The 221,966-nt window shown below is 50.3% G+C and overlaps 2 protein-coding genes and 2 non-coding genes across 5 annotated transcripts; 3 read left to right on the plus strand and 1 right to left on the minus strand.

Moving 5' to 3' along the window:
• Positions 1–8,112: 8,112 nt before the first annotated feature.
• GNAO1 (G protein subunit alpha o1) lies at positions 8,113–173,405 on the plus strand. 2 transcript variants are annotated; one of them, XM_026494787.4, is made up of 9 exons: positions 8,113–8,998; positions 9,222–9,264; positions 93,083–93,224; positions 147,040–147,200; positions 152,267–152,395; positions 154,224–154,353; positions 167,564–167,717; positions 170,834–171,049; positions 172,112–173,405. In XM_026494787.4, exons 1-8 carry the CDS (start codon positions 8,881–8,883, stop codon positions 171,019–171,021), a joined length of 1,065 nt encoding a protein of 354 aa, XP_026350572.1. In that variant the 5' UTR covers positions 8,113–8,880; the 3' UTR covers positions 171,022–171,049; positions 172,112–173,405. The 2 variants fall into 2 exon arrangements, with proteins under 2 accessions (XP_026350572.1, XP_026350573.1); XM_026494788.4 differs by lacking the exons at positions 167,564–167,717; positions 170,834–171,049; positions 172,112–173,405 and adding exons at positions 158,161–158,314; positions 160,369–164,770 and having other exon boundaries at positions 8,119–8,998.
• Positions 88,290–88,362, plus strand: TRNAE-CUC (transfer RNA glutamic acid (anticodon CUC)). The gene has a single exon. It is a non-coding gene; the product is annotated as a tRNA-Glu (tRNA).
• LOC113252574 (U6 spliceosomal RNA) lies at positions 132,256–132,363 on the plus strand. Its single transcript, XR_003314927.1, has one exon. It is a non-coding gene; the product is annotated as a U6 spliceosomal RNA (small nuclear RNA).
• A 2,398-nt stretch (positions 173,406–175,803) lies between the features above and the next one.
• Positions 175,804–219,604, minus strand: AMFR (autocrine motility factor receptor). Its single transcript, XM_026494785.4, has 14 exons — positions 219,258–219,604; positions 209,846–209,938; positions 206,269–206,433; positions 204,811–204,963; positions 202,564–202,604; positions 202,261–202,393; positions 200,497–200,630; positions 199,511–199,621; positions 189,905–190,095; positions 187,581–187,684; positions 182,720–182,854; positions 180,760–180,843; positions 177,925–178,109; positions 175,804–177,345 (listed from the first exon to the last, which is right to left on the minus strand). Exons 1-14 carry the CDS (start codon positions 219,510–219,512, stop codon positions 177,198–177,200), a joined length of 1,932 nt encoding a protein of 643 aa, XP_026350570.1. The 5' UTR covers positions 219,513–219,604; the 3' UTR covers positions 175,804–177,197.
• Positions 219,605–221,966: the final 2,362 nt, after the last annotated feature.

The raw sequence follows: 221,966 nt of genomic DNA on the forward strand, positions 1-221,966 counted from the left end.
CACTTTTCCTTAAAATAACAGATTACTTTTGTAGTAAAAGGGATACTTTATTTTTTTTTCCTCACTATTAGATGAACCCATAAATCCTTGGTTCTTGTAAGCTTAGAGCTTTGTATCTCTAAAGTTGTGAAAGCATATGCTGAATTCTTCTATTCCCTCGTTGAAACTCTGCAAATAGGCAGGGAGCAACTAGTAGTCTCTAACAGAGTGCTTACTAATCTGGCAGATGTACTCTGGGGGTGTGGGAAGTAAGTGAAGCATTGGAAGAACTGTTAGAGCCAATGCCAGAGAAAATCACAATGGCAGGACTCAACAGATCTAGTGGAGGGTGTTGAGAGAAGGCCGAACCCTTGTCAAGCTTTTCTGCGCCTTTGGTTGTCTCACTCCTGGATCTATGGGACTCCCTTGGCTATCCCTCTCCAGCCCTGTGGGATGTTCCCCACTCATCCCATTCACCCACAAAGAAATACTCTCAAAATCAATTGGGTGGTGATTACGAGCCATTATCTGCCTGCTGTGCTGAAAGGAATACGAGGCAATCTGGAGGAAACCTTTCACGATAGGCATTAAAAAAATTCCAGTATATATATCTAGGAGTGGTGTCGTGTCACTTCTAAGTTGAAAAATCAAAGTCAAGCTAAGGTCCCTTCATAATACTGGCTTGTTTTGTTCACAGAGGTGTTCTATTTCTAAAGGAAATGCCATAAGAAGTATGAAAGATTCATTCTTGATCTGAAGGGAGGAAAAGAGAAAAGGGAACCATTTCAAAAGTGGAACAGGCAGATTCAGATTCAAGGACTGAATGGATTTGTAACATTTTCTTGTTTTGCTCCATTGGAGGGACCTATTGATCTGCCTCCTACAGCCTCCCCAATGTCACTCTCCAGGATCTCTGTCCACTTAACTTAGATTTAGAATTATGTATGTAGAATACAATAGGTGCCTGAAAGTCAATTCCTTGATTGAGGAAATGAAGTCCTGGAAAAAGAACTGAATGTCCCAAAGCTGGCTGAACCAAGACTAAAAGTTCTGTCTCTTGATTCCCAGTCCAGTATTCTTTCTACTCTGCTGCCTTTCTTGATGTCTCTTCCTTTTAGTTTTCAAAATTACGTTCATTTATTATTTGTCCAAATCTATTGGGACTAAAGCTTTCTACTATCTTCCTTTGACAGCTCTACATCATCTATGCCTGGTTTCTAGTTGTTATCTTTATGAGAGAGGGGGTATCACAAAACATGGAGAATATTCTGATAATTGTGCACTACAAAAATAATTAATTCAGTATTAAGAGCCAGGAATCATTTATTGGAATAAATATCATGGGATCATGAATTGCTTGGATAAAGTCCATTTATGATGATCAATAATATCTGACAGTGCAGGGGAGGATTATTGAGTAAATGAAAAACTAACTAAAATGTGAATAATACAATTGGTCTAGGTCTATTTCAAAGAGCAACTTAGATATAATCTTTGAACCCTGGATCTTAGGGAAGTAGCATGATATAGCAGGAAGACCACTGTCTTGGAATGTAGAAAATTAGGGTGACCATTCTGATTACAAAATTTACCAAGTTGGTCTTGAGTAAATCATTTGAACTTCTCTAAGCTTAACTTCATTAAGCATTAAATGTAAATAGAAATTTTGACTATTTCAAAGTTGTTAAAAGGATCAAATCAAATATTGTACAAGAGTTTGGTATAATTCAAAGATCAGAGGCTATGTGTATCATGCTGCCAGGGGACCATGTGTGTTGTATTCCAAGTTTACTCCCAGCTCCTAGTACAGAGTCCAGCACATGGTACACACGCACTGAACACATAGTAAATAAATAAAGGCAATGACAGGGTAAATGTCTTTCTTATCACTAATTTCTTGCAGGAGAAATGTTTAGGGGTGGGGGGATAAAGCCAAGTACAGGAGTGAAGCAGAGGTGGGAGAGACAAAATAGAAAGAGAAATGATTCTTTCCTAGAACAGAAGCAGAGGTGGTAGAATCAAAAGAAAGGATGATCAAACTGACCAATTCCTTCCATGCCCCATTCACCCCATCTCTTAATCTGAGATGGCACCATTGATTTTTTTTTTTTTTTAAGATTGCTTTTGGGCATCCACCTCATTAATTTTGGTCATTTTAAACTGCATCCAGTGTTTTTACTGAGATCTGTGCATGTCCTCTCTTTGGTCATTAGGAACAGCACTGTTTTTAATTTATAATGGATATAACTAATTCAGAGTCCTCCTCCTCCTTTTTCTTTCCTCTACTCCTAGCCCTCTCCGAAAGCTACAGTGGCCATGGGGAGAGGCAGCAGACTATACGGACAGTTTGGGAGGAAAATCAGTTCAGTTCTTTTCTTCCAACTTGAAGCTCTGAATGATTCTAGCTAAAAGTCCTTATGGGATAGGTGTCTGGTTAAAAATGTGTCTCTTTCTGAATTGCCCTTCTTCAATTTTATAGATGTGCCCCCATCACACACATAGGAATTTTTTTCTCTGTCACAGAGGTCAGAGTTTTTCAGGCCTTTGGGGAACAGACAGCATGTCCAAATGTCGGCTCAACTGAAGACGATGTTACCTGACTGGAACAACGTGTTCTCGGTATTTGGCAGGCTTTGGGAACACCCCAAATCACATGTAGAGGATGGAGACAGGTCCCAAAATGTAATCAGTCTAGTCAACCTACTTCTACCCTCAACCCACTTCTAATAAGTTTGAATTAATTAACGTTCCCTATCCTGTCCCCCAGTCATACTTGTTACGGCAAGTTCAAACTGGGATTAACTGGATTCAGATAAAAATTCACCTACTTTTTGCTTTCACAAATACAACTGACAGGAACAAAGAAAAACATTTCTATTTGTAGAGACCAATGTGATGATAATTCGTTGGACCTTGAAGCTTACAGAAGACTAATGAGATAATGTCTAAAACGTGTTGGAGCTGCATGCATGAAAGGCTCTATGGAGATAGAAAATTTGATAAATAATGCAAGAAATCTTCATGTCAGGAAATCTCCTGTCTTCTGGAGGACTTAGTAAGTATTAAATAAATACTTTACAAACACGTACCTGCTAATCTTATCTGTCAACTTCAGCCCAGGGAGGTTGAAAAGTACTATTATTCCCATCATAACAAATAAGAATCTTGATTTCTAAAGAAATATTTTCCAAGAAAATTCTAACACAGACCCTGGCTGGTAGGTGATGCTTCCACATTAAGCCAAGCTTCCAACTTCATTTTCAGCTCTTGGTCAATCTTATCAATGTGAAAGCACTAGTCCTAACCCCTCAAACTTTCTGCTCAGTATAAGCCAAATGCATCCCTGGGGGATTCTCTTGCTATCCTAACTTCAGAAAAATCACAAAGCACACCCTCTTTGGGGTTCTTGAACCATCAAAGTACACTCAACAAATAATGTTCTCGAGAGTGACCACATAATGGATTTCAATAACTTAAGAGCTCAATTCAATTACCTACAAGTCTTAATCTGCTCCTTCATGCAAGTCCCTTCATTTAAAAATACATGAAACCTTTATTTCTTCCCATGGCATCTTTTATTTCTAACAATTATAAATAAAGAAACTACTTTTTTTTCCACGAACTCAACAAAATAACAAACAAGACAAAAAACTTAGCAAAGAATTTTCTGATGGGGACTTCAAAAACATTTGGCATATGCTCTCTTCCCACCAGCTCCCAAATGCCAATAAATCTCCCATTTGTTTATTTAAAGTCAGTATCATTTCAGTTTTCAGAACCTGATTTGAAAACAAACCACTACCTTTTTGAACTTACTCAATCTTAAAAATCTTCCCAAATCATCAAGTCACACAATTTCTATTAGAAAAATCAAAAAGTCTCAGAGCTGGGGAGAACTTTGATAAATGATCTGATTTAACCCTTGCCTATAGATAGGTGAATGTGGTTCACAAGTATTGACTGATGACATGTGGACAGTGGGCCATGCTTGACCTTTTGGGACATACACAAAGTGATAGGACAACTCCCTCGCCTCAAAGGAGTTGATGTGTTTCCAGTGATGTGTTTCCCAAAGTGCACCAGTATCACTTAGGGGAGAAGGTATGATTATAAAAATGAACATTTCCAGGCCCCATCTCAGACTTACTAATTCAGAAAGTTTAGGGATGGGACCCAGGAATCCACATTTTTTAAAGCACCCCAGGTAATTCTTAGCACCATTTACCATTTGAGAACCCCTGCTCTGATAGGTCTGAGAGATGCGCTCAAAATAATATCAGAGAAGTGAATATGGACTAAATAGGGGGGCCTGTCTTCTAGGGACATAAACAGAAATTTGATAAAAAAAAAAAAAAAAAAGCATCTTCCTTCATTAATGCCAGATACCTATCAGAAAACACTAGGTCATCTCTTAGCCCAACCCAGACATTTTTCTAAATTATATTGGCCACTAAGTTAGATTGTGAGCTATCAAGTTCATAATAGAAACCCTTAGCAGGGAAACTTTAAAATCTCTAGTGATCTATGATTCGCCCTAAAATGCCTAATTCACTTGACGTTTGGTATGGATTCATTTCGTTCATGAACCACACGTTCTGGCCTATTTTCTTCCCAGGACAGTGGTGTTCATAAGGAATAGCAACTTCTATATTTTCCTTTGACCAAAAAATATACAAAACTAGTAAACATAAAGTTGAATTCAGAAACATGTGAGATGTTTGAACTTTAAAAAAGTAAACTCCTAGCAGAATTAATTGGCACATACAGATTCTGCATAATGTATAAGATCTAGCATTTTGTATACAAAAAAATCATCTGGGGAGTGGCTATCAATGCAGATTGCAGAGGAGTCTGACTCGATAGAAGTAAGATGGGCAACTGAATTTTTAAGTAGCACCCCAGCTAATTCTGGTTTTGAAAAAACAGTCCTGGGTTTCAAGAATCCAAGATTATACCTACCTAAACTTTTCTTTGAATCTAAATCAATATATTAAACACAGTACATTATCATTATATGCATATTTAATTAAAGTAATCATGAATGGGAAGAAATAGGGAAATTCAGCTCATCTAATCAGAGCCCATGTTCTATAAGTCAGAACTGGGGAATCTTGCATGTATCATATATTACAGTCCTTCACTATTAGGAGCCACGTGTAGTAAAAAAGTAACTTAATGTAGGCTCTTGCGGTTGCCCCTTTTAGAGAGTATATAGAACATTCTAATTACCTACTTTTTAAACTTAAAATATGCTGAACAGTGTGTGCGTATATGGCAAGGGGGATAGTTGACTGAGGGTTTGGTAAATGCGCATGATTCTCTGGCCAAAAGCAATAATCAAAGAAACGTAATTCTGGGGATCATACAAAATAAAAACAAATGGAAACTGTCCTTGATCACTCCTGATGTTAGGATTGTAATTTCCCCATTCCCACAGGAATTAATTGTGGGCAAATTAAACACTTGTGGTATTATCTAATTACTCACAACTCGCAGAGAACTGGGATGTTGTCATCTTCACTTCCTTTGAGGGGGGGCAGATATGTGTGGGTTCTGGGGCTATGAGCTTTCTCAGAGTCTAGAAAGTATGCTTTATATATTTATATAACATTTTATTGCCCAAATAGTCCACAAACTTATAAAAGGACCTCTGGTTTATTACTTAATGATGACCTAACCTTGAACAAGTTATTCGCCCCTTCAAAGGCTCAGTTTTCTCAACTGTAAAATGGATACGCAGACTAATCTGGCTCTTTCCACTTTGCCTTTACATTCCCCACAGAGATAAGTTTTACAAAAGTGCTCCGTGAGCTATAAAGCACTATACAGATAAAGTGGATTATTATTACTTGTTTTATGAAGCCCAGTTATAAAGATGCAAAGTGACCCAGAAAAAGAAAACAAAACCTGAAATACAACATCTATAGTGCCTAGAACTTTACCTGGTACATGGTAGATAGATGCTTAATAAGTACTGAGTAAATACACACACACACACACATACAAACAAAAAAACAGGTCTATGCCTTCACCACACTAGGTGTGATACCAAGAAGGAATAAATATAACTAAAAGCAAGGATAGTTTGATTTAACCATATAAGCCACAATTCCCCAGCAGCCTAACATCATAAAAACTACTAGACGTGAAAGAGTATGAAGATGTAAGACTGACTCACCATCTTCAAAGAAATGGTTATATTCTTACCTCTTTGGTCTTTCAGACGCAGCCTTGTAGGGATAGCAGAATCTGGGTGAAGTTGCTGAATTTTTTCCCTATATCAGATAGATCTGCATAATCATCCTAGCAACCTGTAGAAGAAATAATAGATTCTATAGAATGTTGGGTACCTAAGATCTATTTTGGATCTGGAAGGCTGATTTTTAGTGACATACTCATTTTAAGCAAACCAGATTTATCCCTTAAGCTCCCCTCCCCAGAGACACACCAAAGGAGGCTGGGGTCAGGGGAAGTAGCGAAGAAGTTATTTATTTTATAAAACAAATTCTTTAGGAGCCCTTTGTCAGTTTCCTAGAATACATAAAATGTGATTCAAATTTAAATATTCAAATTGCATTACACACAACTTTGACATAGCTATTTATAGAAAGAGACAAATAACACATTAAAAAATTCAAGGGAAAAATGTTTTCTTCTGGGTGGGCCTTAACTGCGTCCCCCACCCACCCCCAGTGCAAATATATTTTTATGCTGGGTAACATTTCCAAAACAGGGATGCTTTTTTCTATTGTTGAAACAAACAAGTTTGCTTTCAGAGCCACTGAAGTGCCCAACTGTTAGAAAAAACGTTTTCCACTGGCCTCTTGCCTGTCCTATCCCCATGCAACCTTTCCTATTGGCCCCTTTCTCTAGAAAGGCCCCTGGGGCTGTCTGCTGGAACTGACTGTAAAACCATTTTGTGCAGTGAGAACTAGTTCCTTCAAAATCTCAGAGACCGACCACCCAGAACATGTCTGATTTTTGGCAAATGTGTACGTGTTTCCTCGGTATTTGATTAGCTGTATGCTAAATAACTGGCCGGGGTTTCTGGGTCTTCATTTGAAAAAGAGGTGGGGGTAAAGTGTTTTAAAAATTGACGAAAGGAAGAAAATCTCTTCTCTCACCAAAAACCTATTTAAAATTCATTTTACTTATTTGCGTTTTGGGGAAGGGGCAGGACAAGGGAATTCAACGCAAAGATTTCCACCAAACTAAACGGTTCAAAATGAGCAAAAGCGTTTAAACTCTGCGTTGAGCGTAAGCATGTGCTAGGAGCTCATGAAAACCTGTCCCTCCCAACCAGAAAGCTTCCCAGGGTGGGACTTGTCTCCGGCGCTGATACCTATGACCGGGAATCTCGGAGCAGAGTCCGCGACGGCACAGGGAGGCAGAGGCTCCTTGAGAACAGGCCCTGGCTTTGTCTCATCTTGCTGTGTTCCTCTCCTCACAGCTTCCTCTCTCACATACTAGGTGCTCAATTAATGTTTGTGGGTCGCAGGAAGCGGACAGTCCGCATCTCTCCCCACGCCCCAAGCGAATTCTCGGGAACGCGGGTTTAGTCAGACCCACTGTCTCCTAGCGTTCGCTGAGGTCACTTGGTCCCGGCTGCCACGGCCCCGGCAGTTGGAGAGTAACCAAAAAGCCGAGCTGCTGGAGCCAAGATGGAGCGGAAGCGGGAGAGCGAACGAGGCCGCGCGGAGCGCGAGCTGGGGGGCCCACCTGACCGCGGCGAGGGCGGCCCAGTCCCGCGCTCCCATTGACCAGAAGGTCTCCGCGCCCGGCGCGCCAGGCGGGGGCGGGGGCGGGGGCGGGGCGGGACGCCCGGGCGCGTGCCCGGCCCCAGGCTCCGCCCCCGCCAGGACCCGCACGCGCCCACCTCGGGGAGCCGCGGGCGGGGGGCGCTGGGGGAAGGGAGGCCGCGCCGCGAGCGCGCGCGCCGCCGCCAGCTGACGCGGGCCCCGGCGCGCGCGCCTCCCCCGTACCTCGCCCCTCCCCGTCCCGGGGGCCCGGCGCGCGGCCCTGCTGACGTCAGCGGGCGGCTTGCGGTGCGGGGTGCGCAGAGCCGCTGGCGCACTCGCGCGCTGTGCTCGCCCCCTCCCCCGCCCGGGCTGTGGCGCGCGCGCTCGCTGGCTCTCCCTTCATTTTTTTCTCCCCTCCCTCCCAGCCTCTCTCTCTCCCTCTCTCTCTCTCTCTCTCCCCCTCGAGCTCCCGGCTGCCCGCGGCTCCCTCGCGCTGTCCCTCTCTCTCCGGTAGGCTCCACCGAACGATGCGAGCGTTGGGAGACAGCGACGTCGCCTCCCGCTAGAGACCTGCCCCCCGGCCCGGCCCCCTGCCCAGCCCTGCCCTGAGCGCGGGGGTCGGCGAAGGCGCCGCGGACGCACCGACGGCTGAGGACTCGCGATGCACATGCACTAGCAGCACCCCCTCACTCACTCCCTCCACACCCCGCGCCGCCGCCGCCTCCTCCTCCTCCGGCAGCAGCGGCAGAAGGACCCACCCTGCCCCCCACCCCACCCTCCGCCGGCTCCGGCTGCGGCTCCTGCCTCAACTATTATTTTATTTATTTTGGGTCGTGCACAAGCCTCAGTGCCTGCAGCCCGCGCCTCCTCGGACCGCGGGCGCCTCCTCCCTCGGCCCCGGAGCCCCAGACCCCGGCCACCTTCGCCTCGACACCCCTAGAGCCCGCCAGCTGCCGCGAGTCTCCGCTGCTGGAATCTTGTTAGCGGCTGTCTTTTTTGGGGGGTTCTGGTTTCCCGACATTTTTGTTTTCAGCCAAGGGAAGGATATCGTGGTTTTTTCCCCTTTGAGCCCAGGCTCTGTTCTCAGGGGGGGTGGGGGGCGCGCCGAGCCGGGGAGCCGTGCCAGCCGAGTCGTGCGGGCTGTGGCAGGGAAGGGGCCACCATGGGATGTACTCTGAGCGCAGAGGAGAGAGCCGCCCTCGAGCGGAGCAAGGCGATTGAGAAAAACCTCAAAGAGGATGGCATCAGCGCCGCCAAAGACGTGAAATTACTCCTGCTGGGTAAGGACCGGGGCTGCCACCCCCATCTCCCGACCCCGGCCACTCCGCACCCACCTCCTTTCGCTCTCCCACCCTACTAGTGCCTGGGGAGACCTGGTCCCCGATATGGCACCACTGTGTGCCTAGAATCGTCCACCCTCTCGCCTGCCTTACCCCCATGCCCCCTCCCCTCCGTTCCCCTAAGCTGACACTCACCAGTTTTTCCCCCTGTCTGTCCCAACAGGGGCTGGAGAATCAGGAAAAAGCACCATTGTGAAGCAGATGAAGTAAGTCCCTGTGGTGTTGGGATTTGTACTTTTATTAATAATTTTTTGTCATTTGTATTATTTTGCTCATTCCACATTGCTCTCCAGGCCTGGTTTCTGATTCGCATACACACACGCACACACACACCTGGATTTGACTCCCCTCCCCCACGCCCTACGTTGGTTCTGGGTCCTCCACCCCAACTCCCGGGTGGGTTGTTTTTTTTTTTTTTTTTTTTGCGGTGGGGGGGAGGGAAGTGGAGCGCCTGTAGTTGTATGAATGACAGTGGCCGCCATATTGATCAGAACATCACACTATTGGCATGATTATGATCATTACTCTTGCTCCTCGGGTGTATCACTACCTCCATTTCTATCTCTGTGTCTCTGTTTCATTGTGTTTCTCTCTCCTCCTCCGTCCACCCCCCCCCCACCTTCCACATCCTTAATCCCACTTGCCCCTGCTCTTCTCCTGGGGCAGTGATTTTGAACTTGGCTAAAACATGGAGGGGACCCAGCCCTAGACTGGGGTGGAGAATCAAGTGTCTGCTGTTCAGGGATTTGGTGCTGAATTGGAGGTTGTGGTTTCTTCCCCCCCTCCCCCGTCTCCCAAAAAAGGACTAGGGTTAGGGGAAGGGGTCATGTGGCAGGGAAGAGGGTGGGTTTCCAAGCAGGTGTGACTGGCACAGCTGTATCCAAGGCAGAGGTGGAAGGGAGACACTGGTTGAGGCTGAATGCCCGTCCCTTGCTTCCCCCTTCATCTCCCCCACCCTCCCAGCGTTTGCTCTCCTGACAGGGGCAATTTTCCTTCACTCCATGGCCTTTATCAGTGTATTTATTTACACTCTGCATAGGCCATCTTCCTTGTAATCTACCCACAATGCGGAATTCAGGCCCCACTTGCCGCCGCCCCCTTCTGCCTTAGATATCAGTTTCCCCTCCTAATTAACTGGGGGTGGATTTGAGTGATGGTTGAAAATTAAAACAAAATGGGATATTCCTTCCCTTCCACACTTTCTCAGTAAGGAGCCTCGCCCCTCCTTCCCACTCTCAGGCTTGCTTCTTGCCCCATCCACTAGGCAATTCCTGGTGAGCCCACAGGCAGCTTTGCTTGGGAGGGGGTGGCTTGCGGGGAAGGGGTGTGCGCCCTCAGGGCCTCCTGGCCCTGCTGCTTCCGTTGGCCTGTCAGTTCGGGACAGGGGAGTTCGTTAAGACCGTTTAGCGAGGATTCCACGTCGCTTTGCTGTGACACCTTCGTGCACACACAGCTCCTAATTAGGGGTTGCTGTGCAGTAAACAAAAATGATTATTTTTCAACTTGACAGAATAGCTGAAGTAATTGCATCCCGTAGGAAAACAATGGAAAATAAAAACCCCTTTCGCAGAAAGGTGGGTGGGAGACGAAGCATGCTTGTGGTTTCAGAACCAAGATGCAAAAAATCTTGCATGTGTAACAGGCATGACAAGCGGGTTCTAGGCGGCGCCATGATGGTAGGGAGTAGCGACTCGGAGACAATTTCCCCACGTCTGTTTGACATATTCTTATTTTCGTTAGCTCCCTGGGGCTTTCTTTGCAGAGGCTCCCTCGGCTCGCCGCACCCCTCTGAGCCACGGGTAATTTGGCCTGGGGCTTCTCTGGAGCTTGTGCAGCCCAAATGGATGGGGAGGCGGGGCCTGGGGAATTGCTCTTTGCAACAAGGTGCATGTTGCATCTGCCTGGAGCCCTTGCAGGTCGGTAAATGCAAGCAGCGCCACCCCTCTCTCCCAGAGGGGGATGTTTCAAAACTTCAGAAGTCTGTAATCTGCGGTGGCGGCCTCAAAGCCGGGTAGAAGCCCTGGCCACCAGGGCTGGGTGAGGTTTCAGGCATTGCGAGTGGTGGACAGCGCCCAGCTGAGGCCGGAAAAGTCGATGGGGCTCAGCTCGGTGACGCTCGGCTCAGCTCGGTGCGGACTGGGCGCGGGGCTCGGAGGGACTCGGCAGTGTTCGGAACGGAGTCGGGGCCCCGGCGGAGAGAACCGAGCCGCTTCGGAGGGGGCCGAAGGCAGTCGGAAAGGCTCGGGGAAGGGGAAGGGTGGGGGGAGAGTCTGCAAATTAACTTTGCGTTCACCAAGGCAATTCCTTACCTGCTTTTCCCCCGAACATGCCCCATAAATTAGGTTGATTTAATAAGAAGTTTAAAAATATATACTCAGTCCCCCAAAGGGTACATCGCCTTTTTTATTCAAAGAGAGCAGAGTTCTCTGAGGAAATAGGTGTGCCATTTTAGAACGAAAATTCCTAATTATATATTGCGGCAGGAAATCTTAAATGAAGGTTGTATGTAGGCTTTTTCCAGGAAAGTCTTATGCGTCTCATATTTAGTTACACTGAGGAGGGGGAAAAAGTCAAGCCCTGATGTCTGAGATGTCTGAGATGGTTAAATCAGGTATGGGAGCATTTCTTCTCTTTTACCTGTACCCTCTCCACCCCCACTTTTCTTACTCCCACCGGACACATTTTTGGAGAAAAATGTCAGGCAAAACTGAGATTTTGTAGGTAAAAGTATTAATATTTTTTTTTAAATAACACCCAACTCTTTAGGAAATAGCCTAGGTTTGTTCAAAAGGTCAGTGAAAAAGATTTCCATGTAAATTTTGCCACAAGGGACCCTGGCATCCCGTCCTCCTGAAGCATTCATGAATGGCAGCTTTTCCTGTGAGCCCTCCAGCTTGGCTTGAAATAAATCAGATCAGGGCCTTATGCCAAGCTGGATGCAGGACTTGTTTTATTAACCACAAAATGTGGGATTGGTGTCACTGTATCCTAGTGACAAATGCTTTTGAGTCCTCCCTTGCAGAGATGATTTTCCCAATCGCCACTTGACTGAGAGTCACTTGAGTCAGGAGACCTGTACTGTGGGTGGGGCGGGGCCCAAAAATCTGGGTGGCATTTACAGAAAGCAGTTTCGGACTTGCCTGTGTAGTGTGATTGGTGAGCAACCTATCAGGCCATATGTATGAATTAATTTGGATGCTGCTTTATTTCACCTGGATAGATGAAATTAGAGAGTTCTCCATGGGTGATTGCCCTGTGAGAATCTGATGATTTCCTCATGGGGTCTGGGGTTTAATAGCTCCCGTTGGATTGAGAGAAAGAATATTGATATTCAGACATCTCCAGGCCCTTTTAAATCAGCATTTCCAGAAGAGCAAAGAGCCATTCCTTTGAGCCCATATTCTCATCCGTGCGCTGTGGCATGCAGATTGGAAGGACTAGGTTTCCGTATATGCCATAGTAAGTGAAGTTATACGACAAAGGACTGACTGGTAGATGCTGCTCAGAACGAACTATTAACACCGACATCAGACTAAGAATGTTGCAGGGAGACTGACCTTTGAAATTCTTTTGCTTAATACGTGTTATAGGGGGAAACCTCCGTCCATTTAAGAAATGCCACAGATTAGACCGTCATTTTAAAAGCCTGATTCTTAATACTTTATTAAAAGTTTCATTTGAGCATAGCTTGCTGGGGTGTTTGGGGTTTTTTTCCTTTGTATATGTGATCATGAGTTAGCCTTTGGGAGCTCTGTGTCAGACAATGCAAAACATTTCAGTAGTGAGAAATAAACAATGATCATTGAAACAGCAGAAATAAAATTTTACACACACCGTGAGTAATCAGTGACCTTTTTTAACATGTGGTATTTAAATAATTCTGCTCATTAGGAGGCCGTGACCTCACCTGTGATATGGCCTTATCATTTTTGCAATCCGTGGGACTCTTTATTCAGACTAATCAAAATTTTAAAAGGAGGTGTTAATTTTATTTAATTACCAAAACCCTTACAAAGAGCTCTCTTGAAGAATTATATTTTATGAAGTATGGAAGCAACAGAATATCATTTTAAGGGACTTCCTGTTTTGAGCAGTGGCAACTGTTAGGACTACATACCTGTTGAAAACGTAAAACAAACTTGTGGAGTTGCTGTAGGCACCACAGTTCACCCTCATTTGAGGTGTTGAGTTTTCCGGGATGTCACGGTCTGGCTGTCTGTCTCTGGAGCAGTAAGTGGATTTTTAGGAAGATAGAGAGTTGGAAGGTGGCAGTGAGGCATGGCCCGCAAGCTGCTGGCTTTGTACATAAATGGACACAGTAAAATGGAGCACTTTATGTGTGCACTCACGCCCAAGGTGCCTTCTCGGTGCCACTGTAAAACAAATTCCAGGATTTGCCTGGTGCAGACGTCCTTTCCCATACAAATACCCCAGCCTTTACAGCAGGTTATGATTCCGAGGACAGACCCCATCCTGTTGGGGCAGGGAGTCTTAAGACATCACCTGCTGCCAAAAGCTGGGGGTGTCCCTCCCACCAGCTGACCCTACCTTTGTAACTAGGGCTCTCCTGTTTGGCTTAGGTTCACGGCAAGCCTGTGTTCATTCAGCACGCTGCTGTGCAGCACCTACTAGGTGGCAGTCATGTGGGGAGGGGAGTGGCCACGGGTAGCCATTGCTCTGTAGAAGTGCAGCCGTCTAAAAGGGCGTTTCCTGCACGTCCCCAAAGGGTCCCATGTGGAGGCAGCACTCTGGAGAGCTACTCTTCTAGATTTGTAGGCTTGTTATTTCTGCAATCCTCTCCTTGCCTGCTTTGCCCTTCCCCCTTCCTCTTGTCTCCACGTTTATTCAAATGGATGCACCTTGTATGCACCTTGCTCTCTGGAGACCGCATGAGCGCAAACAGAATGTCAGATCAAGTAGCAGATGAGTTCTCCTTTGCTGATGGATGGTGCTCTCTCGCTGCTTACTGTTCACTGAGCTGTAAATACCAGCAGACCTTCCTGCCAGAAGAGTGGCAAACAGTCCACCTGATCTCCTCAGGAATCAGCCGTGGAACTCTTGAACCTCAGTTACCTGTTGGATTCTGAAGCAGAACCTGTCTGCTTATTGAAAGGGTTGTTCCTGACTAGATTAAATGGATGAGGCTTCATTCGGGATCGACATGGCCGTAATGGAATCCGGAGTTTCTGTTCTCTGCGTTTGGGACTAGATTAGACTTGCAGTGCTCAGAGTCAGAGTACTGTCTTGTTTCTCCAGCACTTGGAACTCCCCAGATTATAGTGCTCCTCAGCGTGCCACATCCGCTAAAGACAGGGCAGGTCGCTCATGTTTTTCAGTGGCTCACAGTACCCTCTCTGTTAACACTGGAGATTTAATATGCGCAGAATACGGTCCTATTTTTCTGACATGTGGTCAGTCCATCTGGATGCAGGGACTTGGTTCCCTGTCTCCCAGGGTGCCTTCAGGCTCTCATTTCTTACGAAGCTAGACAGACCATTATCACAAGAGCCGCATCGTGATCTGAAAGACAATAGACAAGCTGGGAAAGGGATGATTTCAAAATGAGAAAACATTGTGGAAAGGGTTACCCCCAGGCTTGACACTGCAAAGAACAACTTTTGATGTTGACGAAAGAAAACTCATGAGTGTGTGTGTGTGTGTGTATACACACATACTACATGAATTTAAGAACAGCAGGTACTACGACCAGGGCCCTTTACCTTATGGATTGCATCACCGTAAACAGCTTAACGGTGCTCAGATGATCTCCATTCTCAGAATTCTTTTAAATTTGCATCACATTCTTAGTTTATCCTGTGCTTCTTGCTCATACACAATACTGGTTAGAAAAGAAACTTTCCAACAAATCCGGCATTAGCATAGAGGGGAAGGAGAGGAAGGAGCAGTGGCCTGTTACTGGTTCAAGCAAATACCTAGTTTCTTTTTTAGAGAAGCCGTTTAGCATGCTTCTCTAAAATTGAGAGGTGATTAAGAGCATGGACTCTGTAACCAGACTACCTGGCTTCAAATCCTAGCTCTGCCACTAACTAGGTGTGTGACCTTAAACAAGTTGCTCAATTTTTTGTACCTCAGTTTCTTTGCCTGTAAAATGGGGCTGATAATAAAAATACCTGATGGGGTTGTTGTGAGCAGTAAATAATGTAGTATATGAAATGCCCTTATAACAGTGTTCTAGAAATCATTATACAAATGTCAGCTGTAGTTTTTATTCCTTTGACTGATTAGTGGGTGTTCCCTTCCCATACGGAGTGCTTTTCTGAAGTATGTGGGCCTTACCTTCTTTGAGAGCCAGAAGGGGAGCGCTGTGGTTCATGCTCATGGCTTCTTCCCCTTGCCTGCTCTGCAGCGCCAGTTATGTAACACACTGTGTTGTCATAACTGATGTGACATTTTTGATGGTGCAGCTGCTTCAGCCCATGAGGCTGGAGTGATATTACAAAGAGTGGGAAAGAGCACTGGACCGGGAGTCAAGAGAAGTGGCTCTCCCCCTGCCTCTCGGGGGATTCCGTTTCCCCCAGCTCCTTCCCTGTTCTAAGTGGTCCACGAAATTGGGAACTGCCTTCATTTTCAGGGTCTTGATGGCTTTGATTCGAGGTTCTAAACATAAAAGCATCAATTACAGTTCCGTCCTGCAGGGGTAGGGGGTACCTATGAAAGCTCTTTGAAGGCCAAGAGAATTGCAGAATAGCAACCTCAACCACAAAGCTTTGTCAGCCAAGAAAATCATAGTCCTGAGAGGCATTTTGAGGAAACCACCTCTAACCAAACTTTTCGTGCAGATGTGGTTCTCAAACCAAAGAGGAGGATCTGAAAGTATCCTGTTAGTAAAAAACAGGATGTTTCTGGGAGGAGAGCCCCAGTGACATGTTCGAGGGAGAAGTGGTTTGTTTGTGGCTTCCAGGATTCTTAGAAATGGAGACAGCCTGGCTCCACTGAGGATGGCTGCAGGTGAAGGAACTAGCCTGGGATCAGATTTACAGGGGCTGTAAATCCCAGGGGTTGGGAGATTTGCAGACCAGTAAAAGGGGAAGGTCAGGAGAACTGTGTTTTAATTTTGACTCATTCTCTAACTTGACTTTGGGCAGGTCGTTTAGTCCCTCTGAGCCTCGGTTTGTTCATCTCTTAATTAGAACGTGGGCTTTCACCACAGAATTTCTCAGGTCTCTTTCAGGTTCCTAGCTCTAAGATCCAGTAAATGCAAAGAGAAACCTAGAAGCCTGAAATGCAGGGGGGAATAGTGGGAGTATTTACCGCCCACAGCTTTTATCTGCTGAGCCATCTTTAGTTCTAATTTTCTTTACAGAGAAGAGGAAAAACATTGTGCTTTTCATAGCACAATTTAAAAAAAAATTAAAGTAAAGTAAAATCCTTCAAGGCTAATAGTCAATGCCCTAAATTTGTCCCCCTACTCACTTAATTTCTCAACCAAGAAGGAGGAAAGGGGAATAACATGTAAGGATAGTACTCCGCAGCCAAGAATTTACCCTGGATTCTCTATGTCATAGCCAACTGGTAGGTTTTCCATGGAAAATTGTTACTTTATAGGGACAGCTTCCTCATGCCATAAAATCAACTCCGGGTCACCTGCATCCAGGGTCTCAGAGCACTAACGCTTATTACATATTGTCAAGTAATTATGTGCATAGTGTGTCTGTCTCCTTTGCTAGTCTTGGTGCCCCTTCCTTACGAGGGCTCCTTAAAGTAGGAATGGGGACTTACATAATACAGCACTGAGCCCAATGTCTGACACACAGGAGGTGCTTCATAAATGCTTGATAAATGAAGAAAAGAGAAAGAAATGAGGTTCATGAGGAACTCAAACTCAGTTGTACATAAGCCAGAATAATAATATTGGAAAACTTTGATGACCATAGCATTCATCATATTCAACGCAATCCATTATCCTTATTTGTTTTTTCACATCAACCTATGAGGAAAATAGCCGTCAACTCCATCTTACAGATGAGGAAGTGAGGCTCAGAGAAGTTGGGTGGCTTGCTCAAAGCCACACAGCTTCGTAAGTGACAGTGATGTATTCAGACCATGATTTGTTTAATTCCAAAGCCTGTGTCCTTTCTGTCCTAGCCCTAGGGGGTTCTTATTAGACCACCACCGTGTGGGCAGAGGAGAGCTTCGCAGCCTGGGACCCAGTACCCATCAGCAGATGGGGTGGCACTAGCTTTGGTTGAGCAGCGGGGTTCCTTTTGGAGGTGGTGGCCATCCTCACATTTGATATTGATGCTGATACCAGAGTGTTCCCTAACCATCATCTGGACAGCTCCTGAAATCATTTTCCATTGCTGCCTCAGAAGTGTGGGCCGTTTGTGGGCGGCTGCAGAGAGAAGCTGCCACTGAAGACTGGCTTTGGTAGAAGCAGGTGGTTCAGAGGAGACTTGGGAAAGACAGAATAGTAGTATATACATCCATTCAACCATCCATCCATCTATCCATCAATCAACCATCTTTTCATCCATAAGCATTTACTGAGCATCTACTGTATGCTGGACGTATACATGGTATCATGGAAGTAGAGAGGAAGGTCTAGGTCCCTACCCTTCAGGAACTTAGTCTAAAGGGAGTGACATGTAAAAGACACTCGTACTTCAGAGCAGGAAGCCCATGAGGCTGTGGGACGATGGAGGGCACCATCTCTAGGTAGGAAGTTCAGGGAGAAAGTGGCCCACGGGCTGAGTCTTAAAAATGAGTGTTAGCTAGCCAGGTGGAAAATAGGAATGCCAGGCAGAGGGACCAACATGTAAAAAAGCTCTAAGATATGTCAGCGCATGGAGTAGGCTGGAAGTATAAAATAACTTGGTTTGATGAGAGCACAGTCTCTAAGAGGACTGTCCAGAGATGAAGGAGTAAGAGAAAACGGAGATAGATCATGAAGGCTCTTGTCTACTATGCTAAGGACTTTAGATTTTATTCTGAATACAGTAAGATGCCACCAGGAGGGCTTTTTTTTACTGAGGTGTGATTGACAACATTATATTACTTTCAGACATTCAGTGTAATGATTTGATATTGGTGTAAATTGCAAGATGGTCACCACAATAAGCCCAGTTAACATCCATCACCACTCATAGTTATAGATTTTTTTTCTTGTGATGAGAACTTTCAAGAATCATAGGGTTCTAAGGAAATGGGTGGCTGGATCATTTTTGCACTTGAGAAAGATCACCTACGTGGACGAGAGGGAACCATGTCCAGAGGTTAAGAGACCAGGTGGAAAATTATTTTTGTGATCCAGGTAGGAAAAGATTAAGAAGTACCTTAAAGCAGTGAGTGGGAAAAAGAAACAGACTAAGAGATATTTGGGCAACGGAATAATTGAAATTATTTGATAATCAATTGGAAGGGCTTTGGAGAGGAACTTCATTTTATTTATTTATTTTTAAAGATTTTATTTATTTATTTGACAGAGAGCAAGCAAGCGAGCACAAGCCAGGGGGAGGGGCAGGCAAAGAAGGAGAAGCAGACTCCCCCACTGAGCAGGGAGCCCAATACAGGCCTCCAACCCAGGACCCATGAGATCATGACCTGAGCCGAAGGCAGATGCTTAACTGACTGAGCCACCCAGGCGCCCCGAGGAACTTCATTTTAAAGGATATAGACAGGGGTGTGCCTGGCTGACTCAGTTGGAAGAGCATGTGACTCTTGATCTTGGGGTCATGAGTTCAAGCCCACATTGGATGTAGAGATTACTTAAAAAAATAAAATCTTTAAAAATAAATAAATGAAGGATCTAGACAAGAATGAGTCTAGGATTCCCAGTTTGGGCTACTGGTAGGGTAGTAGTGCCATCCACTGAGATGGAGCAATGCAGGAGGGAGGGGGAGGGCTTGCGGAGAAAAGTGATGACTTACTTTGTTCACATTGGTGATTCTTGTGGGTCATCCACGTGGAGATCCCTGGCAGGCAGGCAGATATGTGGGGTAGGACGTAGGACACACCTGGGGAGAAGGGTCAGTTTGGGATCCTGTGCTTGCTGTGGGCAGTGGAAGCTGTGAAAGTTGGTCACCTCACCAGGCTGAATGAAAAGACAGAGGATGCATCCCCCATCATGTGCATGCGCCCCAGCTCCAGGATGTGACAGTCATTTAGGAAGAGGAGCCTGTGAGCGAAACTGAGAGCGCTGAGCTGAGCGATGGAAAGGAAACTGAGGTGAAGCAGCAGCATGTAAGCCAAGGAAGGAAGGAATTTCCAGAAGGAAGAGGTTGAGTGAGATACTGCAGTAGTCAAATAAGCTGAAGACTGACAGGTGCCCAGTGGATCTGGGAAGTTGTTGGTGAACTTGGCAAGAGCTGTCCCAGTGGAGTGGCAGGAGGAAAGCCAAATTGCAGTGGGCTTTAAGTAAGTGGGACTGAGCAAGTGGAGGCCATGAATGGAGATCCCTGGAAAAGAACCATGGGTTCTCAAAGGAACGGGACGGAGGGAGGAAGGGAGGGGGGAGTGAATAGAGTTGAGTAAGGGCTTTATTTTTATTGTTTGTTTGGCTAGCATGGTGGGACCTGGATCCACTGAGAAGCAGAAAGGAAAGGGCCCAGGTAGAAGGAGATGTCGAAGGTATAGGAAAGAAGGAAAGAAGAAAGAAGGTATAGGTAGAAGGAGCAAAGCCCCAAAAGGATGGGCAGAGATGGGGCGCAGAATATGGTTAGGTGACCTGGTATTGACACGAATGTGTGTCACCTTCCCTGAGACTGCCAGAGAGCACTGAGGATAGGGAGTGCATAGAGAAATTTGGCGAGGGGGATGATGGGGAGAAGATGTTGAGGGGGTTCCTGCCTTACCTTTTATTTTGCTGAAGTGAGAAGAATTAAAAAGCAACTGTACTCCTTTACCGGAACACCAAAGACTGGTAACCTTTCTTCTATTCAAACCATTCATTTATTCATTCATTTACCTAGTATTTATCTAGCACCTGTTATATGTTAGGCACTGTGCTGGGTGCTTGGAGATTCAGTGGTGAGCAAGTCAAGGCCCAGGGGACTCGGGCAATAACTTCATAAACAAATAATCAGGCATAGTAATTGCAGACTGTGAAAATTTTTCTGGAGTCACACCTTTGAGTAAGACCTTACACTGATCACCGAGGGATCCAGTTCCTGCCCTCAGAGATTTGAGTCAATTGAAGGAGACAGACTGGTGCCACGAAGGCCCAGAAGAGGCAACGATGGAGTTTAATTTGGACAAGGGCTCAGGGATCACACATGCCTCAAGACAGCTAGTGGAGAAGTGAGGGTTCAGTGGACACCATTATTTTACTCGTTCCAGGCTGTTCCAGTGAGGCTGCTCATCACTGGGCCCCTGCCACTTGGAGATAAGAAGTGGGTGTGTGACCCAGCCCTTGCCATTCACAAAATCCCATTTTCCTGGCCACGGTGACTGGCAGATGGGATAAGACTCAGTCCAGGCCAGTTAGAGTCCTTCTTTGAAATTTGATAGTCAGTACGAGAAAGAAGCTCTTCATCTGGGATCCCAGCAAGATCTTCACTGGGTTGGAACGATGAAAGCCTGGTGCTGTCTGGGGCCATGTTTCCACATCTCCATTACTCTGCAGGGAGGAAGCTTGCTTATCATGAGAGACTGGGACGTGAGGGAGGGAATGAGGAGAAGACAGAAAGAGACAGAGGAAGCCAGAAAGACATCTGACAGTAATTATTATAATCCCTGAAGCTGGCTCTGTGGACCTGAAAGTTATGTGAACCAATAAATCCCTTCTTTTACATAAACTAATTTCAGCTGGAATGGTCTCCTTGTCATCCAGGAAGAAGAAGCAGTGTGAGCTAAGCACAGAAGCTGGACTCAGACGTGCAGGGCACCATCAGGGAGCAGTGGGCAGTCTTATGGGACCATAGCGCTTGTGGGAGTATGAGGAGAAGTGATTAGAAGGGAGGAGCGGAGCTAGATTGTGGGCTTCCCAGACTGCTTCGCTAAGGTGCATGTACTTTGAATACAGAATAGGATGTGCCACCCTCCACGGTAGGGTAGTAGGATGCCAAGTCAGCAGAGCTTGAAGAGGAAGGCCAGAGAAGACGCCTAAAAGCAGGGAGATTTCTGTAGTCTGAACTGGGAAATTGGAAGGAAAGGCAGTGAGGAACTGGGTGGGGAAGAGATTTGGGGAGTGGACTGGGTGAGACCTGGTGTCTACTTGAGCATGGGGAGAAGAAAGTAGATCAGACAAGTCCTCCCAGTTTTGAGCCTGGATGTTGGAGTTTAGTGATGCCATCAAGTTAGGAGGCATAGGAATGGGAAGAGGGGTGTGGACAGAAGAGGGCAAGTCAAAGCACAAGCACAAATTTTGGGTCCTTGAAGGATAACTTTTGTATTATGCTCACATCGTTTAGTGTCTTAGGAAGTCGTTCTAGCATTTAGAAGAGCGGTCAGGGCTGGCAACACTGCGTGGTGAGGCCATGAGAGTGGATGCAGTTCCCCTGGGGTGAGTATGCAGATGGAGAGGAGAAACCCCCCCCACCCCAGCCCACCCCGTTGTGGAGGTGAGCAGGGACACCTACCTTAGGTAGGCTCATAAGTAGCTCCCCCTGGGAAAAGGGGCTGGGAGTCAGAGGAGAGGGAGGAGCACCCTGCTGAGAACCCCAGGGGAGGGAATGTGCTTCCGGAAGTTCTGTGTAGCAGCAGGGTTCTGTTCCAAGGCACTGCCAAGCTAGATAAGGACTGAGAAAGGACCATTGTATTTGGTGATTGAGGCTATTACTGGCCTTTGAAAGAGCAGTTTCAGATAGAAGCCAAACTCAAGAAATTAGGATGGGTAAATCTGGACTAGGAGTAAAGAAGCCTGAGTGCTACCTCAGCTCTGTCCCTATTTAGCTTGGTGGCCCCAGGCAAGTTCCATAACTTCTCTAGGCCTTAGTATTCCCATGTATAAAATTAGGAAACCCGATCGAATGATCTGTAAGCTCCTGCTCAAGTCTTGAGGTCATAAGTTAAATTTTGCTGTCCAGCAAAACAGATGTTCTTGTGGCAGAGGAATTCCCTGCCTTCTCCCTTGGCCACCCCCAACTGAGATAATAAATTATAACAAAATTAAGCTTTCAGAAGTCTAGTGCTAATTGAGAAAGGAAACTGGGACATCAGCTCAGGGAGTTGTGGCCACCAGTGTGCGTGCGTCCACGTGTGCGCTCCGCTGAGAGTGTGGAGCCCTGAGAGGTAGGAATTTGTCTCGGAATGCTACCACGGTTTACAAGAGCAAGATCCTGTGCTCCTCTTCCCTGGGGAGGAGCGCTGAAGATGGTTCCAGAGTGCAAATGCAAAACAACCTCGGGGGTCCCCTCTCTCTGAATTCACATGGCTAGGAGGAATAAGGCTCTTGAGCCTGAGCTGGCTGTGTGAAGAAGAACCGGAGGGACCCGGAGAGAAACAGGCCTGAGGTCACCAGAAGGCAAGGGCAGGGGAGGCACCGGCTCTGTCTCGTAGGCACTCTGTGGCCCTGTCAGTGGGGGACTTTGGGGAAGGGATGATAGAATGGCATCTGGTTCTGAGTTATTGCTGGTTTTCCTACCCTCTTTTTCCCCTATGTGCACAAAGGTCTGTCGTTTTTTAATCCTTTCCCAAAAGTTTCAATTACATGAACCTCACTGTTCTCTGACTTCTCTGGCTGCTGTTTGTTCATTCTGTGAATACCAGTGGAAGACCAATCATGTGTTGGCTCTAAGTTTCTAGGAACAGAGCTCTTAAGACTGACAGGCTCCCTGCCCTCAAGGACCTTACAGTTTCAGAGAAGGGAGCTAGACAGTAAACAAGTAAATGAATGAGTAAGGTCATTTGATACAGTGATATGTTGTAAAGGAGGAAGTAAGGCCTAAACAGAAAAGAGTGGTTGGCAGAAATGAGGGAGAAGGAAGCGGGTCAAGAAAGATCTGAGGAAGGGGTGCCTGGGTGGCTCAGTCAGTCAAATGTCCGACTCTTGGTTTTGGCTCGGGTCATGATCTCAGGGTTGTGAGATTGAGCCCTGCGTTGAGCATGGAGCCTGCTTAAGATTCTCTCTCTCCCTCTGCCTCTCCCTCTTTTCCTCCCGCCCTCCCCTGCGCATCTGTGCACTCTCTCTCTCTCTCTCTCTCTCTAGCGCATGCCTTAAAAAAAAAAAAATCTGAGGAAGACGGACTAGCAGATGCAAACACCCTGAGCAGGAATAAGCAGGAAGAAGCCTAGGGAGCTGGGCCTCAGGAAAGGAAAAGTGACACAAAACGGGATTAAAGAGGCCCGGTGGCCATGCAGAAGCCATTTGGGCTTCATGCTGAATGCCATGGGTGGTTGAAATATGGGACAACTTGACCTCACTTGTGTATCAAAAAGATCCCTCTGCATTCTGAAAACAGCAAAACTGTAGGGGCAGAAATCACATCACTGGTCTCTGAGGATGTGGGAAAGAGAAATTGATTACAAAGGAGCACGAGGGAGCTTTCAGAGGTGATAGAAATATTCTTTCTCTTAATCGTACACTGGTCATGCAATCATATATGTTCATCAAACCTCATCAAACTGTACACCTAAAAAGGGAGAATGTACTGTAATTAAATTATAATTCAGTAGATCTGACTTGTAAAATGTACATTATTTAATTGAAAAAGAAAAAAAAATTGCAGTAAGCCTTAACAAAATCCCCGTGGCTGCCATGTGGAAGATGGAGGGAACGCTCAAGGCTTGCGTGCCCTAAGCAGTGCCCTCACCACTGCTCTTACAGTTGAGCTGTATTATGTGCTTTTCCTGGTGGCTTTCTTCAGTCAGCTTATTGATGTGTGTTCCCAGTTTTCCTGTTTATTTAGCTTTCCTCTACAACTGGCTTGAGAGCTCAATGTAGGTAGAAGCCATCTGCTTCCTTCGTGTGAGCCCATGGTAGACCCTTGTTACATATTATTGTCCTTACATTTGAATGGTGCTTGAGAGCTTACAAGCTGCTTCCTCGTTCCTCATCACCTTTGGGCCTTACAACAGTCCCGTCAGGACACGTAGACAACGCCTGTATCCCCATTTTATAGACCAAGAAACTGAGGTGAAAAGAAGTCTGTGTAGCAATATCAAAGCAGCATGAATCTTAGAGATCTTAGCTTTGCCATTTGTGGACTATCAGTGTGTTTTGGGGAACATTATTTAGTCTCTCGGAGCCTCAATTTCTTAATCATGAGAAAGATGAAAAGGAAACACATTGCAGACACACTGTGATGATTAAATGAAGTAACAGAGCTAAAAGCACTTAGCACGTAGTTGAAATTCACTAAATGTTAACTCTTTGTATCATTTTTACTGTCAGAGGAAAAAGAGGTTTATTCAGGGCAATATGGTCAGTATGTGATGGAGCTGGATCCTAGGTATGTCTCTCCTTCCATCCAATCACCCAGTACATCCTTACTGGTTGGCAGTTGATTGGTCCTGGGCTAATTAATTACTTTTTACCAAGTCAGATCCTTCAATGCAGTCATTGATTAATTCAACAAATACTTACTAAGCACTCACCATGTGCTCAACACTGTGTAGGATATGATGGTGAACCAACACAGGCTCCCTCTCTGCCCTTGAAAATGGAGAGTCCCTTACAATTAATAAACACTAGAGCCCGGTAAGAGGTGGAAGATGCTGAGGGAGCATCTCCATTAGTTTGGGGTTTGGGAAGACTTCCTGGAGGAGGTCACATTGCAAATGTCTTTTTTTTTTTAAACGGAAGCCTTTTTAATTATGACATAAATTAATATACGCCCAAAATGTTCATTTGTTTTAAAAAGCAAGCATTCATGTAACCATCACTAGGTAAAAAAAAAAAAAAAATAGGATGTTGCTAATGGCCAGGAAAGTTCCTTAAATATCCCTTCTTGATCACAGCTCCCTCCTTTACTCCCTACCTCCTGACTTTCATGGTATTTCCTTATCTTTCTGTAGAGTTTACCACCCACGTATGTATCCTGTACTCATATAGTTCAGTTTTTCCTGGTTGGAATGTAATTGTAATCATTGTTATATATTATTAAGTCTTATGTCTTTCCTTCAATATTGCATTTGTATTATCTACCCACATTGTACATAGCTGTATTTCATTTATTTTCATTGCTATAAGTGTTCTGTAGCATTCTCTTCTGAATATTTATCATTTTTCTGTGAATTATTTACAAATATTTGTGAATATTGATGAATATGCTATATATTATTGAATATGAATATGAACATGCTATATAGTTCACACCATTATTTACCAGCTATGGTTATACTATAGTTTATTTATCCATTCTACTGTCAATATGCCTTGGGTTATTTTGAGTTTGGGGCAATTACAAAGGATGCTGCTATGATCACCCATGTGGATATATATCGTAAGGCACACGCCTCTGTGAAGCATTCTTTGAGGTGGAATTGCGGGGAATCTTCACCTGTAGTAGATAATGCCACGTTGTTTTCCAGAGTGGTTATTCCGTTTTATACTTGTGCTAGCAGACAGAATTCCGGTTATTCCAAATTCTTGCCAATATTTGGTATTGTCAGACTTTTACATTTTTGCCAACTGTATCGGTGAGCGGCAGTATCTCACTGTGCTTTTACTTTACATATTCTTGTAAATCAGTACACATTACTGGTGAGATTGAGCAGCTTTTCATATACGTATTGGACATTTGATTTCCACTTTTGTGAAACACCTCTTCTTTTGTGACCTTGTAAATTAGGTTGTAATTTTATATTAATCTGTAGGAGTTCTTTATATGTTCAGGATACTAGTCCTTTTCCAATTTTATTTGTTACAAATATTACCTCCATTCTCTAGCTTGTTTTTTCGCTTTGTTAATGGTGAACCATGATAAAAAAGATGGTCTTATTTTTAATGTAGCCAGATTTTTCAGTCTTCCCAGTTTTGGTTATTGTTTCTTGTGTCTTATTTAAGTAATCTTTCTTTATCTTGAAGTGGTAAAAGCGACCCTCTTTTGCCCTGTTCAAAAAGCTTTGTAGCTTTTTTTCTTCCACGTTTAGGTGTTTAATTCATCTGCAATTCTTGTATGTGGGGTAAGATAGGGGTCTAGTTTTAACTTTTTCCCTAAATGATACCTATTTGTGCCAGCATTGCTTATCCAAAAGGCCATTTTTTCAGGCACTGTTCTGTAAAACTACCTCTATTTTAAGTCATGTGTTTATATACACAGAGACCTGTTTCTTGTCTCTTTAGACCATTCCACTGGACTCTGTTCTTATGTCAGTACCACACTGTCTCGATCACTGCAGCTTTATAACATGTCTTGATGTTTAGTTTCCCAAATCCCTCCTCTTGGTCATCTTCATGAGTGTTCTGGCTGTTCTTGGCCGGTTGTGTTTGCATGTAAATGTTAGACTCAGTTTATGACACTAATCTGTTTGGATACAATTGACATCTTTAGATTGGACCTCTTTAAATCTTAAGTTTTCCTGATCCACGAACATGTTCCATTTTACCATTAATGTAGGTTATCATCATTTCTCTTAAAAATATTTATAATGTTTCCCATAGAGGTCTTATTTACTTTCTGTTAGATTTGTAGCTAGATACTTGATATTTACAGTGGCCTTGTAACTGCTTCTTTTTTTGAATTACATTTTGTATCTGTTGGTGGTATATGCAAGTACGATAGATTTTTTAATATTGATTTTGTATTCATGAACCTTACTTTTTATATAAATTCTAATGGTTAATCTGTAGACTGTGAGGCCCAGAGAAGGGAGTGACCTCTCTAGGTTCCCATGACTAGCTAGTATCAGAGCAAGAATGAGTGTGGTCCCGTTTCTCCCATTTCTACTTCCCAACAACTGTACAGGAAGGGTTGGGGTAAGCCAGTGGGGGAGAAGGAAATAACATTTACTGAACACCTATTATTTGTAATGCTTTCTACACATGATCAGCTTAGCTCTCAGTGGAGCCTGATTTTTGGTTATTCCCATTTTATAGTTGAAGGAAGTAAGATTCAGAGAGGTTATTCAAAAAATGTGTTGAGGGTCACACCTTGGTTCATCACTGAGAGGACTTTCCAAAGTTGGAGGAGTCCTATTTCTCTTTCATGCATATATCAGTCTATACACCTTCTCATTCAAGTTTAGATACCCACAGAAGCCTTTGGACCTCCTACCTTCCACCAGGCTATCTCCCAGGGCCCCCACCCTGTGCAGATCTGGGGCTGCCTCTAATAAAGCTGTACTATCATCTTCAGACTCACACGGGCCTGCTTATTGTCAACTCCTGGGTTGAGTTCCTACCCCCCTCCACTGTTCCCTCCCAACCGAGAAAATTAGTTCACAACTTGTTGGGTTCTAGGAACCAAATTAGGTGTTGCCCTGGGCATCTTGTTTTAGTCCTCACTTGAAAATATGGTTGGGGTTTTATGACCCTGCTTTGTTATACAGCGGACTAGAGAGAATTTATGGTTGCAGTCCTTCCTGGCACCCCTTCCCCCAGGCCGGCTGGTTGGCGGGAGCTGCCTGCACGCAAAGAGGAGGTTTGCTGTTGCTGGCTGTGCAAAGAAATTGTGAAATGCTCTGTTTGTGAACACAGCCCAGCAGTGCTCTATTCAGTATGACAACTTCCTACTCTGGAACACACGGCCCTTCACAGGCTGACTGTAAATTATGCAACCCCGGAGTTAAACAATGGGGACCAATGGGGGAAAGGAAGGGGCAAGCTGTGGATTTCGGCCTGGGTCTACAGCAGTAGAACACGGCGCGCTTCGGCTACTTGGGCGCGCTTCGGCTACTTGGCGATCGGATGGGAGGAAGGTCTTTAGCAATTGAAAAAAGCCAGGAAGTCCTGTCACAGAGCTACTTGTGAGAGTGGGTTTTAACTTTTTTCAAAATGTAAATGTTCTTTTCAAACTCTGTTTATCAATTCAGGGAGAGTTTTAGAAACTAGGAGGGACATTTACAAAAGAAAGTAGTCATATGGTGTTACCGAAAGTAATTGAATGCTGTACACAGTATTTAACCTTTGTCCTGATGGCCCCAAGTCATCATTTTTTTCTTTTTGCTTTGTGCTAAAAGTCAGCAGTGCCCCTAAGGGCAATTGATGCACAGACCATTTCCCACCCCTTGTGCCCCCTGGCCTGCCCCCATGGTCTTAGAATGCAATTAACTCCACTTTGATATGCCTTCTATAATTGTCCTGTCTCTTCACTTGCTGTCATCTGTCATGTCTTCATGCTTTCTGTGTTCCTACCTCAAGCCTTCTTTCCCTTTTCTGGTTCTACTCTGAATCTGGAATGGCCTGGAAAACTACGTGACTGGGTTTGTCACAATAGCGTGTAGGGCAAGAATAGATAAGCTTCTTCCAGAAGGGCGCTTGCCCTTTAGTGCCTGGACCTTTCTGCACTTCTGCCTATTAATGGCCCGGCATTAAGTGTGTAAAAACGAATTAGCAACTGTGAACTGCCCTACAAATGTGCGTGATGGTGACACGGTTGCTGTTGTTGTGCACTCTGCTGCTCAGAGTTCTCCGTTGTCCTTCATGGCTCCTGGCAGGGTTTTGATTCACAGAAATTGCTGGACAAGTAGCTTCCGGATAAGGGTGATGCACTGTCATTTGTTACAAAAGATGCTGGGCTGGCTTTAGCAGCAGGGAGGCTGGTCTGTAGAATCTCTGTAGCGGAAGGGTTCTGCAGGGCCCTTTCTGTACAATGACATGGGCACACGTGGGTGCCACATGGGGTCAGGCTGTGTGATAGGCAGGGACATCCCCAGGAACCCTCGGCAGCGGTGGGCACCACAGACGTCCACTCACCTGCATGAGAACTGCAAGGTCACAGCGAAGCCAGGCCAGATCCAGTTGCTACTTTTTGGTCAAGACCTGCACGAGCAGTTTTTCCAGGGAAGAAAGAATGTGGATTTGGCCATTTCCAGATGTTTGTAGCCCTCATACTAAAGTGTTTGAAACCCCTTGGTCAAAATGCTCTCCACCAGTATCATTTGTTCATCTTCACACTCTGCATATATGTATTGAGTGCCTACTGCAGAGGAAAGGGGAGTAGGAACGTGTTACCATTTGTAACAGTGGTCTGGGAAGGCCACCCTGAGCAGCTGAAATTAGACCTGATGGAGACAAGGGGGCCTGCCACGTACAGCTGGGGAGGAGGGAATGAAGAGCTGAAGGCTCGGAGTCTGTGAGGAACCACAAGGAGGTCTGCGTAGCTGGAGTCCCAAATGAACTGAGAAAAGGGGTCAGTGATTGTTTGGAGTGTGGGGTCAGAAAGAAAGGTCCATCCCGAACTGCATAGACTTTTGTCTTGTGGACATGTACACCAGTATTCTCTGCAAGGCCAGCTGCTTGGGGGTGAGGGGTGGGGTGTCCTTCATGTGTATGTGTCCTGACAAAGGACATTGGAGGGAAGGAGCCCTCCCAGGAACAAAGTGGGTTGACTGTGCATGGCCTAGGGAGGACCAGTCATTTCTGGCTAGCCTCCAGGAGACGAGCACTGAGAGTGTGGGCCACTCCGTCCTGCTCATCTCCTCGTCGAGGAGGCTCCTCCCTGGCTGCAGCTTGGCCGCCCGCACTGCCACAGCGCAGTTCCCAGACTGGGAGCACTGAGGCTCGAACGAGGACAGCAAGGCTGTCCTACAGATCCCATTCAGTGTTGCTGACCCAGGTGGCCTTGGGCCTAGACACACCCAGCAAGCCAACAAGCTGTTGAGGGGCAGGTCCCCAGGAACCAGAGCCACAGGGCATATGTGAAGGAGAGCCAGAAGGGCCAATGGGATGCGATTGAACACGTATGTTAATGTGTTTATTTTCATGTGCTTTAGGACAAAAGGTCTTAACCCATCAGCACCATACTGTTACAGGTAATCGTGGCTTAGGATGAAGTTAAAGGAGCAGGACATTTTTTTAAAGGCCTAAAAGCCATGAAGGTGGCAAAAAAATGTTTGGGTAGTGCTAGCCTCAAACCTACCGTCAGCGTGGCAGTGCTGATTCCGAGCAGGGGTTCCCATCCCTCTAAGGGACAAGAGAGTGCCTTGGAAGAGCTCTCCTCTGTCATCTTGGGGAGGAGGTAGCAGTATCTCTATCCCAACCCCAGGTCCATGCACTGCCCCACTCAGTCATCTTCTTGCCTATACTTGTCTGCCCAGCGTGTCAGTGCCATTGCCTGGGCCTGGCCCCCTCTCTACCATCTCAGCCTTTCTCTGCATGTGGTGCATTGAGTCTCCTCGGCTGTCTTCCAGAAATGCTGCTCTTTCCCTTGGCCATCCTGCTCAACCACTTTAATGGTTTCCTTTCACCCTCTGCATTGGGTCTGAAACTGTCCAGAGCTTGGGGAACATACCATAGTCCAGCCAACCGCACCGATCTGGAGCTGTCTCTCACTCTGTAGAATGCCTCTTGTTGGTGTCCCCCCACACCCCACCTCCATATCTGCCTCTGTGCTGGATGCCTGGGCAGGCTTCCTGCCCTCTTTACATTCAGGGCCGGCCTCCAAGGGCCGGCTCAGGTCTCATCGGCTCCGGGGGCATTCCTCTGGATAATAACTCACACTGGTATCTACATTCTCTAAATCACGTTGTTTATGGTGCCTGCACCACAGCATTGGAGTTTTTTAATATGCTGTCCTGGTCCCTGAGAGATTACCCCTTTGTTTATCTGGGTGTCACAGACACACGAGTGCACACGCACGTGCAGGTACCAGAACAGTCTTGCTCACCATGCGCCCAGCGGAGAGCTCTGCCTGCGAGCTGTTTGGAGAGAAGCAGTTTGACCATAGTGGTATAGTGAGCCAGCTTTGGTGTTAGCCCTGCCTCGTCTGAATCCTGGCTGTGCCACCTTTTAGCTTTGTGACTTGGGGCAGGTAGGTTTGAGGACCATATGAAAGAGAGTAGAAGGTATTTAGCCCCATACTAGGAACAGAATAATTAATAACCATGGTTGTTATTGTTCGCTAATTGGCAAATATTTGGTACGTGTAAGACTCACTTCTTCATCTAGGCTGTAAACCCTCTGTGGAGGGAATCCCAATTCATAATCATTTCTACCCCATATGCCAGATAGGTCTGAGGTGCACGGAGAATAGTCAGGGTGAATTTACATAGTAAGTCGAGGAACCTGTTGACACTGTTGTGGGTTTTCTGGTAAATTGACTGTTGGGTATAGAAGTTTTTCAATGCTTATGTGAAACTTCAGTATACACACATGGTATGTACTCTTTGTGTATTTGGGTCCCCAGTGGATGAAGAATTGCCGAGCCTGTCACACCACAACTCTTTATTGAGCACTTAACTATCTTCAGGGAGAGGGAAGGGCTCTGCCGCCCGCCAGCCTGTGGAGGGAGCATCCATCTCCACCTCCCTGTCTCCCTTCTCCACAGCCTGGACTGTGCCTCTGCTCCCTTGTCTTACAGATCTTCTGTTTTCAACCCATCCCAGCAGGTGCTAGGGCCAGATTTGAGCAGCAAAGGAGTTTGTGGCGGGGCCTTTCCTTCTTATGCATCTACCGCTAAGGGCAAAAACCTGAAAGAAGTAATATCTTAATCGAGGCAGTGCTTCCACAGGCTATACGTCTACACAAATCTGTTGAGCTGTACACCTAAAATGTGCATGTCTTACTATATGCATTGTTCCCTATGTATTACTATATGGGCCATTTCTCAATCCTTTAAGGGGTGGTCATGGTATTTTTGGTTAAACCAAGGGCCTGGGAAATAAAGCAATGCCGCTCTGAATCTACCAGCCTTGGGAGAGTCTGATTCTGAGGCAAGCAGGGAGGGGTGCTCAAAAGAGGAGGGCATGCCCCAGACACCCCAGTTTTCCCTGCTCAATTGCTAGTATCAGCCATCTGTGAACTTCCTCCATACCCCACGTTTGCACCGGAGAGTGAAGGACTGGGAGAAGATGCCCCAGCACCGATTTTAGATGCCCTGAACTGCCCAGCACCCAAGTTCATGGCCACAGCCCTCTCTGGCACAAACCTGCCTGCCACTGTGAAGCCCAGGGATTCATGTCCTGCCTCTGCCATTTGTGGGCTAGGAATTAGCGAGTCCTTACCCTCTCTGAGCCTCATGGGGGGTTTTACCCCCTGTAAGATGGTAATAAGACCTGCATTATTAGTCTCCTATGGTTGTCAGGAGTAGCAAATGAGATCACGGATGTGAAAGTCTTATAGGGATGCAAAATATAAACCATCAACTAAGTGCGCCTCCAGGCTCAGCGCAATTCCACCAGTGTCGAGAGCCCAGGTTTCGAGAGGCAGTAATGCCCAGTGGTTCAGCGTGCAGGCTCTAGAAGCCGACTGCCTGGGTTCGTTGGTCCTGGCCCTGCACTTACTAGCTGTATGACCTTGGCAAGCTGTTCACACGCATGGTGCCTCAGTTTCCTCAGTTGTAAACTAGGGACAATGACAGCCCTTGCCCCATGGGGTTGTACTAAGGATTAGATGAGTTAATCCAGGTAAAGAACTTTGCTCAGGGCTCAGTTATGCAGCTTATACTACCATGAGCAAGAATGTCTGCTAAGCGTTGAGAGGAGATCTTTATTGAGCAGAAACGGGGGTAAAAAAAAAAAATTTAAAGGTCTAATTTGAATATAACTCCTTTGTGCTCTAGCTATATTTTCCATAACTTGGGGCTTGAGATTGATTATTTGCTGTATTTGGTAAGTTTTTCCATCTGAAACCTTTAATCTTTCAAGTTTGCCTAATAAACAAAGGCCCCCTGTGACATGTCCTTGCCTTCAGAGTTTTGCTGCGGCATCCATTGTGAGCTCTCTCATTTACAATTCAGCGAAAAAGTGACAGACTGGGTCCTCTTGTTCAATTCAAGGTGATTGCTGCATAGTCATTTTTAACAGGACACCAGATTTAGCTAAATGCTTGCAGCGAGGTAGTGTGCACATTAAATTCAGGACGGTGGTTGTACAGGCCGAGCCTCTGCAGCTTGCTATTATGAGCCTGGATTCCGACAAGTCCTACACAGCTGACCTAGTGGCTTCAGCACTGCCCATGGGGGGTAGGAGACCCCTATCATTAGAGTCAAATGTTGACTCTTTCCTCATCCAGCTTTTGGAAGGAGTTTTTATGAAGCCCTTGGCTGGCTAAGGTAGGGAATGCAGAAAGTAGGAGGGCCACATTTGTCGAAGGTCGGCCAGGTGCCAGGTGTTTTACATGCATTAAGATGATTTAGTCATCAGACATTACACTATGAGTTAGGTATTATGACTCTCTTCTTACAGATGAGAAAACCAAAGCAAGGGTAAGTCTGTTGTCCAAGTTCACCATCGTGGGGTGGCCAGGATGTGATCTCAAGAGCTTTCCTAGGACCTGTGCTGCACTGTTCCAGGGTTACCGTTCCTGTTGTGTTTTTATTTATTTATTTATTTATTTATTTATTTATTTGACAGAGGGAGAGAGAGCCAGTGAGAGAGGGAACACAAGCAGGGGGAGTGGGAGAGGAAGAAGCAGGCTCCCAGTGGAGCAGGGAGCCCGATGCAGGGCTCTATCCCAGGACCCTGGGATCACGTCCTGGGCCAAAGGCAGACGCTTAAGGACTGAGCCACCCAGGCGTGCCCCCCCCCCACCCCCACTGTTGTGTTCTGTATTATGAATGAATGGTCTTATTTCTGAGCAGCTTAGAATCAAGTAGGAGGGAGAAAACACATCAGTAAATAAACTGTAACACACGGTAAAGTCCGGTGAGGGGCAGAGAATGTGCTGTGTATGTTCCAAGCAGGGAAGGGTGCTCACTCAGGTGGAGGCAGGGGAGGTGCCAAATGGCTCATAATCTGAAATCAGTTCTTTTGTGCTTCTCATTGTGATCCAGATGTCCAGTGCATGTTTCTGATGTTCTAGGGAATGCCACAAAACAGTGCTGAAGCTGTAGGCCTAGACAGTCCTCTCAAATGGCCTACTGTGGCTTCCCTCTTCTTTTTCTTACTTCCCTTTGTGGGAGATGGAAAATGCCCCCTTGCATTGGGTAAAGCTGTTCTCTCCCCAGGCTGGGTGCTCGCCTGGCTCATACTGTCCTGAGTCAGGAGACAATTTCTATCTGGGCCTCAGATGTCTTTCCTGGTAGGTGGGGATGGACCATCATCCAGCCTTTCGGTTTTTGCTGGGGTGTGAGTTGTAGGGAGGAAGTGGGACGGGAGGTACCAGTGTCAGTGGAGAAAACAGAGGCAGAGCGTTCATGTTCTGCTGTGGTATGTTTGGCGAGAAAGATTTCCAGCATAAAATACTTATGTAAAATGTGAGATGGTGAGACCTGACGGTGAACTTGGGGCTCAACCACACCATCCACCATGCTAACTGGCTCCATGGGCCACTTGAGAAGGGCATTTTTTCTGCTCCCATGAGAGCTTGGCAGCGACTTGCTGACGCCCTGCTGCCTGATTCCCTAGGACAGGCTCCAGGTTCCATGCACCCTGGCCCTGCGTGCCTCTCCTGCCTCTTCCCTCGCCAGGCGCCTGGCCTCCTTGTATGCTTAAACCACACTGATCTTCCTTCAGTTCCTGACACAGACTCTGTGTGCTCTCGCCTGCATTTCTAGGCCTGTGTCCACATTGTGCCCTATTCCTGGCACCCTTTCTACCCCACTCTGCCTGGCCAAATCCTACTCCCCGTCCAGGCCTCGGCATAGACAGCACTTCACAGAAGCCTTCTCTGAACCCATAGGCCACTGGGGTTCCCATCGCACAGTGCTCAGACCTACCCACTGCTCCTTCTATGATCTTTTCATTCTGGATATACATCCACACCTTTTTGAAAATATGAAAGACACCACTTTGAGGGAATGTGCTCAGTTGGAACCATTCCTTGCCTCCCTGCCCTGAGCTACACTTCTGAGTTGACCCATTCCAGAAAGAGGCCATTGCACCCTAGAGACACATTTTTTTTTGAAATGTATTTATGTTTTTAATTTCGGAAGTTTTGAAGTACCATTTCCGTCTATATCACATTGTGTAAGCACTTTGGTCCTGCTCCCTCCCTTATCCAAATCCACAGATAAGAAATGTGGGAAATGTGCAGTGTGCATCTTAGAAATAGCAGCATCCCCACAGGGGACCTCGTGAGACCTGAAGACTCAGCCCAAAATGGGCAGCCCACTCCTCTGCCTCAGCATAGCCATGGTCCAAGGCAAGTTACATCTTTCTGTGAAAATGTCAGACATTAAATGTCCTAATGTCAAGGACTCAGTTGCTGGTGGAGATATCGGTGTGCTCAGGAAGCAGAGTGGTACCTGATTACCATGCCTTTTGCATCCCAGTGGGTCTTGGGTTGAAACCACCACACCAGGTTAAGGTCTGCTATGATTAACCCTCCCCTCTCTTGCAAGCCCGAGCTTAAGGAGGAAGTTCCTGTGTGGTTGAGAGTCAGCCAGGCTTGGAAAGCTAAGGTACCCCATAGGGTCTTTGCTCTTGCTTATGCCCTCTCAAAACAAAAGGCTTCTCAGGAGTCCCCTCAGTGGGTCAATCATCACGATCGTAATTGGCTTCCAGAAAGCCAGAGGTCTTTAAAGTCTTCTCTTTTGTAGCAGATAATAGGGGATCTTTCCTTCTCCCACCCTATGTGCCATCCCTCAGGTAAAGAGACTAACACACAAAGAGGAATTTTTAACTTTTTCTAGGTCGCACAGCAAACCAGAAATCAAGACTTGAACCCACATCTCTTTGACCCTTGATGCAGGCCATTGTCCATTGCCACATTCTGCTTTTTATGTGGCTCCGTCATGACTTCCTCTGTTCTCTGGAAGAATCCTAAAACCCCCAACCTACAAAATAGCCTCTGAGAGAGAAGCATCTGGAGGTGTGTGCTAAAGGTCCCAGAGCAGAGGGGAAACCTGCCTCGCGGCTCCCGTCAGTATGATAAGACCCTGATGCCTTGGGCTCTCCAAGGTCTGAGGATCTAAATTTCTAGAACTAGAGAAGGCCCTCCTCAGTCCAAAAATCCAGCAAAGCAGAGGAAGATGGTCTGTCTGGCTGATGCTGAGAAACTGTACAATTGGAACGGTAGCCGCAGAAACATTCCAAGAAGGGCAGGAGATGGAGGCACTCGCTGGCAGAAAAACACCTACAGTTTTTGTGAAAACTCCCCACAGCTCCTTGGACAGCTGTGTGGGACAGATGTCTCTGGCCTCTTTTAGCAGATACAGAAACAAGTTGGAGACTAGGGACCTGGGTTGAAGACTCAGACCTCTTTGCCTGGGGGTCTGCCTTTGTACCCACCTGCCTGCAAAAATTCACCCCCACCTCCTCCATGCACGCTTTCTGCCCCGCATGAACATAGCACCTTGGAGGATGCTTTCAGAAATCACTCTTTCGAAAATCATTTACTAAGAGCCTACTACAACCAGGTTCCATGATAAGCCGCAGGCTTCAGGAGTAGAGGGGTGCTTGAAGTTTCTCCTACAAGTGTTCCGAGGTTCCTGGAGGAGGTCAGGGCCTAAAATTGAGGTTCTTGATGTCCCTTGGGTCACAGACCTCTTTGAGAAACTGATGAAGCTATTACAAATCTCCTCAGAAAAATGCTTCTGGGTTTCTGAATTTGAAGAAACAATGTATATGGGGTTAACAGTCTCCCAAAGGCAGCCCCCTGACCTGCCCCACCCTCCCTGGGGTTCTCCTAGATCACAGATAAAGAAACTGGACCAGATAATGAGATCATAGCTTTATGCCTTGAGAATAGCTGTTAATTCTCCAAAGGCCGCTCATCACAGCAAACAGAGCCTGGGAGCACGGGTGTGTCTTTGTGGCCGTTGTGATCATTTGAGCAAAGCTGTACCCGCGCCAGCGTCCCGTCCCGTAGTCTCTGATTTGTCATCCCAGGGCTGGGGAGGAAGCCAAGGCAGAGAGAAGGCTGACCACCACCAGAACCAGCAATGGCACTCGACGAGATGGAGCTGTGGGACCCAAGCTCTCTACTTCTGTGGGGGGATGGTAGGAGGCCAAATGGGATGTGGGGGAGACTTAGGAAAAGAGCCGGGAGTCAAGCACCAAAGTTTTGCAATGGGATTTCACAGGATTTTTAAGAGCTCAACTTTGAGATGAACAGGAGATTTAGAAAGCCTTTATAAGGTCTTCCTAAGTGCTGCTGACAGCTAAGAGTGGCATGCCCCTGAGAGTCTATGATTATCTCACAGGAGAGATCTTTATGGGAGCCTTATTAAGAACAGAGCATGTCAGTGGGAGGGAGGAAGGGAGCAGCAACGTGTTCACAGCTCTGGAGGGCAAGTGAGGCAGCCTCCTTGGTTTGCAACGTGCCTTGCAGTCCGTTTCATTATCTCTGCAACAGACCCACGAGAGTGACAGAGAACCCCCTGCACCCCAGAAATTACAGGACATGAGGGTTGCGTAGCAGGAGGTAGCGGACTGTCCGAGTAAGGTATCCTTAAGATAAACCCTTGAATGGGCTGGGGCTTTGCCCCTCTACAGCCAGCGGGATGTGACAGTCTCGATTAGAATGCACCCCCAAGACCCGGGAGCCCTGATTCCCTGGATTGGTGGCCTCCAAAAAAAGAGCATCAGAGCTGTTCCCCCAGTGAGCTCTTATCCCCCTCACGTGTGCTCCCAGGTGCAGGGAATGGCAGGCAGTCAGCCCCTCTGAAGACTTGAGGCTCACCCTGGAGCCTGGGTGCCTGAGCTTCCCCCTCCAGTGGAGATGCAGGAAGGGAGTGAGCCAAGGATAAACCCAGGACCCAGATCCTGGGAGAGCATGCAGGCCAGCCCCTTCCTTTGACACATGGGAAAACAGTGTGACATCGCTTTGCTGCTAGATTTAGGAGAACTGCTGATGAGGGCGATAATAGGAACTGACATATTTTGAGTATTTGCTGGGTGCCAAGCACGGTGAATTGGCGTCCTCTTACACATTCTCTGTGAGGTGAGCGTGATAACGTGGTCGAGTGTCTGTGTCATGCACGAAGGCCCTGCACAGAACATGGACCCTGGAGCCCCAGCCCCCAGCTCCAGTAGCTTCTGAGTGGGTAGTAGCTGCATTAGTTTCCTGTTGCTGCTGTCCCACATTACCACACATTGCATGGCTTAAAACAATACACATTTATTATCTTGGAGTTCTGTAGGTCAGAAGTCTGGTACAGGTCTCGCCAGACTAAAATCAAGGTGTTGATAGGCTTCATTCCTTTCTGGAATCTCTGGGGAGAATCCGTTTCTTGCTCTTTCGGATTGCTGTCAGAATTCAATTCCTGGTGGTTATAGGAGTCCCCCTGGTCTTCCTGGTTGTAAACTGAGGGCTGTTCCCAGTCTCTGCAGGCAGCTGCCTTCCTTGGCTTGTAGCCTCTTCCCTCCATTGCCAGAGCCTGCAGTGGCTAGCGGAATCTTCCTCCACAGCACATCTCTCTTCCCTCTTCTGTCACCGTGTCTCTCTCTGACCCAGTTGGGAAAGGATTCATGTGATTAGACCCAGCCTACCTGGGTAATCCAGGATAATCTCCTCATCTCAGTGTCCATAACCTTAATGACATCTGCAAAGCCCCTTTTGCTGAGTAAGGTTGCCGAGGGATTAGGGCGGGGAAATCTTTGGGAGGCCATTCATTTTTCTCTTACCACAGTGACTGAGGGAGGTAGTGCTTAACTTCTTGGTTTTGTCAAGTGAGGAAGATGATGGTTCCTGCCTCTGGGCTACAAGCAGTGAATGTGAAGGCCCGCCGCATCGATCCTGGCACGGTGGTAAATGCCTACTCTACTCAGTCTTAGCTGTGGGAATTATCATCAAACCTGTTCCGTAGTTGAGGAAACTGAGACCAAGAGACATTACGTAACTTGCCCAAGGAATAACATTCAAAATTCCGTGAGAGAAAGAGTACATTTCATTCCTCTCCTTCATCCCCGTGGTGCCTAACAAGGTGCCTGCCCAGGAAAGATGCTCAGAAATGGACGTGGAATGAGTGACAGAACCAGAAAGAGTAAATGACCTGTCTGAGCACCGTTAGACTCAGAGTGTCAGAGAAGGTGTCAGTGAAGAGGACCCTGCCTCAGGGGTCTGGAAATGGCAGAGCCCCAGAACGTAGCCTGTGCCTCCCTGGCCAGTGTGTCCTTCTCTGCACCAGGCTGTATTCACTTCTGGAGGGGTTTCTAGACCCTGTTGTCCTGGCTGAGCCAGAGGCAGTCCAGCGGGATAGAGGAGTTGACTCTGGTCTCCGCCCCTGGCACAGCCTTGGAGAGAGGAACCAGCATAGAAGAGAAAGCCCCCACCCTCTCTTCTCAGAGGTGGCCTTTGGGAAGGCCTATCTGTAGCTTGTTCCTCAGGCTTCTTTCTAGAGGCAGCTCCCTAGTAGAACAGCAACCAGATGCCTGATGCCCACTCGTGCCTGCGGTCATGTTCCCCTGCTTGGACACAAGACTGCGTCGCTGGCATAGTCAGGGCACCTGAGAGGCTACCCGATTCACTTACAGCAGTATGGGACTGGGGGCTGTTTGGTTCCTTGGGACTCAGTTGCCCCATTTTTAACCCATCTGGACATCTCCACGGTCCCAAGTGACAACCCTGGATTTCAGGTCCTTTTCAGAGGCGTGGCTTGGGAACATTCCCATCAGCCTCAGGGACAGAGATGTACTGTTGTCCCGAGGGCTCCCTGGCTCTGCTTAGACTGAACACAACTTAGCAGCCAATGAGATCTTTCTGGACAGCTGGTAGTGTCTCCTATCTCCATGAGAGCCAACTAAGGCGGGACGGAGTGGAGCCCAGTGTCTGTGGTCCCTGAGGCTGTGCCAGGCTGCCCCTGACACGAGGCCACCACAGGGAAAGCCATAATATCTCTGTAGAGCCGAATGGGGCGTTTACCCTGTCTTGTGGGAATTAGGGCCTCATCGTTTTGACTGGTTGTGTGAGGAGAGCTGAGCAAAGTCTGAATGGCCCCTTTCTAGGCAAGAAACGTCCAGTGTCACAATGACAGGGGTACCAGATGACTTATGGGAGGAACGGAAGATGTGGCCGTCGGGGGTGGGGCAGTACTGTGCAAGTGGAACTAATGTGTGTTCCTGCTGTATGCCAACCCAGGGCCTGGCCCTTCTGCATATTGCCTACTTTGACTGACACCAATCCCTTGAGGGTACTAGCAGGAATTATTTGGGCTCTCACTAGTTGAATCTGAGCTTCACTCGGCTGTCAGTCAACATCCAGGTGTGTGCATTCTGTCTAGATCTCATGGGGCTGGAGCCTTCTTGCCTCCCTTCTGCTCGGAGGATGATGTTCGTTCTAGCAGAGAGGGAATGGGTAAAACAAGGGTGGAGTAATGGCAGCCCCATCCATCAGTAAGACCGCCAGTACTTACTGAGTGGCTGCTGCGTGCGCTGTTCTAGGCACTGGCCATACAGCTGTATAGGAAAGAGAGTCCTTGCTCTCAGGGTGCAGCCATTCCAGTCTCAGGAAGACACACAAATAATAGATGACATGTCCTGAATGCCATGAAGAAAACAAGAGAGGGAAATGAGATAGAGGAAAGCTGGGGAGCTGTTTTAGCTAAGTGGTTGGGGGAGGGAGGGGGAGGCTTCCTTAAGGAAGGACATCTGAGCCTAGACCCCAGTCATGAGAAGGGGTAGTCATGCAAAGACCTGGGAAAGAACTTTCCAAACTGGAGGAACAGGAGGAACACAAAGACAGAGACAGCAGTGAGCACGTGATGACCCCGCACCAGGAAGGCTGAAGCCAGTGGGGGGCCAAAGAGGGGCGGAGATGTGGGGGGGGACTACGGGCCCTTTGGGCCCTGAAGAAAGTGTGTTGAGAAGCCCGTAAAGGGAGTGAATTAGAAGAGAGATGTGATCTGATTTATACTTTGACGGCTCACTCTGGCTGCTAGGTGGAGGGTGGGCCGTGGAGGAGCGAGAGGGAGCAGGGAGACCAGGAGAAGGCCTCCAAGTCCTCCAGATGGGTAAGAGGTAGGGGCAACTGGGACCCGGGTTGTGGTCCTGGATGTGAGAAGTTACTGGAATGGCAGTATTTGGAGCCCATTTGGAGTAGGCCAGTGGTGTGGGTGTGCCGGTAGGCCAGCCGAGGTAGAAGGGAAGCCCTTATTTGTGCCCTGCCAGTTTCTGTGGTGTCCTGAGCTGGCCAGGGCTGCTCTCAGGCTACCAGTCCGACCATGCTCACCGTGACAGTGAGCACAGCTAGCTCTTGTGAGCCAGGGTGAGCCAGCTCCAGCACACTGCTGCTCGTGCTGTGGGGGGCGAGGAGGACCACCGTCCGCAAGAGGGACCGCGGATCATTTCAGGGGCTTCGGCCTGAGCAGCTCAGTGGTGGTGCTGACACCTGGTGAGGTGGTGAGAGAGGCTGGGGTGATGGGGGGGCAAACATGTTCTGTTCTGTCCACGTCCGTGTCCAGATGCATATGGGACATCTGCTTTCTAAGTTCTGGGCGTGTGCATACTTCATCTCGTTTAAATGCTAATCCTCCCGATACCAGTGCCTTCGGTGGGTTCTTCTCCATTTGCGGAAGAATGACGTGCAGGTGAAAGGGGCTAATAAACCGAACCGAGGCTGGACACCAGTAAACGGCAGAGCTGAGCTTGAGCTCAGTTGGATTTGCTGTCACCCCCAGAGCCTAACCATTGCACACACTGCTCCCCGCCCCACCCAGAAACCGTGCCGTCTTCAGCTCTACCCTACGTGTCTTAGGATTTTCAGAGTGGGTTTCGAGAAGGTTTGGGAACAACCTTCTGACCAGAGACTGCAGTATGGTTTCCTCGACATCCCTCAGATGTGTTGTAGCAGGTATGGGGTTTCGGGGGGGTTTTTTGATGAAAGGGAGCTTCTCTTGTTTGTTTCGTTTTGTTTTATTGGCCTCTATGGCATTTTTAAAAAGAACAAAGAAAAAAATGCCATTGTTTTAGATGACTATGTGTTTTCTGGCCACCGTCTCCAACTCCTCTGTCCCCCCGCGTCACCACCTGCCTGCTTGACACACATGCGGCCCAGCAGGATTGGCGGGAAGGTCTCACCCTGGAGCTGGCTTGGCCAGGTAACCCTGAGCACCGCTGCGGAGCTGGTGGCACTTTCCAGAGCCAGGGGACGAGTCCAGGCTGCCTCCGTCTGGATGGGTTCATGTATTCCAAGTGGCCCCAGAGAGGGAAGTTCCCCAGGCCTAGTCCAGGCCCAGCCAGGCTGGACTAGGATAGGTGGCACCCACCTGGGGGGACAGCAGAGCCCCCCCAGACATTTTGGATTGTGCACCTCTTTAGTACAAAACCTTTAGGTCTGTATCCTTAATATATGTAATTATATTATGTATATTAAAATGCCTAAGGACAAATAGAAAAATAGAAAAATTAAAAATTATCATAGCTAGAAACGTTCGTGCTTCCTCCACACCCATGTGGATCATGGCGGTGTGCTCCAGCCGGCTCCCCCCACCCTCAAGCCGGGCCTCCTGGCCTAGAGCTAGTGCCGGGGGAAGAGCCCTGGGGGCTCTGAGTCCCACGGCTGCTCATTAGTTTGCCGCGTGCTGAGCTGTGAGCATGTCTCCTCGCCTCACTGCCTCAGGTCAACACACACGTCCCCTTCGTAGGGCTCTTCCAGCCAGCTGCCCTGTGTCAACTAGCATCCCACCCCACTGTTGCCACCCCTTCCCTTTCCCTGCCTTTTAGTTCCTAAAAGTACCTCCTGCTCTCTGACGTGGTTATATACATTTTTTGTTCATCATCTGTCTTTGCCCACGTGCGCTTCGTGAAAGCAAGGATCAGCTGTTGCTCTCTGCTGTGTGCCTGGCTCACAGAAGGAACTCAATAAATATTTGTTGATGGAATGAATTACCTCCTCTCTATATAACCTAATGCTGCTTAGTGAACCTTTGTGATGGAGGAGAAATGAAAACTGGCTTTCATGCTCGAAAGGAGGAGGGTAGAGCTAGAATCCTTTTAAGGAGCGTCTGGTTTATTGGAAGACACCACAGTTGTCTTACCTATTGTCGGGGGACAGCAGGGCCTCTGCTGATTACCAGGCACTGTTCTAGGAGGTGATAGACAAAAAGAAAGACTTTAATTAATCTTCACCATAATAAGATAAGTTTGTTATCTCAGTTTTACAAAATAAAAGCAAACAAACAAACAAACAAAAGAAACACTCGAGGCCCCGAAACTCCAGCGTACCCTAACTCCTAAGCACCTACAACCATGCCGGGCACACGGCAGGCAGCCAGGGAGCATCTGGAATGGCAGAAAGCCCAACTGCTTACACGCCTGAAGCTTCCCGGGCTCTTCTACCCAGTAGCCTCCACGGGAAGGGCAGCAGCGGGCGCAGCCCACCTCAGGCCCAGAGTTTCTGTGACATCTGGCCTTCTATTCCAAAACCCCACGTGAAATTCATGTCATAAAAGCAAGTCCTCTTGTTTGTCTTACTGTGAAAATGATACTTCTGATTATTTGGCTACTTCCATGATGTAATTTTTTAGAACTTCAGTTGGAGCCGCTGTGCTGCGTTCAGCCCGTGGGTGGTACGCTCCTGGTCTGAGTTCTGTACACCGGGAGTCGCCCGGCCCAGCGTGCCAAGACCACAGTGGAGCCTGGCGTGGGGCCTGGTCTCTTCCATCCCCTCTGCAGGCTCTCGTGCCGCTCGTCCCTGTGCAAACACGGCGTGTCCCGAGGAGACGGGATGTTCACTTCCAAGCCCGGGCCATCTGTTGTTTCAGACCTGGATGGTGGCTGCACCTGGGCGGATGGGGCCTTCAGCAAACAGTGCCTTGCCCGGCCCCCTGATAAGGGCTTGCCTCTCAAGCAGATTTTATAGCTCTGCCCTTCATCCCCCGTCTCAGAGAGTGGGTGGGGAGACGATGAAATAGCCCCAAAGCTGTTGGAATAACCTTTATGGTTTGTTTTTGTAAGCCAGAGGTCCAGTGTGGTATGTGAAATGGACCACAGAGACTCAGCCCACAAGACTTTGATGTCGGGAGAGCCAAGGGCCTTTGGGAAGGGACCTCTTTTCAGGTTAATGCCAGTGACGGAGTTTCCCATCACCTCTCTAGGGGGGGAGTGACGGCATTCCACTGGCTCTCGGATGGGGTTTCTTTCCTCTGTGTGTCTTCGTTTGCCTCTTCCTGGAAACCTAGTCTGTGTGTGTTCAGAATCATACAGTGGTTGACAACTGGAAGAGCTCTTAGATTCCATCCAGCCCACACATTTCACAGACGGGAAACTGAGGCCCCACCCCACTGTGATCTCTGGGTCTGCCGCTTCCCAGTCCAGGGCTGGGTAGTTGGTGTCCGGGTTGTCTATCTCTGCTGGGAAAGAGCTGAGGCTTTGTTCACTCTTCCCACCTGGTTAACCTCCACCCCACGGATATATCATAAAGCCAGGACCCAAAGACACAGCAAGAGGCAAAGAGAATGAGGATGTCCAAGTCCAAAAGAGAATGCCACCATTACTTGGGCAGTTTGGCTTACTCAGTCTCTGACAGACTTGGTTGGTCCTTATTCAGACCCAGCCCAGCCAGGTCCCAACCCTCTGAAGCCTGGGGTGGCTGGCTTGGAGAGAACAGACTCACTCCACCCACCTCCATTCGGGTTCCTAACCAAATGTCACCTCTTCCAGGAGGCCTTCTTTCAAAATGACACCCTGCCTTTTAAAATAGATCCCTCGGGTCACCTGGTGGCTCAGTCAGTTAAGCATCTGACTCTTGGTTTCAGCTCAGGTCATGATCTTACGGTTGTGAGGTCGAGCCCCAAGTTGGGCTCTGGGGTCAGCATGGAGTCTGCTGTAGACTTTCTCTCCCTCTTCCTCTCTCTCAAATAAACAGACAAATTTTAAAAAATAGCACTCCTCATTGCTCACTCTGCCCTTAACTCTGCTTAATTCTTCACTTACCATGACCTCTCATGTATTTATTTGCTCACTCTCTGTTTTCCCTTTCCAGAACAGACATTCCCTGAAGACCAGGGCCAGGTCTGCTCTGTTCACAGCCATATTCCCAGAACCTAGAAGAGTACCTGGCATGTTCTGTGTGCTTACTATGTGTTTGTTGAATGAATAAAAGGAGGAATGGGGGGTTGTGGGGGACTGGGAGAACTGGGTACAGTGTGAAGGTACTGGGAGGAATTGGGCAGTTCTGGGAAAGACAGTGGGCAAGAAGAAAAGTGTGTGGACTGGAGCCCCTATAGGATATGGAGTACCTGGTGATGCTTACAGACCGGTAGGTAGCAGTGGGAAGGAGAAGCAGTGATGGGATAGGATTGGAAAGATAGTGGTATTGGGGGGAACAGCTGGGAGGATCAAGGAAAAGAGTGAATACCCCCTTGATTTCTAAACCATTTACATAAATCTGAACACAGACTGTGATTCTTTCAAAACTCACCAAGCTTGACACCAGGCACTGGCATCTGAAGTCAAGGGGTTTTGATTCCCCGGTGGCCCAACCTATATTTCCCTAGAGGCCTCTGGGGACACACCTCACCCCTGGAAGCAGGTGTGTCTCAGTTACACCGTCACCCCATGCTGCTTGCCACTGGGTGGCAGATCATAGTGAGCAGGGAGATTGTGGGAGCTAGCAGAGTCCCCCGGCCATCTAGTCCATCTATTGCAGAAGGGTGATTGGGGACTGATGCCCAGAGTGGGTAAGGGACCTCTCCAAGGGCACGCAGCAAGACAATGGTAGAGCCCACATTAGAACCTGTTTTTTTTTTTTTTATTTTACTTTATTATCGTTTCTCTTTTGACGTTTCCTTCCTCATACAGCCTCCCCTACCCAAAAAAAAAAAAAAAAAAAAAAAAAAATCCCCCAAACCTTCACAAGGGCTTCCCAATGCCTGCTGTAATATAATTGACCCCTCCCCCTTAAACCTTATAACTCTGAGGTAGTTGCTGGAGAAATGCATACATCTTCAGAAATGTGCCCAGTGAGACAAAGGATGTTTCAGGCAAAGCAAGGAGTTCCAGTGAGTCGAGTGTTTCCCAAGTTCATAGTCCTTGGAATTCTGAGTGTATGAGCTTTTTTTTTTTTTTTTTTTTAAGATTTATTTATTTATTTTAGGGAGAGAGAATATGCACAGTGGAGAGGGGCCAGAGGGAGAAGGAGAGAGAAACTTTAGCAGACTGTGTGCTGAGCAAGGAGCCTGATGCAAGGCTCAATCTCACGATCCCGAGATCAAGACCTGAGCTGAAATCAAGAGTCCGATTCTTAAGTGACTGAGCCACACAGGCGCCCCTGAATGCGTGAACTTTTAACATGTGTTCTGTACCTCCCCAGAAAATAGTTGTAAGGCATGCAAGTCTAGAAAATGCTGTCAATTAAATCCCTGTCTTGGAGAAACACAGTGGTCTTTAGCATATTAAAGGCTCTGAGAAGTTCTGTAGTTTAAAAAAAACTCCCAGCCGCTCTTTTTGTATAATTCAGCATTCCCCACACTTGTTTGACCTCAGAACTCTTTTTGCATGAAAAGCTGTCGGCCTCTCAGACCTGGTCTCCTACCAGCCACAGACCAACTACATCACTCACTCAAGTGAGTGCCCAGCTTTTCTATTTTATACACTCTTGGGTTTTTTTTTTTTTCTTTTTCCCTTTAATAGTAAAATATGTTGGGGAAAAAAATATGTCCTCCTCAAAGGGGGGGGAGGTAGAATCCCCCCAACTAGCCTTTTGCTTCTTCTTACTAGAAGGACAGCAGAAAGACAGCTTCATGAGGACATCTCTTCTTTTTATTTTTGTGATTCTGTTTTTATTGTCTTAAGACAGCGTGAAGGCTCTTTCCATTTTGTGAATATAGCGAAATATCACTAGAATGAGAGCTCTATGCAGGCAGCAACTTTGTTTTGTTCACTCCTGTACCCCCAGTGTTTAGAACAGGGGCTGGCACATAGTACATGCTTAGTAAAGATTTGTTGAATGAGTGAGAAAAAGAATGGATGATCTTCTCAGTATGGACAGCAAAGCACATTTCTGAGAATCGGATTCCAGCAGAGCAGGTACCAGGTTAAAAATGAGCTGTTTTCTGCAGGGTGAGGCTTTGGCTTCCTCTGCCCTATCTTCTCTGTGCATAAATGGGGAGCCAGCACCCAAGAGGATGCAAGTCACGGTGTAGAACTCAGAAGCAGAGTGCGAGGCAATTTCCTGGAAGGTGACAGTGTCATCCGAATGTTTCGGACCTCGAGGTTCTGAGCCTTGTGGATTTCTATTCCTGGTTTTTGCACGCGGGTCTGTGTTTGCCCCAGCCAGAGGGCTGCCAGCATGAGAACCCTCTACCTTCAGAGTGTCACAAGAAAGAGGCTGCCTCTGCAGCTGCTTTCTAGAAGTAGCCCTTGCTGTCAAAGTGTGACCAAGAGCCCTTTGGCCACCTCGGCATTCTTGCCCCCCAAAGGCTCCACATTCCTTCCTCTGGGGTTTGCACCGCAAAATGGCATGTGAACTCTTGGCCTGCCGATGTGATTTTATTTTCTCCTGAGGAAACAAAACCGAGGCACTAGACCAAGACAAGCAGCGCAGACGCTGGGCTGACCCGGCTCTGCTGGGAAGCGTGATACTGATTTGCCCCTGGCCTCTTTTCGCCTTCAGTAACCTCAGCTCTGCCTGCGGTACCTAAGCCGAGAGGTTGATTCCACTCATGGCAGTGTGTTCCTGTGTTGTTTTATTCCTAAAGGAGCCAGGGTTTACCCAGACTTAGGTATTTTTAAGGACTCTGAGTGGCCCAAACCCTCCTGGTCTCAGGTGACACCCCAAGGGGAGTCTCTGTGTCCTAGTTTCTCTGGCTGGAGTACCCAGTGGCAACCAGTCTAGGGAGTGGCAAAGGTCTAAGCAAAACTTGTGTGACCTGCCAGGCTCATGGCCTTGGCCCTCTGGCTGAGAATGTCCTTAGGCTAGGGACACTTATGGTTGGGGAGGGGTGCATCGCAGCCTGATCTCCAGAGAGGGGGTAGACAGAAATGCTTGAGCCCTGCAGCTGAACGCTGTCTTTCAGGAAGTGCAGCTGGAAAAAGAGGTTAGCTGTGATTTAGCCAGGCCTGAGATTCCTCAGCTCTCCCATGGGGTTCTAACAGCCAGTTTGGAGAGATCTCACCAAAGGCAAAAGCCTGGGTGAGCCTGTGAACTATTTCAGAGCTGACTCAGCTTCTCTGCAGCTTCCATTTCCCCCAGTCCCTGGGTCATTTGCTTCTCATTTCTGGAGTCTTCCCTGAGAGCATGGGAGTTCTTGAGGGCCCATGGTTCAGAATAGGACCAGCACCACCACCACCCCCCATCCCCACAGCACTTGTTCCAGTGACCACAGTGGGTGTGTAGATGGCCATTTCCAACTCAAAGATTGTCCCAAGAGAGCACATTCTAGCCCTATGAATTGAAGAAACCAGTCTGCCTCTCTCCCCATGGTCAACGGTCTGGGTCAGAGACCTGTTTCACTCAGGGTGACAGGTGCATGGCCATCTACAGCTGCACTGCACCTGGCTTGTGAAGGTTCGGCCACCAGCTTCCCCTGCAAATGTTATCCATATCTCTCTTACCCCCAGCTCCCCAGGGAGTTTAAATGTGGGGCCAGGTGCTTGAGATCCATAGATGAGAGATGCTTAGCCACAGCACAGAACTCTGAGGGTGCAGTTAGAGACAGGGGAAAGGGTATCATGTTTGTGCCCTCTTGAGGGCTGACAATTGAGATGAGTTATTTTTTCCAGCATGTGAAATTCCAGGATTTCCCTGTGATTGAATATGCCATCAGGATGTTAACAAAAGGCTCAATTTGTGTAACTCATCCAGAAACATGAAATGGGTTTAGAATCACACAGAAGTCAGGAGCTTAAGGAGAGCACGTATCCCACCCGGCTCTTTTACAAAGGAGGAAGCTGATGCCTACAGAGGCTATCAGGACACACGGCAGGTGAATGGCCTCCACTCTGGCAGCCTCTGCTATCTGTCGTTTCCCCTCAGCTCTGGGCGTCCCCTTAGAGCACATACCAATCTAAAACTTGTCTCCAAAGGTAGTGCTCATGGTGGAATGCTCGTTAAGAAAGAACCTTCCACTTTCATGGGACTTTGACGGAGAGCAGCATGCCCAGCCTTCTTCAGGCCTCCCTGACTGCTCTGCTGTGTGAGCGGCAGGCTCTGTGTCCTTTAACCTCTGACCGCATCACCTAGCTCTACCCGGGGCTAAGAAAGCGTAATCCCACCTTGCAGCTAGCCTGTTGGACCAAGATGAATGTGCATGGATTCTGGCAGGCGGTAAGATTGATCTTCACCCTTGGACCTGGGTGCATCTCACAGCCATGTGTCAAACAGAGAGGGAAATGGAGTGGCACTTTATGTACACGACTTGGGTAAGTCTTTGTCATTTGAAATCATCACAAGGAGGGATCAGGACTCACCTGAGATGGGGAGTCTGAGTCGTAGCACATTCTGACATGGGAAGCTAGGCATCTGTCTTAGGGTAAATACTGTCATTTGTCAGCCCAGTCTCCGTTTGAGTCCAGGCAGTCATGCTTGATTTGACTTCTTAGGTAAACAGGAAACTATGTTCTCCCATCATTGCTTCTCAGATCTTTCCTGAAGATGTTGAACTGGTTGATTTTTCCTGGCAAATCCATGTTGATCTCCTCTGAAGAGAAGAATTGAATGGTAGGGGCATTTCTGGCTGTAGTTGATATTGGAAGCCTCCAAACTTTTAGAACTGTTGGAGAGAAGGGAGCCTATGTTAAATCGTATCTTTCCTGTTCCCCCCACAGCACAGCGCGTGCGCGCACACACACACACACGCACACACACACACAGTGATCAGTTTGAATCTGTGGAGTTAGCTGTCAGAGGTAGACTGAAAGGAAGGGGAAGCAGAAGTACCCTTCTTAGGGACCTTAGAGATTCCCAGATATAACTTGCAATAGGTCTGAATCTCACTGGTCCAGGGCTGCCCCGTCAGCTTAATTGGCCAGGCTCAGAGAGGTGAAATACCAGTCTTTGGTCGTCCTGCAAACAAAACTCCCGACTCCCAGTCCAGTGCTCCGTTCTGCTACACCACGTTACTTCTCTCTTGGAGTGATCTTTCCTGGCTGGTCCGTGACTTACCAGAGCAAACTGGCCACATGGCCTTATCATCAACCAGCAGTTTTGTTCCCAAACTTCTGTGATCATCACATATCTTATGTTTGTGATAATTTTTGTTTGTTTCACAAATTCAAACTCACCAATAGCGAATGAAGTTTTACCACCATTAAATATTTTCAGATGCTGAATACATTCTAGAAAGGGTAGCCAGAAGTGCTTTCACCAGCAGCGGCTGTGTTGGTGGACCGTATGGTTGTCTGTGTTTAGTTCCACTACTAACTGCTGGGTGATCTTGGATAAGTTTATTTCATTTATCTGTGCCTCACATACCACATCCATAAGATGGGAATAGTAATGGAACCTAATTTATAAAGTCGTGAAGACTGAGTGGAATGAACTGCTATATGTAAAGTGTTTAGCATATAAACACTGGTGGCACATAAAAAGCGTTCAGAGAGTATTTGCCATCATCATCCTTAATGTCACCATCACCATCATTTTATTCTTCTCTCTCATTTTTGTTTAGATTAGTCTCTCTTCGAGTTGTAGGTACTATCAACCACTACAAATAAATATGAAGAATCAAAGAATTAAAGAGTAATAACATTAGCCTAGTGGGGTCTGTGCAGTCATCCAACAGGTATTTATTTTAAGCACTTACTATGTGCAAGCTGTATTTTGGGGTGAGTAAGATAGATATGGTGCTACCTCCATGAATCCTACCCTCTTGGAAGGGAGACTGGCCTCTAACTGGTCATTACCAGTGTGCAGAGTGTCACCCCATGGATGCCCTGTGTCTGAGAGAGGAAGGAGAAAGAAGAAATCATGCATTCCGGTGTCCACTCCACTGTTCCAACCAGAAGAACGCAACGATCTCCCTGGAAATCAGTCTGTGTAAATTTAACTGTAGGGGGAAAAACACAGCCGTTCCATTTCCAAACTGGAATTCTCCCCCCATGTGTTTTTGGGAAGCACAGATGCCTTGGCGTTTTCCCTCTAACAATAACAGAGATTGTTCACAATTATGAATGGTTTTGGTTGACTTCAGCTCCAACAAAACCATGAATCATTTCATAACTTCTGAAATTGCAAAGAAATAACAAACACTCTGGCTCCAGGAAAAAAAAATGGACAAGTTATGGAGCACAAAGTCATCTAAATTAAAACATGAATCCTTTTTGTTTATTTAGCAGCTGCACATTGCAAGTCCAGCTGGCAGTAGATAAAAAAGTTCAGTATCGAGGTACCTGGGGGTACCAACTGTGCAGTCTCATCTGTATAATCCATAACTGGCTACGATATAACCTCCTTTCTCAAGTTTTCTCAAAGCTTTGAGCCCAAAGCATTATTTCATTTTTTTACCATGTTCTAAGGAAGTGAGAGGGAAAGGAGGTGCATGGGCTGAGTCTCGAGTGACAGAGGGTCTCCATCATGGATTCCCCATCATAGATACCCACATGCACATACATAGGTGGGGGTACTTTTTCCAGTAGTCTTGTTGGATCCTTCTGATACTTGGCCGCAAGGTGAGATCTTTAAAGGGTCGGCTAAGAGGGTCAGGCTTCCCTGATCTCTGACAGCCTGTGTCTGAGGTGCCAACAGAGCCTGGGGTTTGAGATACTGGCCGAGATGCAAGTTGGCAGCTCCTTCTCTTCCATCTTAATCTAGAAAGGTGCTTTTTTTTTTCTTTAAGAAAAAGGTGCATCCTGGCCAAAGATGCACCCAAATGTCCTTGCCCATGCATGCATTCAGAGGCACGGCTGGGCTTTAACATCTCAGAACTGCGACCAGCTTGAGAGGTTGGGGCAGACATATGATAACAGGGCCATGGTCTCTGGATCTTGCCTTCCATGCTATGATGTTCTTTGTTAATGTTGGTAATGTCAGTGTAGCTGTAAGAATTTGTTGAAAAGGTCCTTCTTTTGGAAAACAGGTTCTGGAGAGCCATTGCTGCTCCCAACTCTTCTTCCGCTCTTGGTCTGTCTCCACCATTTGGGGGGGTGGGGGACAAGACAGCAGTGCCCTTCCATGCATACATTTATTTTTATTAACGTGTTTGTTCACAATTCCTGCTTGTTTATTGTAGATAAATTAGAATATAAAGACTTAAAAATGGAAGAAAATAAATATCACCTGCATTCCCACAGCTCAAGGAAACCACAGTTAGCATCTTGGTGTATCTATTTCCAGACTTCTTTCAATGCATGTGTGCATGTTTTTAAACAAAAATTAGTATCAAACTGAACACATAATTTTGTTAACCCTCCTTATACTTAATACGGACTCTGAACATTTTCCCATATCAAAGAAATACAATTGCATATCACTTTGCATGCTGTGTGGACCTCTTGAAAGATCTTTTCCTTTTGGTTCTCTCTTCTTGCCATTAGACACAGAGGTACAATAGAAAATGCACTTTACCATTGCATCACAGACTCACATCTTGAGCACCTTTGAAAGTTTTGCAGCGGCCAATCACAAACATGCCACCTGAGACCCTTCCCGCTGTGAGTTGTAATTATGAGTACACTCAGTGCATCAGCCATGAGCCGTGGCCACAGTGAAGGCCAGCTCTGTAAAATGCACCACCAGCTTTGGCACTACGGATGCCATGGGAAATTGCCTTGGTGCCACTCTGAAGCGCTGAGTAGGTTGGCACAGCAAAGAAAATGTTTTAATAGAACTTTGTTTAGTAATTAGATGCTTTAATAAAAAGCAGCCAGGTCAATGTCCCCTCCTCCAGCCAGGCTCCCTGCAGCTGAAAAAAAAACCCTCCAGGGACAGCGAAGGTCCTAGGACATACCGGGCAGGCCCTGTCCCCCCAGCCACTAAGCCCACAAGGACTGGTAGAACGCTGCCAGATAATAGTATCTGTCCCCTTTTGGAGCCTCTATCCAGAGGTACTGAGGCATCCTATTCTTCTGGTTTTAATGAATAATTGTTTTAGGGAAAAGTTCTAGAGATAATTGCTGAATGTTTATTATTCTGGGGGAAAAGTGAAGAATTTTCGTATTTAGAACAGATTGGCTAATGTGGGAGCCCACTACATACAATCCAGGTGCCACAGCCTTCTGAATGTCATTGTTTTCACTGAAGCCTTCAGCCATGGATTTCTTTCCCAAGGTGGATAAATTAAATTGCTATTTATTCATTAAAAGATGGAAACAGCATCTTAGGAATAGGCAACTTGCCAGAGGCTATGGTAGTGCCTTTGGAGAAGAAGGGTCTCGGTAACTGCCCTTGGGCCATTCAGAAAAGGAGTCCTGTCTCCACAGAGGTAAATGAAGCTTTCGAATCAGAAGAACAACTTGTCATTGTCCCCTGGGACTGCAGAAGACGAACGGGTGGCTGGCCTGGAAAGTGAAGCAGGAGACCTCATATAACACATGCTGGGTTCAGGGCAGGGGCTCCGCCAGCCCCTGATGGCTGAGGAGGAGAGAGGAACTGCATCTCAAAGTCTCCTGAGCAGCCTCTGGGGAAGTGTCTGCTCATTGGTTTCGGCTCAGTCTGTGCCAGGAGCAGGAGGGCTGAGCGGCAGGCATGGAGCCGCTTTGTCTCATAAACACCATTCCCTGGACCCTTGCTTGTCCCTCTAGTTATGCAAAGTGTTTTGCCGTTCCCCGTATGCAAATGTAGTTTAGTTTAGTTAGCCCTGATCCAAATTTAGCGGTGCCGATGCCTGTTGCCTTGCCTTCAGGCGTCCGTGAAGGAGGCAGGCGTGGACACTAGAGTAACCTCACTCCCCAGGGTAATAGCAGTTTTCCACTATTTCCCTAAAATGGCTTGCTTTTTGTCCCAGCAGTCATGGCCCTGTTTAATGCTTTCATTGGGTGGTGGGTCCCCTGTGTGTATACTTTCAAACATGTCAGTTGGATGGTATTTCTTCTGTTGTCTTAGACTTTTATCTGAATCTCGGATCAGAATCTAATTTTTCCCATTTCTGTAGACCTTTGCCAGTAACTCCATGAAATGCCTACACAACATTCTAAGTGGAGCTTTGACTTAATCTTGGTTTAATTGGTTGGTCTAGATTGTGATTTCCTCTCTCTCTGTCCAAGCACAGGGTGCTGAGGATAGTAACAAGCTTGTGAGCTGTGAAGCAGGCCAACGTGTTCTCCTCAAGTGGGGTCATCCTTCAGAGCCCAGGTGTGGGAGGGGTATTTGGAAAACTGTAATAGGACAAGTTCTCTGTGGGCTCTGGTTTGATTTGTCTCTGCTCAGGATGGCCACCCTTGTGCAAAGGGAGAAGGCAGGAGACAGCCAAGGCCAAGATGCCTCCAGGGGGAAAAGTGCTCCTTCCGGGAAGGTGGCATCAGCACCATCCCGCTCTCTCTAGGGCTCTGTCCTCCTCACATTGTGTGTGCTTGGTGGCCCAGGCTCTCCTCACTGCATCACGGAGCAGGGGCAGACCTTGAGAACAGAGCAGTCCTGCTCTGCAGCCCAAGAGGAACCATGCAGTGCCCTGTTCCCAACCCTGCAGTGCTCCTGTGGAATTTTCCCCGTGGAATTCAGAACACTTTGGGTGGGTAACGATGCCCAGAGCCTGTGGGAATTCCCACCATCAGGGAATGCCAGTATGATGGAGCAGCAAAGCTGGGGGTGGGGGGGGGGAGCCTCACTTCTCAAGCCTCTTTCTCAGCCTAGTATGCAACATTGGATACCACTCAGTCACTAAGTGGGGGATGTGAGCCCCTCTTCTGTGCCCTTCCAGTCCTTGTGATCAAGTCGAGGAGAGAGTTTCAGTTGGGCACTAAGATGTTTTTAACATCCCCCTCTAGGGTTTGCTAATCTTCCTTTAACAGAGAGCATTTTAGTATATGGTTTTGTTTCCATTGTATTTATTTTCATGGTTATCTCCTATTTAAAGCATGTGAAACTGGCTTTCCATTTAAGGCAACAATATAAAATTCCTTTTTTTAAATAATAAGATGTATTTGTTTCTAGTATATAGAATTATATTAAACTTCCAAGCTAATCAAGTATGGTGGTACACAGCTATGAGCACACATCACGAGGGTGGTCCTTGAATGACTAAAGTTCGAGAAATGCTAAATCAGACCCATTCTTTTCCTTACCATGCAGTCCTTGTGTCCCTTCTTGCCAAGGCGGCTGAGAAGGCATTTTGATTGAGTGTATGTGGATTATATCACTCACAGGAGCTCCTGATTACAGACCTGTGGGAGCTGAATATGAGCTGAGGTCATGCTCTTGCTGGCAGAGACCCCGGCCTTGAGCCTCAATGGGAAGCCACACTTGGGGAAATGAAAAGCCCTGGACTTGGGAGTTCCCTGTACCATACCTGGAACCAGCCTGCATTACAGGGTGGTCACCACCAGAATCAGGGGTTTGTGGAGGTCACTCAGCCCACTCTCCTGTCAGCATAGGACAGCCTCAGGGACTGCAAAATCACTAATAACAAACATGTATTGAGCTCTTACTGTGTGCGGGCACTTCACATGGGTTATCTTATTTCTCTTAATGCTAAAATATAATAGTAGTAGTGGTAGTAGTAAGAGGAGGAGGAAGAAAAAGATGGGGGAAAAGTTAATATTTATTCAATAATCTCTCCCCAAATGATCTGCAGATCCATTGCAATGCCTATCAGAATCCCAGATGCGTTCTTTGTAGAAATTGACAAGCTGATTCTAAAATTCATGTGGTATTTCCGGGAACACAGAATAGCCAAAACAATCTTGAAAAATGAAAAAGAAAATAGGACTTACACCTTCCAGTTTCAAAACTTACTATAAAGCAACAGTAATCAAACAGTGCGGTACTGGCACAGGGTAGACATATAGATCAATGAAATAAAATTGAGAGTCCAGAAACAAACTCATTACATATACAGCCAACTGATTTTTTACAAGGATGCCAAAACCACTTAGTGAGGAAAGAATAGTCTTTTCAACAAATGGAACTGGGACAGCTGGATAGCCACATGCCAAAGAATGGTGTTGGACCCTTACCTCACACCATATATAAGATTTTTCTCAAAATGGATCAAAGACCTAAATGTAGGAGCAAAAACTATAAAACACAGGAATAAATCTTTATGAGTTTGGTAAAGGATTCCTAGATATGACACCAAAAGCACAAGCAACAAAATTTAAAAATAGATAAATTAGGCCTCGTGAAAATTAAAAGCTTTTGTGTTTCAGAGGACATCATCAAGAAAGTTCAAAGACAACCCAAAGAATGGGAGAAAATGTTTGCAATTCATATATCTGATAAGGGATTTGTATCCAGAATATGAGAAGACTCTTACAATTCAAAAGACAAATACCCTAATTTAAAAATGGGCAAAGAATCTACATAGATGCTTCCCCAAAGATGATACACAAATCGCCAAGAAGTACATGAAAAGATGCTCAACATCGTTAGCCATCAGAAAAATGCAAATAATAAAAACCACAAGATACCACTTAACACCCACTAGGATGGCTAGGATCAGAAAGTCAGAAATCTAGTGTGGGTCGAGGATGGAGAAATGAGAAGTCTCGTACACTCCTGGTGGGAATGGAAAATTGGTACAGCTGCCATGGAAAGCAATCTGGCAGCTCCTCAGACAATTAAACCTAGAGTTCCCTTATGCCTCTGCGGTCTAACTTTATGACTTCGTGGTTGGAAAACAACCCAAACAAACAAATGGGTAAACAAAATGTGGTACATCCATACAATGGACTATCATTGGACCATAAAAGGAAACGAAATAGTGATGCATGCTGTAATATGCATGAGCCTTAAAAGCATTGTACTGAGAAAAGCCAGTACTGGAAAAAGACCACATACTACAAAATTCCATTCGTATGAAAGTCTAGAATAGGGAAATTGGTAGGGGCGAAAAATAGATCACGGTTCCTTAGGTATGAGAAGGGACATGGGAGGGGAGGTGGGAAGAGGGGTGATAGCCAATGGCTACAGCGTTTCTTTTTGAGATAACAAAAAATGGTCCAAAATTGAGTGTGGTGATGATTGCACCTATCTGTGACTATACCAAAAATCATTGAATTGTACACTTTAAATAGGTGAATGGTATGGTATGTGAACTGTATCCCAAGAAAGCTATTAAAAATATTTATTGAGTACTTGCTAAGTGCCAGGCACAGTTCTAAGCATTTTACCTTTATTAACTGACTGTATTTTCACAGTCACCCAAGGAGGTACGCCCTGTTATATGAATAGCCTCCATTGTGCAGCTGAAGACACTAAGACAGAGTTGCCCCTGTACTATCATTACCTTAGCCCAAAAGGAAAATGAGGCCCAGAGCTTAAGTGCTGTGTCTGTGGTCATGTAGCAAGCACACAATGGAGGTAGAATTGTAGTCTGGTACCAGGTCCCCCCACTCTTGGCCACTCACTGTGCAGTACTAGATATAAAGGAAAGGGGTCCCTGTCCTTGGGGAGTCACTGTCTACTTGAACACATGGACATAAAAGAGAAAGACACCCAAGAAACACTGTGGGGATGGCCATCTACACTAACTCACACGGACCTTCGTTGAGGCGCAGCATTACTGGGCCTGTTTCCTCTTACTCTTAAACCATGTCTTTGGCCAAATGCAAGAGGGCCCCATCCTGCGGTTTTTGAAGGTAGTAATACAGGTCTGTGGACAACCTTTAGCATTAAAACAAAACAAAACAAAAAATTGAGCAGGGATCCTATCTGTGAATAATGAGACTGCGGGGCGTCTTTGCTGTGGGCTGGAATTACATCCAACCAGGGCAGTAACCCTGGTTACCTCGGGCTGATGAGAAGCTCTGATTAGCAGGTGCATATCTGACTCTGCTGAGCAAGAATAAGAAATTGAATCCTTCCTTGCTGGGGAAGTGCTGTGTGGTACAACAGGCCTTCATAGCCTGTTTTCTGGGCCACTCATCGGGGGAGGCCAGCCCATGTCTGCAGGCCTCTACCTCTCTGTCAGATTGTGATTCTCCAAGGGCCTTTGACTCCCAGGGGACTTGCCCTGCCCTGGACCCTTGGCTTCCTCTGGTTGCTCAGATCCCAGCTAAGGAGGCCTTTCCCCCTCACTCGGGAGTTCCCTGTGGAAGGCTGGAGCCAAGACAATCAGCCGGTGGGCGACTGGCCACCACAGCCGGGCTGGCCCAGCACGCACGCCGTCAAGAGAACGGGTAGGGCCCGCAGTGCTCTGGGCCACCACGGCTTTTTCTCTTTCTGCAGAAGGCCAGGCCCCAGGCCCGCTTACGAGCACCATCCTCCATTGTGCCTAGGGAGCTCTGCAAATAAACCGGATTAGGAATAAGTGAGGTATAGGCTGCATGGATGGCCCCTCAGGCCTATTCCAGCACTAGTGTTCTGTGTCACTAATTTTCAGAAACCTGTTTAACTAAAATGTTTCCATTGTGTAAAACAGTGCCTTTGGGATCAGCCTACACTAGAGTCTAAAGACGGCTGAGCCAAGAAGAAGCCAGCCACTGAACAACATTTATTTATTTTTATAGACTAGGAAACCCTTTCGGCTTGTTTAAAAACACAACTCATCTGCCACGTTGGTCCGGGGCGATGGGGCCTTTCTCGTAGGCGGGGGCTGCTGCTCTGCTGATCAGGATCGTTTACCCAGCCATCGAAGCCCGTGACTCTCCTGCCGTGCACAGCTACTAAATTCAGTTTGTATGGATTTGTCTTGGAATCACAGCCTCGCTGCTGCATTTGATGGGGCTTGGCGGCGGGTTGCTCAGGTCTTTTGTAGACGAGTTCATGGCCCTGACCAGTTAGAGAGTGGCGTGCCCTCGGGGAGCCAGAAAACCTTGCTTGCTGACTCATCAACGCACAAACATCGCAGGCCTTGCCCTCGGTATCTGGGAAGCAGGTAGAAGGTGACGTGGTTGTGTTCCTGACCCAGGAGGTAAATGTTTTGCCGGCGCGTGCACTAATCACCCGAATGCGAAGGGCCAGGTGGAGGACTGGGGCACTTGAATGTAAGGTGCGGCTGTGGGATGCTCGAGGCCCGAGGGAGGTTTTCTGGAGGAGATAGCATTGGAGCTGGCCCCTAAGGAAGCCGTCAGATTTGGGAACTGATACGGTGTTCTTTCTCTGTCAAAACATGGCCCACGGAGAACAAGAAAAATAGCAGTTGAGACTCTCAGAGTACCAAGTCTGGAGGCTACAGCTGAGGGGGCGGAGGAAGGGTGGGTTCCTTCGGAGGATCGTCAGGGTAGATCGCGTCCCCTCTCTGTGCGGGGCTCTCCATTCTCAAAACGGTGGGGCTAGTGCGACAGACGGTCAACTGCTTTCTGCTCTAACTTCTGACAATCCAGTCCGAGCTCCTTGTGTTTTTAGAGGCACGAATGTGCAGCTCCCATCCATTAGGTGGTTATGATGGCTGTGCACGGTGCTGAGGGCTTCACGGGCACCAGAAACACCCAGGGAGGTCAAGACATTGGCTCAGCAGGTACAGCCATTCACTTGGCAGAGAGCGAATAAATACGTCCGTGTGGCAGGTCAGGCGCTGCCCTCGGCACAAAAGCATGGCCCGTGTCCAAGTGGGGTTTAGGAAGTTGTATGGAGGAGAGCGCCAGTAAACACACACACACAAAGCAACCTCACTACAAATTGTGGAAAATACAGGCGTTGTAGGAGAGAGGCTAGTGCGAGGGTTGTCATTTAGTTCGGGTATGTTGGGGGAAGGGGCTGCAGAATTCAAACCCAGAACTGAGTCCAGAGCCCAATTCGCGATGACTTTGCTTCTTCCCGCGGAGATCTCTGCAGGGTCCCTGAGTGAGTCAGAGACAGAAGTGAGGTCTCCAAAGTCCCCAGGTTCACCTCCTTCCCTCGAAGCCGCTGCTCAGGTTACAACCTCAGGGAGCGTGTACCTGTCTGCCTGACTTAGGGGGAAACATGACTCCCGTGGAGACACCTCTTTGAGGTGAAGTCAGAGAGCAGCCTACCACCCAAACTCTCCTTTTCATCCAGCTCCTCAGGGCTCATGAGTCTCAGGTCCTCCTACAACTGTCGTTAAGCTTTCCTCAAAGGTCATGTTATGGAAAACCCCTGTTTAAATCTGCCAGCTGTAATCACAAAGGGCATCAGTGAGAAAAACCTCTCGCATGGAGTCTGTGTTCATGGTGACACACCCAGGTCACAATCTGGGACACCGGAGCTCTGTACACAGAAGCAGAGATCCTGTTGCATGTGTCCCTGGGCCCTGCCACTGCCCATGGGGGCATGATCGAGTTCAGGGTCTCCCGGCTAAATGCAGCTCTAGGGAACTTCCGGGCGGGGGCCCAGGACAGGGAGCCAGTGCATTCATGGACCAAAGATGGTTCTCCTCTGCCCAGGATTTTCCTTCAGGAATAGCTCACTTTGCTGTGGGCCTTGTCTGTGTTTCACATCCTCGCTCATGTGTCCTCTCCCTCCGAGCCTGACCGCCTTCTCTGTGGCCAATCTGCTGCTGTCCTTCCTCTCCCTCCTGCCTCACCTTTCCTTTCCTACAACTCTTGCCCCTGCTTCAGCCCTCTCAGCTTTCTTCCCTGGGTATCCGCCTCTTCAAAAAGATATTTTTAAAGAGCAAAAGTTTAATTTGTGTTTGTTCATTAAATAAATTGATCAAATAGGCCTTTTTCTTATGTAATATTCTGTACATATAAAAAGAATATATGACATCAATATAAAGTGTTAATAAAAAGCCCATTTTGTCAAGTTAAATCTCCTACGTGGCCCACCCTAGAGTGACAGACTTTACAACTGGCTATTTTTCTCCTTTCTCCCCAGTGTAATCCAATGTCCACATGCCTGCGGAAGCAGCCTTTGCCCAGCTTAGCTCCCCTCAGTCTCACATACACACACACACACACACACCTCTGTACTCCCCAGAGCATGCAGGATGGGGCTGGCCATTCTGAGCAGAACATAACCACCAGCACCCTGCACTCTGCTGTCTCCCTGCCTTGGAGTGCACACTCTCCTTTACCTGGAATAACCCCGCCCACATGTCCCACATCTCTGCCTGTCACACCCACCTCTCCTAGGCCGAGAAGTGTCATGGTTTTCCCAAAGCCACACCTGATTTCTCCGTCAGCTGTGCTTCCTCCTCCTCTGAGCCCCTTTAGAACATGGGTGGTTTTTCTTTTCTCTTGCGACATCTGACATTTTGCTGCTTTTTATTAAGGTTAGTTTTTTCCAGATCTTATCTCACATAATGGGATGATAAGCCCCTTGTGGACCGCACCTTGTCTTTGAATTTGCAGAGCTTAAGCAGAGCACTGGGCATATAATAGGTGCTCAATAAATAATTGGATTACAGTGAGTTGAACAGTCCTCCAAAGCCCAACTCACATCTTCTTCCCTGAAACCCTGTAAAAAGAGGCACCCATTTGTCTCCCTAGGGAGACAGGGCCTCCTTGGGCAGAAATATGGTTGATTCTTGATGAATACTGCCTGGATGAAGGAGTATTTGCAAGTATTTTGCCCAAGATAGAGGGTTGGACTAAATGCTAAGGCAAAACAAAAAATGTTAACCTGTGCCACTTCTTGATAAATAACTCCCGTGTTTGGAATTGCAAATTAAGTATCCTGTAAAGACAAAGCAATTATAATATTGAATGTGTATTTTTACAAATAACAGTTAAGGATCACAGCTCTCAGAAAATTACTCATAAAGAGTTGAAGTTCCTCTCTAAGTGTCTTTGAGGGTTAGGGGTTCTGAGGGAAATTTTGTCTGCACAGTCTCACTTGTCTGTGCCTTTAACACAACACAGACTGCTTTGCTTTAAAGAACAGTGCTAAGGGGGCACCTGGGTGGCTCTGTCAGTTGAGCCAAGCATCTGACTTTGGCTCAGGCCATGATCTCAGGGTCCTGGGATGGAGCCCCGCATCAGGCTCCCCGCTCAGCAGGGAGTCTGCTTGTCCCCTTCCCTCTGCTGCTACCCCCACTCGTGCTCTCTCTCTCTCAAATAAATAAAAACTTTTTTAAAAAAGAACAATGCTAAGAAAAACATGCACAATTCTTTGAAATAATTTTTAACAGTATATGCATGCCTTTCATTTTTACTGTCATAACAGAGCATTTATCATACAAAAACCTCCACCACCCTTAACTGTTATTTCTGTTTTTCTGTGATATTCTCCAGTCTTTGTCCATATGTAGCAAAGAAACTTTCATTTCTGCCAGAAATGAAATCAGGGTGCTGACGTGAGCACGAAATCATTATGAACGTGAAACCTAAGAGGCACACTTTGTGAGCTCCCCCTAGGTGCAAATCCTGTGCTGAGAGCAGGGGAAATACAAAGAGTTTGTCCCCTGAACAAGCACCCTGCTCTGTGCCTGGGGCTGCAGTGCTGAAAAAGACAGCCACCAAAGGGGGAGAAAGTAATATGTCAGGGGCAGGTAAGCTATGAAGGGAAGTAAAGCCCAGGAAAGGGGACAGAGGGAGCTGAGGGTGGTCAGAGACCTCCCCGCCAAGGAAGGAAGTGTGGGAGAATGGGAAGAATATTCCCAGCAGAGGAACAGCGAGGCTCTGATGTGTTTAGGGGCGGGCAGATGGTGGGGTGGGAAAAGAGGAGGTCAGGAGGGGGGCGCAGGAGGCTCACATTTGCCTCACATGTTTAAGACTATAGCAAGGACTTGAGCTGCCATTCTGAGCATGACGGGAGTCTTTGGAAAGTATTGATCTCACCGTGCAGAACAGCCTGGGAACAAGGACTAGAGGCAGGAAGAAGGTTAGGGAACTGTTGGAATTACTCAAGAGAGGTGCTCTGGTGACCTCGGCCAGGGCAGTAGTGCTTTAGGGAGGCGATAGAACGGTCAGGTTCTGGATATGTTTGGATGGAAAGCCAACAGGATTTCCTTTCGTATTGATTGTGAGTGTGAGAGTAAGAAGGAGTCAAGGGTGATTCCAAGGCTTGGGGCCCGAGTAACCGATAAAATGGAGATACCGCTCACTGAGACATAGAAGAACACAGGAGGAACAGATCTGGGTGGCAGAGTCAGGAGTCCTGTTTGAACACACGAAGCTAGATGTGCTTCCGCCTAAAGCCACAGCGCTCTTCCCTGCGCAACTCAAATGTAGCCTCAGCATCTCAACACTGTGCTTCAGAAACTCGCTCCTAGAATGAGAACCGTTCACTTTCCTGGTATTGGCAAAAAATGCATTGAGTGTGCTTTGGGGAGGGCAGTGTTGGGGAAGAAAGCTATTCCTCTGGACTAGCATGACCTGGAACAGCTCTAAGGAGGTGGGGATTTTGAGGTGAGCTTTCTTATCTGTTAGGGGGCTGTTGTTTTCAAGTAACAGAGAACACAGCCCAAAGTGGCTTAAACCATATAGGAAATTATTAGCTCACAGACCAAGAAGCCTAGAAATTAAGCAGTTCTAGCATTGCCCAGTGAAGTCATCAGGGAACCCAGGTCTTTGTGCCTTTGCGTTCTGTCACCTCAGCACGTTAGCCAGCTCCTCACTGCAGCAGCTCCGGGCAGCCTGGATTCACACACCTAAATCCAGGTGCAATAAAGGGACTAAACCTTCCTTGTTTAAGAAACCCCACTGGTAGACTTGCCCTTAAGTCTCATTGGACAGATTTGGGTCACATATCTCTTCTTAAGGCAGTCACTGGCTAGGCAGGTGGAGTTATATGAGGAGCTTAGACCAGTCAGGAAGGGTTGCAAACATCAGAGCACAGCTGCTACTTGGCCAGCAAGGAAGAGAGGGAACAAGGTGGATGGCTTGGCCACCAACAGTGTCTGCCTGGTCTTGAATTGTCGGGAGGAATCGGTGCTGAGAAGTAGGAAGGGATGGTGTCATAGGTGAGATGAAAAGCTTGAGCAGAGGCACAGAAGCGTAAGATACGAGGTAGGTCCATCAGACAAACTGGCCGCGTTGATGAATTGTGTACAGTGTGGCAGAAAGGCCAGAAAGAAACCACAACCACAAAATTTGTAGATAGTCTTAGATAATCAAGGGTCTTCAGAACAGTCCTTGAAAACCAGATCTCAAAGACCATTCCATCTCAAGGAAGGAATTCTTGAAGAACTTGGAGGCTTGGACAATTAGAATAGGAACTAAGGCTACCCTTTAAGTAATAAGTGATAAAAAAGGGATAATAAGTAATAAGTGATAGTTCTCCTAAGCAGTTGTATTTTGTGCCGAAGATGGAATGGCCTCAGCTTAAGCGCTGGGCTGAGGTCAGGGTTAGTCAATGGCTCTTGGGTAGAAAGCAGAGCATGCAGGACAGAGTAGTTCCCTTTGGAAAACATAGCCAGAAACTGATTCTGACTCTTGTCATCCCTGCTTTCATTCAGGTGGTGTATCAGACCCTTTCAGTTGCCAATGATAGAAATCCTGCCCACCCTGGCTTAAATAAAAAAGAAACTTAGCAACACCTGTCACCGAAAAGTCTGGATCCAAGGGCTCCAAAGACCTCATCAGCACTTGATGTGTCCCCTCTCTGCTTTCCTCTACCTGAACATCCCTCTCAGATGGGCTCACCCCTCAGGGCCACCAGGTGGGCCACCTCAGCCCCAGCTTTCCATCCCCTTACAAAGTGTCCGTTTCCTTCCTGAGTATCCCAGGAAGAGGCGTACTGATTCTCACTGATTCTAATTGGCTGACATTCCCGTCCCTGAACCAACCACCATGGCTTTGAGGAATGCAGTGAGCTCAGACCTCACCTTCATGACATTGACCCAGGGCCGGGGAGGGGTGGCACTGCAAACTCCTGATGGAGGAGTTAGGGACACCAGAACGCAGCTGGCACAAAGGTGAAACAATACTAGGATGTCCCAGGCCGCAAACATCCAATCCAGGGTTCTACCTCCACTTCCGAGGAGTACCCAGCATCTTGTACCCCCTGTGCCCTTATGTGTTTTCCACCCCCCAGCCAGCCATCGCAGACATCTCATTTCATCCCCACAATATTCCTGAGAAGGTGGCTGGGGGGGATTCTCCCACCCCACAGATGAGCGTCAGAGAAATCAAATTATTTACTCAGGTCATCCAGATGGGAAATAGCAGGTCTGGCCTTGGAATCCAGGTCCTGTGGCACTAAGACCAGTGTTCTAGCCGACTCTGCCAGGAAACTTGCCCATTACATTTATGACTCAATCTGAGTCTGCATGCATATTTGAAGAGAGGAGTTCTCAAAACTGCACAAATGAAATCAGGTTGAAGAGTCAGCTCAAGGAGTTACCATCACTTGAAGGCTTGCGATACGTAAATGGTAAAATAAAGAACATCGTTAAGCTCGAGGGCATGTTTTAATAACAGTTAATTAACTTGTACAAAACAGTCAGCAAATATTTCCCCCTTCTGCTGAGATGGGTCCTAGGAAGGATTGTAATATAGAACCCCAGGTGGCCAAGTGTGAGCTGGATTTTCCTAACAGCCTCCCTTACAGAGAAGAGCTTGCCTGTGGGTGGGCCTCCTCGCACTCCCCACCCCGCCCTCCCCTTGCCATCACACAAACCATCATCAGCTAATGGGCCTGCAGATCATGTGACAGAATTCAGTCTGCTCCCGAGGTTGGTACCCTGAGCTTTTCCCTGTGGGAGTCATTTCCGTACCAAGTAGGATTGTGTGCCCACGGCCCTTCTCATCGGAACGCCCAACTCCGGCTGGCCAGCCAGGCTGCCATTTTCTCTGATCAGGTGGTGGCTCCAGGGTGGATTCTAACACACCCTGTTACATTTCTGGGTGTTTGTGAGTACTTTCTCTGGGGTCTGGATAGAACCAGAAGGCTTCAGGCAAGAAGGCACTAGCTACTGTCTCCAGTTCTCGGAGGTCCTATCATGAAGACAACATATTAGACTTGTTCCCTACAGAAGGAGCAAGGGCAGAAATTATAGGGAGTAAGAAATTATCCTCCATCCTCAAAGTAGGACCACACCAAGGAAGAGAGAGGGAAGTCCCACGTCAAGTGAGTTGATCAGGCCAGAAACTTGAGTTCATAATTCACTAAGAAGATACATGGAGGTTGCCAGGTAAATTATAGGTACTGTACTGTGTCCCCACTGGTTATTAGTCTCTGGGTGGCAGAGCAGTAACAGGACTGAGTGGGACAGCCTCTATGAACCCAGTCTTCTAACTCCCAAGTCCCTCAGCTGGTTCCCCAGATGCCAGGATTCTGCCAGGAGCCTCTCAGAGGAGGGCTCGGGGAAGCTGTGAGCTCTGTGCTGTACTGACCAACCTTAGCAGGGCACTAGGGTTCGAGGAGAGCCAGGTGAGCCCAGGAGGGAGTCGGGATGAGCTGGGGCACTCCAGCACTTTGGGTACACTAAAGGCTTTGCAGAGGCCTTTAAACAGAAGCCTGGCTCTGCTGCCTATGACTCATGTAACCTTGAGTGAATGAGTTCACGTCTCCTTTCATCCACGTCCTCCTCTGCGACATGGGGACGAGAAGAGTATCTTCCTCAAAGAGTGAGGGTGAAATGAGATGGTGCATGCGAACCACTGAGCAGAGCAGTTCCTCGGCATATTCCCCTCGGCTGTCCACCTCTTCTGTCCCACCGTCCCTGAGGACCCAAGCCTCACTGAGTTGTCAGACAGGGAGCAGCTCACCCAGGACCCTCCCTGGGAACATTCAAGTGGACTTCCGGAAGCCGTACACACCTGCTCCTGGTGCCGGCCCAGTCTTGCTGTTCCTCACGGGCAGTTGGGTGGGGCCTGTCTTCAGAGGCTAGGGACACCCAGCTGCTCTGGTATGCTGCCTTCCTACTGCTCCCTGGGCCTTTCTGGCAGGCAGAGTCCAAGGCGCCCCGAGGAGGTGCCATGCCGGGGCCCGACTCCGAGTCTGCGGTAGGGCTTATGGGTGATGGGTCGACACGCTTGCCTGCTTCCTAGGAGTTCATCCAGGGAGCTGCTCTCTCCTGACCTCTGAGTGTCCGATGAGATAGCAGTGGCAGCACCTGCCTCCGGAGCCAAGTGCTTGAGCAGGGAGCAGCGTCACCCTCCTCCGGGCCTCCCCTAGGCCGGCCCGCATTCTGGCCAGCTCTCCCAAAAAGGCTCTCTCGAGGACCCTGGGTCTGTTGCCAGGACCGGTTGCCCCCACCACTCCCCCATCTCACCCATAGCAGCGTGTGACTCGTCTTATCACAGAGATTAGCAGGAAGGAAGCCTGGGCTGTGGAGTCAGAAGACCGCAGTCGGAGCCCCAGCATGGCGGCTTGCCAGCTTGTGACCTTGAGCAAGTCACATTACCTTTCCAAACTTCAGCTTTTTCTCCTGGTAGACGGGGAGAAAGAGGATAGCTGTCCTTTGTCCTTCACAGAATGTATGTGAATGTCTAATAAGATAGCCCACAATGTAATGCTTAGGTGTTTGAGAAGCTTTTAAAGAAAGCCAGAGGTGAATTTGAGAAATGGAACTATTTTTTACAGTCCAGTGGGGCAGATACTGACCACTGTTTTCATCCATTTGGTTTTGGTGGGTGAAAGCAGGCACTCTCACTAGAATAATCAGCTTAGTTTCAACGCTGATCTTTATGTTACCCGGCTGGGTCCCTCTCGGGTCTGACCCCCAGTAAGAGGCAGGTGGGGCTCTGACCTACTGGGCTGCACACTTGTGTCGTCTTCTGGAAACAGCTGGGGGATGTGTGAGTGGCTGAGTGGGAGAGGAGCCAGCATTGAGCCTCTACGTCCTCCTCAGTCTGGGAGTGGGAGGGAGATGTCAAGTCTTCTGGGATCAAGCTCCCAATTCAAAACAAAACAAAACAAAAACCTCGTTGAAATTCTAATTGAAATCTGTATTAAATTCCAATATATGGGGAATTTTTTGATAATATTAAGTGTTCCCATTCAAGCACATATATCTTCAAATCTGTTTTATTGCCTTCAGTAAAATATCTTTTTTTTTTAAGTATAACATATCTAGTAAAAATACACAAATCCTAATGTACAGTTTGATGAATTTTCACAAAGTGAACACACTCGGGTACTCAACACCCAAGTCAAGACATGGCTGGCACTGCTCTCTTTTCATCATTCCCCCCACCTGGGAAGCCAGCCTCCTAACTTCCAACAGCGGAGATCAGTTTTGCCTGTTTTGGTATTTTATATAAATAGAATCCTACGGTATTCCGTTGTCTTTCACTTAACATTCGGGTTTATCCATTCTGCTGTGTATCTAGTTGTAGGTTTTTCTCCGCATTGCTGTATAGTATTACATTGTGTGACCGACCACAATTCTATTTATTCCTTCCCCAAATGATGGAGGTGACTTCTGATTTTAAGTTATGATCACTAGTGCTGCTAGGAACATTCTTGTTTTTGGCTTTTGGTGAACATACGTACATGTACACCAAGGAACGGTACTGTCAGGTAGTAAATTTTTTATAGTTTTCTTCATGTAGTTCTGTAGGTTTCTTGTATAAATTATCCCTAGATATTTATCATTTTGTCACTGTTGCGAATGAGCTATTTGCTTTCTTTTCTTTCTTAGGTACTAATTGCTAAAGGGGAAAACATTAATTTTTAAAGATTTATCTTAGATTCAGCCACCTTATCATTTTTCTTATTAATTATAGTGACTTCTTTTTTTAAAGACACTAGTTTTAGTTTTTCTGGATATTCAGATATCCAGATAAAGGTATTTTAGCTCTTGTTTTACATCATTGATGACATTTTCTTGCTTTACTACATTGGATAGTAGTAATAGATCTTGATAAGTATTAATGGTGATTACTGCCATCCTTGTCCAGCTCTAGATTTTAATGGAAATGATTTTAGAATGTCACTGTTTATAATCATACTTTCTGTTGGGCTTTTGTAAACAGCTTTTATTTTGTATAAGTAATTAGATTCTATTCCTGGTTTTTAATGAAAGATGATTTAAATGTTACCAAGTACATTTTCAGCATCTATTGATGTGAGCAAATAGTTTTTCCCTCTTTGTGGTTGCCATGGATAATACTGTTGAACTACTCACATTCCTAGAATGAACAGGTTTCATTGTAACCTGTTTTTTTTTTCTCATGAGACTTGGCTATATTCAATGTGATAATTTTCTAAAATAATTTTTGCACCACTTTTAATAAATGAGAATGGTCTATAGTGTTGTTTATTCTGCTAGCTTCTTCATGTTTTAGTTATTAAAGTTATGATGGCTTCATAGCACTAACCGGGGAATTCTCCATCTTTTAGTATGACCAAGGATCCTTGAAATAATGTTGGAATTGCCTGTTGCTAAAGGTTGGATAAAATTCACTGACTCTATCTGGCACTAAAAACCTAATGCCATTTTCAGTAGCAGATCTTTAATCACCTTTCCAGGTTTTTCTATGGTAATTTGTTTTTTCAAGTGTTCCTCTACTTATCGGATCAATTTTAGTGATTTATATTTGGCTAGGAAATTATCGGATTTTCATGTTTGTGGCCATAGACCTGCGTGTAATGTTCTTTTATGATTTTGTCTTTCTCTTCAGCTGTGGGTGGGTCTCCTTTCTCATTTCTGATCTTTGTATATTTTCTCTTCTCTTAATTGGTCTCATTAGGTTTTACTTTACTGATTATGTTTATTTATATTATCCACTATTCCACTATCTTTCAACCTTACAAATTCCAGCCTTTAACTTTACTAATTTACAATCATAGTTTTGTTTTGGCTCATTCTTTTCGTGATCTCTTAAGAAAAGGACTAAGCCTCTTTATTCTTCATATTTCTTCTTTAATCATATGGGCTTTGACTTTCCTCTGAGCATGACTTCTTCTCTGTCTCGTGAGAATTGGTATGAAATGTTCTCTTTTACTACTTTCTAGATAGTTTGTCATTTCCCTTTTGATTTCCTCTTTAATCCTAGATGTATCTAGGAGTGGGTTTCTTAATTTCTAAGTCGATATTTTTCTTCCCACCTTTTTTCAATTTCTGATTTTGTTGACTGTGGTCAGATACTGTGGTCTACGAAAGCTTTCCTTTGTAAAATTTGTTAAGGTTTTATCTCTGAAGCCCAACACATGATCAATTTTTGTAAATGATCCAGATCCCTAAAAGTAGTCCATTCTGTAGTCAACGAATGTAAGGCCCTGCATATTTCTAGTAATTCAATTTATATGATTCATTCTTTGTTATCTTAGTTAATATTTGCCTATCAGATGTGTTCATTTCTGCAATAAACATCTTTGAAATTTCACACTAGAATTTCATTTATTCCATTTCTAATACATGCTTTATATTTAGCTTCTCTCTTCTTTAATGCCTACAGGTTTCAGATGATTGTAACTGCTCTTAAAGTGTTCCTTTTATCAGGGTGCCTGGGTGACTCAGTCGGTTAAGAGTCTGACTCTTGATTTCACCTCAGGTCTTCATCTCAGGGCCATGAGTTCAAGCCCCACGCCGAGAGTGAAGCCTACATTAAAAAAAAAAAAAAAAAATACCAAGTGGGGCACTTGGGTGGCTCAGCCAGTTAAGCATCTGCCTTGGCTCAGGTCATGATCTCCAGCTCCTTGGATCGAGCCCCACATCAGGCTCCTTGCTCAGCGGGGAGTCTGCTTCTCTCTCTTTCTCTCTTTCTCCCTCTGTCTCTCCCCACCACTTATTCTCTCTCTCTCAAATTTTTTTTAAAAAGCATTCCTTGGGGCGCCTGGGTGGCACAGCGGTTAAGCGTCTGCCTTCGGCTCAGGGCGTGATCCCGGCGTTATGGGATCGAGCCCCACATCAGGCTCCTCCGCAGTGAGCCTGCTTCTTCCTCTCCCACTCCCCCTGCTTGTGTTCCCTCTCTCGCTGGCTGTCTCTATCTCTGTCAAATAAATAAATAAAATCTTTAAAAAAAATAAAAAATAAAAATAAAAAGCATTCCTTTTATCATTACAGATATATTTATCCTCTGCAATTTTTTAAACTAAAATTCCCCTTTGCCTGATTAATTTTGACACTCCTACTTTCCTTCCATTTGCATGTGCCTGGTATCTATTTGTCTATGCATTTATTTTCAACATTTCTGCATACCCTTATTTTAATTAGTTTTCCGATAAATATTGTGTACCTGGGTTTTGTTTTTTTGTTTTAATTTTCTAATCCAATCTGACCTCTGCCGTCTCTTAGTGAGAAATTTAACCCACTAATTGATGTACTTGATTTTATTCCTTCTGTCTAATAGTATGTTTTTAATTTCTTTCCATCATGATTTCTGTGTTTTTCTTTTTTCTTGTTTATGCTGGTTTGACGTAGTTGCTTTGCATTCCCCTCTTTTCCCATGTCAATCTGGAAGTTCTCTACTTTTCCATTGTATTAAAGGTTACATTCTTTTCTTCTTAATTCATAATCAAATACATATTGCTCCACTATTATTCAAAAACAAGATAACACTAAATAACTACTTCTCCCTCCAGGATGCTTCATTTCCTCCCCACTTTTCTCTACTTCAGTGGGATGAGCCCTTAGAATTATTTCCCTGGCCACTACTTAAGATGAGACCTTGGAAGACTTTTACTCCCTTCCTCTTCAACTCCTTGATTTTGTTAGGATAATTTAATATTTTTAGCTTTGGGCCACTGTTGGAATTTTCCCTTGCAGTATGGCCCTTCTATTTTCAGAGTCCTTATTTACCAGTTCCATTTAGGTTTAGGAGAAACGGGAGGGAGCAAGCGTGCAAGCAAGTGTCTGCATTCATCACAGTTCCCCGACCTGTTCTATTTTTCCCCCACAGTAAGGTCTCTGTTCTGCTGCATTGTTTGTTGCTTTAAGTATTTTTCATGTGTTGGTGATAAACTCTGTGAATGCTTGCATATCTGAAAATATCTTTTGCCCTGAAAAATGATGGGCAAAGTATTTCAGGGTCTTTGGTTCTCTTTTCTGAGTAGATGGTATTCCATGCTCTTTTAGCTCCTAGTGTTTCAGATGAGAAGTCTGATGTCACTCTGATTTTTTGTTTGTTTTCTTGTAGACAAGCTGTTCTTTTTGTCTGGAAGCTTTACTTTTTTAAAAATTATTTATTTGAGAGAGAGAGAGAGAATGTGTGGGGGGAGGGGCAAGGGAGAGAGAGAGACTCTCAAGCAGACTCTGCAGTAAGTGTGGAGCCAAATGCAGGGTTGGATCCCTTGATCCTGAGATTATGACCTGAGCTGAAACCGAGAGTCAGACACTTACCTGACCGTTGTGTTCACCCTCAAAGTTGAGGAAGTTTACCAGGATAACCTATGCATATGTTTCTTCTTGTCATCCTTCCTGGAACTTTGTGAGCTCTTGCTGTCTGCAGACTCAGATCTTTTTTCAACACAGGGGAATTGTCTTCTATTTGTCATTTAATTACTGGCTCTCCTCCATCAGTTCCTTTTTCTTCTTCTAGAACTCCCAGTATTCTCAGGTTAGATCTCCCTGGGTCTGTCCTCCAGGCCTTTTATTCTTCCTTCACGAATTCTGTCTCTATTTTTGCTCTAGACTTGGAAAGTTTTTCCATTTGGTCTTCCAGGCCACTAACTCACATCTCAACAGGGATTCACCTACTATAGTTGAGAAGAGTTTTTTTTTTTTTTAATATGCAGTAAGTCTTTCATGTCTGCCCTGACTTGCTTTAGGGCACATGTGACTTTCTGCTTGACTTGTCATTTGTCCCTTGGAGCAGCCCTACTTCAGCAGGCATGTGCACTGCTGATTCCGACTGATCTTCTGCTAGTGGGGCTTGCAAGTGTGTTGTGAGTGGTCTCTGTTCTTTGTTGGCGCCTCTGGTTGTGGAGTCTAGAGTGGCAGCACTCCACTGTGGAGCGGAGCTACCCTTGCCCTCTGGGCCAGTGGTGTCAAAGCAGCTGAGCCACCAGCATGCTCTTGGGTCATCTGGAGGATGACCTGTTCTCCTTCAGCCCCAGAGGCAGAGGGTCAGGTGGTGTGCAGCCCAGGTGTTCAGCTACTTCTTGGCCCCCTAGGCCAGTCAAGCAAAGATCCCCTCCTCTCCCTTCCTCCCCAGACTCCCACATACATACTGGGCTCCACAGGTCTTTCTTGGCCAGGCTCTTTCCAGCACCTGCAGCTTTGCTCCTTGCTCGGACATTCTCTGAAGCAGGTCTTCAAATAAAGGGGAGAGATCCCCACACCAGTTTTTTAGTCTTATCTCCCATACGTACCCCTACCTGCCTAAAAGCCACAGCAGCTCTGATTCAGGATGGGCAGATAGATCGGAGATGCTAATCTCCTTCAGGTTGCTCTGTTCTCAGGATCGCTGTCATCCTCTCTCAGTTTCCAGTGGGTCAGCTGAGACTGGATAACCCCCTACCTTTCCCTTCCAAGGAGCAGGCTGTCATTATGCCCAAGCACTTTATCACCCTGCCCCCAACCCCTAAAGCCCCATCCACTCTTTTATCTGCTGGAATCAGATTAGACACTGGACTAGATTCCAGAATCATATGTTCCACGGTCCCTTAAATGCAGGCTGGGAGCTGTTGATGACCCTTGAGATGATTTGTTCTAGTAACAGGGACACAGTGTTCAATAACAGTGAAGCCTATGGTGGGAAAGTTGTGGGGTTTGTTGTTTTTTTTTTTCCCTTAATTCTCTTTCCATTCTTCTGATTATGAGAAATAGAAAGTCTTGAGTTTGGTGTTACTATGTCTTTGACACCTCTTTAACACTTATTAATCTCCCTTTTAACAAAAAAGAGAGCAGGTGTCATGCTCAGAGTCTTTGGTAGGCAACAGTGTTTGCTTTTAGCTGGGGTGGGGAAGGCTGACAGGGGAGGAGGTTTAGAAGGCAAATCAGTAGTTCAGTGAGGGACCTCCTCGGCCTGCAGTGCCTAGTGCATATCTAAGTGGAGATGTTGAGTAGGCAGTCCAAAGTCTGAGCCCTGGGGCAGTCCAGTGTTTAGAGATTGGATTCCTCCCTCATTGTCAACCAGTGCACAGTACCTTTCCCACTTGTTGGCTAAGTGCCTTTGCATTGGCTAACTCAAGAGGTTTGCTTCCCATCACTTCTGGACCACTTCTCGGCAGCCGAGGCCACGTGATTGTCATTAGTGTTCCATGTGTCTAACCCCGCAGCACTTAAGTGCAAACATGGACTGTGGCCAAACTTCCAGCTGTGCAGGGCCTTCTGGTTGGCTGTGCATCTTGTCAGATCCGTGGGGTGTGTGGTATCCTCCAACAAGGCTGCCTGAAAAGATGGAAGCAAGCTGGACCTGTTTCACAAGTTTGAACATGGTTCATACTAAATGTTCCAGATTCACTGGACCTGTCAAATTCCTGGCTACTACCCATATTTATTAGGGCAACAAGAAGAAGAAGAAGAAGAAGAAGAAGAAGAAGAAGAAGAAGAAGAAGAAGAAGAAGAAGAAAGGGAGAAGAAGAAGAAATCTGCTATTAGTTCAGCACTTTTTCTTCCCAAGAAGAAGAGAGAGAGAAGAAGAAGAAATCTGCTATTAGTTTAGCACTTTTTCTTTCCAAGAAGAAGAGAGAGAGAAGAAGAAGAAATCTGCTATTAGTGTAGCACTTTTTCTTCCTAGTAATGTGCTGGAAATGTTTATTCTGCCAGCAACATGTGGCTAATGTCACTTAACCAGCTCTTTAAAGGGGTGTCAGTGCCGACAGGACCAGCAGGCAGTAGCTGAGGGCAACGGATTGGTGGGGCCTATTTGGTGGCTGGAGCACCCTGGCCCTGCCTGCAGCAGGCGGCCAGACTCAGGTCCCACCCGACAAGGCACATCAGCCCGTCCAGTTTTTTTCAGAAGCCAGAAATCAGTAACTTTTGGTGAGAATTCTCCTGATTTATAAACATTTGCTCCAATAAAAAACAAAACTAAACAAAAACAACTCAAAACCACTGCAGGCCAAACAAAACACATCTCCCTCTCTCTGGCCCAAACCCAGGCTGCAGATGGCCAGTTTGAGGCCTCTGCTCTGGGACAGTAGGCCAGCCAGTCACTCCAATTCTTGTACCTCCCCCCATTACTGTAAAATGGGGCCACCTCTAGGGCCATTGGGTGGGAGGTAATGGAGGGAACCCTGTTTCAATCCCCAGTTCTGTTTACCAGCTCTATGACATTGGCCAAACAGTTGGTTAACCCCCCTAAGCCTCAGTGCCCTTATCTGTAAAATGGGTATAACTGTGTTACTCATCCTTGAGATCTGTTATGAGGGTTAAATGAGATAATATATGTAAATACCTAGTCCAAAGCTAGTGTTTAATCAGTAGGGCTGTTATTATTCAAGTAATATTGGCAGAAATGCTGGGAGAACTTACAAGGAAGTGTTGGTTCTTCATCGCTGTGAGTGGCAGCAGTCCGCTCAGGGAGCTCCTCGCTGTCTCTCCAGCAGTGGGAGGCAGCAGGGCTGTTCCACGAATGGCCGCACTCAGCTTTCTCACCTTTATTTTGTTCATGAAAGCGATGGTAGTGATAATATTCCTGACGTCCTGGGACTTGCTGTCCAGGACAGCCCGGGGCCGTGTCCTCGCAGCTCCCGTGTGAGCTGGTGTCAGAGGCCGGCTGCCCTCCCAAACATGGGCCCTGCCACACTCAGACAGCCCTCCCCATCCAGAACTGAGGGACACCAGGGAAACAGAACCAGAGTTTTGGTCATGCCTCTTGCCTCTTGCCTGAGAGCAGGGCCGTGCCTCTTGCCTGAGAGCAGGGCTGGGAGAAGTGTTAGTCTGAGGTTGGACAGGGGAGCTCCGTGTAGCTCTGGCCCCCAGAGCCCCGTTGGTGCTTCTCATTTTGACATGACATCATGGTCCAAGCTGCTCCTGTACACAGCTCTTTGTTCTTTGTAGAAAGCACTGCCAGGCACACACTTGGCTTCCGTTGGGCCGTTATTTGAGGCTTGGAGTATGGTAACAGGCTTGAAACAACATACCCCTCCCTGCGAAGCCCCATAGCTGCTTAGGCATTCCTGCACCACCACGGGAAGAGCCCCAGGAATGATCTGTGAGCGTGCAGGTCAGCAAGTCCATGTTGGAGCTGGGGAAGGCTGGAGCCGTCCAAGGGCATGGGCTGCGCCACCCGCGAAGGCCCATCAGGAACCAGAGCCACAAAAATAGACGGAGCGCACCACCAGCCTCGCACACTGCAAGAATGCCACCTCCTCACGAGCGAGCGTCGTCCACACCGAGGAGACGAAGGCCATGCCTGGCTTGCACTTCGGAGTGTTAGTTCATTGAATTAAATTTCATTCTCGGCAGCCCCGTTTGCATCCGATGCTGGAAAGTTGTGTGTATTCTCGGCCCCTCCCACCAGCCTTCCCATTCCTGACCACCCCTGCCCCCAGACTGTCCTGATCAGCGTGCATGTTGGAGCTCAGAACACAGAGGATGCAGAAGTGCCCTGGGGCGGTAGTCTCAGCAGCCGGTCTGGTGATAATAAGCAAAAACGAATGTGCTGGAGACACGTGGCCCTGGAAGGGGTCTCCCAGGACAGACTCTGTCGTTTGTTTGTTATTCACGCCTCCTGCAACCATGTGTGTGACTCCGAGGCTGTCAGCCCAGTGAGAGAGTGGAGACACATCACAGGAATCAGAATATCAGCTGGAGGGCGTTGGGTGGAGCAAATACAGCGCTGGGAGGGGTCGGCAGAAGAGCCAGGACAGGGGCTCCTGGGGGCTCCATTGGTTAAGCGTCAGCTCTTGGTTTCGGCTCAGGTCATGGTCTCAGGGTCGTGGGATCGAGCCCCAGGTTAGGCTCCATGTTCAGCGTGGAGTCGGCTTCTCTGTCTCCCTTTGCTCCTCCCCCCCACTTGCGTGCTCTCTCTCTCTCTCTCTCTCTCTCTATTTATTTAGTTAGTTAGTTATTTTTAAAGAAGAAGAGCCAAGGGGCACCTGGGTGGCGCAGTCGTTAAGCGTCTGCCTTCGGCTCAGGGCGTGATCCTGGAGTTCTGGGATCGAGCCCTGCATCAGGCTCCTCCGCTGGGAGCCTGCTTCTTCCTCTCCCACTCCCCCTGCTGGTGTTCCCCTCTCTCTGTGTCTCTCTCTGTCCAATAAATAAATAAAATCTTTAAAAAAAAAAAGAAGAAGAGCCAAGACACGGGTTCATCTGGTGAGGATTTAGTGATGACTGGATGTTTAACGAGGCTGAGAGTTTCCAATTCAGGGCCCGTGGGACAACAGAAACCTGACCATTGGGACCCCTTCTTAATGTGGAAATGCCTTTCCCCCTCCTTTCCAGTTGGCGATCACTCTTGCCCCTCCTCAGTCCAGTCTCCATCCCCTGACTGTACTGGAAGGTCATCAGTGGTTCTTGGAAATTGTGGGCCATGGGCTGTCCGTAGAGTGGTTAGGAGCTTGGGCTCTTGGGAAGACCTGCCTTTCCTGACCCTGAGAAAGCTTCTTAACTTCTCTGTTAGCCAGTTTTCTTGAGGAAACTAAACCTTTCACTGAGGCTGGATGCTGGGAGGTAAGGTCCGAGGATTTGTTGGAAGGAGTCAAGGTGTGAATGTCCATGGAGCCGTCAGCACAGGCTGGCAGCCTGTGGGGGTTCAACAGATGCTAGCCGCCATTGTCCTTCCCCACAACCCAACCTCACGTGTGCCTAGTGGTGTGCATCCAAGAGAGCTCAGACGATAGGCAGCATGCATGTCTCTTTTTGTCTTTACCTGCAATCCTGAGGAGCATCTAACCGAATGGACACATTCCCAGGGTGGCAGATTGAGAGGCCCAGCTCCTTAGAATGCTTGATTTCAGTCCGAACCAACGTCAGACTTGATTCACATCCACAGCCCCTCAGCTGCTAGCCACCAGCCCAGGAGCCGGTCTCCTCAGCACGGGCTCAGAGACCGTGAGGGACCAGGAACTACTTACCCTCCTGTTGGCCTCGCAGATGAGCCACAGAGCCATCGATGGAGCCCCAGTTCCATTGCATGTCAAGCCCAGCCGAGGCAAAAATCGGCCGAGAGGGCACAGCTGGGCTCCCAGCAGCGTCTGCCTCACCTGCAGCCCTAGTGGATGCCTTTGGCCGTAAGAGCAGAACACACTGCCCCACCCCAGCATCCCTAGAGAGGGGAATGGATGTGGAAGCCCACAAAGTGATTTCTGTGGACTCTCTTTTTTGGGCCGTGACCATACCATAGTGGTTATTAATGAGGAGCTTCCCTCTGCTTGAGAAAGGCTGGGGTGGGAAGCCCCGGAGGCCTCGGCGGGGCCATTTCAATCCACCATGCAGAGACCAGCATCCTTTCTGGGCCACATCCCCACCAGGGAAGGTAGGCTGGCTGGGCTGGGTATTTCTGTGTTTTTCTGTGACTGTATTTTCCTTGGTCTGGCAAGACAGGCCCTCACCTGGAATTCTCCCTCACCTTCTTTCAAAGACTCAATAAAGGGATGACGCAGAGGGAACCAGAAGAACGTGGTACAGAAAGGCTCAGGGACCTGAGTGCAGACACGGCCCTCTTTGTCTGGCGAAAGTTGGCATGACAACTGTCCGCTGCTGTTTGCTCTGAGGGAGACATGAGTTACCTTGGAGAGGAATGTGGATTCAGACTTGCTTTTGGCGGACTTTACCATAAGCATCGCCCCCCAGCGGGCCTGAGAAATGTGATTTCCCCCCAAGGAGCCCTGTTCCGGTGATCTGTACCTTTTGCCTTGAACTCTCCTTGGCAGCGATCTGAGAAGAGTGCTTTTTGTTCGTTTCCTTGTTTCAGAACAAACACTCACCTAGCGTTGTCTGCCATCTGGGGCAGTACTTGGGGGGCTCCGCGGCAGATCTCAGAGTTATTGTCTGAATGCGTGCCGAGCCGTCCAAAGTGGAGAACAGGGGATTCTTCTCATGCCCCTCTGGCCCTTCAAGTTGGTGGTGGTGTTTTGGTGTCCTTCCTCCCAATCCCATGGAAGGAGGGAAACCAAGCCCTCGTTTAAAAAGAGAACAGGAAGGGGAAAACCAAGAGCCTGTGAAAAGGCTTTTCCAGGCGGCCTAGGTCTGGAATCTAGAAGAGGAGCAAGAGGAGTGAAGTTCCTGATGCTTTGGGGGGCTTGCGGGGCAGTGGGCAGTGCTTGGGGAGCCACCGGCCCTTGAAAATGCCTGTGGGAGAAAGTGGCCTGCAGCCGGACTTGGCCGCTGTAAAGTGGGGTTGGGGCAGATGCTTTCCTGCAGTGTCAGAGCCCTCAGAGCCCCAAGAAGCTAAGCGGTAACGAGACGCCCACTTTCAGATCAGGAAGTCTGTGTGGCTAGTCCCGTGTCCCTTCGCCCTCCTTCCAAACCAACTCCCGGGGGCTCTGCGGTCATCATCATTTCAGTGTGGCCGAAGCACAAGGAAACACATTGGCTCATGTATCTGAGTAGCCTGGGCATGGCTGGATCCAGGTATGTCCACCCTGACAGGGCAGGTGGGGAGCAGGGGCTCACCCCGAGAACTTGGGCCAGAGATAGGGAGAGTCCCCATGGTGGGAGGAAGGACGGTTCTCTCCAAAGGAGGGGAGAATAGAAGTTGGGCAAACAAAAACAGCAGATGTCCGCTACAACCCTCATTTGCCATTTGCAAAGCTCATCTTTGCTCCTAGGCGGCTTCTGCAGTGAGTCACCACTGCACCCCACAGCGAGCGGCAAGGGAGCTGCGAGGAACCCAGATAGGAGCCCTCCCACAGATTGTCAGAGTCCCACCTGGTCTGCTTAGATGACAGCGCCTGTCATCCTGGGGTTGGAAGAGGAGAAGCTTTAGGTGGCTCGACTTGGTGAATGTCTTGTCTGTGAGCTGTTTGCCAGAGACGGTGGGCTCTAGTGGTCTTGTCTCTCTTTCCTGGGGTTCGTGAGACCGCATCCAGGGGCTCATGAACAGGGGTCATAAATAATGAACAAACATACTGTAGACAGGCAGGGAAAAGGGTTGGTTTTTTTTTCCCCAAGGATTGAACAAGACAAGCAAAGCTCTGCAGCCTCACTTGTGCATTCTCCACAAAATATAATTACGGAGCTGTGCACACTGCCCCCCAATGTATAATATTATTCGTATAGTAAACATAATGTACTAATAAGAATGCTTCATTTCATTATGTCGGCAGAAGAAAGGGCAATCTACCAGCTGCCCTAGTCAGGCAGATGGGAAACCAGAAATGTTACTTAGATTTAAGCAGTAAAATCAACATTGAACTAATTTGCCTCACTCACAGGCTTTTCCTATGTTTAGTGAAAGCTCCTGTCTTTACATAGGCATTGTAAAAAGGGCTCAGAAGCCATAAAGCTCTCGGTCATGTCTTCCCAACATAACCAATGAATTTAACACAATGGCTTTGGATGATCCCAGAAGTGAGCGTAGAGTGGGCGACATTAGGTGTCTGTCTGTCCTGACCCTGAGAAAACCTATGAGAACCAACGTTAGGGGTAAAAGGGAGTGGACTCGCGCCGGTGAGTGAGGGAGTAATTCTAATTAACATCAGTAGGAAAAGGGCCACAGATTCTGGCCCCTAAAGAGGAAGACCAATCAGCACCCAAGGCTGGGAGACGGGATTCACAGCCGGGGGTTGAGTGTGGGTCGGGGAAGCACATTCATCCCGGCCCACGATTTAAAGACCCACTTACCTTCACAGGGAGGAGTCCTGTGTAGATCCGCAGTCTCAGAGCTGAAGAGATCTAAATAGTCATGTTTCATTCAGCCGTCCAGGCAACAGCAACATTCACGATGTCCAGGCACTGCTTGGGGCACGGTGGTCGGTGAGCAAGACAGACCAGGTCCTTGCCCTCATAAAGCTCATTGCAATGTGGGGAGATGGTACACAAGTAAATATATATATCAGCTGGAGGTACACGTTATAAAGGAAAAGAAGGCAGGTGAAAGACAGGGAATGATAGAAGGAGCAGGCTTTTTTAGCCAGAGTGGTCTGAGGAGGTGGCATTTGAGCAGAACGTGAATTTAGCAAGGTATGCAGGTCTCTATTTCAGCGCTGCTCAATCTTTTGTCCATCAAGAGTCCCTTCAATTTTTTGCACCCATGTTTTATGAGCTGTTAGATTCAAAAAGACTGCATTTGGCAAAGACAGAGAAATGACTGTGGAACTGGGTTAACCTGAGTGAAGCAGGGTCACAAGAGAGAATTGACACAACCCAAGTCCAAAGCCGGGGCAACACATAATAGGACATGTCTAAGTTCACTGTAGCTGGTCTGTGGTAGAGCCAAAGCCAGGCCCCAGGTCTCCTGAGTAACTAAACTGGGGTCTAAGCCGTTACAGTAAATGGGGCATTTCCTGAAAACATTGGCATGGGTTAGGAGGCCAAGGGTATCCTCGTAGGAGGGCGCGCCTCTAACACCAAGGTGGAGCCCCGGGGCCAAGGTGATGACGCTGACCAAAGAGGGGTGGGCCAGACTCCCCAGCTCTCCGGGGACTTCTTTTGCCCACTCAACCTGGGGTCGTGATGCTTGTTCGTGGCCACGCTGTGTAAGAACCTGGGTCTTCTGTCTCCAAGTCCAAGACATGATGTGTGTCTCTAATCCAAGGCCAGGGGCCCAGGATTCAGACCAGCCACGCAGCCATGAAGCGAAACAGGGGCAGAGCTCTGAAGGCAGTGCTCCGAGCATCACCCTCCTGGAATGAGAGCTGGCATGTGGCCCCTTACCCCCCGGCACTGAGAGTCTTGGGAAAGGCCAAGGTCCATGCTGTTTTCCAGATAATGGCAGCAGAGGCTCTGTCCTGGAATCACAACAAGTCCTGGCCTCGCCCCTGGCTCCGTCTGGTGACAATTGGCAGCTGACATCATTGCTTCTGGCCCGAGTTACCCCTTATTAAAAATGGCATCTTTATAACAGATTTCTGCAAGTCACTGTCAACAGGACATATCCCTTGTTTTGTACCAGTCATTCCCCCGGGGGACTGATTGGTTTAATACTATTATTTCAAAGACCCTTCTATTCTATGTTATTCTTAGAATATCAAGTTTTAAATATAGTCTTAATTAGTAAGGGATCTTATCTATCTTTTTAAATAACTTTTCTCAAACCATGCAACTTCATCCCACCATAAAATAGCTGGATTTTAAGTTGGATCTTTCTTCTCTTCCTTTCAAATAGCTGAAAGATCCCATTTGTGCTCACACGCTTCCCTCGAGCCCAGGCCAGGGGTCACCCAGCCTCTGGCTTGTCCCATCCAGGTTTTGTAGCTTTCTGCCTTTATTAGGAGACATGTGCTCATGGTCAGGCAGCCTCCCCAGCAGCTGACTTTGAAGCTGGGACGAGCTCCCATCCACGAGCAGCCCGAGTGTCCACTGATAGGGGCACAGCTGAATGACTCAGGCCCCACTCAGATGCTGGGACACCAAGCAGCCAGTGACAACTCCTGGGTGATACAGAGGCATGCTGTGTGATTCTGCTTCAGGAAAGGCAGCACACACGCAGGCTCTCAGATAATAGGACTAAAACATACACTAACGTGGATGGTGCTTCCCTCCAGGTGCTGGGATGATGGCTGATTTTTTTTTCCCTTCTTTTTTGCTTAGCTGTGTAAGTTGGAATCCTTAAGTGTTCCAACAACAGGCCTTTCAGTCAGAGCTGGAGATGTCAGGGAAGGAGGAGGGAGAGCTGCCATTTAGAAGTGATCCACACTTAGAGCAGAACCAATGGCAGAAGTCACAATGGTTTATGGGGGACACATTTTTTTATTTTAATAGGTGGCAGTTTGTTTTAATGCATATTATGAAAAAATATAAGTCATACAATAACCCTACGTGATCAGCTCCCCGCTGCCCTCTCTGACCTCATTCCCTTACTCTCCCTGTTACTTATTCCATTCCAGCCCCACTGGCTCCTCACTATTCTCCTAATACACAGGGTGCCCCAGGGCCTTTGCACTTGTTGTTCTCTCTCTTTGAAATATTCTTCCTCACATATATGCAATGTTTAGTCCTCATCATTCAGGCCTCAGTTTCACACGCCACCTCCTTTCCTGGCTCCTAACTCTGCACCCCAACCCCCATTACCTACCCTTCTTGTGTTCATCACTCTATAATATTTATTCATTTAGTTCTTTATTTTCTGTCTTCCCCAGCTACACGGTGAGTCCTTTGAAGTCAAGGGCTATGTCTGTCCTGTTCATCACTGCCTGTATGAACAGCACCTGACATGTAGTAGTCAGTTCTGTGGATGAGAGAAAGAGGGAGCCATCCCCTTCAGGATAGCTCTGGCTCTGCCAGCCAAGGAAGCTTAGACCAGAGTGAAGCTTCTGACCTCCCATCAGAGTGCCTCCAGGTCCCACTGCCTCTGCTCTCTTGGAACTCTGGGAAATCAGAAATCAGGGTCTCAGCATAGTTACCTTGTAAACACACACATCTTACCTCTGCCCAGCCAGTGGTCTATGAGCCAGTCATTCAGAACATGGATATCCTCTGTCCCCCCGCCCCCCAACACCTCATTCATTTAGGTCAAGACACTCCTGCCCTGGGTAGGTGGGGGACCCATGACCTGGAGACAAGACTAAAAGTTTAGCCCTGCTTTGACACTGATTGGTCTGTGACTTTTATACCTTTTTTTAAAGCTTTTATTTATTTATGTGCAAGAGACAAAGAGAGAGAGAGAGAGGGAGCACACAAGCAGGGGAAGTGTCAGGCATTGGGAGAGGGAGAAGCAGGCTCCCCACTGAGCATGGAGCCTAATGTGGGGCTCGGATCATGACCTGAGCCGAAGGCAGACACTTAACTGAGTGAGCCATCCAGGCATCCTGGTCTGTGACTTTTAAATACTACCAGCAATTGGCAATTAATGGGCCTGACTGTGTGCCAGGTCCTCCCCACATATTCTTTAATACTGCTGACAGCCCTGGGAGGGACAGAGTCATTATCCCCGTTTGACAGCATGGAGACCTGGGCCCACAGAGGATGACAGCCTGCCCACAGTCTAACTGTTAGCGAATAGGAGAGTCAGGGTATGTCCAGCTCCTAACAGGTGCTCATTCTATATTTGTGAAAGGAAGGAAGGAAGAGGAAGGAAGGAAGGAAGGAAGGAAGGAAGGAAGGAAGGAAGGAAGGAAGGAAGGAAGGAAGGAAGGAAGTCCTCTAGGGAACTGGGGCTGCTGTGGGGCTGGAAACACCCACCTCCCCTCCACCCCTGGCCCTGCCCATACAGTACCTTCTGGACCACTGTTGACTGCCCTGCTTAGTCCTCACTCTTGGCGGCATCCACAGAATCAGGGGCCAGGAGCTCTCCACTGGGCAGGACACTTTGACCCTCTGTCAAGTGTAAGTAAATACAGGAAGAGTCGGTGGGAGCTTCCACAGGGAAGAGGAGAGGCAGGGCCTTCAACAGGGCCCTCTCTCCGCCTGTTGTCCTTGGGTGCCTCCCCTCAAGCAGATCTGCTGCTCCTGCCAGCACTCTCAGGCTGGCCGGTGTTGGTGACGTTGCCCACACTGGGTTAGCTTGCTGTTACACCTTTTCCGGGAGGTTGGGTGGAACCCTCCCTCGGGAGGAAGCATCAGACCTCCGCCCTCGCCAGATCCAGGGCAGCCCTCCCGACTGGGATCTCTGGCTTCCAGTCCCACCTGTCAGCCCAGGAAGTGCCTTCTGTTTCCTCAGCACACATTTCCCCAGCACCCCATGTGCCTGCCGGGAAGGGGGCGTGCTCTGGAAGACACGCAGAGACCGCGTGGAGAGTGCCACTTTGGCATGTGCCGGTCCCCTCTCTGGAGCCCTGTCTCTCTCCCTGTCTGGGCAGTCAGCTCGTGCGTGGCCGTCCATGCTGCTCCCAAGCCTGTGCTGTAGGTCCTCCTCTTGCAGCTCTTGCCGCTGCTATTTTCTTCTTGGTGGCATTTGCTCCAATTATAATTTAATTAATCATTCGTGAAATTGCTTGTTCAGTATCTACCTTCCGCAGTAGAATTCAAGCTGCATTGTGTCTGCTGGTTCACTCTTGGATCCCCAGCACCTGACACAGTGCCTGGTAGTGGCTACCCAAACAGTGTGTGAAAAGTGCATAATGAGTGAATGAATGAACAGAGATGCTTACAGAATACTCTCAAAGAAGCCTCCAAATTATTGGGAACTAGAGATTTTAAGACAGAAGGGGAAAAAAATATTTCTGCTTTGCCATTGATAGATGCTTTTCTCCTCTGCTGTCACCCACCAGTCCCCCACCTCAGGGGAGCACTAAGGGAATTCAGAGGCCTGTGGCACAATGGAAAGGCCTCTGGGAATTCTGTCCCTGCTGTGCCACAAGCTAACCATCTGCCTGTAGGCTAGTCTTTTCTCTCTAAGTCAGTGGTTCCCACCTGGAAAATTACTATTTCTATGTTGGCTCCAAGGAGGACCATTTCCCTGTCCCAGGAGAGGGCATCATGGTAGGAGCATGTCCTCTGTTATCAGATGGCCCCAGGGTTGATTCAGCAGCTCAGCAGCATCACTGGGAGACCCCTTACCCCTTTGATGTGCCATCCTCCGTGTGGTGGCATTTAACCTCACGGTCCCAAGATGGCTGCCATGGCGCCAGTATTCACTTTCTCACACAATCACATATTCAGGCAAGGAACCAGGGAATGGCCGGTGGACGGACAGCCAGAGTCAGGGGAGCAGTGGAGTAGGGAGGCAGGAAAGCTGTTTTCAAAAACCTCTCTCTTTGGACCAAGAAAGAAAACCATTTCTCAGAGGCATTTCTAGCCAACTCCCCTTCAGTCTTAACTTGAACTGAATCACACGGTCACTCTTAGCTGCAAGGGAGGCCAGGAGAGGCCCTCACCGTGGTGAGAAGGAAATGGCTGTTGGGTGGCAGCCAAAGCGTCTGACCCACAAACCCTTCAGTTGGCCCTTGGCAGATTCCACTTTATGTCGTTAGCTTTCGTGTTCTCAACACTCACCTTATCGTCCAGAAGGAGGGCCCCAGGGAGGCAGGGACCAGGCCTCACGGGCTTCAAAGTCTGATAAGATCTTACATCAAGCTGAACCCAAGTGAAACATGTCAGGAAGTTCCTCTTGATTAATGACTTTAACGACTCTCCCCCTTTTTACTCTAGTCCTCTCTCCTGGCCACAATGGTCCCCCTGCTAAGCACGAAGTGTCTGTCTCCCACTGAAAAGTATGCGTTGTTCTTTCAAATAACAAACGCACACTTTTTAATGAAACAAAACAAACATGTAAAGAAAAGAGGGAAAAAGTCACTGAATGCCACCGCCCAAAAGTGATTATTGATGTTATGTTGTTAAGCATCCTCCCCCTCTCCCTCCTACTCCCTCCGCACCCCATCCTCCGTCCTCCTACCAACACCATCACACACAAACGTGGTTTTATAAAAGTGGCTGCACAGGACGCACATTATACTCTCACTGGGGTTTTCATGTTGCGGTCCTGACCAGGCGCCATGCTGTCTGATGGGTTCTGTGGAGCCCCTAACGGCTGGCGTGTGAGTCATTAATTCCCTGGCACCTCACTGTTCATTGTTGGATTCAAAACGTGTTCTGTGCATCCGGGGAGGTCCTTCCCCACCACTGCGAGGCAGGGGTGTGGCTCCAGGGCATATCCCCATGGCTGACCGCATCTCCGTCAGTGGTCACACAAGTGAGACACTCAGCACTGACCCTGACCTAGACAGTCAGCCTATGAATCCCCGGCTGTGACCAGAAACACATTTTATATCACTAAGCAGCCCCCAAATCAGGAAATTCAGCTCTTCGGCCCGCGGCTGCTCCGGTGATGTTCGTTAGGTAAATGAGCTGATTGCCTGCTCCAGTTCCGAGAACACCCCCTCTCCAGCCCCATCTTCCTTGCTGTGGCTGTGGCTTCCTCCTCCTGGCAGGCAGTGGTCCTCCCGTGACCTCCTGGCCGTCCTGCCCTGTGGCCCCGGGTTACATCTTTTCCTCAAGAAGACAGACACTCGGGACAGCCAGCCAACTGCACTTGCCCCCAACCCCCTGCCCCACTCACCAAATACAACAACAAAAGCAATAAGAATAACAGCAGGACCGATTGAGTGCTTACCATGCCCGGCACTTGTCTTTGCATAGCACGACTGGAGAGGAGAGTTGGTATTACCAGGCCCACCTCCATGGAAAGCTGAGGGAGCCAAAGCACGAAGCACTTAAAGAAATTACTCAGTCCCACAGCTCGAGTCTGGCTCCAAAAACACCGCTTTCACCTAGATCCCTAATAGGACTATGATGGAGAACAGAGAGACAGCCCCAGTGCAGGAGGAAGGCAAGCAGAGGAGGGGCATTTAGTCCAGCCTGGGGATGGCGTGAGAAATTGTGTGTTCCAGCAACTTAGGGCCCTTAAGTTCCTGAGCCTCCAGAAACTGGGAGTAAAACTGTGTGTTGGTGCATTTGTCACAATCTCAGAAGCATCCGTGATTCAAAGAGGGAGAATGGCTGCTGGGCCAGGCGATCCTCTGTGGTCCCTTCCAGCTCCCGAGCCTGTGGTTCTGTGACCATATAAGGCCAGTGTGCCCGGGAGTCTCACTACAGCGGCGTGCAGTCCCGCACTGAGAGGGGGAAGCAGACAGCAAAGCCCAAGTGCAGGACTCCTGCAAGGTCCCCAAGGCCCCAAAGACGAAGAGGCGAGGCGGGGGGGCTGGGGGTCCCTCCTTGTTTGCCTCTGCCCAGAAATCTCAGACCTGCTGGGGGGCGGGGCGGGGCTTGGATGCCACCCTCCCTCCCTCTCCGCATTTCCACTTGAGATCTCCTCCCTCAGTTGCGTTGCCAGGTTTCCCGAGTCCAGCTGGTGGCTCCTGTCCAAAGTCAAACACAGGGCTGCAGAGTCAGCCCTTGCTTGCTCCCCATGTTTCTTCTAATTTGGTAGCTTGGTGCACCCTTCAGAGTCCCAGAATTTGGGGTGGGTGCCATTGCAGCATCTAGCTTGGCTTCCCTTTGCCACCCTGGCTCTGCAAGCATAAGGAATCTGGTGGATTCCCACCCCACCCCAACACTCACACACACACACACACACACACACACACACACACACACACCCGCCTCCGTTACTGAGCAACTTGGAGAGGGGTGGGGCTCGTGCATCTGTCTACTCCTGGCTCACGTAGTGCTGTCCCACTTTCTCTGAGCACTGTCCAGAGCCCAGCCCGGTGCCAGCTACCACGGAGAAGAGGATGTGGGATGGGTGGGATGTACGGTACCTGACCTCCAGGGGCGGACAGGCTGGTGGTAAAGACGGAAAACTAATAAACGAGTCTAGCAGGAGATGATCTCTGATTATTGTGGTTCTCAAGGTGCAAAGCATGTTTTAGTCACGACTCTTATTAGTTGTAAGTGACAGAAACCCAAGCCAAATTAGCTTATGCAAAAATAAGAGGGCATTATTGGGCTCCTGTCACTCAAAAGCATAGAGATAGGATTAGCTTCAGGTATGACTGGATGCAGTGGCTCAAATGATGTCTCTGGGACTTGATTCGACTCTCAGTTTATAGGGCTATTGAAGCGTGGTGCCAGAAATGCCACTCACTGTGGCTAAGCTGTCGCATGCAGCCTCACTCCTGCTTTCCAAATCCTGGTGTTATCTCCTCCAGGGCTCAGACCTGAGCCGTCACAAGTGCCCAGACTCCCCTGGGCTGCCTCTCTAACCCCTGACCAGGGGCGCCTGGCTAGCTTAGCCGGTAGAGCTTGTGACTCTCAATCTCAGGGTCGTGAGTTCAAGCCCCACGTTGGGAATGGAGCCTACTTAAAAAATAAATAAAAATAACCCTGACCCACACTCCTTGGGCTGATATCGTAGGACATGTTCTGATACTTTGTGAGATCTCTGGGTCCTCCGGGAGCCTGGAGAGAGGGATCTAGGGCAGAAGCAGCTCTGCCTCCCAGCATCTGTCTGCCGGTCATGAGTAGGGTCTCCAGTGCCGTTCTGAAACTTACCAGCTGTGTGACGTCAGGTAAGTGGCTTAATCTCTCTGAGCTTCAGTTCTCTCGTCGTAAAGAGGTGATAATAGTTTTTATCTCCTAGGATTATTCTGAAGATTAAATGAGAGAGTACATGTAAAGCACTTAAGGCAGAGAGCAAACCCTCCGACAGCCACTGCTGTTACTGTTTTGTTTCTTTCTACCAATGAAGGAAATTCTGTTTGGGGGGTTTGACTTTAGAATGTGGGTATTACTACTCGTGGCTGCCATTTATTACATACTTACGATATGAGAGGCACTCTGCAGTTATTCCTCACAACTGTTCCTCGCAGAGTTCGAGAAACCCAAGACCTGAGGGGTTAAATCCTTTACCAATGACACCCAGCTCATCAGTGGTAGAGCTGGGGTTGCCTGCATCTGTCTGGCTCCTGAGCCCAAGGAGTCAGCCTCCCACTGCTCTACTCTGCCTCCCTGGACGACATGGGGAAATAGAAAATAAAGGGGCCTTAAGTGATACTTGTAAGGATATATGCCTCAAGTCACTGCTGGGGGGGAAAGAAGATGAGGAAGGCGGCATGAAAGCAATACTGGAAGGACAGACACTAAAACATCAGCGTTTTCCCCTGCGCGGTGGGATTACCAACAGTATCTTTTTATTTTATTTTATTTTATTATTTTATTTTATTTTATTTTATTTTATTATTTTATTTTATTTTATTTTTTTGGTGATGTTTTATATGGTCCAACTTTTCTTACTTAGTAGTAAAGCCAGTATACTTACTACATGGGAGAGGCCAATATAAAATTCTACCGTGAAACTGGAAGCCCAATTTTAAGCTAATATAAGCCTGTTTGAACAAGTAATGGAACTAATAATCATGACTAGAGCAAGTTTTCCCCTTATTGCATCATTTCTGCAAGCCTCCCCTGAAGCTTCTTTATCTTAGGCCACCCCCGGCACCAGCCTGAGACTTTCCAGGTGGTTTTCTACCCAGTCCAGCCCGAGGGCTGAGATGGGGGAGAAGAGTGCAGTGTACTGGAGGACCCGTGCGCTACTCCATTAGGCCAATTACTTAATCTCTCAGGCTCACTTCCTCTTCTGTCAAATAGGTATAATAAAAACCTACCCTCCCTGCCTTATTAGGTGCTGTAATGACTGATACTAATGGGTGTGAAAGATTATAGTTCCGTCCCTAGTGGGGGCAAATCCTGAAGGCAGCCAAGGGTCTAGAGAGTATTCCCAGGAGAGTGGTAAGGCCGCTGGTCCAGAATGAGGAATGAGAAACTCACTGCACTGGCTTCTTTGGACAGAGTATCATGGGGACTCACAGATCCCAGCTACCCCTCTCAGGTCACCCAGCAGGTCCCACCCTCGGAGGGGAGTCTCGTCATGGAGCCTGGGTAACAGCGGGCTTTTTTACGTAGCTTTGAAGTTGTCTAAAATTTACACTATATGTCTTAAATTACCATGTTCACTGTTAAGTGCTTCATGTATGTGAATTTTTCAACAGTATATTTCCATTTTATCCCTCCCATCCTTTGTGCTTTGTTGCATAAGTTTTAGTTTTACGTGTGTTACAAATATCACAATACCTTTTTTTAGCCTTTTTCCTCTCTTTGCTTCAGTGTGGATAGTTTCCATTGCTTATTATTCAAGGTCACTAATCTTCTAAGAGTTAATCCCATATGGTGAAATTTTTATCTTAGATACTGTATTTTCATCTCTTGCTGTCCCATTCTGTTCTTCTTTATGTCTTCCATTTCTCTACTCATTAGGTCCTTGTTTTCCTTTAATTTCTTGAAAATATTTTGAGTAGGTGTTTTTAAAGTCCTGCTGTTAATTCCATCATCTCTGTCACTTCTGAGTCTGCTTCTGTTGACTGATTTTTCTCCTGCTTGTGGGTCACACTTCGCTCCTTTGCATAGCCAGAAACTTGGTATTGGATGCTGAATATTAAAAATATTATATTGTTAAGTGTCTGATTTTGTCGTCCTCATCTAAAGAGTGTTGGGCTTTATTCCATCAGGCAGTGAAGGTACTTGTGAGTCAGCTTGGTGTTTTTGAATCTAATATGTGAGCTTTGTCAGGGCGGGTCTAAAGTGGATTTTACTCTAGGGCCAGTTTAACCCTACTACTATGGCATGAGCCTCCTGGAGTCTCTGCTGAGTGTCATCAGCATTCAACAAGGGCTCTCTACTCTGCCTGTCAGAACTTGCACATCTCCCAGGCTTGGGTGAGCTTTGGGAAGTGTTCAGCTTATAAGCTCCCTGATGCCCCTTGCTGAGCTCATGCGGTCCCACCCTATTCAGCCCAAGACTCAAGGAGATGCCTATTCATGCATGGGGAGCTTCCTCTCTGTCTGTAGTTTTCTCTCTGGTGCTTTGCCCCCAGAATCCCAGTTCCCTCAACCTTCTTGAACTTTGATCTTTACCTCATCAGCTCAGTAAGACTGCTGTGTTCTGCTTGGGCTCTCCCTCCGTGCATTGAGGGCTGCTAAATGCCTCCAGGTGGAAAGCCATGGCAATCACAGGACTCACCATATTTGTTTCCCTTGTCTCCAGGATCACAGTACTGTACTGTGTCTGAAATTGCTTGTTTCATATATTTTCTCCAATTTTCTAGTTATTTAAAGCGGGAGCTAGCAATTTCCTTTAAGATCCCTGCGGGGTAGCACACCAATGATCCAGACTGGGTGTATCCTCCCTCTAGAAACTTGTACAGAAATGGATTTAGGGTTAATGAAGTCCCTGAAAAGTTAGAAGGGTCATTCTGATCTGCTTCTTGGAGAAACCCAAGATAAAGACTCACCACCCAGTATCAACTCAAATTTTACAACAAGAATTGTTGGTGTTCATCAACTGGTGGTTGATAAATAAAATGCGGTTTTTCTCCTGCTTGTGGGTCACACTTTGCTCCTTTGCATAGCCAGAAACTTGGTATTGGATGGAATGGAATATAATTGGACAATAAAAAGAAATGGAGTACTGAAAAATGCTATAACATGATGAATCTTGAAAACATGGTGCTAGGTGAAAGAAGTTAGTTATGAAAGACTGGATATTGTATGATTCCACTCATATGATATGTCCAGAGTAGGCAAGTCTATAGAAATACGATATAGATTAGTGGTTGCTTACTGGGCATGGGGGGGGGGTGACTACTAATAGGTAGAGTTTCTTCCAGGGGGGCTGGGGGACAAAATGTTCTAAAATTAGACTGTAGTGATCATTATCCAAACTCATGAATGGACTAAAAAACATTGACTTGCACACTTTGAGTGGATTGTATGGTATGTGAATTATATCTCAGTAAAACTGTTTTTTAAAAAAAAGAATTGTGAGCGATTTCCTTCGGTACTGAAGGTAATGAAGGGATGGAAAGGTGCTGTGGTGGGGTGGAAGAGAAGCCTCAGCTCTTAGACTGATGTATGTACGTACTGTAAGTAGTATTCGATCCTGAACTGAAAAAATGTGACCCGTGAGGAGTTTGCATGATTTTCTTGGGGGAGGTGGTGGCTACTCTCTGATGTTAGTCTTTGGAACCCCTTCACTCCTTAATTACATCAGCCAGAAGAGAATTCTTGGCAAGTTTTGGTTTTATCACCTCTGCCCAGCCTTCTCTCCTCTCTGGAACCTCGTCAGCAGCAAGCATGTGTTTAGTGACTACTGTCTCAAGGGAGAAGGGACATTAGGGCACATCTGGCCTTTCCCCTGACCTCAGAGGAACCTGAGAACAGGAGGGCCAAGAGTGCCACGTGGCCTCTGGGAACTGTGATATCATCTTTGTGTCCTCTGTGTCATTGTTCACAGCCACCAGAATAAGGGTGACATGGTAGTCAAATCCCAGCCAAGGACAGGAGAGTAGGCACCCTCCTTCTGTAGGGTCTTCTGTGGTCAACGATGAAGATGGTCCATTTTAAAGGAGGCCTCTTCAAGCACTGTGAGTTTTCTGCAAAAGAAAAGTTGTTATTCATTTGCAGGCTTCTTGTGGGGGTCTTCTTTTTTAAAGATTTTATTTGTTTATTTGAGAGAGTGAGTGAGGAGAGGGAGAAGCAGGCTCCCCGCGGACCCCAGGATCATGATCTGAACAGAAGGCGAATGCTTAACTAACTGAGCCACCCAGGAGCTCCGCAGGCATCTTCATCAATATAATTCTAAGTGGAAATTCAGGTTAAGACCCTGAGCTTTACTTAAAAATACTAACGGCCAACATTTATTGAATGCTTACTGTGTGCCCCTCCTTTTCGAAGCACTTTCAAGTATAATCAGCACCTTGCCAACTGATATTTCTCTCACTCTATATAACGAGCGTAAAAAGGCTACATTTCTTTTTGCCACTATTCTGGTTTTTTGCTGAATTTTCAGTAATTCAGGTTGATTCTTCCTTCAGCTCAGGAATTCGGCATCAGGTTGGACCCAGCCCTCGGGCAGCCCAGCCGGGAGGTTGGCCCCAGAGGCTTCACACGCCTGGTGCTCTTGGTGCCACGTGAGGACAGTGCACTCATCCGGTGTGGTGTGTGTGCTTTTTCCCTAGGATCATCCACGAAGACGGCTTCTCTGGAGAAGATGTGAAGCAGTACAAGCCCGTTGTCTACAGCAACACCATCCAGTCCCTGGCAGCCATCGTCCGGGCCATGGACACTTTGGGCATCGAATATGGTGACAAGGAGAGAAAGGTAGGCTGCTGAGCCCACAGGCACAGTAAGCAGAGGGCCTGTCGTCTTTATAATGCTGGCTACCTTACAGAAACCAGAAGAGACTCCTGTCTGTGACAGAGAAGGCTAGTCGCCAGCCTAAGCCAGCGCACCAGTCAGCCTCGCAAATAGAGTCAAACGGGCGTAGGTGATGGGCACACCTCCAAAGCAAAGTCGCCAACGACAACAGTCACAAAATGTCGGGGTTTATTTTGCATATGACAAAGGGCTGGTGACATCCCAAATTGGGACTCCCACAGCATTGTGCAGGTACTTGCTCTTGGGCAGTTAACTTGAACAGAGGTATTTCTCAAACCAAACAAGCACTTCCAGAGCGCCATCTCCCTCCAAGGAGAGCGTTCCTTGCCTTCTTGGGAGCGGGGTGTGGCTGTTTGAATTTGACTCTCTTTCCTCCTTTACACCAGGGAATGTGTTGTCTGCCTCTCCCAGGTGAGTCTGAGGACCTAAGGGGCTCTCCTTCCTGCAGGAAGTTGATATCCTAGAACAGGGACTGTTACTCTTTTTTTTTTTCCCCTAAGTTTTTCTTTAAATTCCAGTGAGTTAACATACACTGTTAATATTCATTTCAGGTGTACAATTTAGTGATTCAACAGTTACATACAAGGGACTGTTTTTCAGTTGAGTTCCCAGGTGTCTGATAAGTGGTGAATGGAATAAGTGTATAAAAGCCACTTATTTGCAAACATTTGCATTAACTGTAAGACTGAAGCATATACAGCTATGCTTGGCAAAGCTAAATAAAACAGAGAGGAAAGGAAGGAAAAACAGCCTTAGAGAATTCTATCCAGAAGTGGCTCTTTGTCCCTGGTGGGACTGTGAATCCCAGCAACCCTTTCCTTCTGTCCTGGAGGGCAGAGAAGCGGAGCAGATGGGGAGGTCTTTGAGCTCCTGGGCCCCGCATTGGAGCCTTTAGAGAGAATTAATCTCTGATTAGTGTGTGATTCAGTTGTGCCTTGTATGCATATCCTGTCTTTGCTAAAAAAAAATCATCTCCCTCACAGAGGAAAACTATGCTTGCCTTTGGGTCTGATGAGGAATCTGTAAAAGATAGCTTTAAATGTAAAAGTCAATATTTTATGCGCAACATTCTAATTCCAAGGGGCATAGTGAGCCCAGCTCTGGCTTGGGCTCCTCCTCCACCAGGGAGTTGTTGATGGAGGGTGTGTCCGAGGGAAGCTGGAGGCCCCATCCACTGCTCCCCCAGGAGGCCCGGTCCAGCAGCTCGTTCTGCAGAGGGAGCTCTTCCCACCTCCCACCTGGGGGACCAGCTTTGGTTCCAGCCGTAGTAGCCAGGGCCTGTGGAAAGAGGGGCACCACTAGTGCTGGTCTTATTTCCATTAAGTATGAACTGATGGCTTCTAGCGGGCCAGGCACTGTGCTGGCTGCCGGGGATACAGGAATGAACACAGTGGGGGTGGCACCCCAAGAAACCAGGCATCCAGCACATACCTATTCACATCATCAGAATCGGCCAAGGTGGAAACAGAGCTCTGCTAGTTTTAATAATAACGGCCACAGTGGTAATAGGAAGGGCTGTCATTTACTGAGCCCCTCGTCACTGCCAGGCACTGAGCATTTTACGTATGTTAACTCATTTTAATTAACTCGGGCATGAAAGCCCAGAGCAGGAAATGCCTGGTGCAATCTTTAGACAAGGAAGGGCCATGGGCCTCTTGGCCAGAGAGAGAGCAAGGTGCCTGAATCTCTGTTCCCCAAATGTCAGCTACCATACAAAAGGCATATGTGTCTACAGCACGTGCCCTCCACACTTACACACACGTACATTCATACACGGCCAGTGAGATCTTCCAAGCGTACGTGTGTTCACTGCCATGCCTGCCTCCTAACCATTTGCTTCCCAGAAACTTCCTGCCCTGATTAAAACCCAGAAAAGTCATTATGACTTTGGAATTCTTTTCTCCTTCAGTTCTGAAAGCACTACTTATTCCTGTGGGACACCCCCCCCCATTTGATTATCCTGGACAGAGAGGTGATTGCTTGGGAATGGCTGGGAATACGATCTATCAAGGATTTTTCTGGGGGCCCCTGGGGCCTCTGTGACTGTTACTCTTCTGTAAGGTATCCCCCCTCAAGACAGTCGTCAGGTAGGAGGCCAGGGAAGGTACCAGCACAGAGGGAGACCAGGAACAGAGTGGAGATGCCCAGGAGAGTCCACTGGACACAGCAGCGCTGGAGCCCAGTCCTGTTACAGTGGGTGGCACCATGGCAGGTGCCTGACCCATCTCCGGGGCAGCACAGGCTCCTCAGACACAATCCTCCTGGCTGACAAAGGCCTCCAGGCCCTTGGATACCTCCTCCCCCCCTTAGGTCACCTGTGAGGAGCAGAAAAGTTGACTCAAGACTCAGGCCAAAGTGAGCCAGACAGCTGGGGAAGGCATTTTCTGGAAGCACGCTGGCATGAATTTGCTGTCTGGGAAGCTGAGTTCAGGGATCCCTATACATTAATCTGGGTGGGGGTGTAGAGGCAGCTATTTTAGACTAAAAGCTTCCCCTGGACCTGGAAGGAACATATGTGATGAAATTTGACTATGAGAAGGAGCCAGCCATGGGAGCAGAAGGGGACAAAGGTTCTAAGCAAGCACCAAAGTCCTGAGAGAGGAGTGAGGCTGGCATGTTGGAAGAGAGAAAGCCTGAACCACACCCCGGAAGAGGGGTGGGGCCCTGGCATACTGGACGCCTTCCAGTCAGGTCTGTCTATAGCCAGCCAGATGGTGCCCAGATGCCCTGACCGCAGGGCTGGGTCTCCAATCTCTTTCTCTTTCCTCTCTCAGGACCCGGGGCGGGGGGGGCCCCTGGAGGATCCACTGTTTGGATGTTGTGAAAACTGTCCCATGCAGAGCAGATCCAGATTTGTGTTTTGGCCTCGGAAGACCTCCTTTACTCTCTTGGCTTCTCCACCTCTGCCCTCCTCCCCCAACTGATCACGAAATATCTAGAGGAAGACAGCCCCACATCCAGAGCCTACTTGGGCCTGCCAGCTTTGCAGTCTCCATACAAAGAAGCATCTAGAAGCTTCCTTGCGGTACCCCATTAGAACAGGTGTCCCTGACTTCTCTTGGTAGCTGGCTTATCATGCACCCTGGCCCCCCAGTGGAGGGAAGAGTGACTGGTTTCTCCTTCAGCCTTTCTGTGCGTGAGCCCAAGCCTGAAGAAGCCACTACATGGGGCAAGCAGCAGAGATCCCCTTACAACCATCTGGGGCTTCCACACACCATGCCCCAGTCACATCAGACCACAGACACCACAAAGACACTCTCCCCAAAGACACCACACACTCCCATGCCTCCAGGCCTTGGCTCAGGCCATACCCTCTGCCTCCAATGCCCTTCTCCCCTTCTCTTCCTCCTGGGATTCCTCCTGTTGAGTGCAGCTTAACTCCCTTCTCTTCCATGAAGGTTTTCTCTTCTGTCCCCTTGACAGTGAAACTCAGCTCAAAGCTTTGTCTCCGTTGAGCGCTTACTCATGCACTGCTGTGAAGATTGGTTATGTTACTCTTCCCTTAGAGCAGTGACCCTTGTGCTCTAGGATGATCAAAACCCATTTGAGCAGCTAATGAAAGCAGTGAGCCTTCTCTCTAGAACAGTGCACACAGGCACACATCTGGGAAATTTTGATACAATTTCAGGGGGCTCTGGCACTTGTAAAGCCTGGAATAAGACTCCTTCATGATTTCAGGTCCTTCTGCACAAGGCCTATGTCATTCATCTCTTGGTCCCCTCCTTACCCAAACAACCTGCACAGGGCTCAGAATATAGTAGGCCTTCAAAAAAAATCCCTTAAGCGGAATGACATGTCTAACTTCCTTTGCTGTCCGAGAAAAAAGGAAAAGTACTATAATTCATCACTAAATGAGCAGATGTTGCTTGAGTACCTACTATGGGTAGACTTTATGCTAAGCCCTGTGTAAAGATCCAGAGGTATGGGACACAGAGCCTTTAAGGAGCTGATCTTGTTAATAACTATATGGGGGGGGGGGGGAAGAGAGAGTGGGAAACGAACCATAAGGGACTCTTAAGGATAGAGAACAAACTGAGGGTTGATGGAGGGGAGGGAGGTGGGGGGTGGGCTAAATGGGTGACAGGCATTAAGGAGGGCACTCGTTGGGATGAGCACTGGGTGTCGTATGTAAGTGATAAATCACTGAATTTTACTCCTGAAACCAATATTACACTGTATGTTAACCAACTAGAATTTGGAAAAAAAGGAGTTGATTTCCTTGGGAAAACAGTGCTCATAAGCTGAATGTGCTCAGCCGTCACGGGCAGTCAGGGAGAGCCTCTTAGAGGAAGTGAGGCTGGCACTGACCTTGAAGCAGGGGTGTGGCTTGGCAGGGGCAGGTGTGGGTCAGGAAAAGGACTTGAAGCAGGAAGAACAGGAGTAAAGGCAGTGGGTTGGTAGCGACCAAAACAGATCTCACGGACAGAGTCCAGTGGCCGGAACAGAGGGTTAGGATACGGCAGGTGTGGGGAGTTAGAAGATGCAGTGAGGCCCAGATGGGGTGGGCCTTGGAAGGTGCACCAAGGAGGCTGGGTTTTATCCTGGTGGCAGCAGGCAGCCATTGTTAGATTTTTGAGCTGGGGATGGATGGAGTGAAAGTGAGTTTTTTAGGAGACTCTCGTGTAGCGGTGGGTGGGGAACTGTTGGGAGGAGGACTGCAGGTAGGGATGCAGGCAGGGGAGCTACAGTGAATGGCATGCATGCAGAGCGCGGTTCTCCACGGGGGTTGGAAAACAAGGGCCACAAAGGGATGTATGGTGATGAGAGGAAGATGAGGACCTGGGATTGGTGGGTTGCTGGGGCAGAAGGGCGAGGATCAGGAGACTGGCTGACTGAGAGCAAGTAAAACCTCGGGCAGGCAGCCAGCAAGCAGGAGGTGGGGCTGGACTGCGCCGAGTGTGCCGAACCTAGCGGGCTGCCGGGTGGGAGCGATCAGCAAACAGATGGATCAGAGAACCGAGGCTTTAGGAATTAGAGGTGATAATAATAGTGACTTCCAGTCTGTATGTTTCAGGGCCCGGTTTGAACAACTGGCATTAATTACTTAATCCTAACCACCACTTGTGTAGTGGGCGCTATGGTTATTCCTTACAGTAAGTGAAAAAAATGAGGCCGGGAGGCTCAGTGACTTGCCCAAGGTCGTGTAAATGTATACGTATGTGATCTAGATAGGACCCCTAACGGAGCTGTCATCCATGTGCTTTAGGTCCAGAGCAGAGTTTAAATAGGCACAGCACAATCAGGCACAACAGATCTTTAAAAGAATCTCATTTTCTATCCCAAGTCTCTAAAAATATGAAAAGGGACCCAAAGGACAACTCCCACTGCTTTTCTCATATATCTTTTTCCGTCGTCTTCCTCTTGTCTGCCCCACCCCTACTGTCTTGTGCTGCTGTCTCCCCCCAAATTCTGCACACACCCCCTCTCTACCTCCAGCCTGAAAGGCTTTCCCTCCCTTGGCCTCTTTCTCCTTCTCTCTCCCCCACCTTTTCTCTCCCTCCTTCTTCCTCTCCTCTCTGCCTGCAAGAGGTTCCCTCTCTTCCTCTCCTCTCTCCCTTTCCCCATCTGTTCCTCTCCCTCCATCTCTCCTCCCCCCACCTCCTTTCTCCCACCCTCTCCTCCTCCCTCCTCTTCCTCTCTCCCCCTTCTTCCCTCTGCTCTCTCCCTCCTCGCGCTACCCCCCCTCCGGCTCATTATCATGTAAATTGTCTTAACCTTTGGAGCTGTGTCTCTCCCCCTCCCGCTTCCTCTGTTCTCTGCCCAGGGCCTGCATCTGCATCACAAAAGCAGAGAAACTTGTCTGGCAGGACTGGCCTGAACTCAGACACTAGAAGAAAGAAAGGCTGGGGGAAACTGGACAATTACAGGATTAGAAGGTTCAGTTAGACCAACAGGGGGATGGAGAAACAACCCCGTGTTAATAAATTTTATCACACACGTACGTATAAACACACATAACATTTATGTGCGTGTCTGTGTATACTTACGTACATAACATGCGTTGTAAACTAGCGGGGCAGTAGGAAGAAGAAATGCCTTGAACTTGTAGGAGGATTTATTCAGTTGAAAATACTCTCGTTTTCATTTGTTCATCTGTACAGGTGCTTATTTCTCTCATTAAATTATAAACTTTTCGAAGACAGAATATAGGTCTTCAGTCACAATGCCTGACATAAGAAGTATTGGATACCGTGTTCCTGTCCCAGCTGTACCACCGCTCTATGGCCCTGCGTACATTATTGAACCCCCTCAATGCTCAGTGTTTGTGACTTTAAAATGGGCATAATCCTAATACCTTCTTCATTCACCTGCTATAAGATTAAATGAGATAATGCATGTGAAGTGCTTAGGATAGTGCCTGACACATAGAAAGTTCTCAGCTCATTTTAACTCTTGTTCTTTTTGTTGTTTTTCTTTAAAATTATTGATAAGATCTTGATGGATTATCCTCACAGGGTCTTAGTGAGGAGTGGGTACAGTTTTATCTGCACTTTGCCTGTTAGGAACAGAGGCACAGGGTCACTGACCTAAACAGGACCGAAGATTGGTGCTGGTTGGCTTGGCTGCCTGGTGCTCCTCTGTCCCACCAAGGGGCTTCATTAGAACTGCCCGCGCCCCACCCACCCCCGGCCCCCCAGAGATAGTGGCACGTCCTTGGAGAGGCAGAATCACATTTCACACTTGGTTTCCAGAATGTCATTGGATCTCCTCTGGTAAAAGAAATCTTGACATTTAAGTTACACAGTGGAGCTCAGAACCCTATCTTTTTTTTTAATCAGGGAAATATTGTGGTATCATCTCCACAGCGCGTTCACCCTGTAGTTTGCATGAATTCTGAAACAAGGATGCTGTCTGGCCTGTGTCTGCCTGAGTCCCCTGGGGCCTGGAGGAACCTCGGTGGTGGCAGTCAGATAGGATGGGGGTGGGGGAGGCGATGGATGAAGGCCTCAGCGCACCTGTGCCCAAACCTGAGGCCAGGAAGAGGCTTCTGCCAGGCAGCAGCGTGGACGCCGGCCACGCACCACACACAAGAGCTCTCCAGCTACACCTGCCCAGGCCCGGTTCTGCTCTGACCCTCTGCCTGGCCAGATGGGTAGAGTTGAAAACTCCTCCATTCAAGACCATCTAATTCTACTGCTCCGTTTTGCAGATGGGGCGAAATAGGCTCCTTCTGGCCCAGACAGGAAAGGGACTTACTCAAGGGATGATGTGGCAGCCCCAGGACTAGAACGTCAGGGTTCTGGAATCACGGTTCACTTATCTTTGCATCTGACCAGTCTGCCTCAAATCACCCAGCCAACGTGGGGCCTCATTTTCTTTCGTTCGGTTGGTCAGTTAGTCATTTCACAAATACTTACCGAGCACTCACTTCCTGGCAGACCACGCATAGGACAGCGGGGTTGGATACAAAGATGAAGAGGTAGGGTCTCCCAAGCTTGGGCAGAGATCGTGTTCCTAGGATTAGAAGGCAGACTTCGTGATTCCTAAGGTCTCAAGCGGCTCTGACATTCCAGCTCTGTGGGACTCGATGCGGCCAGGTCAGCCCCCTCCCTGTGGTCCAAAGCCAGATGAGGCCCCCGGTTCCAGCTCTGGGACTGGCGCCCATTATCTAAGCTCTGCCATAAGGAGCCCCAGATCCGGCCGCTGAAACCTGGGCCCAGGGTTGCGGCACCAGCCTCGTCCGCCTGCACGTTTCCCACATCACTGTGTTCAGTGCAGAGCGGGAGTCAGTGGGTGGATGAGTTCGTGAGTGACTCCGCTCATGCAACAGGTGTGTGCCCCCTCGGGCCGAGGACTGGGCTCGGTGCTAGGGGTCCTCCTATGAACAGGACAGACCCAGGGCTTGCCCTGAGCAGACACATCCATGGAGGAGGGACAGAAAGATACAGAACACACTTCTTTTCGTACCTTCTCGACCTGCTCAGTGCAGAGAGCAAAGGTGGCTGGAGCAGCCTCCTTTGTTCCCCGTGTATTCGTCCGTGCAGGTGTGTGTCCTTGCCCCCAAGGGCCACAGGCAAGGAGGGCAGACACTTCAGTGGATAGTGCTTTTTATTTTCGTGGAAGTGCAGCAATAGGAGCCCTGAGGCGGGTGATGATGACGGAAGTAGTAATAGTGTCCTACCTCAGTGGCCGTCTGAGTGACAGGAGTCAAGAAGCACGAGCTGCTAGAGCAGGGCTTGGCACACAGTAGGTGCGCAGGAGAGGTGAAATAGTATTCGGATCATGTGCCTGGAAGCAAAGTGGCAGCTACTCTAGTTTTAAAAGGTGGCTTAGGCACGGAAGATGAAGGTGAGGACGGAGGCGGGCCTTCTGGGCGGAGGGTGATGGGAGCTGAGAACACATAGGGGAACACTGCTTTGGCTCAGGGTCTGTCCTGTTGTCGGCTGCCCAGCCTAGAGGAACGGTAGCGAAGCCAGAGCAGGCGTGAACACACCGCTTCGTGCATGATTGGCATTCGATGAAGAGATGCTGCTGAGGGGAAGATGAGGGTTCTCAGCTGAGCGCTGGTTTGCTAAGGGCTTTGTCGAAAACCTTTTCCTGAATGTTGGTAAAATGCTAAGCCATCCCCTGCCTTAGTAAGTCTAGTGTTGAGAACACACCACAGGTCTGGCTTGTTGACAGAGGGTCACCCTGGGCCCTGGGATCCTCTCTGTGGACCTGGGGGGCTGTGGTCCAGGCCCAGAGATGAAGGACATTCTTCTAGGAGGCTGGGCTCAGGATGCTTTTCCAGGGCCTCCTGAAGAAATTGCTTTGGGGACAGAGTTTTTGGAAAACAGTTTACCTCGAAGAAAGCCCATATTCTTCCTGCCCTGAGGCCCTTGACCCAGAGACAGCAGGCCAAGTCTGAACACAATGCCTGAGCCTGTTCTTTGAGAAGCAGGGGGCAGCCTGCCATCACAGTTAGCGAGGCATCTGCCGTTCTGGATTTCAGGTAGTTGCGTTCTGAACTATGAAGGGTAAGTGCTCGAGCCAGTCACCCCACGTTTCACTATGTAAGTTAGCATGTTTTTGACTGCGAGGAAAACACACCCACCCACAGTGTCCTAAACCATAGGGACCGCCGTGGTCTCGTTGGACAGGGAGGCCTGAGCGTCGGCGCTCCCAGGGCTCAGCAGCAGGGCCCCGGTCGGCACTCGTGGGCTTTCTAGGTGCTCTTGGTTCCAAGATGGCAGGAAACACACCTGCGCACAAGGAGTCCAGAGGCAGGTGGACAAAGCAGAGCAGCCCAGCTTCTTACTCCGCATTGGCCTAACCATAAGGGAGCCGAAGAAAGCAGAACCGTGGCCTTTTTTGCCTTTCTAGTGGGGCACACAGGCAGAGAGCAGCTCGGGGATAGCATGGGGTACCGCCCGCCACCCTCCCCACAGGCGGCTGTGCAAGGCAGGCAGGCCCGTGAAAGTGGCGTGCCGAGGTGATGGGAAGCCGTGTACAAAGCTGGGGGCTTACTTGTGTGAGGGCCCTCATCCCCTCCGTGGGGGCTCTGCTCTCTGCTCTCACCACCTCTCACAGACCCTCCTCCTAATATCATTACACTGGGAACTAGGTGTCAACACAGGAATTTGCAGGGTGGTAGGGACACAAACATCCATCTGCAGCACCCACAGAGGCTCAGAAAGTCGATGTTGTCCCCAGGGGCACCAGAAACGAGAAAGCCGGTGGCAGGTGAATCCTGGCAGCCTAAAGCTGGTGGCAGAAGTCCAGGGGAAGAATGTCCATCCAGAGGATCCGGGGCAGGGCTCCCTGGGCCCAGCACAGTAGTCAGGCACCCTTGGTCCCACCCTTCCCCAGCACCCCAACTTCCGTGGCTCATCAGGTGTCGCCAAGGCCACAGCCAGCCCCGGCCCCCATCTGGCCCCGTGTCCCTTCCATGGCATGTCAAGTAGAGGGGTGTTAAGGCCGGGCCACTGTGTTCTTTGTACGTTCACATGTTCATTGCCTGTAGAAAGGGGCATGGGATTTTTAAAAGAAAGAAAAGGACAAGGAAGCGTAAATGGGAGCGCCCACAGGAACAAAACCCAGTGGCAGTCAGTGAACACCAGACAATGATGCCTTGCCCTCTGTCTCTCTCCGTGTCTCTCTCACCCTGGCTTACTCCCCCGTCCCGGCAAGCCCCTAATTACTCTGCTCTGACGGTGGGAGAATGTTACAACTATGCAAATAAAGATTCCGGAGCGTCAGGATTGACGTGGGTCCCCACTAACGGCCCTTCCGTGGGTGTCCAGGAGGCCCCTACGTTACAGCCCTTCCCGTGTCTGCCTGGCCGCTCCCGCCTTTGCAGAGCCATCCTTGTGGGTACATCCTTCGGGCTCAGCGTAGTTGTTTTAAGGGGGAAAGCGAGCTACCAAGGAGACCTCCCAGCCGTAGAAGATGGCAGAGAACACATAAGAGAGGCCTGCCTGGCCAATACCATTTTTGTGGGGTTCCTGGCATATTGAAAATAAAGAATTCCCAAGTCACGGTCACAGAAGTGTGGTATAGTTTAAACGTCTATGCTTACCAGTTAACACTTGGATCCGCTTGCAAACTCAATGCGGTACAGCCACGCTACCTAAAATCAGCTACGGGACTTCTATATGAATTCCCAGGGCAGTGCCGGCCGCGTGGCCCTCTGGTGGATCCGACGGAAAGCTCTGTGGTGAGCATTGTCACCTTTTACTACAGAGGTCTCCCCTCGCTATGTCTGTTACCTCACTTTGAGCCCTTTGTGAATGTGCGGTCCCTTCCTCATGACCCAATACACCGCACAGGAGCCTGTTTGCTAAAATCCGGCTCATTGGTGGGTGTCAGGGACTGAGAAGGAGGTTAGGTTTGTTGAGGCAGCAGCACCGTGTGGCAGAGACTATGATCGTAGGCCAGGTGGGGATGGCCAAGGTGATATCTGGGTCTCTGCCCAGCTCACAGGCCCCACTCGTTTGGAGGCATGGAGGTGGGGGGCAGGAGGTGCGAACGTAGTACCACTCATGTGGGGGTGGCTTCCCTGCAAAAACCGGAACCCGTCTGCGCCTTGAACAGCCACGTACACATTCACACTGTGCTTGACTCAGTTTCCTCCTCCTTTGTATTACTTGCAAGGCAACCTGCAGTGGTCTGGTGTCACTACCAAAGACCCTTCTCCAGACGAGTTAGGACTCTTTTGGTCATGAGTATGGAAGGCACCATCAAACTAGCTTATGAAAAAAAAGTCGCCTGGCCCCAGGATTAAGAAGTCTAGAGGTACAGCTGCAGGTGAGGCTTGATTCAGCAGCTCCCATGACATCCCTGGCTTCCCCTCAGTGTTCCGCTCTGTCCCACTGTGTAGCCTTGGGCTCCACAAAATCGCTTGCACGTTGCCTCTCACTGGCTACAGCAGTTAAGTACCTCTTCATACCACACTGACCTGTAAGCGTGCATCCTGGGACATACGGAGACGGGGTGCACCTTGCCAGCTCTTCCCTGAACAGCTCCCCGAGTCCTGGGGGTCCCTCTCTCTCCGTGGCCCTGGTTGGATCCCATGCCCATCCCCTCACCGCTCACTGTGACCAGCGTTCACCAGGGGCTAGAGCCGGGCTTTGGAGTCAGAGAGGCATGACCTTGAACCCTGGCCCTGCCTTTCACTGCATGGGACTTCAGGCTGGTCACCCGCTCAGGGCGCCTTAGATTCCTCATCTGAAAAGTGAGGGTAATAGCACTACCTGCTTACAAGGTCGCTCTGGTTAAAAGAGTAATGCAGATTAGGAGCTAAGCAATGTGCCTGGTAAGCGCTCAGTAGACCACTATTGTTTTCATCTTGCTCTTACCCCACTTCACCGCCTATCTGATGAAGAGCCAGGACCAGAAGCCTGGACATGGCAGGTGTTTCAACACTGGGGTGAAGAGTTAGTGCCAGGTCAAAGAGGTGGCCTCACCGTACCCGCCCGGCTGGAAGAGCAGCCCCGCAGCTCCTGCCCTCTTGCTGGCTTTGCAGGAGTGGAGCTGACGAGCACAGTTCCTGAACCAGAGCCCGGCAAGGCCTGAGAGAAGCCAAAAGAGGGAGAGACAAGGAGAGAAGATGCAGGGCCACAGAGAGGGAGGAGAGGCAGGTGGTTCTAGGTGGCATTTGCCTAGAAAGCACATGAGGTAGTTCTTCATGAGTAGAAGGTTACCCATTGAGTGCCCTGAGTCTGGGGGTTTCTAGCACCATGCCTGGCAGCTGCTTATACATTTGTGTTAGGGCGGTCCATGGCCCTATGAGCGCCATTCCCACAGGCCCTGCAGGTGTAGATGTCTGCTCCCTCTCGGACGTGCCCACGTCTGTCTCTCATTCACTCGTCCATTCATTTGAGAAACGTGTGTTCCAGCCATGTCTGCGCTGGCAATGTGCCGAGCCCTGGGTGAGCAGAAACAGGCAGGGGTGCTGCTGTCTGGGAAAAGATGGACACCCCTTAGAAACTCTAGAGAGCTGAGAGCATCCTGGCTGCAGGTCCGGCCTGGCCTGTGCTAGAGGATGAGGTGTCTGACAAAGAGGAGCAGGGACTGGCACGAGTGAGGCAAACAAGAGCGGGAGAGAAGAGGCAGGACATTGCAGCCAGGTGGAGCAGCATGTGCAAAGGCCCTGAGGGGAGGAGTCCTGGCCAAGTCTTGAAGAAGGCCAGTGTGGCTGGTGCCCAAAGGTTTTGGGGGCAGAGGGGTAAGAGATGAGGCTGAAGAAGGAGCCAGGGGGCCAGCCAGACGAGAGGAGCTTCTCAGCCATGGGAGGACTTCAGCTTTGTTCGTAGCTCAGAAGGAAGCCACTGAAGGTTTTTCCCTGTGGCTGCTGGATGGAGAATGGCCAAGTAGCAGCAAGAATGGCAACAGGGAGAGGAGCAGAGAGGCTCCTGTGGGCATCCAGGGGGAGAGGGACATAGTGTGTCCCAAGAAGGGACTGGGCCTCACTCTGGGTCTGCCCACCATCCACCTGACTTGAGACCCTGTGCCATATTACCACACTGGACCACGGACTGCTCCAGGCACACCTCCTCGGAGCCTGCCAGAGCCTACAGGTGTCTATTGGGTGAGTGGATGGAGTTCCCCTCCATCCCTGCAGCAGATGGCACCCTGGGCCCCGAGCACAATGACAGCCCTGGCCTTCTTGCTGTGAGATCCAGGAACCTGCTCCAGGCTCTGTGCATCTGGAGAGCTGCGGCCTCCCCACCCCAGCCCCTGACTTCAGTCCCTTCTGGATGTTCTGGCCTCAACTCCCTCAAACCCCTAGCCTTGGCCTCAGTTTCCTCATCAGTAAGCTAGCGATAATTCCATAATTATGATAACAAATAACCATGGACAGGGAGTTCTTGCACTGAAATGGACTCCTGCAAACCCAGCGTGAGCATGTAACTTCCACTGACGCCCACAGGCCCTTCTGGCTCAGACAGTGTGCTCACGTCACCCAGCACAGTGCTGGCAGGCCGCATTCCCTCCTTCCTCTCTCCCGAGGCAGCCCAGGAGCGGCTGACGGCTTCTTGAGCTCGGACAGAGAGCATTCGCACACCCAGACTGCCCTCCCCCGGTATCTCTGGTCCAAGGTCCCCAGGGCGCAGTCCTGAAATAGCTCACTGCCAAATTAGGTCCAGCGTTTCCAGCTCTGTGGGCGCCTCCCCTCCTTTCCCAGCCCTCTATCTTCCTTCCTTTCTCCTTCCTGCCACACTTCCCTGCATGGTGCCCAGACCAGCTGGTTCCCACATGACAATCGGCCAAAGAAAGGAAGGAGCGCTCTGGGCCTGGGGGGTCCTGCTGGGGGCTCCACCACCGTTTGTAGGCTCTGCACCTGGGGGCCCGAGTGGCGGAATACTTTGACTCCCGGATCTTGCCCTCCCCAGGACCGGGCCTGGGGTTCCACCCTGCAGCAAGAAGCCTAAGTGGGAGTCCCTGACTCTTGTGTCCTCCCGTGGAGAATGACCTGCGCCTCCTGGACGTGAAGCTCTGGGTGTGCAGGCAAAGAACACAGGCTTCGGAGTCAGACAGGGACAGGGTCAAAACTGGACCGTCCTTCTTCAGCTCCGTGGCGTCAGGCAGGTTCCTCGTGTACCCTAAACCTCAGCTTTCTCATCTGTAGAAAGGAAATGATACCAGTGTCTTTCAAGGGTGCCTGAGTGGCTGAGGTGGTGGAGCGTGTGACTCTTGATCTGGGGGTTGTGAGTTTGAGCCCCTGCTTGGGTGTAGAGATTACTTAAAAATAAAATCTTAAAAAAAAAAACCAAACAAACAAAAACACAGCGTATTTCAGTCAGGACATAGGCTTACCTGCTCTAACCAAGACCCCAAAATAACAGTGACATCGGTAAGAGAAAGGCATTTCTCTCTTGCCTCAGCTGCCCAGATGTGACCCAGGATCAGGCCCTTCTGCCCACAACTGAGAGGCTCTGTCACCTTCAAGGTCACTGCTTCCATTTCAGGTCGGAGAGGCTGCTCCAGCTACCCCTTCTAGCCAGCAGCAGGGGGAGGAAAGGAGAGGGGTTGGATTGTTGAAGGCCTTGAGTGTCGGGCCAAGGCGGAGAGCTTCTCCATGGCGTGGGCCCAGAGGTTCGAGCTGAGGAAGAGCCGAGGTGCATCCCACCAGCACCGCATGGAGGGCAGGACGGTGCACGTCCTCAGATCCACTTTTATCCACAGCCCAGCGGTTCTCCCCTGGCCCTGGGCGTCAGGGTCTCAGAGCCCCATCTGCCAGCCGCCCTGGGGCCAGCCTCCCTCCACAGCACCTGTCTCTGCCTGGCCCCGCGCCTCCGCCCCCCCTCGGGGAAGCATCTCGGACCGTGTGGCTCTTCCTGCCGCTTCCCTTCCCTGGGCCCCCGCGTCCCTTGTGGATTGTAATCACAGCTTTCCTAGTGAGCACTTGCCGTGAACGTACGATTTTGTGCTGGAAGCCTTGTTGACAGTCTGCTAGCCTAGGACTCCTCAGGCATCAGTCCCGTGATGCGATCACGCAAAACACGCTTGTCTTGTCGAGTAAGTTCGGGAACCCGGACTGCATCTCCTCTCAGGGAAGCACAGTGCGCGTCACAGTGTCAGAGACAAGCCGAGCCCTCCAGAAAGGAAGCTTGTTGCTGAGTGTCTCATCCCAAATTTCCCACTGCTTTTTTTTCTTTTTTTGAGTCATCCGATGAAGTTATGTAAGCTTTCCCTGCGACCTGCGTTCTCACTGAAGTCCTTCCTTTTACAGAAGGGGAGACGGAGGCACGGTGGGAGGAGAGGCACGAGGTCACATCACAGGTCACAGCAGCACTGTTTTCCAGACCGAGGGTTTTCTTTTGCACGCCTCTCACCTGTCCCCACAGGAAGCAAGAGCCACACTCCCACTTTCCAGTAACTGTTCCAGATCTTCCTTCCCGGCTCCAGAGTCCCCGTCCCACGCCCCCCTTCAGATCTGGTCTCCCCCAACACTAGGAGGGCAGGGCCACTGCCCTCTGCTGCTGTTGCTTCTGTGGGTGAGACACTGACCCCTGTGGCTAAGAGTAAAGCAGTGAACACTGGACCGGGGGTCTTGTTCTTTCATCCCTGAATTAGAGTGGGTCCAAGGTTATCCCTCTAAGACTTCCTCCCTCACCTGCACTCTGCTTGGGCCCAGAAGCGCAGAGAAGGGCAGCCCCAGACACCTCTGTAACCTGGTAACACTCCCCTGTGCCCACACCGTTCTAGGCACCGACTCCATGTGAACGCATTTGGTCCTCAGCTTGTCGCTTTGAGGGCGTCCTGTTTCTTGGTGGGACCCTGACTGATGCATAGATTCCATTACTGTCTTCATTCTGTGGATGGGAAAACTGAAGTTCAGAGTGAGGAAGTAACCGTGAAGCCCGGGATCACGCTGCTGTGGAGCAGGTGCAAGCTCGGGCAGTCTGGACCGAAGCGTGTGCCTTTAACTAGTCTCATGGGGATGTAGGCTCACCTTCTCCATCTGGGCTTCCCCACCAGGAAGATCACTGGGAGCCATGGTCTGGGACCAGGCACTGAGCTGTGTACACAGAGATAACCAGTGAATCCTGGAAAATCGGGAAGGGCCAGCCTCAGCTAGCCATCGACTCTGACGCCATGCCATGGTCACCTAGCCTGCTGGCGGATGAGGCCTACGTGCTGACCAGGCAACTCTTCTGCCCCCTTCACGGGTTCCTGGGCCTTGCCAGCCACAGGGGTGAGTAGGTGGAAAGACTACTCCAGAGTCACCATCCAAAGCATGCCAGGAAGCAAGCCCAGAACACATCCTTGGGATCCAAGTCCTAGAAGTTTTCAAGCTGGGCAGGGAGAGGAGAATCAGGCCTTGCCTCTGCAAGGAAAAGTGGGGGAGGTGGGAAAATGCAGCCCAGTCCTAATCCCACCAGCCACCTAGCTCCATAGGAAGAACAGCTGCTGTGGGGCTAGTCTTCCTCACCGGGACCCTGACGTCCGAAGGGGCGGGAGTCCAGTCTGCCTGGGATCCCCAGGAGCTCAGCAGGGAGGGCCTGGTGTCTTAATCACCTGAGGGCCCATCTCAAGCCAGAGGCATACCAGGCCTCAGCTCATGGCAGAAAAGCCCAGTTCCTGGCCCAGCCCCGCTCCCAGCTGGCTGTGTGACCTCAGGCAGGCCCCTTATCCTACAGGGCCCTACAGAAGAACCAGATGGCCTCTAAGATCTCCCTTCCACCTCCTCCCCCATGTGAGTTCTATAAATTCTAAACAGTTCTATAAATTCTCCTGGCAGAGCTTAATTGCTAAGGTTAGGTGATTGCCAGCACAAGCCTCTTCCCTTGTATCCCAAAGAGAAGGAACCGCAGAGTTTCAAAAGCAGGACATGTGTGAAAGTTGAAGACTGACTTCTCTCCAGGTGGGAGTTGCAGTTAGCGACAGGCAGAGGCAGTCCCGCTCTGGCAGGGGCTCTCCACAAGCACCCAGGGCCTGCAGTTTGGGGGGGGGGGGGGGCCAGGGCGGGGCTGTAAGGATGGGCAAAGTCCCAGCCTCATGGGAGCGCCAGTGTGGACTGGTGCGTGTAAGGCACCGAGCCATGGGGATGAAGCCGCTAAGCCAGGCAGAAAAACAGTGTCAAGTGTTACCACTGCTGCGTCTGTGTCAAGGGCAGCCGTGTTGCGTGGTGGCAGGGGCCGATGAATGGCCGGGTGAAGCTGTCAGTTTCAGTCTGGTCAATCTGGAAGGCTCCCTGGGTGGTGGGGAGAGGGAAGGTGGATTTCAGGAGTGACTGGGTTGACGAGAAGGAGGTGGCAGAGCATACGACGCAGACTCAGGGTGGGGTGTGAGGTCAGGGACGCCTCTGGGCATTGTCACAAATGGTTTGCACACATGTCATTGACGGACCCACACCCCCAACCCAGAGCACATGGGCAGATGTCCCATGGTGCCGTCGGGACACATGGAGCTCAGGCAGCGCTCCTGCTCACACCCCTCAAGCCCCCGAGAGTCTCCTCGCCAGCAGTCAGCCTCTCCTGCCCCCCAGAGTCACAGCCAGGGGGAGCTTTTACAAATGCATGGCCAGTCCTCTGCTTGACAGCCTTCCATGGCCCTCAAAATAGAGCCCTGCCGGGCTCGGGGCTGTGCTCCTGCCACAGGGCCTGCTTCTCATGCCTTAAATGCTGCAACTTTGTTGGCCCCAGAACCTCTGCAGATGTTCTCCCCCATACCTGTTCCCCCCCACCCATCCCGCCACCACCCTCTAGACTTGGGCTCTACTGTCACCTCTGGGAAACCTTGCCTGGACCCCCCCAGCCCAAGGTAGGCCTTTTGTCCTGATGCTCTCAGAGCTCACTTCATGGCCTTGTCACATTTGTAACTGTATGTGTGTAGAATATTTGATCCCCTGCTAGACCCATATATATCCAGTCTACAAACTCTTATTAAGAGGACTTAGCCTCTCTGATCACTACCCTGATTTGGCTCCTGGTGATAAACCTACCTGGCATATATGTAGCCTTTACCAATTACACAGCTCCATGGTGAGCCCCCTCTAAGGGCGGGAACCCTGTGTTTCCCAGCTCCAAGCTCCGGGCTTGGCACAAAAGTAAATCCCTGCCAGTTCTGACATCTTTTCCCTAATGACTAAGGATGTTGAGTATCTGTCATATCTTTTTGGCCATTTGTATATGTTCTTTGGAGAAATTGTCTCTTAAAACCTTGGCCCATTTTTCAGTTAGATTATCTTATTGTTGAGTTGTAAGAGTTCTTTATGTATTCTCGATACTAGTCCCTTTTCAGATAATATGATTTGCCCATATTTTCTTCCATTCCATGGCTTGTCTTTCCTCTTCCTTGATGGTGTCCTTTAGATGTCCCACCCACTTCTGCCCCTGCCCTCTCACTTGGGCCTCCCTCTCCTTTCTGGGCCTGTTCCTCTTTCTTGCCTCTTCTCCTCTGGGGACTTGCACTTTTCTGGGGTTAGAGGAACTGGTCTTTCCTGCTTTGAGGACATTCTCTCCCAGTGTTGCCAACAGGTTCTCACCCAGTCTGCAGCCTGACCTGCACCCAGACTGCAGTTGTCCCTGGGTTTGGGGGTTTCTGAGGCTGTGTGCAGAGCTGTGCCCACAGCCCCATGGCATGAGCGTGGGCAACGGGATGGGAGACCACCATACACTGGGCGCCCACTGCGTCCTCAGTGCTTTGCGTCCACCATCCCATCATATCCCCGGAACCACGTCAAAAGACACTGGTATTTTCTCTACGCTGTGCATAAAATGGAGCCAGGATTTGCCTGTGCCTGGCTCAGGGGCAACAAGTCTGCTCTGCGGTGGGGGGCCCAGGGTTATTCAGAAATACTAGAGAAAGAGTTGGTACCTCCCCAGGACTAAGTCCCAATACAGTAGCTACAGAAGTTCCTCGACACTTCAAAAAATGCCCGACTTCACCTGCTGGAACAAACCAGTCCACAATATCAATAGCTAAACACAGTAAAGGGCTGGTTCTCGTTCACATCACGGTCTGATGTCGAAGCTGGTGGGGGATGCTGGTCCACGCCGTCAAGAGCCAGCTCCTTCTCTCTGATCTGTGGCTTTGCCAGGCCCTCAGGGTCTTCTGCTGGACACGTTGAAAGTTACAAGGGAAGGTTTTGGGGGCCAGGCCACTCTTCATTGGCCAGAACTTGGTCACTGGGTCACATCTAACTGCCAGGAGGTCTGGGAAATGTCTGGCTATGACCTCAGGAAGAAGAGTCAAAATGCTCTTGACCATAGGGGGCCAGTGTCTGGCCCAGGGCTCAGATGTGAATTTTAGCCGAATGGCTTCCAGCTCCTCAAAGCACCGCCTCCAGTGTGGGGAGAGGTCCATTTCTCTGGCTCCTTTGGCCCTGTTTCCTGCCCCACACTGGGATCCAGCTGAGAAGTTAGAGAGCACTGATTGTCTGGGACATGGTGGAGCAAAGCTTCAAGCTCACTTGGTGGCAGGTGAGATGGAGCGTCCCTTTCTCGCCTTGGCTCCTTTATCCCAGCTCTGTAAACATAGGCTGGCCTGGCACTGGCGTGCATGACAGCCCTGGGGCCTGGGCCCCATATGCTGTGAACCAGTGTTCCAGGGACTTCTCCTTTTATATCACTGCTTCTCTGGCATGACGCACATACTTTGGTGGCTATGAGATTAAGTGATACATACAAACCTTTTATTTTTACTTTTGAGGTTATATATTTATGATAATGTGTATTAGAAAAAAATCACTAACACATAAAACCCATAATTTTGCATAAATTATCACTCAAGATGAAGCTAATTTGGGGGCTGTACTGATATGGGGATAAAAGTGGCACATGAGTGATTGAGTTTGGGAACATTACATGGGATGGAAAGGCTCGGCTGCCAGTCTGCCTTGATGCACTGTGGTTCCAGTGCTCCCCAGCTGTATGACCCGTCTGTACCGGTTCCCTCCTCTGTAACATGTCCCCATAATATATACAGGGGAGAGGGCGATTAGGGTGTCGAATGATACATATTATCTGCTCACTAGGTACTAGTTACTAGTATTGTTAGTTACTAGGAAAAACTGCATCATATCATTTAACTGTGCCAGTAGCCCTGGGATAGATGTTACTAATGCCAGTTTATAGATGAGCAAAGAAAGGCTAAGTCACGTGTCCAGCTAGCAGCAGAGCCAGGCTCTGAGCCTGATGTGCCTGACTCAGAAGCCGGGCTCTCCAAGGGGAGTCCAGTTACAGTCCTGAATCTGGGGCTAACTTAGGAGGCCACCTGAAGCAGGCCACATCCCTGCCCCGGGCTTCCCGTGTGCCTGGGGCAGGCGGCCAGCTTAGTGCTTTGTGCGGGACCCTGCCTACAGACCTTAAGGGCAACTGTCTCAACCACTGCAGAAGCCTTTGCTTAAAACACACACACACAGACACACACAGACACAGACACACACACACACACACACACACACACACAAACTCGACAGAATATGATCTAGATGCCTGCAAGCTTCGGCCCTCCCAGATCCTCTGCCTGGCTCAGGACTCGCACTGCTGTCTTTCTCCTTAACACCTGGGTACTTCGTTGTGACCAGGCTTCAGACCCCCCCAGAACAGACCATCATTTGTTTATCCATTCATCTGTTGCTGGACATCTAATTATTTCCTTCCTGGGGCTAATAGGAATAACGCTGCCAAAATATTGATGTACAGGTTTTGTGTACACGTGTTTTTACTTCTCTTGGTAAATATCTAGGAGTGGAATTGCTAGGTCATGTGGCAGGGGTATGCGAACCGTGTATGAAGCTTCCGAGCTGCGGTCCAAGGCGCTTGTACTATCTCAAACCCCATGAGCAATGTGGGAGAGTCCTGCTTGTGCCACCTGTCATTGACACTTGGAATTGTCAGCCCTTTTCATTTTAGCTCTTCCAGTTTGTACGGAGCGGTAGTTCACTGTGATTTTCGTTTGCATTTCCTGATGACTAATGATATTTAGCACCTCTTAATGTGCTTTTTGGCCATTCATATATCCTCTTTTGTAAAGGATCCTTTCACATCTTTTATTCTTTCCTTTTAATGGCCTCTTTGTCTTCTTATTATTGATTTGTAAGAGTTTTTTAAAAATATATCCTGGATCCAGGTTCTTTGTCAAATATATGTATTGTGAATATTTTCTCCAGACTGTGGCTTGCCTTTGCAATGAATGTTTTCAAATGGAAGAGTGAATGTCGATTTGCAGACTCAAGCTTCCCGTCCTAGCCTTTACGTCCCTTTTGAGTGCTGGGAACCCCTTTACCAATTATTTCTGTCCGGCTGTAGAATACTGTGGAATAGTAAAGAGGTGGAATGGCTTTAGGGCTTGCGTTTGTGACTCTGGGATCAGACAGTGTCGGGTCCTAGTCTCAGCCCCGCAGATCCTTCACTTCTGCTCTCTGAGCCTTGCTTTTGTGGCTTGGCAAATGGCTGGTGTGAAGATGAAAAGACACGATGATTGCAAAGCACCTAGCGAGAGCACACAAAAGCCCCGTCGTGCCTGTTAGCCCCCTGTCGCTAAGACCTCTCGGCAACAGACCCCAGGCACTGCAGCCCGTGCAAAACTGGCCACACAGAGCAGCCTTCTTCTACCTTCTTTTGTTCTTTGACATAAAACATGATGTTGGTTTCAGGTGTACAACATAATGATTCCATATATATGTGTATTGTTACTCTCCTTTGTACTGAAAACACCACCTCCCTCCCAGTTTCTCAGGCCAAAAAAACCTCGGACTCCCCCTTCCCCTCACTTCCTGTTCCAGAATGGCCTCTGAATCATCTTCTTTGTCTCTCCGTGCAGACCCCTGCCCCAGTTAGGCCTCCTCCTGCTCTCCAGAGCTCTTGCAATAACTCCTTACCAGGATGGTCCCCCTGCCTTCTGCCGACCCCATCTTGCGCTCCACGCACCACAGCCGTCATTGCCAAAGACTTCCTTTCTAAGCCAGAAACCCAGGGCTCCTGGGGTGGCTGTTTGGGGGAGACCACTTTGTAAGGGCAAGACTCAGCTGTCACTAGCTTCTTCTCTGGTTATAAATAACAGGCTCTATTCTTAGCCCACCAGCCGTTAGCTCTCCTCCTCTACCTTCCAGAGCCTCCGTCAGGGACCTTGGCTGTCCTTCTTGGAGACGGGCCATTCCTTGGCCTTTGGCAGGACCCATGCCTTTAATACGTGATCAGAAAATTCAATTATAAAACCAATTACTGATTTCCTGAGCTTTACAAGGGAGACATGAAAGTTTGATTAAGTTTGAATTCCTGTTTGACCGATCGCCAGCCAAGGCCAAATGGGCTTGTGGGAGATTTTTGTTGTTGTTGATCCTGTTTTGTTTTGCGGGCGCACTCTTGGGGTGGGAGGAAGGTGCAGGGGTTTTGTGTTGTGGGTTCCCCCCACCACTTGCTGAGTGGCTGTTCCCTGTTGTGATGCAGGAGATGTAAATCCCCCAAAGACCCGTTGCCAGGGCGACAGGCTCCTGGGAAGAGCTCAGCTAAACAAAGCCCTTCAGCTTTGAAGGGAGCAGCATTTGTTTCCCTTGTGGAGTCCAGTTAGAGTGGCCTCAACAAAGCTGTGCTCAGGGCGCCTGCCCGAACAGGGATCCAGAAATGGCTCACTGGTCACTCTAGAGTAGCTTCGGCAGTGTGGTTGGGCTCTGCCTGTTTCCAGCGCCTCCCCGGGGGACACACAGATGCTGAGGCCTAGGATCCAAAGGTCAAAAGACTGTGCCTGTGCCCAGGTGGTCACCTGTCCCCAGAACCTGCCAGCTGTCTGGCAACCACAGCCTGCCGGCCCAGGTGGCAAGGACCTGGGGCAGGTAGGGACTGGAAAGCAAACCTTTGTCTCTAGGCAAAGTGCCTTGGTTTTTCAGGGACTCCTGGAAAACCACACAGAGCCTGTGGTGGGAGCTGGCCGAGGCTCCAGGTCAGAGTTTGAGTTGGTTCTGGGACCCAAATTCCTTTGCTAGGAATAAAACGAGAGGCTCTCAGTTCTCTGGAAGCTGTAATCATCCCAGACCCCTTCCTGCAAGAGGCGTATTATCCAAAAAGTGGTGATGGAGCCCCACTCAACAGTGTCTCCCCCACGCCTAAAACGCCCAGTTAGAGATGGAGCCCTTTGGGTTTTAAAGGCTTTTAGGTCTCTAGGAATCCTGGTTAAAGTACTAAAACCCCTGGATGGAGAATCATCTTCCAGTGATGATTAGACATCGGCCAACTGAGAAAACAGCCCTTTGGGAGTAGGATATGGGATTCCTTGTGCCCGGGGCGGGGGGGGGTGTCAGATAAATTTTCCCTGCCTCCCAGTTCGATCAAGGCCAGGCCCAAAAGTCATCCCTTACACCAGAAAACAGCCACACCTCTGCTGTCTCTGTGGTGCCCCACACCTCACAAGGCACCCACACCCTGCCCCTCGTCCATACCTCAGCCTCACCAGCCAGCCCACCTTGACCCGCATTTCAGACGAGGCAGCGAGGCTCAGAGAGGTTAAGGGCCTTGCCCAGCATCACACCGATGGTGAGTCCAGATCCTGAACTTGGACCTGGGACTTCTGAGTCCGACCCAACTCTGTTTCTCTGCACAGACTCCAGCTGCACTGAGGCCATGGGCACAGGGCACCCACTGTGTTTGATTGGCTTGTTTGTTTGTTTTCACAAGGTGAGAATTTTTGCTAAGGTTTGAATTTGAGGGTGTTTTTTTTTCTTCTCTTTTTTTTAATGAAACTGTTACAGCTTCCTGGTGGAGTTGTAATTAGGAAATTCTGGGTTAGTCAGCTAGGCAGAATTGACAAATAACCAGGCAGTGCTGGATGGAGTACTTTTTCCCTCCTTAGAATTCCAGGTTTTACCAAATTGGGGGAAGGAGTTGTGAAGACGACAATGTGTGCAGCTGTGCTGGGCCAGGGAGGGCACATTCCCTCCTTATGTACAACTAGACAATAAAATGTAGTTGTTTTTGTGTAGGGCACTTTTCCGTATGTGTAGACATGAGGTAGGATGGGTGAGGTGGGGAGAAACAGGTGAAGGAGGAACCCAGGTTGGGGTCCAGGCTTTGGCAGGAAGGGTGTTAGTAGCCCAGGTGGAGGGAAGAGTTCTTGCAGCATGTGCCTGGACAGGCCCCACTGTCACCTCCCTGTCAGCCTTCACTTCCGAGTGACAGTGATGATGGCAGGGAAGTGACCACCTACCCCATAAATGAAGCTTTGTGCCAGGACCTGTTGTTTCTGGTGTTACTGTAACTGACATGTTACATTTTAATAGTGACGTATCTGTTTTAATATGACTCCAAAAAATATGTAGCCCAGTCAGCTCATGATCGCCAAGATATTAGAAGGCCAAAGTCAGGACTTCACTTTTTTCAGAAGTGAGTCAAGTAAAACAAAACAAAACACCGTGCACTGAAGGGCAGGGTTAGTGCATGGATCAGGCAGGACCTCTGAAAGCAGGACAGAGAGGACGGAAGTCTGAGAACGCTCACCCGCCCAGAGGAGCACGCTGAGTCTGTGATGTGCTCATTTTATAGATAAGGGGACTAACGCTCAGAAAGGGTGAGTGACTTGCCTGTGGCCACACAGCTGATAGATGACAGAGACCAGGACCAAGGCCCAGGCCTGGCTGACTGCAAAGGCAGGTCAGTGGCCCCAGGGTGGCTCAGCGCACACAGCCCAGGTGAACATTCTCGTCTTCACTCCCAAGGTGAAGCCCCTTTCTGGGCTGTCTGCTGGAGAAAGAAGGCTTTTCTGGCTCTTTACTGAAAGGTTAATGGAGGTGAATCCCACTCTGGGGAAGCGGGGCCCTGGGCCTTCTTTCTCCAGTCGGCATCTAATTCTCTCAAATAAAAGCCTTTTCAGAAAGGGCCTGGCATGGCGCTGCATGTGACTGGCAGTCACCCTGCGGACTGTCTCGCCCCCCCACTCCCGGCCCCGCCCCCACCAGGGCCCCCCTTTCCTCCCTTTCTCTTCGTCCCCTGGCACCTCCCAGCTCTTCCTTTTCTTCTTTCGTTCTTGCCTCTGAATCACTTTTTCCAATAAGCCATCTAGTCAGTATATCAAATAACTCCCTGAATGATTTCTGAAAGCCTCCTCCTGATAACTGAAGCCTCGGAGTTGGAAACACATTTATATTTATGTGGGACCGAGACTTCAGAACATTATTAAATTTGCATGGAGCGCCGGCCGCAGAGCCTCTTCCACGCGACGTAGACGGTGAGGGACCAGCCTCTTCTGCAGGAGGGGATAGTCATACAGGCAACTTTGCCAGGCTTCCTGCTCCATTGGGAGAAATCAGCCCCGTTTCCCCAGGCCCCAGACAATCAGAACAACTCTTGTGGCTTAGAAACCATTTGGATCCCTGTGTTTTATGATTGCCAGGTTCCTAACCAGAGATTCTGAGGCTGTAACCCCCAAAATTTTGAAAAGGAAAATTGGTGTGTGTGCGTGTGCGTGTGTGTGCGTGCGTGTGCATGTGTGCGTGTACGTGTGTGTGTGCATGTGCGTGCATGTGTGTGTGTGTGTGCATGTGTGTGTGCACGTGTGCATTTGGATGTGTAGTTCTGGGTGTGGTTCTGTGTATGGCTGTGTACTTTCTCTAAGGAGAGAGCCTCTAGCTTTCTCAAAGCCCCCTCAAAGGGGCCACCTATAATCCTGAAAACGTTCCATTAAAGACCTACTATGTGCCAACGTGTAAGCTGCTAGCTGAAGCCTCTGAGAAGAGTAATTCTCATGGAAATTAGAGCTCAGAGAAGAAAAACAAACTAGAACAGCCAGACTGTGGTCTCACCGTGGAAAGGATTTAAAGAAGCAGGTGCAGTAAACAGGTGGCTGCTTGAAGTCAAGGTGGAAACCACCTGGTTTCTGCCACAGCTCACCCCTGGCCAGCCACGTGGCATATAATGGCTGACATCTGCTGGCTGCCCACCATGTGTCCCGCACTGTCCTAAAAGGCTTATATTCGTCCCTGGCATCCTTACGACACCCCCAAGAAATTGGAACTATTTAACAGATTGGATATCTCGGGCTTGGTGAGGTCACACAGACAGTTAGTGGCAGAGCCAGGACCAAACTATATGGTTACCCACCTGCAGATATCTCACTGGGTAAAATACTCGTCTCTCCAGACTTCAGCTTTCTCGTGTGTAAAATGCTATGATTCCCTGTTTGGTTTATCCCAGAGAAGCAAAAAGAATATCTTTTAGGGGTGCCTGGCTGGCTCAGTCAGTAGAGGATGCGACTCTTGATCTTGGGGTTGTGAGTTCAAGCCCCACATTGGGTGTAGAGATTATTTAAATAAATAAACCTAAAAAAAATTACTTTCCTAGGCAACGAAACAAAAAAAAAATATATATATATATATATAAAAATATATAAATATATATATATATATATATATAAGAAGGTCTTTTAAAACATACACTTTTATACAGCTAGGTATGAAAATCACCCCCCTGCTTTCGGCCCGGCAGCCTTGATGGAGCTGATGGCGTGTCTGGGGCAGTACCGTAGGTGTTCCTGAGTTTCCTTGGACTGCTTCAGGGCTACCAGCTGAACCACCAATGAGAGGAGTTCTACTTGAACGTCATCTTACAAATCAGGGTCTGACCCGTCTCCCACTGTCTTGTCAGGGTTCCCAGCGAACTGCAGTGTCAGTTCCAGAAGCCTGACCCCTGCCCCCACTGGTCCTCCAGGGTGCTAGTTCTCACCAGCCCACTCGCTGCCCAAGTGGCTCTGTCTCTGCTGAGGGCACATCCCCGTAGACTTCCAAGCGCTGTGACGTCAGCCTCTGCGGCCGTATGAACACGGGCCAACTGATGCCGACCGCGATCCGTACTGGCTAGCGTCGGCAGTGGCTAACAGCACCAGAGCTACGGTGGTCTGTCTAGGAGACGGAGTTCGACCCACTCGAGCAATACAGGTGATTGAGGGTTTTCCATTTCGAGCCCCCGGGAATGTTGCTGGACCGTGTAACACACTTCATGAAGTCCATTGGGGTGACTCGGATGTGCCTTTGAAGATCGAGGCTCTTCCGGAAGAGGTGTGGTAGAACCAAAAGCACAGGCCTTGGGGCTCGGAAAGGTCTAGACCCATGCCAGCGCTAGCTTCCAGCTCAGGGACCTCCTGGACTTCATCTCCCTTGGCCTTGCTCTCAGGTGCTTGTCCAGGGCATAAAGAGGCCACAGGAGGCAGGGCCGTGTTTCTGTTGACTCCTGAGAAGTCAGGTGATTTTTTTCATTATTGTTATGCGTGTGCCTGTGTGTAAAGAGAGATTGGCAGTTGTTGTTCTTGTTGTTTTAATTTGGCTGTTGTGATTTTTGTGTTTTGTTTTGGCGAGTTGTTTTTAGCTAAGCTCCTGACTTAAACTTTTCTTACCGTGCGTCCTTCCGAGTGGAACACATCTCAGCCATTGTGCTTGATGGAAGGGTTCAATCAGAGCGGCTCTAGACAAACGTGATTAATAAACCGCAGTGGCCATTACGTTGAGTTCTTACTATGTGTCACGCTGAGCACTTGACTACACGAACTCATTTCAAACTCCCAGCATGCGATGAGGTGTGTGCTTCTCTCATCCCCATTTTACAGATGAAGACAGACTCAGAGAGCTGAGAAGGCCTGGTCCCCAAGTCCAATCCCTGCTCACAGTGTTGCTGTCTGCAAGCGTGGGCGTGGGCCAAAAATCCTGGGGCCCTGAGAGCCCCCACCCGCAGGTCCCGCCGGCCTCATCCCGACAGTGGCTCCTGTGTCCCGTCTCTCATGGGTGTGAGCAGTCTTCTCAATCCGCAGCTCAGAATCTGCTTCTTCTAGCCCCAGTGACACCCCCCTCCCCCTGCAGCCTTCAGTTCTCAGGGACACCGGCGCCAGCCTCGGCAGGCTAAAGTTCCCTGGGCCCTGGCTACTCGGCAGGGCGAACTGTGGCCTCTCCCCGATGGGTTTCCACCACCACCTGCTCCTTCCCTCACCGCCAAGCCCCACGTTCCTGCTTCCCGGCTAGTCTGGGCTTGCTCCCACCTCTATACTGGGAGCCAACCGCGGAGCCGCCTTTGAGCCTGTAGCCCTGAGCCAACCCCTTCCTCCCTGTGCCTCCCTTGCCAACTTGTGTGATGAGGGAGTGTAGACAGCATCATGTCTAAGGGCGCTTCCAGCTCCGGCGTTCCCCCAAACCTCAGCCATCTCTCATCTGGTGCCTGCATAACCCTCCTTGGTGTTCTCTCTGTGGCCACCCTTCCAGCTCTCCCGCCGCCCTCCCTTGGCTTCCCACCACACCCAAAATAAAAGTCTAGCTCCTGTGCATGGTCAGCAGTGCCCTGTGTGATGGGGGTCCTGTGCTGGCTGCTGCTCAGAAGGGGCCTGGAGCACAGCCCGCCTGCCCGATGACCATCACTGTGGACCCATTCCTCCCCTAACCTGTGTCCTTAACTTTAGACATATGTCTTGCCCTGACATTTCCCTTTTCTTCCATGCCCCCAAATTATTAAAAACAGCTGCTTCTAATTAATTGAGTGAATCATGGAAAAACACTTTTTTTCTATCTATAAATAATTCCACCTAAAATTTTTCTGGGAGGATACAATGCTGTGGCCAGCATCCATTCAGCGCACACCCAGTACATGTCATCTAGCTTCCCAGCTTCGGCTCATGTACCTCCCAGCACCATCTCTGGAACTCCCCCTGGCCTGAAACAGGACCTCTGAGGGCCAATCAAGGTGAAGTCCGGGGAAGAGGGCCATAGGCGTTGTAAGCAGCCTTCAACCACTAATTCTGCCACTTTCGGACAGTTTCACATGACCTCACACCCACCTTTGGTGTGGCCAGCTCTGTGTCCTGGCCCATGGCCGGGGTGGGGTGCACCAAGGGAAGACACAGCTCCTTCCCCCAGAGGGGATCGCCATCTTACGTTCCAGACTGACACAAGGAAGCCCCTTCAGCAGCTGACTGTGCTCCAGAGCCCAGTAGAGGACCTCAGAAGAGCACCAGGAATGGGGGCTGGCACAGAGCCTTCCCATGGCAGAGACCCTCCGCCATCATGTCCTGGGGCACGAAATGCACCACGGGCATGCTCAAGGAATCCTCTCTTACGTTTGCTGCAAGGGGCTGTACGGTGCCGTCATGTTCTATGACACGGGCAAGGTGGGGAAGCCCAGCCTAGAGGCAGCAGAGCTGGAGCTGGCATGTTGGGTGGCAAGGCCTTGGGTAAAGACTTCACCCCCCGGGGCTGGAGAGCCCTTCACGACGGTTGAACTTGTTAAGTGCTTGCATGCTAGTTGTAGCATTTCAGAGTGACCTCAGACATGATCACCTTCAAAGAGAGGCGGAGATGTGGCGTGTGGGCTACCATTGACCACCAGCCCTTGACTCTGGCAGTCCCTGCTTATCAAGCGCAGCGCTGAACCTCGCCTGACTCGTCTCAGGTAACCAGTGCCCCAGGGAGCCAACACCATGATCAGAGTTGGTCCTTAAGTTGAAGCCAGCTTCCTACCTCTGGACTACCCGGTACAGCTCCCTTGCTTTACAGAACACAGCAGGGGAGAGCAACCTGGAAGGCCACAGTGGGGAGAACACTTATTTCCACCCCAAGTCTTCCAGGCCCCGGCACATTCCTTTTTGACTCTTTCCCTGCCAAGTGCATTTGTTCAGCAAATGTTTCCTGAGCCCCTGCTGTGTGCCCAGCTCAGTGGTAGATCCCAAATGCAAGAAGGCGTCTGGTATAGGAGTTCAGGGTCCAGGGAAACCCATACCTAGAAGGTACGCAGTGCCACCCTTATTCAGGGTTGGGGGGCTGGGCAGAGATCCTGCAACCCCAGACTTCAATGAGCCCCTTGTCTCTGCCTCACTTGTGTCTCAGGGGCTTGGTCCACCAGCTGGACACCTGTGTTCTGTTCTTTCCTTGCTTAAGTCCTTGCCCCCAATTCCAGTCTTGTCTCTAAGGATGACCAAGACCTGAGGCCATCCCAGGCAGGCAGAGCACTGGTCCCTCTTTGAGCTGGTACTCTTGAGGTGTTTGTCATTTATTCAGTGGATCCTGGGAGATATTAATTTTCTATTAATGAAAATTTGCTTCTTTACTATTCAAAATAAGGGATATATTAGATGCATGGAACATAACATCACATTTTTTTTTAATTAACATTAACTTTTTGGGAGCTAAGGCTCTCATGTCTATCAACTGTAATGAGAGAAGACTGGTTCCCCACAGTTCCTGAAGGGGGAAAGAGCCCATGTGGACATAATTACAGAGTTAGGCTCAAAAGTTGGTCCTTCCCTCTCCCTCTCTCTCTTTAATGGTGGCAAACATTCTCCACTTTTCTGAAGTTCGTGTTCTTTCTTCAGTTTTCATTTGCAGGACAGGTCTTTCCCACTACCCAAAAGCAGAGCGTTCCTATGAGACCTTTTGTAAGCCGAAATGACGTAAAACAAAGAAGCAATTACTATTACTTTATATGGAAAAATAAAACCCCCCGAATAATTGTTAGGCTTTTTCTGATACCTTGAAACACATCTTGCTAACGAGGGCACAAAAGAAATGGCGATGAAGCACAGAGGCTCAGAGACACATTCCAAAGCTACGGCAGCTGAGATGCTGAGACGCTGGGTATAGTTTCCAGGGAAGGAGCTTGGCGGGGCCCCTCTCGCTCGCTGCTCGGGGTCCATGCTGCCTCTGTCACGGCTCCTTGCAAAAGAAATGCTGAATGCTGGTTTTGCTTTGCTTGTTTTTGCTGGTTTTTGTTTGTTTCTGTAAAAGCGAAAATCCTCTTTGGATGACTTCTGGTTAGTGAAAACAGGTACTAACGTGGGTCTTCCGTAAAAGAGAAGGGGCATAACGTGAACTTTCGAAAAGCAGAGGATCCCTATGTTCCAAGCCGGACAGTCTCTTAAGAAGAATGTCAGAGGGTTTGGAATTGAGATAAGAGAACAAACCCCTTCACCCTGCAGACAGCCCTGGCCTGGGCATGACTCAATTGCAGAATTTCTCCGAGCTCCCATCTCGGACTGGCTGTGAGCTGTGCATGTGCTTCCCACGCAGATGTGGTTGTCAGTGTTCAGCTGACAGAGGGGGCCCCTGCAGAGGACCCTGCCCCCTCCGCTGGAGTAGGGCCAGCACACTTGCCTGCAGTTGCTCTGGAGGCGTCCAGGACAGGTGCGGTCAGCCGGCGTCATATTTGCATTCATACCTGTGGCGTGTTGGCCTCTCTCACGACCCGTCTGCCTCTTAACCTCGCTTCCCCACGTTTCCTGTTGAGGTGAGCAGAGACCTTGAGAGCGGGCTCTGGGTGGTCCCTTCTCTGCTTTCTTGGCCCCACCTTCAGTTCCTTCTTGTGCCGCTGGGCCTCCCGAGGACGAGGGGGTGGTACCTGGTATCCATCTGAGCTTATGGCCTAGAATTCATTCATTCCACAAGCAACACCTTGTGAATGAATTAAGCGGGCAACAGAGCAGAGGCAGGCCCTGCCCTCATGGAGCTCACGATCTTTCTAGGAAGAGAAAGAGTCACTGAGGAAACAAACATATCTAAATACACATTGTGATAAGTACTATTCAAGAAGAGAATTCAGGGAAAAGAACAGCAAGGAGCACCTGCTTTAGATGGGGAGGGGTGTGGTCAGGAAGAGCTTTCTCTAGGAGTTATATTTAAACTGAGACTGGAAGCACTTGCTCGGGCAGCACATATACTAAACCGAGATTGGAAGAAGAAATAAGAAGGAACCAGTCTTGCAGACTTGAGGTAGCAGAAGGAGCCATGCAAAGGCCCTGAGGTGGAAATGGACTTGCATGTGTGTTGCAAAGCCTAGAAAGGGGGCAAGGTGGCTGGCAGGTGGTAACTGAGGGCAAGGGTCCCCCAGGATGAGGTTCAAGGGGAGGCAGGACCCAGACCCTGCACTGCTTTGTGGGTAGCATTTGGAATGATGGAGAGAGAACCCCTGCTCCCAGCCCAATCTTGGGAGCTCTGTTATTTTGCTAGGACTGCCTCAACAAAGTACCACAGACTGGGTGGCGTGAACAACAGGACTTTATTTTCTCACAGTTTTGGAGGCTGGAAATCTGAGATTGAGGTGTCATCAGAGTTGGTTACCTCTGAGTCCCCTCTCCCTGGCTTGTAGATGTCCGTCTTCTCCCTGTGTCTTCACATGGTCTCCCCTCTGTGTGTCCTAATCTCCTCCCGAGGACGCCAGCCCTAATAGATTAGGGCCCAATCTGAAGACCTCACTTTAATTACCCCTTTAAAGACCGTCCCTCCAAGTATTGCCACATTCTGAGGTCCTGGGTGGTTAAGGCTTCAATATATGAATCTGGGAAGGGGGGGACACAATTCGGTCCCTAATGGGAGCCTTCCCTGACATACTCCTTTAGAGTAGGCTGGGGCTGTGGGTCAGCATTTGTAAGATGCCTGGGGAGCTCAGAGGAGACCCACCCTAAGCAGCCTGCCCTCTCTTTGTTCAAGGAGCTGATAAGCGTGTTCAGGAGTTCAGGAGTGCCACAGACTTCATGGCACCAAACTGAAGCTTTCTTACCCACGATTAGTCAGAATCCTTGAAAGAGAACTGGAAACCTCCCAGGTGTAACTCAGTGGTATTAATACAGGGTCCCCAGTGGCCCGCACTTTGGGGACTCTCCTTCAAGCACTCCAAGCAGGGCAGCCAGCAGAGTCTCGGCAGGAAAGCGATGACAGGCTGAGTGAGGAAGGGGCTGGGCCCCTGGACGGGTGGCTGGCTGAACACTCCCTGGGGACAGTGCTGGCCAAGCCAGCCAGCCTCCGCAGTGTTCCCTCCCGACCCCTAGCAGAGCCCCGCGCCCAGGAGAGAGGTCCGGAAGGTGTTGTGCTGCATTAAACAGAGGAAGAACCCTCAACAGACATCCCAGGAGAGCTCGCAGATCAGTGTTTTCAGCCTCCCGGGGAGCCGGGGGCAGCTGACCCCAGTGGCTGGAGGATGGAGGTGTACGCAGACCCGCAGATGAGCCTCACGTTGCCCCCTGCCCCCACCTTAAGCTGAAGGTAAAAATAACTACAAGGAGAGAAATGTCCTAGAGAAATTCGGAAAACATGAAGCCTGGCTCCATCTAATTAAGATGACATTTTGCAAAGGGGGGGCTTGGGAGAGGCCTGGGTGGCATTTTAAATTGCAAGCTGATTGTGCAGCCTCTCTAATTTTGGTGCTGAACAAAGTTTCCAATTGGAACAGAAGACCAACTTCAAAGGCATCGCCTACTGCTGGCCAGGCAAAGGGAGTGAAAAGAGCAGCATGGGGCCTCTGGGCACAATGTGGCTGGGACTGGAGCAAAGGCTTGGGGCCTCAGGGGGCCGCAGCCCTCGGGAGCCTGCTGTGCCTTTTAGGGGATCAGTGGACCCGCTCCTGGGAGGAGAGCTAATTGAAGCAGTGGTCTTGCCCTTGAAGAATGAGCTTTTGTCCAGCCTGGGCCATCTTGGGGGCACTTACTGGGCAGAGCTCTGGCCTGGGCTGGCTGTAGGCATCGCCCCCCACCCCAGTCTCCCCCTGTGCTATAGAAACAGGCCTGGTTCTTGTGTAATAGCCCCCAGCATCCTCTTGGGGAGGGGCCACTCCCTCCCTCCTGGGGACTCCTCCCTGCCAGCCTCTAAGGCCCAAAAGGTGGAGAAGGCCTGCCCCTTGTCTCCCAGATTCCTGGAAGAGGCAACCCCAGTCCCTTTCAACTTGGAAGGTGGAGGATGGGCCTCCGAGTGGGTGGTACAGGGGCCATCTGGCCCAGGGAGACCCCCAAAGTACAAGATACTATTCTGCTCTCTGGGCAGAGCCACCCCAGGTGTGATGAGCCAGCTACCCTCAGAAGCTTCTTCGTGTCCCTCCTTTTGTGTACCCTGTGTTAGCTCACAAAGACGGCTTGACCAGGCAGACCTACATTCCTGCAGCTATTACTCATACTATGACACTGTCTCCACGCACACACGCGCACCCATACAGCGCGCTCTAAGCGGAGAGCACGCTCATCCCGACCCTGGTTCTCACACACCCTGGGACGGGAGCACGGCATGGAGAACACCACCATTTGTAGCTGAGGAAACTAAGTCACGGAGTTGAAATGAGGCGCCCTTGCAGGCCAGATCCTGGCATTTTCCACAAATCCAAGGCCCTCCTGCCACTCACTCCCGCTTGCTTCCCTTGACTTGCCCCCACCCTCCTGATTGCCCACCGAGGCCTCTGTGCCATTCATTCCCTCCGTTCTCCTTGTCCCTGTCTGCAAAGGTCGTTACCCAGTTCCTCCAAAGGGAGGGCGGCAGGTGGCAAGGTGGCTGAGGAGCGTGGGGAAACAGAACGAGTTCTAGTAGGTGGTGGGTGAGGTGGCCCTGGTTACAAAATTCGGGAGCCATTGAGGGCTCAGGTGTGATTAAATGCCTTCTTGACAGTAGATTAAAGGGACAGAGCCTGGAGGCCAGGAGACTGGTTGGGCTAGACCCCTGCTGTCATCCATGGAGGAGAGGCAAGACTGACCTTGCAGGGAGATGGGAAGGGTCAAAGTTCAGACCTTTCTGGGGGCAAATGACAGTTCTCGGGAATCAGAATGGCTGGAGGGACAGAGAAAGGGAAGAGAGTGGAGCTGGCCTCAGGGTCTCCAGCTTGCATGACCGGAAGCACAGAAATACCATTGCAGATGGCCATGTGTCCCCAAAGAGTGGCACAGGCTTTCCAGATGACCTGGCCCTTCATACAGACCAACAGCTTTTGTTGGAGGACTTCTATGCATTTTAGTGTATATTAGAAAAATTAGCACACAGACCTCTGATTTCACGGATGTTATTGTTTAGCATAAGCTGATTATTTCAAATGAGTCCATTTGAGGTCATTTTTAAAAATTAAGGAAATAGCAGTGGTTGTTTGCTGCTTTGGCGGCAATCACAGGACCGAGACAGGAAGGAAGGTGGGCTTGGAGGCTGTGGCCTGGGAACCCAGGTGCAGGTGAGAGGGTGGGATTGACCCAGAACGTGCCGAGCCAAGTGGAGGAGCCAGTAAACCAACCTGGGGTCAGGTGGTGTCACGCAGCAGCCCCTGCACAGGGGAGGATCTGCTGGTATCCTGCCCAGAGAGAAGGTGGCTTACGGAAACAAGAAGGGGTTTGAGGACCGAGCCCTTGGCAACTTAAATGTTGGGTGGAGGGACAGGGGCCCACATGGGAGACAGCTCGCAGTGGACTAACGTGACCTGAAAGACAGCACCCTGGCCAGGAAGCAGCATCCACAGGGCCCAGCACCCAGAGACAGGAGAAGAGAGCAGCCGGCAGCCGGGGATGGGGAGGGCAGTGAAAGCCCTGGCAGGAGGAGGACAGGGCGGCGGCAGGACAGAAGGAGGAAGCGGGGAGGACAGTGGCTTCCGGGGGACATCAGTGTCGGGGACGGACCTAGGATGGGAGGCCAGAGCATGAACCCCCGTCGCCTAGGGGCTGGAGCCAGGTCCCTGGCTCCTGGGCGTGCTCCTTCTGCTCCGAGGGCTGCGGATGCGCCTGCCGGTACCTGCCTTACACCTCACGCTGCGGGCAGGCGCTTCCCGAGTGGAGGAAGTGGGCGGATTGTAGCCAGCAGGACAGATGCCCATGTTGATTTTTATCTCAGTAGTTCTTAACTTTAATGCATATTAGAAAAAGATAAAAACTGGGGCGCCTGATGGCTCAGTCGGTTAAACGTCCAGCTCTTGATTTCGCCTTAGGTCATGATCTCAGGGTTGTGAAATTGAGCTTCGCGTTGGGCTCTGTGCTCAGTGCAGAGTCTGCTTGGATTCTCTCTCTGTCCCTCTCTCTCCCTCTGCCTGTCCCCCTGCTCTCATGCCCGCACATGCACTCTGTCTCTCTCTCTCTCTGTCAAATACATCAAGTCTTCTAAAAAAAAGATAAAAACTAACCTATCAAATATCCTTTTGCTTATATTATTGTTGGTGATACTACATTTCCTTTCTTTTTTTTTTTTTTTTAAGATTTTATTTGTTCTTTTGAAAGAGAGAGAGAGACAGCCAGCAAGAGAGGGAACACAAGCAGGGGGAGTGGGAGAGGAAGAAGCAGGCTTCTCCCTCTGACCCTCCCCCCTCTCGTGCTCTCTCACTCTCTCTCTCTCAAATACATACATAAATAAATAAAATATTTTTAAAAATACGTTTAAGTAGATACAAGTCTAAAGAAAAACATGAAGTCAGTTGTGGCGTGGGTGGCATCCAAACCCAGCCGAATTTTCCCATCATTTTGAGCACCTACTGTGCGCCCTGTGGCGTCCTGTAGATACGGTGCTGAACAGAAGTCATGCCCGTGGCAGGTGTGTGAGTGGCCGAGGCGCGGGAGGCGCTGCTGTGGGGCCCCCTTTCCTGTTTGCAGGGGAGTGGAGCGGGATCACAGATTCTTCGATACTCCAGAAAACTGGCCTCTGCCCTTCTCCGGCTTATTGAGAGGCCAATCTGTTTCCTGTCCAGGAAGCGGGAGAGGAGGAACACTAGCAGGACACAGAGACAGGGGACCCCTGGCTATTGCCACCAACAGCGCTGGCGTTGCCCGGCTCAGACGCCACAGAAGATTCTTTCCTGCCCACCCGATAGTCCGGGGCAGGCGCTCCGGCGGGTGGCTCTCCTCCACACGGTGATTCACGGGCCAGCTCCTTCCATCCTATGGCAGTACCGCCGCCCAGGACTTTGTCATCGCGTGCTTTCAGGGGGCACACTGACATCTCAGGAGCCTTGGCCGACTGGCGGTGCACCTCACATTCACACTCCATGGGCTCCAGCTCAGTTGCAAGGCAGGCGCTGGCCTGCGGAAGGGTCTCTAACCCAGGGCCCACGAGAGGGCTGAAACTAAGCCCACCTTCCCCTTGCCAGGCCATGTAGCCCGGAGGAAAGCACTTTTTCCTAACTGCAACAAAGGTGCTGTGGGGCTGGCTTCTACCCTGCCTGGGACTGGGGCAGAGGACGTGGGAAAGGAGAGAGAGGAGACAGAGGGACAGAGGAAAGCAAGAGTGGCCTTGGAGGGGAGATGCACCTGAGCCCAGGGGTAGCGGGTGGTCTCCTTCGTGGCCCTGCAGTTTCAGAGAGTGAGGGCTGGCACACCTCTCCCCACCTGGATAGGGGCTCCACCGCCCATGGTCTCCTCACTGAGCCCCGTGCAGCAGAGTTGAGCCTCAGACACTGAGACCCCTGACCACCCTCCCATGCCCTTGACCACCCAGGGTCAGTGTCAGGGAGATGAGGACGGTGGAGCCTAAGCAGGGAGGGGAGGCCACGCACGCTGGTTCCAGGCCTTGGAGAAAGCCGCCGAGGTGGTCGCACCCAGGCCTGAGCAGCTCCCATCCTCCTGGCCCTGAGCTGCCTGCAGACCCCATGGGGTGCAGCTCTCCACCATCCCCGCCACTGCTGACCTCACATGAGAGACAGGCCCCCAAAGGCTTCACCCAGTTCCCAGCCTCCCCCTGTCCTGTGCTCCTCTCTCATGGCCAGGCATTGGGGGCCAGGGGAGCCGGCATCCAGCCTGGTCCCACCATGCCTTCCGCCTCCTGCCGCCCCAGGGTGGCCCACTGGCACTCTGCCTGGCCCAGCTGGGGTACAGCCATGGGTGCCACTCTGCCTCGCCAGTGTTTTGGTTGACAAGACTATTTGTCACCCTTGTTTTTTCACACCTGTCGCCGTCCCACCTGCCTCATGTATAAACAGCGCCAGCATCAACACAGTAACACTGGGTCCCCAGAGTGGGCACCCCCTGGGAGCACCGTCCCCTTAGCAGCAGGGCTCAGGAAAGCCAGGGCTGGCTGCTGGAGAGTGTCCCAGGTGCCAGCTTTCCGAGACCTCGCCCTCGAGGAGAAGCCAGAAGCCCAGGGCTGTGGCCTGGTGCTGCCCCCAGGCTTGCTGGGTGACCCTGGACAAGGTCCCACCTCCTTTACACAGTCCTCAGTTTCCCCCTCAGAGCATGAGGTGGGAAGTAGTGCTGCATGAGCTCTGGAGCCAGACAGCTGGAGTTCAGATCCCAGCTGTACCACCTACCAGCTGAGTGACCTTGGGCCAACCTCGTAAGCCATCTGACCTCTGGTTTCTGTCTTTATAAAAGGGTGAAATGGTAATAGTTACAAACATTAAATGAACTGAAGTGCATGGGAAGCGCTCGCTAAATACTGGCTACTGTGACTATGTCCCAGGGCCCCTCCTTGGCAGCCTGAGTTCTGAGCAGGCTTGTCCGTGCGTGCGTCTCTGTGTGGGGGTCTGGGTTCCCAGCTCCAAGGCTCACGGCGGACCCGGTAGTAGCCTGGACTTGCTGATCCTCTGGACCTGCCCTCACCCCAGAGTTTCGTCCTGAACCCCAACCCTGGCAGCCTTTCACCACCACTGGCAAATCTTGCAGTTCTCGGTTTTCTAACGAAGAGGTGTCGGCTGTGGCTCTGTGTCCCCGCTCTGGGCCCATGACGGGTGTGACTCAGTCCCACTTCAGCAGGTGGGGCCTCATCAGCTGGCCCTGACCTGTGCTGGCTGGAGGGTCTTGAGAGACCATCTGCTCGGGGACCCCCCAGGGGAAGGTGCATGCCACCGTTCCGTGCAATGAGACAGCATGAGGGCTGAGAGGAGATGGCGAGCGGAGTCACCCCATTTACAAACATGGCTTCACCAAGTCGGAAAGTTGATTCCTTCCTCTCTGTCATCCTGAGAAGCTCAAGAAGAAAGTCGCAGGCTGGTGCTAGTATCTCCCGGACACCTCTGAACCTCTCCCCCTTGTTAACAAAGAGAAAACGGCTTCAGGCCGAGAGCCTTCAGCGGGCAGCGGGATCCTGCTAGAATGTATCATTCGCGTCTGCTTTCATCATCGTTATTCTCATGGGTCTCTTCCCTTTGGAATACGTCATGCAGAGTTTCCATTTACTGTGAGGGTATGAAGTTTATAAAGGTCAAAGGGTGTCTAAGAAAATTAATAGCTGGTAGTCATAAGGCGAAACAGGACTTCTGTAGAAGTTATGAAGATGCTAGGGGAGAATGCTTGAGAAAGAATGACCTGGTCTAGTGGTTCTCAAACTTTGTGGTTTGGGGGCCCCTTGAAACTCTTAAAAATTATCTAGGACCCCAATTTTGTTTTTGTAGGTTACAGCTATCAATTTTTATTGCATTAGAAATTAAAACCAAGAGTGCTCAGTTCAGCAGCACATACACTAAAAACCGGAATGATACAGAGAAGATTCGTATGGCCCCGGCACGAGGATGACACACAGATTTGTGAAGCATTTCGTGTTTTATTTTCTGCTTCTATCTTCTTTGTTTTGTTTTTTTTTTCCTTTTGGAGGGGGGTCCTAGAACAGTGCCTGGCACATAATAGGCATTCAATAAACATTTGTTGTTTGCTGAAAAAAAAAAAGAAATTAAAACCAGGAAAAAGTTTAAAATCTTCATTCATTTAAAAATAACTATACATTAGTATAAATAACATTTTTATGAAAAATTATTCTAATTTCTAAAAATGTTTCAGTAAGAAGAACGTCGTTGTTTTACATTTTTGCAAATCTCTTTCATGGCTGGCTTAGTAGAAGACAGCTTGATTCTCATATGTGCTTCTGCATTCAATCTGTCGTGATGTGTTGTTTTGGTTGAAGAATAGGAATAAAATTTGGCCCCACATAAACACATAGTTGGAAAAGGAAGGAATGTTTTTCTAGCCTTTTCAGATAATTCTCCTTTGAAACTCACCCAAACTGGACAAGTGGTGGTTTCTTAAAGGATGGTTGCAATCTGAAACTGTATCAGTGACCCTTTCCTGTGCTGTTACCATAAAATCCATCCATCTCGTCAGCAAATGGTGCTGGAACAACTGGGACATCACATGAGAGATAAAAACAAAAACAAAATCTAGATACAGGGTTTCCACTTTTCACAAAAATTAACTTGAAATGGATCACAGGCAGATCTAAATGTAAAAAGCAAAACTATTAATCTGCCCAAAGGGAATATAGGAGGAAATCGAGATGACCTTGGGTCTGACGATGACTTTTAGATACAACACCAAAGTCACGAACCGTGAAAGAAGTAGATAAACTGCTCTTCGTAGACATTTAAAACTGCTCTGTGAAGGCTACTGTCAAGAGAAGAAGAAGAAAAGTCTGGACTGGAACAAAATATTTGCTAAAAGCATGTTTAATAGAAGACTGGTGTCCAAGATATACAAGGAACTCTTAAAGCTCAACAATAAGAAAACAACCCAACTTAAAAATGGGCCCAAGATCCGAACAGACACATCACGAAAGAAGATGTACAGATGGCGAAAAGCGTGTGGGATGATGCTCCCCGTCATATGTCATCAGGGAAATGCACATTAAAACAGCACGCTACCACTACACACCTAGTAGAGTGACCAAAATCCAGAACACTGGCAACTCCAAATACTGACAAGGACGTGGAGCAACAGGACTCTCACTCATTGCTGGAGAAAAGGCAAAGTGGCACCGTACTTTGGAAGACGGTTTAGCAGTTTCTTACAAAATGGAACATACTCCTACCACAGGATTCAGCTCTCAGGCTCTTCCACATTGACTCAAAAGATGTGAAAACTTTTCTCCACACAAAAACCTGCACACGGGTGTTCACAGCAACTTTATTCATAATTGCCAAAACTTGGAAGCAACCAAGCTGTCCTTCAGTAGGTGAGTGGATAAGTGAACTGGTCCATACACACAATGGAATCCTATTCCGCACTAAAAGGAAATGAGCTATCAAGCCATGAGAAGACATGGAGGAACCTTCGATGCATATGCCTAAGTGAACGAAGCCCATCTGGAAAGGCTGCGTACTGTATAATTCCAACTGTGTGATATTCTGGAAAAAGCAAAACAGTGGGGACAGTGAAAAGATCAGAGTGGTTGCCAGGGGTGGGGTGAGGGGAAGGGATGAATAGGCAGAGCAGGGAGGATTTTTAGGGCAGTGGAAATACTCTGTACGATACCATAATTCTGGATACATGGCATTATAAATGTGTCCAAACCCACGGAATGTACAACACCAAGAGTGAACCCTGAGGTTACCTATGGACTCGGGGTGATTATGATGTGTTAACATAGGGTCATCCTTGGCAACAGAGGGACCACTCTGGTGAGGGATGTGGAGAGTGCAGGAAGCTGTGCATGGATGCGGGCAGGGGTTATATGGGAAATTTCTACCTTCCTCTCCGTTTTGTTATAAACCTCGAACTGCTCTTAAAAAAATAAAGTCTTTTGAAAACATCCATTGATCTACTTTGCACTTTGAATGCGTCTCTTAACCATGCATGAGTTTTAACACCATTTTGGTCATTTGGAAAATATTTGTGCAGAGTTCTGCGGACCTTCCCAACGTTGACACATTTGAGCATACTGTATTAAAAGCTCACGTTTGTTAACGTTGATACCGATCTCATCAGAACAGTCTTTAGGTATTGGGAAGCTGTCAAGCTCATGATGGTAAATACAAGTTTTCCAAAATTCTTTCGCTTGAAAGCTGGAAATTTTTTTTTCATTTTGGTGACAGATATGTTAGTTGTTTTCCTTGAAATGATGGGCTGGCTTGGTTCCTTTTTAGAAAATGTCTTCCAGAGACCAAATCCGAATTACCATTGTTTGTCTGTCAGGCGTTCTTTGAAGTAAAAGTGGTGTCCCATGAATAAAGGGACTATTTTCGCTGGCAGCTCAGTCTTACAAGTGCCTTTCCTCCAGAAAAACATCATCCTTCGGTTTGCAGAAGTGTTTTATGCATGCTTCCCATTTCATCGCACAGAATATGAAAAAGATGGGTCCTCGGGGTAGAGATTGTTTTTAATTCATAATTTTTACTACTTCGTCAAAGACATTCTTAAGTAAAAGTGGCATCTTCTGTGACCCACCATGTAACTGCAAGGTGGCAAAAACATAATGGCAGCTCAGACAGTCGGGTGCTCCTGCTTCCGGCTCATGCGCTAGCGGCTTCATCTCCTATGGCTTTTGCACCATCGGTGCAAGCAGGTAACGCTGTTAGAAAGGCAAAAAGATAGCGTCTTAGTATTGTTCCGAACACAGTTTTGATCCTGTAGACCCCCTGCAAGGGCCTCAGACCCCCAGGGGTGCAGCCCACGCTTCGAGAACCTCTGGTGTAGCCAATCCCTTCCTTGTGCCTTTGGCGACCCTCAGACCCTGAGAGGAGATGAGGCTTGCCCAGGGTCCCAGGGCCGGTGGGAGGCAGGGCTGCATCTTCTGACACTTGATGCAGTGCCCCAGGCCATGACCCCGGGATCCCGGAAGCAGGGTGCCATGCTCCTTTTCGAACAAAGGCAGTATCTGATCATGTTGATGGTGAACGGATGCTTCCAGTGAGGGGACAGGGAGACAGGAAGGGGTATCAAGAACAAGCCTGAGGAGAGGCACCAGTCAGCCAACCCTGTCCTCCTCCAGATGTGCCTGCCGTCCCCCAACCCTGCCATGTGTGTGGTGGTCCGACTTCCATCTTCCCTCTTCCATAATTGTGTTGCTAATATCTCCCCGCCGAGGCGGCTCTAATTAAACTATTCACCATCGTCACTTCGTGTTCTGAAGAGACGAGGTTGGCCATTATCACTTTTCTTTCCCTTTGACTGAGCTCTGTGTGGGTAATTTTATTCTGCCCTTGTTCGTTTCTTAGAAATTTAGCCTCTCCAATTTTAGTTCTTTTCTCCTGTCTTAGAACATTGTGCTCAGGAGAAAGGCAGCAGAGGGGAGGGTATCGCAGATTTGGAAATTTCTGTCCCATTCACCTTAAAGTTTATTTTTGAGCAGTGCCTGCTTGGTGGTTCAGCTGTCCCCCGCACCCCTGTCTAGGAGAGACGCCCAGGAGGTAAAGACTGGCAGGTTCTGGACCCGCCAAGGGGAGAAAGGCACCAAGAGAAAGTGGTTGCTATGTCAGGATGTCCCAAAGTGGGTGATGACGGGAGCTTTGGACAAGGGTGAGTCTCCACGTCATCCTCGGAGATCTGAGATGATCAGAAGCCTTGGTGATGTAAGCATACTATCCCCCTGCCGCCCCCCCTGCCCCGCCAAGGGCCCCGGCAAGCCTCCATCCTGCATCCGCCTGTCTCTGCCAGTCCCCTGCATGGCATGCCCGTCTATGCGCTGGCAGACCTCCTCCACAGGCCCTCACCCTATTCTGCCCCGGCCTCAGCGCATCCCTGCTCAGAAGCCATGGACTGACTACTGCCCTTTACCCTCCAGTCTCCCTCCCCAGCCTCGCCCTGGATGCCCTGCAGGGGTGCCCTTGGGAGACAGACTAAAGGAAGCAGCTCCGTCTGAGAATGGCAGAGCTAGGGCCGGGAGGGGGTAGGCAGTGAGATCCCAGGGCACAAATGCGAACACTCCCTGGGAGTGGGGGAGGCAGAGGGAGAGAGAGCGTGTCCCAGGCCCCACACTCAGGGAGCATCAGCGTTTGCTCTGTGGGACTCCAACTATCAGAGCTTTCCCACCGTGGGACCGAGGCCACCTCCAGGCCTCTCTCCATGGAGGTGCTCATGTTCACACGCAGCTGCCCGGGACAGAAGCCCCACCAGTGTGGGAGCCCCTTGGGCCACCTGTCAGGCAAGGTGGCTATTCCTAGTTGAATGTCTAAGGGTCACATGGACCTCCAAGCCCCACCATTGTCTTCAAGCCCTGCCAGTGGCCGGAGGAGCCTCTGACGCCCTCAAGGACCCTTCCATTAGGGTCTCTGCCCTTCCCCCTTTAATTCCCTCCTCAGGGAAGACCCGTCTCTGGACTGTGCCCTGCTTTCTGGGCATGGCTGACCCCTGACTGCCCGTCCCCTGGACACAGCTCTCTCACATCCCCCACCCACACCAGCTTCTCCACCAGGCCCAGCACTTACTCAGTGTCTGCCTCCCAGGAGGCAGTTCGGTTGACATGTCTGGTGCCCCCACTGACTGCAGGCTTGGGCAGGCAGGGTCCAGGTCCTGCTGGCTGATGGGTCCCCAGCTCCCAGCCATGGGCCCAGCAGGGGAAGACATCCGGCCAGCCTGTGGTGAAGAAACAGTCACTGGACTAGCACCGTCTCCTTCTGCTTAACTTGGGCTGGACCCAGGGGTAGGATACCATGACCAATTGCAGGGGCTGACACACGATTTCTGAGTGGAAACTTTCAGGTGTCAAGTGTTGGAACCAGTGAAGGGGTCTCCGAGGACTCAAGTCACAGTCTCCCCCATAAGCCCTGGTTCTTGAAGATGGATAGTGAGCCAGCAGAAAGAGCTGCTTCTAACTAATTAGAAAATCCCAGGGTTTTGAAGCTGGAAAGAGTGTGATCCTTCAGAAAACCCCAGCCTTCTCCACCTCCACAGGAGGCAGCCTGGGCCCCAAACAGAGAAGGTTCTCAAATCCCTGAAGCTTGCAGGCCCCTGACAAGGATGGGGCCCTGGGCAGAGGGAGGGAGAGCCAAGGGGGCAGTTCTCGCCTGCTGTGTTTGGGGCTCCAACTAACGGGCTGGGGAGATTCAGGCAGTGTGTGCTTTTTTGCCGAATGTGAAAGTTCTTAAGGCCGAGACTGTGCTCGTTAGTGGGCGTTTAGCAGATAAATGAGTAAATGGGTGGATGAATGGGTGGGTAGCTAGATAAATGAAGGAGGAGTGAAAGGACTGGGCATGCCAATGAGTAATTAAGGGACAGACAGGTGCTGTCGTAGGATAGAAGGGAGGCAAAGGGATGGGTGGGTGGGTGTGGAAGTGAGTGGATGGATGAACGAGGGTAGCTGATGGGTAGATGATGTAATGGATGGCTGGATGGCCGGGGGGGGGGGGGGGGGGGGGGATGGATGATGTCTGATGGGTAGGCACTCGATAGGTAGTATGGGGTGTGTGGATAGATGGATGGGTGTGGATGGGCAGATTTGATAGGCGAGATTAGAAACCACCAAATCCTTGCTTCTGCTTCAGAATCTTTCTGGGGACCCAGGAAGGTTCCCTTCCCTAGGGCAAGTGGTAGACCTATGACATCCCCCAGCTTCCCCCAGAGAGCCTGTGAACTGACAGCGTGCTATACTCACAGGCCTTGCTAAGACCCTTAAGCCCAAGTGAAGAAAGAGCCCCAAGGATATCTAGCCCTCAGCCACTAAATGCCTATAGTGCTCCAATAGTCACCATTCACAAACTCCTCACAAATGGCTAAACTGCCCCCTGGCGTCACATCTGCCAGCCCAGGGTCAGGAAGGGGGTCCCCTGGCCAGAGGGCTGAGTGCGCGGCCCCTCTCTCCACCACTGCCCCCACGGTCCCGAGGCCCCGCCGCAGACGGGAAGGGAGGGCTGTCTTCTGGGTGTGTGTGTAAGAACACACACGACTGCCGCCCTGCCCACCATTCTCTGCCAGCTGGGATTGCAGTCGGAGGCCAGGCCTCCAGCAGCTGGGGTCTCTGTATAGGGCGGGCATCCCCGCAGCCCGAGGAGGTCAGCGACGCCCACTGCGCCCGGCCCTGCCTGGCCTGGTCTTCTGCGCTCAGGGTGTCCGCCGCGCTCCCGCTCCCGTTGGCCTGTGTGCTCCTGCCCCCTGGCGGGCGCCGGGACAACTGCAGCACACCGGGCGGGGCGGGGCGAGGCGGGGCCGGGTCAGGTGGCCGCTTTTTCCTGCAACTAGAGGACTGGGTGCGGGTGTGTGCACGCGAGTGTACACGCATGTGTTCACACTTCACTTAGCCTGGGAGATTAGAGATGGAGCAAAACTGAAAGATCCAAAGCAGCTCCTCAAAGGGAAGGGGTTATTATTATAATTACTATGATTATTGTTATCAAGATGATCACGCTTGCCTGAAAAGTCTTGCACAAAAGCGGGCTTATTTTATGTCGGCTTGTTGTTTGTGTCTGAGGGACTTCATCTTTGCCTATAATAACTAACATTTGCAGGGCTCTTTATGTTGCAAAGCTGTGTCACATCCTTAGCCTGCTTCCTCTGCAGACAGCCCCGGGAGGTGGGAATTCATCAGGGAACAGAGAGGCTCAGAGAGGTGACGTGGGCTGTCCAAGGTCGCAGGGCAGAAAGCTGGAGAGCCAGGATGTGAGCCCGGGTCACCTGAGCGAGAAGTCCTGCTCACTTCCCCACCGCATCCTTTGCATCTCCTCTCTGGTGAGGGGAGAGGCTCGCTATTGTACCCGAGTGCCAGGCCTTTATCGGAAAGTGCACGGTGCCCTGAAGAGAAGGGAAAGGTTTGGAGGAACCGAGCATTCAATTAAAAGTGCAGTTAGCCGCCCCAGCTCCAGCTGATGAACACACCTGAGCACTTCCAAGCCCTCGGCAGCGTCCGGCCGGTGAACGGAAGTGTGCGGTGTTGGTTCCAGTGGCTCAGCTGGGCTGGTGCGGCCGTCCTTGGTCAGCACTCACCAGCACCCCCCAGCGTGGCCCGGCACAGACGGGCACCGGCTGCGTCCCTGAGAGGGGTGAGCACGAGAGTCAGTGCAGGGGCTATCTGTGGGGATGCAGCTGGAGAGGTGGGCAGGTGGGCCAGGCCCCCGATGACACTGGCAGCCCTCGCCCCTCCTTGTGGCATTGGTTCCAGCTCCTGGAACCAGCTGGCCGATCGCAGATGGCTTTCTGGAAGTAGAGCCCCTCCCTCCTGGATGCCAGTGGGCAGCCCTACCAATGACCCTGATGGTGCCCTGATTGTCCCCTGGGTCTCACATGCTGCTTCCCCAAGCACACTCATGGCCGGTCCCGAGCAGCACAGGTCCTCGTTGGGGGAGGCCCCTGGCCTGTACACCCCAGTGAGGGACCCCTGTGTACTGTCAGTTCAGGGGGTAGCCACCCCCCCCCAACAGTCTGGCATCCCGCTCTCTGGCAGCAGCCCCAGACAGCCCAGCTCTGGGAAGCACCCTGTGCTGAGCTCCCCACCCCACCAGATGATGGAGATGTCCCCTTGGCCCTGTCTCCACATGCCCCTCCCTCCCTCGCGCTGCCCACCCCTTTCTCCAGACAGTTTTCCTAGGGGGTTCTCCAGAGTTGTGGGGGTCCCCAGCAGTACCTCACCTCCACCTAGACCAGCTTCAGGCCATTTACACGTCAACATCGTGAGCGAGGTACCACGTTAATGCTGTTTTTAAATCACTGATGTGGCAAAAAGGAGTCCTGCAGGTTTCCTTGAGAAGTCACAGCCTTGCCAGAGCCCCCCCATGCTAAAGTGGTAAGAATGGCGTCTGGCCCGCATTCACATTCCGAACGCACTGTGTGGCCGTGCCCCAGAATGTTCTACCCCTTTACACACACGCACGCACGCACACATGCATTACAAGAGCAAGCAGGTGGGCCTCCTCGTCTCTCCGTGGCCCCCCCAGCAGCTCGGGGGCTAGAGCAGCGGTACAGCCCACCCCTCGGTTTCACCCCTGCGCTGGTGCTCTCCGTCTGCTCCCGCGACAGCCCTGTAAAGAGCATGATGGCTCCGTTATGCCCATGTCTCAGGGGAAGACACAGCCTCAAAAGATGAAAGCCCTGCTTGAGCTGGACCCCATACTGGCGCCCGGGTCTGAGCGGCTCCCGAGCATGTGGGCCTGAGCCCCTAGAAGGTTGCCCGGAGCCAGGTTGGAAGCCCGAGGACGAAGTGACCAAGGGGGACCCTCAGAGGAGGCCGCTCTAAGGGTGGGTGGCGTGGGAGCTGGACATTCAACCAGGGCAGTCCCAGCAGGCGGAGAATGGTGGGCAGGGCGGCATGCCGGGCACTCAGGAGCTGTCAGCCCAGCCCACCAGGCCTGTACCCCTGGGGCAGCGCGACAGTCGTGTTCTCACACACAAACCCGGGGAACAGCCCTCCCTTCCCGTCTGCGGCGGGGCCTCGGGACGGTGGGGGCAGTGGTGGAGAGAGGGGCCGCGCACTCAGCCCTCTGCCCGGGGGACCCCCCTCCTGGCCCTGGGCTGGCAGATGGCTCCCTCACTGTGAGCCCCAGGGAGGGGGTGCCACACCAGGGGCAGTTTAGCCATTTGTGAGGTGTTTGTGAGTGGTAACAGTTAGGGCACTATAGGCATTCAGTGGTTGGGGGCCAGGCCTGCTGGTGTGTGAGGGAGCCACACGGTAAAGAAGGTCTTGTACCGCACTCGGCTACGCAGGGCCCTGCCGGACACACAGTCAGTGAGCAGCCTGATTAAACCCCTCACAGAGCCGTGTGCAGCGTCCCACCAGGCTGCCTCGTGGGGCCAGCAGGGGGCCACTGCCCACACTACACCCACCACCGCACACACAGGGGACAGTACAGCACGGGGGCCCAGACGTAAGAGCAGAGGGGAGTCAGAGGAACTGCGTGGGTCTCAGCAATGGGGGATAGGCTGAGGGTCTCAGCAGGCCGGGAGGTGGAATCGTCAGGACTATTTGGGGTACGAATGCAAAAGTACAACAGACCTACAAAACATATCGTCAGCTGGATTCAGAAAAAATCAAGGGATTGACCAACTGGAAAGCCAGAAGTGTGTGTGACTGCAGGCACAGCTTGATCCAGGTGTTGACATGTTCCCATGTCTCTTCTCCCTCTCTCAGCTCTGCTTTCCCCAGTGATGGCTCCACAGCTAGGGGGGGCCCTCCGTTTGAGAGTGCCTCTTTCCTAAAAGTTTCCGCAAATGTCCTGGGGCTGTGTGTAGTCTAAGTTAACAAATATGGATTCTTCGTCTATCCCAAACTGTTCACTGAGGCCAGCGGGATGATTGGCGGGGCCCAGACCATGTGCCCACTGCTGGAGCCAGGGGACAGAGTGCTCAGGCCAGGTCAGAGGAAGTGCTCGCCTTCAGGGAAGCTGGGGCTCTGGGACCAGAAAATGGAATGGAAGGCATCTCAGTGGCAAGGGACTGGGATTGGGGGAGGGGAGGCATCCTTGCTACTGGCCCAGGAGGAGACCTGGATGGGAAGGTCAGGCCCAGTGTGACCTGCTGGGTCCCCGAAGGCAGGCAGACAAAGGGACAAGGTCCTCCTCTGGCTCTATTAATGGCTCGTCAAGCTTGGCACCCACAGGGCTGGGTCCACCGAGCACCCTCCACAGTGCCCCAGAGCAAACTGGCAAGGTCCCTCCTTCCCTTCCAAGCCTGACCCCTCATACCCGGCTGCTAGAGCTCCAGCCATTACATCCAAGTTCCAGCTTCAGGAACGAGGAAGTGAGAGAAAAGGGTGCAACCTGCCTTTCAAAAGGGCATTCTACTTTGGTTGACCTCTCATTGGGTGGAACTTGTCACTTGGTCACGCCTAGCAGCAAGCAAAGTTAGGAATTGCAGTCTTTTATTTGGATGTCGGCATGCTCCGTTCTTTTTCTAAGGGAGAAGGGGAGAATTGCTGTCACACTAACAGTCTCCTGCTGGCTGCTGCATGAGGAATAGACGAGAGAGAAGCAAGGGAGGGGAGAAGCCTCAGGAGGGGGACTGAGGGCAGCCAGGAGAAAGACAGTGCTGGCTTGGCCCCGGGGAGGTGTGTGAGAAGATGGGGAGAAGTGGTCTGACTGAAAACAGCTTTGACGGAAAAACCAGCAGGACAGCGGACATGGAAGGGAAGCGGCAGAACCAAGGGTGACGTCTAGTATGTGTCTGAGCAGCTGGGCTAGTGGTGGTGCCAGACGCTGAGCTGGGGGAGACTGGGGAGAAACATCAAGGGCAGCTGGGGGGGGGGGCGCCACCGGCACAGGACCCCCAGCACCATCACACCTTGGCCATGAGAGGAAACTGGGAGGACAGCTCCAGCCCCTGGTCTGTCCCCTGGAGAATTCCCAGCAAGCCAGCTGCTCCAGCCTTCCCCAAGCTGTGCAGTGCATCCTGCTGGAATTCCAGGGCACAGGTGGGGAGGGAGACAAACAGAGGAGTTGAGGGTGGCCCTGGTTTATAAACCACCCCTGGCCATGAGGCGCGGTGCGTCTCCAAGGCACTCAGATCAGAGGGCGCCTCCGCGCTCACCCCCACCCTGGCTCCCTTCTCACAGATCTGACAGAAACCAGGAAGGTGGGCCCCAAGGAGGAAGTTGGGAAAGCTCTGGCCAGGTTCACCGCCGCAGGCCGTGGACAGGATGGACAGCAAGCACGTGGAGAGCTGAGGAAGACTGAGGTTTCCCAAGGTCACCCAGGCACTCGGAAGCAGCGTCAGCATGTAGGCCCCTGATTCATAGGCCTCTTTTTAGCCCCAGGTGGAGGCAGCCCCCCTGCTCACCCATGCTGCCTGACTCACTGCTGCCTAGGGCACCCATCACCTGGGCCCTGGGGCCAGCTGTCCAGGTCCGTGCCCCAGGGGAGGCTCAGGTGCTGCAGAAACCCCGCTCCAGCACGGGTCAGCGCCTGGGAGGCTGGCCTGTCTTGGTGGCAGCCCTCCGTGTCAGCTGAGGGTGACTCGGGAATCCAAAGGCTGGGATCTTTGGGACAGGACCCCGAGGGGGATGGATCTAGGCTGGCTGGCATTGTGGGCTTGGCCTGCCAGCCTCCAGGCCAGTTGTGGCTTCCTTCCCCGGATAGACAGCCACCAGAACTCACCCATGCACCTTCTGCCATGGACGGGCCTCTGATGCGTGAATAGCTCCCTAGCTGGACAGTTCAATCCCGGAAAATCCACAGAAGGCTTTGGCCCCCCCCTTACCTTTTGTATGGAATCTTTTGTCAGCCACAGAGTGCCCAGGGGCTAAAACTCATTTCCTCTGTGTCTCTCCCACCCCAAGGAACACGTGCAGATTTCCAGCCATTTCCCTCACTTCTGGAACCACCCGCCACGGGTGAAGTAGTCTGTGTTTCCTCTAGCTCAGAGGACTGGGGGCTGGAAAGGCTTGAGGGTAGAGTGGTGAGCTAGTGATGAAGACCCGACGCCAGGGGACCCGTGAAGTCAGCGATATGGCAGGTCTGGGCACCCCACTCGCAAGCCCCAGCAAGGGCTCAGCCCTCCCTTGGGCTCCAGCCCATGAACACTGAAACTGGGGGAAACGCAGCCGGAGGAGGGGTCCCCGGAATGCCAACACCAACTGCCCAACCCAGGTGGATGCAGTGGGGCCCACTCGGCCCTGCACCCACTCAGCTCCCCGGACCTGCCTCTCCCAGTGCTCCGTGTCTTGTCTGGGGCCAGGCCGCAGAGAGGATGCAGGGGCCTGAACACCATGGTGCTTTCCTGCTTCTTTCTGGTAGCTTCATTCTTATGGGCTGGCCCAGGACATGGGCCTTGGAGATACTGCTGACTCTGGGGGCACATCCTCTCAGGCTGACCCTACTGAAAGATCTCAAGGGAAGCACACAGTTGGCCCAGAGTGGGCCGTATGCCCGCCAGCCACCTCACCGCTTCTGTACCGTAGCTTCCCACACCTGCCCCCCACCCCAGGCCCCTGACCTGCACTGGAAGCGGGCCTGGGCCCCACGGGACGGTGCGCTTGTGAACACGAAGGGGCCCGTGTACAGCCACCCCCGCTCCTTGCCTGGCACTCCCAGCCACACCTCTTGCCCGGCCACTGGGTGTCCCCCTGGGGCAGGCAGCGGCCACGAGACAGACGTTCTTCAGGGCCCTCTGGGGTATTGTGCAGAGGGGCCACGTGGTGGGGTCAGGAGAACGATCTGAGGCAGGCCGTCACGGGAGAAACGTGTGAAGACTCAGCAGGTAGGGCTTGCCCGGGGCTGGGGCTCACACGGGCACCTCGTTGTCCTGGTTTGGGTTCCTCAAAAAGTTGACCTGAGACAAGGAGTTTATTGGGGAGGTCATTTCAGGAAGCACCAAGGAACAGGGGAAGTGACACAGGGAAGAGAGGGAAACCAAGGGAGAGTGGATGTCGTGCAGGGCAGGGGGCAGGGATTGGGGCTTGGGGCAGCCAGGGCTCGGGACCCTGGGATCCTCTGGAAGCCAGGCACACGCGTCTCGGAACATCTCCCTAGGAGGTGAGGAAGCTCAGCTGTGGGCCCCCCGACTCCTATCTGTCCTGAGCACTAACTCCCAAACCGTGCAGCCTGCCGCCCGCCTGGGAGCAGGGTGCCCCCCGAGGCAAAGCCGGGGAGCCAGGCCCTCTGCAGGAGCCCTCTGCGGCAACCGGGGCAGGTGCCCCAGTATGACTGGGGCTTCGCAGCAGACCCCCTGGTAACGCCTGTCACCCTTGGTGTGGGCCCTGCGTCAGGCACTGTGGGCCGTCACAGGCGCTGGTCGGCAGCCGCTCTCGGCACTTGTGGCTTATCCCAGAGACTGGCCTGGGGCTGGGAGCCTCCTGGTGTCGAGTCCCAGCTCTGGCACTTCCCGCCCGTGAGCATAGGTGAGTGCCTTTCCCCGTCTGGCCCTCAGTTTCCTGACCTGTAAAATAGGGCTAGTTACAGAGCGCTAGTTAGTTACGGCCGCAACGGTACTAAGAAACCTCCCCTGACTCGATCGCTTACAGCAGCAGTTATTCCTTTTTGTGGGGCAGGAGTTCAGCTGGGGACCACAGACCCAGGGTGGCTCACTGTGCTCCGTGCGTCCCTCATCCACCTGCTGGATGAACAGGGGAGCCCGGGCGTGTTCGTGATGATGGGGAAGGCCCAGCAGGACAAGCGGGACCATGCGAGGCCTCAGAAGGGCTGGCTGGGGAGCTTCCACATCCTTATATGGGCCGGAGCATGGCCCACAGCCACTCCCAGTCAAGGACAGAGCAAGGACAGAGGAACTGTTCTGCGTCCAGGGGGCAGCAACTGCAAAGAGGGGAGGCAAAGGGCAGGGACTCCGGCAGGGGCGGAGAGCCAGGCCCCTTAATGCAGTCTGGCGCCGCCCCTCCGTGAGGTGCTTGCGTGTGCGCGGTGCTGTGCCGGAAGGTCCTGTGGCTGCTCCAAGAGTCTCTGCGTCTTCAGAGACCCCTGCCTTCCCAGTTTGGGTGTTACACGGATGTGGTCCATCGTCTCTGAAAACAGTGACCCTGCTTGGTATCCCAGAGGAAGGGGAGGGGGGGAGACAGCTGTTCATTACGCCGTACTGTTTACGCAAGACCAACAGAGTCTCAGCCTCCACGGTGCGCCTTGGGCAAATTGCAGCCCCTCAGACAACAGTGGAAGGGGAGAGAGTCAGAGAAAGGCAAACTCCCTATCTCTTTATTCACCCTTCTACCCTTCCCTTGTTTAACCAGGACTGGGCCTCTCTGGCCCCCAGGGAGAAGTAGGCCACAAGTCGATGGCAAATAAGTAACTAAAAATTAATAAAATTAAGTTTTGGGGGCGCCTGGGTGGCTCAGTCAGTTAAGGGTCTGACTCTTAATTTCGGCTCAGGTCATGATCACAGGGTCGTGAGATCGAGCCCTGCATCAGGCTCCTTGCTCAGCACAGTCTGCTTGAGTTTCTCTCTCTCTTGCTCTGCCCCTTCCTACTCACACCCTCTCTCTCTCTCTCTCTCTCTCTCTCTTTCAAATAAATAAATAATATCTTTTTTAAAAATTGAGTTTTAACTTTGGACCAGCCAAGGGCCTAAGCTCTTGACATTGAATATTGACATGACTGGACAGCCAGCCTCTTCATGCCCCCTCCCCCAAGGGGCTCAGTCCCCTGGGGCCCAGTCCGTCAGCTCCCTGCAATTCTCAAGTAACCAGAATGTCCCTCTCCCTGGTTTGTCCAATTCCAGGGACTTTGCTCCACCTGGGTAAGAAGTAGAGGCAATTACATTAGTTAAAAACATTGATTTTTTTTTTCCCCAAAAAAACAAGTACTCTGCAAAACCCGTTTTCTAAACAGATGAAAGCAGGGCTGTCCTGGCTGAGCTGGTGGGTGGAGAGCAGGGCCCTGTCCTGTCCTCTCCCTTCCTGCCCCCTGGAGACACTCAGGCTGCCGGGGCGTGGTTGATGCTGCTGAGCTGGGACAGTGCTGTGACAGAAGGCCCTGAAGGCCCCCGTCCCCAGGGCCTGGGAGACCAGACTGTGTCCACACTGTGTCTCGTGGCCCACTTCTCCTGAGCAGGCTGAGGGCTGAGCTGTTGTCCCGGTGCCCTAGCCCGTGCCCAGCCAGGCCTCTGACCCCACCGAAGCCTCAAAGCCGCCACCCCTCTCCCCTCACAGGCTGATGCCAAGATGGTGTGTGACGTGGTGAGTCGGATGGAGGACACCGAGCCCTTCTCCGCAGAACTGCTTTCCGCCATGATGCGGCTCTGGGGCGACTCAGGAATCCAGGAATGCTTCAACAGGTCTCGGGAGTATCAGCTCAACGATTCTGCCAAATAGTGAGTGTCTCGGGGCTGGGGAGGCCGCCAGCAGGGCACTGAGGCCGGCGTGGAAGGGGAGGGGCGGGTGCTCAGGGAGGGGTCCTGGGCTGAGGCCAGAACTCCTGTGACGTGTTCTGCCACGGGTGTCAGGAAAGGTGTCGGGAAGGAGTGGGAAGGGGCTTCTCCTCCCGCCCCCGGGTGAGGACGGCCCGGGAGGCAGAGCACGCAAGAGACCGCTAGCTGCAGAGCTCCCAGAGCGCGGGGCCCACCCCCACCCGGCCCTGGACGGGGCCTGGCACTCCAGAAGGAGGGTCTTCAGTCTAACAACTTTTTCCCTCTGGAGAAGCCCTGATGCCGTAAGTACAAATCCAGAGCCACACAGGCGGAAAATAATGGACATGATGTCATTTTTGTTTCATTTTAGAGAAAATAAGCTTTTCATTCCTCTATCTTTAAAATGAATGTTTTAAATAAGAATCAGGAAATAAGGAAATAATCGAACATATCCTTTAGTAGTGCGTTATTAACCAAATATGGGGAAGGGAAGGAGAGAAGAGAGAAGGAAAGGGGAGAACGGGGAGCGAAGGCAAGGGAAGAGGCTGGATGGAAGCCAGAGACGGCTGAAAGGGGCACAAAGGGCGAGGTAGAGAAGGTGGCCTGTGGGGGCTCTTGCTGCGACAGCAGCTCTGTCACTTCAAGTTGCACACCCTTGTTCCCCAGATTGGGGGCTCCACGCCCCTGGGAATGGCCCTCACTGGCTGGGGCATGTCTTCTGTCCTGGAGACGTTGGGACTACAGCCCACTGTTGCAGTCTCGTGCCCAGGTTGCCAGCAGGAGCCTCTGGGCTTAAACCCACGGCCTTAGGAAGTGTGTGCTCCGCCAGCGATCTGCCTCGGCCGTCCTCACCCCTGCTGCTCTGCCGGGACCACTCTGCCCCAGGAGACATTTGGCAATGTCTGGAGACATTCTTGTTTCCCCGACTCGGGTGGTGTTGCTGGCATCTAGTGAGCAGGGGCCGGGCTGCGGCTGAACACCCTTTGGGCATAAGGCAGCCCTCCGTACCAAGGGATCTCTGGGCCAAAGCGTCAGTAGTGCTGAGCCTGAGAAACCCTGGCCCACACCCTGGCGGTGGAGCAGAGGTGCGGGCCCAGAAAACGGCACTTGCTCATGGACGTTGGGCCGTTTCCATCGGCCACAATGACCGCTACCGAGCTAGGCACTCGAGTAGGGTGAGAGCATCTTCCCGCTTCTGCACACCCAGACTGTCTACCGGGTGAGTGCTAGGTCGTGGGAGTCCCAGGTGGTAGTGAGCCGGCCCCGGGCCCTGATGAGCCCCCAGGGACACCTCGGCCGGCAGGGGTGTGAGCCCGGGGGTTTGTTCCCACAGCTGCTGGTGCACGCTCAAATCACACCTCCCACCGACCCAGGTCGTCCCCCGGAGCCCCTGCTGGGCCCCAGTCCAGGGCCTTCCCATTCCCCCACTCCACTTGTGCCATCAAATTGTGCTCTCCACTCAAAGTGTTGTCCTTTTAATTATAACATGAATACATTGCAAAAAAAAATTTTTTTAATGCTGCAGAGAGGTATAAAATTAATAGTAAACTCCTTTTCCCTCCAACTACTATTTCCATTTCTCTGTCCCCGTGTTGTCTAGGAAAACCTGACCCTTCCACCTGCTATAGTATTGAGTGGCCTCTAGGATGGAATTGGAGGAGTTCAGCTCACCTGCCCGCCCCCCATGTCTCTGCCGCACTTCCACTACCAGTGTCTTGCCAGTTAGGGGATTACTTGTGTTTGTTCTGATGGTTACCTTATAACTTTGAGTAAGAAGCTTGAGTCAATATTTGTCAACTTCCCACCAAGTCAACTGAGGAAACCCACCCCCTTCTCTCTGTGTTTGTCTCTGGGACAGGGTCCTGGGGCAGGCGACGGCAGGAACCCACAGCAGTCAGGTTAAGCAAGGGCCTTAAACCCTTCCTGGTCCATGGTGGCTTTGCGGTCATGGTTTTAGCAGCCAGATCCCTTTTTCTGACAGAATCCTGGGTGCGATATACGACACAGTTAACAGTGGATTTATTTGACAGAGAGAGAGAGGGAGCCCCATAGGGGCTGTCTCTGGGCCCAGTTCCAGGGGGATGGTGTGAGTGACTCCCAAAGGCCCACAGCCCTTCACCATGTCCCCCAGCCCGATCCCCTCACTTGATAGGCGAGGACACCAGGGCCCTGAGAGGACAGGGTGGTGGCCAGTGCTGCCAGGCTCCCTGCATCCAGGCCTCTGTGGACAAGGCTGGCTCTCCCCTTGCCCCTCTGGATGATGCTGAAACAAGCCCCAGGAGCCCAGAAACCAGAGCATGTCCAAGCAGGGGCTGTACAGACTAGTTCCATGGTCTGGTTAGTACTGTTTTTTCTCCTGCCCTCTCTCCGGAGCCCACCCGTCAGGCTTTGTTCCTGCACCCAGCTGAGACCGCTCAGGCTCTCGACCCCCTCCTTGCAGCACCCCCCCACACGCCCCCTCCCCACTTCTTGCCTCTGCCCTCCCTGGAGCCCTTGAACCTCTTCCAGTCCGCGCTGAGGGCCTGGGTGAGCTGCTCCAGCCTCATCGCCCTCAGTTCCTCACAGGCCCAGACAACTCTCACCCGTCTGGGGCTGACCCGGCCCTCCCTCCTGAGTTCTGCCTCCTCTGTGTCCATTCAGACATCTCAGCACATCTCAAATTTACACGTGCCACCTGACTCCCAGCTCCCACCCGTCCCCAAACCTGCCCTGCCCCCGCTCTTCCTCCCACTAAGAGCAGCTCTGTTATACCATGAGGAGGTGGCTCTAATGGGCTCTGCCTCCCACATCCCGCCTCCCCCAGGCCCCAGCACAGCTGCCGCTGCTGTGCGACCTGCCGTGGCCTCTCACCTGCAGGGACCGGCAACCTCCCAACAGGTGTCCCTACTCCTCCCTCCCGATGATCTGCTCTCCTTACAGCAGCAGAGTCCTTGTTCCCACACTCTACATCAGAACCTTCCAGAAGCTCACTCAACGTGGGCGCCCAAGTGCCTACAAGCCGTGCCCCACCCTTGCCTCCATCACCGCACTCCAGTCCCACAGCTTCCTCCCCCTGCCACGGACAGGCGCTTCCCACCACACCACCCGCAGGATGGCCTCTGACCCTGCAAGGGGAGAGGCTCAGCTCCCCTCAGTCTCCATTCCAGTGTCCTCCTGCCTTCCCCAGCCCCCCTCTGTCCAACAGCAACCCTCCTCGGGCTGCCTCCTTACCAACTACCTGTGTCCTTCTGACATGTTCTAGATCCTACTTACTGTTAATTGTCTCACACGCGCGTGCATACACACACACACACACACACCAATGTAGGCTCTGGGGAGGTAGGGATGGTATTGGCCGTGCTCATTGCCTCATCCCAGCAGCCGGCACGACAGGGAGGTGGTACATCCAGTGGGTGCCCCTCCCACTTGCTCACCCTTCCCTCCCTCAGCCACATCCCTGCGTGAGGCTCAGCCAGCACGGAGAGACAGAGGGCCAGATTTTCTGTCTAAAGCAGGTTTCCCCGGCTGGGATGGTGCGGGGGGGGGGGGGGGGCAAGACCAGAGGCTCCCCAGCCCTGGTGTCCAGCTGGAGACAACAGAACGAGGGTCATTTCAAAACCAGCAGAGCTCCTAAGCAGAGGGAGAGGGTGCGAGGGGTCACACCCAGAGGGGTTAGGAGGATTGGGAAGGGCTGGGAGGGCCTCCTCCAGGTGGAGCCCAGAGCCCTGACGCTCCCAGGGGCCTGGCCAGGAGACGCTGAGGCAGCCAGCGCTCCCAGGTCTGCTCTGCAGCCTCCGTTCCCCTCCTGCCACAGCGGAGAGCAGGCCCGGAGGCCTGTTTAAGAGCACGGTATCTGGAGTCAGGCACACCAGGCTCCAATCCTAGCAGGGTCCCTTTTCTAACAATGTGACTTCACGCTTACACCTCCTACCCTTGGGAATCCCTCATTCAGTTGTATTTCTCTAGGGAAGACCCTCGCAGGGATTTGAGGTGGGCCTGGATTATTGGTTTACCAGTGGAAACCCTCATCGGTGAAGACGCCCCCCCCCCACCAGCCCCATGAACATCCTTAAGCTGAGAAACCAAGCCCCACATGCCCCAGGGCTAGTGCTAATGACGGGCAGCCGCTCCACACGCATCCTGGGCCCCCACGTCCTGTGGCTTGGACCCTCGGGGCTCCTCTCCTGTGCGCTGGATGTAGTTCTCCCCCAGCACAAGGGGTAGGTGGCCCAGCCAGCCCTGTGGGTCACTGAATCCTCCTTTAGGCCTGGCCCACCTCCTTCCTGGTTTTCCAGATCCCACCCCCACTTCAGGTTCAAGTCTAACCCATACAGACCCCCAAAGCCCTTCCGGGTGCTTGGCCTGGATGGGTCAAGTGCAAAGACATGGTCTGTCTCCAGAGCCAGTGGTGATGTGAAAAGAGAGCGCTGATGCCAAAGATGTGGGTCCCAGCCCCTGCCTGGCTATGTCACCTCTGAGCCTCTCTTCCAAGGGCATCAGATGGGAAGATGGCGCAGACGCCCTGGTAACTCTCAGCAAGTCTAGAAAGGTGGGCAGATGCCCAGAGGCCTCCTGGAAGCACTCGAGAGTACTGTTAAGGGGTGGACCAGATGTCTAGGTTCGAGCCCCGGCTCACAGCTGGGCAAGGGCCTTATCTTTGTTGACCCTCAGTTTTCTAATCTACAAAACGGTACATATAACTCAGGGCCACTAAGGATGAAACATGGTCACACAAGCGAAAAGTCAAATGTTAACTATGGGCCGCTGCTATTGGCACAACAGCATTACAAACGTGTTAGTCTCCTGTTCTTCTCTAAGTGCACCACCCCTGGAACTGTGCACACAGCCCTTGGTCTGAGCTGGGGGCTCTTTGAGAATGTGAGGGCAGGACAGAAGCTGCTTCTCAGTGGCGCCTCCCACTCTCTGCCCCCAGCACCGGGGGTGGGGGGGGGGTGGAGGAGGTGGGGCCGTCACTTCCACGGCCGGCCCCCAGGAGGCGCTGCCCGGGGCTGGGCTGGCTTGTTCAGGGCCCCTGTGTGTTGCCCTCCCAGCTACCTGGACAGCCTGGATCGGATCGGGGCCGCCGACTACCAGCCCACCGAGCAGGATATCCTCCGAACCAGGGTCAAAACCACTGGCATCGTAGAAACCCACTTCACATTCAAGAACCTCCACTTCAGGTGAGGCCCGGGGAGCCTCCCGAACCCTGGCAAGGGCACTGTGACAGTTGGGAGACACCAGCCTCTCGGCCTCGTCTCGTCTGCCTTGGGGAGCTTTCCAGTTGGGACAGGCAGTTAGATGTAAGAAGGGACCCGTCTGTGTGTCTGTTTTCCGCCAAGTTCAGGGGCCAGGACGACCAGGGAGGCTTCCTGGAGGAAGCAACCTGGAATGGGTCTCCAAGAAACAGGGAGGATTTGAGTGGACAAAGGAGGGGAGTCCTCTGAGGAGAAGGAGGAGAAGGAGGGTGAATCCCCCAGGTGGCCCCTTGAAGGCCTCGTTGTGGGAGGGGAGGGAATGAGGATGGATAAGCCCAGCAGTGTCTGTGAGACCCCAAGGACCCAGGTAATCTCAGAGCTGGAAGGGGCTTAGAGACTAGCTGACCCACCATCTCTAGGTACATGTGGGGAAACCGAGGCCTGGGAGGAGCAAAGCTGTCCCCAAGCACCGAACACGACTCAAGTCCGGGAGCTCAGAGCACCTGAGAACAGAAGCCTGAGGCAGGAAGCTGGACTTCTCAGGCCCTCTTGGAGAGCTGTGTCCCCACCTGGGATAACCTCCCTGTCCTGAGGCCTGAGAGTCCCTGTCCTGCTCCCGCCTACCTTCCAGACGTGGTTTCTGGGTGTCCGTGGCACAGGAGGAGAGCCAGGGGGGCAGGGACCACAGTGTAAGGCCCTGTTTTGTGGCCCCCTGTCGCGCCTAGGAGGGCTGGATCCCACACCACCTCCCCGGCCCTGGCCTGCTCTCACACAGACTGAGGGGGCTCAAGTTCTGCCCCGGGGGTCCTGGACCCAGCAGGCAACACTGGACGCAAAGCCTCCCCTGAACATGGGGAGTACAGCAGTGGCTGAGTGGCCCCACAAGGTGTCTCTTGCCTTCTGGTCTCCTCAGTGTCTCCAACCCACACCTCTGGTCACAGGGAGGGGACCTGGGCTCGGGGCTGTGCAGCGGGCAAAGCGTGACAATCAGCATTTTGGAGGGGCCACAGAGACGAGGGGGCCATGCCCCTGTATTTCAGATACGGAAGCAGGACCCAAGGGAGGTGGTGGCAGGACAGGAACTCAACCTACTGCCTTGCCCTGAGCTTACTGGCTTCTGCCTGCAGCGGTTCTCCTCTGTCGAGAGGGCCAGGGTTCCCCATGCACACTGGGTCAGAGCCCGGGCCTGGGAGGCTGTGGGTCTTTGCTCAGGGGAGGAGACTGACCTCTTACCTCCGGGACGTGGTCGTACCTGCCCACAGTCTCCTCCCACAGCCCTCGTGTTTCCTGGCGGGTGGTGTCTAGGGGGGAGAGGCAGGCAGCCCTCTGCCGGGGAGGGGTGGCACAGAGCAGAGGTGAGGCTCTGTCTGCAGACAGATCCGGGTCAGACCCTCGCTTTACCATACCAGCCCTCGCCAGGACCACGGGCCCTTCACCCCTTGGTGCCTCCCTTTCCCTCTGTGTAATGGGTGCCGATCCCTGCCTACCTGACACCCCTCTGGCCGGTTTGGAGTTTGCCCAAAACACAGACATGACCAGACACACGGAAGGCCAGGAACAGGCTATGCATGCTGCCCTGAGAGGAGGGCCTCACAGAAGCATTTATTGGGGGCCAGCTGAGGCACCCCCCTTTGAAAAATTCTCGAGATGCAAGGGCAGGTCTCTGAGCCCCGGCATGTGAGCACAGCCCAGCGCTGGTCCAGACGGCAGCAGTCTGCCCATCAGCACCTGCCACGGGGCTCCCCGGGAGGCTAGGGGCTTGACCAGGCATCCCCACACCCACCACTCACAGCTTCCCTGTCTCCCCCGCCAGGCTGTTCGACGTCGGGGGCCAGCGATCTGAACGCAAGAAGTGGATCCACTGCTTTGAGGACGTCACAGCCATTATCTTCTGCGTCGCGCTCAGCGGCTACGACCAGGTGCTCCATGAAGACGAGACCACGGTGAGTGGCCCCGGGCCCGCCCGGCCCGTGGCGGCACGGAGAGACTCGGCCTCAGTGGCCCCGGTGGCTCCAGGGCGGGGCCAGCTGTGCTGGCTGGGGCTCGGCCATTGGGGGGCCGTGCCCGCTCCCTCTGTGGCGACGGCCAGGCAGACGCCCCGTGATGCGGGTGCAGGAGAGGCCACCGCGGGCGGTTAGTGCCTCTTCGGTAGTCACAGCAGAAGCCCGGAGGCCATCGGGCCAGAACGGAATTAAGCCAATCCTAAAAGAAATCAAGGTACAGTCAAGCAAGACTGTATGTAAGACAGAAATAGCCAGTCTTAGGCCTGACAGCCCGCCCTGAGCGCTGGCTGGGCTGCAGCCAGAGGAGCTGCGTGCGGCTGGTGGGGTGAGGGGGTGTGGGCAGCGGGGCGCGGGCCCCTCCTCAGAGGAGGATGGCCAGGCTGGCTTCAAAGGGAGGTGCGGCCTTTCTCTGAGCCTACTTCTGGTTTGCCGCCAAATTCCGGGGGCTCCCTCCCTGCTTCGGTTACTATTATCTGTTGAAGTGGGGTACCGATAGTACAATCGTCGTGGGGCCATCGGCGATGGAATGAGAGAACGCGCGTGAAATGCTTGGAACCGCGGAGCTGGTGGTTGTACCGTCACTGGCGACCGTCCCTATGTGTGGGGGGCATCCACTGAGCAGTGGGCCCGTCTATACAACCTGCAAAGGAAGCTGGGTGTTGGCGTGATGCACCCACGGGGTCCCTGGAGACGAGCCCAGGGCACCTCGGGGGGTCATGGGCTCTTGGCTATGGGGTCAGCCCCTGCTGTGGGAAGCACGCACAGACCCTGGGCCCCCAGCCTCTCACAGTCAGCGCTGAGAGCTTGAAGCAGTGCGTTGTCACGGCAGGCCCTGAGCAAGGCGGTCTCTCTGGGTCTGTCTCCGCCGCAGTCCCGGCCTGCTGGTCCCACAGGGCTTCTGTGCGCCTCAGATGGGCTGCAGGCTGGGGGTGCCGCGCCATGGGGAGGGACTGGCACATGGACGAGGCTTTTGGCAGACTGGGATGGGAGCCGCCGGCGGGGGCGGAGGCGAACCCCATGCTGGTTTGTCTTCCTTGCCCTTCCTCTTTTGGGGCCAGCTGCACCACTGAGTTGGGTCCCAGCAAAGCCCCCTAAGCCCTGCCTTGTCCAGGGGCGAGGTTCCTGGGCCTTGGCCGGGAGCTCCTTCTGGTAACGCTGTCCCTCTCAGTGGCCTTGGCAGGCTGTGGCGTCTTGGATCCCTGGAGCCGGGCGGTGGGTAGATGCCCACACTGGGCCGTGCTTGGACCCGGATTCACTGACTGCCCCCCACCATGCACCCCTGCACAGGGACGGCCCTGGCGCATCTCTCACTGTTCCGCCGGTTGACCCTGTGCTTTGAAGCAGCTGTTCACCGTGCAGGGGCGTCCCCCCACATGGTCTGGGCTCCACTTGGCTCATCTTTTCTCCCTCCAAAGCCTGGGAGCAAGAGCAGGGCTGGGCAGTGAACGCGATGCTAGCCCAGCCACAGGTTGCAAAGAGAGCAGAGAGCGGGAGGGCGGGAGGGCCACTCTCCCTGAATTCGCCTCTCCCCTGTGCCCTGCCCTCCCAGGCCTGCACGCAGCTTAAACCCAAGTCACAGGCTCCACAGCCGTGGGGCAGGGCCGCTCACTCGTGTCTGGAGCGCCAGGTGGAAGCGAAGGGACATCTGTGGGTCTGGCAGCCACGGGGCCTCGAGCTCCTTGGCCCTCGGGTCACCAGTAAATGCGGGCCTGGTTGGGTGCCAGGACTTGTGCTCGCGTAGCCGTCCCGGTCTGCCCACCCTGTCCAGCCCAGCCACGCCTCCGGGAGCCCCTCACCAGCCCTGCTCCTGAGTGGAGCACAGCTTCTGGGGAGCTCTCCCCCCAGGCCCCTCCACCTCCTTCTCTTCTTGACTTGACTGTCCCTCTTCCGCCTTCTCTCCCCTCTCTTCCTGCCCCATTTCCCCGGCCCTTGATGCACAAGGGCTGAAGCACAGGACCTTGGGGAAGCCAAGGCCAGGAACGGGCTTTTCCTGGAGCCCTTTCCACCCCAAAGCAGGCTGCCTGTGCCTCCCGGGAAAAGCAGCGGCCCTCCAGGAATGGGCTTCACGACATGACAAGCACCCACAAAGGCGCAAACAATACCATGGCAGGAGAACTAAGCAAACGTCTGTGTGTCCGGGACTCGGCAGCATTGGGCAGCTGGGGAGCCAGAGCCTGGCCCTGCCCTTGCCACTGGGTGAGCGTGGGCAGCCTCTCCCTTCCTCTTTCGTAAAATGACCACGGTAGTCGAGCAGCCTCATGGACGGCAGTGAGGCCCGCTGCACTCAGGACTTTGTGCTCGGGAGACAGCTGTGGTCGGGCCGCTCCATCCAAGCGTGTGGCGAAAGGACAAGCTGTGGGACATGGACACTCCACCCTCGGGAGGCGGAAGCTGGACCCTGCTGACCGGTCCTTGGTCCTCAGACTTCCTGTGTTCAGCCCGCACGTCCCTCCTGTCCTGGGGCAGGAGCGGGGCCTGCCGGGACAGAGGGGTCTGCAGACGGCTCCTGGAGCCTGGCCAGGGGCCCGGGGGCTTGGGGCTGCCCCCCACCCCACCCACCCACCCCCCCGCCGGCCAGCCACCACACCCACTGCGCCCCGGCAGCCCAAGGGTTTCATCCCGTCCTCATACCCCAAGCCAGTGGCTCCAGCGGCCCTGGGCCTCGGCCTGCCACCGCTTCTCCACGCCACTATCGTCACCGCCGCCTGCAGGGCCTTAACTTGCCAAACCAAGGCCAAAACCATGCGCAGATTCTGAGAGACGCTCCAAGCTGGGCAGGTATGAAGTGCCTCCCTCCAACCGAAACCATCAGTTAAGAGTTGAAAGCACCAGGTTGTCAGGGCCCCGCCGGGTGACTTGCTGTGACTGCCTGCCCCGCCCACTCCCGCCTCCCCACCCTCGCCGTCCTCATTCTTGGTCCCGGGCGACCGTGCCTCCGCCAGCCTGCGTGGGGGCCTCAGGAGGGGCTGGCCTTGACGCTCTGGACCCAAGACTCGTGGAACCAATATTTCAGTTTTTTCTTCTCTCTTTTCCTCCTGTGTTCTGGGTTTTTATCTTCCTTTCCGTATTAATCTGTTTTGCTGGGTTTCTTCTTGGGGTTCTTCTGGCCACTCTACTGAGAAACCAGCCCCAACAACTCACCCAGAGCCGCCGCCGGCCCAGCCGCGGCCCAGCCAACCAACCCCATCCCCCACCTGCACCAAGGCCACAGCAAGATCACCCCCCAGACGCTGTCCCCCTGGTGTCTGCTTCCAACTCTGGATTAATTCGAGGATCTCTTCGTCCTCGGTTAATGTTTCCCAAAGGAATGCGTGCACCCCCCCACCCCCGCTGGTTAAACCGAATGAGACCCCGATAGAGAACTCTGCATGGCCCGTGGTTCCGTGTAGACGTGTTGGATGGTGGTGCTGCCCCTGTCCCCTGCGTGCATGGTGCATGTCCTCTCCGTGAGCCGGAGCCCCTCCGGGGGACTTCGCTGCCCTGTCCCAGGGCGGCCCTCCGCAGGGGTCAGGGAGGTGGGCAGCATTCCCCGCCCCGCCCGCCCTGCTCTGCCCCAGCCTGCCTGCGTGTGGAATGAAGTAAGGAGCGTGTCCCGTTTGTCCTGCGGGTCCTCCTGTCTCCGTCCGTTGGTGGCACGGTCGGCCACGGCGGCGGTCCCCTCCTTTGCTTGGTGCGCTGTGGCGGTGGCCGCGGGGACTCGGGGCCCCGGGCACTGCCAGCCTCACCTGCCTCTCCGCTCTGTTGCAGAACCGCATGCACGAGTCCTTGAAGCTATTCGACAGCATCTGCAACAACAAGTGGTTCACAGACACGTCCGTCATCCTGTTTCTGAACAAGAAGGACATATTTGAAGAGAAGATCAAGAAGTCCCCGCTAACCATCTGCTTCCCCGAATACACAGGTAGAGAGTCCCCGTCCCGGTAGGGACGGCAGGAGCCTTCGCAGCTGCTTCTGGCCACGCGAGTTCCCGAGGGAGTCGCCCCTTGGCCTCGCCTGGCCCGCCGTCACCGTGCTCTGCGGAGGCACGGCTGGAGGAAGAATCCAGCACAGAGCAGAAGACGGGCCTCCCCCGCCCCGACCCCCCGAATGTGCTGTAGGGAGGCAGGCCGTGCGGTCCGGGGGAGCCCAGTCGGAATCCTGGTTCCACCACGCATGAGTTATGGGAGCTCAGCGACCTCTTGGAGCCTCAGCTTGGTCATCTGTAAACACAGATTACCAGTGAGGTGACAGCACCAGGGCGATAAGGGGCTTAAAAGCAGGGCTTCGAGTCCGGCAGCCAGAGGGTCATGCCCAGCTCTGCCACTCATAGCAGGTTACGTAATCGCTGGGATTCTGCCGCCCTCCCTCAGGACTTGCTGTGAGGACAAAGTGAGCTAATGAGCATGGAGAGCTTAGCATGGCAGCTGGCACGTGGTAGGTGCTCACTGAACATTTGCTGGGACTGTCATCGTGCTGTCGTGACTAACAAGCACCATAGCAGCACCCTGTCCTGAGTGCTGAGTCCCATACGGGCTCTTACATGCGGCGAGTGGCCATTGGCCATGACAGGGCTTCTCAAGTAGTAGAGACGCTGGGTTCCCTGCAGAGGGGCTAAGGAGATCAGAGCCGCCTCTGTTAATGTTGTCATGGTTTACCCAGCTGTGGGAGGTACGGGCAGCCAGGGAGGACAGCCTGACCAGGACCCCATGCACCAGCAAAGGTGGCCAGAAAGGTGACCCATTGGCTTTTCCAGATGGCCAGAGCCTGGCCAGAGGAGTGAGTGGGTGGAGAAGTGGGCCTCCCCAGCCTGACCAGCCCCCGGCCTGGAAAGCACAGGGCAGGGGCAGAGTCCCAACGAGGCGGGCCCGTCAGGGGAGCCCCCAGGCTGAAGATGTGGGGGTCACGGCTTGGGGCCAGACAAGCAGTATTGTCTCCCCCTCCCTTAAGGCCAGGCTGACTACCCCAGAGGCCAGGCCCCCAGTAGTATGCAACCAGAGACGGACAAGGCCCTCATGCCCACCACTTAGCCACGATGTGGGGGTTTGTGGATCCCGCCCTAAGGGACCTGGGCTGTGGCCTGTGGCATAGCAGAAGCAGGCGGGATGGGGCAGTCACCACGGCTGGTTTGGGGCTGAGGAGATCTAAGCGATGGCCTGTAGGTCCCAGGGACACCCTCCCTCACCTCCAGCCCTGATTTCAGAAGCAGCTGTGGTCTGGTCGACCCTCAAGGCCTGGCCCATGTGCCCATGTGCCTGAGGGACCCGGAACCCCTTCCAGATGGGCCCCTCCCAGGCTTTTCCACCCCAGCCCGGCTCTAAGATCCAGCTCCACTCCCTGCCTGCCCTGTGGGTGGTGGCAGCCCTACCATGGCTCCGCCCCAACTCCTGGAGCCCCTGAGGGCTTCAGTGCAAAGCTGGGAGTCCTGTTCTGCTTCTCCCCGGACAGCAGCTGCTCTCCCGAAACACCTGTCCCTGGGCTGTCCTGGGAACGGGGCAGTGTGGCACTCCCCAGGCCCGCAGCAGAGCCGGGCAGCTGTTAATACCTGGTAGCTAACAGAAGAAAGGCCCGGGGTGAGAAGGAGGCGGGGAGGCCAAGGTGGCTCACGGCCACCCAGCAACTGCCAAGGGAGGTGACCCAGGGCGGACCAGCCTGCAGGCCGCCGTCTCGGAGCAGGGCCCACGGTATGAAGGAACACATGCAGCAGGAGTCAGTGGGTGCAGATTCGAAAGGAAACAGGAGTTTCATGAACCAGGACTCACCCTTGATACAGATGAGGCACCGTGAGCTTTGATAGTTTGCTTCGTTATTTTCAAGCTGGACGCGACTGCCGACTTGATTCCACGGCCCCCTGTCGGCTTAGCTGGGCCAGCACGCTCCCCCCGCCATCGGGCTTTGCCCTCAGGGTTGTCGCGGGGAGGCCCGGGCCTGGGGCGGCACGGCCTCACCTCACCGGCCCGCTCCTGGTCTCTCCTGCAGGCCCCAGTGCCTTCACAGAAGCCGTGGCTTACATCCAGGCCCAGTACGAGAGCAAGAACAAGTCCGCCCACAAGGAGATCTACACCCACGTCACCTGCGCCACCGACACCAACAACATCCAGTTTGTCTTTGACGCCGTGACGGACGTCATCATCGCCAAAAACCTGCGGGGCTGCGGCCTCTACTGAGCGCCCGCCTCACCCACCGGCTGCCCACCTCCCCGCCTGGCTGCTGCCCCACCCCTGCCCTGGAACCAGAGCGCCACCACCGCTCACACCACTCTGCACTTGACAGCGAAGCACCTGCAGCCGGCGACGAGGAGGGAGGAGGGCACAGCCGCCAGGGGCCGCCGTCCCCCAGACATCAGAACACGTGGTAACCCGGGGGCCGGGCCGGGGGGCTGAGTGCCCGCGCCGCTGGCCTCCGCTTCATCGCTGAGTGTTTTGTCCCGGGGAGGCGGGTGGCCGCCGTTTGGCCCAGAGCGGGCATGCACTACACTCGCTGACTCACATTCAAAGCCGCACGGTCTCCTCCTGTGTGGGGTGGCTCTGGGGGGCACGGTGCTGGACGGGGTGGGGCCAGCGGGAGCCACTGCTCAGCTTTTTCTGGGGTCTGTCTGGTTGAGGGCAGCTCCGTCACCAAAAGCCAGGGTGGGACCAACCCAAGCGCGTGTGGGTCCCAGGGCTCGACCTTGGCGAGTGCCTCCCGCCTTCCGCCTGGATCTCAGCCCCCAGGCACAAGCCCTTTCTTATCTGGACCATCCTTCCTTGCACGCCCCTGGGGGTTGCCGTGGCCTTCCTGGGGACCCCCAGCCCTGACTCCTCATAGGTCTGGAGATGCTTCTGAGACTGACGCATTGCAAAGGCACGTGGTTGAGGGTGGAGGGGTCAAGTCCCGCGCCTGGACGGAGGTCCAGGAAGAGGTGGGAGGCGGCGGAGGAGGGGAGGCGGAGGGGAAGTTGCTCTGGTGTTGTCTGGAGTAGGGCCTCACGCCCAGGGCTTGCGGGCTCCAGGGTGACCCGTTCACTTTCTCCCATCACCTGCTCCAGAATGTGAGTAGACAGGCTTTTCTGTCCCGAGTTCGCAGTGAATCCAGCTCAGCAAGGGCAGGCACGGCCCTTCAGGCACCGCGTTCCGAGGTTGGGGAGGCCCAGGGGAGGGGTTGATGTGGCCCCTGCAGCCAAGGCCCCGGGTTCCTCTGTCTTGGTGGAGAAACCAGGGTTTGTCCAAAGCTGGTGGTGTCCCGCCAGGCCTCAGGAGCAGAGGAGGATGGGCAGATGGGACTACCAGGCTGGAATGTACGCTGTGAGGGGGGCCCATGCTGGCTCGGACACATACCCAGCCCCCCTTTTTTTGGAAAGAGAGTCCTAGGATGCCTTAGAGGGGCTTTGCTACAGAGGTTCCTAAGCAGAAAGGAGCGGGGTGGCTTGCTAACCCAGGCCTCGGCTGGCCTTGGGCAATCAGCACACCTCTCTCTCACACCCAGGAGCTTCCAGCGGGCCAATGCCACCAGCCAACGCCCCAGGCGGGCCCCGTGTGCTTGTACGGCAGGCTCTGCCTGGGGAATCAGATGTGCCCCTGGAGAGGCCTCTGGCTCCTTCCTCCAGCCCTCTGCTCTCCTAGCCTCCACTCTGGGCTCTGGTCCTGGACTCCGAGTGCAGCCCCCTGGACTGCCCCAGAGCCGGGAAGAGCCCCGTGCCGACAGCTCTGGGCTTCTTGGTTCCAGCAGGGATGGCGCTCTGGCTGGTGCATGGGGGCCCAGGGCATACCCCTTAGTGCCAAATGCCTACAGGGAGGGGTGCCACCAGTAAGCCCCCCCTCCCCCGGTCTGGCTCTTACTTCTGCCCCTGGCCTCCTGTGGAATCACTAGGTGGACGGGCTGCAGGAACCGCCCCTCCAGCCCAAGTGCACCTCAATGTTGCTTGCCTTGTTGTGTGTGAAGCACCTTGTACCAGGTGCTGGGGCGCGGCAGAGGACAGGCCCTGAGAGCCAGCAGTCTCCATGTCCTGCCGTGACGGCCAGGGCCAGTGCAGCCGTTCTGCCCAACAGTGAAGACATAGCAGTTATTTCCCAGCATTACCGCTCTGGGTATGACCAGCTGCGCCCCTAACTCGGCCCCGTGAGCCCAGACTCAAAAGTAGCTGCCCAGAGGAGGGACGGGGTGCTTGGCCAGCCCCACCTCTGAGGCCGTCGTCCTGGAGGTGGGAGCCCCTGGCCACCCCGGGGCCCATGGCCCTCTCATCTGTAGCAGGAGGAGGCGGGAGGGGCAGGTCGCTGGGGCCTTTCTGCTCTCCTGTGCCCCGGGCCGCCCTGCTGCTCAGAGCTCCCGCCGTTCCACCCCGCCTGCCACAGGAGTCCTGGCTGTCTAGTAGGAGCCCACAGAGAGAAGGTATCCGGGACGAATGTCCCTCCCTGTCCACTGCGTCTCCCATCCACGTCGTTCCCAGCGGCATCACCGTGGGGAGGGATGACGGAGGGTGACAGATGAGTTTTGGCTCCGTCGCGGGTGTGGGTGTGAGAGGAAGAGATTGAGAGTGCGAGAGACCAGACGGGTGCGTCTCTTGTCCACGGTGGCCCCGTGCGTGTCCCCAAAAGGACCATGCTTAAAGTCTGTGAATGGCTCTAATTTAGGGGGTTAAGGAGAAACTGGATTTCTCGGAGGAGCGCTTTTGCCAAACCCATGACAATTGTGCTTGCCGTCTAGATGCCTGTGGGCAAGTTCTGTGCCCCGCACTGCTTGCCCTCACAAAAGCCCAGTCTTGGCCTTCCTACCGAGAACTGAGCGGTCCCCAGCGCTCTCCGGCCTGACTGGGGGGAGCGGTGCCTGAGGCCCAGTAGGGGCTCCTTTGAACCTGTGCACTCTGGCCTGAGGCGGGTGTGAGCTCTGCGCCAGCCCTGAGCAGAAAGCACAGCTCTGGGTCCCTGGCCGACGGCTGTGACATTCTGGGGTCCTCGGCCATCTTCCATGGAGGCCTTAGATGCCCGGGGCCTTGGCCCCTTCCTCTCTCCCGTCTCTGGCCCCGATGGAGCCTGCGGGCCTATAGCCATGTGCTCCTACCCAGGAGTGGTGGCAGAGCCCAGGCAGGAGGCCACCACCCCCCTCTCCCCCCAGCCAGCTCCACACCCCACTGCGGGAACTGGAGACACCAGGCCCTCCGCGACCATACTGAGCAACGGCGAGTCTCCCACAGGCCCCCCCCACCCCCACGAGACCCCTCGTAAGCAGGCTATCTGTAAACCCCCAACAGGGAAGGCCCGGGAGTCCTGTCACCGAGGCCCTTCCCTTCTGCCGGGATGAGCCCTGCTAGGAGGGGCTGCCCCAGGAGTACTTACAGTTATCCCCCCCCGGGGCCGATTCGCAAGTTTTTCCTGCCCCTGCCTCCCTTCTTGACCCTCCCTCTTTCCACCTGGCCTCACTCAGAGAGCTCTTCAGCCCTCTTGGGAAGTAAACCCGCCACAGTCCTGACTCAGCCCCTGCTCCAGACCAGGTGGGGTCTGTCCAGCCCCCTTTGAGAAGCCAGGCACACAAAGCCCCTTCTGGCTGCGTCTGTTCTTCTCCGAGCCTTCTGGAAGTGATTAGGGGCACCTGGCCACTCTCAGGCACGGAGGCCCAAGGGTCTGGCTCTGTGGCCACCGTGGATTCAATCTGGGGTGCCAGTGGTGAACACCCACAGCCAGTTCCCCTGTGACCACACCCAAGCCTATGGAGCGAAGGATCCCAGCGGCCCAGGGCGGTGGGACGGGGCACAACACACAGACCAGGGAACAGGGCCAGGGTGGGCACTGCCCCCTCCGACTACCCACCCCGCAGCGAGGCTAGTCCTGAGCCACCCCGCCCAGAGAGCGCAGGGGCTCCGGCGCTCCAGACAGACCCCGCCCCAGCCAGACACACGGCCCTGTCAAGGGAGGGCCAGGCTGGGACAGAAGCAGAAAGAGAACTTCAAGTCCAAAGTCCTGGGCCCTCACGTCAGAGAGGGGTGTCCCTCTGGAGGGGAAGCGCTCAGCCCCAGGCCCAGTGCTCCAAGACCACCAGCGGGAGCCCACACCCCTTTCTCAGCACTGCTGTGACCCGTTCTCTCCTCGCCTCCCCACCCGCATCCTCCTGCCCCTGCTCTTCTCCTGGCTCATCCCCACCCCCCACCCCAGGCCTCCTCCCCATGCTCCCACCCCTGTCCCAGGCAGAGGGGAGCCCGGCGCTGCTCTCCTTCCTTAGCAAGCCTCCCCGAGGTGCAGCGGCCCCACGTCCCAGCCCCGCCGCCGCCGCCCACCCCACATTAACTGTAATTTTGTAAGAAGAGTGACTTGTTGGTTTAATAAATCTCTAGTTATTGTAATAATTTATTGGCTGCCGTAATGTATTTATTAGTGACCTGCCGTTAATAAAAGAGTGCCAGCTTTCTCTAGTGCCAGCGTGATGCGTTGCGTCAGCTCCCACATGACACGGGTCCCCGTGCTCGGCACCCGGCCGGTCCCAGGGCCAGCACTGTGGGCCACCTGGCAGATGGGCACACGCTTCCTGGGGCGGCCGGCCTGACCCTGCTGACCCCTTGGGATGGTCACGAGCCCACCGTCCTGTCCTAGCGTGTGCTTGGTGCGGCCACACCACTGCCCTGGGGGACGCAGCGGCCAGGGGACGGCAGATGGCGCTCTCCTGCGGCTGCTGGCCGTGGGGGGGAGACAGGAGGGCGACAGTGGCCAGGAGGGGGTGGCCATCGCCCATCCGTGATCTCTGGCTTCTTTCTCTTTTCTCAAGTGCTGCTGCCTCCATCTGGCCAATACTCCTGCGTCTGTTTCCTCCGGGAAAGCTCGTAAGGACAAGCAGGGCTCACAGGTGGTGGGTTCCGGTCCGTGTGCAGAGGGAGGGCGGTCAGGCCTGCGGGTGTGGAGGGGGCTCAGTGCCGGCGCCTCCCCTCCCCACTGTTCACCCGGAGCCTCCAGGATCAGCCGTCCTCCAAGACCTTCCGCACAAAACCAGGTCCAACTATGCAGAGTGCCTCTCCCGACCGAAGACCTTTTCTGTGTGGGCACTGTCCCCCAACTAGACTGTGAGCTCTCAGAGAGCAGGACTTGAGCTGGTCGTTCCCACAGCCGCCCAGCAGCCCAGCAGAGGCCCCTGCACGCAAATCCAGTTGGCGCTGCTGGGCAGAGCAGGTGTGCGTGTGCGTGCGTGCTCTGCAGCCCTGGGCGGAGGCCGTGCAGGGGCTGAGCCCTAGCAGAGTGGACCTGTGGGGCCCGAGCGGCTGGCCCCCACTTCCCTGCAAGCCCTCAGGCCAGCCCGTGTGCCAAAGGGACGCAGTCCCCACTCGGCTCAGGTCACCCTGGTGATCCCTTCTGGTCCTGGGAGCAATCCAGCCTGTGTCCCCGCCGCCTCCCCCAGTGTCCGAACACCAAAACGGTGCTCGGGACAGTGGTGCAGTGGACTTGGGAGTTGGCCCTGGCCGTGGGCTTCCAACCCCTGGTTGAGCAGCTGCAGGCCCAGTCTCTGTGTGGTGGGAGGCCCTAGCAAGTCCTCTGGTGGCCGAGCGTCCGTCCTCCGCCCTCAGAGGTGGCACCGTGAGCCTGAGTGTTCCGGCAACTGTGCAGACGACAGGCCGACTTCAGGGGCTGAGAACGGAGTGCGCCGGTTGAGGCCAGGAGGGTAACAAGATCATAGGTGTTGACCGAGCTGGTTACAGAGCAGGACGAGGCCGTTTCCGGCAGCTCCCAGAGTGGCTGAGAACCACGCCGGTTGTGTGCGGGGTCCCCAGGGGCAGCTGAGCCCTAGTTCCAGCAGGCCTGAGCCATAAAACAGGGTTGGGGCTGGGAGACCCGTACAGGTCACTGGGTAATAATGCAGTCATGGAAGAGGGGCTGAAGGTGCGCAGAACGGGGCGTGACCCTCTTATTACTTATTCCTCTGAAGGCTGCAGGCTCCTCATCTTGGCTGGACAAACCCATTTGGTGTCATAAGCTCTGGATCTGGCCCAGAGCCGGGTCCCCATGTCTGCTGTTCTGGGCCCCAGCTCTGTCGCCTCTCCATAGTCCCTAAGGGTTGATGAGGCTAAATCACGTGAGGCGGGTGAAGTGCTGGGCTTGGTACTTCGGCACAGCAGGGCCAGGTGACCGGTGGTGGCCGCCCCACCGTCTTCCTCACCCGCCCTCCACTCAGATGGAGGAAGGTAGCCACAATTCACCCAGCAATGTCCTCAGCTCCCACTGCTTGCTGGGCCCCAGGGAACGAGCTGAGGCCCCGTGTGCCCACGCCACCTCTCTGCAATGATTTGTCTCTATCTTCTTACCAAAGGGGGACAGCGTGGCCTGGAGTTACCCATGGTGCTGGGTTTGGAATGGATAAGTTCCCAGGGCGAGGACAGGGTCCTTGGGGAAAATGAGTGGCTGACCCTTTCCCCGGGAAGGTACATTCCATGGAGGTACCACCTTCCATGCAGAAATGGCTTCACTCACAGAAAGATGTGCTCCCCTGCATTGCCAAGAAACATTACCCAAGTTTATGTGCTGCTTCTCCCCCCACCCCCCGTAGAATGAACCAGTCCTTGCCCAGGGCAAAGGGCTACCCCCCTCAGGTTCTGCTCTATTGGGAGTGCCCATCGCAGTCACTCCTTCGCTAAACAGACTTCTGTGGGCAGGACAGCACCCAGCCAGAGGGAGTCTGGCCAGCGCCCCCAACCTGGAGGCAGCCTGGGCAGGACTACCGCCCCGCAGTCGTGGCCCCTCGAGGATGCTGGCAGGAGCCTGGCATCCCCTGTCCCTCTACACTCCCAGAGGACATTTCCACCCACAGATTGGGCCCTAGAGGAAAGACCTGAATGGGAAGTGCCACAGCCCAGCTCCAGGGCTCCCGTCCAGCACCACCTCCCCCACCCCCACACACCGGCGCCCGTGCAGGAAGACCATGCCATGGCTGGGGACTCTGCCCCAGGGAGAACCCACGTCACCCTGGTCTCAGCCTCACCCAGGGAGCCATAAGCACAGCCCAGGCCAGTCTCTGCCATTCGCCCTGGGACAACAGTGTAGACCGCCCCAAATGCTGGACTGTCACCTTCGGAGGAGTCCTGGGGGCCCAGGAGCCCCCGCCTGAGCTGCCGAGCAGCCCCGTTCCTCCCTCTCAAACCTAATTCTCTTCTTCTCTTTTCCTGTCTCCATGTCTGTCCCTCCCGCTGTCTGTCCGGCTCTCTTTCCCCCACCTGGGGCTGCAGAACCGCATGCACGAGTCTCTCATGCTCTTCGACTCCATCTGTAACAACAAGTTCTTCATCGACACCTCCATCATTCTCTTCCTCAACAAGAAAGATCTCTTTGGTGAGAAGATCAAGAAGTCACCTTTGACCATCTGCTTTCCTGAATACACAGGTGGGTGTCAGGGAGGCCCCGCCTCAGCCCGGGACCAGGTCTCTTCCAGAGCCCCGAGCCAGAGCCCGGCTGCCCGGCCTCTGCCCCAGTCCGACAGGGGTGCAGAGGCACAGTAGGGGGTGACCCGGTTTGGCCCTTCCCAGGACACAGGCCCGGGCATGGTGGGACATGGACCCTCCCGATCCATTGGTGTTGTGGTTGCGTGACTCGAGACCACAGGCTTCCCCTTTCATCTTCACCCTCTAGAAAAACTCTCCTGCCTCCCCCAGGCTCGCCAGCGGCCTCCCCTGACCCCTGCGCCGGCAGGCTGCTGGGCCACACAGCACTTGGGCATGAAGCCGCAAGCGTGGACACGTGGCCTGGGAGGTGGTCTGGGCGGCTTTTCAGCCCCAGCCTGCTTGGGCACGTGGTGTGCAGCACTCCCGCCTGCGGGCCAGGGCCTTCCACTCTTCCCCCACCACACTGCTGCCCTCCCCCCACCCCTCCATCAACCCCACCATCCCTGCTGTCCCCCCTCTTCCTATGCCCCTGACCCCTTTTTCCTCAAATCTAACCACTCCAGCTCTCTGCAAGCCCCCTCCATCCCGCCTACCTCTCTCCGGCCTTCCCTGGCAGTAGGGGCACCCTCTCTCTCACCGGGCTCCCGGGAGGATGCCTCGCAGACCCCCACAAAGCAGCTCTTTCAGAAGGGGTGGGTGAGGTGTCAGGCCGTGTCTAGCAGCGGACAGAGGGCGGCTGCTGTGGGATGGCCCGGCTCTGGGTGGCTGCCAAAGGCTGGAGCAGCGTTGATGGGACACCAGAGCCCAGCCTTCATCCCTCTGGAGACTGGGAAGCTTCTAGTGGCCCTTGGGGCCGCAGTAGAGGAGGTTGTGTCACAAGTTGGCTCCGCCAGGAACCCACACACTGACAACCCCAGAGAGAGAGAGAGAAGGGCCTGGACTCAGCTGCCAGGGCTACACAGGTCCCCAAACCCAGCCAGCTTCCAGAAGAAATAGGGGCCACGCCCTCCAACCCCTCTACTATGAGGAAGAGTCGGCCCTCTCACCCTTGGGTGGGGAGGAGGGCCTGTCAGCCTGTCCCCTCACTGCTGGCGGAATCTGCGGGGTGCCTGCCCATCCCGGGCCGCAGGGAGGATGGGCACAGGCTCGGGGAGGCGGGCAGGCGCACGCAGCCTCTGGAGCCAGAGCGGCCGCAGCGGTGTGCGAATCAGTCACCTGGGCCTCCCCTTTCATCCGGGCACCGTGGCAGCCCACGATAACGCCCACCGCCCAGGGTGGCCATGTGGATAAATGGAAGGAACAGAGCCAGGCGCTAAGCCTCCTTACCGCGGCTGTCACTGTCCTAGTGTTATTCAGAGGATGAAAACCAAGGAAAGGGGAAGGCCTTGGAGGCCGGAGGGAGTCCGAGAGGGGCCCTGCCTGTGGGCGGCCCAGCTGCAGTCCGCTCCCACCAGACACTCCTGACGTCCCTCAGCCTCAGCTGAGGCCCTTCAGGGCCAATTCAGGTCCTTAGAAAGTGGTGGTGATCAGAGAGGGGCTTGGAAGCCACCGACCCCAGCAGGCCCGAGGCCAGTGCTACCCTTGCGGGGCGGGCTCGGCCCTAAGGCTCTTCCTTGTCCCCAGGGTCCTGCCCCACGGCAGCCCGATCTGGGACCTGGTCCAAAGACTGGTCAGTCTTGGTGCCGGGGAGTATAGTGCTCTGGGCTCCCCCAGAGAAAGTCAGTCTGAATTTGAGAAACAGAATTTTCCAGGGCCTCCAGAGGAATCCAGCTTGAGTTCAAATAGCCCCACGATGGATGACAAAAGGTCACTGACACCCAGAGGCATCATGGGGCACCAAGGCCTGTGGGACACAAAACAAGCTACAGGGCAGGGGCAGGGGCGGCTGGGTGTGCACGGCGACCTGGAGGGGACGGCTGGACGGTGTCGGCGTACTGACTCCGCAAATGCTAAGAAGCCACAGCTGGGCACCCCCGCCGTCTGGATGCGGTGCCCCCGCGGGCTTCTCATGGCCATCAGCACCCTGTCTTGGCCCTGTCTGGAAGGGAAGATCCTTGATGGGGTCCCCCTGGTGCTGAGTCTAGTCTTCGAGCTGCCACTGACTTGATGTCTTCGCCACACTTGCCACTCCGGGCACTTCTGCTTTTGGTGCCCCCCCCACTCCAAGAGTGGGGTTGAGGAGAGGCCTCTGCCCTGCCCCCCCACCTCGGAGACCTCCCCACCCCCTTACCTTTGACCTCTTCGCTAATCTGGCTACAGAACACCCGAGCCCCAGTCTGCCCCCTGGCTCACAACTTCCAGCTGGAGAGTGGGCCCGGGTGAGCCAGGACAGGGGGAGAAAGATGGGATCGCTTCCATGCTGGCCAGATCCTAGCTGCACTTGTGAAAATGGGATGTATCTTCCTTCGATGGGGCCTTTAGGCAATTCTGTTAGTCCACCTTCCATGGTCACTGAAAGCTGTCTACAGGGCACAGCCACAAAGATTTGGATTGTAGCTGGTTGGAAAACTGTCCTTACACCATGCATAGAAATCCCCCCCGCCCCAGGCCCCGGCCAGGATCCTAGGGGACAGTGGAGGGACTGTGGAGGGCAGCCGGGCCAGTTACACAGAGCAAGCCCCTTAAACTTCCCACCCAGGGGAGACCACTGCTCCCACACCCCAGCCCTGCCGAGGGGCTTCTCGGGAGAGGAAGCCCTTGAGAAAGAAGCGTGGGTACAGCTCGTCACCTGCCGCAGCCTGGGACACCACGAGTCCCGGGGCACCCCTTCCCCAGAGCTCTTCCATCAGACTTCTCTGTCCTGGTCTAGATCACGGGTGAGTGTGGGGACCAGCAGCCCCGGGCCCCAGCCTCGGTGTGCTCACCTAGAAAGCAAAAGGGGCGATCTGTGGCCCTTGCCCTCCCGGGGCTCCTGGGCAGATCCAGTGTGGAAAGAGTCGAAGGCCTTACGAAGGCAAGAGCCAGGTAGAAGCTAAGCTGGCGTGGTCTTCCGTGAAAGATGCCACCGCGCCCAGAACCCGGCAGCCAGCGCCTCCGATGGGAGGGGGTTCCCAGCCCCCCCACCCCGCTGCCACCGCGCTCTCACCGGGGCCTCTCCCCTGCTCTGTCTTGTTGCAGGCCCCAATACCTACGAGGACGCGGCCGCCTACATCCAAGCACAATTCGAAAGCAAAAACCGCTCACCCAACAAAGAAATTTATTGTCACATGACTTGTGCCACAGACACGAATAATATCCAGGTGGTGTTCGACGCCGTCACCGACATAATCATTGCCAACAACCTGCGGGGCTGCGGCTTGTACTGACCTCTTGTCCTGTTTAGCAACCTATTTGGTAATGACTCCAGCACTCACAGAAAAGCTTGCGCGCACACATACACACACACACACACACACCACTAACAAATGCAAGTTGGTAAATAAACTTTAAAAAGGTATAACAAGACCTTATATATATACGAATATATATGAAAAAAATTCTTTTTAGTTTGTATTAGAAAGAGCTTCGGACAGAACTGACCACCATCCCATGGATCATCAGGGTTTTCCGGGACAGCACATGGGTGTGCATCTGTACTCGTGCACACACGCATGCACGCGCACACACACACACACGTCGTGATGGGGGGCCTGATTTGGGAATCTGTCCTTTTAAGAACAGCCACGCGACTTTACCCTGAGACCCGTTTCTGTGAGCGGACGGAGGGCAGAGAAAGGCCTGGCACGAGTCTGGCCTCTCCGCTCCACCCCCGAGGCTGTGTGGTCTCAGTTCTGTCCTGCGCTCGTGTAAATTCCAAAGCCCTTCAAACAACGGCCAACACCCTAAACCTCTCCCTACCCTCTACTCCCAATAACAGGAAAACTAAGGATGCTTCTCTTTTGGGTGGCGGTGGTTGTTAATTTCAAGAACTTAGAAGAATCGTTGCTCCGACCAATCCACCGTCTCCTGAGTTTTCTTTATTCAAAGGCGAGAGTCGGAGGAAAGGGAGACTTGGCCTGCTTTCTAGAAGCAGCTGAGGGGAGGGGACATTGAAACCATGGCTGCAATTCACCTGCAGAGTTGAAGCCAGCCCCCTGGAGAAGAGAAGGGCCCGGAGGGAGCAGGGAGGGGGGAGGTGAGAAGGACAGCGGTGGCCAGGGGAGGGCCGGATTAATGTAGGCCTGACCAGAGTCAGGGTCCTGTGGGGTGAGGCCTCCCAGGGGGCCTGGGCTGGGCTCCCCTGGAGCTCTTAATCCCTCCTGTGATGCCACCCCATCTCGCCCTACCCCAACATTATTAAAAACATTCTAGGGTGGTGGTGGTTGTTGTTTTTTTTTTTTTTTTTTTGGTTGGTTGGTTGGTTTTTAAAATCAAAGAAAATGGTCAGACTGGACCCCCTTATCTCTCTCTCTACAGACTGCTTCACGGACTCTTTGCTGTTGACGTTGATCTCCTGGTAGCATGACCTTTTGGCCTTTGTAAGACACACAGCCTTTCTGTATCAAGCCCCTGTCCAACCTACGACCCCAGAGTGACTGACGGCTGTGTATTTCTGTAGAATGCTGTAGAATCTGGTTTTAGTTGAGTCTTTACATTTAGAATTTGAAAGGAAAAAAAAAGAACATTTCTCATATGCTTTGTAGCTTAAAAAAAAAACAACGCACCATTTCATCCATATTTGTTTTTTTTTTTTTTGGAAATAAAGCAGCATACACATCTGCACCCGCACCCCCACCCATCCCCAGTGCAGAGGGGCCCCCAGTGCACCTACAGAGGTGCCACCTGTCTGCCTGCCCCTCCTGGGGGCTCGGGTCCTGGGGAGCATGCTCAGGCTGTGCTTCCCAGAGTGCCCCACCCCCACCCCCACCCCGTGTGCCAGCCCGCCCCAGGCTCATTCCAGGATCACCTAGAAAAGCACAGCTCTCACTGGCCAGTAGCTGCCAAAAAGAGTACCGATCAAACCTATAAATAGAACCCTACAGAAAACAATTTTCCCGCCAACCTCCTTTCTATAGATTCCCTTTATGATTTTTTTGTTTGTTTTCGTTTTTGTTTTTGTTTTTATTTTTGTCCCGATGAGCACTCTGTACCACCTACCAGATCGGCTCTCATAGTCTTTGGGAAACGGGGTTGTGGATTTTTTCCTTTGACATTTTTGCTTCTCAGTCTCTCAGATGGATGCCCCCTTTGTGTGTGTGCGCCCCTCTCCGCCTTCTCCTTTGTTTCAGTGACCTGTGTTCGCTCCTTCTCACGTGGGGATGTTTGTGCTGCAGATAAAAAGAACAAAAAAAAATTTTTAAATACCACATGATGGAAAAAAACAAAAAAAAATTTTAAAAACAGATGGAATGTAGTGTTTACACGAAAGCCAGTTTCCATGATCAGTCCTTTGTCATTTCTACTTTGACTAGTATCCAAACCCCCAACCTCTTCACCGTGTCACTTTTAAGACTTACTATTTGCTGAAGAAGACCAGTCACGGCCATTTCAGATAAAGAGGAGGCGAAAAGACAAAACACACAAAAAAATTAAAAATACAGAAAAAAAAACTTGAAAAAAAGGAAAAAAGAAAAAAAAAAGCCCACGGGTCTTTCTAAGCCTTTCTATTCCCAATCGGTGAGGTTTCTGTGATATCTTACACACTGCCAGTCTACTTCTCTGACTAATGGAAAATTCATGTGTAGCTCAATAAAGAGAATGTTTGTCTGTATACCGGAGTCTCTCACCCTCGGGCTTCATTCTGACAGGAGGGAAGGAGGGATTTGACTGGGCCACAGTCACTGGGAGGCTGGCAGGTAGGGCTGCAGGTGCCAGATAAGGATCTTTTCCCCCCACCACCCCAGACCTTCTCCACATCCACACGCCCCCACTGAGTGCTGCCACCAAGGGGAAGCCTGCTGAGCCCAGCACCTGGGAGCAAGGAGGGCCTAGGAATGGGCTGGCCATCCCCCACCTGCGGATGCCTTCTTTCTCCCGGCCCCCCACCTCTCCTCATTCAGCTGGTTTGAAGGGAGGGTGGAATTGAGGACTGGAATGGGGAAAAAAAATGGGGGGTGGGCAAAGCAGGTAATTCCAAACTTTCTGGTAAGATAGGGTCCTATTTCTTCTGTACCAGTATTCCCACTGAAGTGGGAAGGCGGGTGGTCGGTCCTAATGAATAAGGCCAAGTTGCCTGGGCCCTCTGCGCCTAAAGGGTCACATCCATCCATCCACCTGGACATCTTTAAAAGCCTCCCCTACTGTGCCTGGCTGCCAGGAAGCCCACCAGGCTGAACACACAGGATAACAGGTCAGCTCAGCCTGGACTCTCCACTCCTCCACACTGCAGGCCTGACCCCCTTCCCCCTAGCTCGCCAGGTTTGTGCTGTAATAACCAGCAAACCGCGTGAGACTGGGACCTGGAGGGGACCCAGCCCAGCAAAGTCCTTGTATCATACCCACGGATAACTTCTTAGCCAAGCGGTCAGCGCGACAGCCATCTAGGGAGGTGGGAGGACCACGAAGAGGTCAGTTGGTTGGACTCTTCTCCACACACCAACAGTTGGGAGTTACCAGCCCAGGAGGCGCCCCCACTAGCAACCCCAAGGGTCTTTTGAGTTGAGTGGGGGTGGCGGTAGAGGCCCACACTGTGGCACAGAGCTAGGAATAACCAGAGGCCTCCCTGTTTTAAAGAACTGATGGGGCACCCTTGGCCTTCCTCCGCCAGGCTGTGCCTCCCCTTGCCGTGCTTTTCCCACCAGCAACCCTCACCCTGACCTGCCTGCAGGGGGAGGCCCCCCACCATCTCTGGTGACAGCAAAGTCGACTCATGGCGCACAACTGGACGACGTGACACTGGTCTAGAGGGCAAACCAGGACGCCGGCAGGTCAAAGGAGACTTTGTCTACCTCAAGTTCCCTAAAAAGGAGCCATATTCTAGCGATGTTCTTCCCTACCTTTCAAATGAGTTTTGTAGGTAAAACAAACAAGTCTCTTTGCCTTATCTTCCTTAAAATGGAAGTCAGGAAGCATTTTGGGGGAAAGAGAGCAGGGAAAGACAAGTCAAGTAGAACAAGGAGCAGGGGGCAGAACCTCTGCATCACAGTTTCTAGAAGCTCCACGAGTGACTAACATGCAGTTGGGTTGGAACCACTTCTCACCTAACACGAGTAGCGGCGATGAGATGAGAGATGGAGGCTTCTAGGTGATGAAGGGCGTCAGGGCGGGCGGGCAGAGGTCACTGCTCGGCAAGCTGGTCACAAGGCCGTGGCTCCCTGCGCGTGCTGGGCCCTCGCAGCCGAGCGTCGGTTTGCCTTCCGCGCCCCAGAGGCCCGCGTCTGCTGGCTGAGGATAAGAGAGCACATGGTCTGCACGGGCCGGTGGGAAATCGGGTCCGTGGGGCCACCTGGACACCGAGGAGCTCTACCAGCACAAGTAAGACAGCCACGAGGACCACCGTTCTGTGGTTCATAAAAGCCTCAAAATTTGGGGGCGGGGGGTGTGGGACTGAGAAGATCCTGAGATGACAACAAAACAGGGCCCACAAGAAAATGGAGGGAGTAACACGGCCACTTCTAACAGCGCAGAGAGGGCAAGAGCCACTCCACCCCGCCACTCACCACGGCCCGTTCGCAGCTGGCCACGGAGCCCGCAGCCCGGAGACAGCCAGCGCACGGGAGACAGCGTGGGATGGGGGCCCCCCAACGTGGAAGACCCTGGCCTGGCCTCCCGCCACCGCCCTGAGCCTCGGTCCCAGATGCCCCCAAGGAGTGTCAAAGGCCAAGAGACCGTATAGTGCCCAGGATCCTTTACCCTCCAGGTGCCAAAGCTAAGGGCGCATTTCAGACTTCTCTTCTTGGGTCATTTAAGCTACGGAAGGCAGGTCTCTGCTCTGATCACGGTCAGATTGCTTTACTCCAATGTCTCAAGACCCCCCAAAACGGTCTCCAAGCCATTCCCTCTTTTCACACATTTGAACCCTAAGAACACACGGAATTAGGGTCATCTTTAATGTGTGCAACATGCAGGGCGTACAGACGGGCAAAACCCTCCAACGGAAACCGAAGCGGGATCCGACTTGCCCCTCTGGAGGGAACTGCCGTAGCTTCCAGCCACACACAACACGCTAGAAGAGTTTGCCTTTTATTATTATTATTGTTTTACAATAAAAACAAATAGCTATGCTCTCAGCAAAACAAAACCAATTTTTAAAAAAATCACAGAAATCTACTAACAGCATTTCAGGGTAAGGCTTTTGAAAGATTTATTCAAATAAATTATCTTGGCCTAAACGTTTACTCATCACTCTTTTCAATTACTTGTCAACATTCCAAAAACTTTCAGTTATGTAAAATACATTTAACTTTGCCAATAATTTTAGATAATACTGGATTCTTCCCCAAAGGACTACCATAAAACTATGCTTTAAAACATTAAAAAAAAAAAAAATAAACCTTAATCCAAGAGGACATAAAACCGAACTATGTAGCCTGTGATTGCGTGTTTCCAAATCCTGAAAGTTAAACGTGTGAAGACTTTGAAGAACAGGTTCAGGACCTGGGTCTGCTCCGAGGCAGGAGGGGTCAGCACCCTGCCTTTCTACGTCCCATTAAACCAACAGGAGCAAAGTGATGAAAAGGCAGAGCTCCAGGGCAGACACAAGAGATCCTTCTCTCTCCGAGAAAGCCCTCTAACAGTGACTGGCCCAGTTTGTAAGGTTCTCCTTTTCTCTAAGGACCAAACCCACAGGCTTCCGCATCGCCTCATTTACTTGCCCAAGGAATTCAAACCATAAGCCAAAGCCTGCTGCCCAGCCCCCATGTCTGGGGTGGGGGACCGTGAACTCCAGAGCAGGGGACAGACATGCAGGGTGCTCGTGAGCGGCCGGAGCACCGGCATCACCGGAAAGCAAGCCAGCTTCGGGTCGGGGCTCGGCGGGCAGGCCCAGATGGACTGGGACACGCAGGCCACCTCCTCCCACTCTACAGCCCTGGCCTTTCCCCTCCTCTGCCCCACCTAGCAAACCAAGAGTCACTTTTCCAAGATGCCCTGCCGGCCCGGGGCTCCAGCAGCCTGGGGCTCTGGCCTCGCCACCAAGAGCAGCGGTCTGCCAAGCGAAGGCACCCCGCGGTGGAGTCTGGCCGGGCCGCACACTCCACGCGGCTCTTTGGGAGGCCGCCCCCGCCCTGCCTGCCCGAGCCCGAGCCCGAGTAAGGACACCTCTCCCAGCGGCAGAGCTGCGGGCTTCGGGGACCCTGGCTGCCCTCTTCCTCTCGGTCACCCCACCCCTACGAAGTCCAGTCAACGCCAGAAGAGATCATGCCTCTAATTAAAATGTGCAGTGTTTCTAAAGGGAAGAGAAATGTCACATAGAAAGTATTACAAAAAAGGATTAAGTTTGTCAGCTGTCCAAACACTATTAAGACCACATGCTTTATACAGCGGCGGGGCCCCTCCTCTGACAGCGGCCGGGCCGGGCCTGGGCGGCAGCGCTGCTGGACGCGGCGGTGGAGGACGGCGAGCGCTAGGAGAGCTGCTGCTTCTGGAGCCTCCGTTCGGCGGCCGCGGCCAGCATCCTGCGACGCAGGGTCACGGGGTCAGAGGTCGTGCCTTCCGACAAGGGGCAGCTCTCGGAGGCGGCGTCGACTTCAGAACTTCTGTTCAGGAAACGCCTGCAAAAACCACAGGACGTGCGTGAGGCACGTGAAGCTCTGGGACACGGACCTGCAGACACCCGCGGGCCGGGGCTTCAGCTGCCACGCCCCCGCCCCCCAGGCACCACCGTGCGGCGCTCTCGGCAGCAGCCCGTGAAGAAGACACCTGTCCCGGACAGGAGCAGCAGCTCTGTGCCGCAGGGACACCCCGAGCCCTGGATGCAGGCACGGTGGCCGGGAGGGAGGGCCGGTTTTCTCAGCTCTACGTCTGGCGCGTGAATGCAGTGACAGTGCTCCCTCTGAGGGGTCAGAGAACCCGACTCCTTACGACAAAGGGCTTGGGTCACACCAGCACCCAGGTGCCCCGAGCAAGTGCGGCCGAAGCCGTCCGCGGGAGCCGACCAGCCGGCTACAGGTCACCAGCTAGGCCAGAGCCTTTGGCTTTCCCAGAGAGGTCTGGAATCTGAATGCATCTAATGGCTTTTCAGTGCTGGCCTCCTGTTCAGAAAGGCACGAAGTGGGCCCGGCATGACGAGGGCCTCTGGGCCGCCGGGCGGGACTGAGACTTCCAGGGCGAGGGCCGGAGCCCCAGCTTACTTGCGAGCCTGCTGCAGGAGGTCGTCCTTCCGCTGCACCAGCATGCGCTGCCTCTCGTCCGCAGACTTGGAGAAGCGGCTGCCCCGGGCCTCGAAGTCCTCCCCCTCACCGGCCTCCACCTCCGCCTCGCTGAGATCCAAGGCCTCCTCCAGCCGAGGACTGAGGTCTAGCGGCACACGCTCGGTCTGCGCACAGAGGAAGCGAGGGGCCGCTGTGACCACAGGCCACCCTCCCGAGCAGATTCCCCACCCAACCCAAGCGCCCCGAACAATGTTCTTCTGGAGCCATGGGGAGGCACGCTGCCAGGCCGGGGAGCCAGCAGCACAAGCGTCGTGGCCGACGCGGGCTCCTGACGGGCAGGCTGCGGCACCAGGCCTGTGCGCCGCTAGGAACAGCAGCTGACTCAGCCGGATGTTCAGGATTCGTGAGATTTATTGCACAGGATTACCGGGATGAAAAACATAGGCACCTTGAAACTGTGCTCTCAGAAAATAATAGAGTTAATTCCAAGTTTGCACTCTGGGAAGTTTTTGTTCAACTCTACTAATTGCCCTAACATTTCAACAAGTCTTATCGCATTTACTGCACAAATTTTACACCTTCGCTTGACTCTGAAAACAGAGGTAGGCAGATTAAAAGGGATAAATTCTAAGGATCTTTTTTTAAACAGCTATAAATAACATGATTCCTTGTGTAACAGGATATTAAAATGGGACTCAGTTTCGGCTGAAGCTCTGAACACTGAGACAATGCCCAGGCACCCCACACGCTTCATTAGGCCTGACCCTCTAGGCTCCGGCTACTGGGCGGACCCACGCTGGCCAGCGTCAGCCCAGCACCCACCTCTAGGTGACGAGAGAGTTGAGGTGGAGAGGCTGAGAGACCGGCCTACCCGTAAGATCTCCTGTGCGTGGCGCTCGCCTGTCACGCACCATCACACTTCCCCGTCTTCAGCCTAGCGAGCGAGGACACTTGAAGAGAGCCATGTGTCCAGACTAATATTCCCTGGAGTCTGGGGGCCCTGGGAACTGGGGGTGACTAACACACCTGAGGAATCTCAAGACAAGGAAACCTGCTTGTGGCAGATAAAAGAAGGCTTCAAGGGGAGCGAGTTCAACTGGCGCCGACGCTAAGGCCCTGCTGCGTGTCCTGGGGGGTGGATGCGGGTCCTGAAGCCCGAGGCTGTTGAAACAGACTTTGCCCCAAGGACCGCTGGGAGGGTAATGAGGCCTCCAAAAAGGTAGGGGTGGTCGTAAATAGCCAGCCCACGTTGGGGTTTCCGTGCTAGACGGGGCACACACACACACGCACACACACGCGCACGCACTGGGGTCACATGGCCTCACCTCACCCGCCCTCTTCCTGAGCCTGACTCTGGAGGAAGCAGAAAGAGCAGCTGGTGAAGAGGAGGAGATGAAGGAAGGAAACGAACGCTCACCCCAGCCCTGCCGGCTTCCAAGCCAGCCTGAGCTCGGGCAGAGGACAGACTCCACGTTCAGTCCCGGCACAGTTAATGCGACGCTTGGGCTGCACTGAGGTCTCGGCACACAGACTGTGAGCCAAGGACTTCTTACTTCTTGAGAAAGACTGAAAACACTATACGGCATGTTCCTTGTGAAATAAGTAATTTCCCTTCACTGTGCTAGAAAACATTCAGAACTCTTCACGTTAACTGTAAAAATGGAGTTGGGGAATCGGGACAGAAACTGAACGTGCTCTCCCCCCAGGGACCCCCAACCAGCCCAGCGTTCAAACCTAGCATGGACCGGCTATCCAAAAACCCAGGAATGCAAAACTGAATCCCTTCTACAAAAGCATTTGTAAAATGCTGCCCAATCCAAATATGGATTTGGGTAAGAAAAATTTAAATTTTTAACTCAGCAATGGATTTGAAAAACTCCTAATCTTAGGGTTTCCTATTTGTAGGGAAAAGCACCCAAGGTAGCAGCAGCTTCCATGTCACTCAGCCATTAGAGCAGCTGCTTCAAGGAGCGCCCCGAGAGACACTGGCGGATAAGGCAGCGCCAGTGTCGGACCCCAGCCCCGTGGGTGGGACGCCCCACGTCACAAACATAGACACACAAGGACAGGGTGATCTGGGGTTTTTCCAGTCTCTTAAGAAAGTTTCTGGAAAGTGTGGTCATTGATTAAGCAAATGGGAATTAGAGATGAGGGGTGTGAATCGGAGCCCCCAGGTTGGGGGGCTAAGAGCATGCGGAGGGGAGCGCCTCAGCCCTGGAAACCAGACAGAGGAGCTGCCTGTGGAAGGGGCGGCCACCCGAGTCACCCAAGTGCGTACCTAGGCACAGCTGGCTCCCAGGATAACCACGTTCCTCCCCACCTCCACACCACTCAGAGGGTCTCATTTGTGTGACGTGCATGGAAGGATCTGGAAATGCTGAGTTGGGCAAGTGAGGTGTGGGGGAGAAGACCTCAACGGTTTCAACTCGAGAGACCCGAGCCCCAGTCAGTCTCCATCTGGGTTCAGATGTCCAATCACCCTGAGTCCTGCCCATGCCCAGAATCCCTCCACCCCTCCTAGCACTCGAGCTCAAGATACAGAGCCGGCCTGGGGACAGCGTGACTCTGTTCTCCTCCAGGTCCCGAGGGTAATGCCCAGGGAGCAGGCCACAGGCCCCAGGTAGAAATGCAGGCCATGCTGTGGGCACAGCTTGATGTGTTAACCTGAAGTCCTGGGACGATGTGGCACAGGGCCCTCTCTGCCACCCCTGCCCTAGGCCTCAGGAACATCAGAGGCAGGGCTGAAGACCACTGACAGGCACTACACGACTGCTCCCAGGGACTCACACTCTCTCCCCAGGGTGCAGACCTTACCTGCACGGAAGCTTCTCCCTCCTCCTGGTCTCCGTTTGGCCTTTCCATGGGACTGTTCAGTGCGGGCCTGATGCCATCTGAGCGCTGCAAGAGAAACAGCACCACAGACAGTACGGAGCTGCTCAGGGCTCAGGGAACAGGGCCAGGGAAACCCTGGGTACAGAGGGAGCTCGGGGCCCCAACGCTGTGTGGGCTTTGACGAAGTCTACGGCAGCAAAGAAATGAAACTGCTACTAAGATCGAAGAGAAGACAAGGAAGCCCGAGGCCTGAGCTTGAGTTGTCAACTGGCTCCCATTCGGTTTCTCCTCGGGAACAGTGATGAGCGCTTGCAGAAAGCCGACATGCCCGTCTCCTTGATCCTGACACCCTGTGAAGCAGCTACTGTTGTTCTTCTCATTTGTCGCCAGTCTGAGGTCTTGGCCAAGGCCACAGACGCTCTGGAGCCCTGCCCATCTCCCCGAAAGGCCACGTGCTCTAGCTGCACAGGGTCACTGTGCACCCCACCCCCTCAAGTGGCCCTCAACCGGCAGCCGATGCGAAGTGGCATCCAAACCCCCCTGCTCGCCGCCCCTCCGGAGGCCCCCGTGGCATCAAACTCTAGTCACCCACGACACGAAGCTGCTCTCAGAAGCCCTTACTGGCCGCCTTCCCTCCCCCACCTCCCAGCCCCACCTGCTGCCCGTGTGTCCTGGAACCTTCCCAAATGACCCACTGGCACTGGAATCCCTGTCCCAGGGTCTGCTGCTGGGTAATCCAAAGTCAACAGCCAGGTCAAACGGGGAAGGACAGAGGGGCCACGTCTAACGTCAGCGCGTTTGACTCCAAACTCCAGGCTCGTTCTCTCTTGAAAAGATTCTCCAGTTTTAGGATTTTATTAACAGATTTCCATACGTTCTTATACATGAAGTTGAATAATTTCTTGTTAACTGACTCTCTGGTTATGTACTGAGCCCTTAGGCCTGCCAGAAAGTTTGCCTGCTTCAAAATGCTAATACTTCGGTCAGATCACTATGTCATACATCTGAAACTAATACAATAACATTGTGCGTCAACTACCCTTTGATAATAAAATTTACAGTAAATGGGGGCACCTGGGTGCCTCAGTCGGGTAAGCGTCTGCCTTCGGGTCAGGTCATGATCCCGGGGTCCTGGGATCGAACTCCATGTCAGGCTCCCTGCTGAGCAGGAAGTCTGCTTCTCCCTCTCCTCTCTGCTTGTGCTCCCTCTCACTATCTCTGTCTCTCTAATAAATAAATAAAAATCTTAAAAAATATATAAAGTAAATGAATAAATAAAATGTTACTACTCCCTGTTCTCAACGAGGTTATATAATGGGCCAGGAGATCTGACCTTGTTAAAACAGTCAGGAATACCAGCATCACACAGTTACTACCCCTAATGGAAAATCACGCCAATGCGCAAAGCCAACCAGGGACAGAGGGCATTGCCTCCTAGAGCCAGGCGTCAGCAAACAGTAGCCTGCAGGCCAAATTCATCCTCCACCTATTTCAGTAAATCAATGCTTCTTAGAACATCGGCGCCCACACTCACACACCGCGCACGGCGGTGTCAGCGCCACAACGGCAGAGCGGAGACGGCGGAACAGGGACCCCGTGACTCACGAAGCCTAAAATATTCTTTGTCTGCCTTTTACAGAAGAAGGTTGCCAATCCTTGTCCGAGAGGAACCGATGCCATGGCCTCCTGGGATAGCCAGGCGAAGCAGGCAGATCTGCGGTGTCGATCTGTACAGAAAATTTCCCCAACACATTTGTCTTTACCTTAGTCTGAGCCCCTGGGGTGGATCTGTCCTCAGTTAAAATTTGGAAATTTAGGAAATTCATAGAAACCTTTCATCAAATCATGAATGACATTCAATTGAGGAACTAAAAAGTTAACCTACAGGATTAAGTCTTTGTAAAGACAGAATCCATTTTTCATACATCAAACCCCAACTTACCTGTGTGGGAAAAGGTACTTGAATCCGTCCTTCTAAAATGTTGTCTGTTGTTATTTCTACCGAGCGTGTCAGCTGGAGGTCCTGCAGCACGAGGTGGTATGGAACCTGGGGAAACATTTCTTGAATCTGATGAGCCTGTAGGAATACAAAACTGGAGGTCATGGAGATGTTTGCTCTCAACAGTCACTGCTCGGGGCCGTGGTGCGCGGCAAGCTCCGGGCACTGAACCTGGCCTTCGGCCTTGAAAACACGGGCAAGGGGCCCCTCTATTCTGCGGGTCCCCGTCAAACCTCACTCCTTCTGGCATTTTTCCAGGATGCCAAACAGGTAACTTGGGACAGCATCGATTTCAAAATAAAAAGAGCATAGAAATCAAGCTGGACCCCAAAACAGGCTCAACTAGAATATTCCAGTTTTAAAAAGTGTTCATTTTAAAGGTTGGTGTAACTCGGGTAAAAAAAAAAAAAAAGTGTCCTCCTTAAAGAACAATGACGAAAAGGAACAAACGTCTGATACATAGCCACGTGGATGAAATTCAAGTGCACTAGGTTAAGTGAAAGAGCCTGACTCAAAAAGCTATGTACTACAGAATTCCATTTCTACAGCATTCTAGAATAGGCAAAATCAAAGGGACAGAAGACGGGCAGATGGTTGCCAGAGGCTGGGGGCGGGGAGACGAAGTGATGACAAAGGGACACAATGTCATTAGGGGGAGGGGAGATGGAACTGTTCTAGATCTTGAGGATAGCGATGGGCACACAACTGTAGGAGTTTGACAAGATGCACAGAATCGGATACTACAAAGGGTGAAACTACCGTATGTCAATTACACCCCACCCAGGAAAAAAAGAGTAAGAATGTAAACTCAGAACACTAGAGCTGTTTAGGTTTCAAACCGCACTCGAAACATCGGCGAGTCCACGTCGGGCTCCGAGCGGCAGCTGGGGATGTAGGGGAAGACGGCACAGGTCTCCGCACACCGCCCCCCATACTCACATCAAAGGGGCCCAGGTTTTGTTTTTCATGTATGTATATTGGTTTTACAATGCTAATATTCATGGTTTTATTTGTGGAAAAGCCCCAACAATCAAAAGAAAAAAAGAGCAGGAGAAACGGGACTGCTTCTGAGGCACCAAGAAGTTACTCCTGGGCACGAGCTCCACCGCAGCACAGCCTTACAGCCGTGGGAGGGGACGGCATCCAACATCAGGGTCTTGGGAGCCAAGATCAGGGGCGAACATGAGCAAAGCTTTGCTAGCGTCTCACTGGGGTGGGAGAGCAAGACAAGCAGAGTCCAGCCGCAGGACCCACAGCCCCCAACACCTGGGACCCCTCGCGGTTTATAGGAATGGAATGGAGCATTTTTTCCTACAGGTCAAATCAAAGCTAAGTGGAGAAGAGTCCATTTTTCTCTACTGTTAAACAGCTTCCCCTTCAGTTCCCAAATAAAAACATGCCCGAGATTCATTTGACTAGACCAAAGCTTTTCTTCCAGAAAATCCACTGAGTTCAATATTGGATCTTTATAAAAAATGTATGGGTCCAGTACATTCGTCGTGCTAAAAATAGGCTATTCCAATCCGTCACGGAGCTGAAGGAAGAAGAGCCAGAGCCTATCCGAGAACCCTAAACACCCCAACTTAGTCCTAGAGGTTCACGTGCCCGGGAGGCTGACGTTCATAGGGAGCAGGGAGCTCTCCACCTGCAGAGCTCAACGGCCGCCGCAGCCCAAAGTCCACACGTGGTACCCGGCACGAGCCAGGGGGTGGCCGCATCGGGATGCCACACTGCCATCCATCTATGCCCACTATGACGTCACTCACAACCGCTGATGTGGCTGAACGCTTCCCCAAGGAAGCAGGAGCCAGCAGGAACCCAGGCCTTTTATTATTATCATAATAATAATTATTATTATTATTGTCAAAAACATAAAACCATCTGAACCATGTCTAAACGTACAGTAGTGCGAACCATATGCTTATTATTGTGCCACAGATCTCTAGAACTTTCCCATGTTGCAAAACTGAACCACTGGGGGTGCCTGGGTGGCACAGCGGTTAAGCGTCTGCCTTCAGCTCAGGGCGTGATCCCGGCCTTCTGGGATCGAGCCCCACATCAGGCTCCTCCGCTGGGAGCCTGCTTCTTCCTCTCCCACTCCCCCTGCTCATGTTCCCTCTCTCGCTGGCTGTCTCTATCTCTGTCAAATAAATAAATAAAATCTTAAAAAAAACAAAAAACAAAAAACTGAACCACTGAACAGCACCCCCCCAGCACCCTCTCCCAGAGCCCCAAGCAACCACCATTCTACTTTCTGTTCTCAGAGTGTCTAAGTGCAATCATACAGCGTCTCTTTGTGACTGTCTTATCTCATTTAGTATAATGTCCCAAGGGTCATCCGTGTCCATGTGTTGTAGCACATGGTACGATAGCCTGCTTTTTTAAAGGCTGACTAATACTCCACACTTTCAGAATCTGTTCCCTCTGACGGACATTCAGGCCACCTCTTGGTTACGACGAGCCACGAGCCGGGCCTTCTATTTAAACCATTATCTCAATGGCTTTCCTCCTCCTAACAAAAGCAGACGCCTCCCTCCTGCTCCGCTCCCAGCCCCGCCAGCCAGCTCAGGTCTTCGTTCTTCCATGTTTACCTTCCTGTTCGTGCTGCACCGTCGAGCTCTCCCGACCCAGTGCTCTCATTCACACCCCAAGCATGCTTTCGAATCGATCTTTAACAAAGACTCAAGAGACTTGAAAGCAGAGTCTCAGAGCTATTCGTACTCTCATGTCCATCGCAGCATTATTCACAAGGGCTGAAAGGACACCCGAGTGCCCATCAGTGGACGAATGGATAAGGGAAACATGACCTACCCGGACAACGCAGTATTAGTGAGCCTTAAAAACGAAGGAAATTCTGCCCCTGCTACAACGTGGATGAACCGTGTAAGTGAAATAAGCCAGCCAAGAAAAGACAAACACGGCGATCCCACAGCTGTTCCTGGGACAGGGGCCTGGGTGCATGGAGCAAAGGATGGGCGCGTGATTTACTGGATCCTTCTGCATAGCTCTGAAACTTATGTATACATAAACGGCCTGTTCAAAAACCTTAAAAAAAAAAAAACTCAAAAAAACAGAAACTCCCTTGATACCATAACCCTCGCCAGCCACCACCTCTATTCCTCTGCCCCTTTTACAATACAGTTTCTCCAGCTCCCACTCATTCCCAATCTACTCGAGAATCCAATCCCACAGGCCACGGAACCGCTTGCTCCTCTGCGGCAAACCCACCGCCTCCATTCTGCCGAATCCAACGTGTCCTCCTTCGACTTCACCCTCTAAGAATTGAGTCCTCTCCTCCTCGTGAGCTGTGTCGTCTCCTGGAAGAGACTGGGTCCCCACCTCCAGGAGCACCTACACACCCAGAGTTCCCAAGCGTCCTTCTGCAGCTAGATCCACTCAGTGAGGTCCAGACGCCGACGTAGCATCTCCGCTTGGACGGCTCACATCCCGCTGGACCCTTGCTGAGGCCCTGTCCTCAGTCCTGCTCCTCCCGCCCGATTTGGTATGCAGGCCCTCCGCCCACTCCACGGTGTCACTGAAACCCACCGCATCGGCTTCCGCTCTCTGCTTCCCTCACCCCTACCCCACCACCCAAAGCACAGTGTTGGCGCGTCCCACGTCCCGTCAGCTCATCGGCTGTTGAGTGTCTTCACGCTGCCCCTTCTTTTCACCTTCACTACCAACGCCCTGGTCCAACCACCATCTTCCTCACCCGCACGACTGCAGCCTCCTAACTGGGCTCACTGCCTCCATCTCTGCCCCCCGATAATCCAGTCCCCCAGAAGCAAATCATTCTGTTCATGTTCTGTCCATCCCCCGGGGGAGGAAAAAGACCCCGAACAACCTTCCGATACTTCCACGATAAAATCTAAACTGGAGGGGTGCCTGGGTGGCTCAGTCGGTGAAGCGTCTGCCTTTGGCTCAGGTCACGATCCCAGGGTCCTGGGACTGAGCCCCGCATCCGGCTCCCTGCTCAGTGGGGAGTCTGCTTCTCCCTTGGCCCCTTCCCACCGCTTGTGCCCTCTCTCTCTAGTAAATAAATAAAATCTCGAAAAGAAAACCCAAATCTAAACTGGACTGTGACCTACTAACCCCTGCGTGGCCTGGCTCTGCAAGCTCAGTTCACGTCACAGTCTTGGTCCCCGACTTGCTAGGTGACTCACTCCAACCGCAGTGACCTGTCTTCGGTGCTTTCTCACCTCATGGCCTCTGCGCCTACGGTTTCCACTGCCTGTTTCCCCCAACGGCCTCCTTCTCCTCCTGCAGGTCTCAGCTGAAGTATCACCCCCTGGGATTGAACGCCTCAGACGCCTCCCCTAACAGCCCTTCCCCCCACGCCCTGCCTCATGGCAGGCCCCACTCCCTTCAGAGCACTCCCTGCATCAGCGATGAGCCCACTCGCTTGTGTACAATCAGTCTCCCCAGCAAGAATCGACACCTCCTGGGGGGGCGGGGGGCAGGAAAACACACTTACTAGGCCTAATACAACTTTAATAGACGGGCTTCTTCAAATACTTCTGGCTACAATCAAGGAGAGCCCCGAGATCGGCCTAGCTCACGACAGAGTGGGCGGGGCAAGGCTCAGAAAAGGATAAATTCATTCTCTGCCACACGTGAAAATGAAAGCTGGTTTCCAAAGCAGTTTCAAGTTTTAAAACACAGGAATTTAAGGGGCCCCAGGGAGTACGGACAACGCCCCGGAAGATCGTGCTCTTCGGCCGGAGCGGAGCACCCGCACCGCGCACCGCGCACGCCGTCCAGCCCCTCCGACTCGCAGCCACCCGGGGGCGGCCGCGCTCCTTACCATGGCGTTCAGCTGCGAGTTGCTGGCCTGCGCAATGCCGAGAATGTTGGTGGTATGCATCACTTCGACTGAAAAACTCGGCAGCCAGCTGGCGATCCGGGACCCTAAGACAAGCGAGAACCCAGCACAAATTAGAGATCCCCTTCCCCGTGTTGTCCACTCTGGCGTCCGCCACGCCAGGACGCCAGCTGGTCCCACTGAGGCCTGCTACAGGCCAGGCCTTTTGTACGGGTGTTTCGCACGGATTAGCTCACTTCAGCAGGTCTAAAACCTCACGTGATACCATCTATTTTGATCCCCATTTTACCCGTCTGAGAGATGCCTCGGTTCCCTTAGTATTCTGTCCCCACGGCACCCAGAAGTTAGGTAACTTGCCCAAGATCATACAATTTAATTATGGGGGTCAGGATTTGAAACCAGACAGTCAGGTTCCAGAACACTTCACTACCAGGCTCTCCTTTCCCGTGGCCCTGGACCCACAGGTCAATCCGCTCGCAGCCTGGCAAGTAGGGCGGTTTTCAAGGTTCTACGGCTGCTACAACGGAGGGGTTTGTGCCCCTCTCCTTCTCACTACACACGATTACTAGTCATGCGGACACATCACTTTACAATTACATTCAAGAAATATTTTCTGTTTAATCATCTGATTTGAAGACCCTGATTTTCTAATTTGATTCAAAATTCTTTTCAGAATCCCATGCCACAGGCTTCTGGACAAAAGGCACCAAGAAGTCTGCTGCTTCTGCCATTTCCCTAAGAAAAGGGGACCCTAAGATAAAACACCACCAGGGGCGCTTGGGGGCTCAGCTGGTTAGGCATCTGACTCTTGGTTTCAGCTCAGGTCATGATCTCAGGGTCGTGAGATCGAGCCCTGAGTCGGGCTCTATGCTTAGCACCGAGTCTGCTTGAGATTCTCTCCCTCTCCCTCCCCCTGCTCCCTCGCTCTCTCACTTTCAAATAAATAAAATCTCTAAAAAGCAACAAAAACAAGTATTGGCCATGAAACAACTTGCTATCAAGCTGCACGTTTAGGGGTTATTTTTCTCTCCTTCACAAAGACGCACTGAGGCATGGAATATAGAAACAGGCGAAATGGCTGTCTCAAGGTCTTGCCCAACAAAATGTGCCTGTTAAAAAACTGGATGCTGGGGCGCCTGGGTGGCACAGCGGTTAAGCGTCTGCCTTCGGCTCAGGGCGTGATCCCAGCTTTGTGGGATCGAGCCCCACATCAGGCTCCTCCGCTATGAGCCTGCTTCTTCCTCTCCCACTCCCCCGGCTGTGTTCCCTCTCTCGCTGGCTGTCTCTATCTCTGTCAAATAAATAAATAAAATCTTTAAAAAAAAAAAAAACAAAAACAAAACTGGATGCTTATTTCATGTACTTACCAGGGAGAAACAAAGCTGACTTCTCTATTTTGACTAAGTTTTTAGTAATAACTCATAAAGTAACAGATTACACAGCTGGGCCCCATGTGCAAGATCTGCTGGCGTGTAGAGGCCTTAACTGACAGCCATCAAAGCAGCCGCCTCTAAGCCCTGCAGCGGCCATGGCCCCGCCAGCCAAGCAGCCTCACCTCCTGCTCTCGGGGCTGGACTCCCCTGTCCCTGATCCCCCCATCCGGGGGTCTCACCCACACGCCACGGCTCCCACCATGCTCCACCCTCGGAAACTCAAATCCCAGCTCTGAACAGCACACCTCCTGATAAAATTCCAGGAACACGTGTTTTACGGTAACCAAGAGGAACTCACAGAACTCAGTGGTTTCAAAATTGACCATCCACAACAGCTTATCGCAACGTGAATAAGGAAAGATGGTCAGCCAGCCCCTGATGTGGGGCCACGGCTTCAGAATTTTAAGTGTAGTTTTTACTACAACTCCTTTCCACCCTGCCAAGAGGCAGAACATTCATATTTTATGGACAAGGAAAAGGTTCCGGCTCGGATTCTGCTTCTGACACTCACTGGAAAGGCTGCCCCACGATCCCGCATTATATGCTGAAGTACTCCACGGAGGCAATAAATTATGAGCGACGGTTACTATCAGACTGATGAAGTGTGCTCCCCATAGGCGTGGTTGAGTCAATACGCGGACCACCTCCTCCACCCTCCACCCCCATATTCACAGAATCCAGCAAATGCCTGGCACAGAGTAACTCCCCAGGGCTATCCACACCTGCTGAACACTTTCAATTAAGAGGGAAAGATTTCTATTAAATTGCCCTACACCAATTTACAATTGGCCTACACAAGGCAATTTATAATTAAAACAGCATCCTCTTAGGGGAGAAAGCCCCTCGGGTACGGTTTTAGAGCGTGAAACTAACCATCAAAGTGGAAGAAGTGATTGTGTTGGTTTAGGCGAGGTCGGCCTTCAGCGGCTGCTACCGGCACCAAATTCTCATCCAAGTTGTCCCCTTGCTGGTCCTCCCGGACCCGGTTATTGTCGGCAATATTAAGAGACATTCTGCATGTTGGGCAGGAGGTGTCTTGTTCTAGCCAGGAACGAAGGCAGGAGCTACCAAAAAGTCCAAAGATAAGATATCCTTAGCATATTCTGTGAGAATTCACCAGAAGCACTCTGAATGTTGCAAATGTGTTGCAATTTTAGCTTCTATTTACCAATAGTGAGATTTAAATATTGAGAAACGTTTGCCGACATTACCTTTTCACTCATATACTTCTAGTGCGTTCTGCTGTGAACATTAATTCTTCAACATACACGGTCACCTAGTGAGCTCCTGGTCATGACCCCTCTCAAGTAAGACTCCATCACATGGCCTGCCATCTTCCTTTCCAACTCCACTGGACTACATCAAAATCCCTGTGGCCGAATACCCAACACCTGGCCTCCCGTGAATTTGAGTCTTCTACTCCAGCGATCTGTTCTCTCACTCTACTTCAGCCACCCACTACCATGGTCATAACCCTGGCTTTCTCTTCAAACTCTTGACTTCGAAGATCTCACTCTAACTAAAGCTCCTCTCCTTCCAGCTCACCCTGAGGCCCTAATTTGCTAAGAGCACCCATCCACGATGATACCACTTTCGCATCAAGCATCACAACCCCTCATGTCCTCAGACTCCTCTTTATCTCACTTACTTACAACCACTCCCTTACGCCCACCACCTCAGCTTCTCCAACCTTCTACTCTTTGTCCTCTGCTTTCCCAACGAGGCTGGCAGCTTCTTTCACCCTCTCTCTCAGGAAATGACAATGCCTGATTATGCCAGATGCAATAACTACTTGTGCTGTCCATTAACGGGAAGTGAACTAACAAAACCAAGAAGGTTGGATGAAATGATTTCTAAGGTTCCTTCCTATTTTGTAATGATACATTACCTTTCTTCTACGATCTCAAGAAGCCTTCCCATCCCATAACATGCTATCTTTCCTCTAACAGTTCGAGGAGGGACTGAATAAAAAGTACTCACTTCTTCTGTGTCATTTTTAGTATCTGAGGACATGGGCACATATCATGTTATGAAGGAGAGCCTCACCCCAATCCCCAGAACCTCTGGCAACCCATCAGTACTTAAGTATTGTCCTGAGGCCAGGATGGAGCTCCTTCTTACTATCCATGCCCCAGAAGGGTTTATGACAGTAATGTGACAAAAAGATGAGTGTCTAAAGCCAATTCTATCACATTTGAAATATACGTCACCTATTTATAAAGTACCTGGTTTGTGATCATTCCAATCAAATAAATGATTACATTTCTTAAAAGTTGGCTTCCCTTTCTTATAATAAGTAGATAGTTAATTAATTAATTAAAGTCCGTTTCCCTCATGAACACCCTTAAATCACACCACCAGTAAAATTAGCCTTGTGTGGGACTACAGAAGTATGGTAAGATCCTGGGCACCTTCCGATAATGCTACACTGTGCCACACTTTTCATCAGCAAGCCTAATTTTGTTTTGTATTCTGCAAAAACCTCCCACATCAAATATAATAGCCTGCCAACTCCAAGGTGAGAACAATCAGATACAGTGGCCTTAAAAATAAAATGCTAGAGTTCCCCAGCTAAAGAAACCAAACCTCAGAGAAAACAGGTATTTTTCTCTATGACGATATCAATACCCTATCGAAAGAGTATTTCTCCCCCTTCTAAGTATGATACTTCAGTGTAATGAAATAGTCATCAGACTCTGAAATCTTATAAAGACATCTATGAAAACAAATTATCTAGCTATACAATCTGCTGGAATCTAGACACTTCGTTTTATCACAAATTAAAATGCATTTGCCCTTGATTACTGTAGTGTTAAGCCCTGAGAGCGGGATTTTCTTTTTGCAGTGCAAGTGCCTACTTTAAGCTTTGTCGGCCGAGGCACTCACCTCCCAGACAACTCAAATAAACATCCTGCCAGCCACAAGACTAAATGAAGGAGCCAGCAACCCCCCAACTGGTTTGAGAGATCCTGGATTTTGATAACTGACCAAGTAAGGTAGGTTTTATTTTCTCTTCCTGTGCTTTAAACTCCTATTCTTACATTTTAAACATTTTTTACAGATTTATTTATTTTCGAGAGAGGAAATGGGCAAGTGGGGGGAAGGGCAGACGGAGAGGGAGAGAAGCAGACTCCCTGCTGAGCACGGAGATCGGACCCTGAGATCATGACCTGAGCCATGTACATCAACAGTCGGATGCTTAACCGACCAAGCCTCCCAGGCGCCCCTCTATTCTTATGTTTTAAATTCACCAATGATGAGTACACAAAACCCTGGGCTTCCACCCTCCACCCTAATAAAAGCAGAACCCTAGGCCCACGCTTTCATCCTACTGACAACCTCACTGTGTGGCCCCAGGCGTTCCATGTACTTTCCAAGACCTGTGAGTATAAACCCTTTTTCTCCAAAGTTTTCTGATGGTTATTGCTAACAGTGTCTTGCAGTCCTAATATGAACCACAAGGGCCAGTGCAGCCCCAATACTGATTATCGAGAAGCTGAAACCAGCACAAAACAACTATCATCCCACAATCCTGTTCCCATTCTATTAACCAAAGCTACAGTGTAAGGCAAACCAAGAGGTCCTATTAATGTCTGCTTACTCAACCCAAGGCAGGTGAGTGTTCTAAACACTAAACACTTGAGCGATTAGTAAATACTCTGAGACAAATGAAAACAAAAACACAACATAGCAAAACTTATGGGATACAGCGGAAGCAATGCTCAGAGGCAAATTTTATAACTAAAAATGCATGAAAAGAAAAAAGATTTCAAATCGACAGCCCAACTCTGTATCTTATGGAACCAGAGGAAGAGCAAAGAAACCCAAAGCCAGAAGAAGGAAGGAAATAATAAAGATCAGAGCAGAGGTAATTAAATACAGAACAGAAAAATAACAGCGTAACCAATGAAACCAAAAGCCGGTTCTTTTTTTTTTTAATATTTTATTTATTTGCCAGAGAGAAAGAGAGAGATCACACGCGCACACAAGCAGGGGGAGCGACAGGCAGAGGGAGAAGCAGGCTTCCTGCTGAGCAAGGAGCCCAATGTGGGGCTCAATCCCAGGACCCCGAGATCATGACCTGAGCCAAAGGCAGACGCTTAACCAACTGAGCCACCCAGTGTCCTCAAAAGCTGGTTCTTAAAAAAAAAAAATCAACAAAAGTGACAATTTTTAGCTAGACTTAGAAAAAAATACACATAAAAATAAAAAGCAGAAATAAAAGTACAGAAAAAAAAGAAATGAAAGTATGAACATTACTACCAACTTTACAGAAATGGTAAGCATTGTAACAGACTGCTAGAAATAACTGTAATCCAACAAATTAGAGAATATAGAGAAAATGGGTAAATTTCTACCAACACTGAAATTACCTAAATTGACTCAAGAAGAAACAGAAAGGGGCGCCTGGGTAACTCAGTCAGTTAAGCGTCTGCCTTTGGCTCGGGTCATGTGGGATTGAGCCCTGTGTCAGGAGCCTGCTTCTCCCTCTCTCTATGGACTCTCTCCCTCTCTCTCTCACTTAAATAAATAAAATCCTTAAGAAAAGAAAGAAGAAATAGAAAACCGCAACCGATTTATACAAGTAAAGAGACTGACTCAGACAAAACATCTCCCAGAAAGGAAAAGCCCAGGACCAGACGGTTTCGCTGGTGAACTCTACCAAAAATGCCAAGAATGAACAACAATCGCAGCTCTTCCAAAATACTGGAGAGCAGACTTCCTAACACATACTCTGAGGCCAGCATTACCCTGATACCAAACCAAACACAGATGCCACAAGAAAAGACAACTGCTGACCAGTATCTCTTATGAATATAGATGCAAAAACCCTCAAAAAAATACCAGTGAACCAAACCCAACAGCACATTAAAAACACGACACACACCCCAAACAAAAGAGATTTACTTATCCTAGAAAGGCACGTGTGGTTGAACTTAAGAAAATGAATCCGTGTAACACACCACATTAGACCAAAGGAAAAAAAAATATGATCATCTCAATAGAGGCAGAAAAATCACTTTACAAAATTGAACACTCTTTTGTGATAAAAATACTCAGCAAACTAGGAACAGAAGGGAATGTCCTTAAAGGACATTCATGAAAAACGCACAGGTAATATCACACTCAATTGGAAAGGACTGAAAGCTTTTCCTCTAAGCTCAGGAACAAGAAAAGGATGCTTGTTTTCACCGCCGCTATACAACACTGTACGGCAAGACCTAGCCAGAGCAGTAAGGCAAGAAAAAGAAAGAAAGGCTTCCAAATTGTAAAAAAGGAAGTAAAGCCAACTCAACTCGCAGATGTGATCCGGAGAGAAAATCCCAAACATGCACACAAAACAGCTCCTAGAGAACTGAGCAATGAATCCAGAAAAGCCGCACAGTACCAGCAACACATAAAACCAATGATGTTTCTAACCCAGACAGGGAATTCAGAAAGCTACTCCATCTGTAGTAATACTCAAAAGAATAAAATACCCAGAAATACATTTAACCAAAGAGTTGAAAGACCTGATACTGAAAACCACGAAAGATTGCTGGAAGAAATTAAAGAAGACCTAACTAACAGGAAAGACATCCCATGTTCATGGCTTAGAACACGTAATATTGTTAAACGACGGGAATATTCACCAAAGCGATCTACAGATGCAACGCAATCTCTCTTAAATTCCAATGGCCTTTTTTGCAGAAATGGAAAAGTGGATCCTCAAATTCATACAGAATTGTAAGGGGCCCCAAACAGTCAAAACAATATTGAAAAAGAGAAAGTTGGAGGACTCACCATTTCCCAGTTTCAAAACTTACTACAAACATACTCGAAACAGCACAGTACTGGAATAAAGATAGGCATATAGACCACTGGAATAGAATTGAGAATCCAGAAATAAACCCAACATCTACGGCCAACTGATATCAACAAGGGTCCCAAGACCATTCAATGGGGAAAGAATAGATTCTTCAACAAATAATGTTGAGATAACTGGACAACCACGTGTAAAAAGAATGAAGTTAGACTCCTCCCTCACTTCATGTAAAATTATTAACTCAAAATGGACCAATGACCTAAATATAAGAGTTAACACCATAAAACTACTAGAAGAAAACACAGGGGTAAATCTTCATGACCTCGGATTTTGCAGCAACCAAAGTATTAGCAACCAAAGAAAAAATAGGTACACTGGACTTCATAATAATGAAAACTTAATATGCATCAAAGGATATTGTCAAGAAAATGAAAAGAACAGCTAGAGAATGAGAGAAGATATTTGCAAATCATACATCTAATAAAAGTTTAGTATCCAAAATACATAAAGGAACTTTTAGAACTTATTAACAAAAAGACAAGCCAATTTAAAAATGGGCCAAGGACTTGACTATTCAAGTCAAGTCAAAATGTCTATACATTTTCCAAAGAAGACATACAAACAGCCAGCAAGCACAATATTCAGCATCAATGATCATTAAGGAAATGCAAATCAAAATCCCAGTGAGATACCACTTCCCACTAGCACAGCTTTAAGAAAAACAGAAAAAATAATAAACGCGAGTATAAAGTGTGAAGAAATTAGAACCTTCATACATTGTTGGTGGGATGTAAAATGGTGTGGCTGCTGGAAAACAGTTTGGTGGTTCCTCAAGAAGTTAAACATAGGATTACATATGACCCAAGAACTCCACTCGTAGGTATGTACCCCAAAGAATTAGAAACAGGTACTCAGACACTCGTTCACAGATTTGATCATAGCATTATTTGCAATAGCCAATTGGTAGCAATAACCCAAATGCCTGTCAACAGATGAATGGGTAAATATATTACTTAATTATTATAAAATTATTTAAATTCAGCCATAAAAAGGAACGAAGTGCTGATATTTGCTACAACTTGGATTTGAAAACATTCTGCTGAGTGAAAGAAGCCAGTCACGAAAGGTAGGATTCCTTTCACGTGAACTGTCCAGAAGAGGCAAATCCATAGACAGAAGCAGATTCGTGGTTGCCCGGTGATGGAGGAGGGAGAACTGGGGACTCATTACTTTAACGAGTATGGGGTGTTACGCTGTGATGATGAAAACAGTTTTGAAACTACAAAGAAGTGGCAGCTACACAACACTGAATGCACTACATGCCACTGAACTGTACACTTTAAGATGGTTAATTGTATGTTCTGTGAATTTTGCCTTCATCAAAAAAGGAAAGCATAAACTTAATCTAATCGTGTGCTTTAGATTTCTTCTAGACTAAAGTACGCTCTTGGAGTTAGTCTTCCCAACTGTCTCCCAGTTCCTTTGGAGAAATGTGTACGGATTCTCTGGTCTTCCAACCTCAACTAACAGCAGCACTATACGTGCAGTTACCCAGCCACAAAACCAGCAGAATCCCTGATTCCTCTCCTAGACCTCATTCTCACAGCCAGTGCAACACCACACACCTCCAAATCCTCTGATCTGTGCATTTGTCCCCACCCCCTTCCACCACCGTAGCCCAGGCTACTCTCAATCCACGCCTGAGTCACTGCAGCCCTTACTAACTAGTCCTCCTGACCTTCTCAAGTTGCCAATCTGATCCCCAACCCCTCCTAAAACCCTTCAGTGACTTCTCACATTTTCCACTGGCCCTCAAGCCCCTGCAGGGTCTAGCTCCTGCCTGCTTCTCCTGCCTCAGCAAACACCACTCCCCTCTTATGCTCTAAGTCCTAGTCAGACTAGTTCTCTTCCAGTTCCTTCCACACACCCCATTCCCTCCTGCTACAGGATCACTCTGCTTTTGCTGACTCAACTCCCACTCATCACCAAGAGTCACTTCCTCCAGGCTTGAGTCAGATTCCTTTGCTACAAGTTCTCAAGGACTACGTTCCTTTCCTTTAGAGTACTTAGCTCAATTTATATTTATACATTCAGAAATGTGACGGCTAATTTATGTTCATCTCCTCCATTAAGCCACAAGCTGCATGAAAGCAAAGACCATATCTGTGGTTTCTGTTTTATCTCCAGACCCCAAAAGAACATCCAGCACATAAAAAATTCTATCAATATGTGTTCTCCATAAATGGACCCACGACTATACGGTCAAACAATCTTCAACAAAGCAGGAAAGAATATCAAATGGAGGGGCGCCCGGGTAGCGCAGTCGTTAAGCGTCTGCCTTCGGCTCAGGGCGTGGTCCCGGCGTTCCGGGATCGAGTCCCACATCGGGCTCCTCCGCTGGGAGCCTGCTTCTTCCTCTCCCACTCCCCTGCTGTGTTCCCTCTCTCGCTGGCTGTCTCTCTGTCACATAAGTAAATAAAATCTTTAAAAAAAAAAAAAAAAGAATATCAAATGGAAAAAAAGACAGCCTTTTCAACAAATGGTGTTGGGAAAACCGGACAGCAACATGCAAAAGAATGAAACTGGACAAAAATGAATTCAAAATAGATGAGAGACCTAAATGTGAGACAGGAAACCATGAAAATCCTAAAGAACACAGACAGCAACCTCTTTGACCTTGGCCATAGTAACTTCTTCCTAGACACATCACCGAAGGCAAGGGAAACAAAAGCAAAAGTGAACTGCTGGGACTTCATCAAGATAAAAAGCTTCTGCACAGTGAAGGAAACAATCACAAAACCAAAAGGCAGCCTACGGAATGGAAGAAGATATTTTTAAACGACATATCTGATAAAGGGTTAGTATCCAAAATCTATGAAGAACTTATCAAACTCAACACCCCAAAAAGAAATAACCCAGTTAAGAAATGGGCAGAAGACATGAATAGACAGTTTTCCAAAGAAGACATCCAGATGGCTGACAGACACATGAAAAGATGCTCAACCTCACTTAGCGTCAGGGAAATGCAGATCAAAACCCCCATGGGATACCACCTCATAACCTGTAAGAATGGCCAAAATTAACAATACAAGAAACAACAGATGTTGGCGAAGATGCGGAGAAAGGGGAACTGTTCGTGGGAATGCAAACTGGTGCAGCCACCCTGGAGAACAGTTTGGAGGTTCCTCAAAAAGTTAAAAATAGAACTACTGTACGATCCAGCAACTGAATTACTACCCAAAGGATACAAAAATACAGATTTGAAGGGGTACACGCACCTCAAAGTTTACAGCAGCATTATCGACAATAGCCAAACTATGGACAGAACCCAAATGTCCATCCACTGATGAATGGATAAAGAAGATGTGGTGTATATATACAATGGAATATTACTCAGCCATCAAAAAAATGAAATCTTGCCATTTGCAACGACGTGGATGGAGCTATTATGCTAAGTGAAATAAGTCAGTCAGAGAAATACCATATGATCTCACTCATGTGGAATTTAAGAAAGAAAACATGAACATATGGGAAGGAGGAAAAGAAAAAAAGAGAGGGAAACGAACCATAAGAAACTCTTATTGATTAGAGAACAAACTGAGGGCTGATGGAGGGAGGTGGGGGATGGGCCTTAAGGAGGGCACTTGGGATGACACTGGGTGTTGTATGTAAGTGACGAATCACTGAATTCTACTCCCGGAACTAATATTGCACTGGATGTTAACTAAAATTTAAATTTTTAAAAAAGTGTTTAAATGAAAAAAAATTCAAATTACATAAAATATATGTGTTTAACCACTAATGCTCAAGCTTCAAAGCCCTTCTAATATTAAGAAAAGGAAAAGAAAAGCAATTTGGAAATACAAAATGAGAAAAGGAAGATTAAAGATATAAAAATGAAAACTTTCTCAATGTGCAAAAATGATCACAGATGCAAAAGGCCAAAGATAACCGCAGTGATAACCTCAACATCAAAAAAACATCCAATCCAGGGCACCCTGGTGGCTCAGTCAGTGAAGCGTCTGCCTTCAGCTCAGGTCATGATCCCCAGGTCCTGGGATCGAGTCCTGCATTGGGCTCTCTGCTCAGAGTCTACTTCTCCCTCTCCCACTGTCCCTTCCCCCCACTCGTGTGCGCACGTGTGTGCTCTAATAAAAAAATAAAATCTTAAAAAAAAAAGATTTTCTGAAAATGCTGCTTTGTTCCCCTTGACAACATAGCCACAGTTTTTCTGTACTGTTCAGTGGTCCTGGGGCAGTCCCCACCTTCCTGGCATGTTGTTTCTCTGCTGCTTTTGCACATGTGCAAAATGGAAAATTATAGTCTCTTGTCCCAATGAGCGCATAAGCCGTTTGAAAGCAAGGATTCCCCCCATTCCCTTCTTTTAAATCTTACAGGCATATCTGTTCTACTTCGGGGCTGACACCGGCAAGGATTATGAAGACAGCAGAGCAAGAAGGTAAGATGGCAGGCTGCGAGTGGGGAATGGTCCTCCGGTCCTCCGTATAGAGAAGAGGCTGAGGAATGGAGGAGGACCGCCCAAAGCTTCCCACAGCACTCACTACCAGCTCCACGGCCAGTCTGAGGTAAGGTCCCCACTCCCCTGCTAGGACTGGTCTGGAGCCCCGGCACGAAAAGCACCCCCATGCCCTGGACAGAACACCAGTCCCTACTTGTGGAAAAGATGTCCGCAGGGCAGTTTCCTCGCGGCCTGCATGGAGTCCCAGCAGATGGCACAGTCGTCGTTGTTGACAGCCAGCTCCTCTGGCGTTGCAACTGCAAACCTGTAAGACATGAACGCAGCCGGCAGCCACCTCTGTCAATCCCACACACGTACGCTGCGTGCCACGTCATAAACTTCCCCCTCCGACAGCAGTTACACTGGACTCTGGTTCAGTTAAACATCCCAACCATCAAAAACATTACACCTGCCTTCTCTTCATAGCCCATCAAAGAGCAAGAAACGTATACAAGAAACGAACTCTGTCTCAACAACAGCTGTTAGTTCCTTCAACATAACACATTAGCTAAAAAAGACTCGAGGGAACATTTCTGGGCAAACAAGAGGAGTTAAGACCCACCCCTAGAGAGCTAAACTGTTCCCCAGGACACTAAAAGGATACCCACTGATCTCACACCTGCAGGGTGGCAAGTGAGTCAGTCCCTCCTTCAGTGAGGTTAAGAGCACGTATGTGTGTAAACACGCATGTGGAAGGAATAAGTGAGACCCACTTCACAAAACAGAGCACAGAAGCCCAAGGAAGCTTCCGCTTAATGATGATGATGATGATGATAAAAATAATGGCATACTAAGAACCACCCAGTATTTCTTGAGCAGCCATTACATACCCATACTGTTCTAGGCATGTTACCTGCATGACCCCACTGACTCCTCCCAACAGTGCCAGGACGAAGGCTCTGCTATCACCCCTAGAGCCCAAGCAACTGGGGCACAGAGATTTAATTAAGGTGCCCCCCAAACGACACAGCAAATCCTCACACAGGTGAGGATTCACACCCGGCAGTCCTCCAGAGCCTCCACCTACTCTCTTCGCCCTTCTGTTAACAGCTAACGAAAGCGGTTCTCGTATCACCAGGGCTCTGTTATGAAAGATCTACGCCGAGGCCAGCAGGGCCTCACGGGCATGCGCTCACTCACCGGGCCTCCATGTTGCCCACCACGCGCAAGTAGTTCTTGTGCCGGCGGATGCGACGCTGCACTTCATGGAACAGGTAGCGCAGCTGCATGAAGATGACCAGGCTGGCCATGGACAGCCAGATGTTGCCAAACAACTTCGCAGGAAGGAGAGAGCAAAACACACGGTGAGAACGAATGTGAACTTGCTAGTGACAAGGCTGAGGTGTGCAACGGAAGCTCTTATCGGTGGTAAAGGTGAAGATCTTTCACCGAGCAAACGCACGTATTCATCTCGCTGCCATAAACAGTACACACTCCTTGGCCTAGTCATTCCATCACCGGCTATCTTTTCTCAGGGACTAGTCAGAAATTGAGACGCTTTGTGCCCAAAGACATCCATCCATGCAATTATAAAAAAGAAAACCAGGATATGAGCAAAATGCCCAGGAGGGAAATAGTTAGGTTGTAAGTTCATATAATGTAATCGTATATAATCATTAATTATACTTATTATAAAATAAAGGTATATATTAATATATACTACATTTATGTATAACATTTTTAAAGATTAATTACCTGAGAAAATATTTAAGTGAAAAAAGCCAGATAAAACTATCTTGAAAAACTAATGTGATAAAAAAATTAAAGATGTGAAAATAGCAAACAACTGAATACAATCGAAGTACCCATTCTGAGGGTTGGTTATTACATCATCATACATCTATATGACGGAGTTCCTATCCTGAAGGCATTACGATGGTTCAGAAGAACTGTGGCTGGCATAGGACAATACAGGTAATACATTAGCCAAAAAAAAAAGCAAAACTAAACTGTATGTCCAAAATACAATCTCGATTTATGACTGTATGTATTTGAATATAAAAAGCAGCAATAAATACAAACATTAACAGTTATCCCTGGGCATTTGGGGGAGCTTTAAACAAAAGCTATACGTGTTCTTTTTAAATATGTTTTCAAAGTTATTTTCAAAAAGCAGACTTAGAAATGTCCTGTGTCTAAACCAGTCCTTTTTTTAAAGATTTATTTATGTAAACAAATACATAAATAAGTAAAAATAAAGTTTATTTATTTGGGGGGGGGAAGGGCACAGGGAGAGGGAAAGGGAGTTTTAAGCAGACTCCATGCAGAGTGTGAAACCTGACTTGGGGCTCGATCTCACTACCTGAGCCAAAACCAAGAGTCAGACACTTAACTGACTGCGCCTCCCAGGCACCCCTAACCCAGAAATTTTTAAATGCATCTTTAATAGGCTTATAGTATAAATCAGCAGCCCACCAAATATGTTGATTCTCACCATTACTAGATCACTGAAGTGCTAACCATGGAAGCAGATTTTCAACATTGTAATTTCTTGCACAGCAAAGTAAAATGTGAACAATGAAGTAGGAGATTTAAGTACGAATGCCTTCTCTTTAATTATAAAGCAGGAAATTTATGAATTCACGAAGTAGCTAACACTGCAAGAGTTCCCGTTACCCCCTACAAAGTAACTGCTACGTATCAGAAGCCATGGAAACTTGGGGGAGCATACGGAATCCCTTTAATTTCATGGTAGAAGAATGACCAGTGACTTGGTCAGTGGAGTTCACGGACTGTCCTAGGAGAACAGTAAATTCCTCCTTGAGCTGGGCTCCAGCCGAAGTGCACGCCATTATTCTATACCCAGAGGTTTATCTACAAATGTTTCACTTCTTATGGACTAACCAGGGTTCCTGATTCTAAAACACTTAGCTCTCTGTTACAGCTCCTTCTGAGGAAGCTTACCAACATGTGAATATGGTGCATGAGGTCCAGGGACAAGAGAGTGAGCTCCATGACAAAATCTGTGTAATAGACATAGGTTCCTTTTCCTTCCCACGTCCCTTCGTGGTTGAGGTCCCAGAGGTGAATTACGTATCTGCAGTGAACACAGAAAATGTCATTTTAGTAACTTACTGTTGCAGTTTACTTGGGCTTCAACATGATGCCGTATAGTCACGTGTTTATAGATTTTATACACGTGACATCTTAAAATCAACTGTAGGAGTGAGTAGACCTCAATCGCCTCCCTCCCAAATTTCTACTCACCGTAAAATCACATGAGCAGTCCTCACTGTCACAAGAAGAGACTATAAAGAAAGATGTATTTTTTCTTTAGTAAAATTTGGAATTACGCAGGCCAAACTTACTTTTACAAAAAGATAAGAGGCAAGCATTTCTCAGTTCAATTAAAACACAGGTTATTCAAGGGGGGGGTGTGGCGGGGGAATGGGATGAATGTGGTCGGAAGGTACGAACTCCCAGTTACAAGATAAATAAGGACTGGGGATGTCACGTCCAACTAATGACCGTAGTTAACATGGCTGATATCTGAAAGTTGCAGAGAGGGTAGACCCTAAAAGTTCTCATCACAGGGAAAAAACCCTCTTCTTCCTTTTTCTGTATCTGTAATGAGATGATGGGCGTTAAGGAAACGTACTGTGATAATCACTTCACAATCTACGTCAGTTCATCATTAGGCTGTGCACCTTAAACTTATGCTAGGCTGTAGTCAATTACATCACAACAAAACTGAAAGGAAAAAAAGCAGGTTGTTTAAGCTCGCCAACTATGTTTTATCTGCTTCAAATTTCCACAGAATATTTTCGTGACCTAGAAAACAACTTTCTTTTTCTGTTAATAGGTGACAACTGATTACCCCTGGCCATCTCCCGGGGCTGCCTTCTACAATGCTGACGTTCATTCTAGTCTTCTGACAATCCCTTCTGTTCTGTACGGCAGGAAGTCACCACCACTGATTACCTCAAAGGGTGTTTGAATACTTGGTCATCCTACACTCAAAGTATAGTTCAGGTACCCCCAACCAAGACGAGTACCTGCTTTCTGCGTGACGCTTTGTACACTCCCCTTGTACACAAAACCAAAAAGAATGAAGGAAACAAAGAATAAACTAAGCCCTTCATAGTATTTTACATTATAGAAATTGATATTTTAAAAATCTCCTCTTAAACTACGAATAGATCTCTTACATTGAGATTTGGAAATCCCAATTTATAAATGGAAAATATTTTACTTAGAGAAACATTATAAATATAAAAATATGATTAAGTTCAAAATATAAAATCTGTAACATTATTATCTTAAAAAACAGTAATGAGCTAAAATGAAAATATGTACTATGGTATGATCCAGTAGGCCTAATTTAAATATCTTTATTTTTAGATATACCTTTTCCAAAGTTTGGCTTAATATTAATTAAAAGTAAAAAGCAGAAAAACGAGACTATCGTGCAAATGGGGATTTATTATAAAACATATCTAAAGCAAACTAACAAATCAGTGCAAAAAAATTTTTACAGATTTTTTCAAGAGAAATATACACAGACAGGATTCATTTAGAACTGCGAATGTTTTACTAAATACTTAAACGTTCCTTTCCTAATTTTACTTACACTACTGCAACATATTCTGAAATCAATGCTATTAAGCAAAATTTTTAAAAATTTTTTAAATTTTTTAAAATAAACCCTTACCCTCAACGTGGGGCTCGAATTCACAACCCCCAGATCAGAAGTCACACACTCTACTGACTGACCCAGCCAGGCACCCCAATACATTTTAACCCAATTCTAACAAATTCCCAAATAGTAGTTCAAACTTAGTGTTTTGATATCAGTTAATTAACTTTAATGATTATTTCATTTTTTTCCTTAATAGTAGCAATTATTGTAAAGATAAAAATATTTTGCCTTTGGCCTGAGGATAACAGCAAAGATAGCAACTGAAAATAAGGACATACAAAAAAATGTTTATTTCTATTGAACCAAAATTGGTATTTTCAGAAAGGTTCAAAAAGTAAACTTAAAATATACAAGAATATCTCAGATTAGTCTTCCAAAATAAAGAATATGGCTTACATATTTATATTTTTCTATAAAATCTTAATTTACACCCTATCTAAATAGAAAACCCAGTTTTTGGATTGTGCCACTGCTCGCTCTGAAAGCTTAAATAATTCACCGCACCCTCTACACCAGTCCCCATTTATAAACATGAATAATAAAATGAGTCAATATATATCAGGTATTTAGAGCAATCCTCAGCATACAGTAAGCACTATATAAATGCTGGCAAAAAGAATTACCTTTTATTATGTTGTAGCAAGGATTACAGGAAATCATACATTTTTCCCTTCAATACCAGTACCCAACACAAAAGCAAGGAATTCAAAATGTGCTTGTTAAAACAAAAGACCTAACATCCCTCTGTCACTGCATGGGTGACTTGGAAATATACAGGAGTGTGATCAGAACCAAGAGCCGCGCGCACGTCTTACCTCCGCTGCCATGAAAGCCAGCGTGTGCACCCCATGGGTGTAGCCTGTGACACAACAGACGACCGCTAATCCACAGCAAGAAAGCAGCATTGCCACCAGCAGGGACAGAACTCTCCCGTGGCTACTCATGGGTGTGGTGGGAGAAAAGGAAAGCTGAAACACACAAAACAGGAGAAGGAAGCTCATTCCTCTTCACGGCAGTGTTCAGCTTCCCTGAGAAGCTCAAGGTTAGTCTTGGTGCCTTTGCTCAGGAATCCGGGCTTAGCAACACCGCCAAAGGCCAAGCACAGAAATGCACCCCATCGCCAGATGGTCAAAATTCTCCAACCAGCCTATGAGCGCGAGCGGATATTTAGAGATTTTTATCACTTAATTTACGGAATATTAACAACATCCATCATATTTTCAACTCAAATTCTCAAGGATGCCCTACCACCGGGGGGATGCTAAGCCTCTCTCCAAGCAATTTTCCAAAGCCATGTAACTCTCTCCTTCAACGTTCAACAGCAATCCGGACCCCACCATGTTCTGCTGTGTTTCTTTCTCCATCTTGCTCTCCCTCTCTCTCCTCCTGAAAATTCACTTGGAGAACATTCCTACAGTGTTGAGGGCTGGGACAACGGAAATGTCATCCAGGTGTGGAGTGTCCCTATCACAAAGCTACGTTAACAGTATACAAGGAGAGGCGGCAGTGGGTGACAGAGGCCTGGGGCTGGGAGTCTGAGCAGGGGAGGTTGGGCACTCCTGCTCTTGACCCTCAACAGCTTTCCGACCGAGATGAACTCACACGGAGGTGCAGGAACCACCTGTCCCCAAGCACCAGGTGAAACGAGGAGCACACAAGGCCCCGGAGCGGTGTAACCGAGGGGCAGAACTGTAGGTGCGCATTTCCCCAGGACCCATGACATTCGTCCGGGGGCACTAAAGAGTGAGGGCTCCCCCCACAGCTCTGACCTGAAGCCAAGAGGCAGACCCTGTACCCAGACAGAGAAGGATTCACTTCTCTCAGGACCCAGGGAGACAAGAGGGTTAATTCAGTCCTTGCCCAGGGGTGGAAACAGTGTAGACTAGTCCAAAAGAAGGCACCAAGAATCAGAGGGAAAAAACGGAAGGAGACCAGAACAGCAAATATCTGGAAGACAGCCGCTTTTATTCAGTGTGTACATTAAGCTTTCCTCGCGCTGTGATCAGAACAGTTTGTGCAGGTGAACTGACCCCACGCGCGCTGTAACGCAATCTGCTAGTGGGGAGGGGAGGGAACCTCTGGCACAGACACTGATCCTGCCTTCTTTGGCCGCTGCAGAAAGTTCCTCAAGAAATGGGCGGTGGCTACCTGATCTAGGAGCCTTGCCCTGGAGACCTACCCAGGACGTGCCCGTTACGGCTCCTTCATCTTAACACGATTCAAACCTTGCAAACGTGTGACTGAGCAAGCAGAGAGCTTGGCTAAAAACTCACGTATTCAAATCGGTCCTTGCAGAGCTGAACCATCAGATGTAGAAATACAAGTCCAGCAAACCAGAGGCACCACATGACCACCTCTTCCACCGTCTGCACATTCAGCACACCAAAAATGAAAATGAACTTGTAGAAAATAAAATTCCAGAACTTGTCTTTGAGGTGCTGAAAAGACAAACATTTATAAAGGTTAGTATTACATCTAACCTATTTAAGAGAAGTTAACACAACAAAAACCGGCTGCTCTGGAGAAAATATATTCTACGTTCAGCTTTCTAACATTTGGCGGCAAGACATTAGAAGGTAAAGAAAAAAAATAAACTCTCTAAAGAATAAAGGTAAGGCACCTAGAAAGCCACGTGTAGACTCTGGATTGTAACCTTCAGTCAGTTATAAAATTTTAGCCATCAAAAGGGGAGTGATATTAGTCCAGTACCTTGTAATTAAGAATAATATAAATACTTTCAACACAAAATTGTAAAAATGGTGATGGCTACAAGTATCATTTTTAGTACTTCTGCTCTTCGGATTCGTAAACAACAGAAAAGATTAGGCTTTTTTTTTTAGACAACCTTCAGACTAAAAAATAACACATGCTCACTCACCAGCCTATAATCGGTAAGAAAAGTAAAACAAAAATGATGCCTTAGCGTTTTTCTTGACTTCTTTCTAATGTGCAAAACCTTAATTTTTGTACACTGCTTTATTTCACTTCTCATATTGTGAGAAGCTTACCAGTACCAGGGAATAGTCCGTGAATATACCATTTTAATGTGGTTACAGATGGACAATGAAATTGTTTTTGTCTCCATTCGGAAAATGTTGCAATGAATATCTCTGCCAAAGTTTCTATTTCTCCAGCGTTATTGAATCGAACGTTACGAACGTGTTTATGGTTTCTAGTAGGTGCCACTCACCTGGTTTGCAAAGAAGCTGTATAAACACTCTCCCAGGGCCAGTGCGAGAGTGCTCTGCCTACATGGAGGATACCCAGTTTTTAAAATCTTCACTACCCTGAAGAAAAAAGGTCAAGGAGGGGAGTCTAGGCCCTAAAACACCCGATCGAGCCATCTGTGGGAGGGGTGGGAACTGAGTAATGAGGTAAGAATGAAACAGGACTCCTAAGTATATTCTCAGAAATAGTTCTGAACCATATAATGTTACACAAATTCAAAGAATTAAAAGAAAAAAAAGCAAAACTAAATAGAAACAGAAATAACTGAGCCTAAATGTGTAACAAATGAAGGACTACTAAAAGATAAGATTATTATTTTGAGAACTTTTACGCACTGTCCTGACTATACACCATTTGCACAAAGAACAAATGGAACTAGGAATCTTCGGTGAGGCCTGTTTCCAAATCTGGGACAAGTGAAGTACAAGGTGAACCCAGCACATCTTGGGCCATCTTGTGGGTCTTGAATATTCACCCCACCATGTATTTGCTGTGCGACTTGCGACAAGTCACTTAACGTTCCTGTGCTTTGGTCTCGCCATCTCTAAGATGGGCCTTAGGAGCCTGGTATCCACTCCCACGACTGGTGGAGAAACTACCTAAGCTAATATACATATGCTGCCTGGACATGTGCCATAGTAGGCATTATATACTTTAAAAAAAAAAATTCCTTGCTCTAAACCTCCATGGAACAGTTTCATTTTTATCCCACTTTCAGTATTCAATGTCTTGGCCTAGAGCATGGCTTTATTTCTTGAACTTCTTTGAATCACCCACAGAGCAAACCCATGTCAGCTCTGCAGAGTTCTCACTCAAACTAGCGCTTGATAAATGCCACTGGATGACACTTAGCCAAAAAAAAGTCATCACGGTGGTGAGCACAGCACATGTATAGAGATTGGAATCATTGTGTCGTGTAGCTGAAACTAATCTAACACTGTGTGTCAACTATACTCGAATAACAAGTTTTAAATTAATAAATAAAACAAATGAAAGCTGTGATCTATACTGAAAAATGCGAAGTAGGATAACAGATGTGCCTGTTACCTCTGGGTATCATAAAAATCTCTGTAATGTTCCAAGGTGATGTTTTCTGAAAATTTTGAGCCAATATTTAACATTTCAGAAAAACAAAAACAGTAGATTAAGGCCCACTGGTGCCCACTCAATCCACCAGCATGGAGATGGCTAGCCTGGCCTGATCAATTTCTGGCCTGCAAGCCAGAAGTTTTTCTTCACAAAGAAAGAAAGATCAAAAGGAGCTTTTGATTTCTACCCCAAAACGACCTTCCACAGATGCTACCTGGGAGACCTCTGGAGTTGATATTTTGGAGAAAGTACCGAATACTCACTAATGAAAACTCTCTGGGAGAATAAACAGTCCTGCTCATAACAGCATCCAAGGCTCAGCCACACAGTAACCTCGGTTTAGCTCTGAACAAGGACCTCAGCTGATCTGATAACAGGGGGCTTGGGTTGCAAAGGTATGTAAGGCGTGAGGCCAACGTAAGTTCAGGGGGGCAGGGCCCTGTGTCTCATCGCTGGGATAAGATAAAGTGAAATCTAGTTGTTTGTATGTTGTTGTTTTAAGGCCAGTTCTAAATTCTTATTTTTAAACATACCATTCTACATTCTACGCTAAAATCCTTGGGGGACTGTCCATCTGCACAGTATGCTTGTGGTACATTCTTTATTAAAAGTGTCTCCTTGGGGCGCCTGGGTGGCACAGCGGTTAAGCGTCTGCCTTCGGCTCAGGGCGTGATCCAGGCGATCTGGGATCGAGCCCCACATCAGGCTCCTCTGCTGAGAGCCTGTTTCTTCCTCTCCCACTCCCCCTGCTTGTGTTCCCTCTCTCGCTGGCTGTCTCTATCTCTGTCAAATAAATAAATAAAATCTTTAAAAAAATAAAAATAAAAAAATAAAAGTGTCTCCTGCTCAGACAGGTGTACCTTCTGGGAGTAATGTTCCAAGGTCAGACTCTCCCACCTGAAACAAAAACAAGTCACCTAATTTTCTGCTTGTGGAATGACGAATCTTAATTTACTTGTCCAAAGAGAGAAATTTAAATCTCGGTACGTCCTTTGGAAAAGAATCTATATTGGTAATTCCTTTGGACAAGAACCTACATTTTAAAGTGTGATGTTTATCATTATTCAAACTAAAACAAATCTATGCTTCTTTAAAAACTACATTCATGAACGTCATGGGGGAAACAGCTATAAAGAACCATATTGGGACAACTTGGCTACACTGAATATGGACTGTGGATTCCATAAAGTATTTTATCAATGCTAAGTTTCCTGATTTGGATCACTGTGCTACGGTTACGTAAGAAAATGTCCTTGCTCTTGGGAAAGACATACTGAAGTATTTGGAGGTACAGGGGTATGACGTCCACAACTTACTCTCAAAAGGATCAGAAAACATATGTATAATATAAATAAAAGGCAAATGTGAAAACAAATGACAGAATGTTGACAACTGTGAACTGGATAACGGTGTATGGAAGCTCTCCAGAGTATTCATGCAACCTTTCTGTAAGTTTAAAACTATACGAAACACAAAGTTGAAAAAAAAATAATAATCTGGTCACTAGAATCCATCCTTGCTGTTCGGACTTACCTGCCTCTCGCTCACTCGAAGAGGGCCAAACACGATACACTGGATTAGCTTAGCCACCAACATCAAAACACAGCATGCAGTATTTACCAGAACCTGTATGCAAACCAAAGAAAGTAAGTTTACTTCCTCCTCTTGAAAAATAAAAGCAGCTCTAAAAATTTTGTATGAGGAATTCAACAATCATTTCTAAGGGCTGAACCTCTCCAGTTCCCTACCAATACAACATAAGTAATATTTGAAGGGGCACACTTTTATGGGTGGTGGGAGTAGAGATGAGGAGGGAAGGAGAGGCACCAGCTTACCAGTTAGTTCAGAGCCCCGTCCCAATATGTACCATCCAGCAGGCCACTTTCCCCTTCAGCCTTTACTGAACTGTACGTAAACTTTGCACTGAACGTACAAAACTGTGTGCACCTTGTAAGCCGTAGGTATCTCTTAGGTGTATCATTTCCTACATTAAGATTTTGATAGCCTTGAAGAAAACTTTTCTAGAAGCTGAAGTTATCACCAACTAAAATCCAGCATCCAGATATCCTACTCTGCTCCGCCAAACAAACAGGTGAGGAGGAGAGGGTTGATGGTCAAAAGCCACAAGCCCATAAAAAATGGAGAACCCCTAAATATATATAGGGATATGTGTATATACATATATGTACTACACGGGACAATCTGCCAGACAAAAGATAAATGTTCTCCATGCTCATTCTTGGCCTTCAAGTAAAGGTTCTGGGGCATCAGAGGGGAATGGAACTGAGCAAACTGGCAGGTGTATCTGAGAACTGGAGGGCAACCTAGAGCCACCAATGCAAAACCAAGGCCTTCTTCAACAGGAGGTGGGAAATCTTCTCTTTTCTTAGATAATCATGAGATGGGTATCCAGACACCTAAACAACAAATTTTAACGCTCACAGAATGAAAGAGTGCACTGCCCTTGACCGAGAAACTAGTAGGGCACATCTTACCACTGATCCACGAATGATTTTTAAAACTCTGCATGACCCCAAAAGCCAAAAGGACCTTGATAAAGACAGTAAACATGACTTTTATTCAGAGCAAATGGAAATGAACCCCAACTCAATGTAAAGACTGCCTCAAGCTTTGATTCACTAACTTGACTGGAAGGTGGCCATATTCTTCTTCCCGGGTCATTCTTTTTTTTTTTTTTTTTTTTTTTTTTTTTTTTTTTTAAAGATTTTATTTATTTATGTGACAGAGAGACAGCCAGCGAGAGAGGGAACACAGCAGGGGGAGTGGGAGAGGAAGAAGCAGGCTCACAGCGGAAGAGCCTGATGTGGGACTCGATCCCGGATCGCCAGGATCACGCCCTGAGCCGAAGGCAGACGCTTTAACGACTGCGCCACCCAGGTGCCCCCCCGGGTCATTCTTCCCTGTACTTTTACAAGAAGCAAATGATATTGTGGACGGGGGAAAAAAAAAAAAAAAAAAAAGATGACAGACGAAGTAAGACAAGAAAACAAGCTCCTTAAGATCTATCTCTTCAGGTCCCCCTTTGTATTTCACAGCACCCACCTCTTTGGGAGAACATATATAATGGCAGCTCCGATTCATTACAAAAAGACTAAATTATGTTTAGTCGTATTCTGCCTAATGGGACAAGACAATGTGTGATATATTTTTAAAGAATTAAAAAAAAATAGTTCGGCTGAAACTGCTCTGGTAATTAAATCCTGCAAATAATCAGGAAAAAACCCAAATTAGTTATCCAAAACATTCTATATCCTTAACTTGTGACTCCCTGTCGAACAGCGCTATTCAAAACGGTCCACAAACTAGCTTAGAATACTAATTTTTAAGGAGATGAAATATGTGGAGAACGTTCATTCTCACTGTTCTAAACCAGCCAATGGGAACTTTAGTCATGTTAATCAAGAAAAACTTCATCAGACAAAACCACAACCACAACCCTTCATGCCACGTCTCCTAGCTGAGCAGATTTTCTTTCTTTTTTTTTTTTTTTAAAGTAAACTCTAACCCCAACATGGGGCTGGACCTCACAACCCTGAGATCAAGAGTTGCATTTTCTATCGACTGAGCCAGCCAGGTGCCCCTGAACAGAATTTTTTAAGTCAGCCAAGTATCCTCCAGCCTAATTACAACACAATTTAAAAAAAGAATTCTTGCTGGTTTTGCATGTAGGCATAGGAAATAAAGAAATAAAGCACCTACTTGTCCAAGGCATGTGGGAGGTTAAGAGAAATGAGGGAGCTCTAGATCCCGCATTCAAAGAGCTTTTAGAATCTACTGGACACAGAACTTGATAAGCACCTAACCACATACCGAGCAGGCTGCTGGGAGAGCAGTCAATGTAGGAGAAGAAAGTAAATTTGGGGTGGCTTAATCATTGCTCTATCCAAAAGCACATTCTCATATATCTTGGGTTACAAAACAAAAAGTAAAGTATTATTTACTATTTCTCAGTTACATTTCTTAAAGTTAAAATATACAGTTTAAAAAATTCGTATTTTTTTAAAAGTGAAAGTCTGTCATAATCCCATCACTCATAGATAATCATTTCTTATTTTAATTTCAATAGAAGATTTAAAAATTAGCAAGGATAAGAAGGGGGAAAAAAGCTTGAGAAAATATACTGATATTAAAAAGGGAATTTATGTAAAAAGAAAGAGCTAACCTTTTGTGAACTTTATATGAAAACTAGAGCTACACAGAATTGGAAGCAACTAAAAATTATTTTAAGATGATGAATAAAGTGTTTTTAAAAACACCTTAATGATTATTAATAACTACTTATTCTATGTCTATTTATAGAAAAATGACTTAATATATGATAAATTCTCAACTTTAAAACTGATAAAGCCTTGAAAAATTACAAATATGGAAAGAAACATAATTGTAGCATTCCTCACTTAAAAACAAATCCCATCAACTATACTTCAATTAAATAACAAAAACAAAAACACCTGTACAGAAAAAAAAAAACTGGGGGGCACCTGGGTGGCTCAGTCAGTTAAGCGTCTGCCTTTGGCTCAGGTCATGATCCCAGGGCCCTGGGATGGAGTCCCACATGGGGCTCCCTACTCAGTGGGGGAGTCTGCTTCTCCCTCTCCCTCTGCCTGCCACTCCCTCTGCTTGTGCTCTCTGTCAAATGAATAAATAAAATCTTTAAAAAAAATTTTTTTTTATCATGGTTCTATGTGTGAACATTTGCTAAATTTCACACTGTATAAAATCATTTGTTCCTGGGCCTCTGAATAGGAGAGGAAGATAAATAAATGGATATTTCTTTCTACTGGGGATGAGATCAGTGGTGTTTTCTAACTGAAATAAAATGTTTCGTTCTAAAAAACTAAATAAATGAATACATTAAAGCAAATCCCAAATCAGATCCCACTAGGTCAACCAGTAATATTCTTACAGAAGCAACACTTTAGCCCAGATGTAAATTCACAGAATCAGGACAAACCTTCTCACCTCCAATAATCAAAACAAGGCTCACCTCCAGTGTGCCTGGCCTGAACCACCACTTTATCCACACAGACCACGCTAGAAGCACTAATTTCATTTTATCTGTTCTATGCAACTAGCTAGTTTTTCCTTGCAGGCAGAATCCAGACTTAAATGCAAAGATAATGGTTCACTGGAGCACTGTTCACTAATAGCAGAAAAGCAGAAAACAATTTAACATCCGTCAGGGAGACAAATTCAATGAACTGCCAAACAGCCATTCAGTGGAATACAATGAAGCCAGGAAAACTAACTCAGCAGCTCTCTATTTACCAGCGTTGTATGGAACCTTCAAGGTTAATTGTTCACTAAAAAAAAAAAGGAAGGTGTAGAAACACCATTACCATGCTACCCTGTATGGAAAAGAGACAGCACATGCATATGTACACACAGACACACTTGTATAATCATAGATGTGAACAGTGTCGAGGACTTATCAGCCTGGCTGTTTCTTGGTCTTCTACTTCACACTAGCAATAATTACAAGAAAATGGTAATGGGGGCGGCGCCTGGGTGGCTCAGCCAGTTAAGTGTCTGCCTTCGGCTCAGATCATGATCCCACAGTTCTGGGATCGAGCCCCAAGGTGGCCCCCTGCTCAGCAGGGGAGCCTGCTTCTCCCTCTCCCTCTGCCCCTGCTCATGCGCTCTCTCTCACTGTCCCTCAGATGAATAAATAAAATCTTTAAGAAAAAAAAAAAAAAAGAAAGAAAGAAAGTGGTGATGGCCACTTCTGGAAAAGGGAGGCAGAAGATTTACTTTTCACAGTACTTCACTTGTGTCCCTTTTGACTTCCGTACTGTGATCACGCATTATTTTTTAATTAATTTTTCTAATATTTAGAGTCTATTAAACTTTCTGACCAGTTCTGAAATTCCACATTTATCTTTCTCACCATGATGGGAGACTGGTAACTAGCAAACCCAAACTGGGTGGCCTGAGTGATCCTGTTACATGGTATTTCTACTGTATTAAAAGGCTTCAGAAAAGTTTCTCATATCTATGGCAATGTAAAAACCTTAAATAATATTTTTTAAGACCCCACCAAACACCTTTCCTTTGCATTAGCCTACACAAAATAAAAAGTTTTGTTTGTCCCTGAGCGGCCTATAACAGAAAACATCAGATAGTAGTGACCCAAGGAACGCCTACTTAATCAGGCTTAAAGTAATTCCCTCTAAGGCCCCATAAGAAAATTTCCCTCCCAGAAGGGTTCTACTGCGCTACTTGAGAACAATAGAAACTAAATTATAAGACAGTTTGGCCTGAGAGGATAACAGAAGAGAGCAGATAACTCTCTTGAATATCTTAGCCACATTTATCACGGTGTAACCCTGGAGGTATTTTTGATCCTGTAAAACGCTGGCCACCAATGTGTTATTTATGAGCCTGTGATGAAATGTGGTGGAAGCACCAGGAACTGCCTCAAGAACAGGATCGATATGGCTATTTCTCAGTCTCCTACTTAACACCAGCACTAGCCACCACCTCCTCCCCACACACCATTGTCTGTCTCTTCCCTGTACGAACAATTGGAATGTGTTCTCTCTCTGCAGGCTCCCTGCGACAAGTATAAAATGCAGTAAAGGGGCACCTGGGTGGTGCAGTTGGTTCAGTGTCCAACTCTTGGGTTTCGGCTCAGGTCATGATCTCAGGGTCACGAGATCGAGCCCCGAGTTGGGCTCCACGCTCAGTGTGGAATTGGCTAAAGACTCTCCCTCTGCACCCCCAACCCTGCTCTCTCAAACTTGTGCTCGCTCTCTCTCTCTCTCTCTCAAATAAATGAGTAAATCTTAAAAAAATAAAAAATAAAACAAAATAAAATGCAAAGATGCATACTCCCCCTTATCACATGGATGACAGTGTTCCTCTTTTCACAGTATCAGGGGAAATAAGTGAGTTTATGTATACAAAGCACTCAGCATGCACGTAACAAACAATCCAATTGTCTCTTTCCTCGTCACCCAGAGTATCTTTCCTATGTTTTTAAGTTGTTTATCTAGGCTTATATCCTATTATTTAGAAGTGTAAATTTACACTTTCTCTTTAGCTGCCCCAACATTTCTAAAGCTAATATTTTTCTCTAAACTTCACTGGAATATTCAACTCATAAAGACTCAAACCTGTAAATTATTTTCAATCCTGAAGTTTTGTAATTATATTAAGATAGACTCTTTAAAGCACGAGTCAGTGACTTTTTCTCTAACGGGCTAGCAGATAATAAATATTTTAGGCTCAGTAGGCCACATGCTGTCACATAGCCTTCCCCTTAAAAAAACACTTGAAAAATATAAAAACCATTGTTAGCTAAACAGACTGTACAAAACAGGCCAGGCCAAACAGGCCACCAGTTTGCCCATCCCTGCTTTAAATGGTCAGTTCACTTTTCACAATTTTTGTTTTTGGTGATTTTTTCCCCCTAGAGACTTCTATTTAAATTACCTAATTTGCATATAACTATGTCAGAACCTTAACACTTATTTTGTATTCCCATTTCTCCATTTTACCATGTCCTGCTCTTACAATTTTAGAAGCAAATCTGTAAAAAAGGAAAATAAAAAACCAGAAAGGAGACAGTAATGAAAATAATACGAATTAAGAAGTGGAAAAGTCAAATACACCTGTATAATTCAAAACAATATGGAGCGGATCAAGAGGTCCTTTAACAGAAGGGTCACCCGACAAGTGTAAAATAAGCCTAGAAATGAGTAACAAAACCTAATCTTGAATGAAATTTTAGAATGAAAGTTCTAGAAAGACATGAAGAAACAAGTGATCACATCGAACCTGGGGATTTGCTAGTGTGAGACCCCCTTGAACCTGTTCTCAACACCCACCCCAGAGGGCCACCTGAAGAGACCTCCCTGGGGGAGGTCTAACTCACAACATCTCCTGGCCTCTTCCCGACCTACGTAAATCCTCACCACTGCTCCCGCAGGTCACCCTTGAGAAAACCACCTTATCATGACAACCCCTCCTCTCCTCCACTCCCACTTACACCCTATGGCCCACAAAATAATGTCCATACTCCTTAGAATGACTGGCAAGCTTTACATAATCTGACCCTCACCCCACCTCCTATCCTCCCTAATCTATTTCTCAACCACCTGGGACATTTATCGAAATGAAGATACCAAGGCTCTGCCCTTCCCCTTGAATTGATCCCCGATACAATCTAAGAAAATACATTTTTCAAGTACTAGGTTGCCATTTTGAGAAATACACCTTTATAGGGGTTGGTTACTTCCCTCACCTCCTGTGATTCTTGGGCCTCCCCTTTACCTTCCCAAACTCACTCTTAATCATGGGACCCAGAAGAGGTGTAATTTAAGAGTCCGGTTTACGGGCCGCTCTGCACAGGCCCTGCACTACCTTCCATACACCATCCGAGCTTCACACGCTGTTTTCTCTGTAATACACCATGCTGATTGCTGAGATCCTTCTTACCTCCCAAGGCTGGGTTCAAATACCATCTTCCAAGCATCCTTCCCCTAGGCATCACTGTCTCTTTCCTCCAGACTCTGCCATATTTTTTTTTTTTGTATCTATTATCACTTACCAAATTTTGCTTTATTTGTATATGGACTGCTTTAAGGGTGGGGGAAAGGGTTCACAGCTATGCCCTCCAGAGTGCCCCAAATGGTACCTCTGAAAGGTTCTGAATTGAGTTTGTTAATCAAAACCTCCTGAGACTCTATCAGACCCATATTAATTTAAATTGTGCTCTACAGAGATAAGTTTTAGAGATTCCAATATGCCAAATAACAGCTAGCAGGATTTGCAAACTGGCAGAAAGATCAGTTTCTGTTTTGTCTTGCTTGATTTTTAAAAAATTGAATCTGAATGTCTTCGGGCAGGGTGCCAAAGGGATCCATTTTGACCAAGGCCCCACCATATACTCACTCAATCACGCTGTCAGGCTAAGGAAGGAGGCTTTTGAGACCCTGGCTCCTGCTCAGCTACTGAAGCAGAAACTATGCCGCGGGTGCTGAGGGAAGCCTACAGCGCACACGTGGAGGGTCTGAGAAACCAAGGCAGGCCAGCATGGAAGTGGGAAAACCATGAGGAAAGATGTTAGAAAAACCGTTAAGATGATCAACTGAAAAAGGAAAACCATCAACAGATCGGGAAGAAATGAGAAAGCTGCTTTAGGTAAGACCTCTAATGAAAAAGCTGGGGGAAAATGGAAATTTTCTTAAAAGAAATAATTTTCGTAGGAAATCAACAGGCTTCGTGAAGTGTTTTATGAAGAGGGGTTAACCTTGGAATTTGAACATGAGTTTGGTAAAAACAAAAACAAAAAACTCCTGGGGGGGGGGAAGATCACTAAGTACTAATAGCTGTTGTATCCTATAGTGGTTCTGTCTCAAAGGCTTATTTAGGTCTTGTATCAAAGAATACATTATAATCTTAACATTTGGCAGAACCACTTCACATCACTTTGTTTACCTCCTAACTCAAATGAAAAAATAGGTCGGGGATAAGACAAAAGAGAGGTGAGCGGAGTTCTTTCTCTTCTCCCTTCTTCCCTACTGTTTACACAGTACCAAGGTCGAGTACACAGCAGTGAAAGAATAAAGCTTCACCCTTCACTGCCTTCTACTAATCTCTTCATCAGAAGGACCAGGAGACTTAATCCACAGCCCACCGAGTTCATAAATCGCACAGCTTCCTGATGAAGCACAGTGGGACTAATTATAACAAATGAGTTGTATATCATTCTCTATCCTTGGAATATTAATCTTAGTCATTTACAGCCTACTCTTAACCCCAAATGGGAACTGTAGGAGAAGACAAGCCCCAAGACACCACAGTAAACCCAAATGACAGACCTAAATCCTGGAGCAACTTTTCTGATCATTCTGTGTGTGTGCGCGTGTGTGTGCGTGTGTGTGTGTGCATGCGCGCGTGCATGTACATGCACGGCATTCAAGGCCAAGGTGGAAGCAAAGTTCTTTAGCCAAAATACTGTTGATCTGCCCAGCCTGAAATTATCTGTCCTAACAAGCGAAACCAGCACTTATGCCTTGTAGGTGCTGCTTATCTGGCACTGGCAGACAAAGTGAAAACGTCGTTTTAAATTGGATCACTAAAAGGAGAAAATCTTGAGTGAAAACGATGAGCCAGGTCTTGACTCCGAATGTTTTACTGCCCTCAGACATCAAAGGAAGCCGTCATGAATCACCAGGTAAAGGCAACAGGAAAGGAAGCACGGTTTGTATGTGTTTGACCGAAACAGGCAATCATATACTAAACGGAAAAAAAAAAGGAGAAAAAGAAAGAAAGAAAGAAAGAAAGAAAGAAAGAAAGAAAGAAAGAAAGAAAGAAAGAAAGAAAGAAAGAAAGAAAGAAAAGAGAAAGAAAGAAAGAGAGAAAGAGAGAAAGAGAGAAAGAAAGAAAGTTATGGGAGAGAGCCAGGCTCCTCGCAGAAATGTCCCAACACACCCAGATGCGTCAAACTCTCCCCTAGCCAACCCAGGATTCGTCTCTGCCCCCCCTCCTCACTGGCACCCCGCTAACAACATTCCCGTGCCAACCGAGCCAGAAAAGCTTCAACTTCCCTCCACAATTCACTGAACCGCCGGAGTAACCGGCTCCCGGGGGTCCTCGAGTTTCCTTCCCGGGGTCCCTCGGACACCCCCACCCCACACCCCCCCGCATGCCCTCGCGCCCTCCGCGCCTCCCGGAGCCCCTTCCTCAAGTCGCCGCCGCTCTCGGCCCCGCCGCTCTCTCGGCGCCCCCCGGCCACCCCAGCCCCTCAGCCTCCCGTCCGGCGGCGCGCTCGCGGGCGGACCCCGCCCCCGAGGCCCCGCACCCGGGGGCCCCGGGGAGGCGACCCCGGCCCAGCCACGCCCCCCGCACATAATGGGTGACATGGCGGCCCCCGCCTCCCGGCCCGCTCCCCCGCGGCGGCCCGGGCAGCCTCGCTCACCCACACGAACAGGCTGTCTGAGAGCAGGTACTGGGCCACATCGCGGGCCCGGGGGCCGCCGGCGCTGGGCCGGGCGGGCACGGCCGGCTCCGTCTGCACCGGGGCCGTTGGCGACTCCGGCTCCCCGGGCCCGGCCTCGGGCTGGCTGAGGGCGCGGTAGGCGCTGACGATGGTGCCGAGCAGGGCCAGGCCGCTGAGGCCCGTGTAGGTGCGGAGGCTGGGCCAGGGGAAGCGCTCCAGGAAGAGCAGCGGCATGGCGGCAGCGGCGGCCTCCAGGCCCCAGGCCTCCCCGCGCTGTGGCCGGGCTCCCGCGGCGGCCTCGCGAACGGCGCCCTCGGGCTCTGGCGTCGCCGCCGCCGCCGCCGCGCCGGGCCGGGCCGGGCCGCTCCTGGCCGCTCGCGCCGCTCCGCCCCGCGCCGCTCCCGCTGCTGCCCCTGCCGGCGCGGAAGAGCCTCGGCGGGCTCGGGGCGGGCCGCCGCCCCCAGCGGGGCGCGGGCGGGACGGGCGCGGGGGCGCGGCCTCCGTCCCCCGCCCCCAGCAGTCGCGCCGCCGCCTGGCGGGCGAAGGCCCGGTTCGCAGGCTTTGGGGCCCCGCACCCAGCATGACCGTTCGCCGACAGCCCAACTCGGCGGGGCCCGCGGACGCACAGGGCCCCCGGCCGGTCGAGCAGAAGCGTCACTTGGGGCCGACGGCGGGCGTCGAGCCTAGGCAGCGTGGCGGGTCCGCAGGGCGCGGGGACCCCGACGCTCGGCCCCCGGTTTCCTTAAGCCCCCCTCCCCGCTCCCGCTTAAGCTGGTTACTACGCCTGAGCACCCCTGTGGGCCTACCAGCTTCCCCTGTGGTCCAAAGAGATGCTGCTTAGGGAGTAAAAGGTTTGACCCTCAAAGAATATTAATCAAGTCTTTAATTTCTCGCCAGTACGGTTATCTTGAGTTTCTGTTGTTTACTAAGAGCCTCGAGCAAAATCTAAAATGGACCTGATTTGGCAGGAAATGAAAATGTGTTCCCTCATACACCAGGTAGGCATATAAAATAGTGCAGCTTCTTTGGAAAGTTCTTCAAAAAGTTCAGCACACCGGGTGACCATTTGACCTAGCAATTCCACCCCTAGCTAGGCATATACCCAAGAAAAATGAAAACAGAACTCTACACAAAATTTGTACAAATTTTATACAAAATTATTATTCATAATAAATAGCCAAGGGTGGAAACAAGCCAATGTCCCTCAAGTGATGGATAAATAAGGTATAACCCATACAATGGACTATTACTGAGCCATGAAGATGAAGTACTGACACATGCTACAACATGGAGGAAACTTGAACATGCTGAGTGAAAGCAGCCAGACACAAAAGGCCTCACATTGTGGTTCCATTTATATGAAATATCCAGAATGGCCAAATACATATACAGACCCAGAAAGCAAAATTATGGTTGCTTGGTGGATGAGGGAACGGGGGGATAAAAGCAAAATATGGATTATTTTTTTAAATTGTGCTGTCGGCTCCACAACTCTGAATATACTAAAAATCATTTCACTGTACACTTTAATAAAGCTGTGACCAAAAGAAAAAAAAAGTGCTACCAAAAAAAAAAAAAAAAAAAGTGTGAGCCTGGGGGTCTTATTCCTCATTGTATCTCCAAGGCCTAGAACTGTGCCTGCTCCAGAGTAGGTGCTAAGTATTTGTTGACTCTTACAAATTTTCAAGAGGACTAAACCATTTTCGAGTTTCTTTCATGCCTAATATTCTAAAAGTTTATTAATTAGAAAACAAAGATCTCTCAAAGTTATTACCATCCACTTTGGAATTTTTAGAAACATCCTATTTAATGGCCTGTGATGGAACAAACAATTTGGCTTGGTGGTGAGGGAGGAACATGTGGTTACTTACACACACACTTTTTTTAGTAGGCTCTATACCCAGCGTGGAACCCAACAAGGGCTTGAACTCACAACTCTGAGATTGAGGCCTGAGCTGAGATCAAGAGTTGATGCTTAACCGACTGAGGCACCCAGGTGCCCCTCTGAAGGATTTTTTTTTTTTTAGCAATGTCAGAACCCACCCTCTAAGATCAATTAGTGTTTCTGGTTCTTTGCACTGTATCCTACTCCATAAGAGGGCCCAGAGAGGAGGCAAGACACAGAGGAATGAATACGTGGTGTGCCCAGGAAGGCTGGACATAGGTATAGGGACTACCTTTCTCAGCGGAGTTCTAAGGCCCAAGTGTGGCAGGAAGGCAACACACAAGACATTAAGGGGCTGGTCCAGCTTAGACAAGAAAAGTAAGTATCCGAGAGTCCACGACAAGCTAGAGCTCTCTGCATTCCCACCCTCACTTCAGAGTACCATTTATGCTTTCTGGATTCCTTGGAGACTTTGAGTTGGCCCCACAGTCTCCCAATAATGACCGAGAGACTGAATTTTCTGCCTTCTTTATAGGATGGTGGCTCTGAATTGGGTTGATTTAAAGTAAATTTTTTAAAAGTATCAATTCCGACAAACCAGCTTGTGTAGATTGAGTCACACCTAGATACTTTACTGCTATTCACTTTTTAAATATCTGAAATCCTTTCATATTAATGACTTCATTTGATTTTCACCATTCTTTGAGTAAGGCTGAGTATGAGTAGTTTTGTTGTTGTTGAAGGTTCTCAACATCCTAGAAACTGAACTACCTTATCTAACCAATAACCTTAAGCGTACTCCC

This window comes from Ursus arctos, unplaced genomic scaffold (assembly GCF_023065955.2).
Source record: "Ursus arctos isolate Adak ecotype North America unplaced genomic scaffold, UrsArc2.0 scaffold_19, whole genome shotgun sequence".
Classification (NCBI taxonomy): Eukaryota; Metazoa; Chordata; class Mammalia; order Carnivora; family Ursidae; genus Ursus; species Ursus arctos.

Excerpts from the sequence above, each read along its gene's own strand:
- AMFR (XM_026494785.4), bottom strand. The coding sequence starts at position 219,512 with ATGCCGCTGCTCTTCCTGGAGCGCTTCCCCTGGCCCAGCCTCCGCACC. Across the intron at positions 200,631-202,260 it reads TGCACCATATTCACATGTTG|TTGTTTGGCAACATCTGGCT; the intron begins GTAAGCTTCCTC and ends CTTCCTGCGAAG. Across the intron at positions 177,346-177,924 it reads CTCCTGCAGCAGGCTCGCAA|GCGTTTCCTGAACAGAAGTT; the intron begins GTAAGCTGGGGC and ends TGGTTTTTGCAG.
- GNAO1 (XM_026494787.4), top strand. The coding sequence starts at position 8,881 with ATGGGATGTACTCTGAGCGCAGAGGAGAGAGCCGCCCTCGAGCGGAGC. Across the intron at positions 93,225-147,039 it reads ATGGTGACAAGGAGAGAAAG|GCTGATGCCAAGATGGTGTG; the intron begins GTAGGCTGCTGA and ends CTCCCCTCACAG. Across the intron at positions 167,718-170,833 it reads CTGCTTTCCTGAATACACAG|GCCCCAATACCTACGAGGAC; the intron begins GTGGGTGTCAGG and ends GTCTTGTTGCAG.